At 45.8% G+C, this 283,008-nt stretch overlaps 10 protein-coding genes and 1 non-coding gene across 21 annotated transcripts in view; 7 read left to right on the top strand and 4 right to left on the bottom strand.

The window, feature by feature from the left end:
• The first annotated feature begins 538 nt into the window (after positions 1–538).
• On the top strand, positions 539–64,375 carry LLGL1 (LLGL scribble cell polarity complex component 1). Of its 2 annotated transcripts, none has more exons than XM_054993419.1 (23): positions 539–744; positions 14,634–14,731; positions 34,260–34,341; positions 34,731–34,861; positions 36,537–36,695; positions 39,935–40,097; positions 41,313–41,448; positions 43,346–43,400; positions 43,945–44,099; positions 44,273–44,490; positions 45,557–45,624; positions 47,456–47,609; positions 48,722–48,826; positions 50,708–51,000; positions 51,835–51,988; positions 52,549–52,702; positions 55,435–55,718; positions 55,942–56,206; positions 58,001–58,115; positions 58,861–58,955; positions 59,140–59,263; positions 61,017–61,096; positions 61,371–64,375. In XM_054993419.1, the coding sequence occupies exons 1-22, from the start codon at positions 553–555 to the stop codon at positions 61,093–61,095; spliced, it is 3,279 nt and encodes a 1,092-aa protein (XP_054849394.1). In that variant the 5' UTR covers positions 539–552; the 3' UTR covers position 61,096; positions 61,371–64,375. The 2 variants fall into 2 exon arrangements, with proteins under 2 accessions (XP_054849394.1, XP_054849395.1); XM_054993420.1 differs by having other exon boundaries at positions 34,731–34,846.
• A 2,002-nt stretch (positions 64,376–66,377) lies between these two features.
• Positions 66,378–100,586, bottom strand: FLII (FLII actin remodeling protein). Its single transcript, XM_054993317.1, has 30 exons — positions 100,462–100,586; positions 96,490–96,600; positions 94,819–94,890; positions 93,860–93,940; positions 93,566–93,651; positions 92,330–92,491; positions 91,282–91,385; positions 90,954–91,129; positions 90,452–90,609; positions 89,606–89,690; positions 87,927–88,074; positions 86,649–86,782; positions 86,087–86,299; positions 85,152–85,331; positions 84,316–84,398; positions 83,337–83,411; positions 82,299–82,382; positions 81,608–81,779; positions 80,626–80,730; positions 79,417–79,608; positions 78,278–78,466; positions 77,268–77,407; positions 76,219–76,465; positions 73,910–74,064; positions 72,752–72,812; positions 70,877–71,005; positions 70,593–70,699; positions 69,568–69,673; positions 69,351–69,416; positions 66,378–68,328 (listed from the first exon to the last, which is right to left on the bottom strand). Exons 1-30 carry the CDS (start codon positions 100,522–100,524, stop codon positions 68,194–68,196), a joined length of 3,819 nt encoding a protein of 1,272 aa, XP_054849292.1. The 5' UTR covers positions 100,525–100,586; the 3' UTR covers positions 66,378–68,193.
• A 115-nt stretch (positions 100,587–100,701) lies between these two features.
• Positions 100,702–107,277, top strand: MIEF2 (mitochondrial elongation factor 2). Of its 2 annotated transcripts, none has more exons than XM_054992314.1 (4): positions 100,702–100,889; positions 103,875–104,028; positions 104,588–104,771; positions 105,419–107,277. In XM_054992314.1, the coding sequence occupies exons 2-4, from the start codon at positions 103,882–103,884 to the stop codon at positions 106,474–106,476; spliced, it is 1,389 nt and encodes a 462-aa protein (XP_054848289.1). In that variant the 5' UTR covers positions 100,702–100,889; positions 103,875–103,881; the 3' UTR covers positions 106,477–107,277. The 2 variants fall into 2 exon arrangements, with proteins under 2 accessions (XP_054848289.1, XP_054848290.1); XM_054992315.1 differs by lacking the exon at positions 100,702–100,889 and adding an exon at positions 101,448–101,520.
• Positions 107,278–108,242: 965 nt separating this feature from the next.
• TOP3A (DNA topoisomerase III alpha) lies at positions 108,243–128,127 on the bottom strand. 3 transcript variants are annotated; one of them, XM_054994879.1, is made up of 19 exons: positions 127,202–128,127; positions 125,542–125,601; positions 124,288–124,361; positions 124,020–124,095; positions 123,152–123,260; positions 121,503–121,646; positions 120,744–120,914; positions 120,278–120,378; positions 120,107–120,181; positions 119,166–119,248; positions 118,717–118,924; positions 116,809–116,994; positions 116,206–116,335; positions 115,467–115,580; positions 114,192–114,357; positions 113,703–113,846; positions 112,004–112,126; positions 110,883–111,583; positions 108,243–109,845 (listed from the first exon to the last, which is right to left on the bottom strand). In XM_054994879.1, the coding sequence occupies exons 1-19, from the start codon at positions 127,388–127,390 to the stop codon at positions 109,682–109,684; spliced, it is 3,018 nt and encodes a 1,005-aa protein (XP_054850854.1). In that variant the 5' UTR covers positions 127,391–128,127; the 3' UTR covers positions 108,243–109,681. The 3 variants fall into 3 exon arrangements, with proteins under 3 accessions (XP_054850854.1, XP_054850853.1, XP_054850855.1); XM_054994878.1 differs by having other exon boundaries at positions 108,243–109,848; XM_054994880.1 differs by lacking the exon at positions 127,202–128,127 and adding an exon at positions 126,785–126,866 and having other exon boundaries at positions 108,244–109,848.
• Positions 128,128–129,478: 1,351 nt separating this feature from the next.
• On the top strand, positions 129,479–139,178 carry SMCR8 (SMCR8-C9orf72 complex subunit). The gene is made up of 2 exons (XM_054995573.1): positions 129,479–132,108; positions 133,948–139,178. The coding sequence occupies exons 1-2, from the start codon at positions 129,743–129,745 to the stop codon at positions 134,399–134,401; spliced, it is 2,820 nt and encodes a 939-aa protein (XP_054851548.1). The 5' UTR covers positions 129,479–129,742; the 3' UTR covers positions 134,402–139,178.
• Positions 139,179–139,911: 733 nt separating this feature from the next.
• SHMT1 (serine hydroxymethyltransferase 1) lies at positions 139,912–157,408 on the bottom strand. Its single transcript, XM_054995574.1, has 12 exons — positions 157,324–157,408; positions 152,544–152,664; positions 151,309–151,454; positions 150,080–150,195; positions 149,361–149,521; positions 146,473–146,554; positions 146,004–146,216; positions 145,578–145,694; positions 145,176–145,298; positions 143,607–143,723; positions 142,002–142,112; positions 139,912–140,319 (listed from the first exon to the last, which is right to left on the bottom strand). The coding sequence occupies exons 2-12, from the start codon at positions 152,643–152,645 to the stop codon at positions 140,147–140,149; spliced, it is 1,461 nt and encodes a 486-aa protein (XP_054851549.1). The 5' UTR covers positions 152,646–152,664; positions 157,324–157,408; the 3' UTR covers positions 139,912–140,146.
• A 3,640-nt stretch (positions 157,409–161,048) lies between these two features.
• On the top strand, positions 161,049–162,077 carry LOC129339075 (chemerin-like receptor 1). Its single transcript, XM_054993681.1, has one exon. The coding sequence runs from the start codon at positions 161,067–161,069 to the stop codon at positions 162,075–162,077; it is 1,011 nt and encodes a 336-aa protein (XP_054849656.1). The 5' UTR covers positions 161,049–161,066.
• A 7,592-nt stretch (positions 162,078–169,669) lies between these two features.
• On the top strand, positions 169,670–189,273 carry PRPSAP2 (phosphoribosyl pyrophosphate synthetase associated protein 2). Of its 5 annotated transcripts, XM_054995237.1 has the most exons (14): positions 169,674–169,757; positions 170,684–170,799; positions 171,917–172,107; positions 172,648–172,770; positions 174,723–174,875; positions 176,011–176,063; positions 177,992–178,058; positions 179,757–179,929; positions 180,283–180,398; positions 182,037–182,092; positions 183,147–183,295; positions 185,576–185,646; positions 187,448–187,594; positions 188,184–189,273. In XM_054995237.1, the coding sequence occupies exons 5-14, from the start codon at positions 174,757–174,759 to the stop codon at positions 188,340–188,342; spliced, it is 1,110 nt and encodes a 369-aa protein (XP_054851212.1). In that variant the 5' UTR covers positions 169,674–169,757; positions 170,684–170,799; positions 171,917–172,107; positions 172,648–172,770; positions 174,723–174,756; the 3' UTR covers positions 188,343–189,273. The 5 variants fall into 5 exon arrangements, with proteins under 5 accessions (XP_054851210.1, XP_054851214.1, XP_054851212.1 ...); XM_054995236.1 differs by lacking the exon at positions 171,917–172,107; XM_054995238.1 differs by lacking the exon at positions 170,684–170,799 and having other exon boundaries at positions 169,711–169,757.
• A 2,147-nt stretch (positions 189,274–191,420) lies between these two features.
• SLC5A10 (solute carrier family 5 member 10) overlaps positions 191,421–283,008 on the top strand; it is a 111,865-nt gene continuing 20,277 nt past the window's right edge. Inside the window, exons 1-11 of one of the 2 annotated variants that reach the window (XM_054992654.1) lie at positions 191,421–191,557; positions 194,742–194,813; positions 194,942–195,046; positions 196,357–196,416; positions 204,881–204,985; positions 219,299–219,404; positions 221,843–221,923; positions 228,903–229,108; positions 235,478–235,613; positions 279,188–279,295; positions 282,179–282,329. In XM_054992654.1, coding sequence (XP_054848629.1) covers positions 191,447–191,557; positions 194,742–194,813; positions 194,942–195,046; positions 196,357–196,416; positions 204,881–204,985; positions 219,299–219,404; positions 221,843–221,923; positions 228,903–229,108; positions 235,478–235,613; positions 279,188–279,295; positions 282,179–282,329 — 1,241 coding nt within the window. In that variant the 5' untranslated portion in view covers positions 191,421–191,446. Of the gene's footprint in view, positions 191,558–191,767; positions 191,830–194,741; positions 194,814–194,941; positions 195,047–196,356; positions 196,417–204,880; positions 204,986–219,298; positions 219,405–221,842; positions 221,924–228,902; positions 229,109–235,477; positions 235,614–279,187; positions 279,296–282,178; positions 282,330–283,008 lie in introns of those variants that run through there. The other variant, XM_054992655.1, reaches the window with a different exon arrangement.
• TRNAA-UGC (transfer RNA alanine (anticodon UGC)) lies at positions 222,857–222,928 on the top strand. Its single transcript has one exon. It is a non-coding gene; the product is annotated as a tRNA-Ala (tRNA).
• Positions 228,952–274,907, bottom strand: FAM83G (family with sequence similarity 83 member G). Of its 2 annotated transcripts, none has more exons than XM_054992653.1 (5): positions 273,726–274,907; positions 254,123–254,290; positions 246,912–247,036; positions 243,505–244,960; positions 228,952–229,658 (listed from the first exon to the last, which is right to left on the bottom strand). In XM_054992653.1, exons 1-5 carry the CDS (start codon positions 274,203–274,205, stop codon positions 229,236–229,238), a joined length of 2,652 nt encoding a protein of 883 aa, XP_054848628.1. In that variant the 5' UTR covers positions 274,206–274,907; the 3' UTR covers positions 228,952–229,235. The 2 variants fall into 2 exon arrangements, with proteins under 2 accessions (XP_054848628.1, XP_054848627.1); XM_054992652.1 differs by having other exon boundaries at positions 243,202–244,960.

The raw sequence follows: 283,008 nt of genomic DNA on the forward strand, positions 1-283,008 counted from the left end.
CCCTAGCTAAGGTTGCCAACTCTGGCTTGGGAAATTCCTGGAGATTTGGGGGATGGCCTCAGTTTCTCCTACTCTACCACAGAGTCCTCCGAAGCTGCCGTTTCCTCCAGGGAGGACCTGGAGTCTGGAGATTAGTAGCAATCTTGGGAGATCTCTGGAAGTTGGCTTCCCCCACGTCTCTCCAGCACCTCCAAAACTACACTTCCCAGCAACCATTTGGGCCCGAAGGGGGGGGGAGAAGTTGGCAACCACCCCGGAGTTTCCCAATTGCAGAAAAAGCGAACAATCCCAAATAATTTTTAAAAACTACATTTCCCAGGAGGGGTTTTGTGCGCCTAGGCGCAGGCGCAGAGGCGGCCTCGGCAGCGGGCTTGCTGGCTGGCCTTCCCGGCCCATTGTCTGGCTGGCTCCTTCTCTCCCCCCCTCCGTCCCACCGGGCTCCCTGATTGGCTGGACCGGCCGTCGCTCCCCCGCGGCGCCCTGCCCGGCTCCCCCCACCCCGCCCCAGTCGGGCGCTTGCAAACCCGGGCGCTTCTCCTGCAGCCGCGCTGGATGCACGAGCCCGGCCGGGCGCTGTTCGGGTACTTGCATGGGGGAAGCGCCCGCGCACCATTGTCGCCAGCCGCCAGCCGCCGCCCTCCTCCTCCTCCTCTGCCCGGCAAGATGATGAAGTTTCGGTTCCGCCGGCAGGGCCACGACCCCCAGCGGGAAAAGATCAAGCAGGAGCTTTTCGCCTTCAACAAGGTGGGTGGGGGAGCTGCGCCTTGGTCTGCGGAGAGGAGGAGCAACGGGAGTGGGCATTGCAGGGGGGGGCTCAGTTGCAAGAGTGGGGAGCGGGATCTGCTAGCCCGGGGCGGGGGGTCGAGAGAGAAAAGGGCCCCTCTGCAAAGAGTGGGTGGGGAGCGGGGTTAGATGCGCTGTGTTGGAAAACGAAGGGGAAGGGTCTGATGTGCACCCCCTCCAGTTTGGGCACAGCGTCTTGGGCTGAAGCTGCTTTCTCGCTCCCCCCCCCCCCCCCATGCTGCTGGTTCTCCATCCGCAGAGGGAGACCGATGCGGCTTCCTTTTCGGTGGCAGGAGCTCGGAGGCTCTCGAAGCTCCAGGATTTTGGGGTGGGGATGGAAGAGGTCCCTTGTTGGAGAGTGTGGGGAGGGGCGGAGGGCAAAGCTCTCTCCCATGGCAATTGTGTCTCTGCCGTCTTCCTTCTACGGCTGTTTCTTTCCCCCACCCTGCGAGAGAGAGAGTGTGTGTGTGTGTGTGTGTGGGGGGTCCTCTTCCTTTCTTTTCTTCTACCTTGCAAAATACCATACTTTGGGGAGGCAAATACTACCCTTGTTGTCTTCAGCTGAAATGGGGCTTTCTCTTGAGTGTGTGTATATGTAGAGGGGGTGGGATCCAGACAGAAGTTTCTGCTCTGTAGGCTTGTTTTAGGGATGCATGAATGACGCGCCCCCCCCCTTCACATCTAAAAGCTGATCTAATTCTGGGTCGAGTGGATTTTTAAAAAGAGAAAAAAACCCCACCCTTTTCTGGATTCTTTGAGAGATTATTACTTTCTGTGTGGACTGCCTCTCCCCCTCTCCAGTCTCTGCTCCTTCCTGTCTCCAGTTTGGTCCAGGGAGAAATCGCAATGGGAGCTGAGAATGCAATCTGTTGCTCCATTGTGATGCTGTGGGCTTCTCCCCTCCCTTCTCGTTTTGGCCATCTGCAGTAATTCTCCCCCCCCCTCACCCCACTTGCTCTCTTGGGTGAATAGAAGCAAATGGACTCGATGCTTATTTTCTTTTTTCAGCCCCCTGAAAGCCCAAATGGTAAAGAACCTCCAAAATTTTCTGTCTGAAGTCTGTTAGCCCCTGTCTGAAGTCTGTTAGCCCCCTTTTCAAGTTGCCCACTCCCCTCCAAGATGGACTTGGTGTCTTGGAAGATTTGGGCTGAATTCAGATGAGGGATAGCCCTGGAATTTTAGTTCCAGGTGGGTATCTGTCTTGGTCTGCAGTAGAACAGCAGGATGTGAATCCAGTAGCAACTTAAAAACCAACAAGTTTTTCAGGGTATGAGCTTTCAGGAGATAAAGCTCCCTTCATCAAATACCTGGAATTTTGTGTCCAGTGCAGTCCCTGGAAACCATATGCAGCTCGACTGCAGTTTCCCCAACCAGCCCCCTCCGCTGGTTTAGGGTTAGAAAGGCTCCTCACAGTTTTGAGCCCCGGCACCTCTTTGGAGGGCCACAGCTACTCCCATGATGGAAGATGGCTCGTAAAAATGCTTTGGAGATGCAGGACTGCCCAGTGGGGTGCTGAGAGTCTCGGAGCGGCTAAGCTTTTGTGTTGTCAGCCCGTTGTGGCTTTGGTGTTTGCTTTCTCTCTCTCTCTCCTACTGTCAGAAATGTCAGGTTGGTTTCCTGGCTATTTGGAGAAGCTGAAAATTTAGGCCAGGGCTGCTGCTTGGGATGGGGGCTTTGCACAAGACTGCTCCAGCTCTGGATTCTAACTTAGCATCAAAGAATCTCCTCTGGAGCAGCCTTTCTGGGGGGAGGGTTTCCTCCCCCCCCTCTTGATTTACAGCCTTCTTTCATTCTTGATTTCATTGTGTAGGCTTCAAGCCTGCTGGTCCCCTTAAATTAACTGTTTCAGTGCCGTGCTGGCCGAGGCACACCATCTCTGTAGGTGTCCTAGGTACCTCCTGCAGTTTGTTCTACTTTTTGTCCCCTCTGTGTGCCGGCTCTGGAGCAGGCAAAGGCAGCTGGTATTTCACCTTCCCACGTTAATATTGACTGGATTTGGATTGGAATCTTCAGCTGACTTCCTCCTCCTGCCCACAACCATTGAATTTCAGGAAGGGATGATACGATTTTCTTTTGGCAAGAATACTGAGTTTGGTATGGGCTGGGTCAGCCCCAGATTGATTTAGTTATTCACTTCATTGATATCTCCCCATTCTCCCCAGCGGGGACCCAGACTGAATTATGTCATTCTTCTCTCTTCCTTTTATCCTCGCAACAATCCTGTGGGGTAGGTTAAGCTGAGAGTGTGTGATTGGCCCAGGGCCCCCTGGTGAGCTGCCCAAGTGGAGTGGGCATTCGAACTGGGGTCTCATGGATTGTAGCCTGACTACTACATGCTGGCTTTTGGTGCCCTGAGTGGGAAGGCCAAAACAACTGCCTGCTAGCTAATCCACATGGGGCACGATTCGTCAGTCAAAGGTTATGCAGGAGAACTTCCTCGTGAATGGTGAGTCGTGGGTTAGAATGGTCTTTTCTTAATGCTGTCCCAAATCTCCCAATCTGCCCTGGTTGGAAGATATCCCTTCTGTAAGATAAGTGTGAGGGTTAGAACATGAAGACTGACTTGGTTTGCACCCTAAATGTGTCCTGTTGCCACTTCTTTTCCCTTGACCATCCTGCCTCTGCCTTTTCTAGTTTTGATAAGTATTCAGCCCTAAGGATGCAAAAAACCTGGCTGGTTTTCCCGTCCCAATTATCATCATGCTAGGAAAAAGGGCTTTGTTGGTGAGGCTTCTGCCAGCTGGTATGCTGCTAAAGGCTCAGTGGGACCCGGGGAGAAGTGGCAGTCCTGCACACCAGACGCTGATGGGTATTTTCTTTCCCTCCTTCTTGAACTTTGGCAAATGAGGCAGTGGAACTTGTTTAATTTGGAAAGGGATGCTAGATGATCAACCAGGGGCGCACGCTTCTCTGGCATAAACATGCATGTCGCTCAGAGTGTGAGGGCAAATGGCCCAGCAATGAACTGTCGTAAGTTCTTTTGACTTTGGTCTCTCCTCCCAGGCAAAACATCCCTTGAGTGTGCACCTGAAAAAGTGTAGCAGAGTGAGTGTTTCGTATCAGTGTCAGCAAACACACAGGCACTGTGGCACTCTCATAGAGACAGGATTGGCTGCAGGGTCTAGGAGACCTGTGTTCGAAACCCCACTCTGCCATGGAAGCTTTCCAGATGACCTTGGGCCAATCACACACACTCAGCCTGGTCTCCCTCACAGGGTTGTTGTGAGGATGAACTGGAGTAAAAGAGCTGAAAACGCAGGTTCAAATGCCCCACTCTGCAATGGAAGCTTGAGCAGGTGTCACTCTCAGCTGAACCTGCCTCACAGGGTTGTTGTGAGGATAAACTGGAGAAGGGAAGAAAGTCATAAGCTACTTTGAGTCCCCATTGTGTATAAGTGGAGCGAATGAAGTATCCTTTTGAGCATACATGCAATGGCAAACTCAGATTTGCCCTGCATCACGTGTGAACCGGTCCTCAGAATTGCTTGTCTTGTGTTCAGTCTCTGTTACATTGATGCATTCAGTTTGCTGGTACTAATAATTTTATGCTGTTGGTACAGAGAGCTCAAGGCCCTCTAGAGATAATCTTACTGGAGCATTAGCAGCCCTGTAAGGTAGGCCTCAATGATTTCCATTTGGTGGGTGAGAAAGATTTGTTTGAAGCCTACGGGCGATTTGAACTGGAGGTGTCCAGAATCGCAGCCTGCTCTTTTAGCAGCACTAGAGCTGCTCCTGTATATTGGTGTTGCTACTATGTAAATGTGAAGCTTTACAGTCCTGGGGGGCAGAGAAGAGCTCAATCGACTGTCTTAAAGTAGGGTATAGACAGCAGGGTGGGCGGGGCAAGGAATGCATGTGAACTGTTGTCCTCCTGTATGGGGGGAAGGCGTTGTGGGTGCAGATTTGAAGGCAGGTGGCATGTTCTGGCAAGGGAGTTGGGCAGCTGGTATGCCAGCACGTGGCTAGGAACATATTTAGCAACAAAGGGGTGTTGTGAACACCAAATGCATATCTAGAGAGGAGGCTGCCTGTTGCATCTCTGTGCACTTTGGCCATGTCCTCTTATGTTGGCCTCTCTTCTTAGGGTGGCAAATTCTGCTGTATTTCTGCACGGGGGTGTGACTGGGTCATTCATTCACTTCTGTAGAGGGGTTGTAGGAGAATGACATGCCCTCAAAGGAGGGTGTTCTTGATGTGTGTGGCTGTTAAGCTTTTGTCCTCCACTTGTGAAATGGGGAGGGGGTTATGGTCCATTTTTGCTGAGCTGGACTAAGGAGGTAGGTGACCGGCTGCATCTTAGCAGCAGCAGCAATTACTAATCGGTCCAAATTAATTGAGACTAGATGATGTGTTGTGCCCAAACACAGTGCTTCTCTTGCTAATCCTTGCTAAGCCAGTGGTAATTACCTGGAAACAACCATATAATAGGATTTTAACTTACTCGATCAGTGACACCTGGGAGAAGCCGCCCATCCAAAAGGCTCAAGATTGCCCCCCCCCAGATTCCTGTTGGGCCAGTGTAGGCCTACACTGCAGGGAGGGGAAGTGGCCAGGTGGGCTTGGCCGTCTGGTTTCAGATTCCATCTTGGGTGCAGGCTTAGGTGTGCAAGGTTTTGTTTTTTCCTCTCGCCTGTGATTCACCTCTGTAAAATGAGACGCTCACTCACCTGGCAAGCTGCTTAAATCACTCTGTGAAATGTTGTCGACTCCCCTAGGCAAAGCATGCAGGAGGCTTTCTCTCTTCCTCCACCCGCCCTTCCAGCAGGAACTCCATCTGAATTCAAATTTCCATTGTGCCCTTTTCAGGTTCCTAGATCTCATGGTTGTATGTCAATTGGAAGATGTGGGAGCCAGCCTGTATAATAAGTTTAATGCAGCCTTAAATACTCATGACCCATCCTGAATCTGAACAAGAGCTGAGCTATATGAGACCCTCTCTTGGATGCTGTAGCTCTTTGCAGGAACATACCATTTCAGAATTCAAGTGTGTATTTGGGGAGGGTGGTGGTGGATGTTTTGTGCATCCAACAGGCATTCAAAAACTAGCATGGCTTGATGGACACTGACCATTTTCCCCGTTACACTAGATTTACTCACTTTTAATTTCTTTTTCTCCCTTCCCACACCAATTCTGACGTGGAGCAGTCTTCCGATCTCTGTTTCATTGAGAGGGGGTGGAAATTTAGTCATCTGTATTAACTTAAAAGTATTTTTTGGAACACTGTGTCTGTGTTATGTATGGTCAAGTCGCTTCTGATATATAGCGACCCTCTGAATTAGAGACCACCAACATGTTCTGTCATTAACAGCCTGGCTCAGGTCTTGCAAACTGAAGGCCATGGCTTCCTTTATTGAACATTTGGGGGCTAACCATTCTAAGATGTATTGACTGAGACGTATCTCATCACTTGCATGCTTTGTTATCCCACCAAACACATTGAAATCTACATCTCATGTCAAACTCATGGAGTAGCTCCCATTTGGCCTCTGATGCCTTCCTCACTGTAGCTTAAGATATTTAATTTTATTTACTTCATATATACCTCACTTTTCTCCCCACTGGGGACTCAAAGAGGCTTCTAGCAATGTCCTCTTTTCTGTTTTATCCTCACAACAGCCCTGTGAAGTAGGTTAAGCTAAGAGTGTGCAGCTAGCCTAAGGTTGTCAAGCGAGTTTCCATGGCAGAACAGGAATTCAAACCTAGGTCTCCCAAATCATTGCCCAAGCCTCTAATTGGGGAGTATAGAAACGGCTTGGGGACAGCCTTGCATGCCATTGTCACAGCTGAGGTGGTTTGAAGAAATCTTGTTGGGTCTAGAATTTAAAAATCTTATTTTTGAGCCCTGAGTTAGGCACCTTTTTTTGTTTGTGTGTTAAGTCCAAGCCTGGGTTGAGCACTTGATCTATTTGGTTGGGGTGGAGGAGGAAGTGTGGGTAATATGTCCTGAGTGAGTTCTAGGTGAGTTTATGGTATGTTAACTTATTGGAGGGGGCAAAGGATATTTGCTTGGCACCAGGCAGCCTGCCGTCCTTATCTTGGCCTTTGTTGTACATGCACTTTTGTGTGGCTTTCTGCCCCTGCTGGTTCTCCTGGTGTTTATTGCTGCCCTTTAAATTGTGGTTTTTATGCTGTGTGTCTGTTTTAACTTTCAAAAGCCACATTGGAGCAGAAAGTTAGAAAAAGCTGAGTAGAAGTTCTGCAATCAGATTTGAGAATACCACATGATATGAGTAGCTACTCTAATGTGGTGAGTAAATTTACTCCAGGCGAGTAAACAAAGTTATAGATTCTCTTAATTAAGGTTTCCGCGTTCTTAGATTTGTTGACTCCTTCGTTAAAAATTGCATGTAGGATCCTTTATGAACGGAGTACAGGTTTGAAAATACTGAAAACAAGAATAAAATAAATGGGTGGGTTTTAGTTGGCTGGAGACCCAACTCATCCTGTTCTTTGGGAAGCTTTCTAATGGGTCAGAGGTCTGTCCAGCACCATCTTTGGTGGTGTTCTGCTAGAGCAGCACTGTGCATATCTCTTGCACATTTTGTGTTGGGTAGGGAATGGTGCAGAACGGGCCTGGGCCTCTGAGAGCCCTTGCCTGGTGTCCTTAGAGAGCTATCCATACAGTCCTAGAATACCCATTAGCAAGGTCTGAGGATTAGCTGGAGCTTGTTCAGTGCAACTGGAGTTGCATCTAAAAGCCCTGCTGAATGTTCACTCTGTACATGCCCCACTTCCTTCATCTTTCCTCTTCCTGGAAGCGGCCAGTTTTCTCTCCAGTGGGGACCCTAAGACGCTAATCTCATCCTCTCCTCTGTTTAATCCTCATAACCACCCTGTGAAGTAGGCCAAGCTCAGTATTGGTGACTGGCCCAAGGTAGCTCAGCAAGCCTCAGTGGCAGATTCCAAACTGGCTCTCGCACATCCTAACCATTCTGCCACACTGGCTTGTCACTTAAAGGAACAAGATACCGGCTCATTCCTGTAGATGGCTTTTTCTTCTCTTTTCTTCCACTTTTACCCTTGCAGCGATGTTATATTTAGCTTGTCACAAAAGTGAGGAGGGAAATGCTTCAGCTACCTGCTGTTTCCACGGAAAACTTGTGACTCGAACTCAGGTCAGCCCAGGTGAAATGCCCAACTTACCGTCTCTTGCACCACAAGCAGAGGCATATGGTTGCCGTACTCTTCGGCGCACCTGTGGATTGCTACAACCTGTACACTTTCCCCTTCTCCTCTTCCTCAATGTGGCCCCAATTTCTGCAACTGAAAACAGGGTTCTTTAAAGGCTTAGCAAGGATCGGCTTACCTTGGGTTAGCTTGCCTCCTTGCACAGGGAATGATGTTGCAGTGGGTAAATAAATTGGCATAAGATGTGCCACTGGGGTTGGGAGATGTGCCCCTGCCGTGCATTGCTTTCTTAATTGGCTTGTCAAAGAGCATCAAATACAGAGAGACGTCAGAGCAGTAGCTGCGGGGATGATTAAAAACGCAGTGCATCTTGTCTCGGATGTCTTCTAACAAGTGAGAATTATGAGGAATTTTCTTTTGGTGGGGGGGACACAAGGCTTACTGGCATGAATGTCAGCCAGAGTATACTTGTGTAGGTGATAAATTGTCCTAAGGTGGAGGGGGCTTGGGTTTTTTTTTAAACAGCAGGGAGATTATTAATGCGAAGCAGCTCTGAACTACAGGCCCATCCTATATAATAGGGTAGCCCAGCCTTTTGTAGGTCTGTCTTGGGCCTGGATGGGTTTTCTTAGGAGGGAAGGAAGGGGAGCACTAGAAAATTCCATTACCTGCTCGCTCAGAGGCTTAGTAAGGTCAGCAGGCCAGGCAGAGCAGAACCCTTGCAACTAGTCATTGCCTCATTGCCTGCAGCTTTGTGTAGTGTTTAGACAAAGAGAATGAGGGGCATATGAAACTGCCTTGTGCCGAACCAGACTGTTAACCTATTAGAGTCTACCCTGACTGGCTCTTTCATAGAGATCTTTTGCATCTCCTAGCAGCTGTTCCATGTAATGTGGGACCTTCCTTATGCAAAGCAGGTGCTCAGCTACTAGGCCACTGTCCCTCCCTAAAAAATTGTCAAGTATAAATAACTGGGTATAGAATTAACTAGTTGCCCCAATTGCATTTCCCTACAATCTAAATTGTGGCATGTCACTAAGCTTGGGGGGGGGGAGAACCATTGACAGCCACCTCTTTCCCCAAGCTCACCTGGAGTCACTTCTTATGTGCTGCAGGTGAATAAGGAAGCAACTGTTTGCCATCATATTGGAAGACAGCCTCCTTCTTCATCCATAGCCTCTTTTGGGAGGAGGATGAACCTGTGCTTTTTGTGGGTTCAGATTCTCTCCTAGTTGAGCCTGGAAGTTTGAGACTCAGAGATCGCTTTTGAATTATTATTTTTTAGCGCTACAAAAAGCTGTTAAGCTGTATGCAGATTTTGCTGTAAATAAACCAGCCTGCTCTCTGGGTAGATCCTGGTGAGTTGTTTTTTCTTTTCTTTTTTTACCTTCTGGGCCTTCTCCCTTGTTTGTTAGGTGTTCCCAAGGTGGTCTGGCAAGAGGATGCCTGCATCCGAAGCCCTGCCTCTTTCACTCCATGCAGTAAGGCAGGATGTCTCTTGGACTGTCCTGCTGGCTGCAGCCCTGATGGGATCCTGAGATATGGCCATGACTCGTTCAAGTGGCAACTCTTCAGAACAGCATTTTTTAAAAAAAAGGTGAATCCTGCATGCAAAGCTCAGTAAATTGCTGAAACAAGCATGACTTGGGGCAGATGCTGTCTCTGTGCCATGAGTAATCCAGAGACCGCAACTGTCCTGCCAAAACTGCCTCCCTTTTTAGATTTTTTTGGGGGGTAGGTTCTGCACTTAGTACTTCACTTTGTCTTTGTGTTTGGGAATGTTCTGTTTTCTGTCTCTGTAGGGCAATTGTCAAATGAAGAAGTGAAGGCTTCCAGAGTAATCTGGTTTGGGGAGAGTCTGCATTGATTTTGAAAAGCAAGCTTGTAGGCCTCATGGCCGCTTGGAGAGGGTGGTGTTTTCATGCCTCTGGATTAGCTATACCATGTGCACTCAGTTGAAACCCACACTTGGTTCCAACTCTGAGCATAGAGGCATACTATCTGATTCCCAGCAGTGTTTTCCAAACACGCGAGCGGCATTCAGGCATCCCGATAAATCGTGGTTTTCTTTGTGGCATTTGAATGGAATTAAACAAACTGGGGTTTAAAACTAGACTTTGTAGCTGATCTTGTTCTCCACAGTTCTTGTGAACTGAGGCTTGTTGTGATGTGTTTTGTGTTCTTGACACAGCATCAGCAGTGTGGGGAAGATCCCCATTATTCTGGGAGGGTAGAAAAGGTACCTGGGAAGCAGATGGGGTTTACTCAAGCCCTGGTTTGTTCCTTAAGTCTGGAAGATGATGTGATTTGTGACATCTGTAGTTGGCTTGTGTCAGCTGTAAATTGCTCTTTTTTTCTTGAAGTGGTTTTAGATGGGGAGGAACGCTGATCTCTGCTTCTGGCAGTATGTAGACAGAATGGGGGCAGGATGGACTTGCGCCTGAGTCTCTAACTATCAAGTTCTTTGTCTGTTTTGAGGAGACATGAGAGTGAGGTATTCTGCTGTGGTAGGCCTGTGATTTCTTGGTATTTCTTGCATGCCATATTGAGAGCTGTACTGTGGAACTGGTGGTGGTGCTGTAGCCGCACAGATCTATGCACACCTAGGGCTGCTGCTATGGAACCTCAAAGCACTGATGTGTGACACGGAAAGGAGACAGTCCTTGTGATGTATTGTACATCAGATTGTCCTATGCACTGTAGCATAGGGGTGAAGTTCTGCTTCCTGAGAGCCTATCTTTGTTTTATAAAACCAATCTTCTAGTCCTTATGAGTCTAAAGAGGTGCTTGAAAGTGTGCCAGAGATGTTCGTGGATTATCTCATGCAGTTGCTCCCTTGGAGGAAGGGCTTCAGTGCCCTGCAGGAATGTCTTCTCCTTTCCCTGGGCTATCAAAAGCAAATTACGTTATACAGACTTGCCCAGTTGGCTTCGACTCACATTGAATGCAAAACTCCAGTTTTCCTTCGTGTCTGGGCAATGGGATACCAAGTGGAGAATTTAGAATATTGGCCCTGCTGGACCTTTTTGCTCTGCTTCTTTTCTGGGTATTATTGGCGAGGGGAGCGGGGAGTGGAACAGAGTGTCATTCTGTTGCAAATTGGTGGAACCAGAAGGAATGATGATTGTTTATTTATAGTCCGCCTTTCTCACTGAGATCCAAGGTGAGTTACATACTGCAAATGGATACAAATTAATCAGCTACGCAATTCACAGAGCAAAAATACGATATGATCAGCAATGAGGACATTTAATGAAAACAGATACGATGGGGTATGGTATATTGATTTTAGTTTTTGTTTTTATCGATTTTAACTGTTCACCGCCCAGAGCCCCTGGGGATGGGCGGTATATAAATTGAATAAATAAACAAATAAATAAAATAGCTCTGCAGATTTGAAAACTAGCATAAGGCTGAACACATAGATGAAACCTTTCTGAATTAAAGCATAAGTAATTAACGTGACATTGAACGACCCAGTAGGAGCGTATCTACATCAGCAGATAGTACCTAATAGCCTAGTCTACAGTTTCTAGGTTGGATCCAGACTATAGATGTTTGCATGGGCACAAGGATTTCTGCCTATGGAGCATGATTTTTTCCCCTTCTCCTTCTGCCCAAAATGTTCCTGAAATCCTATTCTTGTGAGAGAGGATATCTCCAGGGATGGGATTTTGGTGGGAATTTTAGGCTGCCTTGGAAGGAGGGGAGCGGGGAAATCATGCTAAGTTAAGTGAAAATCCTTGCACCTATGGAAATGTCTAACCTGGATCCAAATGTCTGTTTGGGATAATCCCTGTTTGCCTCCTTATGCTAGACTACAACATGATTCTCTTTTCCTAGCTGATTATGGCTGATTCCATGTGAAAGATCTCATCTGGTTTCATGTTGAAACAGGAGTGGGTATTTGGAGCATCCATGCAACATCAGCCCATACACTTTCTGTAGGTCTCCCTCTTCCCCCACTTTGCTTCAATCTTTCCCAGACCCAGTTTGGTTTGATCTTTTAGGACAATCGTGGTCAAAACCGGTCCATGTACTGTGCGGTCAGGAAGATGTGCATTTTTGCAAATCCAGCCAATTTTCCTTTCCTTTGCTTTCTCATAGTAATGGAAGGAACTTGGGGAAAGTGCATGGAAACTGCTTGCGCTTCTTTATTCTGGCTCTGCTTGGATATGAGGGGGCTCCCCCCCACCACTCAAGCATGTTGGGGTGCTTGTTTTTCTGTGTAGTCCTTAGTGACTGCTGGCGAAGGGGGTGAGAACTCGCTGCTTGCACCAATTGCAGTTTATAGATCCATTCTGCATTCCTTTTCTTTTTGTGCCGAATGTTCACTTGCGTTAACCCCTGATGCCCGAAAATGAGGGGAAGCTGGAATTGGCTGAAAGGATTCATTTGTCCATAGGGCCAAGAACAAAAAAATGTAGCTCTTGGCTGAGAGGATGCTCGCCTGAGGTGGGTGGGGGGACCGCTTTTGGCGAGCAGCACTCAGCCAAGTCTTTATTCTGTTCCAGCTGCCTGAAAACATGCACTCCCATGAGCCTTGCTGGATTGGAGCTCAGCAGAGCTCACACCTGCATTGTGTGGGTTGACTTGGCTCTCCCTTTCCCCTCCTGTAAAGCTCTTGGCCAATGGTGGAAGACCACCAAGTGGTCCCGAGATGGCTTTCCGAGGAGTGTCTTTTCAACGGCCAGGGTCGAGCATAAGGTTAACGGACTTTTGCCTTGCTTATGTGCACAGTGCTGCACGTAGAAAACATTGCTGGGAGGGGGGAGAGCTGGTGTTGGGGTTGTGATTGGGGGGAGGGGGAAAGAACATTAGCTTCTTAATTTCTACAGGTTAGGCCAGATGCATCAGCAAAATGTGGCAAACCTGGGCAGGAATAAATACTGTGTTGGTTTTAGGCCACATAGAGAAATCCTCTTTGCTTGTGTGTGTTTGCCCTTGGCTGCAGCGTGTGTGCAATTTTGTACTTCAGGCAGAGTTCAGTATCATGAGAATCAACATTTTTTTGGAGTTCTAGTCCTTATAGCCATAACAGTTTATCTTGCAAGTGGTGAGCCTGTAGATGCCCGGGGTGTTGGTTGCATGTTCTGCAGAACTCTTGGATCATCCCCCATGACCAGCACTCAAATAAATGATTCAAATTGCCTTCATTTGACAACATGGTGCCCTGTCTGTCTTTCCCTGATGTAAGCAAATCTTTGGTTGTTCTTCACTGAGAAGCTAGGTGGGCAAAATGGGAGGGAGGTGATTGCAGAATTCGGCTTGGTGTGGATCTCTGCTGTCACTTTTTAAACAGTGCTGCCTTTATGGTTGCAAAGATGTACTTGATAGCGTGAAGGCTTGGGTCTGGTGAAATCTTGGAAGCCAGAGTGGGTTGTGGAATAGGGTTTCCAGGACCACTAAAACACTCCAAAGAAAGGGGGCAGGGATTAATGAAGGGGTCCTTTGCATACTCTAGGCTGAATCTCCAGAATTTCAAGTAGGAGGGTGGTAATAACTGTTCGATAATCTGATTCCTAAGACATATAACCAGACCCCAAAGTGTATCTTCTGGGCGGAGGGGAAAAAAATCAGTGAATGATGCCTGGACTACTGATAAAACACTTTTCTGGAAATCTGTAAAACTGGTGGAAATAAGCTTATAATACAAGTAGTTGAACATTGTTTTTTAGATATTTACACCCTACTTTTTTTCTCCAGTTGTGCCTCCAGCATTTTAAAATGCTCTTCCCTCCTTCATTTTATTCTCACAACAACCTCCTGTGAGGTGAGGTAGGCTGAGGGGGGTGGAAGTCAGCCCAAGGTCACTTACTGAGTTTCCATGGCAGAGGTGGGATTTGAACCTGGGTCTCCTACATCCTTGTCCAAAACTCTAATCACTACACCGCGCTGACTCACCACAATCCCAGATTCTTGGATCTCGGCTTCCCTTTGAGCCTGCTCATGTAAAGAGTAAGTTCTGTTTGATAAAAGACACACAATTTTTAGTGTAAAAGTGCTGGTACTCTTGAGCTTAAACTGTCCCCAAGTCCTAGGTTTGAAGGCTGGGACAGAGTTGGGATTCCTTAGTACTGAGACAATGCACTGTGTACATGTTTAGAGGCACTCATCGCTTGGGGTGTGTGAGCTTGTCTTGGGGGAGGGAGTTTCCCGTCTGCCTTCTGAAGATTCCTGGGGTTCTGAGGACTATGGAGAGCGGTTGGAGGTTCTCCAATTAAAACATTTGTAGATACTTGTAAATGTCCCCAGAAAACCACCTTCTCCACCGTGGGCAGCCATGGAGGGTGTGAATATTTTAACCATGATGGCTTGATGGAGCCTCCATGTTCTGAGGCAGTTTTCTTGAAATTCTGGTTGGGGGCGGGCTGTGGCCGTCACATTGTTCTCGTGGACTTTTTAGGGGCATACACTGTTGGGAAAAGGATACTTCTGCTCTGATCTAGCAGGGCTTTTCTGAAGATGTTCTCCTTGCTTTACTGGGTTAAATTCCTGACTTCCATTCAGACCTGGCCTGAAACTTTGTTGTATTTGAGAACATTTTGCATTGTGCAGGATCTCTGCAGCCCCAGGAAACTGATGCTGGACAAATTAACCCAAGGTTAAAAAGTTTGTAAATTGACTTAAATCTGCCTCTGTAGATAGTTGTGTGTCCTTCTTGAACAATCAGCACTGTTTGCCTTGACACAACTGAGATGTGACTTTGCTTCTCTTCCAGACGGTCGAGCATGGCTTTCCGAATCAGCCAAGTTCCCTGGCCTTCGACCCCAAGCTTCGAATTATGGCCATTGGCACCAAATCTGGAGCGGTAAAAATGTATCCTTTTTCCTCCCTTTGGCTTGGTGGCTGCTGCTCTTCTCACAAGAGGGTCTCCAGCAAAAAGAGAAGGTAAGATTAACCTGATGAGTCGATGTCTGTGATCCCACCAGTTGGTAATTTGGGGGAATCACACATGGATGGTTCTCCTGTAGTCGTGTGAATGATAGCAGTTGATTGGCTGTTGAATGCTGTGATAGCAGTTGCTTGGTCATTGCAGTTGGAAGTGGTCTAATGTAAATTGCAGAGAAATCTTAACAGTTTGGAAGCTTAAGTATTGCTTGTCCTGAGAGGGACTCAAACTAAAGCTTTGGAATGCGGTAATCAGGTGTAGCATTTCTACAAAGTTGACAGGCAGTAGATTCAGGACTGAGGAAAGGAAGTACTACTTTTACTCAACAAGTAATGAAATTATGGAATGCACTGCCAGGGGATGTAGTGTAGATGCCTTTGGAAGGGGATGTGGACAGATTCATGGAAGTATCGATATGTTAGTGGTTCCTAGTTATGATGATGAAAGAGAACCTCCATATCCAGGGGCAGTCAGCTACGAGGCGACCTCTGCATCTCTGGCCTGTTTGTCGGCCCCCTTGTCCGCTGTGGGAAACAGGATGCCAGATTAGAGGGATCCCTGGTCCAATCCAGCAGGGCTCTTGTGTTCCTATGAATGTGCGTATCTGTGGAAATGGAATTTTACATGGCCGTTGTTGTTCTCGCCACCTCTCCTTGCAATCATTCTGAACTACAGGAGTAAAGATAAATTAGTGTGGGGAGTCACCCCAAGACATGCTGCAGTTCAGGGAGGAGAAATCCATTAGACGTGGTAGAACTGTCTTTGCTGTGAGCTGGAGCAGTTGGCTCTCTTCCCCCAGCTCCCCATCAAATATTTGAGGCTGAAAAGTATTGTCATTGCGGGGGTGGGGGGGAGATTGCTGTTGGGGCACCCCACCCCATTTCCAGCTGTCCGGCCAGAAGAGCTGGAAAGTGCCAAAGCTCTAAAAATGGTTTGGTCTCCTACGGCATTTGTGCAGTTAGTTTTCCAAAGCTTGTGTTTGCAATGGCAAGGATGGGGTTGAGAGAGGTTTAATTTTTTTTTCCGTTCCTTGTTTTGGCATGCTGCCACATAATCTCCCCTCCTTTGAAAAAAGAGGGTCTTCTCTTGGAAGGAAGCTGAATAGATGCCTTTGGGGGCCTGCAGGAATCTTGGCTGCAGACCCGGGATCTTTTAAAGTCTCTGCCCGGCAACAGAGCTAAGATGTGCAGTCTCCATGGTGTTGATGACCTCCTGAACACAATGCAGGGAACACTCTCTGTCCTCCGCTTCCAGCGTCTGTTTTTGTCTGATCTTGCGTCCCACACTGTCATTAGGGGGTGGAGGTGCGATCAGGATGAACAACGTTACAAATAAAATAGCTGTTCAGTGGATTTTGTTACTAAAATGCATAACCGATTTCTGGCGAAATGTTAAAATCAAATGCTAGCTGTAACAGTGCAGTCAAAACCAAGCTGAGCTTTTCACAGGCAAGCTTAACAAAAAGCGATGTTGTCAGGCAGGTGTTCCTGGGCAGAAAATTGGAAAGGTTTGGTACAGCTACTGAGAAGCTCCCGCTCTGATTGCTAAAGTGCAAAATCTAGAGATTTGTAAGTGAGATTTTTGGAGAGCTGCTGCCAGTTGGAAAAGGCATTGTTGAACAAGGCAGGCCGCTGGTTAGCACAAGGAAGTTGACCTTCAGCCAATCACCCTTCAGCCTAGCCTACCTCCCAGGGTTGTTGTGAGGGTATAATGAAGGAGAGAAGCCCACCCCAAGCTCCTTGAAGAAAGACCAGGATAAAAATGTATTTAATAAATATTTAGAACGTAAGATTTTAGGGGCTGGGGGACTGTCTGTCTTTCCAAAGTCGATCCCTCAAATACCTGGATGCATTGAATCTCACAGCTGAGATGTTTTCTGTGTGCCCTTCACAGTTTTATTTACCTTCAATCACACCTTACTTTTCTCCCCACCAGGGACCCCAAGTGGCTTACAACATTCTCTCGTTCTTGGTTTTATCCTCATAACTACCACCCTGTGAGGCAGTTTAGGCTAAGAATATGTGACTGGCCTGAGTCCCTCATGCCAGTGCGGAGATTTGAACCTGGGTCTCCCAGATCCTGGTCCAACTCTAACCACTGCACCACCCTGGCTCCTTGTTCCTCCTTTGGAGGAAAGAAATAGGAAAAACTAAGGTAGGTTGGACCTGGGTTGGTCAGTTTTTTAAAAAAAGAATCACCCGTAGTTTTGGAAAGCAATAGAAAACTTCCCAATTTGTCCTTACTGTGGAATAATTATGTAGACCTCTTTTTAAAAATCCGTCATTGGTATGTGGAGTACTTCAGTGTAATGTAAGCAAAAAGGCTTGGGGCCTAGCCAGGGCGGGGCCGAGGAAGGGAGACTTCCAGGGAAAGAGGAGTGGATGGAGAAGCATGCGTCTTTCGGACTTAAAATATTCTCCTCTTTCTTTTTAAAGAGAAAACAGGCCCAACAGGTAACCTCCTCTTTTGGCTGGTCTATATTGTTAGAGCTGAAGTTTGGGGAGGTGAGGTATTTGGCGATCCTTCTGTAGCGTGCCTGCCTGCCTCTCTTTTCCTCAGCATCTGTAACTGCTCTGGAAGCCCCGCTTGGCTTCCGTTCAGGACATGTGTGCGAGTTGGAAGAACAATGGGGGAAATGGCTTAAGAACAGAGGATAAAGTTCTTAAGGGGGGAAGAGAGAAAGAGGGAGGGAGTTCCCAGCAGGGGAAGGGAAGGAAACAGCTGAAGCAGCTAAAAATATAGGCCCCTGATGCATGAATGGAGTAATCCTCAATTCGGAAGGGGCTCTGTTGAAAGCCCTGGTGGAAATCCACCAAGGGGGAATGGCTGGAAGCTGTACTAAGTGTCTAAAAAACCCTCTGAAACGGGATTGTTGGTTCCCAACATCGGTGTGCTGCATTGACAGGATTCGGTTCATTTATTTAACATTTAATTCTCATTTTGCTTGGTTTTCAGCTAAAGGGCTCCAAATCAGTTGCTGGGATGAACTAAAGGTTCAGGCTGGATCAAAATCTACCTGTTTTATTGCATCAATCCTGCACTGCCCTTCTGGTTTAAGATTGTAAGCTGGGAGTGGAGGGGCTCTGGCTGCCGAACTTCAGCACTGCGGGGAATTCAGCATCTTGTCTTTTCCCATGCAGTCTTAATGTGCAGGCAGAAGTAAAAGGAGAGTTTCTTTCTACATTTGCACACTTGCTTTGCAAATACCACCCCCAGCAGCTAAATAAATCTTCCATCTGGAAGGAGAACTGTTTTGGAAAGAATTGGCTTGCCATCCCTCCCCTGACTTGGGCCTTGCTGAGAGAAGTTGTGGTGGTGGGGGAGGTGGGGGACTTGTGCCACTTATAGAAAGCAAACCCTGGCATGTCCATAGGCAAGTTAGACGTTTTGACATCTCTCCCCTCCCAGGATACAGAAAAATCTGACTTTGCAAATTAACAGAGAAGGAAGGGGGGAGAAATCACACAATATACTTGATACGGGCTGAGCAAGCTTCAAGAAGCATGGAATGCTGAGAGCTGTCAGAACTGAAAAGGGGAAAGAAGGTGAGGGGAAATTATTTAGCACTGAGACACATCCAGGAAAAAAAGAATTTGTATTTATGGAGAGGAAATTTCTGAAACATTTTTCCCCGTGGTTCTTCATGGGCTCCAGTTTGTTCCCCCGAACAGTAGAGGTGAGGATCCAGTTTCTGTCAGGAGAATGGGACCACCCACAGACAAAATGGGGATTGCTCCAGGTTTTTAATAACCAGACTGAACTTGTACATTGCTTTCTATTAGGTTTAGAGTGTTGAGGGTGAGTTAAAGGGAAGGTTGAGCTGGTGTGGGATATGATTAGCGTCGCACTGGGAGATGGAAGACCCAGGTTCAAATTCCCACTCTGTCTCTTGCTAGGTGACTGTGGGCCATCACTCCCTTTCAGTCTAGCCTACCTCACAGGGGGGTTGTGACAATAAAATGGAACACAGGAAACGAAGCCACGTTATGTCCCCCATTGAGCAGAAAGGTATGGTAAACTTGGAATATGTAAATTAAAGAAAAGAAGATAGAGTGGCTTGGTCCACAGCTCAGTAAATTTTAATCCCCTGTTAAAATATTTTTAAAGAATATTTTCATTGGAGGTGCTTTTAGAATTTTTCGTTTTTATGACAGCTTGCTAACAGATTGTTCCCTGTGAATCGATGGCTTGTCCTCATCCATTACTGGGGTAGGGGGGAGGACGGGCTTGGCTGTCAAGGTTGCTGTCCTCCCTCCCTCCCTCTGCATATAGCCAAAGGTCTCTGGAGCAGGGAGGAAGCTGCAAAGAGTTCTCCCCTTCTTTTCACTGGTTGGCCACTGGCCAGGCCTTGCGTAGCCCCTGTTGCTTGGGAAGGACTTCCCACGCAAGAATGCACCTGTCTGAAATCCCTCTGATGTGTGATGATGTGGAAGGGTATGGGAGAATCCTGGTGCAGCAAACAACATTAACAAAAATGGAGCATCCTCCAGTGCCTTTGTGTCTCTTTTCATTCTCAGTAGAGATGCAAGATTCTAACTAAGAAAGAGGGGGGGAGGGGGGAGAACATAAGTGTTCTTTCCATTACCTTTAACTGGTATAAACATCCCCATTCCCTTGTGGCTGAAATGTTGCCCAATTTGAACATGCATCCCAGTGGTCAAGCCAACCATGCTGCATTTGCACATCTTTCCTCAAAGTGCAGAACCAAGTATTTGTAGCAGAATTTAAATACTATATTTGAGTCCTGCTATTCAGCCTCAACAAGCCTTGGAGAGAGGGTCAAAGAATTCCCTGGCCCGAGTAGATCAGTTTTTATTCTAAGCATAAGCAAGATTCTAACCCTTAACGTAGGAACAGAGTGCTTGAATCACAGGAATTAGGGCAGGAATGATGCCTGGGGGGCTGGCTGGGGGCTGGGGGCATCAGCAGAACAAGCACGATTAATCGTGTAAGCCAAGCAAAGTTATGCAGCCTGCTGAATTTTGGTTTTCTAGGTAAAGAGGTCCAGCAACCTCTGCGTCTTGGCTGGTTTATAGAGGGCCATGGGTCTAGAAAAATATAGTTGCTTTAAGCATCTTGCCATTGCTGTTAAGTGGCTTGCAAGCCTGTCATCTTAGGTTGCTGTGAGCTACTGACTGGTTTATTGCTTCTGGCAGGGGTGGAGGTCTGGGGTTGCTGTAGGACGGCTTGAGTGGATTTGCACCCATAGGGGAAGCCTTAGGCTCTGGCAACCCACTTTCGGGCTATTCCCATCCACCCTGCCCCCTGTGCTTCTATATTTCCTAGCAAGTAGGTGCTATGGCAGTGCAGTGACTTTTAGATCATTGGTTTCCATAATTCAAGGTCAGAGCTAGGACTCTTCTGCGTACAGGCTGCCTGTTTTTGCAACACCTATGCATACACTGATGTCCTGAGAATCCTTTGTTTTTTAAGCTCCTTTTTTAAAAATAAAAAGCTATCAACTCTCATGATCCTGGAGGGAGGGACTCTCTGAATATCTCTACCTCCACCCAGCCACAGGTTGATTTCTTTATTTTACTTCATCATTTATATATACCTTGTTTTTGTCTCCAGTGGAGACCCACAGCTGCTTATATCATTCTCTTCCTCCTCAACAGCCCTGCGAGGTAGGCCAGGCTGAGGAGGAGTGTGACCGGCCCATGGTCACTCAGCACTCCTCCATGACAGCATGGGGATTCAAACCTGGGACTCCCAGGTCTTAGTCTGACACTTGAATTGGCTAAATCACACATAAGACTACAAGCCACCACCATGCCTTTCCCCTCCAGTGTGATTGCTAGGGACTTGGTAAAGGTCTCAGTCTCTTGCCTAAGGAGAACGTAAAAATAGTAATTTCTAAAACAGGCTGGTTAAAATCAGCGGAAACACAGATCGAGAGTGGAGCAGTTGTAGGTGAGATAGCAGCAAATTTAGTGAAGGTGGTTGGGGGCTGGTCCTTTCTCTGCCCCGTCTTAGAACCTAGGTTATCTAGAGAGAGATGAGCAGTTTGGAGCTAGAAATGTGAGATTCTGCATCACTTAAAATGAAGTGGTAGATACGTGCCTACAGCACTCGGGGCATATTTCACATGTGTGTGTCCAATGCATCATTTCTGATCTGTAATAAATGAAGTTTTGAAAGACCGTATTGGCCCTCTTGCGGCTAACAAAAGCAACATAAATTGGAAGGGGGGCAGGGCAGATGGGTTTGCTCTGGGTCTTTCTTCAGGCACGGGGCTCCTCTTCCTCACAACCTTCTCTTCTTATCACACTGTGCTAACAACATAACAGATCCGTGCGCAGACTGAAGTCATACACTTATGCCAGGAATCCTAGTATCTGATATGCAGTTCTCAAGGGACCAAGCTGGTATGAATTGATTTAGAATTTCAGTTTCTCTCCCTGTTGGTGGTCAAAGAGGTTGACATCTGCATCTGGGCTTTACCACTTCAGATTCCAAAATGGGAACTTGCATAACAATGTTCCTCCATGCATTAATTCTCCACCTTTAAAAACTCCAAATAGCAATTCTCTGCAAAAGTTGGGTGTTGTATTGTAAGATGGTTCCTCCCCTGTTCTCAGCTGTACTCCAGACTCTTCTGTCCCACTTTAGAATGTATCTTCTTCAAAAAACCATTGGTTTCAGTCAGGAAACTTTAGGTGCCTTGTCAGCCCTTAGCAAAGAAGTAATCAAAAAAAGGAATAGGTTGCTCCCACTGGCAGAATGTTAAAAAAACCCTGTGACAATTGTGACTTGTAGTAGTGGTTGTGTTCTTTTGACATTTTTGCTGAAGTGTAAACCTGTTGTCTAGGCCATATCAGACTCCAGGTAGGAGTTTGCATAGTGATGTTCTTCATGCAGTATTTTTTTAAACATAGAAATCTAGTATGTTTAAAAGATGGGTTCTAGCTGAGTTTGTTCCCTGATTTGCTAGGTTTCTACATGCAGGGTTTTTTGAAAGTGTGTGTGGGGGGGACATCCAGTTGTAGAAGCCTACCCCTTGCAGTCTGTAGTCCTGTGGATGCTGGCTTGCTACATCTATGGGAATGGAGGCAGATGCTGTTCCTGTTGCTTCTTGTGACTGCAGAGGATTTGCTTGATAGTGAGACAGTGAGATTTGTGGGAGGGGCTCTCTGTCGCTAGAAAGGACGTGTCGCTTGCAGAAAGCTGCTTGCAGTGATGTAGCAGCACAATTTATGCATAATACTGTTCGTCTCCTTGAACCTTCTGTAGAACTTCCTAATCTGAGGCATGATGTGTGCAGAGTAAATCCAGACAAGCTTTCTAGTCCTCACGAAGGCATATTGTCAGTGAGCTGTAGGCCTAGGCCATAGTCTCCTGCCGCACAGCTGTTTCTCTAGACCCGTGTGCCATAAGAGAAACTTCTTATTCCAAGGCATGAGGTTGTTCTCCTTTCATGTCGCGTGCCCTGTTGATGCAACTAGGCTGTCGTTTTTGGAACAAAGTCCTAAAAATAGCCAAAAACCTGAGCCGCATGTCTGCTCTTGAACGCTCTGCTTCTGCAGATGTTTCTTCAAAGCATCTTTCCACCCAAGCTGTGTGTGATGAGGCAATCTCCCCTCCTTTGCTCACTAAGGTGGAATTGCGCAAATCTTTCCACTTGAGGGCCATATCTGGATCTCCACCTTTATTTGAGGGTTCAGAGTTAGACAGATGCTGGCTCTTGTTGTTTCTAAAACCAGTGGTGGCGGCCCTTTTCTGCCCCCCTTAATGGCTGTGAAAGTTGGCAGTGATTGCCCCATTGATTAGTTTTTTGTGAGCATCATCTGGCTACCAGATAGGGTTGCCAGCTCCAAGTTGGGAAATTCCTGGAGAACTGGGGGGGTGAAACCTGGAGAAACCTGGAGAAAGTGGGGTTTGGGGAGAGAAAGGACCTGGGCACGGCATAATTCCATAGAGTCTACTCCCCAAAGTAGCCATTTTCTCCAGGTGAACTGATCTCTGTGGCCTGGAGACCAGTTGTAATCCCAGGAGATCTCCAGCCACTACCTGGAGGCTGGCAACCCTACTACCAGATGAAGTTTCCCACAGATTGCATGTAGCTCCCAGGCAGGGTCACCAACCTCCAGGTGGGGTCTGGAGAGCCCCCAGAATTATGACTAATCTTCAGACTGCAAATATCAGTGGAGAAAATAGCTGCTCCGGAAGGTGGCTGTATGGCTTTATACCCTGCTGAGGCTCCTCCTCTCACCAAACTCTGTCTTCCTCAGGCTCTGCCCCCAAATCTCCAGGAATTTCTCAAATCAGACTTGGCAATCCTACCCTAAACCAGATCTTGCTTGCCTCCAGGCTAAAAGTTGCATGTTGAGTGTAGTTCTCTGATCTCTTTGACAGCTATTGATGCATCTTTTAAAAATGCAGCCCCCTGGGGACTGCACTTGAAGAAAAATCACATGGGGATTGGGCGATTTGCCATTTCCCCACCTCAGCTGTTTAGTTCTCTCCCCCTCCCCCATTCCCTAAGTAGGAAAATATTTTCAGAAAAGTCTCAAGCAGGGAGAACGTTAAGTCCCTCACCCTACACACGCTGGTCTCTGCTCTCAGGCTGTTCTCTTAGCGGGTTTGTTGTGTTTTACAAAAACACACCTAAAATGGTCCCTGGAACTGCCTGGGCCTTGTAGTTAGTAGACAGAAGTGTGAGTCATAGTGATGTGAAATCTACCATGGGTTCTCTCAGTGACCAGACAAAAGGCCAAGGTGTTTAGGAAGAATCCTAAGAAACCAGGCAGTCAGGGTCCCCCCCACCCCTCTGTTTAAGCCTCTAGAAAGGGGGAGCTGTGAGTTCAAGCAGTAGTTGTGAAATTGTGGTGTCAGAATGCAGTAGTCTGCGATGATCAGCATTCCTGTGCCAGGAGAGAACACAGATTCTGGTGTGCCCACGTATCCCCTCACCCGTGAAGGAGGTTGCTTGCCACGTCTCTGTGTGATTCACTGCTTCTTGTCATGCGTCCTTCAAACTGACTTCTGCTGCATCCAATTGCAGTTTGGCTGTTTGGTGGCTGCTAATGTAGAGATGAGCCCAAACTACTCACCCTTGGAGAAAGTGCACCCTGCGTACGGACTCTGTTGAATAAGTACATCCTCACAGGGCTGTTGTGAAGATGCTGGGGGTGTATCTATGTCATCACCAGTTCAGGGTTTTTCTTTTTGGACCCAAATATGCATCACTTTCTGTATTTCAGGATTCTCTTCAGAATTTTCTTCAGTAGTGTTACCCCACAGTTAAATTACTTTTCAGATCTAATATTTCTATTCATGATGAATTGGCAAGGCGGGGGGAGGGAGGGCGAAGTCTCCACCTCTTTAAGTTTCTAATTTAATGCATTTGCCTGCTAGTTTAATGGACTCTGCCTTTTTTACTTGTTTGGGAGCTGAGAGACCCTCTCCAACCTCTGAGAAGTACCCCTTGAGCCGCCGCACCGTTGACTCAATCTTGAATGAGTTTTCTACAAGTCTGCATGGGAATGAACTCTCTTCTCTCCCACCCCCAATATTGCTTAAGAAACTTTTCAGAACTGATTTCAGGTTGGTACAGCTAGGATGAAAGTGAATCCTTTGGTTTGTTCACTGTTTGTTGGGCTTTCTCTTCATCACTGCAAACCTAGAGGATGTAGGGCCAGAGGCCTGTTGCTGGTTTGTAGCAATCCTCAAATGAATGAAAGGAGGAAAATAGCTGATCCTTGGTTATTGGGATGTGAGATGAAAGCAGAAGATGCATCTAAGGGCAAGGCTGTGACTTGTGGTGGGTTTGCTTGACATCAGTGTTTCTAACCCTGAATGTTGACCTAGAAAAAATCCACATAATAGGGCCATGTACAGATGTGGGGGGGGGTGTTTGCAAATCTAGAAGAGCCCCAAGGATGAGACATGAAAGCAGAAGATGCATCTAAGGGCAAGCCTGTGACTTGGGTGAGTTTGCTTGAGTGTGGATAGGTCGTACCCTAGCTCCCTCTAAAAACCCGTCCCCAAATCTTTGAATGTTTTTTCCCCCTTCTCAAAGTGTAGAAGCCTTGTGTAAGCCCCTGGGTTTCTTTTTCTCACTTGGCGCTGTGCTGCTTTTTCTGGTGGCTTCTGAGGTCTTGCCTCTCTGCTGAGCAGCTGTGACCTTGTTGTGAAATGTAGAATGCTTGCTGTGCTAGCTAACACAGTAGTGCTAGCTAACACATGCATTGTGTGTGTGTGCAGTATTGATTGTGGAGGAAGGGCAAAGCTGGACCAGTGCCTGGGTTGACTCGCCTGAAGTGGTAAAGCCGCCTTCTAGCTTTCCTCTCCTTTGTCCCCATCTAGTAATTTCTTTTAAATGTCTCAAACTTTCCGAAACATTCAACTGGGGCATCATTTTGACTAGGTTTTGTATGGAAGATGCTAGGCAGTTTTTACTGTGTGATAACCCACAACTATAAAAAAATAATTTTTTTTAGTGTAGATTTGATTTATGCAGGACATAGAATTCAGCATCTCACAACACAGAATCTTAATTCTGCAACATCATGCAAATCTGGTCAGAATCTCTGAAGACTTATTAATGCAGATTTGCTTTGCTTGATTTACGCAAGTTGTAGAATTAAGATTCTGTGTTGCAAGATGCTGAATTCTACTAACTTCATAAATCAAATCGGCATAAATTTTTAAAAAAATTCTAGCTCCCCTAATCGCAGGAGAGGGAGGGAAATTGAAGTCCCCTCCCACCCCACTGAAAAACTTTTTTAGCTTTGGAGACTTCAGCAAACCCTTTCAAGCATCTCTTAGCAGTTGTGCTACAGTCTTGCTCCGTTAATGAGAGCTGAGATTCTGTGCTGTGTGCCCTCTGTTCCTCTGTACTCCTGTGGATACTGAGTCTGCCAACCCCCATGTTATTTCCTTGGGCTGAGTCTGCCCTATGAAATTGCTGGAGATTTCTTGAGAGATTTATGGGCAGAGACCCAAAGCCAATGCATCTTCCCCCATCTTATCCTCACAATGACCCTGTGAGGTAGGCTGCGTGGAAAGCATGACTGGCCCAACGTCACCCGGCAGGCTTTTTTTACAGCAGAGTAGTGATTCAAAGTTGTTATAGGATCCCAGATCCTATAACAACTGCATCATGCTGGCTGTCTGGATTGAACCTCTGGGTCTTTGTGCATGTAAATATTTCCATGCTTTTAATACGCACGTTCACTTTTTCAGAGGGCTGCATGCAAACCAACCAACCAGCCTGGAATCTTGCAGTGCCAGATTTCTTGCATAGGACATCTGGCATAGAATAAGCACAGTGCTGTGAAACTCCTTGCATCTGGTCAATGAGAGAGGGGGGTGTTCAGCCCCATTTGTTTTGAGCTGGATGGGGTTCCCTTGTGCATGAATGAAGAGTGCCAAGGCACATGGTGGGGTGAATTCCACCCATTGTTCTTGCATTTTTCCATGACTCTCTAATGGAATAGGGACTTGATTCATGCTGCATGCTTAGATATCTTATTAAAATTTTATTCAACCTCTCTCCCTGCCCCCCCCGGTATGTGTCTCATGTGGAGTCATGCTCCATTACAGAATATTGGAAGTGTGGCTAGCACAGGCTTGTAAATGGCCATTTACCCATTTGTCTCAATATCTGGAGGAGATTCTTGCTTGCCACAAACTGGACAGCTTTAACAGAAGCTCGGCTTTGCTTCTGTTTGTTTTCTTTCTAGGCCACAAATGATTTAGTCGCTAGTTGGATCCTAATTTGGAGTGTTAGTAAGTCCGGCACAATGTCATTTGAGAGGAGTTACAAGAGGAAGTGTTGTGTAGTTGTTAAGTTGTCCAACTGGGAACTGGGGACCCAGGTTGGAATCCTCACTCTGTAATTGAACTTGGCTGGGTGACCTCAGGCCAGTGCACACACTTGGACTAATCTACTTTACAAGGTTGTTGTGAGGCTCAATGGAGGAGGGGAGAATGTTGTCAGCTACTTTGTGTCCCCATTGGAGAGAAAAGTGGGGTATAAAATATCTAAATATTTGCAAGACTGGGAGCATGCGAGAGGAAAGCAGAAGATGCATCTAAGGGCAAAGCTGTGACTTGTAGGTTTCCTTGACATCAGTGTAAATGTTGACCTAGGAAAAATCCACATAATGGGGCCATGTACAGATGGTGGGGATTTTTTTGCAAATCTAGAAGAGCCACAAGTTTTTCAGAAAAAACCCAAAGCTTAATAAAAACAGTTAGGGGAGTGGGGTTATAAAACTATCAAAAAACAGAGAAAGCCAACTGAGATCTTGTGTTCTTCCAAAACCTTGCTAGGATCCATTTAATCCAGGATTCAGTAGTGACCATCCAGTTCCTTCTGAAAACCTTGCAAGCAGAGGCTTTAAAGCTAAGGCCATCCCCTACCATCTTGGATTTGGTGGTAGACTGTCTCTGTACCTGGAGGCTCTATTTAGCCATCAGACATTTCCATCAAGCCAGCACAGTTGCTGGTTGGTGCATTCATCTGTTGGAGCTGGGCAAGGAATCGTGACTTTCTTGGCTGTTTTTCATTCTCTGGAAGCTCATTACTAAATATCAGTACCTTTCTGCCAAATAGCCCTCTATCATTTTTTTCCTAGCGGCTGCCAAGGCAATGGAAGCATCGATCTTGCGCTGCCTTCGAGGGCTTGTTTATGTCTTGCCAATAGTTTCTGAACTGGCTTGTTTTACCTAGAAGTGGGAGGGTATTTTGAGGGTGCAATCCTGATTCTCCCAAACTCTGCTATGATCACAGGCAAAAAAAGGGAGTTCTTTGTGGTCCTAGTGGGAACTCGCACCAGTTTGGAGGCTCTCCTCTTTCCCAAGTGAATTGGGACCCAAGTTATTCTTTCTTTCATGGCTGGGCGCTGTCTGCCTGGGATGTTAAATCCCTTTTAAGACATTTAAAAATCTGTACATTGGCAGAAACAACCAACTTAATGACCTCTTTAAAAAAAGGGGGGGTCCATGGCCAAAGGAAGTGTCTCTTGGATTCTTAATGTTTATGGTTCACTTAAACATTTATATCCTGCTTTCTCCCACGGACCTCCCCCTCCTATTTTAAGAAATCATGTTTTATTACCCTCTAGTTGCTGAGATTTCAGCTGACATTATCCACAACCTTCATAAGCACAACTTTGTAAGCATTTTAACATGAAAGGTAAACCTTGCATCCAAGTCAACATTCTGCGCATCATGCCTCTCCCCCCCGCCACAGAATCGCTGTCCATGTTCACCCTTTCCAGTTGTTGTCCACTGGGGAGAAAGGACACACTGCCGCCCTTATCATGCCTTTGAATCTCTTTGGAACATTCCTTTAGTCTCCCATCCGATAAAATGAAACTAATTCGCCTTGCAGAGTAAATAATTCTTGGGCGTTGGCTTGAAGATGCATCTTTCTTGGGCGAGAAAGGAACTGTGCATTTTGTGTCCGAGAGGGGGCCCTGAATGTCCCTAATAGCATCTGAGTGAGATCATGTTTTCTTCATAGACCAAGGATGACCCAGTAGTGACTCTGTGCAGCAACTCTGGTGCAATTCCCCAGCAAAGGTTTGGCTTATCTTCTGGTGACTCACTTGCACGCAGCCGTTCAGTGGCGCAATCCAGTGGGTGGTGAACATACGTGTATAAACTGGTTCAAAGAGTGCCAACGTAACCAAGGGATTAGGTCTCTGTGCCATGCTTGGAGTGCCACAGATCCGTACATGTGAAGGACTCACTCTTTTTGTAGATTGCTTGTTTTATGTAGTGTTGAAAGATCCTTGCTGGATCCGAGTAGAGCCCCAGTATTCTGCTTCTGACAGCAGCCAGCCCAGGTGCTTCTGGGTGATCACAAGTGTGGGGAAGAGGCCCCTCCTATTAAGAAAACTGAAGTGCCTCTTATGTAGGTGGTTGCATACCAGTATTTCTGTATGAAGAGGGTTTTATTAGCCACCATGGCTAAAAGCTATTGCAAGGCCTCCACGAACTAGCCCTGTCCCTCTTTAGGCCATCCAACCTGGTAGACAATGCCACATCTGGTGGTGAGGAGTTTCATAGTCAACTTTCCTCTTAGGGGGGTCTGAGTATTAAAAACTATAGATTTTTGACTTTACGTACAATCCCTTCACTGTCACTAATGGTACAAAGAATTGGATTTGGGGGGTGTATATCATTTATCATGCTGTATAGAAGCCTCGTAAGGTAACAAAGTCAATTTTAAAATTCAAAAAAGAAATGTGTAGAGCTCCCCACCACCACCAAAAACCCTTCCTATGGGCACTACCTTTAGGCTCTGTTTAATTCTGTGTGAAGCTGCTGAGTTTTTCTGTGTGAGGTCACTGGTCAATGTTCGATTGGCTGCAGCTCGGTAGTAGAGCATCTGTTTAGTGTGCTGAAAGTCCTGAGTTCAAGCCCCAACATGTCCAGCTAAAATGATACAAAAGACCTCCACCAGAGATTGGTAACATGATAGACCAGTGGGTTGGATTTGGTGGAAGTCAAATTCTTTGTTTGATAGGAAAAGAGTCCAGCCAGGTCAGGCCAAACGTCTGTCTAATGGAGCATCACATTCTCCACAGGGTGTGGAAATTAAAGCATCTCCTTGTTATCCTCCACAAGTAATATTCAGTGGTATGGGGGGGGGGGCGGTGGGGAGCCATGTCAGACATCTTGAGCTCCTTGGGGAAGATGTTGGATTAAAAGGTTTAAAGGTATACTGTCTCAGAACATGGAGGTTCCATTTATCAGTTATGGTTGATAACCATTGATGGATTTATCTTCCATCGGTCCGGCACATCTCCCTCTTGAAGGTTATCTGCTTTATATTTATTTATTTAGAGAACTGTTGTGCTGCCTTCTCAGACAACTTGCCTGAGGTGTCTTATGAAACAAAATATAATACGTGCATATGGCAATGTAAAGGTAATTAAAATCCTGGATTAAAAAAACAGCCAAAGGGTAAAAAATACAGACCGCTGAATAGCTTAAGGTAACGTTTTGGTCTAAAAGTGCATTATCAAATGGTGTAGAAAGAGCAATCTTTTGATTAAAAGCCTGGGTGAATAGAAACATTACATTAATGCAGGTGGGGGGGGGACGATCCTCATTTATAGCCTTTTCCCCAGGCCATGGGAACATGTTCAGGAGATTGCGGTCCTTAAAACTGCCTCAGGGTAGGTGGTGGAGAGAATGGGTATGAGTTTCAAGCCACCAGAGACATGGAGCCAGGGGGATGACCAGAGGAATGCTCAAACTGCCCCCCCCCCAGTAAACCATTGCCAGGGCCAGTATATAGGTTTTAACCTGTGGTGGCATCATCGCTGGAGTATGTGGTGTGGTGGTGGGGGGAGTGCCTATAAGCATGCACAGAGTGCCTTTCCCTTAACTGTTCTCAACCAGCTCTGTTTATAGTGGGAGGCCATGGTTTCTAGGTAGCCCCAAGCCCCTCTCAATATTCAGAAGCACAAGTAGTTGTGGGGCAGGCCTGGGAAATAAACCCATGGGAAAGTTCAGAGGTCTTAGCAGATTCCATTGTCTGTGTTTAGAGAAGCAATGTTTAATTACAGCTCTGGAGAATTTCTTGCTGGAGAAGTGGTGTGTGTGTTGAATGGACAAAGCCCTAACAGAAGTGTAGCCCAGTAATTATATCATCTAACTATCCCTCTTGATCAAAACTTCCATCCAACAGTTAGACAAACTTTGTAGTGTGCTAATGAAGATTTTTGCAGAAGTGTGGATGAAGTTGATGTTCTAGATTCTAGAGCTTGTGCTGTTTTCCCTTTTTGTAAGAGCCTAAGGAGATGATTTTTTATTAGACTAGCAATGTCTAAACTGGGTTTGCAAAGTCTCATGAGTTTGCTGTAATTGCTTTAATGACTGTAAGGCTTCTTGTGACCCCAGAACACTTCCTGTAAAGGAGGCTGTCTGCTGCATCTCTGTCGGAGTCAGAGCTTGCTTTAGCTTTTGATTCCTTCTGGTCACCTGCCTGTTGAATCTCAGTGCTGTGTCTCCGTATCAGGTTTAGCTTGGTGACTGGATTGCACCCGCTGCAAGGACTCAGCAGAATTATTGGCTCTCAGGAGGAGGAGATTGGTGACTCTAACAGAGGCATAACAGAGAGCTTCTCTGCTATTTAAGGGTAAAATATTACTCCACCCCCTTCCAATTTTAATTGAGAAGAAAAGCTTAGGCAAGGAAGAGGCTGTCCAAAATGTATCCATCCTTCAAGAGTTGAAGTGGGTGGAATTCTCCAGTCCCATCTTTCTCTGGCTGCAGGCCATGGCTGAAAACGCGCAGTTTCTTGGAACACCGACGGTTAGCCCCATTCTCAAACTAGGTCATCTTCTGTGTGGAAAACAAAAGCAATACTTTGCATTTGGAAATGAAAGCAACACTGTACTTGGAACTCTTTATACTCTCCACCCCACCCCCACCCCAATCTGTAGCCAGTTAATCAAAATTCTTGACTAAGAAAACTTGGATTCTGTAGAAAATAGGAATGTTCAATGGGGGTGTTCTGGTTTTGCTAACTGTGTAGAGGGGCTCTAAAGCCTGTCGCCCACCCCACCCTGCAAAAAAAAATATAATCTCCATTTGCTTTATTCTGTTCACCTGGTTTTTCAGTTTCAGGGCACTGCCTGTACACTTTCAAAAATATCCTTGAGAGCTAGAAACTTGCTTTAATGAAAGCCCTCAGTCTCGGGATGTTTTGTTCCTTCATACAGCCTCCAGGCGATTAAATGGCAAAGTGGTAAAATGAACATAATGCGGAGTACTTTTTGAAGGTTTTTTTTTCTTTTTTGCATTGCTAAAAAGAACAGCACCCGGGTACCTTTCAGGGTAAGCTCCCCCCCAAGTGATTTTGCCTGAATATTATTGGGGACTTCTTTGTTGTGTCCCCTGATGTTATTTATTTATTTTCTTAGTGTCCCAGTGGGGACCCGAAGCGGCTTATATTTTTCTCGTCCATTTTATGCTCACAACAATCCTGTGAGGTAGGCTAGGCTGAGACAACACACAGCAAGCTTTCACAGCAGAGCGGTGACTCAAACCTGGGTCTTCCAGATCTTAGTCCGACATTAACCATTATATCACACTGCCTTATTAGTTTTAGATGCCTGTCCCCTTTCTTGTTCAGTAAGTGGGCTTTTATTGACTCGTTTACCCATGTATGTGGCTTGACCTGTCCTGCTCTGTGGCTCTGATCTTGTTTGTCTATGCTATGCTATATTTTTTTTTCTCCCTGCCACCTTGAAGTTTCAAAATCTCTTCAAATGTTTTTGTTTTTATCATGGTCAGTGATGTTTGTAATTCCCTTTTGCTTCCACAGTTTGTGATTTGTTTATTTATTTAAGCATACTATGTCAAGAACTGTGAAGTGAGAGGCAATGCTAAAATGAAAGAGTGACGAAATACTGGACTGGGACTTGGGAACCTTAAGGCCTGCCTTCTTTGTAGGCACAGCTGTTGAGGTTCTTGATGGCAGCCACCTCTGGGTTTCCCACCTTTGGATGTGCAGCTGGTATCTGTTGGGCTTTCCTGGCAGCTTTGCCAAGTCTCTTGCTTTAAAAAAAATGAACAGGAGTCTTGAAGGTTAGTCAGACCTTATCACATGGACAGCTTCAACAAAGTGGATTCAAATCTGTGGAATAAAACCTTTGTTCAGAGTCTTGTGGTACCTTAAAGACGAACAAGCCGTTGTGGTTAGAGTGTCGGATGAGGATCTGCGGGGCTCCGTTTCAAAGTTCGGTTCTGCTGTGGAAGCTTGCTGGGTGATCTAGGGCCAGTTACACACTCGCAGCCTGGCCTACCTATGAGGGTGGTTGTGAGATAGACTTGCCAGGTCCCTAAGTGGGCGACCTGAGGTATGGGTGAGTATGGTGGGTGTGGGGAGTGCCCCTTGTCGCGCCAGAAATGACATCATTCTTGGTGCAACACTGAAGTAATGGATTGCTCTGGGGGACCCCAGCACGGTTTTTTCCCACCTTTCTTCCCCCTGCTGGCCATGTAAGAGATAGCTGGGAGCAGGGGATTGGAAAGCCTATTGTGAAGGTAAAATGGATGCGAAGAGAATGATATCGTAAGCCACTTTGGGGAGAAAAACAGGGTGTAAATATTTAAACAAGACATTAGTGTAACACCAGGTTTTGTGGACCTCTTCATGCATGCCTTTGACAAGGTGAACTCAAATCCACGGAAGCCCATGTTGGAATAAAATCTTGTTAGTCCTTAAGGTGCTCCAAGGCTCCCGTTTACCTTTTAAAATGTTTGGTTTTTCCTTATTCTCTAGGGGACTTTAATGTCTACTGCTGTTCTAATTAGTATTTTCATTGCCATAAATCTGCACGTCTCCTGCTTGTGAACTGCCTCCTCAGTCTCCCAAGGCAGCCTATGTGTTTTGAAAGAATAAAATGTTTGAAAAGCTCTCCCCCTGCCTGACCGGCAGGATAGATCCTTTGGCTGGCATTTTCCACCCTACCCCCACTGGGGCCTTCTCTGTTTGCACTCATGTTGCTTCTGAACCTCCTGGTATGGTTTATAGGACAGGCCGCTCAAGGAAGTTTTGCTGAATAAGCAACTCATGACCGACGAAGGGCTGGTTGCTGTGCGCAACCAGAAAGCGGGAGGCCTGTTGCTTGGTGACCCCTTTTTGGCGAGGGATTCTATCAAATATCACAGTGGTGGCTGGAGTGGGGGAGAACAGAAGACCCAAACAGGGCTGGAGTTTTGATGGTGTGATGATGGGAAGTGGTCCGTTTCCTGGAACATTGCTGTTCCTTTGGGTCATCCCTACACATTTTGTTATCTGGGGAGGGCTAAGGGAGGCACAACTGTGGTGAATTTTATCCTTTGTGGGGTTGCCAACAGACCTGGAGGGGGGCGGGGAACAGCCAGGATTGCTCCTCCCCTTTTAATGGTGGCGTTAGCTGCAGAAGTCTGCAGGGGAGCTTTTCATAGCTCAGCAGTATTGGCTGATATGGAAACTGTTAAAAGCATAGGAACCAGTAGAAACAGTTGCCCCCCCCCATACAAGAGTCTCTTTGCTACAAAACCCATGTTTAACATACCACAGAATTCTTCTTCTGATTATGATAGAATAATGTGCTCAAAAGATGGTAGATTCCAATAGAACTGTCCCCCTCCAAAATTTTTCGATAATCCTTAAACTCTCATATGCTACTTGGCTATCTTCTAAACCGATAAGAAAGGAAGAGCCAGCATGAGGTCGTGGGAGACTGTTTGCTAAGGATCTGGAAGAACTGCCACTGTGCCATGGAAACTCACTGAGTGATCTTGGGCCAGTCATATCCTCTCAGCCTACTTCCCCAGGGTTGTTGTCAAGATAAAATAGAGAAGGGGAAAACTATGTAAACCCCTTTGGGTCCCCATTGGGGCAAAACCAGGGTTATAAATGGAATAAATAGAAATTCTGGTTGCATGTTCTCCCTCCCTGTCACTTGAGTCTCTTCCTTGACTCCACACTTTTCTCAGATATGGCGCCCCCGGTGTTGAGTTTACAGGTTTGCACAGGGAGACAGCTACCGTCACTCAGATGCACTTCCTACCTGAGCAGGTAAGTTCCATTTGCCTTCCCTTTTGGCTTTTGGGATAACATTGAAGGTTCCTAGCCTGGGATGTGGTGCATCTATCCCTTACTAAAGGAGTGGGTGATACGTGTACCCCCGCGGTACTGGCATCAGCAGCAGATCTTACCTCCAAGACGGTGACACTCCTGCAGCGTTGGTGCCATCTTTTGCAAGGTTTTCCAGGCGCTTGGTACCTGTTTGGGGCAGAAACAGGGGTCCAGTTGTGTGATGTATAGCCAGCAAGCAATGATCTTTTCATCCCTGTGGAATGTCCTCACAACCTGTACTCTTCAGGGTCTTTTAGCATTGGAGAGGAAAGGGAGGAGTGTGGAGCATGAATCTTTTTCCTGGAGGTATGACTCATCTTCTCTTCCAGGGCCGGTTGCTCTCTCTTCTGGATGACAACACCCTTCACTTGTGGGAGATCTATCAAAGAGATGGCTACTCCCACTTGGAAGAGACCCGCAGCTTCATCCTCCCAGGACGTCCAGGGTTCGACAGCACTAAGTACTCATTGCTGCTTGCTTTCTTTCTTTCGCACTTGCCTGGGGAGTTTGGGCCCTTGGGGGAGGTCTTCTGAAAGCAGAGACCCCCTTGTCCACCTCAAAGAACTTGGTGTCTGGATGATAATCATCTTCCTTTCTAGGCTCCCTGTCTCCGCTGCCTGCCTTTCTGCTTCATGGTCTCCAGGTAGTGGAGGACACTGCTAAAATTTCTCAATCTTGCTTGCCCCTGCTTGGTGTGGTTTCTTCTGCCAGGGTGTGGAGTTGGTGCAGTGACTAGGCATGGACTGGAAAGACCTTGATATCCACTCAGTTGAGCAGGGTTCTCATCCATGCCCTCAGGTTTTAAACCATCTGCCAGTTGCTTGTGCGTGCAGACCTTTCTCACCCTCAGCAGTCTCACATCTGTATACGTGGTGATGGGGAAGAAACCACTGACTTAAATAGGCTGCATAGCTTCAATTGTCACCATAAGTTGGTCCTCGGGGTCCACAATTTGGACCCAACTGTGCCCCTTGAGTTGCTCCAACTTCCCACCACACAGGAATGTGAATGTATGGCATTTGTGTTATCTATAAGTCAGCTGCCAGCCATCTTGCTTGATGGGGCTCTCCTCCCACATTGTCTTCTCAAAGTGGTCATCTGGTAAAATTATCTTTAGCCCTGTCTTTTTAAAAAAAAAATATTAACATAACAAACCTCTTCACCGTGAAGATTTTTCTGTGATTCAGGTGCTAAACCATGGCAGTTTTTTCTGTAAGCTTCCTTGTGACATCCTTTTCCATTTGTTGTATTTCTGTCACTCTGTGATCTCTCAAATCAGATCTGAGGTAGGTCTTGAGAGAGCACAGAGGGACCACAAGGAAACCGTCAACAACAACGTTGTGAGTAAATTTGGAGGAAGAATGGCTGCAGTTTAGCACCTGAACTGCTGGAAAATCCTGTGAGAAGACTCAGTGAATGTATGAAAGAGTGCTAGCCACGTAGAGATGGGGGGAGTGTAACGTCACTCCAAGCTTCAGGGTATCCTGGATAATGAATTCCATCCCGGCTATGGCTTCCATTAAATACAACATGCCTGCCTCTCGTGAACTCTGGGAACACTCTTTTTTTGTTGAGGCCCAAGGCCGATGACACCACATAAAGCAATGCAGTCAAGTGAATGGAGACATCTCTTGAGCCGCTTTGCTGGGACAGGCTGTGAGCCTGTGGACCTTCCAAGAAGGTGGGAAAGCTGTTTCTATAGCCGCTCAGGCTTTCTTCTTTACACCTCAGCTTTGTGTGCACATAAAGGCTCCAGTTTGGCATGTGGTCTGGTACGGTGGTTTTCAAAATGCCTTCTGAGAAATGTGGGGGTTCCTTGGGAATTCAGCTTGGCGGTTCTTTGACCAAATAGTATTGGGGAAACTTCTCTGAAAAGATTGTGTTTGTTCCTCCTTCAGAACCCAACCTCAAGAGAGTGTTGGGGCCCTTCTCGGTATGACTTTGATCCCTGCGGGATGTCAGTGAAGTGCAGAGATCAGTGTCCTGCACAAACAGGGATCCTTTGCAATGCCTTGAGGCTTTGTTGGGAGGCAAATGGAAAGTGGTTCCCTTAGAGGAATTTTTGAAAACCACTGTCCTAAAGCGCAAGGCTGTGCATGCTCTTGACTTTCGGATTGTTCTTCTCATCCTGGTAGCTCCCCTCCCAGCATTACCCGTGTAACAGTGATCCTGCTGATGTCTACCTGTGATGTTGCGTGCCTTGGGACAGAAGGGGGTGGCATCTACTTCCTGGAGCTCCCTGGTTTGACCCTTCTGGAGGACAAATCTCTGTACCAAGATGAGATCATGCAGGGGTGAGTTTGGGAATCACTGAGGCAAGAGGAGTTTTGAAGTGGGACATAATGGAGGTGACCAGATAAAATGGCATTGGCGGGGGAAGGATGATTGCATGCTACCTTGAGCTCCTTAGTGGAAGGTTGGGATTAAAAAAACATTTTAAAAATATGTTGTTGTTGTTGTTATTGTTGTTGTTACAACATTTCTAACCTGCCCTTCCCGCAAGCGGGCTCAGGGCGAGGTACAGCAGTTATAAAAAAATAATACAAATATTAAAACAATTCATAAAACAACAGCTCATCATAAAATCAACAAACAGATAATAACTGTCCCAAGATGGGATCAATTCCAGATTCCTGCCCATCAACATGCAGGGGGAGGGAAGTAGACAGGTAATGTACTGCAGCCCATACGTGGGTCAGCAAACAAATGGGCACTACATAGCCTCGTGCTGTACCCATATGTTGGGCAACCGGCCGGTGGACACTGTATAACCCCACACTTAGTGGGATGCTGGTGGGAGGCTCAGTGAGGATGCCTGGTGGAACATCCCCACCTTACAGGCCCGCCAAAATAATAGAAGATCCTGACAGGCCCGGGTGTCCTCAGACAGAGTTCCACCAGGTTGGGGCCAGGACCAAAAAGGCCCTGGCCCTGGTTGAGGCCAACTGAGCCTCCCTGGGGCCAGGGACCACCAGCAGATGTTTTCCAGCTGATCGGAGCATTCTCTGGGGCACATACGGGGAGAGGTGGTCCCCTTGCATCCTGGGAGACTTACTTTGGCAGGGAGGGTTTTAGTGGCAACCACTCCTTGTGGAGGAAGAATCAGCTTCTGTCAGCAGGCATATCGACTTACGTGACCTGTTAAGAAAGGTTGTGGGCAGTTTCATGGGCTTTGTGAGTGGCTACTGAGACTTCCATGTTCATAGGTAATCTGCCTACAGCTTGTAGACTTATCAGAATGGGTGCAAGAGGAAGGAAATGGGACAACAGGAAGTAAAAATTTTAAAAAGTAATAAAACTTGTAGGCCTTTGGGGAGCAGCCAGTCGTGGTCTGGAGAGAGATCATGGGTGTTTTTGTGGCTATTGCAGTCTCAGCTTAAGTTTCTTTATGGAACATATTTGATGTCTAGAGGGTTGTGGTTGAGTTAATAGTTTCATTCATCCATGAAGTCCAGAGCTCATTTCGAGGGGGAACACATAGGAACGCAGTTCTGGCAGTTCCCCAAAGAGGTCACATGTGAGGTGGCCCCGCCCACCTGACTCTCGGCTATTTTGGGCCCGTTTCGTCCTGGATTGGGGCCGAAACGGCCCAGATCAGACCTCTGACAGGTGGTGGATCACTCTCCTGTTCAGCAGCGGCCCAGTACTGACCATTTTGGGCCCCTTTTCGGCCATTTTCAGCCCCTTTTTGCCATTTCAGGCCCAATTTCGGCCCTGAATGGCCAGGATTGGCTCCAAAGCAGCCAGGATAGGTGATGTCAGGGGGTGTGGCATATGCAAATCAGTTATGCCAATGACACATTTCCAGCGATGTCAAGGGGTGTGACATATGCTAATGAGTTATGCTAATGAGTTCCTCCAGCTCTTTTTCTACGAAATTACCCCTGATGAAGTCAATTTAATCAATAAATATTTAGCATACATCTTACCTATAATTGGTAAGAGACTTATCGGTCTATAATTTGCTGAATTACAACAGTCACCCTTCTTGAATATTGATAAAATAATGGAATCCTTCCAAGTATCGGGGACATATCCAGTCATATTGACCTGAATGAATATGATAATCCACCACTCTGGATTTAATTTAAACAAATCGATGGGAACATAGTCATTCCCTGGTGCCTCACTCTGAGGAAAGGGCTGCTGAATCAGTCCACATATTTCTTAGTTATGGGTGGCCAAGTTGCTAATCCTGCCTCATTAATCTCAGACCTTCTAAGCCTCTCTGAGGTGGCCTTATACAGATCCCTATAAAATTCTTCCCAAACTGTTGGAGATATATGTAAAACTAAGGGTTGAGATTTTTTACATTCATTAGATATCAAGGACCAAAAAGTTGTTTTATTATTTGTCTCTATCGAGTGGATTAAGTCATGCCAACTTTCAAATTGCACCCTTCTCTTGCACTCCCTAATGACATTTCGATACTCTTTCTTCAAAGTGAGGTAGCTGTCCAGATTTTCTGAGGTATTATGCTTCCTAAATTGCCGAAAAGCATATTGCATTGCACATCTCAATGTACGACAATCTCCATTAAACTTGTGGTGGGTCGTTTTTCTAGTGCCAAAAGACATAGTATAGCATGGACAAAATAACTTGAATAGATCAAATAGTTTCTCTATATTCTCTTGAACAGGGGATGAAAACTTAATTCCCTTTTTGAAATGGGCACAAGCTGGAGTGAGATATGTCTCAACTACATTATTTGTTATTTCATTTGTCCATCTGAGAGAGCGTAACCGAAAATCCCCAATAACAGTCTGTGGGTTGAATTTTATACCCATATTGTCGTCTTGATTTATTTGAAGGATTAAATTTAATGATAAATGATCCCTCACAACATAATCATCAACCAAAAATATCTTAATCAACAAAAACATATCAGGGAACAAGGTGAGCTAATACTTGAAGAAAAGTCACAAACCATTAGTGATAAGAGGAAAAATTCCTTGGGCACCCCTTTCTGGCAAATCTCCAGGGGACATGTGTGCAACAATGGCTGTGTACAGCCGTGGAGAGCGGCATTCTGTGTCTTCTCAAATAATAGATAGTGGTCAACACTCATGGGGGATTTTTTTCATGATCTTGCTTAGTATGAAACCTTCATGTTGAGCCACCCTAGGGCAAGTGTTCCGACCAGGCAAAGTTACCTCTCCATTTTTTCTGAACTCAGGGTTTAAAATACCTAATTCAAGAGTGGACGAATGCTTTTGGGGCTAAGGGTCATATCTAGATCTCCGCCCACTTCTAGAGGCTCTGTGATGGATCTGGGTCCCTGGCAAGGGACCAACCTGAGAAGTCCTTTAAAGGAGGGGAAGATCTAAAATCCCGCTTTCTTTCCTGTTGCTTTTAACGGCCCTCAAGTTGTATAACAATTTCTTTCTGGGAGCACCGTACTACTAACTTGGCTTGAGGGCCCAATTTGGCTCCAGGCTGAGATTTGCCCAACTCTTGATTGGGTCCCTTGTGTATCAGGGGTGATCACAGCCCGATGAAGAAGGCCACTGAACACCTTGCATCTTCATTCCAGTGTACCAGAAGACTATAGATGCGGGAAGGCTCTGGGCCCAGTGGAGTCGCTCCAGGAACACCCACAAAACCCATCCAAAATACTAATCGGCTTCAGCAGGGGCCTCATGGTTCTGTGGAATAAAAGCACCAGAGATGTAGAGCACCTCTTCCTCGGCAACCAGGTACCTTTATGGCTGGCCAGGGTGGCTTTCTAGTAATTCCTCACAAGCCGCTCCCTGGGCTTTATGGTGTTTCTGTTCTATGTGCCTGGCTTCTGTCTCCTACTGAGGTGTGGCTGATCTGTGCAGTCAAATTTCCCATTGCAGCACTTTGCTGTTGCATTATCTAGGTGGATACATGAATTGGCACACCCTGTAGGATGAGAGTCTCCGTAGGTACCTTGTGCCCCCCCTACAAGACCCCAGAAAAGACCCTGACAAGATCTGCTCTAGGCTTTTTATTTTTTTTTTAAAAAAAACAGTATTTATTTCGTTTACCTGAAAGGAGAAATAACCTTTCATATAAGAGGAGTCCCCCCTCCTCTCCAAAGTTATGCACACGAATAAATGATTATTGGATATAACTTTAACTTGTATTAGAATGTAAGACAACACCCAACAAAAAAGCTAGGCATGCATTTGGGTAAATAATATATTTCATAGCATTTTTCTCAATGCTGCTTAGCTTCTAACTTCATTTCTGGTGCCCTTCGTCGTCTGTGTTCTGCTTCTAGGACAGAACAAAACTGGGTAACTTGACAGGGGAAAGGGGGGAAGCAGTATGTGATTTTTTCATTACTCAGAAGTAGTTCTTGTACAAGGAAAGGTTGGTAACCCTGAATTAAGAATCCTGTCCTCCTCCATGCAGTCAAATAATGGGTTATTGCTTGTCCATAGTTTTGTAGTGAAAATACTGATCATGTTGCATCCCAGAATACAAGGTTCACACTTGAGTCGCCTTGGGGCTCCCTCATTGACAAGGATCAGACTGGAGATAGTATTTCTTTTTCAGAGTTCTGAAGGTGGCTTGAAAGGGGCATTACTGCTTCCCAGGTGAACCTCTCACCCCACCTTTGGAAAGCTGCTAGAGCGGTGGATTTTCATAGTGTTTCAAAAACTCATTTGGCCAGAGGTTATAGCGAGACACGTACTTTTTGGGAGCTTTGCCACGGACAATTGTGGGCTTCATTTCCCCCCAGTCTACCTTTGAGTACCACCTGTTTTAGATTCTAGCATTTGTTTTGTGCAAATTCTCGATTCCCCCCTGCCTCCCGCTGCCATAAATTGCATGCAGTGTTATTTATTCTGGGTTTGCTCTGCTTTGTGCAAGCCCATCTTCTCTCTTCTTCCCACCCTCATATGCTTTCGAGTTCACAGTTGGCCTTTTGTTTTTTCCAGCAACTGGAAAGCGTCAGCTGGGAGCGGAGTGGCCGGACCGTTGTGAGCTCTCACAGTGATGGTGGATATGCGGTCTGGTCGGTGACGGAGGACTCCCCTAAGTCCATCCAGCCGGTCACCTCTACTATCCCTTATGGTGAGTTCAGTGGCTGAAGCTGGAGCAACGTGCGGACTTGGCACCTGCTATATCTGTTTGCTCATTTTTGACTCTCTGTGATGATACCTGGAGAAGTGTCATAATTCTGTTTTGGGAGACTGATGGGGGTGGGCACACGGGGTATTCAAAGCTGAATTTCTTCCATGCCATCTGCTAGGCAGTAGGCGAAGATAATTTATTGGCTGGAAGTCATCTCTGGTAATTGCTTGGAAAACCCAATTTAAAGCTCTGTTTAAAAAAAATAATCTGGCCCCAGGCTGCATTTCTGAATGTTGTGTCCTATGGTTAAATGGATTTCTAGAGAAAGAGAGCAGTCCTGTTGGCTTGGAGACAACAGCCTTGTTCACATTACATGGAACACACGTACAATCCATGCGCAGCGTATGCTTGACTTTTCTTTAGGTTCAACACAAGTACAGCAGAACATGCGATTTAAATCTCACATTTATCTCAGTGCAGGTCTCCAGTTTCATTTGTAATGTGAATGCTTGTTGGCTTTTTCGTACAAACAGCACATGCAGGCTGTAGGTATGCTCACTGTAAGATGAGAACAGGGCTAAGGTTTCCCCTGTTCCAGAGGTAAGGAAGTTGGCTGTTGTCCTAATCTCAAAAATTGGGCTTTCTGGTTGCAGCCAGGGGTGTAATTATTTTAATCTGCGTTTTCTGGAAGGGAGTAAATATTTATTTACTGCTGGCAGTAGTTTTTAGTGCCAGTTGGCAGAATTGAACAGTAAAGCTCTTTCGTTGACACTTCAGGCTACAGTGTAGTGCATATGCTTGTATGCACATGCACTCTTTTCACAAAACCACATGCTTACAGAAAGCGAGTATGTTAGAGTATGGCTTAGTTTTTCTGGATGCGATCTTTCCATCTGCCAGGGGCTCACTTCTGTGGTGCTCAGGTGCTCCTGAGGCAATCTCACTTGCTACAGTCCAGGCTCTGCCACTGGATTATGTCCATCATATAGATAGGTTGCTGGTTGAAAATATTGCTCTCCCGAGTGTGAGAAACACATCTTCTGGGTCTGCTCTCAACTTGGAGTTGGGGTTAACATGCTGAATCCAACACATGGTGAGGTGGTCATGTGACTGGTTGACACACCTAGCTTGCAAGAACAACCTGTGCTTACACCCTGACTCACAGATCAAGATGGGTAGCCGTGTTAGTTTGTCTGTAGCTGTAGAAAAGAGCAAGAGTTCAACAGCAGCTATAAGACTTTGTGGTAGGGTATGAGCTTTTGTGAGTTACAGCTAATTTGTATCTGAAGAAGTGAGCTGTGACTCAAGAAAGCTCATACCTTGCCATAGATTCTGTTAGTCTTATAGGTGCTACTGAACTCTTGCTCTTTTCTACTGCTACAGACAAACATGGCTACCCATCTTGATCTATCTCTATGGAAGAGACCACATTTAGCTGTACAGAATGGAAATCTATCAACTTTGTGAAGACCCTAACTCACAAACAACCCAATCTAGTTTTCTTGGGTTTGGAGGGGGGGGGAGGCACTGCACCCCTGGCACTGCAGCCCCTTGGCAGTGGTTGCAGAGAATATGTGAAGGAGCTTGGCACATAAGGGACAGGTGGCTGGACCTTCAGAATCATTGTGTCAAATGCAAAGGGAAACACAGAATCTTCTCTGCTGCAATTCTGAACACCTCTGTACCCACGAGGACTTGTAATTTTAAAATGTTTTTTGAATGGTATTTGCCGCTGTTCTTGTTGGGGTAAAATACTACAGTCATAAGTTTCCCAGCTCTGATCTGAAGTAGTACTTAATGGCATTGGGGTGGGGGGAGAAATGAGTGTTTTGCTTACTCGGCTGCAAAGTGTTTGGCATTCAGGTGCCATCTCCAACCCCCTTCTCTTCTGTTTCAGGTCCCTTCCCATGCAAAGCTATCAACAAGATTGTGTGGCAGACGTGCGAGTCGGGGTATGTACCACCTTGCAACTAGATTGACTCACCCATGCCAGTGGTTGTGATGGCAGAGCCCTTGAGATGGTAGAACAGACCATGTGCTTGCTGCTAGTGACGGCGGGTGGGGATTTCTGCTTTGAATTTCCCTCTGCGTAATCAAACCCTTCTGCGCCAATAGAAAACTAGCTCCGCAAGAAGAGAGGTGCTACTCCTTATCTTTTTGCTCGCTGTGATATTCTTCATACTAAAGCATTCCCCCCCCCTTAAAGTGGTCCACCTGTGCTCCAGAGTGATGTGATCCGTTCTGCCTTCTTGTTCCCCTGAATGTCTGTGCAGGCTTTTATTCACAAACATAGCGGGTGGGTACAATAATACAGTGCAGAGATAATGCAACTCTTGCAACCTCGTGGATTAGTGTTGTGTTGCTACCACACTTACTCACAGAATGGGGGCAGTGAATCTGCCTTGCTCCCTGACAATTGGAATCCCTGCCACCCCTCCCAATTTTTGGCAGGCATCGGATCAGGGTCCTGAACGGCTGATCCTTCCCTCCCTGTAGGGGTCACTTCATCATTTTCAGTGGTGGGATGCCCCGGGCCAGCTACGGGGACCGGCACTGCATCACCATCCTGCACGGACAGACGCTGGTCACCTTGGACTTCACTTCACGTGTGATTGACTTCTTCACGGTGTACAACACAGAGGTAGAGGAGGGTATGCACTTTGCTACTTTCAAAAAAACCCAGCCGCCCCTTCAGTTGTTCGTCTCGGTTTTTCACAACTTCTCACTCTCTTCCTCAGTGGTACCCTGCTGCTCAGTATCAAATAAATGGCACACTCGGTGCAAGGGTCTTGTCTGTATCGTATCCTGTCCCTCTTTTTTTCAGAGTTTGACAACCCAACTGCTTTGGTGGCTCTTGTGGAGGAGGAGTTGGTTGTGGTTGACCTGCAGATGCCGGGCTGGCCCACGATCCCTGCCCCCTATCTGGCCCCCCTCCATTCTTCCGCCATCACCTGCTCTTACCACATCTCCAATGTCCCCCTCAAGCTGTGGGAAAGGATTATCAGCGCAGGAGAGCAGCAGAGCCCCCGGCTCTCCTCCGGGGTGAGTTGGTGCACAGGTGTGGCAGGGGAGCCATCTCGACCCTTAGAAGGTGGCTGGGTGGGGGCAACTCATCTGCCTGGGGATCCCCTTGGGTATTTTGCCCGGAGAAGGACATATCGGCTTAGCATCTCAGTCCTACTTTGCTCGGTGCCCTGCTTAACCGTCACAGAGGCAGTTCTCTGCTGTGCACCGCTCTCTTCTGAAGCTCATTAAAAAACCCGCTGATCTTGCGTGAATGGAAGCGTCTAGTGCCAGAGGAGCGCCCTGCGCAGTGGAGGACCATCTCCCCAACAGGAAAGGGTACAGTGCAAGTGGAAGCCTGACTTAGTTTTTGAATGAGTTGTAATCGGGTTCTTTGTAGAAGACCCAAAGAGAGGCAGATTTCCCACCAGGACTTTGGCTTAAGAAATTGGCATGGGAGTGGGAGGCAGGAGCAGCTCCTCCCCCCCATGCCACAGTCCTGAGCCAAATCGCACTTCTTCAGGCTTCTTAAGTGACGTCCCCCACAGCTGCGGTGTAGCAGCAAGGGAAGCAGGTGGAGGCACAGGAGGAGTATTTTATTTTTTGTGCCTAAGACAGTAACCCTGTCTTAATGTGTTGCTTTTCTCCGTTTAGGGAGCTTTATATGGGGCGAGGGGAGTGATATTAATAGAGCCTCAGAGGCCCACATTCAAGTCTCCATTGCGCCATGAAGCTGGCTGAGTAACCTGAGGGTTAGCCTCTCCCGTCTCAGTCTTATCTACCTCGCAAGACTGTTGTGAAGATACAGTGGGGGACGGGTACTCCACCGTGAACTCCTTGGAAGAAAGGTGGAATGAAAATGTGATAGATAGACCAAGTCTAAGAGGTTATCTTTTAAAGTGGAGGAAAATCAAAGCTGTATTTATGGGACAGTTGGGATTGAGGTGTACAGTTAGGATTGCCCCCGTTATGGGGCAGTTGGGATCGAGGCATTGAGAACACCAAAAAGGGCTTCCTTGATTTACCTGTGCTTCAGATAAGCTTTTCTTTTCTGCCTTGGCTATAAACTGGATTTCTCTGAGAGTTGTTTTTCTCCCCCTAACAGAACTGGCCCATCAGTGGAGGGAGAAATCTGGCACAAGAACCCACGCAGAGAGGGCTTCTCTTGACAGGGTGAGTTATGGGGCAGTTTCTTTCCTGTACTATTGGAATGGGGTGATGAGACAAGTTCAGATGTGTGTATGTGACGTGACTGTTCTTTATGTTTGGGCAGTGAAGTTTGTGTCAAAAAGAGATTTTGCAGGTGATGTTAAAGCTTTCACCAGCCTACTATAATAGAGTGTTAAAATAAGATTTTGGAGAGACAGGTTTGAATCCATGCTCTGTTGTGCGAGTTTGCTGGTGCCCTTGGGCCAGTCGCACACTCTCAGCCCAAGCTACCTTGCAGGGTTGTCATGAGGATAAAATGGATGTGAGGAGAACAATGTGAGCTGCTTTGGGGCCCCATTAGAGAGAACAGCAGAGTATAAATTTCTAAAATATTGCTGGGCTGGGAAGAGGCTGGAAAGCTGACCCCAAAATTGTTAAGGCTAGAGCCCCGTATATACCACAAAAGGGTGAAGCATTTGGAGCATTGCAGTTTAGAAATCAGTTTAAATTAACACATGAGAAAACAAATATTTTTTACATTTTTCAGTCATGTATCCATCCATCAGCTTGGAAGAGGGCTTTCTATTGTAGGAGAAATTGCCTCTGTGAAGCTGCCACTTTTTATTTATAAGCACTTGCTCTAAAAAAGTACTGTTTTGAAAAAAAAATCTGCCTCGTGAATTAGAAGAATATTTTTGGTCAGACTGTTCTTTTAATGGATTCATCTGATTTAAGTGACTAGACAATGCCAGCTATAATCCACCCCCAGCACCTTCCCCCCTTTTTATTGTTTTCACTCTTGGCAACGGCTGAGAGCCAAGCACTTTAATTCAGCTCTCGGCCCCCTTGGAGAGCACAGCCGGGGACAGCAGATGTTCAGGCCTGAGTGGGGGGCCAAGGGGGGCGGAGCCTGAAGTAGCCAGCCAAATCCTATTTGGAAAGATGCTTGTATGGATGCTGTCAGAAGTTCAATGAATGTCTTTCTGCAGGAAGTCTTTATTGCAGGCCTCTGGGATGAGCAATCCCCTGACCCCCAAAAACTCTGCATCTGTTTGGACAAGTTGAGACTTTTATTTCAAAATGGAGTGCCTTGGTAGACTGTTTCTTGAGGGAAACCATTTCTTTTTAAATGAGGCTGGCACCGTGACAGCTGCTAGAATTGCAATCTTAAGCATTTCTATGTGGGCAGCCTCAGATGTATCCTACCTCGCAAGTGTGTACAGGTTCCTATATGCTCATAGCTCTTGATACAGAGGCAGCGGAGTCCATTTGGTGACACCACTCACCTGCTGTCAATCTCTGGCAATGACAGGTGTTGAGAACTGAGTTTGCTCTAGGTCACATACCCCCTCCTCTTCATTTGCAGAGCCCTATCTTGAGTTCTGATTCTTGGTCACACTTCATAATGATGGAAAGGTGCCATCTGTATGGTGTGTGTGTGTGTGTGTAGTGTCCTTTGAGACCATTAGTTGATTTTTTAAATAAGTGACTTGCAAATTCCAAATTATTTATTAACTTTGTCTGTTCCCCACTTTTCTCCCCATAAAAAGGCCCCACTTTTCTCTCATAAAAAGGCTGTGCGTAGCAGTGAACATGTGTAAGTTCTGAGCATGCTGCGTTGAAGCCAAGCTTTCATTTCAAAGCGGCAATGGAGAGTTCATGAAATGTTGTTTTGAACAGTGCAGCATGCTAGTTTGGAGTAGAGTGCAAAGGTAACTGAAGCTGCTTCGCTGTGGACATGAAGGGATGTTGGGAAAGACTGTTTGACCAGCTGTCGCACGTACTCCATTGAGGGAAAAGTTATTATAGTGGTCTCTGTTTGTTGACTTAAAATGGCTTGTTCTTATTGTTACAGACATGAGGATGGGACAGTCCGCTTCTGGGATGCCTCAGGAGTGTCCCTCAAGCCCCTATACAAGCTGGGCACAGCCCACATTTTTCAGACCGACTGTGAGCACAATGACAGTTTGAACCAGTCTGGAGATGAAGAATGGCCTCCATTCCGGAAGGTACCGGACCTCGAAGCCTTTTACTCTGGGAAGGGGCAACTCTTGGAGTAGGGAAGGCAAGGGGTGGAGGTGGAGGGGAGCTTCTTTTGCTGCGTTTGCCTTTTGACATCACTATTTCACAGGTAAGGCTGTTCAGTTGCTGCCAACACCTTGATGAGGAAGAAGGTTCACCTCCTGACTTTTTTTGCCTCATGGGGGACACCTTGAATGAGGTGTAACCCCTCCACCTCTTTCGATTTTGTCAAGTGCCAAACCACTTCTTTTCACTTAGCATAATTAACATGTGGGACCCCTCTCCTTCACTTGACCATTTCGCAGCTAGATTCCCATCTTTGTTTAGAAGGACAAAGATCTGTATTGGCTTGGTGGCATAGAACTCTCTCTGTCTCTAGTTTAATCTTTGGTCATGTGTGTGTCTCAGGGGGCCACCATGTGGAGAAAGTGAGTCCATGCAGGCTTGGAACAGGAAACCCATTTTAGGAGCCTCTGTAGCTGAGTGGTATGATGCACAGTACCACGAGCATGAAATGTGTGTTCAGTTATTCATTCTTTCCTTTTATGGCTTTAAAAAATAAAAAACAGAGCTCAGAATTGCTCTAGAGATGAGGTTGTATGTATCTTGGTGGTGCCATGTGAGTAGGGTTGCCAGCCAAGTGCTGGAAACCAGTGGGGGGGGCGGGGTCAGGGAATGGTGGGGAAGTTCAACTTGCCATTGTTCTTACAGCATGTGGTCACTTCCAGCTTGACCCTGGAAGTGGCATCATCATATTGGGATAACACAATAGGATTAAATTCAGTTGAATCATGCTGTCACTTTTTTGGTCCCAACAGAAGTGACCTCTTGTCGTCTGAGTAATTACTATATTCCCAGCAATAGCATGGGGTCAAGGGCTGCCAGCAGGAGGCGATCCGCTATAGCGGGAGCACTAGCAGCCCTATGCAAGAGGGTTGGCCAACAGTATGGGCAGCTAGCTTTGGCTTGGAAATAACATTTTTTTCAGAGCATCTTTGAGTTAAATGCAAGAAGGGTGCTTCCTAATCAGCTCCACTGCTCTAAAATGTTCTATCTGACTCCAACTTACCCCCTCAAATAACACCTGTGCTCCATCCAGGTTGGTTGTTTTGACCCCTACAGCGATGACCCCCGACTGGGAATTCAGAAGATCGTTCTCTGCAAATACACAGCAAAGATGGTGGTGGCTGGCACGGCAGGGCAGGTACTGTCAGTGGGCATGGATCAGGATTAATTTACTTCCCACTTGCTGTTTATTGAAGCTTGTTTTCCACCCTGTCCTGAGGGCTTGGTACAGGTTATTTATTTAATGAGCCCTGTCAGTCGTTTGTGTTGCTTGCAAACCAGGGGGAGGAAAAGCAGGTCACTGCCCCAAGGAGATTGCAGTGTAAATTTCAGTGGGGTGGGGATGAAAAATCAAAGACAGGGTGGAAGAACAAGCCTAACAAGAGATGGATGCAAAACCAGATATAGTTGGACATAGGCCATTTCCACACACGTTGAATAATGCACTTTAGCAATCCTTTGGAAGTGGATTTTTTGTTCCACACATGGAAAAGCAGTTCCAAATGTTAACTAAAGAGTATTGAAAGTGGATTACCCAACGTGTGTGGAGGCAGCCATACTGTGACTGCAGAGAGCCCCATGGTGCAGAGTGGTAAGCTGCAGTACTGCAGCCCGAGCTCTGCTCACGACCTGAGTTTGATCCTGGCGGATGCCGGGTTCAGATAGCCGGCTCAAGGTTGACTCAGCCTTCCGAGGTCGGTAAAATGAGTACTCAGTTTCTTGGGGGTAAAGTGTAGATGATTGGGGAAGGCAATGGCAAACCACCTCATAAAAAGTCTGCAACGTCTCCCCATGGGTCAGTAATGACTTGGTGCTTGCACAGGGGACTACCTTTACCTTTACTATGACCGCATTGTAGTTGAGGATAAACTGATAAGCCAGTGGCTTTGTAGTCAAGGCGGGGGAGGCTTTTAGAAAAAGAGGATTGGCGTTCTGTGGATATTTGGGTGCCCAAATAGTGCCTGTTCCAGAGCCAGCTTAAAGCAAAAGAGGTGCATGGCTGTAACTTGTGGTATGCCAACTTGATGAGTTGTAGGAAAATTGGTATTTGATGATGACATCTTATGGTGCATGTTTTTGCTCCTGAGGAAGTCTCACGATGAAACCTGTGTTAAAATTGCTGGCCCCTGGTAGGGCTAGGGGGCGTTCATCATCCCTGTTGGTCATAACTCCACCTGGAAAAGAAGGAAAAGAAGAGAAATAATAGATACAGACTGTCTGTTTATACCACTCACCTCTATATATCTCCCTGGAGCTTTTTCTCCCAGCACGTCTGACAAAGAAATGAGAAGGACTTTTGCAGTTTATGATTTTGTATGACAAGTTCATGCTGGCTGTGTATTTAATCTATTGCAGCCGTTCATGATTTGGCATTTATTGTGTATAAATTGTATACTATTTATTGTTCACTATTTATTGACAGATGACATTTATTATTGTGAAATGGAAATGGTCTTTGAAAAATGTCCATAGAAACACTGAGCGCTTTATTGTAATTTTGTAAGCACTAGTCACTTTAATATACTGTACAGGTCATAAGCTGACTTCTAGAGCAGGGGTGGACAATTGTTTTGGCTCGGGGGCCACTTTGTGGGAGCGGAGGTTAGCGGAGGGCCGCACCTTTTAAAATGATTGCATTCATTAGTTAACTTTGCATTTCAGAAAACGTATAAATTGTATCATAAAAATCAATAAATATAAATTAAATAAAATAGTGGTAGTTTTATTCAATTTATTTATTGTGCTAATTTCATATCATCTATAGCTGCAAGCACATTTAATTTTAGAATCAGTTTAATGACTGTCTTGGCGGGCCACAAAAAACTCTGTAGCGGGCCGCATGTGGCCCGCGGGCCGCAATTTGCCCACCCCTGTTCTAGAGTAATTTAGTTGGTGTTAGTTTGTTCTCCTGGTTGTGGCTTGTCCACTTTGGCTCTTCCCCTTCCAGAGCCAAGCAGAGAAGGGACAGCTCGGTGATCCCGGTCCTGAGACATGCCTCTCCCCTCTCTCCTTGTGGCAGGTGCTGGTCATGGAACTGAATGACGAGAAGTCCGAGCATCTGATCAATGTTGCTGTGGTGGACCTCCTTCAGGACCGTGAGGGCTTCACCTGGAAGGGCCACGACCGGCTCACTCCCAAGAATGGCTCCCTCCCCTTCACCCAGGGCTTCCAGCCCACCACCCTTGTGCAGTGCATGCCCCCCGCAGCTGTCACCGCCATCACGCTGCACTCAGAGTGGAACCTGGTCGCTTTTGGGACCAGTCACGGCTTTGGACTGTACGATTACTATCGGCGGAACCCTGTGTTGGCCAGGTAGAGGGGACTGTGAAGCATAAGACTCCTAGCTTGGGTAGGGACTGCCAGGTGTAAGACGTGTGTGGACCAGGTAGGGGGCGGACTGTGTGGATGGGCTCAGTGCTAGAGCATCTGCTTGGTATGCAGAAGGTCCCAGGTTCTATCTCCAGTTAAAAGGACCAGATAGTAAGTGACGGGAAAGACCTCTTTCTGAGACCCTGGAAAGCTGCTGCCAGTTTGCATAGACAGCACTGACCTTGCTAGACTGAAAATGTGATCCAGTGCAAGGCAGTTTCATGTGCAAGGTGTAAGGCAAGTGCAGATCAGGTGTAGGGGGAACTGTGAGATGTAAGGTGAGCACAGGCCAGTCCTCTGAACCTGGGACTACAGATTTTGAGCTCAGATAGTCTTTTTTTGCGGGGTAGGGGGTGGAGTGGGGTGCACAGATCTTGTGAAGAGCAAATGGTAACGCTCAAATTGGATTTTAGTCCAGCTAGGACTAAATGTGAGAGGGGCTTATAGCCTGGTAGGCTCCCTGCCATAATCAGTGTCTTGCAAGCAGTGCTAGTATTACTCTGTCCCGCCTGTCTGGAGAAAAGGGGGCATAAGTCTTAGCAAACGGAGGAGTGCTGGGTTGATGCACTTGATGCAGAGGGGTTCTAAGTGAGTGGGTGCTGTGCAGGGATAGTTCCTGTTCCTCATGTAGAGGAAGGAGGCCACAGGATATATGTAGTACTGGGCACTTATCCATCGGGCTCTCAGTGGCTCACCGCCAAGGGCTGCAGTGCAGAGATCCCTGCTGGTTCTATCAGTGCGACTTCTGGACACAAAGCGTTTCGCTTCCTTTTTTAGATGCACGTTGCATCCCAATGACTCCCTGGCCATGGAAGGGCCCCTGTCCCGGGTGAAGTCGTTGAAGAAGTCTCTGCGCCAGTCCTTCCGCAGGATCCGCAAGAGCAGGGTCTCTGGCAAGAAGAGGGTTAATACCAGTAGTCCCTCCAGCAAGGTAGGCTGAATCGTATGACCTGGAGGTGGGATGGGAGGCTGAACAAAGTGGGAGGTTGGAGCATATTAACGCTTGTGGGAACACCTCGAAGGTTTTGCACAAAGCTTTTTTAAAAAGATGGATCCACTGGATTAAAAGCCTGGATGTGGAGAGTTTGGCCTGGTGTCTAAAAGAAGGCAATGCAGGCACCAGTCGAACCTCAAGGAGGAGAGTGATGCCACCCAACATGCCCTGTCTCTGGTTGCCCCCTGCTTCATCTCAGCAGACAGAGATACAAAGAGTTTGGGGAGAGGATCTTAACTGGCAGGTTGGGCAGTATGGGTAGAGGCAGTCCTTCAAGGAGGTGGACTCAAAGATCTTATTTGGTCTAAGACTTCATCTGCCGAAGTCATAATCTCAAAACCGCAGGTTTGGGGAATCATAGGAGAGATGAACAAAGCCCTGGTTATGTGAGTCCGGGAGCAGGCAGAGAAAATTCTCACTCCCGACAAGTTGTATCCAAGGTGGGTAACAGCAGCATCCAGATCCTTGAAACACTCCCCTCCTTCTGTCCCCACCAGGTTCAGGAAGCCAATGCTCAGCTAGCTGAACAGGCAGGCCCCCATGAGGTGGAGATGACTCCTGTGCAGCGGCGGATCGAGCCCCGGTCGCCTGATGACTCTCTTTCGGGCGTCGTCCGATGTCTCTGCTTTGCAGACACCTTCCTTCGAGACGGTAAAGATCGGGGCGGCTGTTGAAATTGGGGAGGGCACCATTTTATTGACTCTGTTTGTGGCCTGCCTTTTTCACTGAGACTCAAGGTGGATAAGGATCCACCAGTGTGGTTGAGGGCAGCTGAGGTGAAGTGGTGTTCGGCGTTGCATGTACAAAGACCCAGATTCAAATCGTGGCATATCTAGTTCCAAGGACTTTGAATAGCATCTTTCTGAGAAAAATCTGGGAGAGCTGTCAAGCTAGAAGAACCAGGGATCCTGACCCATACAGGGCAGCTTTCTGTTTCTATGGGGGCTACTTCTGTGGATGCTGGATCCAGGAACCTAATTTCTCCATCTCACATTTTGAGCCCACCTTTCCTTCAAGGAACAATATACATGGCTCTTCATCATTTTATCCCTGCAGTGGCCCTGTGAGTTACGCAAGGTTGAGAGGATGTGACTGGCTCAAAGACACGCAGTAATGGTGGGGGGTGGGGGGTGGAATTTGAACTCAGGGTTCTCCAGTCCAAGACTGAGCACTATATACTGTCTTGGCTTTTGATTTCTTCTTTAAAAAATTCCAAGGTGGCTGCTAGTTCGGGCGTAGAATCTGGTATCCCTTTGCAAATTCCCAGCAAGATGAAATTCTGATTGTGTCACAGACTGGATTGTGGAGCTGGGTAGTGGATGCACCCAGTTATGGGGAGTTAGGCGGGTCCATTTGAAGCTGGTGTCCCTGGGATTTGTTGTGTACAGAAGTCCTGCCTTGGTGGTCTTTGTGTTGTTTTCTCCCACGCTGCGGAGCTCTCTTCCGCAAACCTGACTGAGGCCACCTGCACTTTCTTTGTTGATGTGCTCAGTCACAGAAATGATGAATTCTGTGCCTGGCCAGTTTTTCAGGATATTTGTGTATTTACTTAACTTATACCCTTTGCCTTTCTTGCATGTGGGGGACCAAAGCAGCTTATATCACTTTCCTCTGCTCTTTTACCCTCCCAACAACCCTGTGAGGTAGGTGAGGCTGAAAGTTTGTAACTAGCCCAAGGTTACCCAGAAAGCATCCATGGCAGAGTGGGGATTTGAACCTGGGTCCTTTAGATCCTATGTGTGTGTGGCACACTTTTGTACATGGCAGAGGTGTGTGCTTTATAGCTGAATCTAGATTGGGATGATCCAGGCTGAAATCCACCCCCCCCCCCCTGACATGGAGAGTGTATGAGATGATCCCGGCCCCCTGGCTCATTTTCAGCCTATCCTCCTTTCCAGTGTGCTTGTGAAGATAAATGGGAGGGCCATGTAGTTCTAATGACTGTGAACAATATTAAGCAACTTAACTCCATTGCCTTGTTTGTATTACACTGTTTACTGCATTGTGTTCGAATCCTGCAATCCAGTTTTGTTGCACTGTTTGCATGCATTGCACTGTTGCAGGGGTTGCATTAGTTTTCTACTTTTTGAAATTCATCTCCAATCTCTAGAAGAAAGGTGGACTGTAACAGAAGTAAATAAATAAGTGTACTACCATGGAGGCAGGGTGTGTAAAAATGTGAAGGATGAGCAGGCATCCCCTGTAGCTCTTGAAATGCTCAGGCTGTTCCTGGCCAATTAATTGGTTCTCCCCCTCCCACCAATCTAATCCTTGTAGAGCAAACAAGCTCTACTGGTCTCAGTGGAGGGTTAGTAGTCTTGTCCCATTTTCCCCAACGAAAGCCTTTTCCAGAGGCTGGCTGGGGAAAACAAGCCCTTGACTTTAGTGGGCTTTACTTGAGAGTTAGCTTTGATGAATTTCCACAAAAAGCTTACCAAGGTAGCAGGGCCAAATCGGCCAGGCAGTGAAGCCAGGAACCAAAGAGACACCGCACCGATATGAAGAATATTTTTTATTAGAAATGTGCATACAAGATTGCATTTGGAAAGTGTGCAGAAAGAATAGATACAACAATAAATATCTAACCACTCCGTACTACATACCCTGGCAAAATCTTTACCAATCTAAGCCATGATCGTAACTTGCTGGTGTAACACAGCATCTTAGTTAGCAACAAGTCCAAGGCAGCAAAGCAAAGTTGTAATCCAAATGGGCTTCAAAGAGAACCCACAGAACAAGACTTGGCTAAAATGCTAAGAGCAAGAGCGAAGAGTTAACTTTTTCAATTTATGCCTGTGGTCTAGCACCCAAGGGAAATCTCAGTGACAGGGTCCTGCAGTAACACACAAGATTGGTAGAACTGAGCAAGAGTCCAGTAGCACCTATAAGACTAACAAAATTTGTGGTAGGGTATGAGCTTTCATGAGTCACAGCTCATCTGAAGAAATGAGCTGTGACTCACGGAAGCTCATATCCTTCTACAAATTTTGTTAGTCTTATAGGTGCTACTGGACTCTTGCTCTATTCTACTGCTACAAACAGACTAACACAGCTACCCATCTTAATCTATCTACACAAGATTGGTGCCTGCAGTGACATCAACCACGCATAGCACTGGGATGAGTGTGTACCAATCTGCTCCTGGGAAATGCAGCTGGATAGATAAGCGTAATTAGCTAGGTCGTTTTTGGCCTTGTCTTCTCAGCCTTGAAGAAGCTTTGTTGACAGCACCTGTACTGCAAATCAGGCTTTTAGGAAATGTTCTCAGCATGATATCATTTACCACATTCCATACAGACTTTGCTTAAGACGGGCCGACTCTTTTGTCCAAAACAAGCCAATTTATTTACAGTCCTCTTTGTTTTCCCTGTCTCTCCCCATAGCAGCGCACCATGGGCCCACCATGTGGGCCGGCACCAACTCTGGCTCGGTGTTCGCTTATGCCCTGGAAGTCCCATCGCAAGAGAAGTTTTCAGAGCGTTCTGTGGAGGCAGTCTTGGGCAAAGAGATCCAGCTGATGCACAGGGCGCCGGTGGTGTCAATCGCTGTCCTCGATGGGCGGGGGAACCCTTTGCCAGAGCCGTATGAGGTCTCTCGGGACTTGGCCAAAGCCCCTGACATGCAGGGTAGCCATTCAGTGCTCATTGCTTCTGAGGAGCAGTTCAAGGTATTAAATCTTGATATTTAGAACCTGTCTTTCTGCTCGGTGGGGAGACCCAAAGTGTCTTACGCTGTTTCCCCCTCCGTCATTTTATCCTAACCCTGTGAAGTAGGTTAGGATGAAAGAGGGTGATTGGCCCAAGTGATCTTCCCTGGCAGAGTGGGGATTTGAACCGGAATTTCCCATATCCTAGTCTAGCTCTCTAACCACTACATTCTCTGGCTCCCAGGTATTCACGCTCCCTAAAGTTAGTGCCAAAACTAAGTTCAAGCTCACAGCTCACGAAGGTTGCCGGGTGCGGAAGGTGGCACTGGTGAACTTTGCCAGCGTGGTATGCGAGGACTATGCAGAGAACTGCCTGGCGTGCCTCACCAACCTGGGGGACATCCACGTCTTCACGGTTCCTGGTCTGCGGCCACAGGTGCATTACGACTGCATCCGCAAGGAGGATATCAGTGGGATCGCCTCCTGTGTGTTCACCAAACACGGGCAAGGTGAGCTTGTGGAGGGAGAAAACTCTGAGGAGGGAAAAGTAGCCTAAATGACCCGGGTATTGGAAGCCCTCTGAGGAGTTTTGCATCTGTCTTAGGACGATGCTGGGGTGGTGATGGTCAGGGGAGACGGTGATGGTTCCATAAGATTACACTTGCTGTGGAGGAAACAGGCAAGAAAGTTTTCTCTCCTGATTCCTGACCACCCAAAAGAATCAGGCAGTAGATTCAGGGTGGGGTGGGGTGTCTCTTGTTGCAGCTAATTAGCCTACGGAATTCACTGCCACAAGATGTATGGGTGGTCATATGCTTAGGGGGCTTAAGAGGACAAACAGTGCAGTCCTAAGCAAAGTTATACCAGTCTAAGCGCATTGATTTCAATTGGCTTAGATTGGAGTAGCTCTGCTTAGGATTGCACTGAAAATGTGCTTATTGAGGTCTATTGGCAGCTGTTAGCTGTGATTGCTAGGGGCAGAACCTCCTGAGCCAGAGGCAGTCTACCTCTGAATGCCAGATGCTGGGGGAAGGCTGCTTCCTTCATGCCCTACTTGTGGGCTTCCTGGAAGGATTCAGGTGTAATTGTTGGACTAGACATTCTGGTCCAGCAGCACTCTTACCTTGTTATATCCTGAGTGTTCTACCAAGGAGCTCACCTAACAGTGCCCTCCTAAAACTCAAGAGTACATGGACTTGAGGCTTATTGCAGTGCCAGTCAAGTGGCACTGTGATGTTGGAGAGGCATCTGTCAGGCCCAGAAATAATAACAACATACATAACATGTACACATGCGTGAGTGAGTGAGTGAGAACATGCGTGTGTGTCCTGAGCAGGTGATCTTATAATAATAACATTCAATTTATATACCACCCATTGGGACAACTTAATACCACACTTAGAGCAGTTTACAAAATGTGGTGTTATTATCCTCACGACAATCTCCCTGTAAGGTGGGTGGGGCTGAGAGGGCTTCAGAGAGCTGTGACTGACCCAAGGTCACCTAACTGGCTTCAAGCAGAGGAGTGCAGAATAAAACCCAGTTTTACAGATTAGAATTCTGCCGCTCTTAACCACTACACCAAACTGCCTCTGTGAAGACTGCAAACCTGGAAGGAAAAAGGCTGAGATGCTCAGTACTGTTTTGTAGGCTGCTAAAATATTCAGTGGCCTGACCTGGGTAGCCCAAGCAAGCCCGATTTGGTCAGATCTCAGAAGCTAAGCGGGATTGGCCTTGATTAGCAATCAGATGAGAGACCTCCAACAGGGGTTGCAGAGGCAGGCAATAGCAAACCACCTCTGTTAGACTCTTACCATGAAAACTCCACCCAAGGGCTCACCCTAAGTCAGCTATGCCTTGATGGCACTCTCTACCACCAAAATATTCAGTAGCTTGGGTGAGTGAAGAGAGACAGTGTCTTTTGGTGCCCTGCAGCTTCCTCTCCTGTTTTGATAGCTGCGACCCCCACCCCATCATCTCCAGATGCTTTCTCTCTTTCAGATCTTTACAAAGATCTCAAGATCCTCCATGAAAACACACAGTTTCTAGGCTAGTTTTATCTCTTAAAGGCTAGATGTCCTGTTTGCAGAGAGATTGCTGATGGAGGGGGGGATGCAAGCATTTGAGAGAGACAGCCTGTGGTAGCGAGTGGTATGATTCAGTAGAGGCCTTTGGGCAGTGTGTGAGGAAGGAGGCATGTTTGGTTAGTCGTGGTGATGTAAATTTATCTGGGAATGGTTTGGGAGATGCGTTTTGGAAGCAATTCTCACTGGCTTTTTAAAAAAAGTTCTTTTTCCTTCCAGGCTTCTATCTGATCTCTCCATCCGAGTTTGAGCGCTTCTCCATGAGCACCAGGAATATCACAGAACCGCTGTGTTTGCTGGATTTGAGCAATGCCCACGACATTACCTGCCTTGGGTGAGAGGTGCCCCCTTATCTATTGCATACTAATCCTTTTGTGAGGGTGACGCTGTCTTGTAAGAACAGGGTTGTGTCAAACAGAGAGCTAGTGCAGCGTAGCTGTCAGCTCTACTCCTACTTGATCCTGGGTTCAGATCCCTGCTGTGACCTCTCTATCTGGCCTTAGGCAAGTTCCAAACATGGGATATGCAATATGGGGATCATGATACTGGTCTACCTAGCAGAGCTGATGTAATCCTTACGTGCTTTGGACCATAAAAATGGTGTACAGCTTGCTAATTATTGATATGCAATAATCAGGCTGTTTGTGTACTAGAACTGGTCATGGGCTCAGAGGCCAGAAAAATCTGTTTCTCTCCCTTTAAAGAAAGAAGGGCAATATTCTAGTCCTTACAGTTGTCAAGAGACTTATTTCCCCTTGTTGTAAATATGAAAATCAAAACCAAGAAGTTACTTGTTTGAATACATGCGGGCAGTGCCCAATGCAACTTTGGAAGCCAGTGGGGTTGCCAAATCAGATTTTCAGGGCTTTGGGGGCGGGGCTGTGCTCACACGCCTCCCAGGACTAGAAAGACCAGAACAGATGAAATCATGCATCTGTGTGAACGTGTGCTATTTGCATAATATGTGCAGACTATCATGGACAGAGATATATTTTTAGTTGCCTTAAACTAAAAAAAAAAAAATCCATTTGTGTCTGAGGTGGGAAGTAAAGACTATCTTCCCCTGCCCCCATTTTCAGGAGTAATTTCACTGCAACGCCAAAATTGAACCAGGCCAATGGGACCCATGCCCTGCAAGGATCGGAAGCGAACCATTCTCCAGCAAGCAATGATCGTAAGCTAATTACCTTTTTGGAGCGACATCTCCTGTCCGAGAGAGTCCCACTTGTTCCTTCTCCCCCCTCCCATGATCTTACAATATTCAGAATAATTGCACAGTTGATGTTCCTTTTTTTAAAAAAACTTCTGGGTTGTGTGATATTCCACCGGATCGTGTCTATTGTTTCCTTTATCTCCAGGGACCCCCGATGAGCAAGAAGCATCCTTCTCCCCAACACCAGTTGACTCTCCGAATAACAGCATAGACACCCCCTTGGATACTACTGGGGAAATCACAGCAGAGGAAGTGAAGGACTACTTGGTGTGAGTCTCTCTGCGTGTCTTGATCTTGGCTCTAGACCTCTAAAGATGGATATTCATAAAGATGGGTGTTACCTGCCTCAAATCTCAGAAAATCTAAACTAACAGTTCCAAAGAGAGCTACTGACAGAGGGGAGCAACTTTGTGCATGGTGGCTTGTGAACTGGCAGTGAACAGTAATAGCGAAATGGAGCATCCATGTTTAGCAGCAGTATGCCTCTGGCTTTTTCCACATGTGAGGGGGAAACCGTCCAGTTTGCAAGGATGTTTTGCTGAAAACAAACAGCACAAGGGCTCCTCTGGAGCTGTAACCTCTATAAATGCAAAGAAAACCCCTATCCGGAGGAAACACAAGTATAGATTCTCTAATAGTATTATAATTTTTCTTTGTATTTTTCTTTTTCTTAAAAGTGCACAGCACTATAGTGATATATAAATATTACAATAAATATTTATACAATATATGAACCCTTCCTGTCATAGCAATAAATACAATACATAATTTAATACTTCGAAGTATGCTATTCCTATTTGGCACAAAGTCCAATGATCCAGTTGGTGAAAAATGTCCTTAAAGATAATCACGGAGGTAAGTGATATTCATTCTGTTCTTCATTATTGTGATAGTAGTTCCTTCTTACAAACAATCATGATCCATCTGAAGTTTTGCCTATTTGGTGACTTGAGACTGTATGCTTGAAGTCCTTTTACATAAGGAATGACGAGCCCTTGGGGAGATATCATAGAACATATAACCTCATATAAAATTCCAATAGATCCACAATTGATATTCCTTGATCTTTGGCAAGAAGTTCAGATTCCAAACATATATCGACAACTCATAACAAGTCTTTTGAAAGCAGCAAAGTCACTGATAGCTCTTAACTGGAAAAATCATCTCCCTCCATCAGTGTCAGAGTGGTACTCTCGAGTTTGGGACCAATTTATAGTAGAAAAAATTACTGACAGGATCCAAAGTTCCAATTCACCTAATAAAAAAACAAATTTCTATGAGAAATGGATGCCCTTTTTTTAGTTCATTGAAAAAAACGATATGCAGCCTTCAAGTTCTTTATAACGCACCACCTTGGAACAATGATGGTCAATATTTAAGATTACTACTCACTGTTATGAGAATTTACTCAAAGTAAAATTTACTTTCATATTGCGATACATCTATATGAAATCTGTTTTCAATAATATATACAAGTTAACCTCATAATAATATTGTAATTCACCCTTATATGTACCAAGTTGTTATATGTATCAAGTTGTTTTTATTAGTTAATAAAGTGGGGGGGGGAAGGAATGATGAGCCTTTGAAAAAGTTTGGATTACGAAACAGGATAGTGGGTATGTTGGCAATGAGGCTCCACCCTACAGCAGGAGGACAGTAGTCTGCAATAGGATGATCATTCCTCTTGAAGAATTCACTCTTAACTGTTGAACTATTACCTGGAATAAGAAGGGACTACTATCACAATAATGAAGAACAGAATGAATATCACTTACCTCTTTGATTATCTTTAAGGACATTTTTCACCAACTGGATCTTTGGACTTTGTGCCAAATAGGAATAGCATACTCTGAAGTATTAAATTATGTATTGTATTTATTGTTATGACAGGAAGGGTTCGTATATTATATAAATATTTATTGTAAGGACGTCTTGCTGGCTGCTGTTTGCAGACTTGGCTGGAGGGCCTTCCCAGTCTGTGATCAGCAGAGCAGCCCTTTTCATTTTAATCCTCTGCAGACCCTCAGAAGAAGCTGAGAGAAATATGAGGAACATGACTGAAGATGAGGCCCGATCCCCGGGGATTCTGATAAAATGAGGTACAATCTTGAGAATCTTCATACTGCTTAAAAAATAATCAAGTTTCTAGGCCTTAAGGAAACTCCTAGAGAAATACCCCATGTATAGGTAGACATCAGAGCGGGATTTCCAGGGGGTTGGAGAGTGGTGGAGCTTCCATTCCTGGAACAACTCTTGTTCCCCTCTTCAGGGTCAACAGAGTACGCAAAACTGCAGATGTTGCAGAATGCAGCTTTGTTATGGAATTGCCAGAATTTGTAGCGCTCTTGTTCATGGTTGTGTGTTCCTCGGCAGGGACTGCAGGCAGTGCTTGGACCCCCCCCCCCCCCATCATGGACATAAGACTGGACTTGTTCGGATCTGGGCTGTTGGCCAAACCTCTCCCCCCACCTTCTGATCACCATCCTCTGCAACCTTTTTTTCCCATCAAGAGTTGTTATGGTTTTTCTAACACCTGGACTGAAAACAAGACACCTGAATCTTCCTTGTTACTTCTCATCTTTAAAGAAAAAAGTGTGCCATTGTCTACAGGACCAAGTTTTTCTCTTCTCTTCCATTACAGAAACACTAAAATTCTTAATTTTTAACAAATGCAAAAAACTGACGCATGGGGAGAGGGAGCGTATGGTGTGTTGAGAGGGGGAATTGTGGGTAGTATCTAAATCCCATGGAGATGGCATCAGCTTCTCAGCAAAGCATCAGCATCAAACTTTGGGGGGGAGGGGCTTTTTAAAAAATAGTCCCTTGATGGTTTTCTTTTCGCTGCCTGATACACCGGACAACTCCCTGACGCCACCTCAATCCGGCTGGTGGACGTTAATTTTGCTGGCTGATCCATTGCTCGTGAAAATGTTTACATACTTGCAGATTCTCCTGCCTGTTTTCTAACTGCTTAACCCCTCCTTTACCCTTCCCTCTGAGATCGATCTCCCTTTCTAACTTGGCTGCCTGAGAAAATCAACAGAAGTGACCCAGGCCTTCTGCTCACCTGTGACTAGTGGAAACTCCTTGGTCAGGACCTGACTTGAAGAGAAATGCTTTTCTAACCTTTCCTTTCCCCCCACCCCTTAATACTAGTTTGGAGAGACTGCTTGTTGATTGGTTGTGTGTGTGTGTGTGTGTGTGTGTGTGTGTGAGCATGTTGGAAGTGGTACAACTGGGTGGTAGGTTTTGAGCAAGATGTGACTGATTTGCACAATACCCATCAATCGCACTGGATAAGATCTCCCTCGGTTGTGGCGGGCGTTCAGACCAGCCTTCCAGGTAGCAGCTAAGACTTCCATGTCCCTGAGAGCGTCATGCCGAGGAACGTTCTCCCTCTGCTCAACTGCCTTTGGTCTTCTGCATCCATGAATTTTTAAGGGGAGTTTGAAGGAGGTGTGTGAGAATGCGGAAGCGTGCACCTTCTGAAACCTGGTACAGGGTAGCGGACATTCTCAAGTCCTCTTCACCATTTTAGTGGCTTCTGAGTAAAACTCAAAACAATTCTTGGGTGGTTTGGTTAACTTATTAAGGGTGACAGGGTGGCCTCCTTCCAAAAATCACCAGGCTGTTTTGGAGAAGAGGTTTCTGTCTTCACTAGTATCCTTCACAGTGCAGAACCCTGCAGAAGGTCCAGAATTTTTCTGTCTACAAGAGTAGTAGTTTCTGCATAGCTTTCTGTGGTTGATTTTCTTGTCCGGGGGCGGGGGGGGGATTCATCTGGAATTAGGAACCCATGTCCAGCTTCCCTCCAGCACTGACACTCTTATACTCTTTTCCTGCACTAGGGTTTGGAGGTTAAAGTGGGGCAGGCACCTTATTTGAGGACCACCTCTTGGATCTCCACCTTCTGTGGAGGGCTCTCTGTTGGATAGCCACTATTCTGTCTAGTGGAAAAAGCTGGCATCTCACTTGAAAAAGGTGGGGTGGAGCCCTGCTGTGGGCTCTCCCTCCCACTTCATTGGGGCTCAGATCTTGAGCTGTCTTCACAGTTCTTTGGGAACATTACCTTGCTAGCCAGTGTCATAATCTGGCAAGCCAAAAAGTTTCCACCCAATGGCTGCGTAGCTTGTGGGTCAGGTGGAAAGATTCCACTGGCCAAGCGTTTGGTCCTTAAGGCTGTCATTTGCCTACTTCCAGATTTAAGGACTTGAATGGAAGCTGTGGGGTTTGTTCAGGATAGTTTGAAGGCCTTCCATGGCTGCTTTGCACAATACAATGCTTTCTCTTTAAATTTCCCCACCCTAACATCTCAGTGCACTAGTCTGCCACAGCCTGTCCTTTCTCTGTCAGCTCCCTTGCCTTGTCCTGAATCTAGACATTCTGTAGCAACTTCTCAAGGATGTTTTGGAGGGCTTGATCAAGATACTTAATCAGAACCTCTAAACTGCTCCTCAGATAAGCTAGGATTTGTTCTCTAAGTTGGCTCGAGTCCCAGTTAATACGAATACCACAGCAGCAGAAGATGGGAGGGGGTGTCTTAAAAACAGACCTTTTCTTCCATTGGAAGTTGATTTCCTTTGTAACTCACTTGGCTGCTTATGCATTTCCCACCAAGTGGAGATCCATTCTGTTGTGGGTTTTTCCACCAGTGATTTTGCCTCTGCTTAGTGCAAGAAGGGAGTTGACTGTGCCACAACTTGGCCTTTCCCCCCATTGCTTCTCCCTCCCCCTTTATTTTCTGCCCTTCTTCTAAACCTTCAATTGCCACTTTCTCATGGCACTTCTTGCACCAAAAAATAAAGCCAGATATTAAATGGTGTAACATTTTGGCACTGGTACAGCTTCTGGAGTCATTGTTGTCATTTGGGGCAGGTTTTGTTCCCCCTTGCCAAGACTTCTTGTGCCAAGACAAGTTTGGGATGCCCCTGGACAGTATATTTAGGGAGAGAACAGTAGGAAGGGTGGCAATACCTTTTCAGGTGTTGAGCAGTTACTGAGGCTTCAATAGAAATTCCTTGCAAGGATACTTTGGTACGACTTGATTCCTTGTGTGTTTGTGTGTGTGGATGGTTCGTGTGTGAATGAATGATGGGAGAATTCCATAGCTGAAATGTGCCATTGTGTGTCTTGAGTTTTTTCCCCCTTTTCGGCCAGACTTAATTGTGGATAGGAGGGAGGGAAGGGTTAGTTTCCCGGGTAGAATGCACCCTCTGGGATTTTTTTTGTCCAGATCATGACAGATTTAGCATTGTTTAGTTATTAATACTGGTTTTTAATAATGGAAAAATAAAGCATTTAATATCTAAAGTCCATCTTGATGGCTTTCTGGGATGTGGGATTTTGCATGGTGTTTGCGTCTCCTTTTAAAACTTTCTCAATGTAAAGCAAACCTTTTTGTTCCCACCCATAAGTGGTGTGGCTGCATAGTTTGGTTCTTTTTTGATAAAAGCAGGGCTTTTTTTTCAGCAGGAACGCGGTGGAACGGAGTTTTATTTATTTATTTTATTTATTTATTCAATTTATATACCGCCCATCCCAGGGGCTCTGGGCGGTGAACAGTTAAAATTGATAAAAACAAAACTAAAATCAATATACAAATAATAAAACAAATTAACAAGGTGCAGTGGTGGGGAGAACCTTCCCCACCCCAAAGGTGGGAGGCCGACATGGCACCGCCCCCTTCAATCACCAAACGCCTGGCGGAACAGCTCTGTCTTACAGGCCCGGCGGAACGATAATATGTCCCGCTGGGCCCGGGTTTCCATTGACAGAGCGTTCCACCAGGCTGGGGCCAGGACTGAAAAAGACCTGGCCCTGGTTGAAGCGAGGCGGGCTTCCTTAGGGCCGGGGACCACAAGTAAATATTTATTCGCTGATCGGAGCGATCTCCGGGGAACGTACAGGGAGAGGCGGTCCCGAAGATATGCCGGTCCCAACCCACTCAGGGCTTTAAAGGTAAGAACCAACACTTTGAACCTGATTCGGAATTCAACTGGAAGCCAGTGCAGCTGGCGCAGGACAGGTGTGATGTGTGACTGGTAAGGTATACCAGTCAGGACCCGTGCCGCCGCATTCTGGACCAGTTGTAGTTTCCGGATCAGGCCCAGGGGTAGCCCAGCGTAGAGTGAGTTACAGTAATCTAGCCTGGAGGTGACCGTTGCATGGATCACTGTAGCCAGGTCCTGGGGCGTCAGGTAGGGGGCAAGTTGCCTGATCTGACGAAGATGGAAAAATGCAGACTTGGCAACCGCCGTGACCTGGGCCTCCATCGATAGGGAGGCATCCAGGAGCACACCCAGACTCTTTACCACTGGCAAAGTTGCCAGTGGTGTCCCATCCAGGGCAGGGAGCTGGATCCCAACATCTGGCAGCCCCCGTCCCAGCTGCAGGACCTCCGTCTTCACTGGGTTCAATTTCAGCCTGCTCTGTTTCAACCATGCCGTCACAGCCTCCAAAGCTCTGGCCAGATTGTCTGGGGCCGTGTCTGGCCGGCCGTCCATCAACAGAAAAAGTTGGGTGTCATCCGCGTATTGATGACAACCCAGCCCAAACCTCCGCACCAACTGGGCGAGGGGGCGCATATAGATGTTAAATAACATTGGGGAGAGTATCGCCCCTTGGGGAACCCCGCACACCAAAGGGTGACGGGCCGATAGATCTCCCCCGAGCGCCACCCTCTGTCCCCGACCCTGGAGAAAGGAGACCAGCCACTGTAAGACTGTCCCCCTAATCCCCACGTCGGCAAGGCGGCTGGCCAACAAATCATAGTCAACCGTGTCAAACGCTGCTGTGAGATCAAGTAACACAAGCAGCGCTGACCCGCCTCGATCCAGATGCCTGCGAAGGTCGTCTGTGAGGGCAACCAAGGCTGTCTCCGTCCCATGGCCAGGACGGAAGCCAGACTGGAATGGGTCCAGGAACCTCTTGAAGATGGTCACATGGCTGGTGGCCCCGCCCCCTGATCTCTAGACAGAGGGGAGTTGAGATTGCCTTCCGAGCCGCTGAAGCGGCGCAGAGGGCAATCTAATCTCCCCTCTGTCTGGAGATCAGGGGGCGGGGCCACCAGCCATGTGACCATTTTCACCGAGGGCAACGCACCGAGTTCCACCACCTCTTTTCCCAGGAAAAAAAAAGCCCTGGATAAAAGAGAGTAAAAAATGTACAGTAGGGTGGCTCAACATAGCTTCCATGTACAGCTGCAATCTACCTCAGTTTATAGTCACACCTGCTGCTGGCTCTCCCCCTCCCCGTAGGACCTTCCGCTACCAGAGGCCTACTGTTTGCCTCCAGAAGGTTAAGCTTGCTCTAATCCAACAAGGTGTAACCAGTGGAAACAAGAATCCTTATACTAGAAACGGTATGCTCTGGAGGATGGTATTCAATGAAGATTGCACTTTATTTTTGTGATACAAAAGCTTGCAGTCCCAGTGGCTGAACAGGTTGCCCACAGGGTTGCTTTGATAGCAAAAACGTGGCAAGAGACAGGCCCTGCAACGCAGTGAGGTAAAGTTCTTGCAATTAACACCTTTTGCTGGAAGAGCGGGTCAGCGCCATGTTGCCTTCCTAAAGGGGAAGCTTTTTGCCTCTCCAAAAAGCCAAAAAGGAGCTTCGCCGTAGAAGGCCTTGCATGCTATTTTTTCTATCGCCAAATCAGTTAAGTAGGTTCCAGGGAGGCTTCTGTGCTCCATCAGGGAGTTAACCACACCAGCCGATGGCTATGGCGCACTTAGAAGCTGCCTGAAAATGTCTAAATTTCACTCCCTCTGCATGCTGGAATTACAGCACTATTTTGAAGGGCAGCTGTTCTGTGCCTCTGAGAGAGAGCGTGCAAGATATTCATCATGCAGTGGGGGGAGATCTGACCACCCTCACCAGGTGGCAGGGGGGGGGCATTTGAAAACGGCTAGTGGCAGCTTTAACTTCCCTCTCTGAAGCTTAGCGGCATCCCCACCCCAGCAAGAAAAGTCCAGGGCTATGAATAGGCTGTTGCCCCTTTGACACAGCATAGACCTCAACTGTCCCCCCCACAAAGGCTATGCCTCCAGCCTCTGATTCAAAAGGAATTATTCACAGAGCAGGCTACAAGCTGGAAACTTGCAGGCGACAGGTACCTGCCTCCAATGCCCCATGGCAGCAGGAAGGGACCCCGCCCCCAAGCAACCAGTGCTGCAGATGCTTGTATAGTAACAGATTGCATGCACCACAGGGTTTCTGTTTCCAGCAGGCTGAGGCTAAGCCCATTTGAGGACCTACCATTTAAGAAGCCTTGTGCCTAACAGAAGCATCCTCATCCCTTTACAGGTGCCCCTGGTATGGTGTGTTTCATGGAGGGATATTTTTTGGTAATATAGGAAGACTCAACCCTGCCTTCCTTCTCTAGCTCAACACTAGTAGGTATCCAGACTCTCTTTTCTGTTTCTCCGACGGTAAAGCCATACATGATACAACCATAACTCCACTTCCCCCTGACCCTTGTTCATTTCTGTCAGGCCAACGTTCGCGTGTCAGAAGGCAGTTTATACAGCCATTTAAAAACTGTACCTTTTCCCCCCGTTATCCCTTCCCTGAGGACTAGCAACTTCAAAAAACTTTAAAAGCAGACAATAACTTCCACTCCCCCCCCACACACACTTTTGCACCTCTATAGAAACATGACCATTGTATCAAAGGGCATATAGTGAGTTTCACACAACAAAAGAGGACCATTTCTCTGGGGATGTCTGCTAGGCTCTCTCCAGAACCAAACCCAAAATCAATAGTGTTCACTCCCCAAAAAAGTAAGGGTCTTGTGTGTCGACTAAAAGCCAAACTCTTGTGTTCTGTGCAGCATAAAAGCCAAACTTAAAAATATATAGAGAGAGAAGTTGTGGCGCCAGTCAGGGTTTTAAAAGCCCCCTCCCCTTTCAAATTACTTTGCAATACAAAAGAGTCCTAGGTAACATCTACCTCCTTTTACCAAGCAAAGTGGGAGGAGGAAAAGGGGGGATATTTGGCTTTTATAGAGAGAAAAGAAACAGCAGCATTAACAAAGAGGATTTCCCTTTAAACGGGAGGGGCTAGTACTAGCTCCACTTCCTAACGGTGTCCAATTTGTGTTTTAAATATACTGGCTTCCCCATGCTGCACCCCCCTCTAAGTCCACCACCCCATTGGAAGTTCCCTTCAGCTTGGCGGCAGCACCTGCCCAACCCATTTAGGCTGGGGGTTTGCGGAAGATGCTCCAGGCATGGAAGCAGCGGGTGAAGGCAGGCGGCTCGTTCCCTTTCCGGACCAGGCGGAGCTTTCGGGGGTGGGCTGTCTCTTTGGAGCGCATGTGCTGGATGTAGACCTACAACAGGAATCCACGCCAATGGTAAGTAAGGATGTATTGCTCTCCCTCCAGAGGGAGCAGACACAATCCCAGCAAGTACCTAAACATCTATCCCTCTTCCATCTTTATGGTAAGGAGATCAGAGATCCCCACTGCAATTTTATACCCACAGCCTAGTTTAGAAATGGGGTAAATGCATGAATCATTAGTCCCACAGGCATTTGCAAGCTTTGTGGCTGAGGGAGAATTTGAACCCAGGCCTTAGATCTCAACTGCCAAGGCAGAGCTGTGTGAATCTATTGTAGCAAAGTAAAACAAATCAAGTGCTGCCTGATGAGTCACAACACCTCTCCCCCCCCCCTGCTCTTTGGTTTTTCTCCCTGTGATTTTTAATCACAAATGCTCATGTTAAAATTGCATTTTCATATGCATCTGAAGAAGCGAGGTCTAATTTCCAAAGGTGTATGCTGGAATAAAATGGTTTAATCTTAAAAGATGCCACTCCAATTCTGGCCTAAATGGTTAAATCTGATGTGCCCAGTAAACCATCCCACTTTGCCTAAAAACTAGGCTGACTCATGCCTGGTTGAAACAGGTAGCAGGCTGCTATTTTCAGGGTGGGGTAGCATTTTTGAGTACCACTGCATGCTAGTTTTCCAGTAGCAGGGAATTTAAACATAGAATCATACTGAGAGCCAGTTGGGTGTAGTGGTTAAGAGCGGCAGGAATCTAATCTGGAGAACCGGGTTTGATTCTGCACTCCTCTGATTGAAGTCAGCTGGCTGACGTTGGGTCAGTCACAGCTCTCTCAGAGCTCTCTCAGCCCCATCCACCTCAAAGGACGATTGTCGTGAGGATAATAGCTCACTTTGTAAACTGCTCTGATGGGCGTTAACTTGTCCTGAAGGGGTGGTATATAAATTGGAATATTATTATTATACTGAAAAGCGATTCTCGCTTTCTGTCCTGCAAGGGGTACCACCTATGCTGCTTAAGTTCCCAGGAGAATTCATAGAAACGGCTCCGGGCCACATCCTTACCTGGCAAGCTTTAAGGCTAAGTTTGATCTCCACTTGGCTAGTTTGTGTTCCTACCCACATGTACACCTGCAAGGCAGAATTGAGAAACACAAAATATAAATAGGTTTGAGAGGGGGAAAGGTTCCATTTTATAAATAACTTTTTCCACCTCTTCTATCCCACCAGCACGGTTTCTTTCCTCCCCCCCCCCCATTTTCTCCACCTGACTCAAACTTACTTCCCGTCCATTGTCCAGTAACATGATGTCATCATCGGCAAGGTCGTCTTGGCAGAAGTCAGAGCATTTTTCAGACACAGCGAAATAACCCTTTTCATTGGAACACCTGGAGAGCGGAAGCCAAAAGAACTTGTGTTGGGGCCAAGGGGGGATTACTAATGCCCCCAGCTGGGGAGGAAGAAAGATCACCTTAGAGTATCAGAGACGGCTTTAGGAAACCCAAGGCCAAATCCCCACTTTGCCGTTGGAACTTGCCAGGCGACCAGTCACACTTTCTCAGCCTAGCCACCCCTCACCAGGTTGTAGTGAGGATAAGACATAAGCCGCTTTGGGCCTCATCCGTGAGAAAAGCAGGCTATAAATGAAGCAAGTAAATAATGTGTGCTAGAAAATACAAACTTTTGAACTGAGTTCTAAACTAAAGTTACTCGGGGATTGGTATGTTTTGGCATTTCAAAAATGTACCAGAAATCCGTAAGGTGTTACGGATCAGAAAGACAGCACAGTACAGTGGTTAGAGCTTTAGACGAGGATCTAGGATGCTCAAGTGCGAATCCTTGTTCTGCCACAGAAGCTCAGTAGCTGACCTTGGGCCAGTTGCACGCTTTAAGCCTAATCTATCTCACATGGCTTGTGAGCATAAAATGCAGGAGAGGAAAACTATGTAAGCCGCTTGCAATACCCACTGAGAAGAAAAGCAGGGTATAAATGAAGTAAACAAATACGTCTTTTTGGTTTTTTAAAAGCAGGTTTGCCCTTCTAGAAAAAGCAAAACCTCGTAAGCCAGGAGCTGGTTGGCGGGGCTTCAGGGCCCTACAGCGCTCTGCCTTCCTCCAAGTTTTGCAAAATAAGAAAAATATCCTACAACTTCTCCAAATCAATCCTGTAAGTATGTTTCATTCCCATGCTAACCCTAACCCTGCCCCAGACTATGAAAAACAAAATATCTAAAGTGTTTTGTGGGCACAAAGGAGCCATAAAGAAAAGGACAGAGAAGAGCAACTGTGGAAGAACCAGCTCCCCACCTGAAGAGCCGGGAGTGTTTCATGTACTCTGCGTCTCCATCGTAGGGCTTCTGCGTTCCGATGCCGACCCAGAAGAAGTTTTCTGGCTCCTCCCCTTCATTGATCACCTGCAACCAAGCAAGAGGCACATAGTCCATTTGGAGCATATGGAGCCAGGGCAGGTGGAATGAATATGGATGTGTATCAGTTTGCCTCAGCCCCTCATAGCCTGCCTTGCACTTCAGGCCAGCTGGTAACTGAGGAGGTTGCAAGTCAGAAGGGAATTGTTTCCTCAGCCCCCGCACCTGTTTGCTGTAGGAATCGTCAAACATGTGGTTCATAATGTCTTCAGCCAGCTTTGCTTCGTCAGGGTCAGCAGCTCGTCCCACCCAAGTGTACACAATGCCCTGGTTATCGGTGCTCTCGAATGGAACCTGAGAAGCAAAACAATAAAAAGATTGGGTGGGGGTCTTTTTAAAAGTGTGGGAAAGGGCCGCTCCACAATGATTTTGGTAAAATAAATTAGATCCAGAGGAGTTAGACATGTTAGTCTGTAGCTGCAAAATAGTAAAGAGTCTACTAGCACCTTTAAGACTATTTTATTTTATTTTATTTATTTTTGATTTTTATTCCGCCCTCCCCACATTTCCAGCAGGCTCAGGGCGGACTAACCAACTTTATTGTAGCATAAGCTTTTGAGAGCCACAGCTCTCTTCATCAGATGCATGAAGTTGGTTAGTCTTAAAGGTGCTACTGGACTCTTTACTATTTTGAAAAAAAATTCTATCACACAGGCCCCAAACAATGACTATAAACTACATTGTGGCAGACTTCACATAGGACACAACCAACTTTGTCACATTTATTTAGCTGGTTCTACACCAGTGAAGGGATCCAAAGCAGAGTACTACGCTGTTTCCCACCTCTATTTTATCCTCACAACAACCCTGTGCGGTAGGTTAGGATTGAGAATGAGAGTGGCTGGCCCAAGATCCAGTCTCCCCAATGAGTTTCCATGGCAGACTGGGCATTTGAACCTGCGTCTCCCAGATCCCACCATGGTGGCAAGAAAAGGCCATAGAAATGTGATCCCGGCACAGTTTGGGTTCTTGAAAATCCCAGCTTTCCATTTTTCAAAGAGATCACGTTTTGAAACTAGAAACTGGAAATACGGGCTCAAATCTGCTCTCAATCTCGAAAGGTTGCTGGGTGATGTTAGGGTCAGTCACTCTTTCTCAGCCTAGCCTACCTCCTAGGGTGGTGGTTGTGTAAATAAAAAGGAGGGTGTGGGGAGAATCATGTAAGCTGCCTTGAGCTCCTTTGAGAAAGGGTAGAATATAAATGGTGGGGCTTATTTAGGTAGCGATACCCTGCTTTTATTTATATTTCAATATATGTGTGCGTATGTGTTCTCAAGTTGCAACTGACTTATGGTGACCCCAACAAGGAGCTGTCAAGGCAAGTGAGAAGTAGAGGCGGTTTGCCAGTGCTGTGTGCTGTCCCTGGCTAGAAACATGCTAGAGAGATGCTCATGGCACTGGGAGGTTGTTGCCTTCCTCTGCAGAATCCTTCTTTGGTAGTTGCCCATCCAAGTACTGACCCTGCTTAACTTCCAAGGTCTGATGAGATCGGGCTATACCATGCTGCCTTCCCATTTCACTATATATGCCTTGCTTTTCTCCCCAATTCAGAGTCACCAAGGCAGCAAGCATTAAAACATTTCAAATATTAAAAAAACATTTAAAATACAAATGCCTAGCAAATATATATTGCAATCTTGGAATCCAGAGCATCTGAGCAACATTCCCAGTGCTAAGTAAGGCTGTTTGCTCCACCTTGGCCTCAGCAGGGGTGGAGATAAGCAAAATGGGTCAGTGTTGCAAAATAAACTATGCACGAAGAAGCCATACAAATCTGCCCAAATCTACAGAGGTCAAAAAATTCTGTATTTGCCAAGTTTGGATTAGATTGGGGTAGAATATAGGATTTTTTTTTTGCCCCAGCTAAAGCTACACATTATTTGAAAGGTTTAATTAATGCTAATAACCCCCAGGAAAGTCTGTTGGTGGTGTCGGAGGGTTTACAGCAGGCACAACCAGTTGCTATGGCCTAAACTGCCTTAATTTGTTTCAAGGGAAGACTTCCCATTTTCCAATGGCTGCACAGACAAATTTAGTTACCTTCAAGATGAAGCAGAACTCTGAGTTCAGAAGACTGGAGTCCGTATTGATCTGGATACACCTGCAACAAAGACAGATGGACCCTCCAGCACAACTGCAAATACCAAGCTGAAGCTGAAAACCAAATCTGACATGTGGGAGATCGGAAGAAGGTATCCCAGCAGAAGGAAGGAAGAAAAAGACCCTCAGCCCCCTAAAGGGCAAGACTTGAATCCACTAGCACCTTAAAGATGAACATGATTTCCAGGGTATAAGCTTTCGAGAGTCAAAGCTCCCTTGCCAGACACAAGTGGTGAAGGGATCTTTGACCCACGATAGCTTGTACACTGGAAAACCTGGTTGGTCTTTAAGGGGCAACTGGATTCAAATCTTGCCCCCCTACTGCGGACCAACACAGCTACCGCTCTGAAACCTCTAAAGAATCTCTAGTAGACCCTTCCCAAAGACTCTGCATGGACCTTGGTCTGGCTAGGGCTTGTGACTGCTGAAAGAAACTGCAGAAGAGGGAGCCATCAGCCCTCAGCAGTGCCCTAACTGACTTTGAAAAGCCCTTTTCAAAAAAGAAAAACACTATCAAACCTTCAACCAGACGTAGACCTGCTTGGATAGCTTGAGACCTTGGAAGGGGAGTTGACAAGGGCAGGGATACAGGGAGCCTCCAAGAGTCCCCAGACCAAGATTCCCCACCCCCTAGGCCACCCAGAACCAATCCCCTCAATCCCATGACTTCCTATTAATAAAAAGTTTAAAAGATGATCATTGGTTACATTTCTTTTCCATTCCATGATTCACATTGGTTTGGTTATCCTAACAACAACCCTGTGAGGTAGGACAGACTGAGAGGTCTCTGGCCTAGCTTCCTGGGGGCCTGGAATGTTGTCCCTCTAACCTGTCCCCCAACTCTTAGTAGCCCTGGCCAGGGATTGAATTTGGGAGCATTTTCTGTGCAAAAGAAGTGCTGCGGCCTTTCACCAGTCTCATATTGCGGGTAATGCAACAGGAAATGCACTCTGCACATGCACAGAGGCACTGTAATGATTCCTGAAGTTTGAAGTCTGGGACCAGATTTCAAGCTCTAAAAAAGCCAGGCTAGAAATTAAAACCCTGCTGGGTAAAAGTCCAAAAGGCCTCCCAAGCGCTGGGGAGAGAACATCTCACCGGGAGCAGAGGGCACTTCCATTGGTCCGGATGTGGTAGAGACTGGGCTGAAGATTGGCATCCCGGGCTTTCCTTTTCCCTTTGTGGATGATGAATTTCCGCTTGAAGTGGGAGAGGAATTTGGGATTCTCCTGCTGCTGCGTCATGCGCACAACCTGAGGATTGCAAAGAGAGCAGCAGAACATTAGGAACCTGCTTGCTAAGAGCATGGTGTGCTGTGCGCTGTCCCTGGCCAGAAACATGCTAGAGAGATGCTCACGGTACTGGGAGGTTGTTAAACAAGAAGAGAAAGAGAGAGGTTTTCTGCTATAGGATTATTCTAATTCTGCACAACAGAAATTTAAAAGCTGTGTAAAAATTCTCAGGATTTGCAGATGGGTGCAGATTCACTGATTCTGCCCAACCCCCCATAATTCTGCTACTACTAGCTATGGAGCGAGGTACTGAATCTCCCTCCCCAACCACCGAAAGGCTGGCTTATCCTCTTGCCTACCCCAGCGATTTCACCAGAAGCCATCCGCAACCACCACCTGTCTGGGCAACTGCACCTCTATCTAATTCATAATCCACACTCCCCACTTGCAGATCTGGCTTTTGCAAACACAACACGTATGTGCAAGAACAGCTCTGCAGGATCTGACCCAGGTGGACTATCTTGTCCAGTGTCTCATTTCTCACTATGGCCAACCAGATGCTTCAGGGAAGCCCCCAACCAAGGGGTATCCTCCTGTGATTCTTGCCCTGTCCCCCCTGCCCCAGCAATTAGCATGCTAAGGTATACTGCCTCTGAACTGGACAGCCAGTCTGGTATAGTGATTAAGAGTGCTGGGACTCTAATCTGGAGAACCGGGTTTGATTCCCCACTCCTCTGCTTGAAGCCAGCTGGGTGACCTTGGGTGAGTCACAGCTTCTAGGAGCTCTCTCAGCCCCACCCACCTCACAAGGTGATTATTGTGGGGATAATAATTACATACTTTGTAAACTGCTCTGAGTGGGTGTTAAATTGTCCTGAAGAGCGGTATATAAATCAAAGTATGTAATTATTATCCCCACAATAATCACCTTGTGATTATTCCCCATGCAAGAACACAGTTCCGGCAGTTCCCCAAAGAGGTCACGTCAGGCCCCGCCCACCTGACTCTTGGCTATTTTGGGCCCGTTTTGTCCTGGATTGGGGCCAAAACGGCCCGGATTGGGCCTCTGATGGGTGATGGATCACTCTCCTGTTCAGCAGTGGCCCAATCTTGACCATCTTGGGCCCCTTTTCGTCTATTTTCAGCCCCTTTTTGCCATTTTGGGCCCAATTTCGGTCCTGAATGGCCAGGATTGGGTCCAAAACAGCCAGGATAGGTGATGACAGAAGGTGTGGCATATGCAAATCAGTTATGCTAATGACACATTTCCAGCGATGTCAAGGGGTGTGACATATGCTAATGAGTTATGCTAATGAGTTCCTCCAGCTCTTTTTCTACGAAATGACCCATGGTTATTATTATATTATATTATTATGAATGTGGAGGTTCCATTTCACTACAATGACACGCCTGCATCTCATCTCCTTTTAAAGTAATTAATTCCAGAGGGGCTCGCTTTTAAAACCATCTAGGCCACATCTTTTAACAGTAAATTCTGTGTTAGCGAAATTTCATAAAAGAAAGTTCCTGAATCTACGTGTCATCAGTTTAAAAGGAAACCTGATTTTTTAAAATGTCATTAAATGTCATAAGGAAGAACGATTACTTGTGATGCACACCATTCATAATTTTGTAACAATTCATCGCATTCCCTGACCCCACCATCCTCTTCTGTCTAAATTAGAAAGTCCCAAACTCTTCAACCTTTTTTTGGAGGGATGCTGCAACATCCTCTAGGTTGCCTTTTCTGTAACCAGGGCACATAAAAGCAGGGCAGGAGTGCAGATTAGGTTGCTTTTGAAGGACTGATGACCACAATCCTACTGACCAGAGGATTTGGAAGGGTGGGACTGTATAACTTCATGTCCCCCCCCCCCCAATTCAAGAGCAGTGAAATTACATTATGCAAAAACAGTAAGCGGCTGTCAAAAGCATCTCTTCTCTACAGGTCAGAGAATCCCACCTTTCTGCAAAACTGGTACCCATTGAGGACAGAATCCAGACTTGGCAACCGAAAAGCAAAAAATCTTCCAAGTACTGGAGCATTCCAGGGTGCCAACTGCTGAGCATGCCCAGCGGCCCAGTGGGCCCGTTGCCAAGAGGCCCTGTTAGAAGCTGCTTCTTTGGAGCACATGTACGCACACAAATACACACAAACCTCTTTCTGTCACCCACCTCCAGCTTGCCGGGAAAGAGATTCTCAAATTTCTTCTGGAGGCTGAAGGTGAAGGTCAGCCAGCCCATGTTGGAGGCCTCCCGCCCCTGCCAGAAATACACCACACACTGGAAATCCTCCTCCGGCTGCTTCTCCTCTTCCTCCTCCTCTTCCTCCTCGGCGGCCTCCTCCCCCTCAGCTGTCTCTTTGGCCCCAGTCCCCTTCTTCTTCTCCTCATCATCTTCAGTCTCCACAGGGACCCAGTACCTTAAAGCCAAGCACAAGCAGCCTCAACCATTTGCCCGCTCCTGCTTCCTAAGGCGGCATCGGCAGAGAAAAATGCCAACTTCGTTGTATCAGAAATTGCCCCGGGGGAAGAGGGGAAATGCCAAGGCTTGCTTAGAAAAACTATTCCCCAGAGTCCTCCCTTGGCGGATTAGGTTGGGAAGGTGCTATCTTTTAGCTCAACCACCAGATCGAGCATCTCTGTGATTGTGGCGGTCCATAGCTCAATATGCAGGTGGCGGCTTATCGAAATTGTCACCTGCTCATGTTTACTGTTTAACACACCAGAGCCAGTTCCAGGCAGCCTCAACAAGAGGCTGTCTGGGGGGCTTTCTCCCAAGCAAGGCTGAGATGCAGGTGGCCAAACAGTGGCTGCCATGGCACCATGCTCACCCTCCCAGACAGCTGTCGCACATTCCTCTGCCCTCTCCTCCTTTGGGGTGGTGGTGGGTGGTAGCAGCAACTACTGTTCACTTGGGCAAGCTCATGAACCATAGTCAAGTGGCAGCCATGGAGGAAAAGGATGAGCCAACCCTCTTTTCTGAAAGAGAAGCTTCACAGCGAATGGTTCCTCTAAGAACCCTGGTGATGTCCGCCTTCAACAACAGCTTTGGTAAAATGAAAAGGACCACCCTTAAAAAGAGGTGTCTGGGTCCTAGCAGCAACTTACAGCAGCACAGTCCTGGTCCCTCCCCCTTCCACACACACACCATGATGGCTGAGGTCACAAAAAACCTCTGTTATTTTCCTGGGCAAGTGCAGGAGGAAAAACGGAGAAGTTTACCGGCACAAGAAGACATAGCAATCCTGAGTGTGAAAGTGCCCAAACTCCTCCTCTGGCAGGCGGGCAAACTTCTTGCCTTCCAAGACAAAGCCCTCCATGCCATCCAAGTCTTCGTTCCATTCCTCCATGAGCTGCTCCGCCTGTCGCCGAGAGAGAAATGGGTGGTAACGTCATAGTAGGAATCAGCCAGTGATACCTGGGGCAGAGTGGGATTTGAACCCTCCCTGGTTCTAGCCTGACATTCACATTGTTTTTAAACTTTTGAAAATCTAGTCCTATTGCCATCGTCTCACACTACTGGATATCTCACACTATTTGCATTTTTTTTACCCTGCGTAATTCACCTTGAGTCTCGGCGAGAAAGGCGGACTATGAATCAAGTAAATAAAATAAGAGAATCTACTTCCACTGGCTCGCCAAATATTACAGCTGAAGAATCGTCTTCTTATAGAAGTGGAATCCTCCTCATTGCATGAGACTATTTCAGCCTTATAAAACAACCGAGTCTTAGGGATACTTGTCGCTTATGTGTGTGTTTGTTTTCAAAGGGTGAATAGGGAAATGTGACATTGAAGAGAGTCCCTGGAAATCAAGAGATTCCAAAGCACAAGCTAGGATTCCATGCCACCACTGCACAGAAATAAAAGCATGCACATTTTGGAACTGTGAGAAATCCAACTTCCTGTTTAAAAGAGCAAGTTTCTAGCTTTCACAGCACAAAGATGGGCATGAAAGACAGGCAGGCATAGGTAAACGCCTGTTGAGAATACAGGAGGTACTAAGAAGGTTTTCCAGCATTAGAGGTGGGGGCTGGACTTCAGTGACCTGCGTGGTTGGTTCCCTACAACTGGCAAATGTAGAAACATTTGCATAATTTTGCATAGATCATTACACAAGGAATTTGGGAGGGGGGCGGCAAGTTTGCTAGGTGGGGTGGCAGCAGTTGGTTCTCCTCTGATAACTTTTGTTTTCTCATTCTCGCCCCATATCCCCACAGTACCAAGGCATACCTCATTGAGGGGCATAGGCGGCTGCCGGGGTAGGAAAAGAGCTGTGAGGTCTGCCTTCATTTGGTCCTTTTTCTCCGCATCTTTCTGCACTTTGCCTGAGATACCACCGACCTGTTGAACTGCCTCGGCATTGCGAGTGTAATCAACCTTCAACACGTCATCCCAGTTCTTGAACTTGGACTTGAAGACCTATTGGGGAATGAAGATCAGCAGTGCCATGGGTGGAGCGGTCTGCATCCAACTCTGGCTGTTTGCAGATCCTTGGACTCTCTCTGGGAGAAGCGTTTGACCTCCAGGTGTCAACAGAACCCACCCGAAACAGACTGGATGCACCTGACTGTATTCATTAACTTGTAGGAAAATACAACGTGCCAGTTCTGCACTCGTCCTCAATCATACAAATTAGGAATCACCCTATGCCCCTTTTGGGAAAGAGTGCTCAAGGGGAACAGTCCTCTCCTTTTATAACTGTTCACCACCTTCACTTAGAAGTGCAAAGGGATTGGAAGGACCATCTTTGAACATATGAGGCTGCCTGATACTGAATCAGACCTTTGGTCCATCAAGGTCAGGACTGTCAACTCAGACGGAGGTCTTTCACATCACCTACTACTTGGTCCTCCTAGGACCTTCTGCATGCCAAGCAGAGGCTCTTCCACTGAGCCACAGCCCCTCCCACAGAACCTGTACACCAGTTGAGGTTGTCTCCAGAGGGTCTTCTCCAAGTGCTCCTGCCTTCGGAAATGAGTGTGTACTGGAGAAGGGGGTGCAACCACAAAAAAGGCCCTGTCTACAGACCTGCATCTGGAAGGATGCTTGCCTGGGCCCCATCTGGTCTTTGAACCCCTGCACAAAGTCTCTTGCTAACCTGGCATTACATGGCCTGGACTCTGGGATTCCTTAAACCTTTACTATTTTGCCTTGAGCTTCATGGAGAACATGGGAACGCAGTGTATAATCTCAGCTCGCATGCCTGAAAAATTCCCCAACTGAACCCAGGTTCCCATCCTCCTTTTGGTTCTGTAGATCCAATTCTCCTCTTCTGGGTCTACCTTGGCCAGCTAATCCTAACCATCCCCTCAGCCCAAGTTGATGTCTTGCTTAGATCTCTCTACACTCATCCCACATGGATCCCCCACCTGGCATTCGGTGCCCTCCAGGTTGCGGATGACCAAGGCATGTTTGGGCCGGTGGAGCATGCTGCAGAGCTCTTGACCCAGCTTGAGGGCAGCTGCCCGCACCAGGCGAGGAGACTTCCGGCCAATCCAGATGAAAACATCCGACCAGCAGTCCAGGATGTAGACAGACTTGGTGTCCAGCAAGCTCTGAAGCTACAGAAAAGAGAAGGCAGATAGGGGGATGGAAATAACAACAACAACATTCAATTTATATAATGCCCTTCAGGACACGCAGAGCGGTTTACAAAGTATGTTATTATCCCCAAAACAATCACCCTGTGAGGTGGATGGGGCTGAGAGAGCTCTGGAGAGCTGTGACTGACCCAAGGTCACCCACCTGTCTTCAAGCAGAGGAGTGGGGAATCAAACTCGGTTCTCCAGATTAGAGTCCCGCTGCTCTTAACCACTACCTCACACTGGCTCTCACCAAATCCCAAACTGACAACCAACATCCATTGCAGTTACCCAGAGGCGTAAGAACAGAGTTCTCAAAAAGGTCAAGTGTCAAAAGGCTTGCTGGAAATCTTGATTTCAAGAACAGGCCACAATGATTGATGTATCAGACCAAAGGTCCTTCCGGCCCAATGTCCCATTTCAAACAAAAAGAAGCCAGTCAGATGGCTTGGAAAAGCCCTTGCCTATTTGGCATTTAGAGGTACATGATCTCTGGAGGTTCGGTTTAGCTCTCATGGCCCCCTTATCAATGACAGATTGCTCCTCCTGTCTGCATCTGTCTAACAATCAGTGGTGCTTGTGGGTGCCTGCTGCTGTGTTCCCTGGTGAAAGCATCTCTTCTGTAAAGCTAAGGGCCAATCTTGCCTTTCCTCCACCTCTTTGGAGCAAGAAGTACTTCAGAAGATCCCAAGAGGGCCGCTTTGGGTCTGCAGAGAGCATTCCTTTCAAAACAGCTGCCTCAGATGTGGAACTGGCCCCAGCCCCCATGGCTGCCATTTTGTTGTCCTCGGAATCCCAAACTTGTCTACTGGTTCAAGTAGGTTGAGGACCCTTTTTAAAACCTTTGGAGGTCACTGACTATTCCCACATCTTGTCACAGCTTCAAGCGTGCTTAGCATTACAGCCCTAGGGGGATGTCCCTAAGGCATTTCAGGGAATTGCTAGGAGAGAGAAAACCTTCTTTTTGACACCCCACAACCTCCTTGTTGTTTTTACCAATCTCATCTCTGGGAGCAGATCCACGCTGGGCCTCTTCTTGTGTTCTACAGACAGCTTGTAGTTGATCTGGGGCAGCTCCAGGTATCCCAACCCTAAGCCAACCTGTGAGGGAAGTGAAGAAGTTGGTGGGGGGAGTGGATAGGGGGCAAAGACAATAAAAAGCCCACCCATTTGGGTCCTGACCATTCTGGGCACATTCTATTCAAAAGCTTCCCAAGTGTTATTACTATTTTCCCCCCATCCCAAACTCTTAAGGTCAGTCCAGCCCATTGATTTTAAAATAAAAATCTAAGGTCAGCCTCGAAGGATAGAGTAAAAATGGGCGCCCACAGTAGATTAATTAATTAATTTGGTGTTGGATAATGAAAGAAGCCAGAAAAGTTCCTGTTCCCCAAAAAGGTGGTTTGAGTAACACCTGCACGGATCTTCAAACCAGAACACCATGATTTACAGATTCTACCAGATTTTGGTACCCAAAAATGTTATTGCTTGAAATGCCCCAAGCCAGACTTAAGAGTACTTCTTGGATGAAAAAAAAAATTAATCCTAGGCTTTATCCCAATGGTGGTCAAAGGGTCAAGAAAGAAGGAATGCAAAAAGATCCAACCACTGACCACAAGAAAAGGAAGATATGGGTATTTGAATACATAAAAATTAATCAATCAATTTAAAGTAAGGCCCTCCAAGCATTTTCAAAATGGTAATAGAAACCAAGTGTAAACAGGATTCAGACTGAGGCTAACACCAGGATAACACTATGCCTTGAGTCTCAGTAAGAAAGGTGGGCTACAAAAGAAGTAAACAAAGAAAAGGATCGGTGTCTGGTTGTTTCCCCCGTCGAATAGCAGCAAGCAGGAGAACAATTTCAATCAGGCAAAGTTGGACAAGGGTGGAAGTGCTCCTGAAATTTATATTCAAAGGATGCTGGAAGACTTGGGATCTCTGGCTCATGGGGCAGATCTAGAATCATTCTTCCCACCTTATAGAGCTTGGGCTTAGGGGCCCTGAAGTCATCGGGGACATTCGCCTTGATCTCTTCTGGCTGCCCCCCAAGGACGTCCCAGAACTCAGGTGTCTCCTGGGTTTGGCTCAACAGGATGATTTCCGCCTTCCCCTTCCGCTCATTTTTGTTGATCTTCTCTGCAAAGAGCCTGGAGTGGGGAGGGAATGGAGGAATTGGGAAGGAGATTGATTCCCAGAAAGGTTTAGCAAGGAAAAGAGCCAACTGCTTGGTGGCAGGACACCCACTATGTATTCAGAAGTTATTATGTGGCCTGAGTGGTTAAACTCTCTCAGGGACTGGGTGTTGGGGAAGGTTTGTCTCTGCTTGAGTCCCTAGTCTGTCCCTGCCAGACAGGAGGCAATATTAGCATTGCAAGACAGCAAGCTAATGACATACAAAGCCACATTCTTTCCTTAAGCTTCCTAAGAAATGCAACCAGGGACATGATGCAAGGGTTCATCATACATTTTTAGAACTGCATCATCCCTTCTATTTTTAAATATTTTTATTCCTTCCCCAAGGAGCTCCAGGTGGTATATGCGACCCCACACACACACACGCTACAACCACCCTGTGAAAAAAATTAGGACCCACAGAGTCTGTGAGGGTTACCTCATGGGGAAAGGGGAAGCTGGAGGGAAAGGGGCAAAGCTTGTTTGGGGCTTACCTGGCTTTGGTGGTCCAACTCAAGGTGGCCTGGCTCCCCCTCCAGATGTAGATCTCCAGGCCATGGTCCAATAGGAAAACGAACCTGAGAAGTTCCAGGAAAAGAGGTGGGAGGGAAAAGCAAGAGATTCACGCACTGCCCTTTCTGTAACCAGGAGATACCACAAGCTTAACTGTCAACCTACAGGGGTCTGCCCTAAACAAAACCTCTCTCAATTGTATCTGGGAAATACAGACTCCCGTTTTGACTTCAGGTATAAGATTCTCCTCAGGAACACCCAGCCTGGATTGTGCACTCCACCTCTTTCATGACTTTTGCAACTGATTTGCATCTACATGGTCCTCACTCCCTGCACCCTCTCCCCCCTCCCCTCACCACCTGTATATCTCTGACACGTTTCTTCATACCCTCCATGCATCTGATGAAGAGAGCTGTGGTTCTCGAAAGCTTATGCTACAATAAAGTTGGTTAGTCTTAAAGGTGCTACTGGACTCTTTACTATTTTGCAACTACAGACTAACACGGCTAACTGCTCTGGATCCTCTGGAACTGAATAACAAAACTCTTTCCAAAGAGGCCTTCCCTTGCCGCTGTGCACAATCCAACCTCAGGTATATTTGACTCACAAGGATTCCTGGAGGTCTCCCTTCATTTCATTTGGGACTGGGATGGGTGAGAAAGAATCACCACCAGCAGCACCCAAGGCTACTAGGCCTTGGCAAGAGGCAACGTTGCCATCTGCATGTATTGGGGCTTGATCCACCAGCCAGTTATGCCTATTTTGTCAAATTACCCTGCCAACTCTAGATTCTTCTTTCCAGAAAAGAACTAGCCTCTGCTTCTAGGTCTTGGAAGCACAGTTCATGTCTGTTCAAACGTGGTATCAGCAGAACTAGTAGCCTCTGCATGGGGGTGTTTGGATGGGGCCAGTCGTGCGTAAACTTCCACCTACAGAGGCCCAGCAGGCTTTGTTTGGAAAGCACGCCGTCCACCGCCTTTGAGATCATCTTGGACTCTCATGTCCCCCAGCATATTTACCGAGGATCCAGGGAGACAGCCTTCAGGGGCACCGGTTCCAGTTTGATGTTCTTCTGACCATACACTCGATAAAGCCTGAATTGGAAAACAAAATCATTCTCATGACCAGAAGCCACAATTCAAACTGGAAGCTGCAGGAAAAGGGGGCATTGCCCGATTTAAAAAAAAAAAGAAAGAAAAACTTCTCTAGACTGCAAAAATGAAGCTGCTCTCAAACTGCTAGCACTGATTCCTCAGGAGAGAAAAGGCAGGGTTGGCAGAAAGACAGAGGCCCTGCCATTAAGAAAGGGAAAGAGAGAAACTGAGAGCTACAAGGGCAAAAGAAAAGGAAAGCCAGGGTGAAGCAGTGGTTACTGTTAGACAAGGATCTGGGAAACCTGTATTAAAATTCTAATTCTGCCATAGAAGATCGCCAAGTGACCTTGAGCCGGTCACATGCTCTCAGCCTCACCTACCTCACAGGGTTGTTGTGGGGATACAATGGGGATACAATGGAAGAGGAGAGAATGATAGTGTATGTTGCTTTGGGTCCTCATAAAGGAAAATTAATATAAAACAATATAATAAATGAAAGTAAAACAAACATAATTTCATTTGATTTAACATCTGATATATATACCGCCCTTCAGGACAACTGAACGCCCACTCAAAGCGGTTTACAAAGTGTGTTGTTATTATCCTCATGACAATCATTCTGTGAGGTTAGTGAGGCTGAGAGAGCTCCGAGAAACTGTGACTGACCCCAGGTCACCCAGCTGGTTTCAAGAGTTAAGCGACCTCCAAATTTGGGCTCCCAAACTCACCTGGGAGGATCAGGAAGGGGCCAGCAACACCCAGGAGGTGACGTTATCTCAATGTTAGGGAAGGCCAGTGAAAGAAAGGAACTCTGACAATGTTCAGAGGTATTATCCAAGGCTGAGCTTCATCTCTGGAAAAACGTGTTTGTGTGGTCAGGCCAAGGGGGCTGAGATGTCCTTACCTGGTGATATACTGAGCGTCCTCCACAGTGAAGAAGCCACTGGGTGTGCCACCTTCGATGTATGAGATCTCATGATCAAATACCTGCCAAGCCAAGCCATAACAAAAGAAGTTCAAATGGTTTTTAAAAAGCAAAAAACAATCAGTGCTACTCGTTTCCCCTTGCAAAACCCTCTGCTCAAAACAAAACAGGTTTCCTGATGCAGGAGCCCTGCAATTGCATTCATATCCTTTTCTCTCTTCCCTGCTGTTCTCTGCTTCCTACCAGACTTTAGCCTGTAACTTCCATGGAGCTCTGGTGCTTCAGCCCCAAAGGGCTACTTGGCAAAAGGCCACTGTCTTCAGCCCTGCATTTTAACACACCTATCAATTAAAGTTTATACAGCTTGTGCTACAAGCACATACTGGCTTTAATGGTAAGAATCTGAACTCAGGGCCCTTATGGATATATTGAAGGAATGCAAAAGTGAACCTGGCAATTAAATTACACATGACCACTTTGTGTAAGGAGGGAAATGCCGTTTTCCGTACTTGCTTTTTATTCTGTGCTGATTAAAATGTATCCCCCACTGAGGAATCAAGTAAAGCTTTGAGTTGAAAGGGCTGCAAACGTACATAGATCAAGCAACTAAAAACTCAGTTGGTTAATCTATTTAAGTATGCAGCCCTAACAAATATTATATGCAAAATGCTTTTGTTTTCATTCCGCCCTCTCTCCTCTTCTTTTCTAAATCTATGAGTCTTATTCTTTAAATTTGCATGATTAATGCCGCATCCTCAGAGCCAGCTTCTTCCCCATGCAAAGAATCCTCCACAAGGCAGAAAGACGTCCCTCACCTGGCTGAATTCGTCGCTTTCATCCCCCATCTCCTCCCGGATAGTGCGGCACTCGGCCCCCAGGTAATTGCGCAAGTTGACAGCGTGTATGGCCGCACAGGCTTTTTTATCAAGCGAGGCCTCCTGACCGATCCAGTAGTAGATCTCCCAGTTCAAGGATCCGCTGTCATCTAGCAACGTCTGGGAAGGAACAATAATCCCCGTTGGACCAAGAGTCAGGACCTGTCCAGGTGTGGCTGGCTAGTAACCACAGAATCACAGACTTGGAAATGCTGCAACAATGTCTCCCGGTCCCAAATGACAGCATGGAGCAACTAATGGGAAGTCAACAAGTCAGGGCAACACAGAGGTGACGGGTGGAAAGGCTCCCTAACTGTGCTTGCATATGGCAGCAAACCACAAATTAAGGCCATGTTTAATTCCTATATTTTCTCTCTCTCTGTGATGTGGTGGACAGAGGCTTGGGAGACTCAGATTCAAACCTGGATCCAGGCCTGAAATTTATTTATTTATTTATATACTTCTATCTCACTTTTCTCTGCATTGGGAACCCAAAGAGGCTTACATCAACGTTTTCCATTTTAACCTCATGACAAACTTTGAGATAAGTTAAGCTGAGAGAGAGCAAAGGACCCAAGATCACCCAGCGAACTTCCATGGCAGAGTGAGGACTTGAGCCAGGATTTCCCAGATCCTTGTCCAACACTGTAATCACTCTGCCAAATCTCTCTCTTTGAGCCTAGGCTGGGTTATAAGCCTAAAACAGGTCAGCTGTGTGGTGACAAAAGTGAAAAAAGAGACTAAAGAAAGTCCCCAGTTCAGAGCTACCTCTGTTCAGAACTCACAAGAGTGTCGTTTTGCTGTGAAAAAAAAATCATTCCCTGCTGGCTCGTCTAGGCCAACAGCTTCAGCCATCATCAAAATCTTCCTCTCACCTTCAACACGATGTAGCAATCAGCCTCGTAGAACTTCCCATGGAAGGTCTCGTCCACCATGACAGGCACAAAGTTCTCAATATGCCAGATGGAGACACCTGGAAGCTGCCCTACATCCTCTGTGAAGAACTCCGAGTAATTGAGCTGTGGCTTCTCCAAGCTCTGGTCCCACCGGCGGGTCTTTGGATCGGTGTATTTCAAATCCCCGTTTTCCTAGTTGGCCAGAGGAGGAGAGTGAAGGAGTGGGGTCAACACCATAGAAAAAACACTTGTGGGGGGGCCCCCGCACAAGGAAAAAGTCTTAATAGTTCTGTCCTTTTCCCTTGGCACAGATCTTGTACAGAGGCCAGAAGCTGCACAAGGATTCTCAGTTCACAGACTCCACCTGTCCCCAGCTGAGCACATCTTCGTGAGGACCCATTTCCCCAAAGGTCACCAAAATTCTGCACCCACCATTAAGGCCTTCTACATGCTGTGCAGCCTTCCTGTTTCCTACACCACCGCTGAACCACTCCAGGCCACCCCTATGCGCAGACACACCACCTTGCACACGGATTCCTACCTCCATCTTCTTGTTTTTCTCCTGGGCCACGTCCGACATGCCCTTCAGCACTTGCTTGGCCTGGTCGTCCTGTGTGGAGTCCTTGCGCCTCCGCAAGCGCATCTTCCGGGCCAGGGGGTCCTTTGGGCTGCTTCCTGAGAACAGGGAGTGTGTGGGGGGGGGGGAGATACTGATTCTTGACACTGAAAAGTTTTTGGAGGGGGGAAGGACCCCAACCTTCCCTTTAACCCGCCCCCCCCCCCCGCCCCAGGGCTAGTATCCCAAGAGTTTTTCTCAGTACTGTGCAATGGAACTGCAGTGTTCATGGTCCTCCAGTGGGAAAAGACATAATGCAGGAGAGAAGTAAAAGTCCTTTCTCATCTGGTTTGGGTTGCTGGTGTGTTTAAGAATGAGCAAGCAAGGCCTATTGCTCATGTATGTAAAATTAAAATTCAGGCATAGGATATGTGTAAGAAAGGTAAGAAATATCTAAGATGCCAGCCGGTGGGACCTTGGGCCAGTTGCTCTGTCTCAGCCTAGCATATCTCACAAGGTTGTAGTGAGGATGAAATGGAGGAGAGAGAAAAAGATGCCAGCCACTTTGGGGCCCCATCAGCTAGGAAAGAAGGGTATAAATGAATGAAATAAATAAGGCATACTAGGAACCACAAACATTTGAACTGAGTTTTAATCAAAACCTTGTTCAGGAATGGTTATATTTTAGCATTCTATGAGTATACAGGAAAGCCACAGAATGTTTGTTAATGGTGTGTTTTAAGAACATCTGGCAACTAGCATATGTAACAGTTCGAACATCAGACTAGGGTCTGGGAGACCCGGGTTCCAAAATCTACTCTGCCACGGAAGTTTGCTGGGTGACTTTCGTCCAGTCAAACACTCTCAGCCTAACCTACTTCACAGGGTTGTCATTGTGAGAATATAATGGAGGAAATAAGAATGACGTTGTAAGTCATTTTGTGATCTCACTCGAAGAATAGCAGATTATAAATATCGAACCAAATAAATATCCTTCCTGATCCACGGACTCTTAAGAATTGGCTGCTTTGTATTGCACCTCTGCATGAGTTACAACTCTGGGCCGGACCCTTTCCACTTGGAGGTAACGCAGGGTCGAGGTGTGTGAGGAGTTCTTTTGGAGATTTAAGGGGGAAATGGATTTCCAATTTTAACTCAGAAGAGCACCTTGGCCCATCAAATTTGGGGAAAACTGCTGTAAACCAAAATCTACCCAAAAGGGAAACCCCACGTAAATTAAGGATGAGACCCTTCCAAGCTCACCTGCTCCGGCAGCCGCCACAGTAGCCGGAGAGGCACCAGCCAGCCGGAGCTGGTTCTGCAGAGAGAAGTCGATGTTATACCACTCGGAGGTTCTGTCCACCGGCTTGGGGGGCATCACCAGGCTGGGATTCTCGCGGACATCTAGGATCTATGGAAGGGAAGAGCAGGGGGAGATGGCAAAAATTCAATTCCAGAAACGAGAAGGCAACAGGTTAAAAGCTAAGGGAACAAGGATCAAGCAGCCTTCATCTTTTACTGTCCCTTGGGCCTAGAACTCTCTTTGGCTGATTCTGCACATGTTGGATAATGCACATCCAATCCTCTTTACAGATCATATGGAACGAATTTTTTGTGTGCGGAACAAAAAATCCACCTCAAACGTTGATAAAGTGCATTGAAAGTGCATTATCCAAAGTGTGCGGAATACTGCTCTGGCATGGTGCCACCTCTCCCTTCCTTCCAACCCACTCCCCAAAACTCATCATAATCTTTTAGTCCCTGTAAGGTCAGGCCACTGTATCGGTTCACAGGTATGCTTTTTTTCTGCTCCCTGCCTCTACCTACATCACTGCCTCCATTGTCAGAATTTAGACTCAGAGGAGTTAGCCATGTTAGTCTGCAGGAGCAAAATAGCAAAGAGTCCACTAGCACCTTTAAGACTAGCCAACTTTTTATTGTAGCATAAGCTTTCAAGAGCCACTGCTCTCTTCGTCAGAAGCATGCATCTGAAGAGAGCTGTGGCTCTCGAAAGCTTATGCTACAATAAAGTCGGTTAGTCTTAAAAGAATTTAGACTGGAACTCCTCGGGCTTGGGACCCATTTTGTGAGCTTGCTCACAATACTCTGTAATTTTAGTGCCACATACTAAGATATCACTCGGGTAGGAAATTCAAACATGTTACACAAGTTTTTAAAAACTTGGTAAAGCACCACAGAAGAAGTGGAGGAACTCTTGTCACAGAGATCTGCCACTTTTTACAATTAAAGAGTCATACTATCTTAGAATTCAGAGCAAGCGACTGACAAAGAGCCAGAATAAGGACTGTCAGTGCAACTGAATATATACAACAACTACTGATCATTTCATATTATTAATCAACACGTTTGAGTGTCCACAGCCTGAACTCTGCTTATTGTGAGGCCTTTATTAGGAAGTGGAACACACAAAGTCTCACATTAAGTCATAAAGGAGCACCCTGCGCAATTGTTGGCATCAATCTGTACACAGTTCACACTCGGGATTCCTGGCAACTGCTTACTTCTGTCGTTATCCTTCCTGTAAAGCATCTCTAAGAAGCCCTTTTGCCCCACAAAAAAATCTGTGCTTGCTGTTCCTTTCCCAGATGGGCTGTTCTAGAATCCGACCTGCCCCTCCAATATACCTCAGCTTAAAGATTTCCTTTTATCTTTTAAGTAGCCCTATTAGGTTCCCTACTGAGCTATATCTGGATTGTGAGCCATAGACTGCAGACCTTAACCTCACTGGGTTCAAGAAACATTACATTTATCTTCTAGGCTTATTTTACTATTTTCTTCAAGCGGCCTTAAGTAAAGCTCACCAGGGTCTGGAATGGTGCCCCCCATGCAAATGATCTTGCCCTCCCCAACCCTGAGCCAATCCGAGGAACAACAAATAAGGTTTTCTGTTCCTGTAACTGGTTCCATTCCAAAAACCTCACCTCAATCTCCGTCAGGAAGTGCACCGCCTCAGGCAGGGTGACTAGCCGGTTCTTGTTCAAAACCAACTTCCTTAGCTTGGAGCACCTGTGGGAAAAGAAACTCCAGTAAACACACACACAAAGGTCAGAAGCTGCCTCAGCCCAAGGCAGTCTACCTCTCCCTCTAGCTCGGGATTGTTTGTTCTGTCTGGCAGCAAGGTTTCAGGCAGAGGAAAGTCTATTTTAACACCTGTTTTGCAAGATTCTTTCACAGCAAGCAAAACGGACTTGAAAACCAAGTCCCAGACGCTCAAAACATCAGTCCTGAAATTGGCCACAAAGGAGAAGGTGTGCATGATGGACATATGGCCATGCAGCAGTCAAAGGGTGGCATCACTCTAGCCACAGAACAAGGCCGACTGAGTGGAACTGGCTTGACGCAGATGGTGCAACACCACCTTCTCTCTCAGCTTCACATGTGAGGGTTTGTGGAAGGTATTCATCAGTTATAAAATTTGGGTGCTTTTAGGATTAGTTGCTACCTCTGTGAGGAAAAAGTCCTGGGTGTCTTTTCCTTCAGATATAGGAGAATGAGACACTGCACAGAAGCCATTTTTTTTTAATTTAAGCCCCTGCTTTTCCTCAGAAGAGCTAGACACAATTTCTAGTCAGCGTGCCATCTGGGGCACCTTACAGGGCCACAAGGGCTTGGTTCAGCACTTGAAGAGCGTCCTGCACCCTCAGACTTTCCATTAAGCAAAAGGCAGAACGCGTAATCCTGCCCCCGAGTCTGTCAGGAGAGATTTCCGCTCCAGCTGCTCTGGACTAGGGTGTTTGAGAAAGGGGGTGGGTTGGCTTGCAGCATACCGACAGAGGCTTTCTGGGATGAGCTCGAGGTTGTTGTTGGCAGCCATAAATTCCTCCAGGTTGACCAGCTTCCCGATGCCTGAGGGAATACCATCAAAATCCAGCTTGTTGGAATTCAAGTAAAGCTTCTTCAGCTTGGTCAGCTTGCAAACAGCAGACTAGAAAGGAAAGGGACAAAAATAAGCAGGAGGACAAAGAAAGGCCTATACATGCTAACCTGGACTACTCACAGCAGGAGGTACCGAGAGGAGGGCCTCAGACCTTAACGAACAGGCAAACCTAGGCTCAGTAAAAGTCACAGCCACCCACAGCCTCTGGCCAGCCTCAGTACGGACTCTGGGCACCTCTCCTTGCTGCCACCTAAAGCCATGTCCTTGCCCTTTGAAGCTCCACCCCAGGGGCAAAAGTCTCCCCCCTCGCTTCCAGAACTCTGCACCCCCTTCCATCACCAAATGCACAGAATAAACCCATACGTCAATAAGCCCCAAGGACTGCTACCTACAGGCAGAGAGGTGAGTTGATTTCTTGACAAGTTGAGGGTCTCTAGCTGAGTCCACTGGTCAATGCAGAGGGATAGCTCGCTAATCTGGTTGCTGCACAGGTTGAGACGCCGCAGGTTGGCCAAGGTGTAGAGACACTCGGGGATCCGACTCAAGTCGTTACAGGAGAGGTCCACATCTGGGTGCAGAAAATGAAGACGGTCACGCAGGCGGACTCTGGCTGAGCTACCCGTGGACAGCAGGGTCCCACAAGATTCCAAGATGCGGGAAAGAAAAGCCCTTGCTCAGGACCCCAGCCAAAATCCCAATTGCATCCTACAGAGCTCGTACCAGCTAGATTGGTTAAGCCTTCCAGGCTGGTGGGTAGGTTGCTCTGAGTCCGTTGTGTGTTCCGGAGGTGGAGAGTCTGCAAGGCGGTCATTGCCGGAAGTTGCCTTGGATTCAAAAGAGGGGGGGAAACAGTGCCAAAGAGAGAGAGAGAATCCTTTTGAGAACAGTTAAGTCCATCAATGATCTGGCAATGAGCAAACAGTTTTAAAGATACAGGAAAGACCACTCGGTCTAGCACTGCAGTTTGCTTTGGTGGACCCTGATACTCCGGGTGAGCGGGGACAGCAGGGCTGTTTGCTGACCCCTCCCCCTTGCTGACATCACCACCAGAAAACTGTGTGTAGATTTTGCATATATTTGCATAATTTATTGAGTTCTAATCAATCACGGGTTGGGCATTTGTATCTTGTTGGTTGCAATTCTGGCTCCCATTCAAAGTCTGTATTGACTTGTGCTCAGTTTCTTAAAATTGTGCTTCTTGTCTAGCTTTTTAACTTTAATGTTTAGGATTTTTATCAGTTTTGGGGGGGAAATTGTTCTGATCTCTGGAGGCGGGGTAGTAAGCTGCAGTACTGCAGCCCAAGCTCTGCTCGCAACCTGAGTTCGATCCTGGCGCAAGCTGGGTTCAGGTAGCCAGCTCAAGGTTGACTCAGCCTTCCATCCTTTCAAAGTCGGTAAAATGAGTACCGTTTCCTGGGGGTAGATGACTGGGGAAGGCAATGGCAAACCACCCCGTAACAAAAAGTCTGCCAAGAAAACATCGTAATGCGACGTCCCCCCATGAGTCAGTAATGACTCGGTGCTTGCACAGGGGACTGCCTTTACCTTTTATAGGGGGAAATTGTTCTGATCTCTGGGGGCAGGGTTTGCAAGTGTTTAGAGAATGTTGCTGAAATGTATTCTGAATCAATAAATTAAAAATGTTCAACAGCAGAACAGAGAACCTCAGGACTGTTGATGTTTGCACGTCTTGCGAATGGGTTTGCTTGAATATGCACACCAGGCAAGCCTGCCTACCTTATCAGCAGAATGCCTGCCCTCCCTTTACCTGAGCTGGGCATGCATCAGTGGATTGTTATTCAGAATCAAGGTCTGCAAGTGTACAAGGCGCCGCATCTGGGGGGGAAGGCTCTCGAGATGGTTGTCGCTCAAGTCGAGGTACAGCAAGTCCGTCAGGTTGATAAAGAGCTGGTTGGGAATGTTGTCGATGCTGCAGGGGTGGAGAAGACAAGGCAGACAGGCACACCCTCTTTAACAGCCAGGCAGGTTCTGGCTCCTGGGAGTTATGCGCTAGCTCAAGGGTGGGACAGGGAAGGAGCAAGAGACGCCATGCACAATCACACCTCGGTTTTTTTACTGCACCGGGGAGCTGCAATTCACAGCCATTTCTCAGAACACATACATGTGGGAAAATGGACACAGGACTGCTTTCTCCCCTACAAAACGTACTTTAAGATCTTCCCCAGAGGCTCTGTTGTGTGCACTTAAGGTGTGTCAGGTGAGGACAGTCCACAGGGCCTTTTCAGCATTGGCCCCAAAACTTTGGAACTCCATCTGCTGGGCAGTCCACTTCGGGCCTTTAACTGGCAGCGTGATGGGCAGCATCACCTTTGCTCTGCCTCTTGTGCTCCCAGCCCTGGCCCTTGCCACTCCTCAGGGCCTCAGCTCATGAGGGAAGTGAGAAGTGAGCGCTGTGATCTTCCTCTTCCTCCCCTCGCAGCCTGGAGACAGCAGCCAAGTGCATGCTTGTCGGCTGCCCTTCAAGCCCTTTTAAGGACAGTAAAAGGTAGGGACGGATAAGTCAATCTACAGATGAACCCCAGTTCAGATCTGCTATGATCTTGTGAGGTGGGAGGGTCACCATTTCCGAGCTGGGAAATTCCTGCAGATAGGGGGGCGGAGCCTGGGGAATGCAGAGTTTGGGGAAGGGAGGGAGCTCAGCATGGACATGATGCCACAGAGACCACCCTCTGAAGCTGCCATTTTCTCCAGGGGAACTGATCTCTGTAGTCTGAAGATCAGTTTGTATTTCCAAGGGAGCTCCAAGCCCCACCTGGAGTTCAGCAACCCATTTGGCTCCAGTCCCTCCCTGCCCACTTCAATACTGGCCTACTTTACAAGACTGTTGTAAGGAGTGCACTGAACATGTAAAGTAGAACCAACCTCGTTTGTTAATATGCCCATTTCACAGACCAGAAGAGACCACACTTGTCCTCCTGAGACCCCCCAGATTTTTCTTTTTTTGCATTCTGCTTTACAGAAAATCCAGATCTTGCATATTCACCTGTTACGTTTTAAGTTGAGCACTAGCATATTCTTGGCATTCTCCAGCTCCCGGGGACACTCGGTCAACTGGTTGTAGCTCAGATCCTAGGATAAAATGGGGGGAGGGTATGGAGGAAGAAACAAAGGCGGTTGGGTGAACTCTTGCTTGGGAACATCAGAGCTGCCTGGCTGGGCCCCCTCACCTCTCCAACTTGCCAAGAAATACAGCAGGTCCTTCCAGACCTACCAGAAAAATTGGTAAAATCATTTGCCGCCTGCCCAACTCCTTCCGTGGAGCAAACCAAAAACATACCAACACAGACAGATCATCCAGCTGGAAGATGTCATCGGGAACACCGGAGTTCTTCAAGCAATTGGCTCGGGCAACGATGGTCTGGAAGGGTGGTAGAAAGGGGGGGGGCGGTGGATAGAGACATTATGTAAAGCGGAGCCATGGCCCAGTGGAAGAGCACCTGCTTTGCATGCAGGAGGAGCCAGGTTCAATTCCTGGCATCTCCAGAATCAGGTAAGAGGTAATTTGAAAGTCTTCCATCTCAGACCCTGGAGAGCTGCTGCCAGTCAGAGAATACCAGCCTGGCACTATGGAAGGCAGCCACATTAAGGGTGGGCTGTGGCTTAATGGCAGAGCCTCTGCTTTGCATGCAGAAGGCTCCAGGTTCAATCTCCAGCATCTTTGGTTTAAAGGGTCCAGCAGCACCTTTAAGACTAACCAACTTTATTGTAGCATAAGCTTTCGAGAACTACAGCTCTCTTCATCAGTTGCTAGTCTCTAGGTGAGGCCTGGAGAACTGCTACCAGTCAGAGCAGGCAATGCTGAACTACATGAACCAATGGCCTGCCTCCTTATAAGGCAAAAATCACTTGTTCATTAACAGCACTTAAATCAGGCTAAGCAACAATTGTTAGAGGAGAGATTAGCACTATTTATTTGCTTCGTTTATACCCCACTCTTTTCTCTCCAATGGGGACCCCAATGTAGCTTACAATGTTCTCCCCTTTTCCATTTGATCCTCACAACAACCCTGTGAGGTAGGTCAAGCTGAGCATGTGCGATTGTCTCAAGGTCATCCAAAAAAGCTTCCATGTCAGAGTGGGGATTTGAATCTCCCAGATACTAGCCAAACACTCTCTAAACCACTACATCACGCTAGTAGGAATAGAGAATTTACTGGGGAGCTGTTGAATGGGGAGATGGACTTATAAGCAGTTTGTGGAGTTCTGAGCTGCAGGGATGAGGCTGCAAACTCTTACCCGGAGGCACGGGAGGCCCGAGAGCTCTCCATGGAGGGTGGTTATGCTGTTGTGGCTCACAGAGAGATGCTCCTGTTTGGAAACAAGAAAGGAACAGACATTATCAACGCAACAGGCAAGCATCTGTTTGGCATGCAGAACGTCCCTGGTTCAATTCCCGGAATCACCAGTTAAAAGGATCTGGTAGTAGGTGATGTGAAAGTCCTCTGCCTGAGACACTGGAGAGCGGCTGCCAGTCAGGGCAGAAAGGACTGAAGGGGACAGACTCAGCATAACGCAGTTTCAAGTGTTTCAGAGCAAATTCTAGAAACTGGATAAAAACTGTGGCCCCAGCCTACCACACACAACGTCCTCCTTGGAAGTTCCAGGGAGGGGCATCATGCTGCTGAAGTAACATTTGCCTTGTGACCAAAACGGTGCATCTAGTTCAGGGTTCCCCAGCAAGGCACCTGTGGGCATGTCCCTTGGCGCCCGTTGAGCTTTTCAGGAAGTGGGCAGGGCCACAGAAAGGCAGGGATTTGGCTGTCCTTATTCATATGAAAGAGTTTTCTATGGCTGACAAAGCCACTGGAGGACCAGGAGGACTGGGAAGCAACCTGGTTTGTGATTTCATAGAATCATAGAGTTGGAAGGGGACATACAGACCATCTAGTTCAACCCCCTGCCCAGTGCAGGATCAGCCTAAAGCATCTCTGACAAATATTCATCCAGCCTCTTCTTGAAAACTGCCAGTGAGGGTGATTCCCCTTCATTCCCCTTCAGTTTTTCCTTCCTTTTCTTTATTTTCAAATCTCCCCCCTTTCTTTCATTTCTTTTTATTCTCTTTCTGTGATTCTTTTGCAAAGCAAAAAGGGGATATTGGCTCTGTCTCCTACGGAAAACTTGTTTGGGTTTGGCCCTACCTTCTGAGGCAGCCATTTTGGGGTGGCACTCTTTACCCCCTCTCAAAAAAGTTGTGGACCCTGGTCTAATCTGTGTCTGGCAGGACATTTATGCAATGAAACAAGAAAAGAGACTGTTTCCTGAGTGTTCAAAAAAAGTGCATTTGCTTAGCAATCCAATAGTCTGCTAGAGCAGGCCGATATTTTTAGCCCGTACCACAGATCAGTTGGCAGAGACTGTGCTTGCCTGAGACCACCTTGCAAGTTCTTCTGGGAGACTAAAAATGCTCGCCCATTCAGCTACTGCACTATCATATTATTACCCCTCCCTTCTTCCAAGGAGCCCAATGTGACATCCTCCTCCCTATTTATCACAACAACCCTGCAAGATAGTTTAAAAAATAGCAACTGGCTCCAAGTCAGTGAACGCGATACTCTGTGGTCCTTGCCAGACACTTTAACTGCAGCACTCCTGGAGCTGAACCAGTTTTCATATCTGACATGGAATGCGGCAACATGAGTAGCCAAACTTTCCTTACACATAAGTAGACACCCACACATCCGAGCTACAAAAGACAAAAAATATCTTGAAAATATATGAACGAAGCCTTGAGAAATCTCATTACAGAAAACAGATCTGCCAGGTCATGCTATCACTTCCTAAAAATGACAAGCCAGTTAAGAAATCCTGCTGGTTTGGATTCTCTGGGCCTAATCCCCAAGGAGGTCTGTTCCTAAAGTCAGCAGCCCAATGATCCCAAAGCATCAGCAAGCAAGACCAGCTCCTTACCAGTTTCTGGAGGGCAGAAAGTTCCTCAGGCAAATAGCAGAGACCAGTCCGGTTCAGTTTCAGCCATCGCAAGCTGGTCATCGACTTGACATGTTCTGGAAAATAGCCACCCTGAGTGTAGAGGGGCGGAAAGGAAGTCAGAGTTGGTGCCATCCAAGATTTTTCATTTAGCCACAAAGGAAAACACAAACCTGGCCAGTAAGACACAGGATGCTACATAACCTGCAATTTTCACAGCAGCCCATAAAAAATGAGAAAGGTGCATTGGGTGACTGCTGCTTCATTGCTGGATCTTTTCCACTGTGCATGGCCAGGCTACCCCAAGCACAAATGTCTCGGGCAGCATGCTGCCCCTTCAACAAGTCATCCTTGAGGACCCCAGTATGCCTTCAGTCCAATGGCAAATGGTCCAGATCTGACTATCATGAGGATTTCTCCATAGGTTTGAACAGACCAAGGGTCAGCAACCTTTGATAATTAAAATTATAATTAAAGAGAGAATGTCGAAATTCAAAGCAAGAGATGGGCAAAGAACCAGTATAAAAGAGAGCCAATTTGCGTAACTGAAAATATACATCTTTACACTACCAATAATCAATATGTGATTTGATAATCAGTAAAATGTACACAGCCCAAACACTGTCCTTCATTAGGAAGTGGGCCTATGTGCGGTCCCACAATAATTCATAAACATACATAGGAGCACCCTCCACAACTGTTTTAGCACACTGCCATAAATCAGTGCTTGGTGTGCACTTGGATTAGGGGCAATTGTCCACTGGGTCATTCCCCCCCCCGCTTTTTTGCATAGCTATAATTGGTATAGCCAATTATATTTGTATTTTATTTAACCTGTAAAATACAGATATTTGGATAAACAGGCATAACACAGTCATTAATCCATATGATTAATACAGCTAAAATCACCTATCAGATCATAAATATCTAAAACATCAATTAAACTATTATGAACTACCGACCAATGAAGATAATGTATAATACAATCATTTAACACAAATATAACAATCCATTAGACAAATTCAAAACAATAACCATTTTTGGTAAAAGGGATTGCTTGGCAAAACTTCATATTCCATCAAATATTTATATATACAATACCATGTCTGCATGAACTTTTCTACTGAGTTATTATTAGTTGGCATATCTAAATTGACCACAATTTTGTGCATAATTAAATAATCCCAAAGATATGTCACTTTCCTTTCTGCAAAGCTTCTTTGCAAGGTCCTTAAATGAGATGTAAGCTGCTTTGGATCCCCATTGGGGAGAAAAGCAGGGAACAAAATGTAAATAAACCTGTCCCATAAAAATCTTTCTTTCCCCTTCCCCATACAGACTAGTTACTCTGCTATCCCATCCACCCTTCCAACAGACTTAACATGTTTCTTTTTAAAGAGCCACAGTTAGTTCTGTACGGAGCTGCATCTGGCTCTAGAACTATAAGTGACAGACCACTGAAATCCACTCTCTTGGGCACACAACTAGGGACTGTCAACATACACAGCACTTTATGGAGTTAAGCAAAAGCCTCTGCCCCTAGGATCTGGCAATCTGCATTTTAACAGTTGGAAAGGTGGCACAAAACCCTTTACTGCACCCAGTCATGCCAACCACAGGATTGGCTCAGATGTTCCAGGTGAAACCACTGAGAAGAGAGATTCAACTTTCTCTCCAAGTAGAGATCATTTGTACAATCACAACCCACAAGTCCAAGTCACACAGACACGCCCTCCCCCACTTTAAATCCACCTCATTAGTAAATATAGCTTCACAATCACCATCCTAAGGCTGCTCTGGTAGGGTGAAAAAAATAATCAGAAATATGAAAGAAATTAGGCATGCTGAAAGGCAATAAATGGAGAGAGAAAGGTAACCCAACAGGTGACAGTCTGTTCAACACTAAGAAATGTAACCTATGTCTGTGAAAATGTCCAGAAATTTTATTTTACTTCTAAATTTTATCATGATGGACATTTAATATTCGCATGTATTTTTGCGATGGGTTTTTGCGAACACAATAAAGATGATGATAAACGTATGAACAGAAAGAATTAAAATACAGAACGATCGTTTAAATTTCTGAGAATAAAACCCCCGTATGTTCAAAGTGTGTCTCAATGAGGCACTGGAGATCAAGCGCAGACTTGCTATCTTAGCAGATCAACTCAAGCCCAATATTTTTGGAGGGAGTCACGCCATGTATTCCGCACTGGGCTACTGAGTAACTTCATGTTGACAAAGATACATGTGCAACTGCATTCGAAATAGACTGGAACTCATTACTTACGACATTCACTTATGAAGTGGCTTACATCATTACCCATTCATCCGTTTTATCCTCACAGCTGACCTGCGAGGTAGGTGAGGTTGAAAGTGCGTGACTGATCCAAGGTGACCCATCCAGCTTCCATGGCAGACTGGGGCTTTGAACCTGGGCCTCTCAGATCCCAATCCAACACCCTAACCTCTATACTATGCTGGCTCTCCATACCCACACACAATCCAAAAATGCCAGGAGGCATACAAGAATTACTAGCCAGTAAGTGTCCAGGCCTATCATTTGAAGAGACAGGCCAAGCTAGGTTTGGGTTTTTTTTTTAATGCTCAAACCATTGATGAATTTCAATGGCACAGCCAAAACTGGAATTGAAGGATGAGGCATTAGGCTTAGGCTACGATCCTTAAATGCACTCTTAAAACAGTGAGTCCAGTCTCCAATTGAGATGAAATGGGAGTGTTTCTTACATGTAATTGTAGGAACAAGGTATAAATGTCATCTCCAATTTTAACATCTAACAATAGAATCCTAAGCTGGGCAACACCCTTCTAAAATCAGTAACTTCTATATGCAATGTCACTCTGCTTAGGAATGCAGTGTGAATGCATTTGTGCATGCTCTCTCCCTCCATTCCCGTTTCCTCTCTTCTGCTTTCCCATCACCATCTAAACTGGGACTGTAAGCTGCTCTGGGCAGAGACCTGTCCTTTCCCCCCTCTACCAATCCAAACATTTTAGAGAAATAAGTTACTCTGTTAACAATACCACGTAACAAGTTTCTGTTGAACAACGTATTAAAACAGAGAGGCAAGTTTTTTGAGCAGCCTTCCACCTTGGGAGACTGTCACCAAGTTTGTTGAGAAAAGATATTTGCCCCACGTACATGCCACAGCAAATGCGTGTGTGTCATGTGTGGACACCAGTATGTGAGAAAGGACCAACACACATTCACCTTAAAGATAAAAAATACACGTGGGGTTTGAACTGTGCTGTCAGTTGTACACACGACGAATGTAAAATATGAATTACTCAGCATGCTAAAAATAATAATAATGTGCATGCCATACATGTACAAAGCTTGTATACATTCAGTGCTTAAGAGTTCATATGGTTGCCAGGTCCACGTTCAGAGATTCCTGGAGATTTTAGTGGTGGAGCCTGGAGAGGGCAGGGTTTGGGAAGGAGAGGGATCTCCGCAGGGTACAATGCTGCACAGTCCAAAGCAACCATTTTCTCCAGGGGAACTGATCTTTGTAGCTCGGAGATCAGTTGTAATTCCGGGAGATCTCCAACCACTACGTAGAGGTTGGCAACCCTACGTGAGTCTCTTCTGTAGCAAAACCAGACAGAAGCCCGGTGGCCCCATTTGTTAGCCTTCAAGTTGCCACCGGATTCCCATTTTTGTTCTGTAGAAGAGTTCTGCCTGACTCTCAAACTTGCCCATTTCTGCTTCTGCAAGCTGGGACTCCCTCTCCCTCAACCCACCGTTCCAAAGCAGCCCCGATTCAAACACAAAGACACACAGGCTGCTTCGGGGGACCCCTCCCCGGCCAGAGGCACAAAGAATGCATGAGCCAGCGTCTAAAATTAGCCAGGGAGGCTCCAAGAGGGCAGGCCCTGCTCCAGTTCGGGAGGCGCCCCTTCTTCTCCTCTCCCCCACCCCAGAAAACTTACTTTGAAGTCATTTCCACTGAGATCCACACCCCTGATGAAGGGAAGGACCCCCGTGGCAGCCATGCCTCCTCCTCCTCAGACCGGCCACTGAGCCTACTCGCTGAGACTTCCCTTCGCTTGTGCCAAAAATTTCTTTTTGCACATTGACACAGCCCGGAAAAAAAAACCGGGTGGGGCTTTTTTGCTGCAAGCAAGCTTGCTCTCCGCGGAGAGCCTGCCTCCTTTTAACCCTTTCGCGGACTCCCGCAGCAGCGTATGCTCTGTGCATGGCATCCACGGGGGCTGGCGTCGCTTCGGCTCCAGAACAATTGGCCACGGCCCCCTTCCCACCGACCCCGGATCGGGGCTCACAGCTAGGCATTGCTCGGGAAGGATTGCTTCACGCAACCAGGGGCATATGACTTGGGAACTCGCGGCCGCGAGATAGGGTAAGTGACCTTGCGGAACTCGCGACCACAAGAGAAGAGTGGGTGACCTTGTGGAACTTGGGGCCACAAGATACAGTGAGCCCCTCGTTTAGAGAGAGGCGGCGGTGGTGGCCAGGCTTATGGAGGTCTATTGTTGGCTATTAGTCGAGATGGCCAAAGGGGGCCTCTGATTGTCAGATACCCGGGAGAAGACGGGCACCTGCTTTCATTCAGCGCTCATATAGAATGCCAAGTCCCCCCCCCCCCGCGCTAGTCCTCTTCAGCCCTGCCTCTATCATCAGACTGCGCGCTCCGCGGGGCAGAGACCACTTTCGGGAGCCGCGGCGCAAAAAACTCTCTCTGAGAGACCGACAGGGCGCTGCCTCTTTAAGGCGGCGCAGCTAGGGCGCCCGGCGCGCAGACTCAAAGGGCGCTTCCGGAAGCTCCAGGCTATACTCAACGTTCGGGTTTGGAACGTTGAGAGGCCGGCAGCTCGTTCTGATTGGTCGCTCGGCGAGGCTCTGCGTTCTGTGCTGTTAATGCTGCGCGCGGTTCACTCCGCCCTCTTGACAGTGTTCGGGCGAGGGAGGGGGAGTCGCGAGGCCGTCCTGTGACCTGTCCGGGCCGGGGCTGTTTCCAGGCTTTGGGAGCGGTAAGTGCGAAACGAGTGGCTTCCGCGGACAAGCAGCCTTCAGTGGGTCAGGGGAAGGGAAGGGAGACACAAAAATGGTCGACTTTAAAGGTCAGGACAGGGGCCAAAGGCGAATCGTGTCGGTGAAGAATCGGGTGGTGACCCCTTACAGGCTAACACAGTTGTTCTAAGTTCGAGGAGGGAAGGGAGAGACATGCCCTCCCCCCAGTAACAAAAAGGGAGAAATTAATCGACAAGTCCTCGTGTTCATTAAAAACGGTGGAGCCTTAAAGCATCTTACAGCGCGCTGAGAAGGAAACCGTGCTACGCTCTAGGGGACTTCATATGTGTGCGTAGCCGTGCAGTTTTATTCGTTTAGCTTCTTATCCTGCCTTTGTTTTCAGTGGGGGCTCAAAGCAGCTTTCCACATCATTCTCTCTTCCTTCATGTCATCCTCACAACCACCCTGTGAGGTAGGCTGAGTTGAGAGGATGTGACTGGCCCAAGGTCACCCAGAGAGCTTCCATCGTAGAACGGGGATTCAAACCCGGGTCTCCCAGATCCTTGTACCTCAACCCTCTAAAATGCCTACACCCCATTGGTTCTTTGGCTGTTCTATTAATACTCCTGCCCCTTCAGGAATTTTGCCCCTTAAGATCTCCTGGTCTCAGTGGAAATCTTTGCTGTGTGGCCTTTGGCAGCTTACTGGTTCTAGCCAGTCATTTCTAAGTAGAAAGGTGCTGGAGCTCAAGCCTGTTTATACCAAGCCCTCCAAATGTACTGTGCCCCCATTAAAGAGTTGTGCGGGCTTATAGATGATTTATTTCATTACTTCATTTATACCCTGACTTCCTCCCCAACTGGGAGGGGAGAGCAGCTTACAACATTCTCCTCTGCTCCGTTATCTTTACAACCATCCTGAGAGGTAGGCTAGGCTGAGTGTGTGTGACTGGCCCAAGGTCATCCAGTGAACTGCCATGGCAGAGGTGGATTCACACTGGGGTTTTCCCAGATCCCAGCCCAGTGTTCTAATCATTATACCACCCTGGTTGTGAAGAGTGTGTGTGTGTGGAGGGGGAGCTTGTAAATGCGCCATGTGCACCACATTATTTTAGTGGTTTGTATGCACTATTGTGAGTTTGCAAACAGCTACAGTGTAACAAAAATGTTCTCAATCCTGTGTGTGTGCAGGCACATGCACTGGACTGAAGTTCTTTGAAGGAAATGTTCTTTGTTTGCTCAGAGAGGCTCCTGTTTTGAGGCCAAAAGCCAGCCATGAAAATGGATTCTGGGATCGAGTTCTGGAGATCTAGGTTGCCCTACCTCAAATGCAGCCCCAAGGGATCTTGTAAATGTATCCTGAGCAGTTTTCTTTTGAAGCATGTTCCCTGGAATAGAGAAGATAGCCTGGGGAAGAACAGACTGGCTCACAGATATTGTTACCAGGTTTCAAAATAGCAACCAGAAAACCGACTCTTCCTCTGCAGTTCTGTTTGTGTCTGGCCAGGATGGATTTAGGGCGTGTCACAGTGTGACTTCTGGAGGCCACAGTCTTGGAGTATGCTTAACCTGCTGAACAGTATGTGAACTGCTTCTGGGCAAACATACTGAAGGTTACACTGTGGAAATGCTTGGGGGAGCATTTAAAGACCTCTGCTATCCTCCTGTCAGGCTGGATTTGTGCTTCTCTGTTCCTATAATGATGCCAGTGCCAAGATGCATTGGGAGTTGTGAGTCATGAATGCCAACTGTGGTGGGCGAGGAGCAGAGAAAGGAGGAAGACACATTTTCTCTTATGGAACTGCCTTCAAAAGGGCTTTGTTCTGTAGGAGCAGCTCTGGAAACTTGCATGTGAGATTAGCAGACTGCCTTTGACTCTTCTAATACGAGTAAAATGGCCCAAATGCAGCCCCTTGGACTACCTTACATGAAACCCTCTTGTAGAGCTAGTTGTTGAACAAGGATGTATGAGCGCAGTAGTTTTGGGGAAATGATCCTGGAATCATAGCTACACTGTTAATGTTCCTTTCCCGTGTGTACATGTGAAATGGTAAACTTGTGGCACATTCAAAGCAAATGTGATCTACTGTGGCATAAAAAGCACAATGTCTGGTCTGTGATACCAGTGACCATGCTGTAACTTCTGTCTGCAGCATCTTGTATCCTTATTGGGTAGAAAGTTGGGATGTAAATTTAGTAAATAATCAAATAAAAGCTACAGTCCATTCCGGACTTGCGTATGACATGTGCTGTTTGCCACAACTTCTTGGCATTTCTGCTTGCCATCTTCTCCTTTGGATCTCCTTCCTGAATTGATTCCCTAACTATTTCCTTTTGACACTGGCTGATTCTTGCTTTATTTTTTTTTTTGGAAGGGTAACGATGGCAGGCTATGCCCAGAAGCAGGGGAAGAGAAGCGATGGAACCGGTCTGGCTGGTGTGGTGGACTTCCTTCTGGCCAACGCAAGGGTGGTCCTAGGAGTCAGCGGAGCAGCTGTGTTGGCAATCGCAACACTTGCTGTGAAGCGGGTGAGACTTCTTGGTTCTCTCTTGAGCAGGGGGGGACCACAGCTAATGATCTGCTTGAACACTTGCCAGTTACGTTTTAAAGAGGATTTTCACTGTTGGTAGCCCTCCTTTTACTAAGTTAGAAACTTTCATTGCAAATCATAGGCTGTGCAGTTTGTAGCCCTATGGATTGGTTTGTTGCAATCCAGGACTGGAGAAATTGGGCAGGGGTGGTGATGGTTCCTCTGGCATGTAACAGGTCACTATGCCTGGCCAGTGTGCCATCTTTGGTTTGGAAGATCACCAGTTGTGTAGTCCTGCAATACAGAATAATGATCTGCCATAGGAAGTAATCTTTCCAGTCTACTTCTGCAAACTTTCTTGAGGAATCTAGAAGAGGGATGACTACTCAGTGGTAGAATACTCTCAGGCTTGGGGAAAGATCTCTTTCTGCCCTGGAGAGCCACTGCTGGTCAGAGTAGACAAGACCGACCTTGACAGGCCAATGCCCTGCCTGAATTGGTAAAGGATAAAGACTATTGCTAACTTGTGTGTGTGGGGGGGGGTCTTCTTCCAACAGCTCATAGACCGAGCCACCAGCCCACCTGACGATGACAGTGACATGAAGGCCAAGCAGAAATCACTTGAGGAGAGCTGGCAGGAACTAAGTTTGATCCAGACAATGCCGAAATCGCAGCTTCCATTGAGACGGGAAAAGCTTGAGGAGCCGCTGCTGTCACCAGTTGTGGATGGGACTACTGAAGGTTAGACTGGTCCAGACTGTTCCTTCTGCATAGTGTGCAGTTAGTGTCAGACTAAGATCTAGGAGATCCGGATTCGAATCCCTATTTTGCTGTGGAAGCTTGCTGGGTGACCTTGGGTCAATCATTCTTTCCCTCTCAGCCTAATCTACCTCCCAGGGTTGTGGTGAGGCCAAAATGGAGGGGGATGGGTGGGGAGAATGATGTGAGCAGGGTGGGGAAAAGTGCGATATAATAGCAATTTTTTTTTTGCTGTGACGCTGGTTCTGAGCGTGACCTGTATATGTTAGGAATGCCAGTCTGTCTTTTAATTGCCTCCATGTTTAGAGGCAGTATACCTTTGAAAACCAGATAGTGAGGACAAATGGGCAGGCTCTTCATTTTGTCTTCTTTGTGGGGCATTTGGCTGCTTGGTATAGAGCCACGGCTCGATGGTGGCGTTTCCTACCTTGTCTGTCCCTGGCATCTCCTCTGAGAGTTTAGAAAGCCGGTGCGTTAGTTAGAGCTGACAGACCAACGCTCTGACTTGGTGTAAGGAAACTTCACATGTCTAGGTAGACTTTTGTTCTGATACAGCACAGCATGTCCTCCTCACATTCTTATGCCGGAACAGATTAAGAATTTCTTTTGTTTTGTTTTCTCGTTCACAGACCCTGAGGATGTTGTTCCATCCTCAGAGATGCTTCCAGCGAAATCGAAAACCCAGTTATGCCTCACACTTCAGGAAAAGCTCCTTTCTCGCTACCAAGATCACATCTCTGTTTCTGAGGCCAAGAAGATTCTGGGGAAGCAGCTGTCGAAGGACATATGTGCCGAGCTGCAGGACTTCCTGAAAAACAAGTGTTCGGAACTGCCTTTTGGCAATGCGTTCCTTAGCGGTTACCTCTGTGATGGTCTCATTGGTGGTGGAACTCTCGAGGTTGCCTTTATGCTTCCCCTTGTCCTTGAATCCAGCCTTTGGACCCTAATCCCAGGGGAGCAGACAGTGGTGAACAACCCCTGCTTCTGGATGATCAAGCGGACCAGTCTGGAATATTTCCCGCGAGGAAACAGCCCCTGGGATAGGTTCATGGTGGGTGGGTATCTCTCCTCCAATGCCATCAGCAGTGCTCTCCGTAAGGTATTGGTGGCTTCTATCAATTGGCCAGCCATCAGCAGCATGTTGGGTTGTGTTGTCAGGCCTGTCATGGCTCCTGAGGAGCTCAAACTTGAAGTTAGACATGAACAAATTCACCTGGACATAACTCTCTGCCCAATGATGGAATCTGGGGACAAAACTCTTCTTGCTGCATCCCTCAAAGAACCGGTTGAGAACCTCTGGCAGCAAAGCTTCTACGCTACAGAGGTTTCCAAACTTAAAGATCTGGATGCCAGAGATTCTGGCATCCGGCAGTGCTGTCTTCACCTCCTAAAGGATGTCTTTGAAATCCACCCTTTCTGGTGCAAACTGACCAGCAGCCATTTGATTCATGTGCTTCTACATTTGAGTGAAACTGAATCTGATTGGTCGGAGGCAGCTCTGGCCATCAGGTTTCGGCAGGTGCTGGAAGAACTGCTCCAATTCCTGGAGGAAGGTTCCCTTCCTTGCTATTTTGACAGCCGGATAAACCTTCTGGGGCATCTGCGCTTAGAAGAAATCGACGATATTGGTTATACGTTATACGAGGCTTTGGCGGAACCCGATCTTTGGTCTGGACTTGGTTTATAAACACCTTGATGGAGACTCTACATTTGTGTGCACTTTGAGGTTAAATGGCTTGGAAAGATCCTCTTCCACTGGGATTCTTTGCATCTAATGAAGAAATAAAGGTATGGACTCTTGAAATAAAAATGGCCTGTGGCATAAGACAGTCGTCTTCTCTGCCTGCTAAACTGTTTCTTGCAGCTGTTGGTTGATCCCATCTGGTCCCACTTTTATTGGTACCTGCATTCTTCTGCAACTGGGACAGCAGGAGAGTTATAATGGAGAATCTCCATTACTGTACAAACCAGAATTCTTATCTAGAGTGGGAAGATGCTTACAGTTGTACTGAATATGTGTGGCTTCAGCCATTCCTTCTGATCTAGGAAGTCGGCGCAAAGTCACCATGCCTTGGGTTGCCCCGAAGACTGAGAATGAGTCTCTGCAGTTAAAACCCTGAAACTATCCTGTGCCATTGTAGTTAGCAACATATTTTAGTTGTATGTGGGAAGAAATCAGGAGCTTTGAGGAACATTGCAAACTGGCCTTGCTTTTGTGGCCTGCTGATGAGAGCAGGCTCCATTTTGTAGGAATGAAATTGGGACTTTGTGTTTGTTAATCATACTCTCCTAGCAATCGAGATCAGTGCCAAGGGTGGTGTGTGGGGGGGGAGGGGGCAGAGAGGAGTCTAATTCTTGACTGATCTGGAAGAAGTGAATGGGAAGGGGCCTGGTGGTCTCAGCTGTGATTGTTTATGAAGGCCTGAATTGCTGTTGTAAAGTTCTTGTTAACTACAGATATCGTTTATAAAATTAAGTATCTGCCGTATATGATTTTTTTTAACCTTTTCATTAGAGCCACTGGCACCTAAACAGGCTTTTTGTCACACCCACTCCCCATAAAACTATTTTGTATTAATGCAATCTAACATGGTACAAGAGTGGAGAGCTAACATGCTTCTCGGCTCCCCCTTCTTTGGATATAATGGAAGGGTCTTGAGTCCCTTTCTCTTGATATGTAAACTTATGGATTCCTTTTTTTCAGCCAGAGATCCTGTCTGTGCTGTACCCACTTTGCACTGCCATAAAAAGAGCCACAACAAAGGAAACAGATGTAGAATCTAATTGTATCTATCCACCTGCCTTCGGAACTCTTGCTTAAGCATAAAATGCACAGGCAGTTCAGAGGAAGTCTCATAGCCAGCTCATGCTCTTCTTTTTAGTGAACATGACTCATTTTGTGGTATTTTTCTCTACTGTAATTTTCCTGTGAAATTCTGGCTAGAGTTATCGTTACCACTATATGTAAAAAACTTTACATAGTTTAAAAATTATGTCTAGCCATTATGGAGCTGGTTATAGGAAGAAATAATTAAGCCATGATGGGGCAAATTTACCCTGTTGTGAATTTTTTGGCAATACACAGGAACTTGTTGATAAAGCACTGCCCAAAAAAAAGAAGGGGGGGGGTAATATGCGTTGCTTTCATGGGGTAATAGAATGTTCCCTAGCCCGAGTTGGTTCTAAATGCTGCCATCCAATTCTCAGAAAAGTGTTTATCATTTTGGAGGAGAAAAAAAAACATGAAGAACCTTCCAGCAGTTATGGGGTATGCTTTCCCCCCCTGATTTTTGTAGGAGTGTTTGGGGTGAAGTATTAGGGAAGAGATGCCTGCAGTTTTTTGTCTTACAGGCTAGTGTAAGAAGAAATTGTTACCAGCTAGTAGGCAAAAGGTAAAATACCTATTTCCATGTGCTGGAGCTTTACTGAGAGTAGGGGCAGGTAACATTTTATTAACAAGAGCCTACCTGTGGGAAAAGTGAAGGCTCTATAATGGAGTGTAAATCTCTAGTCTACTAGAAATGAATAATATCTTAATACAATCCTCAAGTAGTGGAGGTATGCAGAAAAATATGACTGCGTGTTCTTCACAAACGAAAAACCTCCTTCCTGAAACTGTGATATTATGAGCTGGCTTCAGCTATTACTACACACCTACAGTTCTACCAGTGGAAAATAGCACAGGAGGAGGGGGCAGGGAGCTCTGTTAATGAGTAGAAAGAGGACTGGGAAAGGAATGCTTCATAGCTCAGAAAAAGGAGCAGGAATGGTACAGGCCTCAAAGTTGCAAAGAAGAACTTTTAAAACAAGCAGGCAAGATTATGCTAAAAGCTCAGAAACCATTAAAGCAGGGCTGCACGAGGTAGCAAGTGATATACACATGGTTCAACTGCTTCCATCCCTAAAACAAACTGAATTCTACAAAGGTACAAGCTAAGCTTCAGCGTAGAATGTGCAGAGTTCCAATTACTGTTGCCCCAACAAAGGTTACACTCAAATATCACACAAGCACAAAGCTTCCGGTAAAAGTTAGTTTAATAAAAAAGTCAAACCAGTTCTTACCAGGCAGCGGTGAGCAGAAGTACTTTTTTGCTAAAGAGCAGCATGGTTTGGGGGAAATGATAGTCAAACTGCATGTATTGCAAAACAATGTATACACTTCTTGCATAAACCAGCTGAGGCCATCTGGTCTCACTTGGGGAAAGGAAGGTGTCTTTATCCAGCAAGATGATCACCTACCTGTGCTCAATAAAGGATACTGCTGAATTCTATACAAGTAAGGATTTACAGATCACGTTCATACATCTCCCCCACCAAAGAACTGTAAACTGTGGAGCTTCCTTCTGCAGTTTCATCATCTCCTCTTTCTTTGCTTGGAGGCATACATGCAGTAGAAAACAGGTCTCCTCCCAATATACTTTCAAATTTGCAAAGCAAGTGCTTCATGTTATATGACTTTGCTGATTTTGCCTTGATGACCTTTGGCATAATTCGTGGGAGGGGGGGGAGAATGTACACAGCTTCATAATGAATCACGTTCGCACCTCTCTGTACAAAGCTGTTAGGAAAAGAAGCTGCCTTGCCCTTTCTGCATGCAGTTGAAATGGAAAACGAGACAGCTGCAAGCCTTGCCCAGGGGAAAAGTGCGACTGGAAGGACTCCCAAAATCTAGTCCAGCTTTTTCCACGAGGAAGAAACGAACAGTGGTTTAATGTTGCCTCTGGCTTAAGAGGCATATCTGATCTTTTGTCAATATTCTCAAGGACTTCAAATAACTGCAAACGGACTCACGATATCCCAGCCGCACACCAACTATTTGTGCCACACGGGATCCTCTTCCTCGCAGCTTTCCCCAGATGTTCTTGAATCAAGTTCCAGGGAGCTGGCAAAGTTCAGTGATTCTGAGGACAGGTCTTCCTTGTGTGGCCAGGTTGGTGGCAGATCCCACAGGTCCTCGACCGCTTGGCCGTGGGTGCCCTTATGGAAGAGTCGCTGCTTGGCCTTTTGGGATTGCTCCCTGTCTCTCTTCCCTGGAAATGGCTTGAAGGAAAGCCTGCTGCTGTGAAGTGGGAAGAGAGAGAAAACAGGTCAATGTGTTTGGTCATGTCCAAGTAAATGTTCTGTCACCTTTTCTACTGTAGGGTGAAATTCAAGTCATCACATAAAATTCAAGAAAAATCACATAAATCCTCGTGTGCCCAGACAAGTGTGGGTTTCGTTGCTATCTCAATGCAGTGAGGAAGCTGTGGCTCAGTGGCAGAGCATCTGCTTGGCATGCCTACTGTCCAGGTTCAGTCCCTAGAATTTCCAGTTAAAAGGGAACAGGTAGCAAGTGATGGGACTTAAATATTTACAAGCACATGATGATAAAAACCAAACAGTGGGGCAACTTGAGGTAACAGAAACAGAAAATAATGAACAAATGTTTCCGTTGTGGTTTAAGCATTCAAGCAACGTTTTAAAAAATCAACCCCCACCCCCCAATCCTTTGGGATCAAAAAATGTTTTTAAAATGCTGGCACTTTAGAATCTTTTTGAACTCCATACTGGCTGCAGATTTTGGTAACAGAATTTTCCAGCGCTGTCTCCAGTAAGTACAGGCAGCTTTTTTGCCATCCCTTCTACTTTAGGAGACAAGAACCTTAGCGTGGTACCCTTTACAGAAAGGGTCTTTGTCTACCACTTCACTATCCCTCCCCCACCCCCATGTCTGGTCAGTCAAAGGTTCTGTTACAGAGTGTCTAAAGCTTAAAAATGGCATAGAGTCCAAAGACAGAAAGTAGTGCCTTAAAGGAGGGGGGGGGGAAGAGTATATCAAGCTTAGCAAGCACTTGACTATGAGGAACGTAGAGGCAGAATATTTGAGACTTGGTTATTTGAAGCCCCTCCCATGGCCCTCCTAAGTTGCTTTCAACTTTCAATATTGTTCCACTACTATAGACTAGACATGTGTGGGTTTTTTAATTAAAAAGGGGGAACCTGACAGAAATACTGGATTTTGCTATGCTGGTCGAATGGACAACTGCAGCCTTGCACAAAGCTGGACTTCCCCTACCATTTCAGTCCAAATTCATTCCTTTCCTTCCCCCTTACCTGGTGCTACATTTTCATCAGTCCACTGGAAAAAACCACACTGTTGCTCTCTGGGCTTGGAGCAGGTATGGAACTGGCGCCCTTTGTTGGGACCTTCTTTCTGAACCGTCCTGGTGACGGCTGGTTGGTCACACCTGCAGGTAGCTCCTCTTCCCTCATCTCTGCCATTGTCACCTCCTCTTGGGTAAGAGCCGTCACTCCACGAGCGTCCCCAGTCCCTCTCCCCTCTGCCCCCAAGTGCTCGATTGCTCCTGTCATCTGCTTCTTGGTCAGCCCACAGAAAGAAGTTGCAGCTGCCCGCACTGCATTTGTAGAAGCGCCTGCCTTGGTTGGGTCCTTCTTTGCGGACTGTCAACAGTACAGCCTCTTCCCTGCAGTTGCACACCACAGCATTCTCATCAGTATCAACAACGGCGGGGGCTGGATTTCGTGCCACCTTTGTGTGGGAAGCTGGTGGGCCCGATGGTATGTTTGTTGGTAGTCGAGCAAAGCTGTTTTGATTGTTGGACACACAGTTAAGGGAGCGATTGGCTTGCAAAGGGTTAGCTGGTTGGTTGTTTGGCTGCAAAGGTCTGGGCGGGCCGTGCAGATATTTCAGATCCAGGATTTCCCTCAGAGTTTCATCACAGCCTCCAATACAGCCGACAAACTCCAGGGGCATGATAGCAGGGAGGCTGCCCCTCTTGAACTTCAGTTTCAACCTAAGAAGAAAAGGTGTATGTGTAAAGAGCTGTCAAGTTGCAGCCGACTTATGGAGATACCAGAGGGTTATCAATGCAAGAGATGAACAGAGGTGGTTTGCCATTGTCTATCTCTGCACAGTGACCCTGGACTTCCTTGGTGGTCTCCCATCTAAGTACTAACCAGGGCCGACTCTGTTTAGCTTCTGATATCTGACGAGATCAGGCCACCAGGTCAATGTAGAAGAGATGTTACAAGTTATTTCAGGGCTTGTTCTTGCTCATGTGATGAGGAAGATCCATTCCTTAGCTGAAGTGTAAATGCACTCACACTCAGGAATGAATTACTCTGTAATCTTTCACCACCGCAAGAGGCCACCACTGGAGAACTGGTTATGATGCACATGGAACTCTCTATTTACCCTCTATTCAAATGCTTACCTGTGAACGGGATGTGGTCTGCACACATCGCAGACAGAATCATCCTTGCTCACTGCCAGCACAGAGTCAGGAAACCACACTGCAGATTTACAGGTAGGATAGCCCATGCAGCTAAGGTAAAATCTGGAAGAGGAGATTAACTATTAGAAAGAAACTTCAGAATGGGCAGACCCTGCAAATGAGGAAGACTGGCAGCTGACTGTTCATGTGCGTTTTCTGTAGTGGCATTCACCTTGTGGAATAGCCTGCCTGCAGGGGCCAGAAAGGCTCTCGCACTTCGGAAGCCCACCTGCATGTTAAAGATTAACAATGTTTATTCCAGTATGAGCTTTTGTGAGAGCTCACTTCCTCAGATACAATAGGAGAAATAAGCCCATTAACTTGTTTTGCAGAAAGGGAGGGGGAAAGGGAAGAGTTGAGCATAGAGAGACCTGGTGTAACAAATCAGATGAGTAGAAAAGAGCAAGAGTCCCTGTATGCCATTAAAGGTACTTGAACTGAATTGAAGCAAGAGTCCAGTAGCACTTAGAGGTAGACTAACAGGCGCTACTGGAGTCTTGCTCTTTTCTACTGCAACAGACAAACTAACACAGCTACCCAATCCTGATCTAAATCAGGTGAGATTCTCTATGTGGGGGCTTGAACCAGTTGGGTGGTTTAATGGATGATGGAAGAGGTCAGAGCTTTCATGTGAGGTGACTATAAACAAAAGTGCAATAAAATTTGTGTGGATAAACTAATTTAAAAAGAGGCACTTTTAAGCATGACAAGACTGATCAACATTAATAAATAGTTATGGTATGATACAACACATTAAGAATGGTCTGTTGAAGTTATTAAAAGGACAGTCCTCTTAGGTTATTGGAAATTATGAATGAGTAATTCCAAGTCTTGGTTTAAACCAGGATGACAGAAGGTGCTTAGCTTCTTGATGAGTTCCAATTCAGCACTTTCATGCTGCACTTTCCTTTGGAACTCATCAAAAACTAAACACATTCTTCACCTACTGGAACAAATGTTAGTCTTTAAGGTGCCACTGGATTTTTGTTATGCTTCAAAAGAGTAACATGGCTAACCTCACTGGAATCCCTCATTTGTCATTTCACATGTGGAAAATAGAAGTGTTGAGGAGGACATTTTTAAACTGTAAGAGAATGGAATAGACCAGGAGGGCACCTTTATAATGGAACAGAATTGTAGTCTATTGCAATGATTATTGTAGGCATCACCTGCTTTTACTGCATTATAGCTGTAATCAACTGTTTGTATTGTTCATGGTACACCGTTGCCTTAGTTTGCTGTTTGCATTGTTCTCCAATTCTGTATTCCTAATCTTATTGCACTGTTCATTAGTTGTCTTATGCTGTCTGACAGCACTGCTTTATATCCTGTATTCTACCTTGAGTCTCAGCAAAAAAGAGGCAGACTAAAAATAAGATTGTAAATTGACACACATGCCTGGGGTGAGCAAAGTCCACTTCCAAGTGACGCAACAGGGAAGTTTTAGTAAGTAAGACCACAAGCGATTCTCCCCACTTTGTTTTCAGTCCATAACTAACAGGTACAGGTTAACAACCTGCCTAGTAAAATAGTTTTGTGGACTAGTAAGAGGGAGATCCATTAGCAAGACTGCTCCAAAGCTGGCTTCTACCATGTCAGGTTGTATTTCTTAAAAAGCGACACACACAAACTCACTGACCCGCCGTTCTTCTTGGTCTTCAAGACCATGTCACTGTGGCACTGAGGACATTTTCTGACAGGATCTGGCATTGCTGGATAGATTTCTTCTTCTTGGGCAACACGGGTCACTTCCCCAAAATACTGAGAAAGAGCCTCGTCCAGCCTGTAAATGGAAAAGTTGTGGATCATCACACTCTAGAGGCAGAATTCCTTGACATACAAGACAGGTTCCTTGGGAGTCGAAACTAAGGGAGTCACTCTTGCCATGGTGGGTTAACCAAAGGCAGAAATGACCGGGACCCACTTGGTCAGATGCAGGTGACATGCCCAAGATTATAGAGCGGAGAAGGGAAAACTTTTACAAAAGGCCAAACCATGCAAAGCATCATGTCACCGTGCAGAACAGAAATCATCAAGAATCTATTTAGAGCAGTGTAGAAAGCTTCTCTTTGGGGAGAGAAACGGGCAAATGTCAAAAAATAAATATAAGTGAGGCTTCAGTACGCACTTGTTTGCCTTTTCCACGGCTTCGACAAAGATTTGCTTGTATTTCTGGATCTGCTCCCTCAGCACAACTGATTTGTCCTTCTTTCCCTCGCAAATTAGCTTCAAGTCTGCTTCTAGCTCGGCTCGGAGGTCAGGCTTGGACATTTCATAACCCATGGAATCGTAGCCTGAGGAACATATGAATCTGACTTATGTTGAGAGCCCAACCACTGACCCAACTTTTGCTGAGAATTGCCCACTCTAGCTGGGAAAAGACCATGTCTCGGAGGTAAAGCGTCCACTTGGCATGCAAAAGTCCCAAGTTCAGTCCTCAGCATCTCTGGTTAAAATCAATCAGGTAGCAAGTGATGTGAAAAGACCTGCACTTGGGACCCTAGAAAGCCTTTGCCAGTCACAGGAGACAAGGCTGACCTTGACAGACTGGGGGTCTGAGTCAAGTTGCTAGGTCTCTTGCTATATAAGGAGAAAATGCCATCAGAGCAACAGCATGGTATTATTTCTAGGGTGAACCTGGAAGTGACATCATGTCATTCTAGGAGTTAGAGAAAGCTCTATGGTAAAACCCCAGAAATGACATTATGTTGTTGATGCGACAGCATCTCCTCCATGTCCCTGACCCCCTTCCAGTGTCTTGGCAGATGCCAGCCAATGGCTTGCAACCCTATGTCTGACTCAGTAGAGAGTAGGTTATTTTGTTTAGGATATGAACAGTATAAGTGTATCACTTATAATAGAGCACATAATATAGCACCAACGGTGTATTAATGGAATAAGCATAAGTGCTGTAGCTTTCTATGAGAAAACTGCAAATATACCCAGCTCCCCAATATGCTTGAGAGACCTGCAAATTTCCATCCATACTATGTTAGCACACAGTTTTAGTAGGAAGCTTTGTTCATCTGCAGTAGAACAGTATGATTTGAGTCCAGTGGCACCTAAGAGACCAACAAGATTTTCAGGTAAGCTTTCGAAAGTCAACATATCTGAAGAAGGGAGCTTTGATGCTTAAAAGCTTATGATCTGAAATTTTGTTGGTTTCTATGGTATCACTGGACTCAAATCCTGCTATCTTAGGCTATATATATTAATTTTTGCCATTTGAAAGGTATTCAATAATAGTTTGAAATTGGAAAACAAGTTTTGTAAAAAGAAACATACATTCTGAGTGTGTATAACTTAGTAAAATTTCACTCATTCCAAAAGGGGGGAAAAAATCATAGGACAGTTTTCCTCTTAAATTTTTCTAGGCCTTCACACCTCTGCATGCCATCCTTACCTTCTACCAGCCCCATCCCCAGGTGCCCTGGAAGAAACCTCTGCTCTGGAGTAAGACCCACATACATGCGGGATTTGATGGTCTCAATGTGCTCGGCGTGGGTAGCGTCAGTTCCTGGAAAAGCATATTTTGTTAAGTGCTCTGAACAAGGAGGGGGACTTCCAAACTTCCCATCTTACTCCTCTACTTATTCAATATTTTTATTGCATACATCACTTTGAGCTGGGTTTTGAAAAACCAGCTGTAAATATTTCAAATAAAATAGACAATGTTTCATGCAGCCCTGCTATCTGAGAACCGTATTTCACGGGCATGGATTCGTGTATTTGCTTTAAAAGGCAGACAATTAAGCACACCACAAACTGGGCAATAAGCAGGGACACAAGTTTGTATCTGGCTAGTTGTGCCCACAATGTGTCCCCAGCTTGGTGACTGGCACATGACCCCTTGTGGGCACCACCCACTCCACCTGTAAATACTTTTGGTGAACAGCTGCACAATCCTTGGCTCCTTCCCCCTTGTATTCTTCTACTGCCCTTTAAAAAAAAAAAAGAACCACCACCACTCCACAAAATGTTTACTGTTATGTTCTCCACATTGAGACACAGAAAAAAAGATAAACTGCCATAAACTTAGATACTTTTCAGATCACTTGAACAGAGCTGGAGTGTGAGGAAACAAGCATCTTTCAGAACAAGCGGTTACATGCTTCCCTTATGCTGCCGAGCGCAGTACTGACCGATGCCGTGTTTCTCCATGAGGGAAATAAGATCCGCTTCTGTGAGCAGCTGGGGCGGGCTGGTCTCCCCGTCAACCATCTCCACAGTGCTGGGCTGAAAGCGAGACCCCTTCTCATACACAGGGATAACCTGTGGGGGTTTTTTGGAAGGGGGAAGAAGGAGAGAGAAAAACAGAGCTGAAGTGAAACCAGCTTCCTGAGGGGTACATGAAACTTGGACTCTCTCTGATGTGCGGCATGGAGGTGTAACGGTTTCAAGTCTTTCTAATCCAATAGGGAAGACAGGGAAACCTTCCAGGATCTACTTCAGTAGCACTTTTGAAGCTAGAAAGACCCTTCGCCTGATCCAACGGGGCAGGGTTTTTTTGTCATGTTCTAATGGGAAGTAGATGGCCAACACATCAACTTCCACTTCCAAAAGAACTTTCATTTCCAAGCAAGGTTTGATGTTATTTTGCACACTTTTGCATCTAAGATGATAACCAAGGTGGAGTGGGGAAAGTCAGTATCCTTTGTGGGCCAAATCTGGCCAAGTCCAACATTAAATCCAAACCAGCCCCATATACTTGCTTTCCTGCATGAAGATCAGGCATTTGCCATCACCTTGTCACTCCACTTCTCATACGGATAGACTTCCAGGTAGTTTCTGGCCAAGATCATGAGTCCATGAGCTATGAAACGCTCACTGGCAATGTCAATCTCCACTGTCGTTTCCTGCCCTTTAGCGTCCTGGGAACAGCAAGCCAGGAAGTGACGCACGATGAACTCATACAGTCGCTGCTCGTTCCCCTGATAGCAGGCATGCAAAACAAAGACAGACACGAAATGAACTGCTGCCAAGGAGAACAGCAAACACCCCATCCTGCCTTGCTTCCATTCTGAGACACAAGTGGACATGATGTAACAGGGTTGTTGTGAGAATAAAACAGAGAAGGGGAAAATGCTGCAAGCCACATTGGGGTCCCACTAGGGAGAAAAATGGGATACAAATGAAGTAAAATCAATACAAAATAAATATAATAGCTAAGACACTCCCCTTCACCTTACATTCTAAAATCAATGAGTTTCCCAAAGGTCTAATAGCCAAGGTAGATTTTTGTTTTGAATTAGAACTGCTTACAGAGTACTTCATTTATACTCCGTGTTTCTCCCCAAAAGGGATCCAAAGTAGCTAACAACATTCTCCCCTCCTCCATTTTATCCTCACAACAACCCTGCAAGATAGGATAGGCTGAAGTGTGTGACTGGTCCAAGGTCACTCAGTGAGAGCAGGAAAGGGACAAAATTAGCTTCCTTCTCCTGGTAGATCTCACCTCCTATCTTTTGTTGTGGAGTGAAGGTGCATCTTAACTAGAAAGAAACAAGCCCAGAGTAGTGAAATGCAGATATATAAAGGAACAGCCTCCTTAGAATCTCAACACTGTGATCAGATCACATCTTATTTAAAGATATGACACAATTATTACCACTGACAGGAGATCTGGGGTATTTTGTCACCCCAAACAAGGTACGACTATCACCCTCCTGGGCTTATGCCAAAACCAGCGGAGTCCAAGCTTTCCCCAGGCCAGCAGTAGCACAGGCCCAGAAGGGGATGCCAGTCCTCTTCTGCGCTGCTGATGGCATGGAGTAAGCCGAACTCTTGCAGCAGTCCTTGTAGGCGGAGAACCAGCCCCTGTCACACTACCAAAGCACAGGCATTTTCAAAGGATGTTAGGAGAACTCGGGCAGCAGCTCACTAACGAGTTTGCAGGAGGCTGCTTGCAGTGCCACTGTTAAGATTTAAAAGCTACGGACAAGAGCTCCATTGGCAAATTCCTCTAGATTTCAAGGCAAACTGTGACACTTGCATGTCTGGAAGCCGTGCTCAACACATTTTGCACTGGAATTCCTTAATGTGAGACACCCAACATAGGACTGAAATATTCAGGACAGACACCAAGGTGGTTCATTTTTTTCAGTTCTGGGACTGGGACCCTGAGTGGACTAGTCCTATTTCCACATTTCACACAAGTTTGTTGGCCATCTTTGAGCCCTCTTAGCTGACCCACTCCACGCTTCGGTTTTCAAGCCCATTCTGGGTACATGGTCGGGAACCCTCTTCCTTGCCATTGTAAAGACTTCTTGGTATTTTAAAAGACACATTAAACTGATTCTAAATAAGGATAATGTGTCCCATGCTTTCTGGCAGCAGCAGGTGAACACACAAAGCTGCCTTATACTGAATCGGACCTTTGGTCTATCAAGATCAGTATTGTCTACTCAGACTGGCAGCATCTCTTCAGAGTCTCGCAGAGGTCTTTCACGTCACCTACAGTCCGGTCCTTTGTAACTGGAGATTCCAGGGACTGAACCTGAGAGCATCTGCATACCAAGCTGATGCTCCATCACTGAGCCCATCCTTCTACACCCGCATCCACACACACTCCAATTATTAAATGCCACTTTAACAAGCAACTAAGCAGTGCTAATGCAAACGACACGAAAGTGTACCCAGCCATATAGCCTCACCTGCAAATTACCAGCATATTTTGTGGGATGAATAGGGGGATGGGCCTGATCCGATTTAGTTCCATTCCGGGGAGTAGGCCCACCCTGGTCTAGAACCCTTTGTGCAAAAGCTCCCCAGTGGGGGTCTTGAGTCTGAAGCTGCACCAAGTTGGGGAGGTTGATGTCTTTGGGGAAAATATTGGTCTCTGTTCGAGGATAGCTTATGTACCTTTTAAAAAAGAGAGGAGACAAAAGGTTTTTCATTGGATTTCTAGTTTGCCCTGCTTGGGGTATGGGAGAGGACATCAAGCTCAACAAAGCCTATAAACAATGTCATCATTTGAATGAGCTCAAAATAACTTGAATGCAGCCTTGATCACTCTGTCTCCCACTGCACCTGCTCCAGATTAGAAGCCTCCTCCAAAAATTGCTTGTTTTGTACCCACAGTGCAAAAAGGGGGGATTTTTACCCCTGAGTGTAGAGCTTCTCAGCAATCTTCATGGTTTCCTTGGCATTTATTTTCAACTTACGAGAAGCCAGCTTCTCAAGTTCCTGTGTTAGAAAGGGATGAAGAAATAGTCACACCATCACTGCAAGATAATAGCTCACAACACTTGCATCTAAAATAAGCAGAGATACTAGCGGAGATACTAGCTTCAACACTTCAATTACAGTGCGTTGTCAGGCACTTGAAACATTTAGCATTAGTAGGCGTTTTCTTCCCCAGCCCTTCTCATATACAGCCTGAAACTCAATGCCCAGTTCCCACTCAATTTGATTTTTAAAAAGAGAATGCAGTGCCTTCTAACGATTTCACAGTTGGAGGGTGGAAATAAGAGATCTGGGTAAGACTCCCAGAAGGCAGGTTACAAAGAAGCCTCTGTGCACAAGGGGGTCTGCCACATTTCAGAAACAGGAAAACACATATCAAGTGCTGAAAGTTAGTGGGATCCTGAGCAGAGCTACATTCGTCAAAACCTGTCAAAAGACTAAGAAGAGTGTAACACTGCTTAGGATTGCACTGTGAGTCTCATAAGAGAAAATGTATTTACATAGTTTATACTGTCTTCCTTCCCAATGGGGACCCAAAGTAGCTTACACAATTTCCTCTCTTCCATTTTATCCTCATAACAATCTTGTGAGGTAGGTTAGGCTGAGTGTGTGACTGGCCTATGACACAGTAGGAAATCAAACCTGGGCCTCCTAGATCTTAATCCGACCCTCTAACCATGGCCCCATACTGGCTCTTAAAACTGGCTAACTTGAAGAGCAGATGGTCCACAAAACATATTTGTAGATCCTTTTTCTCAGAGGCTTTCAAAGAGAATATCAGCTATGGTCTGCACTGCAGGGACTTTGATTACAGGCTTATTGTAATAACATATCAAAATTGCTTTTTCCTGAGCATACCACAGTGTCCAGTGGCAAGGGTCTCCATTTACTTTTGGGCCTGCTCCCAACCTCCACAACCGTGGCCAGTGGATCCTAAGAACACAAAACAAACAAAAAGCCTGAGAGGGAAGCTCTGAACGATGCTTTTGAATACCAAGAGGGTACCAACTGGACAATGTGGTTTCCTACCTCCATGCATATCTGATAGAGAATAAGGCATGCCGTATGGTTGAAGAGACGATTCCTCTTCCAGTTGAAGTCCACAGTGCCGTCTTCATGATCGTGAGTCACTGCAGAGAAAAGATGCCTAATCTCACAGAGTTGTTGCTAGAAAAAAGAGGGGGGCAATCTATGCCAATCTGAGCTCCTTGGAGGAAGGATGGGGTAAAAATATGACAGATCCAGCAACATAATACTCAAAGCTATAAAGACACATGTGGCAACACGATACTTAAAGCTATAAAGGGGCCCATGCATAAATCCATTCTGGCACAGATTGCAAAATTAGGAGATAGATATTCAAGTTTCATTTGCAGGGAAAGCAAGATACTAGTCCCCGTGGACACTAGACAACTGCTGGACAATTCTTACCAAGGTAAACGTACAGATCATGATCACACTTCTGAGTTCCCACATGCAATATTCTCTGACATACCTTTAATTTTATAAAAGGTCTCAGGCACAAATGCTTGAATGGCTTTAAACCTTTCCACCACAAATCCCAGTGTGGGGAACTGGCAGCTCCCATAGCTGATTAGCTGTTCTGCCAAAACATCAGGGAAGATTTTCTGGAGCCTCAGTGTCTGAAATCGGGTGAAGGAAGCCCCTGGATGAAGAAAGGGAGAAAAGATTACAAAAAAAGTAAAGAAAAAACATCCATCTGCACTTGGAGTGGGGGCAGGCGGCACAGGGGGGCACCGTATAAGCCTGCAAACTTAGTGTTGGACCCAACTATGGTTCCCCTTAGTGAAAAAAAGGGAAAGGGGTTCCCTCTGTCCTCCCAAAAGGTTATGCTGGGAATCACTGGATCGGCATGGACAAAAAACATGTGAGATGAAGATAAGAACTGGACAATACTTTAGACCCCATTTTTCTCCCCAATGGAAACCCAAAGTGGCTTACAACATTTGATACATTAGGCTGAAAGAGTGTGGGACTGGCTGGATCCAACCTTCATACTGGATGCAGTCAGATTTCAAGACCAAAGCACAAAAAAAACTGAGAAATAAACCATTAGTGCACTGACTCAGATGCCTGAAAGCAAATAAAAGCCAAAAATCTACTGTGTGGGAAAGCTCAACACATACAAACCAAGCACCTGCTTTTTGGGAGACCCTTTACCCAGCATCCTAAGTATTTATGCTACATATAGGATGTTGTCCATAAACTGCACCATCACCCTTTGCTCCCATACCTATCCTGAGGTCCAACTCTTGCCTAACGTCCACGGCATTGCTGATATTCTGATTGGGCTGGACAAGGTTCTCACAGGCACTTCTGATGGCACGAGGTGTGATCTCAGAGAAACGAGCTCGGAACACCTGGAGACTCGGCTTCACTGTCAACCAGAGAGACCAACTTAACATGCTTGCCGAAAAGCCAGGAGAAAAACAGCCTGCCCCTTGAACAGAGGCTTAATATATAAAAGCAGCTGAAGCTTTCCAGTGCATAGAGCTTAAAAGGTCAGGGCATTTTTTCCTCCAGTCAGGTGGCAACGTAATGGATTAAAGAGGTGCTGTAAATGCTCCTGGCTTTCTGCAAACAATACAAAACCTAATTATTCAAAAAGGCTTTTTTACTCAGATAGGAGGGCGGTATTGTAGGCAGGGGGTTTCAGATGCTTTGCTAATGAGTTAGGAACTTCACCACTATGTTGTCTTACATATTATCTGTTGCTTTCAATTATGTACTCCTATATACTACCTGTGCTTTATGTTGTCTAATGTCAGTCCTAGAATTATGTTCTGTTTCAGCAGTTCTTCAACTCCGTATTGGATCCTTGCTAATGCTATGTCTTTGTAAACTTGTATTTATTTACCCTATGACGTTGTTTATGGAAATGTCCTTGACACTGTATGGAAATGCCTGCCCTTGTCCTTGCTACTGATTGTACTAATCTCAAACTATGTAATCCGCCTTGAGTCTCAGTTAGAAAGGCGGACTATAAATAAAATTAATAAATAAAGCAAGCTTCAGATGTCACAATGGAAGCTACTTCCAGTTTTAAACTCATTTTATGATGTGTTTTTAAAATTGCTCTGTTTTTCATTCTTGGTGGCCCTGATAAGACATAGCCCTTGAAAAAATTAAAATTAGAATGCAGAAGGAACTGATTCAGGGCCTGTATTGGTCTGTGGCAAGAAAAACAAACACACAAAAAGCTTTCTGGTATTCTAAAGACTAACAATTGTTGCTTCTGGGATTCAGGGCTCAATTTGTTAGATGCTGAAGGGAGACCATTTGTAGATATAAGAAGAGGAAAATGTGATAACTTGCAAAAGACAAACAAAGCAGAGAAGTGGCCCATTGTTTGCAAATCACTTTCACTGGCTACACTGCAACCAACAAAGTATCGCTCATACATATTTACAGTGTCGTCTGTACCAGAATGACTCCCGCGGGTCAACACTGGGACAAATTAGTAGAAGGCTTTGAGGTCTAGAGATTATTAGACATCCCATTCTTTTTCAGATGCCTAGAATCATGATCATCAGATGCCTGATCCGAACTGGTCAAATACAGAAGAGGAGGGGAGGGGAAAGATATATGTCCTGTTCTTTCCCCTCCCCTCCTCTTCTGTATTTGACCAGTTCGGATCAGGCATCTGATGAAGAGAACTTGATTCTCGAAAGCTTATGCTACAATAAAATAAAATTGGTTAGTCTTAAAGGTGCTACTGGACTCTTTTTGATTTTGCTAGAATCATGAGGCAGAAAAGGGTTTTTGAGAGCAGCAGACTGGAAATTCCTGTTCTATGTGGTTTGGGACTCATGTTTCCCATTTTCCTATAATCTGGAGCATTACTTTTAAAACTACTCCCACCCCACCCCACCTGCAAGGCACCTGCTTTGCAGACGTGAATGACCTCAAAGCCGATGTTCTCTCCTTCGCGGTCGCAGTCTGTCCAGATCACCAGAGCTTGGCAGTGCTGAACTTCTCTTTCCAGGGTTCGCTGGAAATCAGTAACAGGACGAGATAAGGGGACAGAAAACCCAACTGCAACAGTGGCAGACCAAGTCACTGCCTGTCACATAAGCAGCAGGTGGCGAGAACATAAATGCCCCCTGACAGTATTGGGCAGGCAGAGTCCTGTCAAACATGCTTCAAGAACAAAGGAACTCCAGAAGAGTCCAAGTACGTCTAAAACTTTACTCCTCATACACAGCAGAGGTTCTGCAAATACACCCACAGACCAGATACTGATGGGCACTTCCCACTAAGATTATTCTCTTTTCTGTCCTCTTCAAACTAGAATTTCCTCACAGGATAGTCACCAGGAATATGTGCACTCAGACAAGAGGGCTGGTGTCAGCTATGAGAGGTCTCCAGTCTGCAAAGACTCTGATTGACCCCTACCTGCATCTGCCTTTGTTCAACTTAATACTGAGAAACAGTTCTCTCCTTGTAAAGCGCATTGTTTTGCTTGATGCTCCCAACACTGCTTCCTAGGTGTTGTTTTAAAAGGAGGAGCTTTCTCTCTATGCACCTGGCTGCTGGTTGGAAAGGAAGCTCAACCATGATTAAAATAGTACCACCCCTGCCCCCGTTCACACCAGCTTTCAACGAAGCAGTCCACCATCACCCCCAACCCCAAGACAACCGAGGAATGCAACCGACAGATGTCATGCTGGACAAAGTTCTGACGAGGAAGATGATAGAAAATTGATGAAAAGTAACCTGCAGATAACCTTAACTGTGCGGCAATACAAACCTTGATGTCTATGTAGTTTTCAGGGCAGTATTTCTCAATTTCTGCATCAAAGAGGAGAAGTGGGTTGCAGCTATGCCTGATGGAAAGCGTATCAAAATGAGGTTAAAACACAGAAACCTGAAGCAAGCAATAAAAAGGATGTTCTGAACACATCTCCAAGAATACCAGCAACCCATTCCCCTGACAGGTTTTGCTCCTTAGGTCTGAGCATACGCTTGCAAACATGCAAACATTTATAACTCCCCTCAGAGATCTTGGTGATACAAACCATTTTTTAAATGGCATCTTGAAATCATGAGCCAGGAGATGTCCTGAAACGGAAGTCATTACCACAGAGACGTTCTGTAGAAGGAAAAGGTACAAAGGTTAGCTCCAGTCAAAGTTAAATTAAGGCACAAAGCCCCACTACCCAGAGCTGAATCAGAAGGAGTGAGAAATCTGTAAAGCCGTAGCCACAAACTAAGGAATTTGACTTCCCCCAAAGCCACATTTTCTGAACACAGAGATTTCTCATCCACAAACAGTAAGCTAGTTCTAGCCTTCATGATTCTACAGAAAAATGCAAAAGCATACAGCCAGTTTAGATGTAGAAGCTAGAGAATGTTTCTAAAGTCAGTTTCACAGTAAAACATGAAATGTCTTGATCAATCTGGCCAAGGGTCCATTTCATTTAGCACTACCGTTACAAGCACTGACCCTACTCAGTTTCTCTGGGAAGCTCACAAGCAGGGCACGAGGACAACAGAAAAAGCTGTCGAGAAATATTGGTCCATACAAAATCCAAAAACAAAATCTGTGTACCTTTTATTGCATCAACCAAATCAGCACAAAACTCTGTGCAAGCTTTTGAGCTCAGCAGAGCTCTTCATCAGGCTTATGTGACAAAATTGAAAAAGATCTTTCCTGAAGATTCTACCTGTTACCTTTCTGTCTTTTAAAATTTTGTAATGTCAAGCCTGAGAGAGCCCCACTAAAAGCTTGCACAGAATTTTTTGCTACTTTGGTTGGTCCAATGAAAGGTATTACATGGATTTGGTTCTTGTTTTGGGGTGAGGGCAAGAGCCCTCCCATGTTTCTTGTCCTCAGCATGCAGTAAACTGAGTACACTGCCTATGGCCATGGAGGCTCCACTTAGTCCTCAACGCTAGCAGCCCTTGCAATGAGGGAATTCAGTTTCGACATCAGCACACTATCCAGCTCCTTATCCTTATCTGCTCTTTCTGCTTTAACAAAGTGTTAAACGTTTTCTTTCTTCCATTCGCTGACTTCAATTTGTTCTTCTGTGCTACCTTTGGAAATTAATGTTTTCTTGTACTCTTTTGCCACCAACACCTACAACTGATAACAAAACATCCATGCATGCTTACTTTTTAGACTTGTTATAAGTGGGTATTGTAGCAACATGATCCCTGGGAAATCACTGTTGTGCTTGCAATCTTGAAGAGGTGTGTATGTATATTTTATAGCTATACTTATATTTAAAGAACGAGAAAGCAATTGCTAATGATAATTTGACACATACCTGACCAAACATGTGATATTGATATTCATAGATCTTGTTGAATTTGGAAATCCCTTCTCTCTAGACAGAAGCAAAACAATCCTGATATAAAAAGCTGCTAGTTCTCACTCAATCAAATCAATACATAAGCTGAATTTTGATATAACAAAAATGGTTTGGATGTTTGGTATTACCTGAAAACAACCCAGGGTGAATTTTTTAGGCTTCCTCCCTCCCCACTGCAGGCCCCACTTAATAACTGGAACCATCACATTAATAGCAAACCAGTTCCTCCATTTCCCAACTGATAAACTGTGGTTTGTCCTCTACCTTCCAAACCAGAATCTAATCCTTGCCAGGACAACTGAAAACAAACCAGTTTGGGATCCCCGCGCAATCACAAAAAATGATTTGCTGTGAAAGTGGAAGAGTTTAATTATTGAGCTTCATGCAAGCAGGGGAAGTGAGCACACAAGACCACGGGTCCTCCACTCAACAACAAACTGCATCTAAATCATGCTACAGCTAAAACAATTCTAGCCCTGTGACAGAGGGTTCAAAGTTTCTGCACTTATAGTGGAACAATCCCTAACTTTGTATAAACTTTGTATAAATTTACTTATGCCCATGTCATTTTAAGTACCTGTGATAAGCACAGATTTTGCTGTGCAGACATATGTGGAGAAGACAGACAGCTTTCCAGTGTGTGTGCATCCCTGCAGTTTCATAGATGAGCATCTACACAGAATGCATCCAAATGCTTTCTGTGTGGGAACACTGACTAGGGTTAATTCCAAGATTTAGGGAGGTCTTGGTAAAACTACAATTTTCCTTCAGTGCATGTGCACTTTCTCCTCCTGCAGCAAGACACAACTCTTTTGTGCCCTTTTAAAATCTGTCCCTCAGAGTTGGTGGCACACCCTCCCTGGGGCCTTGGAAGCTGTCTGAACAAGCCAGCCCGTGACACTAGCTCTGATGCTATCACATCTGAAGTGACCCTCAGTGCTGGCTATACAAGAGTGGAACTCCCTGAAAACATGCCAATTTCTAAACACATGACATCTTCTAGTAGCATTCTTTTAATTTGTGATGGCTTCAGGAACAGAAGATAAACTTGTTGGGACTTTTAGATGCATTCAATCACATTCCCACTGGATATTTGATATTTCATTTTCAACCTCTTGTTACCCACCTCAAACCTTCAGGACAAGGTAGCTCAGTGGTACTTATTCTAATACTTACCAAGAGCCACATCCACAATTACCTTCAACCAAAACAGCCACCCTCCATCTCTGGCAAGAGTCCTGCCATTCAGTGAAGCTCTCAGCTTACTTGTTCCTCCAGCAGTGGCTGTTTCACAAGTCCCACTGGGTGAGGGTCATACCTATTTTCCTGAAATGTGGACAAAGTGCCACATTGGAAAACAGGTAACACTTAGTGAGGTGAACTGCTGTAGCACAGTGATTGGGATGTGAATCAGTATTCTGCTAGTTTGAATCCCACTACTCAGTAGGTGATTTTGGGTAAGCCACTCCTCTCAGCTCCAACTCCCTAGCTGTGGTGTGGGAATAGTAACACTGACTTTGTTCACTGCTCTGAGTTGGGCACTAATCTGTCTAGGAACAGTATATATGAGCATTATCATCATCATTATATTCGAAGAATTATGAAATTGTCCTACCCGCCTCATCCTGCCATTGGAAAGGATATCTGCAATCCCTCGAGCAGCATCATTCTTCTCTGCCACGCAGAGCACCTTATGGACGTTCCGGAACATCATGCCTTCAGCAGCCTGAGAGAAACAGAGACTCCGAGAACGGAAGAACCATCTGACCCCACAGTGGGCAAATTGTCTGGTCCAGAGGATCATCCTATAAGCTGGGCATAGCTCCCAGCCCACAAAGCCATGGTAAAGTTCATTACACAGCTTTTTTTAAAGTCCTTCCCCCATGCATGCAGCTTTCATGAAACAATTTAAACCGCAGCAAAGGAGTAAATACAGCTCAGTTCTGAAAGCCGAGAAAAGCCATTCGCACTTTACAGAAGATGCGTTTGAAGGTTGTGAAACTCCAGGAATACCCAATTTCCACTCATTTCCATTTGACAGGAAAAAAATCACACAACTCTCTCGATAACCAAAGGTTGTTAGGACTACCTCCCTTGTTTCCCTTTGGCAGTCAATGGGCTTTGCCTAATCATGACAGGAATCCACTTCAGCTGGACAACAGCTTTTACACAGAACCCCTGGAAGCTCCAAATGCATCTAAAAGGCTCTGCAGGGAGACTCTCCCTTTCAGCTGCCAAAGATTCTGAGAGGGTGCAACTCTCTTCACAGCATTCCTTGCTTAGTGTTTGTGGTCACCACACTACCTCTCCAGTCAAAACTAACACTGCCACAGACAATGATCAAAGTGATCTGAATTGCACCACATCATCGATTCCCCCTCCCTCCACCTATCTAAGCCCCACGCTGGGATCCAAACGGAGATTTCAGCCACACCAAATCCACCAGTCCAGCTATGGCCTGGCACTCCCAAAGCCAGTGTCCTCTCCCACCCAAGCCAGGAAGCCTCTCTCCGAGACAACTTTTCCACCCATGTACCCCACCTCTTACACACACATTCAACCCCCCCCCCCCACACTCTTTATTCCCTACCACCTTTCCCTCTCTTCCCCCTACACTTGTACATTCAAACTTTTAAAAAATCTATTTCAATTTCTAATATGGGGAAGGAGCTCCTAGCCCCCCTTTGTGCGCCCTTCCAAGACCCCCCCCCCCCACACACACAAATTAAGTGTCTTCCCCCATCCTTTTCTTTTCTTTTCCTTCCCCTGTCTTTCCCTCTCCCTCTGCTCAGGAGCTCTCTTCTCTCCACAGCCAAGGGATTCCTGCCTTCGGGTCGCCCCCTTTCCCTGTCTTCATTCCTTGCTTGGTTTCTTCAGCGCCTTTCCTTTCCTCCCCACCCTACCGCCCTCTTCTCTATTTCTTTCCCTTCTAAGTGAAAAAGGCGCCTTCCCGCCCGTCAGCCGTATTCCGTGTCAGGCAGCGTCGTAAAACGAGAGCGGCAAAGGGACTGGCGGGCGATAGATTGTTTACCTTGTTTTCCTTTGCCTCTTTGCCGTAAAAAAAAACAGGCGCCGCCAAAATAAAGTGGAGTAGGAACTACAACTCCCAGAATACAACGCGGCCAGTTGAGACTTTGCGGGTTATTATTTTAAACCGATTTCTTTAATTCTTATTTTTCTTGTATAGTAGAACCAAGTTTGTACAGCCATCGCTCCCTCTCCCCGTTAAATAAATTAAATAAGATGTGAGACGAAGAAGATTGAAAACTACAATCCCCAGAATGCCCTGTGCTGAGTCGGGCACCTATTGGCCGCTTTTATTTTAATCTTATCCTCATGTACTGTGAGATAAGGACTGTATAGCGCTTCTTGCGATAATAAAATCAAGAAAGAAAATAAAAGTGTGAGGCTCATAGAAAGAACAGGTTAAAAACTTTGACCCCACCCACAACTTCTCGCAACTACTGTCCGTTGGTTCAACTTATATTTATTATAGTGTTTCAAGCCTGACACGAAACAAATCTTCCCACTTATTTATTTTTTAACGGAGAAGGGTTTTGTTTTACTTCCGAGGTCAGGCGCGGCCGAGCACTGGAAGGTCACGTGATCCCAAGATGGCTGCCCCGCGGCGGCTGTGAGGGGGAAGGGATGGTTCCTGGCGGAGGCGCGGGACGAAAGGAAGGGCAGAGACCGGCGAGGGGCAGCGGCGGGGGATCGGGCTGGTCCTAGCGCCCGGGCTTGTCGGGTTTTGAGGTGGGGGGTAAAATGGATGGAGAGAGCAGGAAGAGGCGGTGAAAGTCCCGTTTCCTAGTCAGGGAGGAGGAGGGAGGCTAGCAGTTGGTGGGGGGCGAGGGGGCGCGAGCTAAATCCCTAGAGGGTGGGGGAGGAGAATGACCCTCAAATGAAGCGGCTGGCCCCACACCCAGACTCATTTGGGGCAGAGGGCTGACCCCTTTCTCTCTTAGCTGTAAGACAAGTGCCTCCCCCCTAATAGGGAGGTCAAGGCGGGAGTACAGGGGGCAAGGGGCTCCCTAGATTGGTGGGCGGCGGCGGGGGGACAGTTCCTCCATTAATAGCTTCTCGATTAATGTGAGGGGAGAGGAAGGAGAGAAGTGCCCCTTCAGCTCATGCCCTGCCATTGCCTCCACCCGGAAATATGATTAGTGCCCCGGACGTGGTGGCATTTACCAAAGAGGATGAGGACGAGGAGGAGGCCTACAACGATCCCCCCTTGCCCGAGGAGTACTCTGTGCCACTCTTCCCTTTCCCCAGCCATGGGGCCAACCCTTGGTCCAAGCTCTCTGGTGCCAAGTTCAGCCGGGACTTCATTCTCATCTCAGAGTTCTCAGAGCAGGTTGGGCCTCAGCCGTTGCTCACCATCCCAGATGACGCCAAAGTCTCCGGCACCTTCGATCTCAACTATTTTTCCCTTCGCATCATGTCTGTGGATTATCAGGCTTCCTTTGTGGGGCATCCACCTGGATGTCCATACCCAAAGCTGAACTTTGTGGAAGATTCAAAAGTCGTGCTGGGGGATTCCAAGGAAGGAGCTTTTGCTTACGTGCACCACCTGACTCTTTATGACCTTGAAGCTAGAGGGTTCGTCCGCCCTTTCTGCATGGCCTATATTTCTGCCGATGAGCACAAAATCATGCTGATGTTTCAAGAGCTGTCGGTGGAGTTCTCTAAAGCTTCAGAATGCTTAAAGACTGGCAACCGGAAAGCCTTTGCAAACGAACTGGAAAAGAAGCTGAAAGACCTAGATTACACTCGAACTGTTTTGCACAACGAAACAGAGATCCAGAAGAAAAACAATGAGAAAGGGTACTACACCACACAAGCCATTGAGAAGGCCAACGAACTTGCCAGTGTCGAGAAATCCATCATAGAGCATCAAGATCTTTTAAAACAAATCAGATCCTATCCTTACAGTAAGCTGAAAGATTCTGATTTCCATCCCTACAAGCCAGAGTGTTCACTGGAACAAGAAGACAACTTGGAACATGGATTTACTACCTCAAAGCCTGATGAACCTGGTGAAATGAACCTGCATCCTCGGCGGGCCTCTTACACCCCAAAGCTTATCAAGGCAAAATCCACCAAATGTTTTGACAAGAAACTCAAAACCCTTCAAGAACTGTGTGACTTGTATTTTTTCACCCAAACACTAGATCAGTTGCATCAAATTGAGAAAATGTTCAGAGGTGACATTTGCTATCTCCTAACCAATCAGATCAGCCGAGCGCTTTTGAAACAGCAAACAATTACCAACTTCCTTTTTGAAGATATATTCCTTGTTGATGAAAGGCCACCTGAGAAGCAGTCAAATGCCTTTCAGGGATCTCCTCTGGACTCCTCAGATGCCAAATATTTGGAAGTCTGTCCTGCTCCTAAAACCTTAACTAGCTCAATTGCTTATAAATCCAGTGTTGAGTCTGTCCCCATTAAGATGGATCAAGAAATCGAAGATACCCGATGCACAGAAGGCAGCGAACCGATCCCATATGACCATCAGGATAATCTTGGATACCTTGATGCCGACCTTAAAGGAAGTGTCAGTAGCGGCGAAAGCATTGAAGTTTTAGGAACAGAGAAGTCTGTGGCTGCCCTCATTCAGTCATCTGGCCAAGATGGCCAGGCCATCTTGCCGCAGCCCCTCCCAAGTCCGCAGGTAGTGAGGAGCAAAGCTGTCAGTAAGAGGACCATAAGTGAGGACAGCATCGAAGTCCTTAGTACATGTCCCTCAGAAGCTCTGATTCCCGATGACTTTAAAGCAAGCTACCCAAGTGCCATTAATGAAGAGCCTTATGCAGACGAAGAAGATGAAAGTCTTCGCTTCAGCCCTGGTTTAAATCTAGACCATGCTGGAGAGGTGGAAGGCAATGCAGAACCTGAAAACCTACTTCCTGCAGACTCTGCCTGTTGCATTGGAAAAGAGAGCCCAAGTTTTAGTCATCCTTTGCCTAACTTGACCCCCAAACTTTGTGACGACGATGGGGTGGTCAGCATCCCACCCCGACCATACCGGCAGGCAGATCAGGAATTCCGTGTGAACTTTACAGACTATTCTTCCCATGATGGTGTCTTGGGAGGCCTCCTGACATACGAGCTGGATCCACATTATCTCACAAGCAGCCCAGAGACGAGTAAAATGAGCTTGGATAAATGTTCAGACTCGACCACCAGCTATATGAGCAGTGCAGCATCCACAAGCTCAGACAGGACCCCTTCTCCTGCTCCCCTTGTTGGCCAGCCAGGAGAAAGGCATAAGAAGAAAGCTGGGCAGAACGCCTTGCGGTTCATCCGGCAGTATCCCTTTGCTCACCCAGCGATATATTCTCTGTTGAGTGGCAGGACGCTGATCGTGCTGGCGGAAGACAAAGGGGCCGTGGAGAAACTCGTCACGGCGCTCTCCATTTTTGTCCCCAGTTGTGGAGCGTATTCTAAACCTGTGAAGCACTGGACCACTACGCCTTTACACATTGCGGATTTTCAGAAGTGGAAGCTGATTGGATTGCAAAGGTAAAAAATACTCATATTTTATCTAGATCTTCTCTTTCTAGAAAAGGCCTAATTGCATATTTGAAGAATCCAGCACAAAATTGTAGTTAGGTACTCTTAAGGGCAGGCCTGCATGAGTTGAACACCCCCTCCAAACCTGATGACAGCTTACTAACCATCTATGGCAGCCCACCAAGAACTCATCCCCCCTCCCAATTTTGTTGCATTCTTGGAAGTGCAAAAACAGGGCATTCATCATGCACTTGCCGATTTTCAAATGTGGCTAGTAGGATGGAGTCCCAAGGTGCATCAGCCTATTTTATCCCATCATATTTGGGGGATGGGGGCCACATTTGAGAAATGCTGTGGGCCAGCTGTCCAAAACTAGCTTTCACTTTGTTTATTTTTAAATTTTTTGTTCATTTATGCCCCACTTTTCTCCCTTCTCCCAAAGAGGCTTACAAAATTCTCCTTTCCTCCATTTTATCCTCACAACAACCTGTGAGGTAGGTGAGGCTGAGAGCATGTGACTGGCCAAAAGTCATCTACAAAGCATCCATGGCAGAATATGGATTCAAACCCAGCTCTCCTGAATCCTAGTCCAATGTAGTAACTGCTACATGTGTTGCATTCTTTGTCCTCACTGTCACATAGGACTATGTTGCATAATATGTTTTGCTCTACAGGCAAGTCTCCCTAACAGTTCCCAAACAAGTGGATACATGTGACATAGGAACTGGGCCATTGCAGATTTTTTACCAGCTGTTGCAGACTCATAACTTTCCAGACCCACCGCTACTTGATTTTTTTGTATATATGCAGACCTATGGTTGGTGGGGACTTTTCACCTGTATGCCAAAACACCTTATGAGAACAAGCATGTCCTCCCATTTAATTCATTCTGACAGTTGTCTCAGGGCACAGTAGGACCATGCTGTGCTGCCAACGCAGTGTATACTCAGCAGCTTAGAGCAATGACAGTTGTCAGCAGGCTCTTCCTAATGCTGAGGTATCCTTTGGTCCCCCAGTCCTCAGGCCAGCCTCTGCCATTGAGCAAATGATAGGCAGCTTTGTGTTAACAACACCCTTGGATGCTCTTGTACTTAATCAGAAGCCCTCAGACATTCCCCCACCCCATACAAAAGTTTAAATATAAAAACTTCAGCCCACCGAGGTGACTGTCATTAGGCACTGTGGTTGATTCCTCCCTGTAAACACAGTTGGGGTCGGGGCATTAGTACAGCCATGTTATTTCCTGGTTCCAGATGCCAAGAAGAGAGATGGTGGAAGTGAGATTTAAAGTGTTCTTTGCCCCTACATCATACCAGGTCTTTCAGGCATGTTCTCCATGGCTATCCTTTTCAGAACCCTACCCTTCCATGTTTATGCATTTCTTCATTTATACCTTGTCTTTGTCCCCCAATGGGGGCCCAAAGTGACTTCCATTGTTCTCATTCCCTCAGTTTTTATCCTTTCAACAACCCTGTGAGGCAGGTTAAGCTGAGTGTATGACTGGCCCAAGGCCACCCAGCAAGCTTCCATGGTAGAATGGGGATTTAAATCTGGGTCTCCCAGATCACAGTTTGACACTAACGGCCACACCATGCTGTCTGTCAGTCCTTTTGAACTAGTGTCCATAGAGTAAACCATAAACATCAAATTGGAATGGTCAAAGGACACCCAGTGAGCTCCCATGACAGAATAGGGATTCACACCTGGATCTCCCACCCCATAGTCCAATCCTCTAACCACTACCCATATCCTTTTTTATTTTATTGCCTATATTGATATATCACCTTTCTACCTATGCATTCCAGTTTGCAGTTTACAATAATAACAGCTTTTGCTCTTTCCTTCCAGGGCATCTTCTCCAGCTGGCCTGAATATGCTGCACTCTCTCAGCCGGTACAACCGGTATGTCAGCATCCTAGATGCTGACAGTAAGACCCTCCGGTGCCCCCCCTACAGAGGGACTTTGGTCCCCCGGCTTGCTGACCACCGCACGCAGATCAAGCGGGGAAGCACTTACTTCATGCACGTCCAGACTGTCTTGACCCAGCTGTGCTCCAAGGCCTTCCTGTATGCTTTCTGCCACCATTTGCACCTCCCTATCAAAGAGGGCGAAACAGAGGAGTCCGTGGTGTCCCGGCGGCTGAACTTTCTGAAAACCCACCTGGGGCTCGCCAGTGAGGACGGCAAAGTGGTGCAGTATCTGGCCGAGCTTCTCAAATTGCAGTACATTCAGGATCCCATCTGGGGGGTCAGCCCCGTGCTCAGGTTTGATTATGTGCCCAGTGCTTTGTATAAAATTTAGCCGTGTCCAGCCTGCCGTGCCACCTCGTCTCGCTCAGCAGTCATCTCTGCTCATCTATGGTTGTTGGCTGTTCATCCTCTTCCGTGGTCAGCATAGTCTTTATGGTGGTATAGAAGCACCCACTTGGGGCTCCTGAGAATTTGCAAAGCCCTTCTCATTCATCGAGACTTTGAAAATATCTCTACACATCTTTTTTTTTTGTTTTTTAAAAAAAAGAGGATGCTGTTAGCTTCTAAATCATTGTTTAATGGAACCATTGTGTCTTGTGTGACAGAGCAGGGAATTGTTTCTTTACAGGGCGGGAGCTCTTTAGCATTAAGGTGTCTACTTGGGATGAGGCTGACACTGTGCTGGGGGGAGTGATCAGCCAGAGCCCATGTGCGCATTTTGCAAACTAAAAGTGAGCTGCAAAAATCTCTGATTTTGGAAGCATAGCAAACCTGATTTTTTTTTTTAGAAGGGGATAAGAGTGGGCGGAAATGGCATTTTACATTCTTTTAAAAAAATCTAAACAGATAAGAATTTGGCTGCCCAGATATCACAACAGAAACCCCATTTCCATTCACAGAGTCTCTTTGCAAAGTGGTTGTTGAGTTAACAGCAGCTCCTGGCAGAGATGGAAGGGAATGGGGAGGAAATGATGGAATTGTATCTGATTCTGTTCCCAAATGGTTGAAAGCACAAAGGGGGTCTCTTTTTAGGATTTGAATGTCGAGCTCCATGCCTTGATAGTCTGCTTTTCCCAGAGGGAAAGAGGAACCCTACAGATTTTTGCCACTTACTGTGCTTTGCAGCATGGGAAATACAGAAAGAAAAAGAAAATGCCAATGAAAAGGGCACCCTTGGGTTCTCTCCGACAATGTACAAAATAGCTTGTGCAGCTGCCCCAAATAATGCACTGTGTGAGGTAGAGGTAAGCTCTCAAGGGGTTCAGAATTGCCCAATTTCTCTAAATCCTTATTGCACTCAGGTGGCATTGAGAGTGAATGTACTGGAGCAGGACTATATTTTATTTTTGTGTGTCTTTGCATGCTGCTTTTCAGAGGTTGGGCTCGGTTTGCCCTCCCCGGTGTAGCCAGCCCCAGGTTCTGCATTGCCATGTGCTGTTCCCCAACTCTCGTCTCATTGCTCACATTTGTTGCGTTCAAAAGCCAAGCCTTTCAACGGTTTTACTACCTCTACCGTAGCGTCACGTTATGGTTGTTTCTGGAACCGCAGCTCACCGCTGAGCGGATGTAGCAGACCTCCCCGTGTTGCAGACTCTGCCGGAAGCTACCAATTTAACATTGATGAATCCGTGAGATCCTATGGAGACTTTGCTTTCCTTTTTCTTTCTGTTTGCCTGAGGAAAACGAGATTACCAAGGAAGCTGCATCTCATCCACTCCTGCTCCCTTGGCTACATTCAGCAGCACGTGACATGGGCTGGCTGGTCATCACTTTTCAGGAATGCCATATGAGGGGACCAAAAATTCCCTTTATTTCCTGCCTTTCAACATCCTTGTCCTGTTTTCTGTGTTGGAAGGCTGTTGGCACGGCTGGAAAGGTGACAGTTTGACAAGAGTTACCAAATGACCTGTGTATATATTTAAAAACCTCTGTTTAATGTGATTATGTGAGGCAGAGTTCTGGAATTTGAATGTAAAGTTTCTTGACCTTCCAGAGAATGCTTCAAGGCTGGGCGTTAGGTTTAGTGTTTTCAGAATTCTTGGAAATTTGATGCAAAAGCTGCACTATTATTTAGAAGGGGAAGAAAAGGAGTCCCATTCAAAAAGGGAGATTTCTTATCACATGCTGCACTTTTTGAACTCCTTAAGTAAAAGTGAGGCAACATTTGCATAGACACTTTGCTGCTTGATTTTAGCAAGACAAAGGCAGGGTTTCTAAAAGGTAGTGTAGAGAAACGCTGTTTGTGCTCTGCCCTGATCCTAAATAAATGAAGGAACCACAAGGCCCTCTCACATTTTTGGACACCATGGTGTGGGCAAGGCTTTGGGGAAAGTAGGTGGGATTAACTTTTTGGACTCAGCACCACAGCAGCATGCTGAGCAACCATCCATCACTTGGCTGCATCTTGCAGTTTGTCAAGGATGGATTGGCTTTCCTTTGTTTATTTCCTGCCTTTTTCACTGCAGTCTCCCTCCACAATTGGATAACTGCCCCAAGTCTTAACCAAGGAAAAAGCCAGTACCGATAACTCTCATACTGCTTGTTGACTGGAGCTACCAGGTAGCACAGTATGAAAGGCAATGCTCAGGGGCAGAACTTGGTGCTGCAGTAGGCAAGCCCAAAACAGGATCCTGGTAGCCAGCCCCCCTCCCCTCCCTTCCTGGTAATGTCTGGGAATACTCACGCTGCGACATCCTCACATCGTGAGTTCCCCTTGGTCCAGTTCCATCTCATGGCCTGTTGCTAGCTGGGCTGGGGAAAGTCACAGTGCAGTGACTTCATGTCATGAGACGAAACTCACTGGGCATGGCTGATGACTAATGGAGGCGGCTTTGGGGGACAGTTTATGTCATGGGAGCCCCATATTGCCTGTCACGTCTGGTCCTGGCACCTGTGTCCAGGTGTCTGCTCTGTCTGGTTTGCTTCCACTTTCTTTTTTAACCATCCTACATTTCAAACACATACCTTTTGCGGGGCGGGGGGGGGGGAAAGAAGAGGGGAGGCGCTTGTTCTCCTGTGCTTGTGAAAGGGGAGAGGATTACCAAACAGGGGCAGCTTTCCCCCTTGCTTTTCTGACGTATGATTGCTCTTGTACACTAGCCTTCCACATAGATACTCTCCCAAAGCCAGGAGTATTTGGGCACTGTAGATGGTATGGCAGAGAGAATCTGGTACGACCATGTGGGCATTCAGTCTGGGATTTGAACTTCTGTTCCCAGAGTTGGTTATGCCTTAGCTGAACAAAATCCATCTTTTGTATTTGCAGCTAGATCATTGGCTCTAGATACCTGCTCAAAGCACTATTGTTAGGTGTGAGGAACCCCCGCCAGGGTCACCTCTGCGTCAGTTGTGTTTTCAATTGGTACTTCGTTTGCGAACACAAGCAGTGTCATCCAAAGCAGAGTTGCACTCTTCTCAGTCCGTTGATGCTGGTGGGCTTAGAAAGGTGTAACTCTGCTTTAGGATGGCACTGAGAGTGGCTTGTGCTTGAATATATACATGAGCAACTTGTGTGAACAGGACAAAATCCTTGACAGACCCACAAACTTTAGAACCAATCTTGATAGTTCAGGGGGCTGTCAAGGAACCAGTAGCATGCCCCCATTGATTCCCCCCCCTCCAAGAATTCATGGGGTTGTAGAAGCAAGAAAAGCCTAAAAAACAACAGCAGCAATCCTTCACCCAATATGCTGTAGAGCCGAGAAAGTTTAGTTGATCCCTACATTGTATGGAAACCATTCTGTGTGTGGTCCTTTCCTGCATCTGTGTGGCTATCTCCGATTGTGTTTGCAACTTTGTGCCTGACTTCCTGTCTTTGTGCTACTGTCTGTTCTAGTGAGGTGGTGCTTGTTTCCCCCCTTCCCCCCAATCTGAGAACTTTTCTAACCAGGCTTTTGCAAGGCACCTGTGAGTAGGGTCTTTTTGTGCCTTCCTTTTTTAAAGATGTGGCATAGAACAAGTGGGCCCCATGAATTCAGCTGACAACCATCTATAAGCAACTGCTGTTGTTCTATTAAATATAGTTAACAGCACAGGAGCTGTTTGCCAGCTTGCACAGCGTTTTGCTTCCCCGCTCAGTGTTAAATGTGGAATTACTTCTGCACTGAGGAGTATGCTAAGCCAGGTTTCTTGTAATCGAAGCGTGTGAGCCAGTTTTGAACCCTGATTAAAAGCTGACCAATCAGCTTTTAGATTAGTGCACACTACAATTTAATGATGAAAAAGTAGAGGAAAGGTGGCCAGCAGAGCATGCTGTCTCTTAACCAGGTTGAAAAACATTGCATCCGCACCAGGCAAAAGAGGTATGCAGAATTCCCCCCAAAAAAGTCGCTTTCAGAATTGAACTTTGTATTGGCATGCAGTTATCAAGAGGTTTCTGAGATTTAAAACCCCCCTGAAACTTTAAGGGACGTTTAGAGGGCCTGAACCCGTTTCATGTAGGAGTGTAGCAACCCTGAACTAACCAGCTGCTTAAAACCACATAAATTGGGATTTGCTTTGCCCAGCAGTAAGGACTGGATTGGGGGTGGGGGTCTGGATGCCAATGTGCTTTGTGATCAGAGTGCTGATTCCTCCTGGGCATTGGCGAATCGGTCAGCTATTCACCCCTTAAGACTGCCTCTTGCTGTCCTGGCTCACCAGCTCTTCGCTTTCTCCTGCTTCCAGCTGGGTTAGCAGCAACCCAAAACTCTGCCCCCGCGCTGCCTTCTCACCTTTCCAACCTACTTCTCCCCATGACTGCATGTTAAGGTTCTCATCTCTACCTGTGTGTACACAACACCTTCATGTAGGCAGTAGTTAGGAAAATAAGACAAAAATGGAGCATCTCCACAGAAGAAACCGGAGCAGCATGCCTTCCGTACATTAGTGCTGTTAAGGTGTTTATTGCACAAGAGCTTAATGAAAAAAAATGTTTAAACATCTAGTGACCAGAATGAAAAAAAAGTGTACATTTAAAACAAAACAGGAAAAAATATTTATTTGGGCTGATATTTTTGAAATACATTAAAAATTGGTTGTATTTTTTAAAGCTTATATAATAATCTTCAGCATATATTGTGGTTAAATTCTTAATTTTATTGTGCTTAGTAAAAATTGTCCTGACTATACAAATGGGGTCATGTGTTCTGATACAATAGGGGCAGGGGAAATCATTGGAGAATTCACAATTTGCAGTTCAGCTGTGCGAGATCTGGGTCCTGCTCTATTTTTAAGATAGAATTTTGCCTTCCTGTAGTACAGCCCATTTTCTAAATAGTGTTTCTGAGAGTTTACCAAAACTCAGTTGCCTGTTGGCAGGACTGCAAGGAAAATGAGCCTCAATTGCTTTTCTACAGAGGGCAGTTGTTGTGAACAGCAATCGGTAGTTACCAAAGGAAGGAAAAGGCATGATTTACGCATGATTGAAATCTCTGCTATACTGAAAAGGCAGCCTGGGAGTTGCATTGATATGCAAGATCCAGGTTCAAAGCTAGCAAGGGTGCTCTTGAGGGACTGCCCCAAGGATACAACCTTTTTGAGAGCAACTTTTCAGACGGCCTGCTGACTTCCCCAAGGTGCAAGTTTCAGTATGAAAAAAAATCAAAATTTAGCTCTGCATACAACTTGAATTGGCATTTATTTTGTGAGCGAAAGCTGGTCGCCCACCCCTCAGCACAGGATTCTTTCCCTTTTACTGTTCCTTGGACTCCATTTTGCATGTCAAGTCCAACAGTACTTTTAGCGAAGGCTGCTGCTTTGCCTCTTTATTGGCCTGAAATTTTCACCTGTCGGGATCTTCATATAACACTGCAAATTTCGAAATGTCCGCTAATACTTTAAAAAACCACAAACAACAGAGGGTTTACCGCTGTTTCCTTCTGGTTATCTGTAATTTTAACAGTATGTTGACAATGGGACAGAAGTTCATAAAAAGTAAATTTTAAAAACTGCTCCAGCTTTTAGGAATAACAAACATTGGAGGCAGGTGGGGCGGAGGGGGATGACAACTGTAAGCTGACTCCAGAATGCCCGGTGGCAGCTTGACAGGGCCCTGGTTGAAAGGAAACGTGGCCATTCCAGTTGCTGCAGTGTTGCTTTACAGAACGGGCAACCCAGGGATGGGGAAAGACTCAGCAAAGGCTTCCACCTCCTCTCTGATGGTCTTCAGGGCCGCCTGGTATTTCTCGTCAGACACCAGCTTTTCCTTAAACTCCCTCAACGTCGCTCTGGCATTCATGTCGTTCTGGACTCGCAAGGTGAGTTCTATACCTGCAGGGGAGACAAGCACCCAGGATTGCATGCCAGGAAAACGGTTTGATGAACTGGGTAAAAGAAGCTTAGCGAATCAGTTAAGAAGCAGGCTGCTTGAGCATACCCCTGCTAGCAGAGAGAGCCTGGCCGAGCATGGAAGCAGCCCAGCATGGTCAGAGGAGGCAGAAAGTGCACAGGGTAACATTTTCCCCCAAGGAGGGACAAGGCTATGCTTGAATGCTACCAATCCAGACTCTATCTGGCGGCCTTTGTACTGAAGTGACGTAAACACCATGAAGAATTGAAAACACACACCCTGGAGGTGCTTCTCTCTGCCCAAGGAAAAGTGCTGAGTGATCCCCCCAGCAGCACTGAGGCTGCCAGGTGAAGGTGCAGGGTTCCCCCCTCCCTGGTCCATCTCTCTGCAAGTCCCCCCCCCACCAGTGAAAATGCTATGGAAGAACTGCCCCTAACCAAGCATAAGCATAACCAAGCCCTTGTCCCAAGATTTCAAAGGCTTTGTGCTGATTTCCCCCACAGCACTGTTGGTGAGTGGGGCGATGAGCAAGCTGTTTCTCCCCCCCATGCAACTAGAGCGCTCAGCTGTCCGCCTGCAAGCAAGTGCCTTTCGATTCTGTGGGGTTTTGTGAAAGCAGCTGCCAGGTCCCCTGATTTTACAGTGCTTAGGGAATCATCCCTTTCAGAAAACAGATTCATGCTGCCCTCTAAACCACAACTGCAAACTACAGTTATTTATTTAGTCATTTATAGTCCACCTTTCTCGCCACTGGGGGCCCAAAGCGGCTTAGATGGTTCTCCTCCATTTTATGCTCACAGTAACTCTGGGAGGTAGGTGAGGTTGAGCGTATGTGACTGGCTCAAGGTCGTCCAACAAGCTCCATGGCAGAGGGCCAAGCTACAAGTGATGAATGACACTTGAACGGCAAGTGAACAGACTCGCGTGTATTCCTCCCTGTTCACTTGTGCTCCACTTGATCACTACGTAGCTTGGCTCAGAGTGAGGATTCAAACCTGGGTCTTCCAGTTCCTAATCTGACGCTCTAACCACTATACAACATTAGATTTCCAGTCCTGGGATTGGCAGGCAAGTATAAACCATTGTTTACTGATTGGGATGCAATGGGCAACTGTTTTGCCTGTACCAGGAAGTGAAGGGGGGACTCGGGGCTGTGAGTCAAGGGGGAGCACCTGACATGATCCCAATCCTGCAAATGACAGGTTACATCTGAGTAGCCAAGCCACTGAACAAAAAGCACCGCTCCTTGGGGCAAGGAAAGACCACCTTTAAGGATGGGCTGCGCGGCTCTTGTGTTGGAGCACCTGTTTTGAATGTAGAAGGTCACAGGTTCAATCCCCAGCACCTCCAGTTAAAAGGATCAGGTCAGAGGGGATTGGAAAGAACTCCACCAGAGACCCTGGAGAGCCACTGCCAGTCTAAGAAGACAGAAATCTCAAGTCCTCGTTCTAGAAGAATATCTGGCTCAGGCTCTCACTACTGTTTTTCAAACATACAGCTAAGAATGAGAGGGGAACCAGGAAGCAGAACTTGCCCTAATACTGAACTTCTCCCACTCCTGGCAAGATCACATATTTTAGCAAAGCAGAAGTTGCTAAAGGTAAAGCTTACCAGAAAACTACTCCCCAATCCTAATGATACCTTTCAGAATATGCATACCCACCTTTATGAATGAATTGAGCTACTTTTTGGAAGTCTTCTTCCAAGAAGCCCCTGGAGGTAAGAGCTGGGGTCCCCAACCTCAGCCCGCTGGGTCGTAAAGCACTCTTGTCCCCTGGGCAAGAAGAAATATTTATTTGCTTCATTAATACCTTTTTTTCCAAGGGAGACCGAGTAGCTTACAACATTCTGCCCTTTTTCATTTGTATGCAGACTAAGTGCAGAGTTAGTCCCATGAAAGCTGATGGTCTACAACAGTGTTGTACTTTTCTAGCCCGGTACCAATTGCCCATCTTGAAGTTCTAGCAACAGGGAACACCACCAAGCTAAGTGACAGTGAGCTTTCTTTCCATGCAAAAGGTCCCAGCATCAACCCTTGGCAATCTCCCATTCAGTCAGAGGTCCCAAACTTTGTTGAGCCTGCAAGCCCACTGGGGATTTTGAGAAAGCAGAGTGGGTGCCAACACTAAATGGCTGTTGCGGAGCAGGGCCAAGAACAAAACATTGGGAGGTTTCCAGCCAAGGGTGGCAAGGAACATGTCAGGCACCACACTCAAGATTGCTGAGTTAATGGATCTCAGTTGGCACATGCTCAGAAAGATTTCTTCCTGCCAAAGATTGTAGAGCCCCTGCCAGTCTGAGGGCCAAGCTACAAGTGATGAATGACACTTGAACGGCAAGTGAACAGACTCACATGTATTCCTCCCTGTTCACTTGCGCTCCACTTGATCAAGTGGAGCGCAAGTGAACAGGGAGGAATACATGTGAGTCTGTTCACTTGCCGTTCAAGTGTCATTTGTCACTTGTAGCTTGGCCCTCTGAGATCACTCCTGGGATTGAAAGACCAATGATTTGACCCTATGTAAAGAACTGCCTGCATTCTACCTCTTCTTGCTAGCCAAAAGAGAACAGAATGGGGGGAAACCCTAACTGGCATTTGGTCTCCTGAAAGTCAAGGACTTCCAGTCTCGTCAAAGGAGGTGGGATGGGCTGGGATCTGTTTTGCAGCTTTGTTAAATGCTAGTAACAGCCATGGGAAGGGGAGAAATCTGATGGGAGGTTGTGTTAGTGTGTTGGAGGGTGGTAGTAATCCTCCCCCATACAGTTTTTCTAATACGAAGCCCCACCCAAGCTGCTATTTGCTCTATAAGAAGATCTATATGCCTCCCCCCCCCCACTGAAGCAAATAGCTGGGGAGGGGGCGAGGCTGGAATTTAAATTGGGAAAATGGTACGAGAGGAAAAGGTTTTCTCCCCCACCATGTCCAGCAGTGTAGCCCTGATCAGATTCTTCCCCTACATATACACATGGTATTAGAACATTTGAAAAGACGTGCTGGATCAGACCAATGGTCCATCTGTTCCAGTATCTCAAGTTCTTTAGAGAGCAAATTTATTTTTGATTCATGCCGTCCTCTGGGCCCCATTAATTAAACTAGCGCATAACACAGAAAACAGGGGCAGGCAAGCATCATCATTCCCAGGGTGAAGGGAAACAGGGAGCAAATGGAGCCGAATCAGCACTGTGGCTCACTGGGCCAAGAATGCCTGAAAGAGGGGCCGATGCTATGGTCTTGCAAGGAAAACTCCCCAGCCGCAACCCTCCTCACCCGGGCAGGTGTTCTTGTTGCATGCAATCGAGCACAGCTCGAGAACTCGTTCTGCTCGCCCGCCGTCTGTGCCTTTGCTGCGCAGGTCAACCAGGATCAAATGGTTGTCGGAGCCCCCTGGAAGACAACCCAAGAGAACAGTGAGAAAGCTTTCTAAAATCCACAGTAACATGGGAAACAAGGGGGATGAATGCTAAAAGCAGCTAGAGAAGAACTAGAATCATAAACTCATTAGGTGTCAATAGGCAAGCAACTATGGCTTTCTCTCTCCCCTATCTAAGAATAGTAAAGTGTCCAGTAGCACCTTTCAGACCAACCCACTTTATGTAACATAAGCTTTCGAGAACCACAGCTCTCTTCGTCAGTTGCACTCTTCACAGAGAGCTGTGGTTCTTGAGAGCTTATGCTACATAAAATTGGTTAGTTGTAAAGATGCTGCCGGACTCTTTACTATTTTGCAACTACAGACTAACACGGCTAACTCCTCTGGACCTATCTTAAGAATGACAACATCGGTCTACCTTATAAGACTGTTGAAATAAATAAGGACAAAGAGCACAGAGCGCTCGGGAGACATCATGCCCCTGCCCCCCTGCAATGGTATTTTCAGGTAACTCAAGTATGTGATTCTAAAGCAGGGGTGATTCACTGGGCAGGTTGTGAACTAAATCCCACTCCAGAAGCATCTTCACCTGGGACCCCAAGGATCACAGCGTTATTAACTGAGATGTTTGTAAATGTATATGGTTAGTTTCACAGGAAACTAAACAAGCAATGAATGTGCATATAGTTTTATTCCTGAAAATGGAAAGATGAGTGAACCAATCAGCCTGTTGAAAGGTGACTTTCAGGAAGTGCAGTCTGCATCCAGCAGGATCACAGGAACCAAAATGGCAAAGAAATTAAGACATCTTAAAAACACAAATTTATCATGGCAGATGTGTATTGTACCACACATGCTTCAGCTCAGGTATGTTTAGAGTTTCGGACTAGAATTTGGGCAACCCACGTTCATATCTGTGCTCTGCAATGGAAGCTCACCTTGGGCTGGTCACTCTGCCTTTCTCAGCCTGAGCCACCTCACAGGGCTGTTGCTGGGAGGAGGCAAAGAGTGACATTGTAAGCCACTTCTGTTCCTCACAGGGGAGAGAAGTGGGGTATAAATATTGAAGTAAATAAATAAAGCTTCTGCCCAATAAACTTGTATTAAATGCCACAAGACTCTTGTCATTTCAGACTGTAGTGCCGTAACACCCCTCAGGTATCATGTTCCTCTGCTCAGGAGCTGATGGATCACAGCATCAAAGAGAACAAGCTGCGATCTGGGAGACAGGTAACTCAAATCTCACCTCTTCTACAAAGGGGGGCTCTGGTAAGCCTCCTAATTTCAGTCCCCTTCTTTACAGTTTGGGGATAATACCACTTACCTGTTCTATCTCTACTAATATATATGAAGCTCTGTGAACACTGGAAGTAGCCTGAAGTGCTAACCATGATTACTTATTGGCATCTTCCTCCCTCCTGCCCCCAGCAAACAAGATTCAAAGAGGCGCATCAACTGCTTCTTACCGGTAACTATGTGGTACCCCAAGCCAATGAGTGCCTTTGCCAGCGCTTTGCAATTGGCGACCACCTGCCTCTGATAAGCTTTGAATTCCGGAGTCATGGCTTGCTTCAGAGCAACAGCAATTCCTGGCCAGAGAAAGAGGAAGATTGGGAGGGTGGGGGAATGGCACATCAAGGGGATACATGGTACACTCAAATGGGAGAGTGTTCAAAGATTTTTGGCAGGGCCAATAAACGTGGGGGGGGGCGGGGGAGCCAGAAATGTGAAAGGATAGTGGGGAGCGGAGCGGGAACCCTCATGTACAGAAATCACAGGTGTATGGGCTGCTTTTGACTTTGCTGGAGGATCCCTTGAACCTTTTCTCCATGAAGTTTTCACACTCCAAATTTTGAAGACCCTCTCACCTGCAATGGCGTGGTTGTGAGGCCCTCCCTGGAGCCCTGGAAAAACAGCTTGATTGATGAGGCTTTCAAGGTTGTATAGGACTTCCTTCCCAGTTTTGGGGTCCACACTACGAGCACCTGAAGAGAACAGGAGAATGGTAGCAGTCACTAGGATAATCTTGTAGGCAGAGCACATGGTTTGCAGAAGGGTTCAAGCCTCAGCACCCCAAGGCCCAAGACACTGGAGATCTACTACCAGGAAGAGAACATAGTACTGGGTTAGGTGCAACAGCAATCCGACTAAGGATAAGCCCGAATCCTACATTCTTAATTAAAACAGAGATCATGATCAACATCCAATCAGATAACTACTCTGGTAATCCCAGTAGGTCTAGCAACATTCCCATTCCCACGGTAACCGGCATTCAGTCATACCACTACCCTCACCTTTCCTGTAGAAGATCATGCCAGCACGGCACCCTCGCAATGTTTTGTGGGTGGTGGTTGAGACTACATCGCAGTGTTCGAAGGGTGATGGCACCACTCCAGCAGCCACTAAGCCACTGATGTGGGCCATGTCGGCCATCAGGTAGGCACTGTTCTCATCCGCAATCTTCCTCATGCGGGCATAGTCCAGATTACGTGAGTAGCAGCTGACACCTACAGTAAAACAAGACGGCCTACCAGTTTCCAAAGGATTGAGGGCAGCCAATTCGTACAGTGAGTATCTTTAGCTTAACTGAAACAGATTGTTTTCTCCCATGGAAAGAAGAAAAGATAATCAGGAGAGAAGCAATCATATTTTGAAATGCTAGATTATGTGACAGTTCCCCTGATGTGGGACACACTTTAGAATCTCCAGGGTGTTAGAACAGCTCTTCCAAATTCAGAAGTTCACCTTTCCCCATATTGTTACCTGCAATTATCAGTTTTGGATGGAACAGGCGAGCGTTTTCCTGTAACCGGTCATAGTCAATGTAGCCTGTTTCAGGGTTGACCTGGAGACAAGGACAAAAGGGGCCTGAATGAGGGCTGCACTTCCAGCTTCCGACATTCATAGGACAGTGGCCAGAGGAGATGGGTCCAGGCACCAGCAATCTAATCCCGCAGGTCAAAATTGCTCAAAGAGCCAGCAATGCAAGACAGTTTTTTTATTCTCACATGCTGGCTTTAGAAGGTTTTTTTCCCATTCCACAGTGCCACTGTCAATGATAGTGGGCTGCGCACAAGGATTATTCTCACACAAAACTAAGTTGGCCAACATGGGGAAGTGATCAGAGTGTCAGATTAAGATCTGGGAGTCCCAAGTTGAAATCCACATTCTGCCATGTAACATAAGCTCCTTTGAGGAGAAAGGTGGGGGTATAAATGCAGCAAATGAATAATAAAATAAAAACATTGTTAACTAACACCTAAAAGAAAACAGAGTGAGTGCCTGGCAAACGTATCGGGGGAGGGGGGGCACCTTGGAAAATGACCTGCTTCTAATTGCCACCTGTCCACTTTCTGAAGATAGAGGGCCCAGACAAGACCACAGTCAAAGACCGTAAGGCATGGTCACCCAGCAACAGAACCCAGCGTGGGCATGTCCAGCCATGCTATGGCCATGCATGGTCTGTAATTTGACCGGGCGGAAGCAGAGCCTTTTCCAAGCACTGGATTTTCCAGAAGATATGGATAGATTTTTACCTCCACCTCAAGAGCATCCACAAACACAATCCATATTTTAGTTTCCTTGTCATGTTTGTCATTCACTATGTAGAGGTGGAAAGTAGAAAGATAAAACACCACACTGGGGATCATGACTGCTATGGGATCAAATCCCCAGTCATCATGTGGTCTAGCCTCTAACATCCAGGATCCCACAGCAGCGATGCCCTGCACCTTTCCCCGCAATATACTGGCCTTCTCTCCTACCCTATCCGCCGCAACCATTGCTGCTCTTCGGGTCAGAACACACACGTTGTATGTGGCAAGAAAATACATCTGTTGTTTGGACTTCTGGACCTCCTTCACAGATTCCTGTGTGGTCGTGTGTGTGTGAATATAATCTGCTCCCATGGAGAACACTTGTGAGCTCCAGATCACCAAAACGCTTCTGTCACAATAAATGTGTCAGTCTTTAAAGGCACACATGATTTCTCGTTTCAGGTGCGTAGCCATGTTGGTCTGCAGCAAGATTCAAGTCCACTAGAACCTTAAAGAGCAACAATATTTCAAGGGTATAAGCTTTTGATGGTCAAAGCTCCTTTGGTTAGATTTTTTGTGGTTGTTGTGTCACCAGAGAGGTGAGTTTGTGCCTGCTAGGCAGGTCTGAAGTACTCGGCACTTAAAATGAATCAAAATTCCGCACTAGGAAAAATTGAATTCTGAAATTTTATCTACAAGATGGCTTCCCAACTTGGCCTGCAGATTGCCAGCTTTTCATTCCACCTGCAGAGCTGTGCCCTCCCCCCTCCTCCCCACCTAGAGATGCCATAAAGACCTTGAACTTGAAAGGGAGGGGCTGCTTACCACCTTTTCTATGGCCCACCTTTTCTATGTTTCCCCCCCCTATTTTTAATTTTTGGGTTTCATAGCTCTTTTTTTTGTCTCTGTGGATTTCCTACGTCTTTGATGTTTGTAAGCCACTTTGAGCCCTGCATTCCAGGAGAAAAGCAGTATATAAATGGATTCAATGAAATTGCATTCGACCATCATCATGCGGCAGATTGTCATGAAGCTTTGCAGGTTGACACGTTGGCACCACAGAAAAAAACATTCTCTACCACAGCAAGGACTTCCTCAAAATTAATTTACAAAAGGCCGTGAAGGTCCCATGCCCTCTGCTAGCATTTCCCATCAGAGAACTATGTGCAGAATCAGCTGGCAGGAAATCATACTAAGAAGGGCTTTGAGGAACCCAGGCCAGATCCAACATGGCCTCTGACAGAATTGCTTCAAATTAGCAGGGAAAAGTTTCGGCCCCGAGATGTTCAACAGAAAGGGTCGCTTATTGGTGCACCAAAACTGGCCTTTGCAAAGTTTTCCTTTGCTTGAAGAATAACTGCTAGCTCAAAGCCTTCCGTGACTATAATTCCAGAAGGGTGGCCATGCTGATGTGTCGCAGCAAAATAAAACTAGAGCCCAGTAGCATCTTGAAGACTAACAAAATTTATTCTGGCATGAGCTTTTACAGATCAGAATTTACTTCATCAGATGCATAAAGTGTTGGTCCGTTAGGCAGATATGTGTATATTAAAAGCGGCAAGCAAACAATGTATGGTATACACGTAAATGCCTAATGGATGGACACTCCATGCACCATGCAGGAAGTGAGCTCTAGCTCACAAAAGTTTCTGTTGGAATAAATTCTGTCCAGACTTTACGGTGCCACCAGGAATTTTGATTTGTTGGTGGAAATATGTCCATCTATCTCTTACCCATAAACAGTTCCCAGCACCAGCTGGTCTGAGAATCAGTGTGGTCTAGAGGTTGCTGTTGGACTTTTTATTTTGATGTATTATTGTTGTTATGTTCTGCCTTTCTTCCACTGTGGAATTCACCATGGAGTAGGCAGAGGCTTCACAGAAGGTCCTCTAACTAGTCAGTGGCCAAATCATGCACCCTCAATCCATATCCCAAGATTACCAAAATTTGGGTTTGAATTTCTCCTGATCTTTGTGACAGACTCAGCATGTGAGAAGCCAGTTCAGTGTTCACCGGCAGCCTTGTTTTACTGAGATGGAACCTGATGCCTTGTGCAAGATAATTTCTGACAGGTCAGAAACTGAACTTGGCTCTCAGGCACAAAATACCATTTACCTTGTATGGCATGGATTCAAAGAAGATCGAGGTGGCCGAGATCTTCTTCTTTTCTGTCATGAAGCCATGCGTCAGGTGACCTCCGTCAGGCAAATCCAACCCCATGATTCTGCCATGGGGTTCCACTAGAGCTGTGTAGACGGCAAAGTTTGCCGGAGATCCTAAGGCAGAAAGGAAACACTGAGCACAGGGGGCTGAAGGACAGAATTATTACAGTTCTGTCCTAAGCAGAGTCACAACCTTCTAAGCCCAATAGATTCTGAGGACATTCTCCCTCTCGCCCTCTCCCTCTCTCCCTCACACACACACACACACACACACACACGAGAGTCCCCTTCTATCAGTCGGTTTGCAGGCCCACAGCATTTGAGATATCCACTGAGAACAGAGCACTTTTTGTTTCCTTTATTCGTTTCTCTGAACAACCATGCCTGAAAAAGAATGTGTTTTCACTACTCCATTCCAATCTTTAAAGAACGGTTCAGCTAGCAAAATCTCCAGTCTCCTTGACTCTACATTTCTCTCCTGCACCAAGCTATGAAATTTTCCACTCACTTTTAGAGCTATGGGGAACAGGTTCTTTTTGACACTTGAAATACGGATTATAGGCACCCTCCCATTCTACCATCATCTTCTGTTATGTCCTCTGGTTACCTTAAACAAACCAAAACTTATCTCTAACCTGCTATGCCCAATAGATGGACAGGACTTGGGAGTACCTGAGTAGGGCTGCACATTGACACCCCACTTCTGGGGGTCGAGATCATAAGCCTCCAAAGCCCTCTTCTGACACAGCCTCTCCAGTTCATCCACAAACTCTGTCCCACCATAGTATCTAAAGAGAAGGACATTGGACAAAAAGGCTATTTTATTAAACACAGAAGTGACTTCAGGTCTCTGCATTTGAGTGGAGCAGGGATTCGAACCCAAGTCTCCCAGATTCAGCCTCGCATAGCGCTTACAGTATCAGACTAGCATCTGGGAGACCACACCATGCTGCCACATACATTTGCTGGGTGACCTTGGGCCAGTTGCTCTCACTCAACCCGACCTACCTCACAGGGTTGGTGCAAGGATAAAAATGGGTCCCTACTGGGGAGAAAAGTGGGATATAGATACTGAAATGAAATATCTAAATAAAGCTTGTTATGAAATTGCTTCATTTACTCCCCCTCTGTCACAGCCCTCCATGTATGAAAAGGTTTAACACTTCCTACCAACTGAGGTTGGCCAACAGAGTGTTTGTCATGCCCTTTTTTGTCTGGGGTGATGAAGTAATGATGTATGGCAAGTACTTGTGTCTTTGTTTGTTTGTTTGCTTCATTTATACCCCACTTTTTTCCCCAATGGGGACCCACCCATCAATTCTGCCCTCTTCCAATCTTTCCAGGGTCTCAGGTAAAGGTCTTTCATCTGACCGTTTCAGCTAGAGCTATCTGGGAACTGAACCTAGGACCTTCTGCACACCAACCAGATGTGCACTCTCAGACATTCTCTCGTGCTCTCTCTCTCTCTGAACTACAGTTCTTCCTTTAAAGATGGTTTATACCCAGGCTCAAATCCTGATTCTGCCTCAGGCCAATCACACTCTCTCAGCCTAATCTACCTCACAGGACTGTTGAGAAGATAAATCAGAGGAGAGGAGAATGATGCAAGTTGCTTTGGGTCCCCATGGGGGAGAAAGGTGGGGCATGAATTAAGTAAAAAACAAACATACGGTGAAAATTAAATGTATGCAAATCATTCTGTCATTGAGCAAAGATGCACTTTCCTCCTGGATAGGGACAATTAAAAAGTGAACTGAGAACATTTTGATATGCTTGAACAGCAGAGTGGAGGGGACACACACAGTAAGATCCCCACCCCTGCTAGCATCCTTCAAGGGAAGATGAATAACTTTTCTTCATCCGGGCAAAGGAGCACAGCCTTGGCTGGAACCTAAACCCACCTTTGCCCCGGGTAGCCTTCCGAATACTTGTTGTTCATACAGGAGCCCAAAGCCTCCAGGACCGCTCGGCTCGCAAAGTTCTCAGATGCAATCAGCTCCAAGCCAAGCCGCTGCCGCTGCTTCTCCTTCCGGATGATGTCGTACACCTTTGCAAGAGGAGAAGAGACTCTTTTTATTTATTTTATCATATTTGTATTCTGCCCTCCTCGCATGCAGACTCAGGGCGGATAACAGCAATTAAAACATTTAAAACATTCCACATAAAACATTTAAAAGCATTGTACAAAACTATAAACAAATAGCAGCACTCTTTTTCTTGATGGCGGCAATACAGTTAATTACAAATAGTGCAACAATACAGTTGAACATAGATCTTCTCACATCTGGGCCCAGCTTGGCTAAACCGACAGCACATTTCAGTCAACTACATCCTCCCACATGAAGTTTGCCCAAGCCACAATGAGCCAGGAGGGATAGATGGTTTCATTGTTGCCTCCAAACTGTGAAGGCCCAAGCTGCAAGGCAATCACGAGAACATTCACCAGCAAACTTGCAATAAAGCTGCACCATATTTGTCTTTAATTTCATGGAATAATGTGTGTGTTCCAATGTGTAGGAGCTACTGGTGTGCATGGCACAGTGGTTAGAGTGTGGGATCTGGGGGACCCAGGTTTGAATGCCAGCTCAGCCATGGTAGACCAGTCACCCAACCTCAGCTGAACCTACCTCACAGGGTTGTTGTTGTGAGGTTAAAATGGAGAAAGGGAGAATGCAGTAAGCCACTTTGGGGCCTCATCTGGGAGCAAAGCAGGGTATAAATGAAGTAAATCTATCATTTACTTCATTTAGGAGATTTTTAAAAGGTTTATTTATTTAGGAGATTCTAAAAAGATCGCACTGCTATTGCATTTTTTTTTAGGACTACACTGCTATTATACCTGAGATGAGATTTGAAGGGGGGGGGGTCCACCTCAACCTCTTAACTACTTGTTGCACCACCTCTGGAAAAAGTAAACCAAATCACGTTGGAGTCCCTGTGGAAAGAGCTGAAATCCAGGAAGGGTTGGAGCCAAGCCAGCTGCAAATTTCTCAATGAATGGCGTCACTGGACCTACGTCAACAATCTCTCCCTGGCCTCCCCTTTCCAGCCTCCCCCACAGCGCCCTTGGCTTCCAAGAGCTCTTGATGGTGATGTACTTTAAACTGTTCTGCCAGAATCAATACAGTCGTCTAACCTCTGGGTCATTGGTGTCCAAGGGTTCCATCACCATAGCATTATGAGAGGCCCAGATGCCTGGACTGCTGTGTTTGCCATCAGCATTGGTGAAGTCAGCCATGGCAGTCTGATATTCAGGTCTGTGACAGCACAAAAAAAAGGTACGAGGATTTACAGACTGAGTGGGAAGAAAAATGTGTATTGCTAAACACATCTTCAGGTTTTAACAATTCTCATCGTTATAAGTACATATATCAACCATGAGAAAATATGTACAGATATCACTTACCATTCTTATTACAAAACATAGCAATTAATTACAAAGCACAGCATTCCTGATGAAGTGAGCTTTGATTCTCAAAAGCTTAAACCCTCGAAAACTTTGGTCTTTAAAGTGCTACTGGAGTCTGATCTTGTTCTCATTGCAATTAATCATATTCAATTCAAGATTTTACGTCTGTTGCCAATAATTCAAAAAAGGTTACCACAATATTAAAAAGTGAGGTTTCTGTTGTTTACCATCTTTCCGTCATACAATCTTGCTTGATTTCAATAATGCAGCAATATGCCAAAGTTTATTAACCCAGTTCTTTATATTCAAATCTCTTTCCAATTTCTTTTCGCAACATTTTGGCTGCTAAAATAAGATGTAAAATCATATTCATGTTTCATTTTTATGCTATTCAGATACAAGACTACAAAGGATAACCTTTGGATTTTCAGGAATGCAACATTTTATTACTTATTTCTACAATAATTTCCCCCACCCAAATCCTTAATTATTGAACATTCCCACCACATATGTAAATAATCTGTAGATGTTCAACTATACTTCCTGCATTTATGACAATTTGTTCAAAAGCACTTATTCAGCCTTTGAGGAATATGGTACTCAAAATAAAGCAACTTTTTTTTCCCTTTCTTTCATACTGATATAAATTGGTTTTCAGACATTCAAGGGTCTGGTTGACTTCGGTTCTCAAATTGCTCTTTAAACGACTTCTCCCAAACCATTTTGCAATGGAGAATGACTTTGGTGTTGAATCCTAGCCCTCAATAAAAGGAGTCCCTTCATACACCCATTCCTTCTCAAGATCTTTTATCGCCAGGCAAATTTCATCTATACATTCACAGTGTAGGATATCTTAAGTGGTAGCGCCCCACAACAGAACAGGAAATCTTTCAGGCCTCTCTTCTAAAGAATTCCATAGAGATACATTAAGATGGGTAGCCCTGGCTGTTAGTCTGTCTGTAGCAGTAGAAAAGAGCAAGAGTTCAGTAGCACCTATAAGACTAACTACCACAAATGTTGTTAGTCTTACAGGTGCTACTGGACTCTTGCAGAATTCCATAAAACAGTGCAAATCTTCAGGGTGTTAAAAGCTTTTCCATTTGGATTTGTGTTACCAATCCCTCAGTCGGAATGAGGGATTCCCCGCTCCCAGCCTCCACTTTCCTACCACCACTCATCTGCCCAGTGGGGGAGCACAGGGAATGGGTCCAGGAGCTTCAGAGCACGCTCATTCCTGGCATGATAAGGAAGAGCTCTGGAGTAAGCCCCCCCCCATGCGACCCCCTCCATCCCCTAGGTTGGGTTCCAGGAGACCTGGCAACCCTAAATTGGATGCAGCCACTTTTAATATGTTTCATGGATCCTGAATTTTAAACCAATTGTTATTTTTGCTGCTTATAAAAACTGCAGGCTGGGTTTATTTTTGTCATTTGATAAAACCATTCTTTTTTCATTGTTGGATGGGATAATCTTGTAAGTTGCCCTGGGTATTTTACAAAGGAATATTAGAAAAAAACAACATAAAACAAACTAAGTTATAATGGTGGAATTTGGGCAGGGAGGAGGGGACACAGTTTCATTCTAAATCCAGGTGAATCTTAGGCACCTGGACAAACTGATGTCTAGAATTCTGGCCCTTTGCCACATTCTCCAAACAACCACAACCTGCCCTAACATTGAAGAACAGAGTGGTGTAGTGGTTAAAGCATCATATTAAAAATGGAGAGGCCCAGGTTCAAATCTCTACCGTGCCACTCACTGGGAAACCTTGGGCAAATCACTGTCTCTTAGCCTAACCTACCTCACAGGATTGTTGAAGATATTGCAAATAATATATGCCAGCTGGAACTCCTCGAAAGAAGACAGGATAAAAATATGGCTTCTGGAGTCAATGTCTTCAGAGTAAATATGTTCCAGCCTTGGGGTGCATCTCTTTTAAAATACACCTCTGGGGCAGGAAGTTTTCAACATTCAGTTGTCTGCAAGCACCAACCTGTAGCCCTTCATCTGCAGCCAATTGCTGCAAATAAGATCTATTTTAATTAGCAAAAGCCCTCTGAAGTCACGACAACATTCTCCATTTCAACAATCATAAATCTTGGGGGAAATCTGAAATATAGGCACTACATTCCTTATTTTGCTATCAAACCTACTTAAAGCTTTAATGACAAAAGGCACAGTTTTTAACTTTGTTTACATCTACAGTTTCCACTATTTGGCATATTTATGGACCTTCAAAATGTGAGTGCCATCCTAAGAACAATTTCCTGAGAGTAAGCCCCACTGAACTCAGTTAGATTCCGAGCAGGCCTTAATATTCTGCAAATTTTCAAACAGAATACCCAAGATAGCAATAAACTGCTGCACCCTATACTACACATGTCTCTGAATCTGAGGGACAGGAAAAAATAAAAGGGGAAAACCATTTTTGTAGTAAAAAAAAGAAAAGGGTACTATTTGAACAGAAAGTTTCAGACAGCCACAGTAGAACTGGCTGCATATCTGGAGATCCAGTTAAACTTTACAACAGTGAAAACACCAAACTATATCAATTGTTGCCCGAACTATTCACATTTCTACAATATACGCATTCTTGAAAATATATTGTACATATGTGTCTGTGATATACATAGGAATTATCCTTCTCTAATGCTGTAGAATTTCTTATACTTAAAACATTTCACACTACGTGTTTTCAGTAAGTAAAACTTTGTTTTAAAATGCATTTCACTCATTCCAGCAAAGAAATATTTCATCCGTTTCTTTTTTTTCCAATGCTCTCCTAAGTTTTGAAAAATTGAGGGGGGCAAAGACCTGGGGGGGGGAATTATTTTCTGGATTTCTTCCTCCAGCCTTCACATCTCTAAGCGGGACCTTTCTAAAAGATCTTAATGGATAAACGGATGGGCTTTTAGAAAGAATGCATTCAACAGTGTCTGTGCCTGTATGTCAAATGTCAGTCTGAGAAAGGCAACTCCAGACAGCTCACATCTGCTGACTGCCATTAGCCAGCATGACCCTTGCAGGAATTATGAGTCTAACAAAGTGAAGGCTGTCTTAGTGGAAACAACCACCACCCCTTTTTAATCATTGACTCTTCAAGGATAGCAAAGGGAGCGCAGAGTTAATTGGGTAACTGCACTTGGGTTTGCAATCCTCAAACAGCTAAAGTCCATTTTGAAACCATGGCTTCATATTAGCACAGTGCAGGTGTCATAGGTGTGGAAGCAAAGACTGGGGAGAGCCAGGGCTCTTCCTCCAAGGAAATGCTCGCCCCAGTTGTACCCTGAAACATCCCCACTCATCAGCTATTATGAGCTGTCAAATCGAAAGGTTTCTACAGAATCCTCGCTCTGCCATGGAAATTTACTAGGTGGCCTTACCCACTCTCCGCCTCACCTATCTCGCAGGGTCATTGTGAGGATAAAATGCCGAAGGAGAAAATGCTGAAAGCAACATTGAGTCAGTGAGGGAGAAAAGCAGGGTATACAAAATCTACAAACTTAAACAAATAGACCCTCAGCGGTGTAGGGATTAGTGCGTCCGACTAGGATCTGAGAGACCCAGGTCTGAATCCTCTACTCTGCCATGGAACCTTGCTGGTGACCTTGGGCCAGTCACACACTCCTAGACTTACCAACCTGACAGGGTTGTTGTGAGAATAAATGGAGGAAGGAGAATGAATGGAAGACACTTTCCTTCCCCATTGGGGAGAAAAGAGCAGCATAAGTGAAGTAAATAAATAAATAGAAATCACAGGAAAAGCTGGAGATGCAAACACCATTCTGGGGCTGCTCCTTATACACTCCCTACACTGGAAGTATTTCTCTATCTGAAAGGCATGCAACATTCCTCGGTGGTTCTATGAAAGAGTTATACGTACAAACGCGCATCTTTCAAAAATCAGCCCATTTGAAAGTTGCACACTCTGCCCTCTCTTGGGCAGGGGCGCATCAGCCAGCAAGATTTGTTGAGGGGTGAGGGGGCAGCGCTTGGCATCATTTATTAACAGTTGAAACAGGAGTTAGACAAACTCATGGAGCGTAGCTCCTATAAGCCATGACAACTAAATAGAACCTCCACGTTCAGAGGCAGTATATCTCTGAATCTCAAGAGCAAAGAAGCAACAATAGGAAGAAACGATGGCTTCCGTGGGAAACAAGGTGCGGGACAAAGTGGCACTCGGATCTGATCCAGCAGGCCTCTTCTGATGCGCTGAAAAAGGGCTTTGGACACCCTTTGACAGTTTGCGTTTAAAGGCCCTAAGAGAAAGACCGGCTCCTTTAGAGACATGCTAGGAGCGCCAGGGATACCAGCCCTGTTGCTTTTCCTAGCAGGGCTACTTTAACAGCTGTGAGGCAGGCAGATGTTCCACAGGGGAAGCTTTCCCTAGTAAACTCCCTGCTGAGTTTCTGCCTGTCATGTCTGTCATTGCCGGGCTGCAACAGACTAAAGAGAGGGGAAACCCATGATCTTGCAAAAGAAGCAAAAGATAGAAATCACTTGCCTGGATCCCCAAACGCTCCACGCGCCGAAGAGCCCCGAGAAAGAGAGGGCTCCTCCCCCGGCCGCCTAACTTAAAACGCTCAGGGCCTCGCGGCTCTGGAATGGAACGCTCAGCGCGCTCTCCTGCGCGTCGTAGCCAATCAGCACGCTTCATTTCTAACCCACTGGCGCCAATCTCGGCACATTGGGCCAATCAGAAGAAAGAGGCTTGAGGGTGCCTCACGCGCGATTGGTTTACGCGGTTCGGAGCATGAGTCCCAGCAGCGCGCGACCTTGGCAAGGAGCTGAGATTGCGAAGGAGTCAGTGCGCTTTGTGCTGTGCATGAGCTTGGGAGAAGCTGAAATCGCGTCCCTCCGAGCGCTTTCCGAGAGTCTTCTTCCCCCCCCCCCGAGCATAACTGCTTTAAAGGACCTAAGGGGGGAGTTTTTGAGCATGTACAGAGTGCCTTGAACACTTAAAAATATCAACGGGGCCCTAGAAAGCATATAAAGTCCTGTTCTCTCGCTGTTTCCTCCCCGCTTTATTTCTGTTCTTCTTTTCTTAGGGCTTGCAAGGAAATTTTCCGTGGTCTTTATTCATGTTTCAGCATGACCATGTTAGCTTATGTTAATGCTATTACTAACTTGTCTACCGTGTTTTTCACTACTATGTTTAAAAAAATTAAGAACTCGGTTTAAATACCATTCTAATTTAATTTCTTAACATAATAATATATGGTTAACACTGAATCATTCACCTCAGAGGAGCAGCCGTGTTTCGTCAGTAGCCGCAAAAGAAATCAAGTGCCCAGTGCCACTTGAAAGACTGACATTTATTCTTGCCGGAACTTTAGTAAATTCGGGCTCATGAAAGTTTCTGCTGGAATAAACTTTGTTAGTCTTTAAGATGCCAATGGACTCTCATTTTATAGATTGCATGTATTTTCTCATTATCTGCCTTCTTTCCTCTTGCAGCTTTGATGAATTTCTAACGGACAAGTACTAAGGACTAAAAAAAATTAAATGAACACGTGAACATGTGCAGTGATTCTGTGCGCTCCAACAGTCCCTTTTTACAGTCATGATTTTTGTTACTTGTTCCTGGTAAACCACTACCTCTGTTTCATCCTTAAATCTGCCTTTTAGGGTGCCTTATTAAAATGTCAGCATGATAGGACTTTATTCCTTTGGGGGGGGATCTCTTGAAATTAAATATGGGGGTGGAGTTGAATGCATTATGCTAAGGAGAGTTGTACCCTTCATTGAAGTCATCTAACTGCTTTTAATAGCACTAGTAGTCTCATATATATGCATATGCATGAATGCTACAATGCTGTGAGTAACCTGCTGTTTTTACATACTGCAACTGTATTTTGAATTCTTAACAACTTGTAGGACAGTTGTAAAAGGGCATCAATCAGTATTTTGGACAGCAGCATTCTATTTTCTATTGAAACACAATGGGATTTACTCCCAAGTAATCATGCAAAGTCTAGAGAGCCTATGGCTGCACTTGGTTGCCAACTCTGGCTGGGGAAATTCCTGGAGATTTGGAGGTGGTGTCTGAGAAGATTCTTCCATTTCTTGTAGACTCTATGGTATACCACAGAGTCTACCCCCCAAAGCTGCCGTTTTCTGCAAGGGAACTGGTCTCTGTAGCCTGGAGGTCAGTTGTAATTCTAGGAAAACTCCAGGCCCCACCTAGAGGCTGGTGACCCTATTTCCATGTTACAGGCACATAATAGGGACAACAAAGACAAGGCAAGAGGCCTCAGTAGGGCAACCTGAGGCCTCAGCCAGTCCCTGCCATATTCTAATGGAATGATATCTTAAATATTTGGCCACCATGATTATGTGGCTAAGTGCTTGAGCTATGAATCAGAACCTCACCGGTTCCATTCTCCTCTCTGCCATGAACTCCAGGCATAAGTGAGTCTTGTTCAGTTTCTAGCCATCCTGTTGCTGTGCCAAAAGGGGTTAATAATACGGGGCACTTGTCACGTAAGGAAAGTAGTGTGCAGTGGGGGGGAGTGGCTCTGTGGCAGAGCATCTGCTTGGCATGCAGAAGGCCCCAGGTTCAATCCACAGCATTGCCAGTTAACTGAGAGCCAAGCTACAAGTGACGCCTGACACAGGTTGGACACTTGCCAGCTTCCCTCAAGTTTTGATGGGAAATGTAGGCATCCTGGTTTTACAGCTTCGCTCTCCATTACAGTTGCAAGACCAGGATGCCTACATTTCCCATCAAAACTTGAGGGAAGCTGACAAGTGTCCAACCTGTGTCAGGCGTCACTTGTAGCTTGGCTCTGAGTCAGCTATGAAATACCTCTGCTGGAGACTCTGGAGAGCCAATCAGTCCACGAGTCAGGCCTTGATAGACCAAGGGTCTGACTCAGTAGAACGGAGCTTCATTTGGGGCTCAGTGATGGTGTGTCTGCATTGCAGGCAGAAAGTGCCAGGTTTAGTCCCTGACATCTCCGGTGAAGACGATCAGCAGGTGACATGAAAGACCTCCACCCAGAGAGATCCCAGAGAGCCATTGCCAATCATAGAGGACAATGTTGACAGGCCAAGGGTCTGACTCCGTATGAGACAGCTTTGTGTGTTCAAGTGCTTTACATAAGGGCTACACCAGTGCTTAATATTTGAGCATTTTGTATCCCACTTTCCCAGCTTTATTGTCCAAAGCACCATACACCAAAACAGAGCATTAAACAGAATTTAAAGAAATAGCCCCCAAAGTTCAAAACACCTGCAAACCAAGAACAGAACTTCCAAGTGGATCAACGTTGTGATTGAGAAACAGAAACAAATGAATCAAAACGGGCAGGAACTTAACCCAAAGCAAGTAAGAAAAGAAATAGGGTTTCACCAGATGCCAGCAAACCAGCTGGAAAGGAGCTAGATGGATTTGTTGGGAAAAGGTGTTCCAGAGACAGGCCACTGCAAGAATGGCCTTGCCTCTGTTGGAAGAAGAACTCAGAACCTCCAAAGGGTCAACATATTGAGGAACAAGAGGCTGGAAGAAATTAGATTCTCTGAATTCCCCCTCAAGTCAGACCTATGGAAAGAAGGAAAAAGATAGGCCAGTGTGAATCATCCTTGGGGAAGCTCTCTCTGTTGTCCTAGCGGTCTGTGTTAAACTATTGCAACGAGAATCAGAATATCAAGGGCATCTCTCAAAAAGGCCAAAAGAATCGGTGAGTCCTTCTACCTTTGTCTTATCCACTGACATTTTTGTCCAAGAATAAAAATGCAGACATATAAGAGCATCTGAGGTTATTTTTGTGAAGAACTGAAAGGGACAAAGAGGAAAGATATGGGGGATTTTTTCCCCTTTTCTGTAACAGTAGTTATAAATGGATGATATTTGTTTCAGCTGTTAGCTGAAGTATCAGCCCAGAATAACAATTTAAGGGCTAAACCCATCCAAAAGCAACATGAAAAGGAAACATGAGAGGCCTCTAGAAAAGATGTAGATTATTCATTGATACATTTTAACGGCAAATGTCCACCTTGCAATCGCATTCTAAAAGAGTAATTTTCTCAAAATAATTATCTAAAAGAGAACACTGTTCACAGTATTTCAATAACAGGCACAGGGTTAATTTCTTCTTCTTTCCTCAGAAGTTTCATTTATTGATGGAGCTGAACACTTTGGTGGGGATGGAGAACACCTCTTCTTTGCCCTCCAAGTCCAATTCCACCTCATTTCCTGAAGACACCACTTTGCACACCCACGATTACCAGGGTCTTCAAAGAACCATGCACCTCCTATCTATGGTGATCTACTGCATCGCATGTCTCTTGGGGGTGACTGGAAACGGCCTCGTTATCTGGATTGCGAGCTTCAAGATGCGGAAGACGGTGAACGCCGTGTGGTTTCTCAACTTGGCAGTGGCTGATTTCATTTTCACGTTCTTCCTGCCCTTGAGCGTTGCCTACACAGCTCTGGGCTTCCACTGGCCCTTTGGAAAGGTTCTGTGCAAACTGAACAGCACCATTGCCTTCCTGAACATGTTTGCCAGCGTCTTCTTGCTGATGGTCATCAGCATGGATCGGTGCGCTTCTGTGGTCTGCCCGGTGTGGTCCAGAAACTACCGGACCACCAAGCTGGCTTGCGGCATTGCAGTGATTGTATGGATTGCCGCCTTAGTCCTGAGCGCTCCGTATCTCATTTTCCGAGACACGGCAACCAATTCCAGGAACGTCATCAGCTGCTACAACAACTTTGCTCTGTCCACTGACTATAATGCTGCGGAGACACGAAAGATCTGGAGGATAAGACACAGAGCCATGATCATCACCAGATTCCTGTTTGGCTTCCTCATTCCCTTCTCTGTGATCCTGGTCTGCTACACCCTTGTTGTGTTCAGGATGAAGAGGAGGCGCCTAACGAAGTCCTCCAGGCCCTTCAAGATCATCTTTGCAGTAACGGGGTCATTTTTCCTGTGCTATTTTCCGTACCATGCCTTCTCCTTGCTGGAAATGTCCAAAATGTCTTCCAGTCATGAGTTCAAAATGGCTTTGCACATAGGGATCCCTTTGGCTTCCAGTTTAGCCTTCTTCAACAGCTGCATTAACCCCATACTCTACGTGTTTGTAGGGCAGAAGACATTCCGGCAGTCTATCCTCTCGGCTTTCGAAGGGGCTTTTGGGGAGGACTCTCTTCTGTCCACCTTATCCAGCAAGAGAAAATCAAGATCCGTTTCCCAGGCAGATATTCAAATGCCAAATGGGTTACATCTTGTGCCAAATCACCCTTCAGAACCCTAGTTGAGGTACTGTTGACTTTCCGCATTAACCAACCAACTTCTTCCACTAATCTTGGCTTCAGTTAGGCTGCAACAGCATTTGACCTTCACAGTTTGCACATTTCAGACACATTGGTGAAATGTACCTAAGCACCATCAGGCGGGGTCTTTTTCGGGCGTGTATGAATTCTAAATTTTTTTTTCTAAGGCTCACCTGAGCTGTCGCAGCCAGTGAATGTGTGTCACAACCACTTTGCACGGGTAGATTTTATGAATCTTTGTAAGTTGCCCCTAGAGATCAAGTTTAATGAAAAGATATAGTTGAAATATTTTAAATAAAAACTAATGAATAAGTTGATCCAAAGGTCTGATTTAAAGACAGAAGCAAGATAGTTAGATGTATGCTGTAATGGCAGAGAGTGGAAGTCAGTTTTTAGTCTGTCTATCATTTGTTGATTGGGGGAGAGTGTACATTCATTGCATATCCAAGAAGCTTTCAGGTGAGATTCTCACAAGTGGACCTGACTCCAATCAACCAATAATGTTAATAATATTAAATAATAATAACTGTGCTTATATACCGCTCTTCTAGTCAGATTAGTGCCCCACCCAGAGTGGTGAACAAGTTAGTGTTATTATTATCCCCACAATACAGCTGGGGAGCTGGAGCAGAGAGGAGGGGCTGACCCAAGACCACTGACTGAGCTCATGGCAGTAGTGGGATTCGAACCAGCAGAGTGCTACTTGTTAGGAGATTTAGAAAGAGGAGAACAAAGGGAATGGAGATGAATAAAGATATCCTGTAAACCAGGAATCCTCATTTTTGGTTAACCTGCGAGGACCTTTTGGAATTTTGAAAACAGGTTTTGGCACCATCACAAAATGGCAGCTGTGGGGGCTGGTGCCAATCACAAAATGTTGGAAAGTTCTAATCTTTTTTATGATGAAGGCTGCTATTTTCCAAATGGCTGCTCTCTGCCCCCTACAACCACATTGGGGGTGCCTCTTGGACTCTTCTAAAGCATCTCCTCCTCTAATGAGATGGAAGGAAAACCAGGATTGGCTGTTTGCTTTGGGGAAGAAGGATAGGGGCACCAGAAAATGCATCATTGGGCACCCAACAAGCACCACATTGGGGATTGCTGTTGTAAACAATTACAGGGTAAGAGCCATCTGGTTCCATCTGTTTTGGGTTGGTTTTTAGCTCAACTTTTCTGCAATTGGTCTGAATGCAGATGTCTCGCTCAAAGCAATTTTTGACCCTTCTCCCACTGTTCCAATGCAGATGTTTCTAGCACAGTTGGTTTCTAGCACAAATGGTTTTAATCAGACACTTCTACACTGTATTAGCCATTGCTGTCATGTTTGGTTGCATTCATAAAGAAAGCAACAAAGTTGTTTAATAAATAAAATGTCTTATTAGTTGGGGTTAAAGATAGTTCTGAGTCTGGGAGCAGGGTGACTGAGTCATAACTCTCTGTTTAGGTGAAAGAACTCCCAAGGACTTTTAAATTTTAATACGCATGGCTTTGGGTGTGCGTGTGGAATGGGTGGGAGGTGTTTTCAAGAAGATAGGAGATCTGTTTGGCCGTTTGCCCTCGTTAAGAAATGTGATAAATCTGCTGACTGGAAAAGCTGGCAGGTTTCTGATGACCGAGGAATCGTGGCAGGAGGCAGTGCCCTCTGACTGGCCTATGAAAGAGCAGCTTAATAGTATGCAATAAGGAAGGAAAGGGGGGTGGAGGTTAAAGCCACTCAGAGCTTGGGGAAAGCAAGAAGGATGAATGGGCACCGGAGCCTGAATGAGTCATACCAGGATGGCATTCATTTTGTTTCCCAAAGGATGTGCAGTTGCATCACACCAGCTATCTTTGCCTGAGCTGGTGCTACATTTGTGCAAGTGTGAGAGAGAAGCAGGGAGGAGTTGGGGAAATCCACTTTCATGGCATTCAAGCAATATTTCATCATTTGGGGAAAAAAGTGGTACCCCGTCCCCCCCCCCCTCCAGTCACTACAGCTAGGGTAACTGGGACATAAGGTGGTTTGCAGGAGTATTAAAGGCAACCGGATTGACACTGGTCAGTAGCCACTGAGAAGGTAGTATTGTTATCTTTGTATTTCTCCTTCAAGTTTAGCTCTGGATTCTCTTTTTTTAAGGCTGGGATCATTATAGAGAAGATACATGAACCGCTGTCTACCTCCCCCCTACACATGTGCTCCTACTGGGCGGCTCATGAGTTGACAGACAGCTGTGTAAGAAGATTGATTTATACTCACCTTTTGATCACTCTGTGCTTTAAAGAGACGTGATTAAACCCTCAGAAGACTGGCCAGAGGGGTAGGAATTCCAGAAACTGGACTAGCACAACAGGCAGAAATCCCACAGGAAAGGTTCCCGGAAATCTGGTTGGATCTGTTGGGTTGCTAATTCAGAACTACAACCAGGGTCCATAGATGGAGCAAAAAGGGTCAAAATCTGAAGAGGCGATATGGTAATGGGATTTAAGAAAAGGGCAGAGGCTTGACAGATGGCAATAAAAAATAAATCCCTCAGTCACTGGCCACACCAGTGCCCCAGAAGAGGGTATAATATTGCCCTGGACCTAAATATTTTTCCATATTCAGGCTTATTTCATGTCAGAGCCCACCCAGATTCAGCCTCAGCATCTATTTCAGCCTAGCCAAAATGACCTCCAGACTTTGGTGACAATGCCCCTCAACTTCATTCACCTTTTGAGGGTAGTCCATGATAGGTATCCCCTTGAACTTGTGCCCCCATTAAGACTCCTGTTTTGGATAGGGTCCCTCTCTGCCTCTAAATCCAGCTCTGTGTGATTTCTATATCAAGACTCCACCCTGGAAGAAAAAAGGGTTCCTGAGCAGGTGCAGAGTGCAGTTCCTTCGTCATAGGATGACTACAGGCAGTCCACCCCTGAAGGATTAGTGGGGAAAGGCATATATTCCCCCAGCCATCCCAAAACGAAACATCCAAATTCCAAAATAATATTTTCATATATTCCAGTGTTTCACAAATGAGACCAGGGATGTTTGAGGACTGTAACATTTATTGGCTGGGATAGGGTCATCAAGGGTGCATGGAAGGGATGCAGTTCTCCAGCATTCATGTGACCTTCACTACAAATTGTATCTTACTGGTCCCATGTCCAGGCATTTAGGAGAAGGTATGAAATACAGATTGAGTGTTTCTAAAAAGAACGACGATACTTGTGACTGGACTCTTTTTGATTTTGCTACTACAGACTAACACGGCTAACTCCTCTGGACTTGTGATGTAGTAAATGTTAGTTTTTAGTAAAGACTAACATATTTTGCAACAGAATAATATTTATTGTGGCAGAAGTGTTTGCAGTCAGAGCCCACTTTGTGAGATGTGTAGATTACTTTGTGCATCACATGGAAGTGTGCTTTAGCTCACCAAAGCTCACATGGCTTTGAATTTGTCTCTAATGCATGTACATGTGTGCGTGCACACACATGCACACTAATAACTTGTTATGGCAACACAAACATATTCCATCAAGGCAAGTCTGGGACAAATAAAGGAAATGGTGATTGTCCCTGGTATATGGAGTCAGCATAATGAAGTGGTCAGAGTGTCACAAGTACAGGCTAAAGGAAACCTGGGTTCAAATCCACATTTAGCCATGGTTCTCACTAGGTGATTTTAGGTACAATCTGAGAGCCATTGTGGTGTAGTGGTTAGAGTTACAGGTTGGGACCTGGGAGATCCAGGTTCAAATCCCCCACTCTGCCACAGAAATTTGCTGGGTGACTTTGGGTCAGTCACACTCTGTTGTGTTTAGGGAAGGTATGGTACTATGACTTCTAGTTAGGTAGTGGTCAGAAAAGACCCTCTTCATCTCACAGAATAATTTCCTTAAATGTGCCTCTTCATATTTGAGAGATAGATAGAGGCAGATGAATTGTGATTCATCCGCCTCTATGGGAGAGCGGCCTGTGATGGCACATCGTCCATTTTGCACGAGATGCCAAGTTGTTTTAAACTGAAGCCAGCTAAAATGGTGCCATAGGGAAGCTGATGCCCTGGGGAAAGCCCTGTCCATAAAGCAGTCAGCAGGGTGAAGGGAGATAGGATATGCACAGTATCATCCGAACCCAGTGGCTTGCACTTTTTGGGTCAGAGGTCCCCCCCAATGGACCCTTACCCTCCAAGTACGAGGAGGGACCTGGCACTCACCCTTCTTGTCTGGGGCCCAAATCGGCCTGATGCAAAGTGTGGGAGTGCTCCTGGGGCCTGCATAATGATGTCATAACTGGAGTGACGTTGTTGCGCAGCCTCCCTGGGAATGCACCCGAGAGGCCTGTTCCCCTGCATTTTCTGCCACTGGCCAGGGGAGTGATGGCAGGGGGTGGAGGGTGGGAGCGGGGACCTAGCAATCCTAACCCATAGCATCCATGAAGGAATTCAGAGCTCTGGAGGTTTCCACCATCACCCCACTTATGCAGAAGGAAAAAGGCTTCCAGGCTTGTGGACAAAAGGCACAGTCATTCACTCCCTCCTCTTCTCTCCTCCCTCATCTCCACCCTTCCTTTTTGCTTCTGGGTACAAACTTTAATTGAATTTTTATACCGCCCATCTCCCGAAGGACTCAGGGCGGTGTACAGCCAAAATAAAACATACAAATATAAAACAGTAAGAATATAAAATATAAACATGTTGGATAATTTAACTAAAAACAGGACAATTCACTTAAAACACATTTAGGCCAGCCCCGCTTGTTGGAACAATAACGTCTTAAGGGCATGGCGAAAGGTGTGTAGGTCAGGGACCGTACGTACATCCGGGGCAATTCATTCCAGAGGGCAGGTGCCCCTGGGGGTCACCAGCTGACATTGTTTGACTGACGGCACCCTGAGGAGGCCCTCTCTGTGGGAGCGTACCGGCCTGTGGAAGGCTATCGGTAGCAGCGAGCGGTCTCGCAAATACCTAGGCCCTAAGCCATGGAACGCTCTAAAGATGGTAACCAGCACCTTGAAGCGCACCCGGAAGACCACCAGAAGCCAGTGTAGCTCGTGCAGGAGAGGTGTTACATGGGCGCGCCGTGTCACTCCCATAATCGCCTGCGCGGCCGCATTCTGAACTAATTGTAGCCTCCGGGTGGTCCTCAAGGGGAGCCCCATGTAAAGAGCGTTACAGTAGTCCAGACAGGAGGAAACGAGGGCATGGGTGACTGTGCACAAGGCGTCCCGATCCAGAAAGGGACGCAACTGGCGAACCAGGCGAACCTGATAAAAAGCCCCTCTGGCCACGGCCGACACATGATCTTCTAACGACAGCCGCGCATCCAGGAGGACACCCAAGTTGCGAGCCCTCTCTGTGGGGGCCAAAATCTCGCCCCCAATAGTCAGCGATGGAACCAGCTGGCTATAACGGGGCACTGGAAACCACAGCCACTCGGTCTTGGAAGGGTTGAGTCTGAGCCTGCTTCTCCCCTCCAGATCCGTACGGCCTCCAGGCACCAGGACATCACGTTAAGGTTAAGGGCATCATTGGGGTGATCCAGGGTAGAGATGTACAAAGATTAGTCATTTGGAGATAGTTAACTTAATCATTTTTATAAGACATAATGGTTTCTGTGCCAAATCCTGAATAAACCATTGGTTTGGCCACCATTTAAGGAGATCATGGTTCTTTATGTCTTGCTAGTACATTGGTAAGATGAGAAACATTGGAAGGAAGAAGCTGGACAAGTAGTTCCCATCAGTGTCAGAAGAGTGGTGGGCTTCAGTATGGGCCTGGGCAGGGGTCATTTCATAGAAAAAGAGCTGCAGGAACTCATTAGCATAACTCAGCAGCATAACTTATTAGCATATGCCACACCCCCTGACATCACCTATCCTGCCTGTTTTGGACCCAATCCTGGCCATTCAGGGCCGAACTTGGGACCAAAATGGCAAAAAGGGGCTGAAAATGGCCGAAAAGGGGCCCAAATGGCTGACCTGATATGTTCATTTTCTTGTGTTCATTTTTGCAGTCCCTTTTGACCCTAGAAAAGTCATTCCTGGGGTTGCTGGACCTGAGCAAAGGAATAGCCATGAGAGTCAGGGGGCTGCAGTAAGGAGGCCAAAATGGGGCTGAAACAGCCGGGACCAGGTTGGTGCAGGGCAGGGGAGGGTTCCCCCAACCAGCACCAACCCAGCTCTGGTGCCCTGAAAAAAGCCCTGGCAGCATACAAGCCAAGGGGGGGGGGGAGCCAGACGCTTGAGTTACCAAGTATTGAACACACCACAACATATAAAGGTAGTTGCTTGATTTGCAGCTGAAGAACTAATCCCTGTGCCAGCCACATGCATGAATAATTGATGCAGAGGAGTTAGCCGTGTTAGTCTGTAGTAGCAAAATCAAAAAGAGTCCAGTAGCACCTTTAAGACTAACCAACTTTATTGTAGCAGAAGCTTTCGAGAATCACAGTTCTCTTCGTCAGATGCATCTGACGAAGAGAACTGTGATTCTCGAAAGCTTATGCTACAATAAAGTTGATTAGTCTTAAAGGTGCTACTGGACTCTTTATGAATAATTGAAGTTGCCTTACACTGAATCAAACCATTGGTCAAACAAGGTCATTAAACCTTGATGGGTTCACCTTTACATCTTAATTCCCCACACCTAACTGCCCCAAGCAAGTTAAGATTTAAAAGTATGCTTGTGTAGTAATTTGCAAGCAAGACACTTTATTCCTGTCTATGAGGAGGGTGTTTTTAAAATTAAGAATCACTCTTCTGGACAGTTTAGTGCCCCACTCAGAGCAGTGAACGAAGTCAGTGGTCCAATCTGTGGCTATAGACATGATGGTCTATGATAATTTGATGGTGATTTTGGGGGGACCCCATGTAAAAATCCTGATTATCCACAAGGAGTCATGCCTTGGATCCACATTTTTGCAGCGTAGCCATGAAGCAGTGGATGCATGATTTTTGTGAGCTACACTATCACAGCTGTTTGGTTTCAGCAAAAAAAAAAATCACGATTCATGTTTTTGCATCATTGCGGTGCCATGAAATGCCTGATCCGTGTTTTTTATGGTTCATTCTGTGCCATCTTGCTATGGTATCTCATTTGATACTGAATTTTGGGGTGTTCTATGAAAAACAAACAAACTAAAGGATCCCTGAGGAACCCTGTAGATGCGTCTTTTATTTTTTCCCAGCCTTACGAAGGTGGCTGTACAGCTTTTTGTTATTGAATCACAAACAAACAAACAAACAAACAAACAAACAAACAAACAAACAAACAAACAAACAAACAAACAAACAAACAAACAAACAAACAAACAAACAAACAAACAAACAAACAATAAAGGACATCCCACATTAAGTCTCTGTTTACGGGGCATTTTCTCTCCACTTCGCTCCCCCATCCCTCTCCTTCCAGGCAACACGCGTGTTCGGCGACCGTGAGGAAGAGCAGTGCGCGCATGAAGAGGAGGGCGGCAATAGGGCCGCGTCGCTCTTCGTCCCCAGCCGAGAAGAGAAAGAGAACGAGAGAGGCGAGTCTCTCCTGACTGAGGGCCGCCCCGCCTCTCCGTCCGCGCTCAGAGTCCGCCGCCGCCGCCGCCATTTTGCCGAGGAGGAGGAGGCCGGGCCTAGTCGAGCCGGGCCGAGCCGGCAGCCTCGCGTCGGTCCTATCCCCACCTTGCGGCTGAGGCCAGTGGGGAGGCAGGTAATGGGGAGGAGGAAAGGAGAAGAAGGCTCCTTCGCGAGGGTGTCTGCTTGGGAACGTGGGTAGTTGGAAGGGAGTTGTGGGGAGAGGGCCGGTGGTCTCTCCCTCCTTTTTCTGGGGGTAGGAGGGCTTTTTCGGTTTGCTTCCCTCATATTTATTTAAGGAGCCTCGCCCATCTAAGCGGGGCCGGGTTTGCCACTCCAATGTGTGGTGGGAATAAGGTTAAGTGTAGTTTTTTGGGGGGGTCCATGCCCCACATAAGTTGTGGAATGGGTGTGACTGCTTTTCCGTTTGCACAGATGGATGAGAATGCTGAATATGTAGCTATGATTTTTAATTAAAGTTTATTGTTGTTTCCTTAATATACACATGCGCATACACACAATATATATGCATCACTTATCTATCTTTTATTTACGTTTATTTTCTTAACGTATGATAATAAAACACCTCTTTTTACTATATAATATTTACAAAACTTATCTTTTAATTGAATGCTTATTGTTATTTTTAAACTGTGGTTTTCTTTGAATTTATAGAATATTTATTCTTAATTTAAAATTTACTGTTGTCTTTCTAACACAAAATTTACAACCGTTAACCACCAGTAGATGCTTAACTACACAAAGATATTTCAGTAACACATTGGTGTGTGCGTTTGTGCTCCTGTTCTTCCTATGAATCACAGGAGTTAGGGGGGCTGAATTCTGCCCCCCCCTTTTTGTTATTGTTGCTGCTGCAGACTTGCTTTGTAATTGTGTTGGGGGGAACAGGGCTTCAGATAACAAAGGCATTGTAGGAAGGTATTCTGTGTTTTTTTAAATACTGTTTAAGTATTATACAGCCAGGGTGAAACTCAGTGGACTGAACTGAATTGGTGATGATGTCTTTATCTCTTCCTCCTCCTTCCCTCTTTTAATACAAAGAGGCATATAAAAACAGCAAGCATTCCGAGCCAATATACTGGGGGATTTAAGCCTGATTTGGGTTTTTTAAGGCATATTACCCTTCTTAGGCTTCTGTGCCACCCCAAAAGCTTATGGTAGGTAACTTTTAATCCACATTCTCTATTTGTAAATAAAGTATTTGTATTTTTATTGTACTATTTTAAGACCTCCCCTCCCTTTCAGCAAAACAAAAAGGGCTTTCTATTCACTGGGAAGGTTTGGTGACATTAGAACTTTTCTTTTTTTCCCTCATTAAAAAAGAACTGGGGTGGGAAATTTTTCCTTGTTGCTTCTAATGGCGACTACCCTTTCCCCAACAAAAAGCATAAGAGTAAGGGTGGGGAAGATGCTCTAGTTTTGCATTCTTGTCTGCCACATTTTTTCCTTTAGGGGAGGCAGGAGAGAAGTTCTTGTTTGTTGTTGAATGGTGCCAGAGGTAAGGTCTACTGTTGGCTGCTTGTGTTGATGTCGTTAGATTCCTGTTATCCTCCTGCACAGTGGTATTGCGGGCAGTGAAAGGTTTTGCAGGGAGAACCATCCTTTGGGAGCCACTGTTTATTGGAAGCTTCGAAGTGCTAGTTCTTGCTTGTTTTTTCCCCCCAGCCTCCGAAAGCCTTTGTGGTCCAGAACCTATTGGAAATGCCCTGAGCTTTTAAATGTCTGGGATTCAGTCTGACAAAGACATTTGCTATATTTGGTTGGGGTGTGGCATGTGTGACTTCATTTTCAAAGCCATGCATAGGGTTTGGGATCATTGCTTTCCATGGTGCTAAAATGGAAAAGCAGGTTTATGCCTATAGGTTTCAGATGGTGATCAGATGATTCCTACTGGCCCTTAACAGCATGAATAGTTGGAAGCCAAATTTGGGCAAAGCCAAGTTATAATGAGGTTACTCCTAACCTTTAGTAACAGAAAGAAGAGTAAAAAGCAAAGTATATGTACAGCTAATTGACACTGGGGACCTTGCAGTTCATTCATTTATTCAAGAACTGAATACATGTTATAAACACAAGCCATTTGGGAGTTCAGAAGATGAGCAACAGAGCTTTTTGTCCATGACTTATTTTGAGAGAAACAGCGTCCGTTTTGTAATAATTTTGAGGAACACTGGACAACACAAATTTGAGAAATGTGGATATAAAATTTTCTGAATTATGGCCTTGTGGTGCTGTCTCCATGTCAGAATCTCTGTTTTTTTTTCATGTGGCTAGACAGTCTTGTGGCCGTGAACAAGAGTTTGAATTTCTTCACTCAAAATGAATTCTCGATAATGGGAAAAGTCTCAATCTATTAACGGAGAACTTGGCCCTGTGTGTTGCACTTCCCTCTGAATGAGATTCTCCATCCTGAGTGTGAAATTCTACTGAGTCTGGGCAAACTGAATGTGACTTGTTTGCAGAGGGTAGGGGAAGAGCTGTTACAAATTAATGCTGTTGCTGGGGTTTATCTCTAGATGCAAGTATCTTCAGCTACTAGAGGGTGGTGGTTGGGTAGGGAGACTGGGTGCTGCTGTAGTGTAAACAGATTTGGTGGTTTTGGCCAGGTTGTCATACTCCATCCCTGATTGTGACACCTTTGCAATAAGGTTATCTGATGCTGATAGCAAGTAGAATGATCTCTGTGACAAGAGTAATGCTCTTTCATTAGAATGTGGCTGGTACTGATGCAGTAAAAGAGGCTGGAGGATTTGGGGAAGGATATTGATTGGATTTGATGTGCTTTTTAACTCTCTGACACCTTGTTATCTGAAGCTGCTTGATGTCCTGTTGTTTGGCTTCGTAGTTCTACCTAGGTGTTTGAAAACACACACACATAAAGGCTGCTAACCATAGGTGATTATAATTGGGGGAGCGGTAGAACACTGAACTCCAATAGGCTGACATAGCTTTGTGCATATTTACATGTCTGTTAATGGTTATATTACTTTCTGCTTTTTTCATAGGTGAAGGTTTAGTGTCAAAGAATGTTAGCAACAGCTTCGCTACTACGTGAGAACAAAAAGCAAGAGGCTTTTAGTGCTCCATGCCAAATTTGCTGAGCAGTTTCATCTGCTGTATCGTTATTTGTAAGTTTTTTTTGGAGATGGTAGTTCTATTGCAAAAAGGAAGTTAACTGCATACATCGGTGGAGATCTGAGAGACAGGAACACTTAAATCTTTTGTGGTGTGGGTCATGCAAACAGGAATAACATAAGTGGTTATTCGTTATTCTGAACCATGGTGTTCATGTGGGCAAGGAATTCCAGACACACACCATTCTCCATATCATGATTCACAGAAATCTTTATGGGTGGGTGGTAGTATTGCCCTGAAGTGATTTCTCATCTTGACACAGTGAGAGGTAATCAGCTTGATTGCTCATATCAGATTGAAGCAAAAATTAATTTGCAACTCAGATTGAAGCAACTATTTGAGTATTGCACTAGTTTGTACAATCTATATGTGATAGGGCTAAATCATGCACTCTGTCCCGTTTCTCAGTATGGAATGTCAGTTTTCAAGCTGTGCTCTGAAGAGAACTGACATTCATTCAGAAGGTTCCTGAAACCTTTCTGGGAGGAGATCAGTAAATTGTTGAGCAGCTTCCCCAAAAGAGAGCTATCCCACTGCTGCTGAACTTTCTCTGTATTGTACAGCTCACAGGAGAATGCTTGGTATTGTCTATAGGCATGTTAGATGGTTATGAGGGAAACCTGGGTTAGTCTTGCAGGGCCACACAATTCCTTTTTGTGACTGCTGCAGTACACTCTTATTAATGTGTGAACTTCCATGGGCCTGGGATAGACAGAGCCAGCCAGTATTTGACATAAGCTGAATACTCTCCAGAACACTTGATGCCTCTGCAGTTACCTGGGGTTCTGTGATGGCTTATTTGATGTAAAACAGTTGCCTGAAGTGAAAGCATGTAAAACTCTGCCAAGCTAAGTCATCCTGTGCAATACACTGCAAGCACATTATATTCTCACAGTCCTTCTTGTGGCTGACAGATCAAATGCATTTTATTGTGTGCTTATCTCGCCTTAAAAAAACCCTCAAGGCAGCACAAATGCAAAGATAAAAGGTCAAAGCAGAGGGGCTTGCCGAAAATGGCCACCCACCTTCTGTCTCTTGCAGAATGGCTGGCTGGCTGGTGAGGTCTCTAAGTTTAGGTGGCCAGAAGCCAGGCCTTGTTTTTCCATTCTCTTGAGGATGGTCTGTGCAGTGGTTCTAAGAGTCTCTCTATATGAGACATCTTATGTGAGGATGCTCAAGTGTAGGGAGATGCAATGTTAGCTGGGAAGCGAAGTTTCACCTCTTTACACAGCATCAGAGATGGCTCCTCAGAGGGTTTGTTAATTTCATCGTTGCCTCCCCAAAGGGGAGGTGAAATTGACAGAGGCTTTGGGGAGGTGAAGATGAAATTAACAAACCTTCTGAGGCAGGATCTCTTGTCAGCTCTGTGTAGGGAAGTGAAATTGACAGAGCCTTCAGCTCTCTTTTAAAACTATGCTTCCCAGCTAACATTGTGTCTCCCTACAGTTGAGTGTCCTTGTGTAAGATGTCTTGTGTAGAGAGACTCTAAGTGGTATATACTGACCATCACATGGTGGAGCTGTATGTCAGTTTGCTTTCCCTGTGAGCATGCACTGGGGCAAAGCATGAGCCAGCTCTCTAGTTCCTAGTTAGTAGTCGCCAGCAGTCAGAAGAAACTATGGCTTGGCTTGGTTCTGTACCTCAAACAATGGCCCAATCTGCAGACATTGTCAGAAGTTTTTCAGAGTGCAGCGTCGTTTCCTGCTGTTGGCACATTGAGTGGGTATCCATAGGTGCAGTTTCAGCTGATGGTTAGAAAAGTTGGCAACTTTCATCCGTGCACGTTGGAGGAGGTGAAACCTTTACATTACTTCAGGACATAATCCTTTTGTCAGAAATATCGAAATGTACTCTCTCTTTGTGTGCGTCTCTCTCTGTCTGCCTTTTCCCTCTTAAGCTGTTAATTGTTGCTTCCGAGGTTAATATGCTTCTGCTGCTCTTGCAGTGTTGTAAAAGTGGGAAGACAAAAGCAGGATTTGATGTTTTGTGTGGCACCCAGTGGAATAGGATCCATCATGAATGTGACCAAGGGCGGGCTGGTGCTGTTCTCGGCCAATTCTAATCCATCATGCATGGAGCTATCAAGAAGAATTGCTGAGTAAGTGAAAGCTGTGTGTGTGTGTGTGTGTGTGTGTGTGAGAGAGAGAGAGAGAGATCTTTGCTGGCTCTTCACAAGACCCCTGGTACGGGTGGGCTTGGGAACAGAACACGACCTTTGACAAGATGAGTTATTTAGTTAACTCTCAGCTGTTGTTTGCAAAGATAAATGGTCTTTATTGTACAGGATCACCATAATGTCAGCTTTCCCTGTTAGAACTTTTCATCCTGAGAGCATCAACTGAGGAAGGAGATGCGTAAGAAATCTGACACGTGCATTGGGCAACTGGAACTAGGAAATGAAACTTGCACACGTTGGAGGTTGATGCCACCTTCCCCCAAGGAACCTTCTTCCAACTTCAGTGACTCTTCCTCTATTGGAAGAGCCACCTAAGTTGGAGGAAGACTTAGGCTGGAGGAAGGCAATTTTGCTCAACGAGGACAGGATAGGATCTGCCCACTTTCATATTAAGCAGCCAATCCAAGAACCAACTGATAAATTCCATGATGAAGAGCAGAGTGTCCGCCTCCATTTATTGAATACACTTTTATCTGTCTGTTCCTTCAAGGAGCTTCTGGTGGCATTCCTCATTTTATGGCACTGTCCTATTTTATCCTCACAACAAACCTGTGAGGTAGGTTAGGCTGAGGGAGTATGGCTGGGCCAAGGCCATCCAGTGAGCTTCATGAGCAGAGGTGTGTATTTCAAATTTAGGCCTCCCAGATCCTAGTTCAATGCTCTAACCACTGCAACCACACTGACTCTCAATAGCAGCATAGTCTTGAATCCTGATTCTGTTGAATTCAAGATACAAAAACTTAGGGAAGAGTGGAAGAGTTTTATCAACAAACGTTCTCCAGGAAGGAGAAAACTCTGGGGGGGGGAGAGAGAGAGAGAGAGAGAGAGAGAGAGAGAGAGAGAGAGAGAGAGAGGTGTGTGCGTGTGTGCATGCATGTTTGAATTTTCCTTACCAGTGTAGTAGCAGCCAAAATGCATTGTAGAATTTTACTCCATTTCTCTTGGACTTTCCCCCCGCTTCTCTGTGGCTCAAGAACAAGTAGCCTTGTATGTTCTCGAGAGTTTTTCTAGTTTGTTTCTTCCAATGATGTTGCCTCTTCTTTCCCTTCCTCTTCAGGCGCCTTGGAGTTGAGATGGGTAAAGTTCAGGTGTACCAGGAGCCTAACAGAGGTGAGTGTGAAGAGGAGCCATTTCCTTATAATGTCTCCCACTGCAACGCCTCCCTCAGCTGTGAACACTGCTCCTTGAACATGTTCCTTACTATGCAGGTCAGGGAGGGGTGGGGGGAGACTGCTCCCTGGCTGCTTCTGCTCCACCCCAGTTTATCCTAAGCAGAGACTGCCATTGGTCATTCCATGTTACGCTCCCTTGATACTGCATTGCCATATAGCATAGTCAGGCAGAAGAGCACCAGTCCTGGCCCAAGTCCTGTCTACTCTGAGCAGTGCTATGGAGGGTAAAATGTCAGATGCAGGGCTTTTTTTCAGCTGGAACGTGGTGGAATGGAGTTCCGGAACCTCTTGAAAATGTTCATGTGGTTGGTGGCCCCACCCCCTGATCTCCAGACAGAGGGGAGTTTAGATTGCCCTCTGTCTGGAGATCAAGGGGTGGGGCCACCAGCCATGTGACCATTTTTGCCGAGGGTGATTTAAACTTTTAAAAACTCCCCCCCTGTTCCAGCTGTCCCAGAATGATGTCATTGGCCCTGGGAGCATGCGTGCACTTTGTGTGCGCACATGTGGTACCAGGGGCACCACCTCCCGCCAAGTGTTGCCTCCTATGCTGGCAACCCACTGAGTTCCACCACCTCTTTTCCCAGAAAAAAGCCCTGGTCAGATGAATTTAATTTAATTTAATTTAATTTAATTTATTGTATTTATATTCCGCCCTCCCCGCTTCGCAGGCTCAGGGCGGATCACAGAATACAAATATACACATCATTAAAAACACCTTAAAAAACACAATCATCTCATCTACATCTATTACATATAAATATATATATATATATATATATATATTTTTAAAGCAGCACATAGCAAAAGTTTAGTGTATCACACAGCGGTGTTACCAGAGCAAATCCATACCGTAATAAGTGTGGCAGCAGCATCTGCGTTCACATGGGGGAATAGTTTAACCCCCCCCCCTCTTCTTTGCTCTTCTTTCCTAATGGGATCCCAGCCTGCATGCAAAACACGGAAAAGTGCTTCCGAATCAAGCCAGAGGGTCATTTAGTCTAATGTTCTCCTCCTACCAATGGCTGGCTGGTTGCTTTAGAACCATTTCCCTCCTGGAGTTGTATCGTGTATCAGTACACCCCATTTCCATTGCTTTCCCCTGGTAAGGGGGGAATGGCTCCTTTTCTTAGACCAACAATTAGCACATCACCACTAGAGGAACTCTGGGAATGCTAGGAGCCGGTTAAAGAGCCAGTTAGCCCAAGCACCCAAACACTATGCTAGTTACTTTGTTTCAGAGGAGTGGCAAGAGGCACAGGAGAGAGTGTGTGTGTGTGTGTCTGTCTGTGGGTGGGTGGGTGAGAGAGAGAGAAAGAGAGCGTGCAAAGAATGCTACAGCTGCCAAATCCTTGAAGGTCCAAGTGTTAGTCTAAGCATACAGATAGCAGATAATCAAAAAGGGGAACAGAAATGGGGTGGAGGGGGAATGGGACATATTATCCTGCAAAGCAAGAGTTCTATGGCTCTGCAAGATAAGGGTATCTTTGCCTATGAGAGTGCCTGCACAGCGGGGACTCAACTTCAGGGAAGGGGTACGTGCCTGGTTATAGGGCAGGAGGCAGAGCCCCCTCCCCTAGAAACAAAAGATTTTTTTCCAGGTTGGGAAAGAGAGGAGGGGACTAGATGGGGCTTGGGTAGTGTCCTGACTGTTCAAAGGGGAAGAAAGGATCTTGTTCATGGTCTTGAAAGGTGAGGGAGAGAAAGTTTCATGGCAAGCTTGGGCTTAAGAAGCAGGTGGAGTTTGGTTGGAGAGTCTAATGGGACCAAATTGGGATGATTTTCCAACCTATGGCATCAGATCCACTGTGGCATCAGCATGTGCAGGTGTGTGCACATGTGCAGGCATGTTGTCTCTTTTGGCAGAAACAAGGGTGCAGATTCAAGAATCAGTGAGAGGGAAAGATGTCTTCATCATCCAGACGGTTTCAAAGTAAGTAAATGCAAAGCTCTGTTCAGAAAGAGAACCTTTCTTGTGATGCAGTCCAGTGCAAGATGTTATAAAATGGGTAGTGGGGGAGAACTGTGCTCTAAATGTAGTAATTTTATTTGTGCTTCAATTTAATCCTTTCCCTGTTTGTTGGGCATGTCACCTTTTGTCACACACCGACCCTTGACCAACTGCTTTAGATACTGCATTGGCTTTTAACTACTGGGTTGTGTGTACTTTAAATGCCTCCTTTGCCTTCAAATGACTGTGCAGAGTTACCCTCTTGAGTCTAGCCTGTATAGATACAGGTGTTGTACTTTTTTTAAAAAAATCACAGCATGGAGAGAATTTCCATTTGTTTTAAAAACGTTCCTTCCTGGTTGCACCATTTTTGACAGAACACATAGAGATGATGCTTCTAACCTATTGTCCTCTAACGACATTGTCACCTGCTTATTAGAACTGTCCCCAAAGTAGGGCCACTTAGTTTTCTTTCTGAACATGAAAAGCTGCCCAGAACAAAGAACAACCCCTTAAAAATAAACTCATTTTTGCCACTGAGGTACTAGCACATTCCAGCCAGTATAACTTTCTGGGATAAAACGTGTTCCCTAAATTTTCACAAAGACTGGTCTAGGTAGATGCTGAACCAAAACACTGTAGTCTTCTGCTGGTAGAAACTGCGGACTTCAATGGGGAACGTATCTCTCATTGCAGAAAGATACATGCTATGGGTAGAAAAATGTCCTCCTCCCTAATGACATAGGTGATTTAATAATAATGTTTTCCCGCACACTTGCTGTAGGTTTTCTAACATCTGGGGTTCAAAACTCGGATATTTATGAAGTGCTCATTTCTGTTGCCACAAATACGGATTTACTTACTGACAGGTGGAATTTGGAATTGAGCTTGGGGTAACGAATAACCTCAAATACTATTTTGTGGTTGTTGATTTTTTTCATACATTGTTTGACCACTTAATCTTTTCCCATCGTTTTTCATATTCCAGAGCATAGAGTGATGTTCTGGAATATGAAAAAAATCAATGCTGGGCGGACAGCATTTATTTCAAGCATCTGTAACTAGGTTATAAGAAGTCATTCAGAAGCTATTTTTAAAAAAAATCTGTTCTCTTAATATTTTTGATGTCAACCAGATTTTGAAAGCTATATTTTTTATTTCTTTTCCCCTCAACCCATGTCTGCTTTGGGAGGAGAATGGGGAAGGCTTTTCCCCCAGGTCACCACATTGCCTCATAGACACTCTCATTATCTTCCGTGGCAATGCTTTGCTCATAGTAGTACCAGCCCTCCTCCAGATGTAGGTGAGGAAGTGAGGAAGGGCGTCATATTGCTGTATGCTTTTGCAAGGGAGAGCCTTTCTTTCCTTTCCAGAAGTCCAGTGCAGCTGAGGGGTGTCTTCTGTGCCCCCTCATATATAAAATACGGAGTATATTCTGCACTTAGAGCACTGGGTCCTGTAAGCAAATAAATTGCAAGCTTTTAAAATTACAAATAAATTGCAGCTTTTAACAATCCTGCATTCAGTGCAGTATCATACCTGAAAATTTCTTGCTGTTAAAAGTTTGCAACTCCCACTTCCTTCTCCAGTGAATGGAGGGGCCTTCTTGCTGTAAATCCCATCAGAAGGAGGAGGACTTTTAAAAAATCTTGGCAAAGAACCAGAGCCTTCTTGTTGCAGGGATGTGAATACGACCATCATGGAACTGTTGATCATGGTCTACGCCTGCAAAACATCCTGTGCCAAAAGCATCATTGGCGTGGTTCCCTACTTCCCATACAGCAAGCAGTGCAAGATGAGGAAAAGGGGCTCCATTGTCTCAAAGCTGCTGGCTTCGATGATGTGCAAAGCTGGTAAGATAGCTGGGCAGTGGGAAGAGGCCGGGCGAGGCAGGCATCTCTGTACGGGCAGAGAGGCTTCTGTTTTATCTATTTCTTTACAGAATTTCTCCCCCTACCATTCTGCCCTAATCAGGCCGCTAACAGATTAAAAACATCATAAAACACTTTAAAAAAAACATTAAAACCAAACAAAAACAGATCATCAAAACAATTATTACCAAGCTTAAATAACCTTCAAAAACATAACAGCAATTAAAACGTAGGGCAGAGGACAACAAAAAAATTAACACCTGCCAGATACTCATTGTAGCCTTGTTTCTCATGGGTCAAGTGGTATTGAAATACTTCCCTCTGCTTTCCCAAAGGTCTCACTCACTTGATCACCATGGATCTGCATCAAAAAGAAATCCAAGGCTTCTTCAATGTTCCAGTTGACAACTTGAGGGCTTCGCCATTTTTACTGCAGTACATCCAAGAGGAGGTGAGCCGTACCCTGTCTCCACTTTCCAGCCTCCAGGTCAGGGAGGTTTGGGTCCTTCAGAGAGGATTGGTCCCTCTGGACATTCAGTGCAAGAGCTGGGAAAGTGCGCTACTTGCTTTGAGTTTCCAACCATTCCTATCTGTGATCAGAATGCCACACTCAAAAATGTATGGTGTGTATAGGGGTAGAGTGTTGAACTAGGATCCAGGAGGCTCAGGTTTGAATCCCTACTCTGTTGTGGAAACTCACTGGGTGACTTGGGCTAGTTGCACTCAAGCTAACTTACCTCACAGGGTTGTTGTAAGGATAAAGTGGAGAAAGGGAGAATGTTGCAAGCCATGTTGGGTCCCCAGTGGAGCATAAGTGAAGGAAATATATTGTCACATGTTCATTTAGAATTGGAGTTTCCTACTGGTTAAGCCACTGCTGTTAGAATCGCCCAAGTTGCAAGTCTAGGAGGAATCAGATATGTGGATAAATGATGAATGAAACGTCCCCTCCATAAGAATGACTTGAACAGACCAATTTCTCCTTCTTTCTCTAGTTTTTCTTTTCTCTCCTCCATCCCATCTCTCCATGCACACACTCAGTTGCTGTCCAAATTCCAAAGGCGATGAGCATGCTAAGTCATTATTAGTCTGTCAGGAATGTGTTTCTTTTTCAAAGAAAAAATTACAGATATTTTAGTGTCCCCCAAACTATGCAGAAAAATATGTCAGGACCCTAGTGTTCCCTGGGAACAGCCTGGCTTTGCCTCTTTTGTGACTTTCAGGAGCCACACGCTTTACTGCTGAATATAATAATGAGGACAGAGGCCTGATGCTGTGCCATGCAAATGCAATAGAGCTTGTGCTATATTTTATTAACTTGCCCCTTGCAGATGTCAGTAAAATCTTGCCCATCATCCATACGGTCCTGAAGTCCTTATAATGAGAGGTGGCAGAGCTTGCACTTGTTTATTTATTTTATTATTATTTTATTTTATTAAATTTATGACTTGCTCTCCCCGCAAGTGGGCTCCGAGCAGGTAACAACAATCAATAAAATCACATTAAAATACATTAAATACATCAGTTACATTGAAATACATTAAAACATTAAAAAAATCAGTGCAAGAACCAGCAGCTTTTAACAGCGACCCATATGCTAAACCTGATCTAATACATCCTTTGGGATGGGTGATGGCAAGGTGAGTGAAGAGGAGGGGGCTGCATTCTCCACTCAGTAGGAGACCGGCTGAAAAGGAGCCCACCGAGCCCCATCCTCAACCATGTGCCTGGTGCAACATCTCTGTTGTGCAGGCAAAAGTGGTGGCTCTAGTGCCAGTTTGCCAAATTGGGCATACTCTTCCATTGATCTAATGGGGAAATATGAAGCATGGATGCACTGTATGGTCATGAACATCTTTCACTGTGTCATATTATTGTTTCGGAGTGTGCATGTTGATTTGAGGCTCCTTCTGAAGTCCATAAATCTCCATAATGGAAAGGCAGCTGAGTGTGTGTAGGGGAAGGAGGGATTCATCTTTGCACTAGGTGTTTGTTTGGTTTCCAGGCGGTGTGGTAAAACTTAAAATGACCATAAAAGATGTGAAATGTAAAAATGGCAGTTTCTCCCCCCCCCCCCGCCCCCTTACAGATTCCAGACTACAGGAATGCTGTGATCGTGGCCAAATCTCCTGCCTCTGCAAAGAGGTAGGTAATGTTTGTTTCTAAACTCCTGCAATTGTAGAACACAGGCTTATTTTTTTCAACTCAAGAACTGGTGTAGCATAGCGGCTGGGAGACATACAAATTGGGGCATCCCTGGGTTGGATCACACCTGCACTATGAACTTTCTAAGTAGCTTTAGGCAAGACAGTCTCTCTGCTTTAGCTCCCCCCCAACCCATCTGCAATATGGGAATGATACAGATTTGTTCTAAGCATTTCAAGAAGTTAATTTATTTTGGGGACCATATCCTTTGGCCCATCTACACAGTTTCTGGGCACAATTCAAGGTGCTGGTGTTGACTTTTAAAACCTTTTATATCTTGGAACCAGCATACTTGAAGGACTGTGTACTTCCTTACAAACTTAGCCAACTGCTACAGTCATCTTCAGGTGCCCTCAACTCCTGAGATTAGGGTCTTCTCAACCACTAGTATCAAAACTGTGGAACTTTCTGCCCAGAGAAACTGTATCTTCTTCTGTTGCCATCTTCTTGTCAGCTGATGAAGACTTTTTGTTTCCTCTGGCATTCCCTCGCTGATCTGCCCTTCCTGTCTTGTTTTAATTGTTGTTTTTATGTTTGTGTATTTTAGTTTTTTTTAAAGTTGTTTTGATTATTTGTTTCTGTTTGGTTTTAATGATTTTAAAGGTTTTTAAATGTATGTTTTAATTTGGTCTTTGATGAAAATCTGAATTCAAGTACCCTTTTAATGATACAAACCAATGGCATCCTCTCTAGCAATATATGTTAGGCCACTTGAGGAAGGGGGGGGAGGAAGCCTGCATGATAGCACTGTGAAAACCGTAGGCTTGGATTGTTGTGTGCAGTTTTGGAGTACTGAGAACTGGCAGATCTGAGACTTGTTGGTAATAAGTTAAAATATTTGTGTGGTTGTTTATTAAAACCCCACCTGATAACGATGAACACAGCAGCTGAGAACCAAAGCGGAGAATACTATGCAGTAGTAAAAACAAAGGAGTCAGAGAAGAAAGCAGGCATGTTCTGTTTTTCTTTTGAAATGGTTTTTTTTTGCCTATAGGGCACAGTCATTTGCAGAACGCTTGCGCTTGGGAATAGCTGTAATACATGGGGAGGCCCAAGATGCAGAGTCAGACTTGGTGGATGGCCGTCATTCACCCCCAACAGCCAAAAGTGCTGCTGCCATTCACCCCAGCTTAGAGATACCGAGTAAGTGACCTTGTATTAAGGATGTGTGTATATCTGCCTGTGTGGACACCTTAAAAGGAGACTGCTGTGCACAGCAATTGGCTTTGGTAAATGTACATGGTTCAGGCATGTGGGTTTCCCTTCAGGTAGCTTCCACTTGCTTCTGACCTTACTATACTTGGGAATATGACTTGAAGCATATCGGGTGGGGTAGCCATGTTGGTCTGCAGGAGAAGAGCAAGCTTCAAATCCAGTAGCAATTTAATGATCAACAAGATTTCCAGGGTATAAGCTTTCAAGAGTCAAGCTTCCTTCATCAGATACAAGTGGGAATGGAGATCCCTGCACCTTTATATCCCAGTCAGAAGGTGGGAAGGGTATTGCAAAGGTACAGTGCAAAATGTAATCAGTTTGATTAGAGCAGAGGAAGAAATGTAGAAACTTAGCATCTATAGTGGGATACGAATCATGTGTCCTTATTCAGCCCTGGATAGGGGTGTCTATTGTTCAGGATCTGTGAATGAACTGAAGTTCATTCTTGAAGAGAGTTGCCAATAAGTAAATGAGTATTTTTAAAAAGTGTTTTCTGGATCCAACTATGCAGGTATTCTTTCAATAAGTCCTTTTTGTATTTGGGAAACATGTATGGCTTCAGACTGTACAGAGGGCTCAGTTTCTGACCCTTTTGAGCAGTAGTATTCAAGTCCAGTAGCACCTTAAAGACCAAGAAGATTTCCAAGGTATAAGCATTTGAGAGCCAAAGCTTCCTTTGTCAGATACTACAGGTGCTAGAGGACTTGAATCTTGCTCTTCTGTTGCAGACCAACATAGCTACCCAACTGAAATGGACCCTTTTCTGTTTGCTAAATTAGAATAAAGCAGTGCTTCAAAAAGCCCAGCTACTTTAAATGCTCTCAAAGCAGTTTGAAAGAAATGTCACATTCAGCTTGCATTTTCCATTTGATCATGAAAAGTCTGTTGAAAGTATATGTATAAAAGCTTGTTCCCAGGGGACTGTTGGGTCAATGAGTTCAGGGAATGGAACCTGAGATGGAGCTCTGTGGTATACAGAGGAATGATCGTTCTCTAAAGTTACAGATTGTCCATACTGCATACTGAGCATGTAATACTGAGCACATCTTATAAATGGTTTCAGTTGTTACCAAAAGGGAATATTCCATAGGAGTGTTTATGTTCAGAATTTCCAGCTGTTCCTTTAGGGGGAATAAAATACTCAGGCAGGGGGAGAGAATGGAAGAACTTCTTTCCTGATTTTTTCCAAGTTTTCCCCCCTGGGCCTTCACATCTCCACCCACTTGAAACAAGGGAAGAGTCCGGTTCTTAATGAGGTGCCCAGTAAGGGACATGTGGCATATCTCCTGAGCATGTACAGATGTACAGCACCATCCAGGGGTCGTTTCATTATACAGATCCTGCCTGTCTTACTGTCCTGAATCACTAACAACAATTAAGATTTTAGCTCTAGATTCATCTCATTTGAGGAATCTTAATTCTGAAGTTTGGGCTGTAGTTCTTTGCCACTTGCTGATCATTTGTAGGAGTTTTAATTTCTACAAGGACAGTTTTTTGAGCAGGCAGTATTGATGTTGAAATACATTCCATTATATTTTGTGTACTTTCAAGCTAGTGGATGAATAAGGAGAAATTATTTGGCATCCCAGGTACTCTTAACTGAGGTGTGTAGAATTAGAATGAAAGAAAAATGTAACTGTTTTTTTTTAAAAACACCTCTTGTATTGGAAAGATGAACTTCACCAAGAGCTCTTAAGGGGCTTGGTAGCTCTAGAGATGCTGATAATGGAGGCTTTGTCAATAACCTCAAATGACCAGCTGCTGTCCAAAAATTAAAGAGAGGTTCTGATCGCAAGCTTACAGTTCAAAGGGAAAGAAAAGAAAAATTAGGGGTGGAGGGTTTCAAAACACCGTAGGCAATTATGAAGAATTAGTTCATGTCTTGCAGGTCATGGGATAACTTGATGGAAGGCAAAGTTTCCCTCCCACAAACTAAATATGTACAAATTTAGTTTCAGCCCTCTCTAGCAAAGGGCTACCAGTTGCCCCAGGATGCCATGTTTTTGTGCTTGCAGAGCCTTGGCCTTTGGGTGTTCTTTCTTGTGCAGATTTAATTAATTTTTTTAAAAATACCTTGCTTCTCCCTGGACAGAATGATGATGGGGTGGGGGTTGGGGAGCTAACATCCTGTAAATGAACAAAGCATCTCAAGTGGAATGAAGGATCTGTGATATATTCTTCTCCCTCCCCCTTCGTTGCCTCTGTCAGTGCTGATTCCAAAAGAGAAACCACCTATCACAGTTGTTGGAGACGTAGGAGGAAGAATTGCCATCATTGTGGTACGTAGCAGATTTTGTTTATTTACTTCATTTATGCCCTACCAATGGGTAGCCAAAGAAGTTTCCATCATTCTGTTCTCCTCCATGGTATCCTCACAACCATTCTGTGAGGAAGGTTAGACTGACAGTGCACGACTGGCCCGAGGTCACCCAGCAAGCCTCCTTGCCAGAGTGGGGATTTGAATCCGGATTTCCCAGATCTTAGTTGAGCACTCTAACCACTACACACACAGTTAATTTACTTCATTCATAGTCCGCCTTTTTCACTAAGGCTCAAGGCGGATTACACAATTACAAATGCTCTAGAAAAAAGTAAAAAATGCCATTGAAATTTCCTCTCTGAGTTCTGTATAGTACAAGATAAAGTTGAAAAGACTTCCATTAATGGGTTGATTCAACATTGCCTATTTTTCTTTCTTTTCCTTTTCCTTTTTTAAAATTCTTACCTTTTATCACATATGTTTTTCTTTCTCTATTCTCTTTATGTAACTTTGAATGTTATGTCTGTGGCCTAGATGGTGTTTTTTATGTTGTGTTGAAAATCAGTAAAACTAATAAACAAACAAGCAATGCAGATAAGGTCAAAATTAGTGCTGTAATCCTTTGGATTTTAGATTGCCTCTAGTGTTTGCAGAGTGGTGCTGCATGCATTCCTGAGGATTCAGTTTTGGGTCTTACTGTTTTTAAAAAAACATTCAGGGGGCAGAAATTCAGTTAGAGGTCTTCTTGCTCGTGTGAAATACGTCTAGTTTATTAAAGGAAGCAGGAATTTTCTGGGGACCCTTCTGGTCACGTCTTTCCAGGAAACTGCAGTGCCTCAAGAGCAGATTATTTTACTGTTTGTACTTAGAGATTTGAATGGCCAAATGTGTATGTGTGCTGTCAAACTGTGTTTGAACCCAAAGACATTAATGGGGGAACAGTTCCGGTTCCTAGCCAGGGGCAATCCAGCTATTCAGATGTGTACAAGGGCGACCCAGATTTGTCAGTGCGGCATTTAAATTCCGTAGGTGTGTGAAGGGGTTCTTCTGCCCCGAGATTCTTGGAAATAACTGGGTTGGCGCTTCCATTGATCAAGGAGGAACGCAAATTACATTTTGTCTCGTATAAGACACCCCCCCAGACCCTTTGCAAATGTTTTGCTGTGTAATCCTGAGATGAGGCTGGTGGCAACACAGACAGGCCTTTTCCAGTAATGCCACCTTGCTTACAGCATACCCTTTCCCTTGAGGCTTGCCTGCTGCCATCATTGCTCTCTTTTAGGCACCAGAACAAAATTTTCTGCTCACCCAGGCTTTTTGGTAAGGGATTGATTTTTTTTAAACACTATTGTAGTCTAGAAATTGCTATTTTAAATTGTCAGCGGTCTGTTTTCATAATCTGTGGTTTTTATGCTGGGCTGTTTTTTAAAAAAAGTTAGATTTTAATTAATACTTTAAACAGTTGGCTTGCTTCACCTTGTTCCGGTAAAAGTAATTGTCAGACCGGCCCTAGGAGCAGCTGGGACTCTTTCCATTCACTTCTCAGATAATTCCCACCCACCCCCAGTTTGTGAGTTGCAACATTTGACGAAAAAGCATGACTGGAGTTGAGTGAAGTGTAGCACTTGACCACCTCCAAATCTTCCCTTCCGTACTACTGCTCAGTCCTGCAGTACTTGGTGTTGTATCAGTGTCTCTGACCATGTGCCAAGAGTAATTTACTCACCATTTCATAACCTCCACTAGCCCACTCACCACTGGGATTCATAGTCATTGCTCAGGATAATTTGATCTTCCTTTTTCTGTTTCCTTTGGACTAGGATGACATCATCGATGATGTTGACAGTTTCCTGGCTGCTGCTGAGACGCTCAAAGAACGAGGCGCCTACAAGATTTTTGTCATGGCCACCCACGGCCTCCTTTCCTCAGACGCCCCCCGGTTGATAGAGGAGTCTGCCATTGATGAGGTAAGCAGATTGACTGGCTTTGTTGCAGAATCATGGAGAAAGGTGGGGTAAAATAAATTTCCTTTCAAGCCTGTGAGACAAGGGTGCAAGCTGGTAGAAGGATGTTGTGTTGGGAAGCAAGCTGCATTGAAGTTGAGAGAATTTGCTTCTGAGTAAGTGTGCTATGAAAGTGAGGTAGAGTGTACAGCCAGTCCAAAGCCACCTGGTAACAATGAGCATTGAAAGTTTCTTTGGGTTTGATTGGGCGTTTTGCCCGCTATTTCATGCAGGTGTCTGGGTCATCTTCCCTGTGGTTGTTTCTTCCACTTCTCAGGTGGCTCCCAACACACAGTAAAACTATGATAGTTATAAAGCACTATTTCCCATTTCAAAGGTGTTGGTCCCATGGCATGATGCTAGAATGAAGAAATTACAGCAGCTTGCAGTGAAGAAGTTTGTGGTGTTGTGTATATTTTTTGAAGGGCCTAGCTTCCTTCAAATATGTTGTATGGGCCCCTAAAAGTAGCCAGACTGGGAAACCATAACTTCTTCTGAGTTTTCTGATCTTTCCTTTCTCTTTGTCTCCTGCTCTTCCCCGCTCTCTTTCCAGGTTGTGGTCACCAACACAATTCCACACGAGATACAAAAACTCCAGTGCCCCAAAATTAAGACTGTGGATATTAGCATGATCCTTTCGGAGGCCATCCGCAGAATTCACAATGGAGAGTCCATGTCGTACCTTTTCAGAAATATAGGACTGGATGACTGACTGTGCCTTGGAGGCTTTGGAAGAGAAAAATCAGGGGCCAAACTGGACATGTACAGAAATTTTGAGTAGTGAATCTTTGTGGCTTAATATTTGTATTTCAATGGAACCCCACTCTGTTGAGTTGCTCCCCTCCTGTTGTTTAAATTTAGTAATGAGATTTCAAAAGCTATTTTTTTTTGCAATTTTAAATAAAAAGAGACTTTACCAAAAAAAAAAAATCCCACCTTGAGGGAAAAATAGTTGCTGTTAGGTTAGCTGCACTCTTTAAGGGTACAATCCTGCAATTCCCGTGCTGTTGAAAAGAAAATTGTTTATGCAAATGCTCTTTTTAAGAGCGTTTGTGGTGCTTCTGTTCTGTAGGAGAATGATCCCAGGGTCAGAAAAGCAGGCTGATTGCTCATTGTGGGATCCTTTTCCTTGTCAGGCATCTAGAGATCCCTCTTCTTGGTTTTTTCCTGATCCCTGTATCCCTGTTCTTGGCTTTTTCTTACTCAGAAGCCAAAACTTTACCTTGCAGAGTTAAGACTGTGAGTGCAAGCCAAAGGGTCATTTGCAAAGGACCTGCTGCCAGCTGGCTCTTGAGCAGTTCCCATTTACTCCTCAGAGGCTTGTGTTGAAGAACTTCGTGGATTGGGTCAGAAGAATACAACATACACACACACACACACTCTCTGAAGGGGCTTGGGTCCTTGATGTGGTGTTCCTTGTTTCCGAAACACCTTGCTTACAAGTGCTTTCAAAGGGTTGGTCAAAAAACAAACACAAGTAGCTATGGCATAAAACTCTCGCATCTGTCAAGCCAAAATAAGTTGCGCCGTTGTCTGCAGATCAGTGACATTTTTTGTAGAAGTGTTTTTATAGGGAAAGTGTATGAAATATGCACTGTATTTATTTTCTGCAACAAAATAAAATCTTGGGGTTTCTGTGTGAGAGCTTTCAAGGAAACGTGTGTGTTAGCATTTGTTGTCTGACGAGTATTCCAGGCGGAAGGGACTGGGGCTGTTTGAAGGCCTTCGAATGAGCCCAGCATAGAACTCCTAGGCAGAGTGTTGCCTGGAAAGGCCCAGCTACCCACACCTGTCCTTCTGTGAGTAAAAACCCTGGCCACCCTTAGAAGCTGGAGGCAGCGAAACTGACAAATTATCTGTGCATCCCCAACATGACTTGGGTCACTTTGTTCCAATCTCTGCTATGAGATACATTTCATGTCTCAAATTATTGTTAGCTGTAAAAACATCCTACTTTTGAGGATATTTTTCTAGTCATCATGGGGTATAAACCTACCGCACTTTTGCTTTCTGGTTGTCCGTAACAGAGGTGCCCTAGCCTTTCTAACCAGCGAACTCCTTTGTAATTCTGGCGCAGGGTGGTGGGTGCAGCCTCAAAATGGCTGCCGCAAGAGGTGGAGCTAGCCACAAAACGTCAGGGAGTTAAGTGATGTGTAACTCTTAATAGTTACTCTTCAACATTTCAGGTGGAAGCTGTAGTGTAACAGGGTGCCTTTTTAAAATGACATGGTTTTCTTGCATGCACATAGCTTACCTTTTGTCATGTAGTGAAGATCCTTGTGCTGTGGTGGCAGCTGCCGGCCAAAGCAACATTTTAAAAGATCTGAATAGCCAAACAGATCTTAAATGGCCAATCAGAAGCCCTGCTGGACAAAAGCCCCATCTGGCCTGACCCACTTTCTAAAAACATTTGGGGGGAACCAGGAAAGGTGTCAGCGGACTCTATGGCACCCACAGGCACCACAATGGGGACTCTGATCTAGAAGTATTGCCCAGGAAACCAGTTCTTGTGGGTACATTTTGAGACCTCAATCTTCATGGTTAGCTGCTGTAGTTTGGGTTGTCTTGCACACTATTACAGTTCTCTGGTTCACTAGGAAATGGTCTATATTTCTGTAAATCAGTAAGGCGTAATAGATTTGTATACATTTAAACAGTTGTAATGCGTAACCATCTGCCTTTCAGAAAATGCACACAAGCCATTTTTATGGAACAGGAACATTTCGGTAGCTTCAAACAGAGGCTAGAATTTGAGGATTTTTTCTCTTCAGAAATATAGGTGTCTAAAATGTCATGGGTTTCAAAAACACCTTCCTATAATTACTCTTTAACTAAAGCCGCTAACTAGCTAACCAAAGGACCGACACATTAACAGTGTGTGTAAATGTTTATTAGGGAAGGGAGGATGCAGAGGTGGCCAGCTCGAGAAAGGCTGTTCGATTTGAAAGTAGGCAGAGAGACCTAAACGCACCTTGTGAGTTTTGTAAAAAGTGGGTTCCATGTTGCAGGTGTGTTTTGGCATGGCTGAAGAGTGCCCGTGCAGCTGAATAACTGTTATGTCCTGCAGTTGATTTGTGGGCAATGTGGGATGAACATCTGTGGAAATGAGACGCTGCAGGAGAGAATGAAATTTTCCCCACACACATGCATGTGCTTAAGCACACTTTACACACAGAAGGTTTTCTGTAGGAGCAATGGGTCTCTGGGATGACCCCCTCCACAGAGGTGGGGAGTCGCAGGCACAATCCAGACTCTGGTGGAGACTCTCACTATGACATGGGTGGGTAAAATGACATCTAGAAGAGACTTGCATAGGGTATAAGGGTGTTGCTGCTATCATTGGTTTTTATAATCCCAATCTTGTTGGAATTATTGTCCTAGTCTTTTCCAGGGTGTGGGTCTAGAAGAGGGCTGAGAGGTTTTTGTATTTTTCTTTCATCAGATAAGTGCTATTGGTCTATGGGTCTTTGTGCATGACTGTATGCAAAGATCACAGCTTGCTCTGTTGTTTGGGGCTACATTTGAGACCAGGGTGTGTGTGATCAAAACTCTGTTCCTACACAGGTGCTGCTGTAAGGCTTATAAATCATATCTTAGCTGTTACCTTTTAGCTGAAGAGGAGCGGGATGCACAGGGCTGTATGCACGTGTAATCTCACACATAGCTTGCTCAGTAAAAAGTATGCACTCCGCCCCTAGACTGTTTAATGATCAATTCTTTGATTCTTGCAAACAGCTAGACTTCCCCAAGAAAGCCATTGTTCTTCCTTTGTTTGTGGGCCTTTCTCAGAGTTACACTGTGCTGCAGGACCTGGCTATGGAAGGCAATTCCAGTGCTGCACCATTCTCTCCTTCACCTCATTTTACTGTTGCTGACCTGACCGTTGTTGTGGTGTATTTCGTTTTAAACTTGGCAGTGGGCATATGGGTAAGACAATGACCTTTTTTCCATCAAGGCTGCAACTTTTCATTGGTAGGCATATCAATTAAAGCTTTTGATTGATCAGCTGGAGCTAGTTAGTGGCAGAATTGTGGCACAGTTTTCCAAAGTGTGTGCGTTCTGAGGTATTGGCTGTAACAGGAAAACTAAACTTTATTTATTTACTTTATTTACACCCCACCTTTCTCTGCAGTGGGAACTCAAAGCTGGCTTACTTCGTTCTCCTGTCCTCCATTTTATCCCCACAACAATCCTGTGAGGTAGGTGAGACCAAGAGAGTGTGAGTGGCCCAAAGTAACCAGCAAGCTTCCATGGGAGAGCAGGTATTTGAGCCTGGGTTTCCCAGATCCTAGTCCAACACTTTAAACATTACACCATGCTGGTTTCTGTTTTTCTGCCCAATCAGGGCCACCAAGGCAGCTTTTCTTTTCAAAAGTAATGGCAGCTGTTGATGAACATTTTGGGATGATCTGAAAATGTGTTTAAGCAGCTAGACTTCAATCATCTGCCTGTATGCTCTCAAAAGCTCTTCTAAGTGCCTGAATAGCCCTCCTTTAAATTGTCCCATTGTCTTCTTTTAAGGTGACATTATGCCAGAGGCATCTTCTTGAGAAGCTCCAGTGTATTATCTTCAGAAATAAATGTTGTGGGTTAACTGTGCTCTGGAATTTTCTCAACTCAGTTTAGAAAGGTGCAACACAGTTGAGAATTGCAGTTAGTCACTCCTGTCCAGAAAGGAAAATTAGATCTACGTGCAATACAAATGCATTATGTCTGGCCAAGTGTGTCCCCGTTTCTCCTGCTTCCCACAGTTTATTTCCAGCATACCATCATCTTCACAAATAGACAGTAGATTCCCTTTGCCAAAGGGTTGTCTATGGCTGGTTTGAAGAACTGGGCCATTCAATTTTGGGTAGAGCAACGTGAAAGCACCCTCAGAAGGTGGGGCTGCCCTGGTGAGATCATGACAAAGGAATGCACTCTGAAGTCACCCACTCAGCTAAGACACTTTGTGCCCTTGAGCTCATAACAGCAAAGAGATGCAATTGGTGTCCCCCTACAGACAAATAGTAGGATGAATTATCTGGGGAAGACATTGCTGAGTTCCTGAACTGCCTTTCGCTGAAGCTCCTTTGTGCTGTGACTTGTCCAGCCTTTGCCTTCAAGTAGTGCAGCCAGGAGAGGTACAGCCCGGTTCTGTTTAGGGAACTGGCTTTCCAAAGCCCGGGGGGGGGGGAGACAAAGACAATGGCAGCAAAGTCTGGCTGGCCTTCCTCTCTGAAGCTTAAAAAAATAAAAATGTACAAGTTTGTGGCAGTCCAGAGGTCCTCTTATGTTTGGCCCTGAGTGCCCAAACCGTAAAAGAAACCAGCGGTTAAAGAGAGAGTATCTCGTGCGACTGACGAGCCTAGTCTCAGTTATCTCTGTTTTGTGTAAGGAGCCGTAACATGGAGTCTGATTCAGATTTGGGGCTGCAGGGCGTGTGGAGGTGGAGGCTCAGCTTCTCTTTCCCGGTGCCATTTTTCAACCTGAAATGGTCCCATTGGGAGCTGATTGACCCATTGGGGAAAGCCACATATTTCCTGGGATATGTATGGGCTAAGTAGCATCTTCCCAGACTGCAGGAGGTTGGGGAAACAGTGAAGCCTCCCCTTGGGGACTGTGGTCCTGAGCCAAACCAGGCTCCTGCACATCTTGGAATTAGGTCCTAAGCAGCTCCCAGAGCACGTCTGAACAACGGAATTTAGAGTGGGCAGTCAACGACAACACATTGCTAAAGCGGGGAGGCTGTAGCTCAGTGGTAAAGTACCTGCTTTGCATGCAGAAGGTCTCAGGTTCAATCCCTGGCATCTCTACTTCAAGTAATTGTTGCTGGGAAAGGTTTTCAGAGAGCTAGTGTGGTGTAGTGGTTAGAGTACCCATGCTGCCAAGGAAGCTCGCTGGGTAAACTTGGACGAGTCACACACTCTCAGCCTAACCTACCTCACAGGATGGTTGGTATGAGGATAAAATGGAGGAGTGGAGAATCATGTAAGCCACACTGTGTCCCCATTGGGAATATAAATGCAGTAAGTAAATAAAAAATTGGCCCTGATTAGGGCCGAAAGAAAGTTCCATTTGTTATGGAGTGGTGGGTGAAAAGTTATGCTTTTCTCCCTAACAGGGACCCAAAGCAGCTAATCATATTCTCCCCTCCTCTACCGTCGCCTCACGACAACCTTGTGAGGTAGGTTAGGCTGAGAGATTGTGACAGGCACAAAGGCACCTGGTGAGCTTCCATGGCAGAGTTGGGGTTCAAGCCTGGTTCTCCCAGGGTTCAGTCCAATACTCTTAACTTCTACATCATGCAATCTCTGTGAAGTGTTTTGCAGACCTGCAAAAGAACTGACAGATTCAACTCCACCTGCTCAAGTGGTTTGTTTTAATTCCCCTCCCTTCTGAAATGCACCCTTTATTTATTTTGGCAATCCTACATTTCTTTTCTCCCCAAAGAGACTCAAAATGGCTGGCAGAAATGTCTAAAACAACCAACTTCAAACAGTATAATTTGAAAGGAGAAAACAATGGAAACAAACTTGTCCGGGCTGGCTATTGTAGTCTGTAGGCTGCAGGCTGCAATCCATGAGCTTAAGAACCCGGGGCCAAAAGCCCTTCTACTTGTGTCCAAAGTATTGTTCCTCTAGCCATGCTCACATTGGTTGTTGTGGATTTTCCGGGCTGTATAGCTGTGGTCTTGGCATTGTAGTTCCTGACGTTTCGCCAGCAGCTGTGGCTGGCATCTTCAGAGGTGTAGCACCAAAAGACAGAGATCTCTCAGGTGCTACACCTCTGAAGATGCCAGCCACAGCTGCTGGCGAAACGTCAGGAACTACAATGCCAAGACCACGGCTATACAGCCCGGAAAATCCACAACAACCATCGTTCTCCGGCTGTGAAAGCCTTCGACAATATATCATGCTCACATTGCCCTTTCTGTTGGGTAGCCAACCTCCAGGTGGGGCCTAGAGATCTCCCAGAATTACAACTGATCTCCACTCTATGGAGATCAGTTCCCCTGAAAGAAATGGTTGCTTTGGAGGATGGGTGGGTGCTTTGGAGGGGGGACTCTACACCATGCTGGGGTCCCTCCCCATAAATGAATTTCTGTCATCCCTGTATTTCTGTTCTTTAGTCTTCCTGCAAGGTCAATAGGAACACACTGAGCGGTTACTTCCTGGCAGGGCGAGATGTCGCTTGGTGGCCGGTAAGTAGATGCCTTTTGGTGCCAAATTAGGGTTTGGACAGGTGTGGCACTTGAATAGAAAGCCTGTCCAAAATAAACCAAAAATGCACAAAGATTTTGAATGCTAATCTGTTGTGCTTGGCTTGCAGATCGGAGCGTCTCTCTTTGCCAGCAGTGAAGGATCTGGCCTTTTCATTGGGCTGGCTGGCTCTGGGGCTGCAGGGGGGATAGCTGTGGCTGGCTTCGAGTGGAACGTAAGGGCTGCTTTTTGCTTTAAGGTGTAAATCAACCCATTGACTTTTAAAAAATTCTCTGTGAATTAAAAAAAGTCTCTTGATAATTATCTTTCCTAAAAGTAGCTACTGTGTTGTTAATTTAAACCTTCACCGCATTGGAGTCATATAAATCCTCATCAATTTGTTTCTCCCCCTCCCCATTTATTTGGGATCTGATTCAGTGTCCTTCAAGTGAAGTTGGTTAAAAATAGCCTCTCCTCCAAAGATATGAACAAGTGATCACTTTGCTATGAAATGGCATAAAACTTCCTGAATTGCATTGAGAAAAAACCTTTTCTACCCAAGATCAGGATGGAACAGCCACTGCCAGTCAGAGAAAGGGAAACTTATCAGGTTAATAAATCACTAGGTGTCCTTGGGCCAGTTGGCATGTCTCAGCTGAACCCACTTGGCTGCGTTGTTGCGAGCATAAGTTGGAGGCAGGTGGAACCACATCTGGAGTTGTTTTGGAGAAAAGTTTGGATAAAAATCCAATGAATATTTGCCTGAGCTACTGGTCATCTGCGTTGATGGCAGGCATTTCTCAGCATCTCCTTCTGAACATACATTTTCTGCCCCCAGAAACAGACAAAGAAAAAAACTTTTTAGCTTAAGTATGTATTTAGCAAGATTAGAGTCCAGCAGTATCTTTAAAGACCCACAAGATTTACAGGGTGTAAGCTTTTCAGAGTCAAGGCTCCCTTCGTCAAATACGGGAGCTTTGATTCTCAAAAGCTTACACCCTGAAAATCTTGTGCGTCTTTAAGATGCTATTGGACTCTAATCTTGCTGTTCTACTCCAGACCAACACTGTTAAGCACCTCAGACTTTCTTCATGGAAGGGTATGTATTTAGGGTTCCCTATGGAAATTCCTAGATTTGGTGGCAGTGCCCAGGAGTGGGTGGGAGTTACAGCAAGGATGTGATGTCATAAAATCTACCCTCTGGAGCTGCCATTCCGTCCTGGTGAATTGATCTCTGTAAACTGGACATCAGTTGTAATTCCGGAAGAAATTCCAGGCCATACCTGTAGGTTGGCAAGCTGTGTGTGTGTGTGTGCTTTTTTTTTAGCAGAGAAAGGGCAGGCAGGGGAGCAACGCGCCCCCCCCCCCCAAGTTAAGAGCATTTCTATTTCTGGCTAGTGAACTTACTAGATACATGGGGAGAGTCATTATGTAGAACACTGAATAGTTTATAGATTCATGTGTCCTCCTGCAGTCTTTCAAAAACATGGTCTGGCTGCTGTTCAAAGGCTGGCTGTGCTTAGTTTTCTCTCTGGGTTTTTTCAGGCCACCTACGTGCTTCTGGCGTTGGCTTGGGTGTTTGTTCCTGTCTACATCTCTTCTGGGGTAAGCAGAAATGGGCACTGTAGCTGTTGCACGACAGCCCATTAATAACGTTCTGTGTTTTGTTTGTATAACGTTCTGTGTTTTGTTTGTGGCGTCATCGGTGTTTTGGCTGTCCTTTTCCTTGTAAGATACTGTTGAGGAATGTGATCCACTGGGACATCTCTGAATGGCCAAGGATCCTCTGGGGAACCACTGCCAGAGGCTAAACAAAGACTTCCAAATGATCCCACAAAATTTACTCGCCAATCTTCTCCCATTTACCCATGTTAATTGTTAACATCAAAAGCTAGGAAAGCTTTAAAAACATTAAAAGGAATTGAATGGATTAATTTAACTTATATTACGCCCTCCTCATGAAGGGGCTCGGGGTGGATAACAACCATATTTAAAACCAACAATAAAACTATAAATAACAGACAGTTCAGTTCAATAAAACATCACCCTAAATGAAAATAGAACCATATTTTTTCCAGTGTACAAATGCCCCTTGTCTGAAGATTGATTGGTCTGATTCCCACTTCCCCCCACAGAATCGGGATTCAAATCTGGGTTTCCCAGATCATGTTCTTCACCTTTCTCCCCCAGCAGTTATAATGTTCTCTCCTCTATTTTATCCTCACAACAACTCTGTGAGGTAGATTAGGCTGAGAGTATGTGACTGGCCCAAGCTCACCCAGCAAGCTTCCATAGCAGAGTGCAGGATTCAAACCTGGGTCTCCCAGTGTCAGGTCCAGTGTATACCTAAACTGTACTGACTCCATTTTCTAATGCTTCTAGTGTTTGAGTGTTTTCTTCCTAGGTGCACCAGTTCCCAGGCACCATTCCCACCGGAGGAGACTGTTTTGTCTAACGCCGTTCCACCAAGCATTGGCCTTGAGGGAGAGCAGCTTCCCAGGACTGAGAGATATTGTTTTGAGAACTGTGGGGGGAGGCTGATCCAGATGGGTATTGTTACTCTGTACCTTATGCTTACCCTTCATTGGTAACAATGATCATGTACCATCCTGAGTCTCCTATTCAGGACAGTGGACTATAATGGACCTTTTCTGCAATAAAGTTTCCTTTTCCAGACACTGGACTTGTGTTTGCCTCTAAAGGGAACCCGGTAGAGAGTGCCTTATTTAGCCACAGTCTGACATTTTGTTACCAATCATGTCTGAGTCGGGCCCAGCGGAATCCAAGGTTGTCCCGGACAGGGATCCTTTGTTTGAGCCGTATGTGTCTCCCGACAATCAACCTGTGCAACCCGTGCAAGCCCAAGACTCCCAGGAGCTGGAAGCAGCCGGGAATGGAACCGGAGTCTCCACTTCCACCCCGCCTCTCATCGACCTCAGTACTCGGGACGAGACCGAAGCCGACCTCGGGGCAAGGCCGAAAGCGACCGCTCTCCCCTTGATTTCGGTACCTACCCCGTCGGAGTGGGGTGCCCGACCCCGAGAAACCAGAGAGCGTCGGGTAGGTGGGCTCCATCCTCGAGTTTCTATGGAAAGGCGCCGAAGCCTAGGAACCGTCCTGGAGCTAGATAGCAGCCAATCATGGAGCTATTGGAACAGGACGTTCGAGCAGACGGAGGGGGACACGTCTCGCCGCGGCGCCCTGAGTTGGGATTACTCCGAACTTGCTCCGTGGAAAGAGCCAACGGAGGTCCCTGAACAAAGTTGGGAGCAGATACAAGGTCGTACCTATGCGGTGGATACCAGCATCTCGGCCGTGACGGGTATGGCCAAGGGAATTCTAGCCGCGAGATCGAGAGTCGTCCAAGGGGACCCTCCGCCTTGGGGCCCCTTGTCCCCGGTGAGTGCAACGAATGAAGCTTCCCTAAGCGAACAACCGGGGGCGAGTCGAATGCAACAGTTAGAAGCTAAACTGATGGATATGGAAGAAAGTTTGGCTCATGCCATCCATTTAATTTCGGCAATGGGAGCAGGGGAAAGATTATCCCCTGAAGAGATGGCGATACAGATAGCTACCCTTCAAAGTGTCATCTCCTATCCGGTGGAGGATGCCCAGCAGCGGCCGTCATCTACCGGCGAAGGGGGCACCTATCCGGGCGAATCGGGAGAGCAACCCGAGGAACTTCCCGCGCAGCAGGAAATTCCACCGAGAAGGGATGACCCGGTTGAGCCACCCGGAGAAACCCCCACCGAACAACCTAACCAGGAAGGGGATGCGCCGCCAGATGAGACTCCCGTTGAGAAGCCTACGGAAGGCGAAGAAAGGCCAAGTGATGCACCGGTGATACCCCCTCTTACTTCTCCTATAGAGGTTCGGCCGGACCAAGAGGGAGCCCCTCGTCAACCGCCAGACACTGTCCCCGTCGGGCAACCTACGGGAGAAGGTCCAATAGCGCCCAGAGGACAGCCGCTGCTTCCCAGATTAACAACGCCCGGAGGGGCAAGCCCGCGCGGCCTTCCACCTGTTCAACCCTCGCCGCTGCGGCCCCTCTTACCTCGACCGCAGCTCATACCGGTGCAGCAGCCCCAGGACCAGCCCGTCTTACCACCTCCGAACCAACCGGGACGGCCAGCGCCACTACGACCCCTCCGACCACCTCCGCAGCGGCCGATCCCCAATCAACCACACCAACCTCCTCCACCTCGACAGCCACCGCCAACGCCTCCCGTGTTACCCGCCAGACCGAGAATACCGCCGCCTGCTCGCCCGCCATTGCAGCCGCCGGCCCAACCAAGACCAACCCCGACAGCGCAACCACGGCAACCTCCGCCCGCACCACCAGCTCAACCCCAGCCGGCACCGCCGGCTCAACCGCCGCCAGTACAGCCGGCACCGTTGCCCCGTCCGAGAACCCAGTTACCTCCTCCTGTGCCTCAGGGGCAACTAGAAATGCCGATGGACTTTTACCCAGCGCCTGCTCCGAGACAAGAACTCCCGATGGGCTGGGTAAAGCTGGAAGCCACCTTCGATGGGGATCCCTCCAAACTGGGATTTTTCTTAGTACAGGTGGTACAGTTTTTCAACCGTTGGGGACACCTGTTCGGCAGTGAGGCCAGTCAAATCGAACATCTTGGATCTCGTCTACAGGGCAAGGCAGCAGACTGGTATGTAGGACTATACAATGTCGGGGCCCCAGAACTCGATACTCTTCAGGGGTTAGTGGATGCTATCCGTGCCCAATATGAAGACCCCTTAGAGGAAACCAGGGCCCGAACAGAATTGCAAGCCCTCAAACAAGGCAGCATGTCAGCAAGAGACTATGTTACAAAATTCCGACAATTAGCCGCCAAGTGTCCTAGGTGTGAGGAGTCCACCAAAATTATTCTGTTCAAACAAGGCCTTAACCCGAGACTTTTGGACAGAGCCCTCATGCAAGACAATCCCCCCACGCTGTTAGGGTGGATCCAACTTGTTTGCAAAGTGGAGAACGCATTTTGGAAGTCCGTTTGGTTGAACAACAACAACAAACGGGACAAAGAAGACCGTTGACCTTACAGAGGGCAACACGGGGAGCTAGCTACGCCACCCGTGGAGCGAGAGATGCTAGATGGCAACAAGGGCTGTGCTTGCATTGCGGACAGGCAGGTCACTTTGCAGCACAATGCCCTTACCGGCCTGTGCAAAGACCTCCGCTCCAACTACGGCGTCCAACCCCGGCTTCGTTCCCTACGCTCCAACGCCCGACTCCAGCACCCCGGACGAATAGAGGCCGCGGCACTTCCCAAAGGCCAGCCTCAGAGAGAGGGCTGGAAGCGGAAGAAGTCATGGAATACGATCCCGCTTCCCCAACCGCAGAAGTCAATCCAGAAAGTCCCCAGTCGGGAAACGAAATGGATCTGTCGTAAGAGGACCCAAACGACAGATCCCCACTAAGCCCGTCCCTGCACGGAACCGGCCGCCTGGGTCCATCTTATTCATGCCAGTGACTCTAATCAACCCAGAGAGAAAGATGCACATTCGGGTACAAGCTCTTATTGACTCGGGCTGCTCAAGAGACATTATTGCCCCTGCGTTAGTCAATGGACTAGTCCTACCAACTCGGGATTTACAAAATCCAGTGATCTTTGAACAAATGGATGGTACCAACATGAATCCTGTAACAACGGAAACCATCCCAGTGATTACAGGCATGGGGCAACATTGGGAGAAGAGGTCCTTTGTCATCAGCTCTACTGCCAAGTACCCGTTAATTCTAGGCAGTAAATGGCTATGTGATCACAATCCCTATATAGACTGGGCACAAGGATGTATTACCTTCAGTCATACCAACTGTAAAAATCACCGTTGGAATCAGAACTGGGGCGAAGATCCAACTCATAAAGAAAAGGCCCTTCTCACCCAAGAAGAAGTCAGCCAAATACCCGAACCGTACTGGCCTTTTCTAAATGCTTTCTCTGAGGAGGAAGCGGATACTCTACCCCCGCACCGACGAACGGACTGTGCGGTAGAAATTCTACCCGGAGCCTCACTGCCCAAAGGACAGCTCTATCCCATGAGTCTCCATGAACGTGAAGAGCTTCGGAAATTCATTGACACCAACCTCCGACGAGGGTTCATACGCCCAGCCACTAGCCCCCACGCCGCTCCGGTCCTCTTCGTGAAAAAGAAGGATGGGGGACTCCGACTGTGCACGGATTTCCGAGGATTGAATGCAGTGTCCACAAACAACGCCTATCCTATCCCGCTCATCCGAGACCTTCTCAACGTCGTGGGCCAAGGTAAGATCTTTACGAAATTAGATCTAAAAGATGCTTACTTTCACGTTCGTATCAAGGCAGGGGATGAGTGGAAAACCGCTTTTAATACGCCCCTTGGACAATATGAATACTTGGTTATGCCTTTTGGTTTGACGGGAGCCCCCTCTGTATTCATGTCCATGATAAACGAAGTTCTACACGAATTTCTGTACAAAGGGGTGGTGGTGTACCTTGATGATGTGTTAATTTATTCGGACAACGAGGAGGAACATATTCAAACAGTACAAAAAGTCTTAGCCACCCTGATGAAGAATAATCTGCCCATCAAGTTGTCCAAATGTGAATTCCATAAAACCGAACTCACTTACCTCGGGTATTGCATCTCCCAAGAAGGTCTGAAAATGGATCCAGCCAAAATACAGGCGATCCAAGACTGGCAGACACCCACCACCCGTAAAGAACTACAATCCTTCCTGGGTTTTGCCAACTTCTATAGAGACTTCATAGCAAATTTCGCCCAAATCATGCTCCCCTTAACAGACTTGCTCAAAACCAAAGATAAAGGGGACCAAGCTAAAAAACCTTCTTCCAAACTGCTATGGACCCCCGATTGCCAAACGGCCTTCGAATGTCTAAAAAAGCAATTTGTAACGGAACCCGTCCTCTCCCACCCCAACGACCAAGCCCCTTTCATAGTACAGGTTGACGCCAGCGATACAGCGATAGGGGGAGTTCTGCTACAGAAGGGGGAGGATGGGAGACTGCGGCCTTGTGCTTTCTTGTCTAGAAAATTTTCGGAGGCGGAAAGGAATTGGAATGTGTGGGAGAAGGAGGCCTTTGCAGTAAAAGCAGCCCTCACTAACTGGAGACATTGGCTGGAGGGGGCGCGATACCCTTTCGAGGTCTGGACGGACCATAAAAATCTGGAGGCCCTCCGAAGCCTGCGCAGACTGAATGCTAAGCAATTGCGATGGGCGGAATTCTTTTCCAAATTCAACTTCACTCTAAATTATCTCCCGGGCAAAACTAACTTTTTAGCGGACGCCCTATCGCGCATGCCCCAACACAAGAGCAAAAGGGAGGAGACTGTCGACACTGTCTTCTCGCCTACGCAACTTGGGGGCGTGGTGACCACTCGCAGTCGGGCCAAGCAGCCCCTCCCGGCCAACCAAGGGTGGAAATCGAAACTCAAAACTGAAGTGGAAAAGGAGGGGGATACAGCTCCACGAAACAAACTGACCCAATCCCCACATGGGGATTGGCTAGCTGGGAGCAAATTTTATGTCCCAAACAGCCTCAGGCTGGAGGTCTTGCAGCGCTGTCATGATGCTCCCACTGCTGGACATTATGGGTATTTAAAAACTTTGCACCTGATCCAAAGACAATTCTGGTGGCCGGGCATGCGCAAAGACATTTCCCAATACGTTAGTTCCTGCCCTATTTGCCTCAGCGCCAAAACCAGGAAAGGGAAGTCTCCGGGTCTCCTGCAACCATTGGAAACACCAAACAGACCCTGGGAAATAATATCCATGGACTTTATCACTGATCTACCTATCTCTAAAGGACATAATTGTATTTTAGTTGTGGTAGATCTGTTCTCCAAGCAAGCTCATTTTGTCCCCTGTACTGCTATACCCTCTGCTCGAAAACTAGCGGATTTGTTTCTGAAACACATCGTAAAATTACATTCTTTTCCGTCCAAGGTGATTTCGGATCGCGGCGGACAGTTCGTTGCCAACTTCTGGCGGGAGCTTTTGAAAATGTTGAATATTGAGCAAGGCATCAGTTCAAGCCACCACCCACAAACCGACGGGCAATCCGAAAAAACAAACCAAATATTAGAACAATTCCTTCGTTGCTACATCAATTTTCAACAAGATAATTGGGTGGACCTCCTCCCCTTGGCCGAGTTCTCATATAACAACAGTGTACACGCTTCTACGGGGGAGGCCCCCTTCAAAATTGTCTACGGAGCCCACTTCAATCCCTTCCCGTTGGACGCGCCCCCTCTCCATTCCTCCAAATTGCCAGATGTATCTTCATGGTGGGGGGAGGCGACACAGCAATGGACTCTTATTAAGAAGCACCTCGAAAAAGCCAAACTGGATTACAAAAAATACGCAGACCGCCATCGTGTGGCCGAGTGGGAATTACAACCCGGAGATCATGTGTATATTTCCACAAAGAATCTGAAACTAGCTCAGACAAGCCGCAAACTCGCTCTGAAATTCCTAGGACCTTTTCCTGTGCGCAAGATAATAAATAAAGTGACTGTTGCTGTAACTTTACCCAAGAACCTGCGCCATGTGCATGATACGTTCCATGTCAGTCTTCTAAAGAGAGCTCCAACCGACAACAAATGGCACGTCAAAGCTCCACCCATTCCAACTTTGATTGACGACCAAATACACTATGAGGTACAACAGATCTTGGACTCTAAACTCAAACGAAATCAGCTTTTTTACCTCATTAGATGGAAAGACTTTGATTCTGGTTACGATGAATGGGTGAACTCTGCACATGTTCATGCTCCTAGATTAACCAAAGCTTTTCATGCTCGCTACCCATATAAACCAGGGGGGGATTTGTTTTAAGGGGGGCAGAATGTCAGGTCCAGTGTATACCTAAACTGTACTGACTCCATTTTCTAATGCTTCTAGTGTTTGAGTGTTTTCTTCCTAGGTGCACCAGTTCCCAGGCACCATTCCCACCGGAGGAGACTGTTTTGTCTAACGCCGTTCCACCAAGCATTGGCCTTGAGGGAGAGCAGCTTCCCAGGACTGAGAGATATTGTTTTGAGAACTGTGGGGGGAGGCTGATCCAGATGGGTATTGTTACTCTGTACCTTATGCTTACCCTTCATTGGTAACAATGATCATGTACCATCCTGAGTCTCCTATTCAGGACAGTGGACTATAATGGACCTTTTCTGCAATAAAGTTTCCTTTTCCAGACACTGGACTTGTGTTTGCCTCTAAAGGGAACCCGGTAGAGAGTGCCTTATTTAGCCACAGTCTGACACCCAGATGGTGATCCCTGTACCACACTCATTAATCATGTCTCTGTGTAGTGGATGTTGCTGGACCCTACCTCCATTTTCTGGCCCGGCTTTCCTGTTCCTCCCATGGTCTGACCAGAAGGAGAGGGGCTTAGCTCACCCATGTCCTTTTTGTGCCCACTGCCTATGCTCTGCTGCTGGGAGCAGGTGGATAGTTGCTGCATCCTTGGCTGCCCACCCAGCTCTTTTCTGCACATCCCCAGAGGCTTACAAACCTGGCTCAAAATATTATTTATTTATTTATTATTCATTTTATTCATTCATTCATTCATTCAATTTATAGCTCACCCTCCCCACGAGCAGGCTCAGGACAGGTTACAACAGTAAATAAAATTACAGTAAATAGACAATAAAATCACAAACTCATTTTTCACAGTGTAATTACCAGTAACCTAAATAGTTTCTGTAGGTAATGTGATACTGCCTCCCTCTCACTGTTCTTGGGGGAGAGGGTCACTGTAGTTCATTGGTGCCTGTGTTGCTCTTTATCTCTTGTGGAGAGACAGTGTGGCGTAGTAGTTAATGTCAGAATATGATCTGGGAAACCCAGATTTGACTCCTGGTTCTGCGGGGGAAGTGGGCCAGGCGACCTAGGGCCTGTCACGTACTCTCAGCCTCATTTACCTCACGGGGTTGTTAGGAGGATAAGGTGGAGGAGGGGGGCATGCTGTAAGCCACTTCTGGTCCCCTTTGAGAAGAAAAGTAATAACGAGGTAATAATACGAATGTTTTTTCCTCTTTTTGCCTCGACCAGATTGTCACCATGCCAGAGTATCTCCAGAGGCGATTTGGTGGAGAGAGAATCCGAGTGTATCTTTCAGTCCTGTCGCTCTTGCTGTCTGTTTTCACTAAGATATCTGTGAGTGAGTCATGGTGAGCTACAATGATGCCTTACTGCTATGCTGTGCCAATATAACATTTAGTAACCTTCAACTCCTTGCTTCTCCTACTCATTGTGTGTATGCTACAATAAAATAATTGCTGGAAATACTTGGCCCCACAATGATATTACTAGGCACTATGGTGACCTGATGTCTGGGTTTGGATGAGCCCTGGTGTAATGGATGTGAGAAGATAAAAGGAAAGTATTCATTCAAGAAGCAGTCCTGTTTTTGCGCTCAGCCCCAAGTTGTTTTCTTTTGCGAATGGGGTGTGTGTGTGGTGTGTGTGTGTGTAGAGAGGGGGGTTTACCCCTTCTGCCATTTTGTTTCTGAGAAAAAGCCGCTGAGGGGCTGTTACTCCTGCTGGAGACAACTTACAGGTACCTGGAGTTTTCTACATTTGGGAAGTGGAGAGGGGGCATAAAAGCAACTCAGGGGTGGCTCTTTCTAGTGGGAAATTGGCTAGGAGGAAAATGTTAATGTTTCCTTCTCTCCTCACACCATTCTCTTCCTTGATAAATCAATCCTGGTCACTAAGTTAGCAAAAGAAACACCATCAAATTGTAACGTGTAGTGTGAACTGCTCTGTTTGCAAAGGACGGTTCTGGTTGTAATGCAGCTATTTTCTCAGCAGGGGGAGCTCTTGGTTAAGCTACCCTCCCAATCAGCACCTTTCTAACATCCCTTGCAAATTCTTTCTGACATTTCACCTGTCCATAAGGCACCCCCTCTGTACCATCACTTGTATATCAGAGAAAATTTAAAAGTTAAGTCTACAATTTGTTTCTACCAAGCCAGGGTTTAACTCTTTGGAGTGTGATCCAGCCAGAATTCAAAACTTGTACATTAATTGATTTAAATGAGAGATTTAAGCATTGTTCAATTTTCCCAGTTGAACTGTTGCTGGTAGCTTGAGCATACTTACCTTTGCCTGGGTTGTGCCTGTTATTGTACCTTTTATTTTTCTGAGTCCTATAAACCATTTTGAGGATCATTAATGGATCAGAAATTAAGTAGATTATATATATATATTTTTTAAGTGTGATGTAGTGTTTAGAGTGTCAAACTGCCTAAATTAGACCCAGCTTTGAATTCCACACTCTGCTGTAAAGCCAGTCATACCCTCTCAGCCTAACTTGCCTCACAGGGTTGTTGTGAGGATAAAATGGAGGAGAATGGTATAAGCCACCTTAGGTCTCTACTGGGGAGGAGGGTGGGTTAGAAATGAAGTAAGTAAATTCTGTTCTGCTCAGGAGTGGAGCTGGTGGGCCAAACTTTGTGGCCGGTGAGTCCATCCACTCTTGAATGTTTTTCTGTTGCATCAGGCCATCAATCCCCGTAGAGCAGTTTTGTTTGATCTATCTGATTTTCCCAGCCAACTGGTGGTGCTGAGTTGTTGAACTTGGGGCCTTCTGCATATGAATTTTGAGCTCAGTGGGCTTGATTCTTTGATTTTATAGAAGTGACAATGAGATGGCAGCTTCAGGCTAATTTCTGGTGTGTGTTTAGGCAATGAATGGAGATGTGGAAAGTGAGACGAGGTGAGGAAGCCGGGTCAGGCATACCTAGGTGATGGAATCCTGTCTTGTTATCAGTAGGATATGAATTTGAGCTTCTAGTTGATTGGGGTGGAGAAGCTAGAGGGAGGCGGCGTGATTCAGGCAGTCTCTGTTAATTGCTGGCCTCTGTCCTGCGTAGAACTTAGATGTCTTATAAGAGTTAATACAGTGTGCTAATAGAGTGAGCAGTGACCCACTGTGGTGTAGTGGTTAGAGTGTTGGGATAGGGAGACCCAGGTTCAAATCCCCTCTCGGTCATGGAAATTTGCTCAGTGACCTGGAACCAGTCATAGACAGCATAATTTACCTCATAGGGTTGTGTGAATAAAACAGAGGAGAACGATGTAAACCACTTTAGAGTCCCCATTAGGGAGAAAAGTGTAGTATAAATGAAGGAAATAAATAATTTTAAATCCATGAATTTATGAGATGATCTTACAATTTTGTCAGCCTCAGCCCATTATCTACAACATGGGATAATAATACCTTTTGGGGTGGTCGTAAGGCATGCTCATGTAACTGCAAGCTATATGAATGTTAAATGCTGTCATTAATGTTAGGATATCCAAACTTACAAGCGTCTTTTGTGGGGTTTCCCCAGACAAGTCCATTCCCTTGTGGAAAGATTAGTGTTCAGTTTTTAAAAAACTGATTCCCAGCCAGTTCTAGACACGCTGAGTGGCCGCTCTTAGCTCTCAAATCTTTTGGCCTCAGTTTTTCATCTATGAAATGGGAAGAACTACTGGCCTGCTGCTCAGGTTTGTTGTGAAGATGGGTGAGATTTTGTGATCCAGTTGGGTGCTGATAAAGCATGTGAAGCATGGGTTGACTGCTGTGGTTTGGGAAATTTAGAGAGGACACAGAAATGGAGAAACCGGAGATCGGTGTAGCAAACTGCTTGAAGGGATGCAATAAGGTTAATTGACAGAGGGCAAGATAGGAAAGTGGCTTGATTGTGCAGTGCAATAGTAGACTTTTTGCCATCTTTAACCAAAGAGGAAGAACTAAGTGCCAAGCTACAAGTGACGAATGACACTTGAACAGCAAGTGAACAGACTGACATGTATTCCTCCCTGTTCACTTGCCCACCACTCAATCACGTAGTCTGTTCACTTGCCGTTCAAGTGTCATGATTTGTCACTAGGGTTGCCAGGCCCCCTCAACCGCCAGGCAGGGGGATAGGGGCCTGGCATTTACCTTGAGGGACAGGGAAGTGATGTCATCACGCAGCTCCTGGGAGCATGCCCAGGCTCCGCAGGGGCTCAAATCGGGCCCGATCCGCACTAAAACGGGCCCATTTTTGAGGCGCTGCGGAGCGCAGGAGTGTTCCTACGCTCTGTAGCACCTCAAAACGGGCCCGATCCGTGGCAGAACGGACCTGTTTGGGGGCTCTGCGGAGCGCAGGAGCTCTCCTTGAGGAAATGTTAGGCAGGTTGTTGCTGATGGAACATGAGGTGCCCCTCATGTGGTGGTCCATCAAGTCCAGCATCCCGACTTACACAGTAGCCAACAAGTTGTCTTGAAGAGCCAACGAACAGGGCATAGAGTCTGAGGCCTTCTCCTGATGGTATCCAGAGGCTGGCTGCCTCCTTAGATGGAGGTTCCTATTCGTCACCATGACTAGTGGCCATTGATAGACCTCTCTTCCATAAATCTGTCTAACCCCCTTTGAAGCCATTGAACCTCCTAGCCATCGCTACCTCCACTCCGAGTGAATTCCATCGTTTAATTATTATCGAGTAAAGAAGTATTCCCTTTTGTCTGTCCTGATCATGTTTTCCAACAATTTCATTTGATGCTCTTGAGTTCTAGTATTATGGGAGAAAGAGAAAAGGCAGCCATTGTCCACTTTTTCCACCCCATGCATAATTTTATTTTATTTTTTAAACTTTTTATTTTGCATTTTTATATAACTTTTTCCAAAACTACAAATAACCAAATTAAACAACAGCATAATGGGCAATACGTGGAAGAGATGAAAACCTTGATGTTTTAACAAACAGCCAATACTCATGCATAATTTTAGAAACCTTTATCTTGTCTCTTCTTAGCCATCTTTTTTTCTAGGCTGAAAAGTCTGAGTTTTTAACCGTTCTACATAGAAAAGGTGCTCCAGTCCCTCTGTCATCTTCGTTGCCCTCCTTTGCCAGTTCTGCAATATCCTTTTTGAGAGACACTGACCAGAACTGTACACAGTACTCCAAATGAGGGCATTGCCATAGATCTAGATGGGCCCAATATTTACTTTATTTTTCTCTCTTCCTCCAGTGAACTCAGGGCAGCATGCCATGACCCTCTCATTTTATCTTTACAACAACCCTATTAAGTAGGTAATGCCTCCTATGAAAATAATAAAATGTGGACACTGAGATGGAAGAATCAGCGGTTTCTCCTCATTTTAGGTTGCATCCATTTTCGCAGATTGGAGGCTTTTTTGCACACAGGACAGTGCCTCCAGGGTAAAAGGGTCTTAGGTAGCCAGCACTGGGAGAGATCTTTCTCTTTTGGAGACCCTGGATAGTCTGCCAGTCAGAGGAGTGGTAACATTATAAGCAGTGCAAGATGTGCTGAACTTTTCACCAGCATCAAATTCCTGGCATAAGGTTCTGCCAAGTATATTCAGACTTTTCTGTGCTGTTGTCTTTGGGGTTTCTTGTCACACCTAGGTGTGACTTCGGAATTTCGGTCCATTGTTATCCCAGCTTTTCTTGCTGGCCCTGCCTTGGGTCTTTTCTTTGGTCAAATGGTAGCTTCTTTTAGTTTCCAAAGGACATATTTTCTCCTGCCCTCCCCAGAGGCTGGGCCTTTTATTAATGGCATTGCATCTTCTCTTAGTCATTTGCTTATTCAGCCATGGAGTGACTGGTTCGGTCCAGGAGATTAAATGAGCTTCTACCCCATTCATGGGGGATTTGGATAATCATGTTGACGGCAAATGTTTGAGACGAAAATCTGAAAACTCCGGGGCTGTATGACAGTTCAGAGACAGAGAGACAGTTCAGGTCTGAGATTCTGATTTGGGTTCCCTCTTTCTTCCTAGGGCATGCAGACTGCCTTGTGACAGGTCTGTTCACGTCAACCAGGAGCATGGGCCCCTGCGATGCACCTGTTATGTGCCGTCACCAATCACCATCTCATGTGAATGAGGTAGTGTGTGGTTTTTCCATGTGGGTACATCTTGCGTGAATGGAAACTGTACCTGTATGGAAAATCCACGCTTTGCCAAGTTCATTTGAGGTAGTGACTATACATATTGTGTGTATTGTGGGGAACTCACATGCTCCCAGTATGTTTGGGAGTGGGCTCCTGGTTCACATGAACTGAATATAAAGTCTGCACCGCCCTAAGATGTTTGGGGTTTGTGACCTGGCCATCAGCAGGTGTATGGCATGGGTAGACCATGAAGCGGTTCCTTCTGTGCTCCAGGGACAAAGTGCTCAAACTTAGGAGGCAGATCAGAATCAGGTGGCTTATAAGGCCAGATTGGACTCTGGCGGTCTCTAGATTCTTGCTCGAATGGGAAGTGGAAAGGTGGGAACCAGCTGCCTTGGGAAGTGGTGAGCTCCCCTTCACTGGCAGTTTTCAAGAAGAGGCTGGATGAATATTTGTCAGGGATACTTTAGGCTCATCCTGCATTGGGCAGGGGGTTGGACTAGAAGGTCTGTATGGCCCCTCCCAACTCTGTGAGTCTGTGAACTGCAATACAGTTGGTGTGAGAGTGCAGTGGAAAGATGGCCAGCAACTCCCTTCCTGAGCCAGGCACATAGAACCTCCATATTCAGAGATAGTATACCTCTGAATGTCAGTGATTCAGGACCAGCAGCCAGGGGGTCTTTGGCATCTGTACGGGGACCTGTTGTGGTACCTGGTTGTTGGAGTTGAGAAACAGGATGCCAGACTAAACAGACCATGGTACTGATCCAGCAGGGCTTTTCTTTTGGTCTTGCTGGTAGAATCTCCAGTCTGAGACACCTGATGTCTTACATTCCACTGGAATGAAAACCAATAAAGAGCAGGACATGTTTTGATTTAAGATCTCCCCATGGGTAATTCAAGGATAACTTTCTTGGAAAGGAACGGGGGGCAGGGGGGGGGCTTAAAATATCTTTGCACCTTATTAGAGGTTTTTCTTTTACTGCCTGTCTCAGATCTTAGTAAAAGATTCCATGAGCTCATATGTGGAGCTCTGATTCTTCCCCCCGCCCCTTTGCCGGGAGCCGTTGGGTCTGACTTCAAAGGTCTTTACTGCAGTTCTTGTTTTATGAATGGCTAATACCTGATTTTTTTTAATGAGACTGCTGTTGCATTTATAAGTCATCTTAATGAACCCATGTCATGTTCTTTCCCCGCTCATCCAATCTAAATTATACAGGGAGAAAGTGCTGGGGTCATGTTTTGCTATTCCAGAAAGCTGGAATTATTATTTTTAAAATAAGGCCCAGGCAGCTGCTAACAGCTTATAGAATCCCTTCTACTCCCTACCCAAATAATTATGATTTTTTTTCTGGGGGCTCTCTTTTGCCCATGGAGCCTGCCAAACCTAGGTGGCAAGGCAAGGGGGAATTAGAAACATTTATGGAACAGGAATAGGCATATGAAAAGCTGTTAGCCCTGTTAGGTTACTGGAACCTCCATGTGTACAGACAGTCTATCTCTGACAATAAATTGCTGAGTTGGGTGGGATGAACAACAGAGGATGCTGGATTTTAAAAAAAGATTCCTATAAATGTTGGACTACATGAATCCAGCAAGGCTATAAGATGAAGGAAAGGCCAAGATTTATTTTAGTTTTTGAAAACATTTCTATCCAACCTTATCTCCTAGGGAGTCAGTATAGTGTAGTGGTTAGGATTTCAGACTAGGATCTAGAGGAAGGCCTAGGTCTGAATCTTTGCCATGGAAGCTTGCTGACTGACCTTGGGTCAGCCACACCCTCTCTGGCTAGCCTACTTCATAGGGCAGTTGTAAGGATAAAATAGAGGAGGGAAGGAAGAAGAGGATGTAACTCTGTTTAGCTTCTCTCTGGGGGAAAGTGAGGTTCAGATATCTAGATAAACAGTTTGAAGACCTTGGTTTCCTCTTCACCTTGGCCTTGCCTTCCTGTGCCCACCTTGCCTTACACTTGACAACATCTTTCTCCGTCCTCAGCAGAAGGCAACTAGTTTTGGAAAGCACACATGTGAGTCCTGTCTGATGTTCAGGGCTTATGAGGTCAGGACTCTGGCTCCCACAAACAGTGAAAGGAATGTGGCATTGGAAACCGCCTTTGTGGCGTCACCATGTCTCTCTGTCACCCTAAGTGGCTGGATCAAGGATTGCTGCACCATTCCGGCCTAGTTGGAAGACACGAGGCCTGTGAGGAAGTGGATACATGTCTTTGTCTGGCTTTGGAGGCATGTCCTGATGCCTCAGAGCCCTGAGGCAAGATGCGCTCAACTAGGTCACCCCAGTTTTTACAGTCTTTGTTGGCTCTCAGAGAATCCTCACACCTCGAGCATGGATGAGCAGTGTGCGTCACACTCGCTTACACTGGAGCAGCCCATAATCTTGTGAAGAATGTTAATGCTCAACTGCCTGTGATGTGGTAGAGGTGTGAACTGAGAACAGAAGCTGTGCCTCATAAAAACAAGGCCACTGGCCCACATGTGCTTGGAAGGGTGCAAAGTCATAGCTGTCCCTTTCTGAAGGCTCGAGGGGGAGTTTTAAAACAAATACTGCATGAAATACCTCCATAAAAGTATATTCAAGTTCAGCTGAACAGCCAAAAGCCTCCTATTAATACAAATACACCCGATACTCTCTCCCCTGCTTTATGCCATACATTAAATCCTTACTAAAGGTTGTTTCAAATTACAACCATTGTGGTATAGTGGTTAGAGTGTTAGGGAGATCTGGGTTCAGATTCTGGCTAGCTCTAACCTACGTCTCAAGTTTGTTGTGAAGATAAATGGAGTTAGAAGAGAAGAACATGTACCATACTGTGCCCTTTGGACAGAAGGATGTGCTAAAAAAATAATATATTAATGTGTGTGGCCATTGGTTTGATGTCTAGAGGCTGTGGCAAGTATATGTGAATGAGCCATTCACTAATCCAGCAATACACAAAAGTTGCAAACCACCCTGGGAACAGTGCAGAGGTTCTTAGGCACCTATTGAGAGCTAAACTTCAGTGAAAGACTATCTCGTTGCAAGGTAGGACGCACATGGACAAATGAAGCTACTTTATACTGAGTCAGACGATTGGTCTATCAAGATTAGTCTTGTCTACTCAGTCTGGCAGTGGCTCTCTAGGTCTCAGGTGAAGGTCTTTCACATCACCTCCTACCTGATCCTTTCCCCGGGAGATGTTAGGGATTGTACTTGGGACCTTCTGCATGCCAAGTAGATGCTCTGCCACTGAGCCACAGCACCTCCTGTTTAGTTGCTAGGAAGAACATAAATTGGCTGAATCCACACGTCCCAGTGTTGTGCTAAACTTCTGGAAGTTTGCGCTAAACTTCCAGAAGTATAGCATCCTTCTAGCGCGATTTCTGACTCATCACGCCACAAGTCAGCAATTGCACTAGAAAGACGCTATACTTCTGGAAGTTTAGCGAAAGTTTAGTGCAAAACTAGGACGTGTGGATTCAGCCACTGTCTTCATTTCAGGCAGTTAAACCTTGACAGAGTGTTTCTCAAATGTATTGAACCCAAGTCCCCTTTTAAAACATACTCTGCTCTCCAAGGTCCCCTCATCATTTTTCTGCTCCCCTTGCATGTGGACATGTGCATGTAGCTTGCATGGATATGTGGTTTGAGGTCCTGGTTCCGATCCTGATCCCAGCATGGGCACATGAAGAGGTACAGAACAGGATTTTGCCCTGTGAGTTTCAGCTGATCTGACCAATAGTATGGGGGTGAAAGTTTCGGAGAGATTTCATGGTGGTGATGAGCCGACATGGAAAGGCCTTCTCCTTGTGAGGGTGAAGTCTCGTGAGGAGGGAGAAGGGCAGGTCTAGTCGGCTTGTTTGAAATTTCAGGTTGCTGCAGGAGAGGGTGTGTTGGGCATGCTTCAGCTGGCACCAAGTTCTGGTTTACTTATGTTGATTCCTTGACCTGATTTAAATTAGATCTGATGGTGTGAGAACGGTGGTAGTTGAGAGCCCTGTTTTCAAACAGTTCTAGAAGAACCTCCATGGTTCTCCAGAACTGTATCAGAGTTTCTTTAGTGTGAAGATCAGTAGTTGTGAAAAATATATGATCCAGCTACCCTTAATGACCTGGGGCAGTTCCGATTTTCTGGGCCCTGTTTGGGGTAAATAACTGTTCCTATTTTTGCCTTTGGGGAATATCTTGTTAAAATTGTCAGTATGGGATGCCGGGATGGTCATTCTTCTGCCTTCCCTAGAGTTGCCACATATTAAATCAGGGGACCTGATGCATCACCTCTAGTGTCAATGCAAACTTATGACCATAAAGGCACCCTGCTGAGCCCGCCTGCTGGCAATTTATGCTGTGGCTGTTGAGGTCTATTTTGAGCGGTTGTTTTATTTGGAAAATACAGGCCACCTCTCCAGAGACCTGCTTGACATGGCTCACAATGAACACACTAACAGAAACCATTAAAGTGTGTCCGTTATAAACAAACCAAAGCATTAAAAACTGAGTGAGGGCATAAAACAGTATGGACAATCCTGGAAGAGGTGGTCTTTCATGTACCCTGGTCCCACTTCGGATCTTAATTGTAAGAACAAGCACTTTGAATTGTTCCTGGAAACAGGCAGGCAGCCCTGTAGATCTTTCAGCACAGATTATCACCTCTTTGAGGATAATGTTGCTCTTTTGTTATACCTTTTCCTAAGACAACCCTCATGGCTTTTAAGTGAGCGGGAGGCAGGCCATGGCAAAGTAAATTAATACAGCACATAAAAGATAGGGAGTGAGCCTTCAGCGGTTTTTCATAAGGGAAGTGGTCCTTTTGTTAGTGATCCATGGCAGGAGAATTGGAGGGTCTTAGAAATGTGTCCCTGGTTTTTCTCCTGAAACGTTGGACAGTATAGAACAAGATTCTTTCACAGACAATTTGGTGGCTTAAGACTGCTCTAGCCCCTGTGCCCCATGATAAGGGGGGGGGGCACACGCTCGGGTCTGGCTAGTGGCTGGGCGTGTTCTAAAACATGACCTGGTTTTCTCTGTAGCATACAGAGTGTTCCTTGGCAGATATATCAACCTGGAAAGGATTCAGGTTTAGCAAGTATAATACCAAAATACATAAAGTCACCATCAAAATAATATGGAGTTCAACGCCACAACACTTGACTACCATAATATTTAAAATAACTGAACAGACTTGCCAAATGCAGGATGGAAAACCTCTTCAGAGAAAAGATTCCATACAACAGGGGCAACCACAGGAGGAAAAAAAGCCCAACTGCTGTATTTCACATTTATTTATTATTTAAGCATTTATATCCTGCCTTTCCACATAGTCCAAGGTGGCTTATACCACACGGGGGCCGTTTCCACACAGTTTACCTTGTTGTGGAAAATAGCGAAATCTCACGCGAAATCTCGCGAGAAGACACTGTTATCACACAAGAAGATGTGATAACAGCGTCTTCTCGCGTGATTTTGCGTGAGATTTCGCTATTTTCCACAACAAGGTAAGCTGTGTGGAAACAGCCTCTCTCTCTCTCTCTCTCTCTCATATATTGGGGATGCCCCCAGCAGTTCCTGCTGTTCTGACCTGAATGGGTATGAAGAAAGAAGGCCTTTTGGGTACATGGGCCTCAGGAAGAGGTTTTTAAAAGTTGCAAACTAGCCCCTTGAATTTGAACCTGGACGCAAACAGGTAGACACTGAGGCTGGTATAAAATAGATTATTATCAGGAGCTAAGCAGAGCATGCTGCCTAGTTTCCTGTTCAATTCAAGATTATTGATTATTACCTATATAATCATTCATGGCCTAAGGTCCACATACCTGCAAGACTGCCTCTTCCAGTATATGCCATGCTGTGACAGCTGTGCTTATCTGAGCAAGGCCTTTTGGAGGTGCCACCCTGCAACTGGGGAAGATCAGGAGATATGGAGTTCAACGCCACAACACTTAACTACCATAATATTTAAAATAAATAGGGGAAGATCAGGCCTTCCCCTACCCAAGCATTCTCTATCATGGCTCCCACCTGGTGGAAAGGCTTGCCTGAGGAGGTCGGAAAGAATCTCTCACTCCCATCTTTCCATCAAAGGTGCAACATGGAATTTTTCAGGAGGAATGTATGTGTACTATTTTTAACTTCTATTTTTTTAATAGGTCCACTGTGAGGAGTTTGGCTCACTCAAACTCCAGGCAACATTTGGGCCTGGTAGGGGTGACAACAACTCCAAGCCGGGAAACTCCTGGAGATTTAGGGGGTGGAGCCTGAGGAAGACGGTTTGGGAAGGGGAAGGAGCTCAGCAGGGTAAAATGCCATACAGTCCAGACTTGGATGCTGCCATTTTCTCCAGAGGAACTGATATCTGTTCAGAGGCAGGTGGTGGGTGGGATTTCTTTTTCTCAGTTGCTTTTTTAGTTATTGCAGTTGGTTCCTCTTATTCTCTTTTCCTCTTCCAAAAGAAGAATTCTCTTTGATTGCTCAGTTTATCTCCGAGGGTATTTTTTAAATTTTATTTTATTTATTTCGATTTATAAACCACCCATCCTCAGGGACTCTGGGCTGTACTATCTGATAACATAGTTTCTGTCTCCACAACACAATGGTGTTCTGTGCACCCTTTTGTAACTTCACCTATTTCAGTCTTACCTTCCTCCCAAGGTAGGAGATTAGTTGTAATTCCAGGAGAACTCTAGACCCCACCTGGAGGTTGGCAACCCTAAGTTGGGCAGCTCCTTTCTGAATGAGTTGCAGCATCCAAGTAGCCTCTGAAGGCTGCATCTAAGGCCCCTTCCTGAGTTTATAGCTGTGTGAGGCCAATGGTAAGTGTACATTTTGATTGACGCTTCCCTAGGAAGGTAAGTGGAATTTGGATGCTAGTCCTCATGAACATCCGTGTTTTCTGGCAAACTGTACAGGGGTGAAACAAAGCACAAGACCACATATGATCCGATACTGGATACCATGCTGTCCCCACTGCTTTGGCTATGAGGTCCCTTCTAACATTGGCATTGGCGTGGCTCGCCACTCAACTTGAAGACAGTTGTACAACAAATTGGAACAGCTTGCTTTGGAGCCAAGCATGCCAAAATAACTTGGCAATGTTTTCAAAGGCAGGGCAGGTGCCAGAGGAACAAATCCATTCAAGTCAGAGAGTGAAAACATTAGCTTCGCCCCACCTGCCGCCTTCCGTGTTGCTGTCTTTGTCATCTTGCCTGGAGGGAGCTGGAGGCCAGTTAAACTGCTTGCTGAGCCTGCAGAAAATGGCAGTAGGGGAAGCGGGGAGGAGACCAGCCTCCCTAGGAGGAGGCAATCTTGAAGTGTCTCATGTCATGGAGTTCCAAAGGCGAAACTCTAAGAATGACCTGAAGAACCATCCTTAACTTTTCTTGGCGAAGAGAGGATTAAGTTAGGGTGAGGGCTTAGATTCTGACAGACATGAAACCCTCTGAATATCTTTAAGAAAGGCACCGTAGTCGTTCACTTTAACCAACCTCACAGGCCTGGTATGAAGTTAAAAATAGGATAGTCGCTATGCACACAAAACCCTGATTTTGTTGGGGAAAAGTTGAGACAGAATCATTTGTACAGCGCTTGGTCAACGTATCTGGTGTTTTAGAGTACCAAAAAACAAGTTTCTGTCTTAGAGGATTTATTGTCTTAAAACTAGACTAAGGGAGAAAACACAAGGGTGGGGTGGGCCTAAACAGGGAACGAATCCATGTTCATTCCTGTTATACTTTTGTAGGCTTAGTACTTGACTACAAAATAGTATTTCTGAGTGTTTCCTCTGATCTGCAGGTTTTGCCAGAGCTACATGCTCAGGGAGATCCCAGATAAAGCTTAGGTTCTTAGGCACATGATGGCTTATTTGGGTCAGAACTGTGGTGTGCAGGGAGGGTGCGCTTAAGACCTTGCACTGTTTTCCTGACCTGAAACTGCCCCAGGGACCCACTAATTGCTATTTGTTGGGGGAAATTATGTGTACTGATGAGTGATGAGCTCTGTGTAAACTTCCCCAGAAAGGCAAATATTGGATCCTTGAGGCAGTTTCAGATTGGAGAAAAGGTACGGGGACAACGTTGAAATTTACTTTTCCTGTGAATTATGGTATTGATTCCAGACAGTCCCCGTGCAGTTGACAATCTAAGATATTTTTGGGACTCCTGGGTCCTGTCAACCAAACACATATGATAGGACCAGTATGTGTTTGGTTGACAGGATCCCAGGAGGCCCAAAAATGGAAAAAGAGGATGCTTAGAAGTTGCAGTGTACTAGCCTTAAAACCTTTTACTTCACAGAGTGGCTTGGTCTGCTTTCTTTTGTCCTTCACCTCAGTGAAGAAGAGAACGCTCTTGAGCATGTGGAGAGTGCCGCTCCTGCCCGCTGAAAAAGCCCCATAGTGATAGTGCTCTTCAATAGTTCCGGTTCATTTCAGAGAGGTTTATGTCGTCTTGGTGGTTTCTGTACTGTAGGCCTTACTTTTTTGTGTTTGGTCAAAATATTTCTCTGTATCCGGGTTTCTTTCTTTTTTTAGTTGTTTTACAGCCTGCTCTTAGCCTGAGACCTGTTTCATTAACATTATTTCAGACTACTCTTTTTGTTTTGTGTGTCCTGGCTTGGCTTGTTTTTATGGATCTGTTCCACTGGTTTGGCTGATTTATTGACTTGTTTTTATTATGTGATTTGTTGTCCAGAACTTGTTTAATTTTTTTAGACATGAGCTGCCTTGAGCAGGTCTTAGAGTGGCAGGGTATAATTTTTGGCTGTTCAAGGCACAGGAACCCATAGAAAGGCAGGAGGGTAACTTAGTTCATGCGCTGTAAGTGCAAGCAAAAATCAATTCCAGTGCTAATCTGACAGGTAGAAATTCAACCGGAAAAGCTATTTCCTAGCACTGGAATAGCTTCACACCACACAGTGTAAAGAGTTTACAATTTAAAGTACAATATAACTCTGAAGCACTTTTTGGAGTGGAATTGAAACTGGAGTAGAGTGTTTCAATAGAGGGACTGGAACTGCAGACTATACTGCTAAAATGTGTTATCTGTTACTATATGTTTTCATCTTGCTCTTGTTGCATATTTCTACTTCTTTAATACCATTTCTTATTGTTTAGCATGTCATGTTTAATACTTATGCCTTATTTCAGTTTTCTGCAATCCTCGCCCTGTTACATTATTTATGAGAGCAAGATTTGAGTCCAGTGGCACCTTAAAGACCAATGAGATTTCCAGGGTTCCAGGACCAACCAATATTTCCAGTAGTGCTTTAAAGACCAACAAGGTTTCCAGGCTTGGAGCTTCGACTCTTGAAAGTTTATACTCTAGAAATCTTGATGGTCTTTAAGGCGCCACTGAACTCAAATCTTGCTGTTCTATTGCATACCAACACAGCTGCCCACCTGAAATTATTTATTTGGTGTCTCCTCACCCTGTTGACTGTACTGACCGATTTTACATAATCCTCAAAAGTCTCGGCGAGGAAGGCAAACTATAAATAACAGAAGTATAACAACTTTAAAAATAAAAATCAGATGGATGTCCTTGGTCTTTGTCCAATACCTGATCAGGATCCTGGCTCTGCTCTATCTTGCAGACAGATCTGTATTCAGGAGCCCTTTTTGTTCAAGTCTGCCTGGGATGGAACCTCTATCTCTCTACTGTCTTGATGCTGGCCATCACTGCGGTTTACACAATTGCAGGTAAGGTGCCTGAAGTTGTCCCAAATGTGACTTAAAAGTTGGCCTTGGATCAAACCTCAAACACACACAGCCTCTAGAAGTTTTCCCTCTTTGAAACCTCCTGCCTCTTTCCCTTTGAATTCTGTGCCCGGTGCTTAATCTCTCTGCATGGTTCAGAGGGTCTCTGGATCCTGTACATGTTTGTGGATGAGTCTTTGTGTTTAAAAGATTTCTATTTGGGAAAGACAAGCCAAGCAGGCTAGATAATCAGGTTTGGTATAACTGAGCTCCTGGGATCCTTGCTAAATAAAAACTCACATACGTTGAAACTTAGACAAGTTTCACACATTCAAAAGACACGTTTCACACATTCAAAAGACACAAATTCATATCTGAAATATATACTAGCAGCAGCCTCGAGGCCAGAGTTGTCGGCATTGTGCCTGCACGAAGATTAAAAGTGTGTCGTAGCCAATACAGCTTGCCTCTTATATAGTAGGATTGGTTTCATTTATCCCCTGCCTTTCTCCTCAATGGGGACCCAAAGTCCTTACATCATTCTGCTTTCCTCTTTTTCATACTTACAACAACCCTGTGAGGTAGTTGAGGATGAGAGTGTGAGGAACTGTTCTCTGTAGATGAGATCAGTTGTGATTCTGAGAGAACACCAGGCTCCATCCTGGACAAATCTACCTGAGTCCATCATGCCCTGTACTTGGACTTAGAGCAGGGCACACACTAACTGAAGAGGGAGCTGCCTAGGGCAGGGGAGGGTGTTCTTAACTCTCCCCAGTCAAGCCTTAGAACCTGAGTTGTGGCAGCCATCCAAGGCCCTTGTCTGCTCCAGTGCTGAATGGTGTGGAAGAGAAGGTGGGGTGATATGGGGCTAGAGGGCTCCTTAGAAGGGACGTGCCATCCACAACAAAACCCTGCACGCCATCACCTAGGGTTCCCAGGTCCCTATACCCTCCCAGCGGAAGGGGGGGGGATACAATACTTACCAGGAGTACGCAGATGCTCCTGGCAGATGTGATAACATCACTTCCAGAAGTGACATTGTCATGCTGACCGTGGGAGCGCTCCCACATTCCCAAAATGAGCCCCTCCCAAAAGCATTGTCAGCAAGATCTGAGCAAGGCTGTTAATAATAGGAAGTTTTGGTGGCCATTAATTCATAGGGTTGCCATAAGTCAGAAGAGATTTGATGTTATATAATACACACACAGATAGAGCAGGGTCTCTGGTAGTAGGTTTAGGGGGCAGATTTTCAGTCTGTTTCCACAACTTCTTCAGCCATATACATAAAAAAACCTGCCCTGGAAGGAATTTGTCTGCATTTAGTGGGATGATAGGAAGATGGAGGAGCTGTGGGTCAGTGGCAAAGCATCCGCTTTGCACCCAAAACATCCCAGGTTCATTCATTCCCCAGCACCTCCAGTTCAAAGGATCTCAGTAGCTGTTGAGAAGAGCCTATCTGTGCATGGTCAAGTACATAGTTCTGAGTCTGTATTTAAAAAGTGCACATTTGTTCTCCTAGAAGGAGTTTGTCCTCCCAACAGGCAATTATGCTGTTCACAACTCTATGTTATTCACTGCAGCTAGGAGAACATTTCCCTGAAATAAGGATTCACATCTTAAGTTACTGATCTGGTTTTTATTGCCGAGTTGGATGTATGGGTTATTCCCTTGTTTGCTGATTTTGTAATCTCCCTTGAGTCTCATTAAGAAATTGTGGAATTCACAGTCAATGGATTTAGTGGTGGCCATGAGCGTGGATGGCTTTAATAATGGAGACAGATTCATTGAGCAGGTGTCTATCAGAGGCTTCTAGGCATGGTGACTAAAGGGAACTTCCACATTCAGAAGCAGTCAACCTCTGGATATCAGTGATAGGAGCAACCTCAGGTGAAGGCCTTTGCCTCAGTGCCCTGTTTGTTGGCCCTCCGGGGTAGCTGGTTGGCCACTATATGAAACAGGATGCTGGATTAGATGGACCACTGGTCTGATCCAGCATGGCTTTTCTTATGTTCTTAAGCAAGATGCACTATAAATTAAGTAAATAAAACAATTAAAGAAAATAAATCTAGTTCATTTTTCACTTTTTGAGATAGAAACAATAACTTCTGCTCTAGTGTCATCCAAAGTCTTTTTTCACACTTATGATTGAATAATTAACTGATAGTGTTAACTATTAGCCTAGTTGATTTCTTAAAAGGAGGAAGGGGTAAAAGGGGAAAGAGCCAAAATAATTGAGGATAAATCTCTTGAAAGTTGTGGCAGCTAAATGGAACATCTGTTTACAGAAACTCCTGGTTGGGGAATCCCCCTGCTTGGGTACCACCACTGAGAAGGCCCTGGGTCTTGTATCTACATGCCCATACCCCAGAAGGGGATGCTTCCAGACGGTGGTAACAATACATCCATCCTGATTGGGCATCCCTATTTTTTTCTTTTTACAGGTGGTTTGGCTGCTGTCATCTATACCGATACTCTACAAACCTTCATCATGATAGTTGGAGCCATCATTTTAGCAGTGATAGGTAAGGACCAGGACAGCTTTTTCCAACTTTCCTAATCCCCCAAGAGGAGAAGCAAAAGCACTCTCCCTTCTTTGGGCTTGTATGCAATTTTCCATGGAGGGGATTATCTAGTCCCTGCAATTGTGAGGCACAGGCTGGCCTTAAATAACAACAATAACAATAAAAATAATAACAACATTCGATTGATATACCGCCCTTCAGGACAACTTAATGCGCACTCAGAGCGGTTTACAAAGTATGTTATTATAATCCCCACAACAATCACCCTGTGAGGTGGGTGGGGCTGAGAAAGCTCCAGAGAGCTATGACTAGCCCAAGGTCACCCAGCTGGCTTCAAGTGGAGGAGTGGGGAATCAAACCCAGCTCTCCAGATTAGAGTCCTGCACTCTTAACCACTACACCAAACTGGGACTGGGGCCCCGATAACAGGAGGTGGATAGGGCAAGAGCTGGCCTCAAGGATGCTGCACCAGAAAAAGCCAAAAGCTTCAGCAGAGGAGTCTTCTTGGGAATCTGATTGCCTCCCACCCAGTCTGCAGTTTGAAGTGAGGCCCCAATTCTGGCAAAATTTAGAAATTTGTTCCTTGAGTAGGGATTTATGATGAGAAGCCAGAGCACATACTCATCATCCCTCAGCCGGACCATGTATCTAACATGGACTTGCAAAACTCTTGGGGTCTCAGTGGGGAGATTGGGTGTTTCCCTAGGAGGAGAAGTCCAATGCGGGGGGCGGCGTTCCCAATTCTCCATATTTCTTCATTGGAGTTTCCTCTTGGCTGATGGGCTTGGGGCTTTCTTTGAGGATCCTGTCTTGCCCTGGGTTTGGGGTATGGTGGGTCTGCTGGGGGATTCTTCTCTTCTGAGGAGATCTTGTCCTTGTTTAGGGCTGGCCTGGGTAGCTCTTAACAGGAAGTGGAAGTTGCGATTTTGGAAAGGGGATGTGGCTCAGTGGCAGAGCATCTGCTTTGCATGCAGAAGGTCCCAGATTCAATCTCTGGTATCTCCAGCTAAAAGGATCAGGCAGTAGGTCATGTTAAAGATCTCAGCCTGAAACCCTGAAAGACTACTTTATGTGTGATGTGTGTGGATGTCTCAGAAAAACAAGACAAACAGGAAGGACCCGGTGCTATTGTTTCTGTTCCATCTGCCCGCAACATCTGATACCATTCTGAGTAATGTGTGTGTGAGACATTCTGCAGATTTGTATCTGAAGGTTGGATTGTCCAGACACTTAACCTACTTTCACATCATAAATCCATGTTGTGTTTTTCATATGCTCATAGAATGTTCAAGGTTGTTCTTCCCTTGCGGGGGTTGTGAGCAGTAATGCACAATTTAATGTGTCTAGAGAAACAGGATGTTTCCTCCAAATAGCATCTTCAGTGCTGCCATATTTCAATATATATATATATAAAGAAACAGGATTCTTGCAGTACTTTTAAAGACTAACAGTCTAGCACAAGGTTCCATCTAACAGAGCCCCAATTCATCAAATGTATCTGAGGAAGTGGGCCCTAATCTAGTCCGCAAATGTTGATGCAAGGGAAAAAAAGACTTGAATGCAGCTACCCCCTTGAATTAATGCTGTTATAGATCTCTATGGTGCTGCTGTGATTGGGATGTTGTATATATTTGCAGTTGCCCCATCTTGAAAAAGTATATTGTTGAGATTGGAAAGGTACAGAAAAAGTTAAGAGCGGTGGGTTCGGTTCTAGGAGACCCAAGTTGGAATCTACAGTTCCATGGAGGCTAGTTTGGTCATCTTGGGCCAGTAAATAAATAAATACACTGAATGGTTAAGGCATCGGAGGACTGGTACTTTGAAAATAGAAGAGCCTTGCTGGATTTAATTCAAGACTCTGATGGAAATAGAATTCTGGACCTTTTGGTATGATCCAAACAAGCGGCTCTAAATGTCCATTTGCCATCTTTGAGAGCCATGTGTAGTGGTTAGAGTGCAGGACTAGGATCTGGGACCACCCAAGTTCAAAACCCTTGCCCTGCCATGGAAATTAGTTGGGTGACCTTGGGGCTGTCACTCTCAGCTTCACCTACCTCACAAGGTCGTCATGAGGATTAAATGGAGGGAGGGGAGAATGACATTGTAAGCTTCTTTGGGTCCTCACTGGAGTGAAAAATGGGGTAGATATCTAAGCATATGTATTAAACTGTTTCCAAAGGGAGTTTCCTACGTTCTAAATATTGTAGTGGTGACTTTGTGTGTGTTCCTTGTGTGAAGATCACAGGCCCTTTTATTGGGTACATGTTTTGTGACAGAACAAAAGATGGGCAACACAGCTTTTTCAGCTTTTAATTTTAAAAACTGTAAACCATTTCTTGGGAGGCTGTACAATCAGACAACCCTCCCCGCTCCCTGCCCCCAGCAATACAGATTCTGCCCTGGAAGGACACATCTAGCCAAGGTTTCAAAGAAGAACGTTGAGAACAGCAGCACAGCTTAAAACCTTTGTAACAAGGCAAAATCTTTTCTCTCCTTTACTGGTGTTGGATTAGGGTATTGCATTATTGTCCTGTGCAATTGCCCTCATTAGTGGGAGCAGTTCCTAGTTTCTGATGCCCATTCCCAGTCTTCCAGAAAGATCTGGAGGATTTTTTTTTAAAAACATGGCTAATGCAAGCTTCAAAAACTGTCCTTCCACACTCAGCTCTCTTCTCTGAATCCTGGCATAGGTGTAGTGTCTCAAGTGCATGAGAGCATTCTGCGCTATCAGGTTCACAGTTTGTGTCATGGATTGGGACCGGCCCCACTTAACCATATCATGTTTTTATTTTTTTAAATGCCAGCAGCATGGCTGGCTACACCCAACAGGCAGACCAGTGGTGGTTTTCCCAGATCAGGCTGGAAATCTAGGGTGTTAACCATAGTATTTATGTTCATTCCCACAGTCTACAGTTCAAACCTCGAAGCTCTCTCTCTTCATTGGTAGCCAGGTTGGGAGGTGTGCACTCCGAGCCATCTCTTAAGAAACTATGCTTCCTAATTTTTTTGTTTTGTTTTTGAGCCACAGGTTCTGGTACCTCACCAACTTAGGCTGTCCCCCTATGCCTAAGTGACTGTCACAGGTGCCTTTTAAGGGGCATGTGACCCACAGAGCCCAAATTTCTGGAAAGGTCTTGTGCACACAACTCCTGTTTGTTTCGATGGGACCTGTGCAGAAGAAGCTTAAGCCATGTGTTAATTACTGTATGAGTGCGGTCACTGGGATTTTCTGACTTAGTCACTACAATGTCTTGGGCTGGTCCCAGTCCTTGAAAAACCTAATTCTTCTGAGCATTTAAAAAAAAAAACCCAACAATGACAGGGCATGGCTGGTGCAGAGACAGTGCCTACACCCTGCTTGGGTGGCTCACCACTCAGTTGCTATGACGAGGCTTCAAAAAGACCTTAAATCATTAATTCCAGTTGGCGCCTGCCACAAAAGGCTATACATCCCTCCTGCAATCTCCTTGACATAATTCACTTTCTCCAAATGGTGGCCTTTTCTGTGGCATTTGTGGGGTGCTTCTAGCTCAGGGTTTGCCCATTTGGCAAAGGTGGACATTTTGTGTAGGGAAGCAGATAGTTTGCCCTGGAAGTACTGGCATGCCCGTGTGTGACTTCACGTGATTAGGTTCCTCGTATCCTCTGTTTCTGTCAGAAACTGGATACTTATTGAACATCTGAAGGCCTGGTCTGTGCCTGGAGGAGAAGGAGGTGGGAATTAGGTGGTAGATCGGACTGAACCGCTTCAGGATGCAGGAGAAGGATTGTGCAGGATCACACTTTGGAACGGTCTTCTATGTTAAAAACAGGTGTGTGCTAGTTTTCTGCTTGTAGGGACTTCTAATGGCTTCCCACAGCCAGAATCCCCCACCTGCAATCTGAAACAAAGAAGTCAATTCCTCCGCTTCTGGACTTTCCTACCTCCTTCTCCTGGTCGTGTGAGCCACACATCACAAGCCACTGGTCTGTCATGCTCTGTATTGAGTGGGCGTTAAGTCGTCCTGAAAGGCGGTGTATAAATCGAATGTTATTATTATTATATGCTCTATATTGTGTGTTCGCCAGCCTCCAGGTTGGGATTGGCGTTCTCCCACTATTACAACTGATCTCCAGACTACAAAAATCAGTTTCCATTGAGGAAATCACAGCTTCAGGGAGTGAACTCTATGGCATTACATTGCTGTTGAACTGCCTCCCTAGGTACAACCCCCAAATCTTCAGGAATTTCTCAAGCTTGTTTTTGGCAACCTTACCATATCATCCTCTTTGACCAGAAGCCGCTGTCTTAGATCTCAGGCTGGGAAAGATCTTTCCAACACCTGCTACATTTAACTGAAGAGGCCAGGGACTGAGCTTGGTGTATTCTGCGCTCAAGGTATACCATGGCCTCAAAATGTCTGCAGTTTGTTGATCCAGATTCTGGGTTTATTGTGAAATGGACTAGCCCACATTGGCAAACTTGAGAATGTTTCCCTTTCACAAGAGTAGTGTGAGCCGCAGTTGAGTCAGGAGCTGATCTTTTTCCAGGGAAGGAAGCATTGTGGTTGGAAGTGGATGAACCAAGTTCCCAGAGCATGTGTGTGTGTGTGTGTGTGTGTGTGTGTTTGTTTGTTTTCCTCTAAAAAAAAACCTAGGCATGTAGAAAACTGTTTCATCTTTGGGGTAATGTGATAGGAGGAGGAAAGAAGAGCGAGAAAAGTTTAAACTCCCTTCCCCTTGAGCTGCAGTCCCAACTTCCATTGGGTCCCCACATGCCTGGTGTTTGGAGAGGAAAAGAAACACTGTCCACAGCACCCCTTGTATCTTGCCAGGACGAACTGAGGGTATTCAAGGCTTGAAGGAAATTTACCTTGTACATCTTTGGAGATACTTTTCTTTATGGTGACACTTGATACGTGTTCCTCTAAAAAGAAAGGGTACAAATGCGTATGGAGCAGGGTGGTACAAGCTCCTAATCGAAGAGAAGTGCCGTAAAAATTAAATAAATAAAAGCAGATGTGGCCTACAGCAGTTTTAGCAATTCTAGGGCCCTGGGCAGAAATCAAGCATGGGCCCAAGAATCACTTCCACCTCCTGCCAAAAGTACCTCTCGCCACTGGGATCCACGAAAGGGGTGGCCCTTGCCCTGTGTGAGGAAGGTGGAAACCGCTGTTGCCTCTGGAAGCCAGCTGCCCAAGCCTTAGATGGGGCACGTGCAAGAGGCTGCCACCCTCTACTGGGCAGGGAGTTCAGATGGATAGAGACCCCCCCCACACACACACCCAGTGTGGGGCCTGGGACAGTTTCCCCTGTTGCCCCTTGGTCAAGACCAGCCCTGGATATTGCTAAAGATGAAAGTCTGGCCCCAATAGACCAGTGCTAGCCTCAAGATTTTTAAATTTTCTTTTATACTTATACCATTGTGCAACGAATGCATATAATTTTTTATTAATGGACCACCAACACACAAAATATTGAGCACTTGCTATTTTGTGGTGTTTTGGTGGGTCATAATAAGTATTGGGTTTAATATTATTGGGCACAGTTTCTCACACTGTCAGACATGAAAGACCTCCAGATTATGGCTCTTTTCATGCGAGATCAGGCATTAAAAACATTTTTTTTAAAATGTTCTCTGTCCTGGAATATGTTTGAACTGTAGTGCTGTTCAGTGAATTAGACTATGGACTTAATGGTCCCCTCTTTTAGATGGTAATATATGAAGTTACAGCCTTTTTGGGCTCCTCTGTTGAACTTCTGAGCTGGGAGCCCTGGAGTTCTGCTCCAAAGACCAGCTCTGGCAGCACCACTGATGAGAAATGTCTCTGATCATGTAAAGAATGCCTTCCCCCCCAAGTCAATGAATACTTGTTGAAAGCCCGCTGCAGTGCATTACTACTAAAGCAGAGCAGCGTCAAGAAAACAGATCCCCAACTAAGGGTCCCCAGCCTGATTGTGACAAACACATCATGTTGGCACTGCATGCAGGGTGTGCAGCTGCCATCAAAAACAGCAGCCCTGCCTCCCTTCCCAGTTCCTCTCTTGTGCAGCCAAATGTGTCGAAATGTGTTAAAGGTAAGCAGCAGCATCTTGATTTGGATGTGGAAACTAATCACCCACCAGTGAAATTCCCAGATCTCCTGTCCACGGGAGCCAGCCCAGTGTAGTGGTTAGGGTGTCAGACTGGGTTCTGGGAGACAAACTCTAAACTCAGTGACACTCACAGTGTACATTTGGCAAGACTCTTCAGGGGGCGGAAAGCCTGGCATCGGTAACCTTGCGCTCTGACTTTCTTGGCTCTCCTTGCTCTCCTTGATTGTAAACTTTAGCCTAATGGTATCTTGTCATGCATTTTGTTGTGCTGACGAGGGGAAAGCACAAGCTACTGTTCTGGCAACAGCGGCACATCTTTTTTAAAAGCGTAAGTTGCTGCTTAGGAACTTTTGTTCCCTTCAATACTAGCCATGCTGGGTCACCACAAAATGGTTTGAGAAACGCTTTTCTCATAGGAGGCAGAACTGTGCAAAATGTCTGCATAGAAGAGATTCTTTAATAAATAAGAATGCATCATTCTATGGAGTAGACTTTCCAATTTCCCTTTCTTGTTCCCACTCCTGCTTTCCTCTTTGCCCCAAATCCTTTGTAGATAGGGTTGCCAATTCTGGGTTGGGAAATTCCTGAAGATTTGGAGGGTAGAGCCTGGGGAGGGCAGGGGTTGGGAAGGGGAGGATGTCAGCAGGTTATAATACAATCGAATCCACCCTCTGGAGCAGTCATTTTCTGCAGACAAGTTGATCTCTATAGTCTGGCAATCAGTAGTAATTCCAGGAGATTTCCAGGCCCCGCCTGGGCATTGGCAACCCTACATGTAGAGACAGGTCTGATAAGAAACCAGTAAGGGGAATGCTCAAATATTAGCCTTTTCACCATCTGGCCATCTTGACATACCTGTTTGATTTTAATTGCACCTCCCCCTCCCTCCCCTTCTGCCTTTCAGCTTTTAACAAAATCGGTGGCTACCACAACCTGGAAGAGGCCTACTTAAATGCCATTCCATCCATGATTATCCCCAACACCACTTGCCACCTGCCCAGGTCTGATGCCATGCACCTTTTCCAGGATGCTCACTCTGAAGACTTGCCCTGGACCGGAATGACGTTTGGCCTCTCAGTTCTAGCCATGTGGTATTGGTGCACAGACCAGGTAAACAACATCACAGCTCCCCATCTCTCCACCAGCTTAACACACAATGGCAGGAGTTCTTTCCACAGGCTCCTGAACAATGGTGCTCAGTTTAGAAGACCCAGAGGGGACCTCTCTTCTCCAGGTTTTACTGGTCCTTGCGGCTGGTGGTTCCATGGGGTTTCCTCTTAGGATCAGACAGCTGGCATGCCCTGTTCTTCAGATGTTTGGATTGTGACAGTTTAGACAAGGGAATGCCCAGAGGTGTCCTTATTTCCTCCGATATCCTCTGGCTTTCTTGGAATGGGGACAGTGTGCTCCTGGTTGTTTTCGGGAAGCTACCTGTCCCTTGGAGGAGACGGCTGGGTTGGGTGTTTTTGCCAAGACCAAAGCCTTTGTTCGGCCAGTGCTGTTGACTGCCTGGGCCTGAGGGGTCCTTTTTAACTCTTGCTCCATCCCGTTGGTATTTTCTTTCTCCTGGGATTTTCCCCTGCTGTGCTGGTGGAATGCTGCTTTGCCCCCTTCCTGCGGACACTTGTACCCGGGATCCATAGCAGAAAAATTGTGGTCCCTGTTTACAGAGTAGAAAACAAACGATTTAGGATATTAAACTGTAGAGGTCTCCCACTTCATTTAGCATCTCCAAAAGGCATAGTCAAGATTGTTGGTCTCATACAGATACACAAGTGCACACAAGCACACACACACACACACAATTAAAATATATAATTGGGATCCAATATTGTTTATTGGTCACTATATGTATCCACAATCGCATACAAACAAATAATCTATATTTTTATTTTCTTTTTTCCATCAAGTTGCAGCTGACTTAGGATACCCCCTCTAGAGTTTTCAAGGCAAGAGACAGAGGTCATTTGCCATTTCTTGCTGGACTTTTTCAATGGTTCCCCCATCCAAATACTAACCAGAGCCAACCCTGTTTAGCTTCCATAATATAACAAGATCAGGCTAGCCTGGGCTGTCCTGGTCAGGGCACAGATGATCTTATGTGTATGCTGACAGAGAGGAACTCTTCTAGAGTTGAATCCATATGTAAGAGTCAGTAGGAATCTAAGATTCCATTCTTGGGCCTTTATAAGAATGATCCTTTCTGGTCAGCTCAACCTATCCATGTGATATAAGGTCATTTAGGTTGAGGGGGCAAAACATTTGAACGACAAGCACCTGGTTCAGTTCTCCAAGCCATGAACTTGCTAGACAGCCTTAGTCACGCAGCTGACATCCTAGCCTCAGCCACATATGTGGCAATGAATAACACAAGCCTATGTAACAAAGATGGAAGATTATCTCTGGAGTACTAGTTTGCTTGTGTCAGCAGCAGAGGAAGTCTTACTTTCCTGTCGGGTTGTGAACCTTTTTGAACCATCTGATGCACCTTTGGTCAACAGAATTACTTGAATATCATGTGTGGAAGGCCTTAAATCCACCATGGTACTGTATAAATGTTAAGCAGTTTTATAATAATAATAATTTATATAAACGTTAGTTACTTTAACACTGGCCAGGCCCAATAGGCCTTGTCATCTGTAATGCAAGAATCTTTGAGCTGGAGAGACTTTCTGCATGTTGAAACAGCCAAGCACAATATCAAATATTTAGACAGTAATGCAGAACTATTAGGGTGCCACACCTGATCAGCAAACAGGATCCAAAACAGAAGCCCGGGAGAGGTTTGGATGTCACTAGAAAGCAAGCTTTATCTTTTCCTTCTTGGTACAACAGTTCTGTTGTTTTTACTATGCGAGCCAGTGTGGTGTAGTGAGTGATTAGAGTATCAGGCTAAGATCTGGGAGACCCACGTTCGAATCTCCACTCTGACAGGGAAGCTTTCTGGGTGATCTTGAGCCAGTTATACTGTCTCAGCCTAACCTACTTCACAGGGTTGTGAGGATAAAATGAAAGAGAGGATGATGATATAAGCCGTGTTGGATCTCCATTGGGCATAACGGCAAGATGTGCACAGTGGGCATGGCTTCCTCAGCCTTTCTGGAATTGTATATTTCTCATGTCTCTGTGTATGTCAGTGTAGCATGTCATGAATCACCTGGGCTTAGCTACTCTGCCATGGAAAGGCCTGACAAAGATGGCATTGTCTGTTCATGCCCCCAAATGGAGTGAATCACACACTTCCTTTGAGTCACAGGTTGACAGGAACGTCATTAAGCATTCATGCTCGGCATCTCCTGAACTCGCTGGGTGGGAGGAAGGGGACATCAGAAGGCCCGGTGAATGTTGCACTGTTTTCCTTCTGTGGAATGGGGACAAGAGCACAACAGCCTTGTGAGTAAGGCATGGGATGGGTTGCTTTAATGATGCCTTGGTGCGGCTTTGAAGATGGTGATGGCATCTGAGCATTCTTTGTTTACAAGGCTTGCAAACAGCTTAAGCTGGGCAGTACTGAGAGCTAGTGTGGTGTAGTGCTAACAGGGTCAGTCTAGGATCTGGAAGACCTAGGTTTGAATCCCTGCTCTGCTATAGAAGCTCATTGAGTGTCCCCAGGCCAGTTGTACACTCTTGTTCTAACCACAAGGCTGTTGTCAGAATAAAATGGAGGAGAGGAGAATGTTGGCAATTGCTTTGGTTCCCCTTTGGGGAGAAAAGTGGAATGTAAATGACATCAATTCCTTTTCACGGCCAGCTATAAGCTTGATTACACTTTCCTGCTATGCACATTGGAGATCTTATAACTGTTGAGATCAGGCAAGGAATATAGCCCTAATATGCTTTGCTGCGCTATCTTGTCCATAATCTCCTGTCCTCAAAACAAAAATGATCTGGAATGTAAAATGTTTGTGACATTTCAAAACCGCCTGGTAGGTGGAGCTTGAGAGATGAAGGCTTGGGGAGCACCTCCACTCTCTTTGCTCTTTCCACCAGGCCCTCCAAACAGAAGCACTCATAGGAAGATGGGAAGCCTGCTTTCTATCACTTTCTGCAGCTAAAAATCTAGGCCCATTTTGAAACTCCATTGGGGGTGGGGGGTGACTTTGCACCTCTGCTGGTGATAGCTTTGCATTGACATACTGCTTCCCATTCATGATCTTAGCTAACAGTCTCTAAGGTAGGCAGCTTATTCTGCAGATGATTATGGGGGGGTGCAGTATGGGTGGAGGCTGGGAGAAACACAGGCTTGCCTAAGGCCACCTAAGATGCAAAGAGAGACACACCCTCCGTGGTTTCACAGATGAAAAGAGAACATGCCAAGGATCATTTGCAAGCCCCACACCCTCTGCAAGTAGATATTGCTGACGGGTGACTTTCTCCCTGTTGTGTATTATGCTGTAGGTTGCCATAGCTTGACTAAAAGATATATGTCTTATATATACATCTATATATTATTATATCTATATCTATTACAAATAACCTTTCTTCAGTATGTTCTTATGCCACAATGACTAAAAAGAACCTCCACATCTGGAGGCATTCAACCTCTGAATCCAAGTGCTAGATGGAAACATGGCTTACCTTCTGCCGCTCCATGCCGCAATGTCGTGGCTCGTCCTGGGGCAAATGCAAAATATCACACGAGTTTTGTGCGACGTTGCGCAAAACTCGTGCGAGAAAACGCGATATTTCGTGTTTTCCCCGGCACGAGCCGCGACGTTGCGGCATGGAGCGGCAGAAGGTAAGCCATCTGGAAATGGCCCTGGGGAGGGCCTCAATCTCTATGCCCAGTTTTGTGGTCCCTCCAGGGCAACTGGTTGGCCTCTGTATGAAATAGCACCCTGAACCAGGTGGACCACTGAGCTGATGTTCTTTTGATGATCTTAGGTTATTTAAAATATACCTCTGCAGTTGCAGTATGTCAAATGGCAGGCTGTATGCTGCAGGTCAATTTTTATTGTTCATGAGCATACATTTACAGACACGTGCACTTAGACACAACATGCATCTATTCCCGACTCAGAGACTAAACTTCTAGACACTGGGAAGGGGGGGATAGACCCTCAAGAAGGACAGCTCTGGCAATGCTAATAAAAATTTTTGCATTCCTAAAAGGTATTTTTGGCATCCCTAAATGGGACACAATAGGGATCGGAAAAACAGGGACTGTTACTGGTAAACCGGGAGATTAAATTATATGTAAAGCTAATGGATGCAAGGTCCAGTTCTGGACTTTTTAACATAATGAGGGAGATGATTTAAAGCATCCAGAGTATGTGGGAGGAAGGGGAGCTCCCCATTCTTGCCCACAGTTTCCCCTAGAAGTGCTTTTCTCCAGCTGTTACTCTTGCAACAGGGCTTACTTACAGCCTCAGAGATTCTGTTGGTGCTGTTTTTGTATTCTTTTCACTCTACCTGTTTCCCTGGCTTTTGCTCACAGCTCTGCCACTGTCCCATGCAGTCTGGCGCTGCGTGGATTTGAACATAAAGACTTCCTCATTTGCAGCACATAGACACACTGCAGAATAGCTTTTGATGATGATCAGTGTAGGTGAAGCACTTCTAAATATTTTTCTCCCCCTACTCCTCATATTGCCTGCCATATTTTTAAATCTTAAAATCCCAGCTGCTGGTGATGTCTTGCGGCATTTTTGGTTTGTCTTGATAATCATTTTGATCACTTGATTTTATTCTGTTTATATCCAGTGGGACGCCTTGCAGACTAAGCTGAGAGGTGGCACAAAAATGCTTTGAATGAATGAATAAGTAAATCAGAGGAGCACTGCTGGATCAGACCAAATGTCTTTTGGGTCTAGTACCCTGTTCCCCCACCATGGACAACCAGACCCCCTAGAATGACCTGAAGTAGGGGTTCTGAGGGGGTCAAAGGGCCACCCAGTTGTTAACTCCCCACAATTGTTTTCTGAACATGGAGGGTCCCATTCAGCTATTATGGCTAACTGCTATTGATGGACATATCTGATCCCTCTTTAATGTCATTGAAGTTAGTGACTGTCATTAAATCCTGTGGCAGTGAGTTCCACAGGTTAATTATGATGCCATGGACAGTTTTCTTTCTGATGTATTTCTGTTTTTTTGACATCGTCTTTACTGGAAGCCCCTGAGTCGCTTGCGTTACGGAAGACAGAGAAAATCTTTGCACACATTTTGTAATTTGATCACTTCTTATTTCCCATTAGGTCATTTTCCTAAGCCCCATACTCTTGAACCAAAGGTGTTCCAACCCCTTGGTCTGTTTGGATTCCCTTTTCTATACCCTTTTCCAGTTCTACAATAAATACTTGAGTATACATATATACATAAATAAATACTAATTGGTAACATCATGATTCAAACAACTGGGTAATTCTGAATTTTTTTATGAAGCATCCCATCCCACCTCTTTTGAAAATAAGCAGTTCTTGAAAGCCGGTTTAGATGAAGCCTTTGCATAGGAAAGGATGCTGTTCAAGGTTGGAAGGAGATAAAGACCCTATTCCGAAGTCCTTGGATATAGCGCTTTGAATCCTAGTCCATATTCCAGGGTGTTTGTAAGCTGTCTTTTCCAAGAAGCACAAACCTAACCTACCTTTCAGGGTTGTTGTGAGAATTAAATAAAAAGGAGAATGATGTAAACAGCTTTGGATCTCCATTGGGGAGAAAGGTGGGGTATAAATGAAGTAAATAAATAAATACAAATAACATCATTGGGTACTGAGTTCTGTTTCCTTTAAAAATGAAGATTCAAGTTTCTAGCCCCTTTGAGTGTCTTAGCTCAGATGTCACTTTTTTTTTAGCACAGAGCAGGCAGAAACCTTGCTGGAACCAGTTCACATCAGTTTTGCAATTGGTCCTATTCATTATATAGTGGGGACATAACTGCTGGGAGAGGAGAAAGCCTTGTTTAAAGTGGCAGAGCATATGATGGGTATGTGTGGGGTTGATAGGCATCAATCTTGAGCCCGTGACAGTTCCTCAGTCTTGTTTGGCCTCCTGTTTCCTCTCCAGCTCTGTTAAAGCAAAACTGAAATCTGGTTTGCTATAGCAGGTGGGAAGGTTTGAAAAAGAGTTGTGGAAGGAGGAAGCACGGAGCTCACTTGCTATATTTTGCTGTTGCGTTGTAGATTTTCAAGGGACAGGCATGATCCAGGAGCCCAGGGACCCCACTCTGCCATGGAAGCTTTCTGGGTGATCTTGGGTTAGTTACACTCTCTCCGCCTTACCTATTTTACAAGGTGATTGTTGTAAAGATAAAATGGCAAAGAGAAAAGTATTGTAAGCCATTTTGAGCTCCCCTTTGGGGAAAAAAGTAGGGTGTAAATGAAAACAAGCAAATAAAAAAAATTACTGATTTTTGCTTGTCACTTTTGAGTGTACAAACGAAAAAGCAGCTAGCATCTATACAATAATATCAAGGCCACGTGTGAACTTTGGGACAAAGTAACCACAACCTTCATTTCAATGAATCTCTTTTTCTGGTAGGTCATTGTCCAAAGATCTCTGTCTGCAAAAGATCTGAACCACGCCAAGGCTGGATCTATTCTCGCCAGCTATTTAAAAATGCTGCCAATGATTGTCATCATCATTCCCGGAATGATTAGCCGGATCCTATATCCAGGTAACTCAAGGAGAAGATAACAGAAATTCCTTTTTTAAAAAATGGTATGGTCTATCCACTCTTTTAAAAAAAAAAAAAAGAAGAAGATGATGCATTGTAAGTTCAGTAGGAATGTTAGGCTGTTTTTAATCAGCTGGAATTCACAAATTGTCCCATTGCAATGTGGCTTTTAACCGCCGCCCCGCCAATAACTTCGAAGTCTTCCCTACAATATCATGCCATTGTTAGTGGTTTAACCTCTGTCAAATCACTAGATTAGCTTCTCTTTTGCCTGTGACTTGTCAAAGACAAGAACTTCTTTATCTAATGCTCATGGGGAATGTGAGTTGCTGGTTAATCAGAAGTATCGGAAACTCAACCTCAGGGCTTTTTTTCTGGGAAAAGAGGTGGTGGAACTCAGTGGGTTGCCCTTGGAGAAAATGGTCACATGGCTGGTGGCCCCGCCCCCAGTTCTCCAGACAGAAGGGAGTTTAGATTGCCCTCTGCACCACTTCAGCATGGAGTGCAATCTAAACTCTCCTCTGTCTGGAGACCAGGGGGCGGGGCCACCAGCCATGTGACCATTTTCAAGAGGTTCCGGAACTCCATTCCACCGCGTTCCAGCTGAAAAAAAGCCCTGCTCAAGCTACTTGCTCTGTTTTCCTACCCAGAGAAAAGCTCAGTGACCAAAACCCAACCACTTTTGGAACACCACGGAGACAGCCCCCATGCCTGGTGGGATTTCCTCCCATCCATGGCAGTATCCTATACAGCAGGCAGACAAATGGATCAGCTTCCAGGGACCCTCACTGGTAGAACTGATTCCCAACAGCTTGAGGCTGGCTGAGGGAGGAATAAGGCACCTAAAAATGACATCAGCTGGCAGTGCTGGCTGTCAGAAGCCCAGCAATGGCCAGAGCCATCAAACACGTTGACTGGAAAAGTGGAAGTATGAGCTCCCAAAGATAACATGGACTTGGTAGCTGAAGGAATGGACTTGCCCTCTGGGCAGTGCTGGTTAATTGAGAGTTTTGGGTAATCAAATGATGGATAACCAAGCCTTTTGCCATAATTCTCCCCTGCTCCATCTCGATTGTCCTTGACCTTTCCTATCGTATCTGCTTGGCAGTCTCAGTTTTGGTGTGCTTCACAGTGCCGGTTGTGTTGCTTGACGTATCTTAAAGCAGGTGGATTTAAGTTGCGGCCCGGATGGCGCTAGGGAAAATGCTTTTAAAAACCAAGGCTTCCGAATGTGGTTTTAGACTGCAACCTGAACAAATGCTGAGTTACTCAGAAGTAAATCCTTGTTGATTCATTATGTGGGTTTTACTGACTGATGAGTGAAACAATAATCATGCAGAAGCTAGCCGCATTTTCTTGCGTTTACATGGAAGGTACCATACCCGTCTTATAAGGGAAGAATGTAAGAAGGGAGGAATACCATTTCAGAGAGAGTCATGGCTTCCCACAACGTATGGAAAAATAATAATTTTGTTAAAAGGTTCTTAATTAACTGACTAATCCCATTAATTGCCCATGAATTAACTGACTAATCATTTACAGTCCTGTTCATAAGATCAGGATATGTGTGGGCCGTTAACTACAGTGCATATTGCCTGGTTAAGGAACGAAAATTCTGCTGCTGAGGAAAAGTGATACGATGTGAAAAGCTTGTTTATCAGTTATTTAGTTATCTGTTTCAGGTAGTCATTCCAGGGGAGTAGGGAGAGCAAACAAGTACACCTGATACTTCACCCTTAAGAGTTGTGCCTGAGTGTGTCCTCTTTCTCCAATTTAATTACATATTTCTCTTGCATTTCAAGCCTAGCTTTATAGTCATAAGGGCTAGAAACTTTTTTTTACTTGCACAAGAAAAGCATCTAGTACAAATTTCTTCACTTGTGTAGCATGATGGTGGAATGCACACAGCTCTCAGGTAGGATAATTTTTTCTTAACAGTGCTGGAGGCAGTTTGAGAATTGTATGATTTATTTATTGAAAATGTTTGTACTCCACACTCTCAATAAAAAAAAATATATTTCTAAGGTGACTTGCAACATCTATCCAAACAATAAAACAAACTGCTAAAACAATTGAATAACATCAGCAGTGGCACAAAAAAAAAACAGCAGTAAAATCACTAATACAACAGTAACTTGAAGAGACAATCTCGAATAAAATAGCACTGTCCCAACTGTCAATAAATAGCAGAAAAGTAAACAGCGGTAAAACCAGACGATAGTGCTGGTTAAAAGGCAGAAATGGCAGTGTGGAAATAGAAAAACAATACCATAAAAGACCTGGGATGATTAAAAAAAAATAAAGAGAGCAATGGCAGCTGGATTTCTGTGGGCAAGGAATTACAGTCTTTGATGCCACAACAGAAAAATCCCTGTCTGGTGCTCTCCCACCTCCTGAAAATGGAGGACTTGGGTGCTGGGCCTCCAAAGCAGATCTGAGGAATCGGGCAGGTGAATGTGGCAGAAGTCAGTGCCCATAAAACACCCTTCATTCAGACCCTTTAGGGTTTTCCCTAGAAAGCCGCCACTGTTTTTGCCTTTAGTGACTGTATTCCAGAGATCCACACAGGGTAGGGTAGCCTAATTTGGTGCCCCTAAAAATATCTTGCTGCTTCCCAAAGCAGCTTGTCCAACAGATACACATCGAACCATTCATAAGAGGAATGCCATGTGTAACAAATTAGATTTATTGAAGTGGATTTATTGGAGGAGTCCATATTTACCGGGGTGGTGAGGGGAGTGGAAGAAATATCCTGTGAAACTGCAATTTATTGTAGGGCCACAGAATTGCTCTTCAGACATGCTTCTTATTTAACATTAACTCCATGGTTGTTTTTAAAGGGCTTCTGTTCCCCATGATGACGGGCATCTTGTGCGAGCACTAATAAGCTCCTTGAAAGATTGCCAGCAATCACCTGACCCAGTAAAGGAAGACGCGCTGGCTCTGCGGACACGGCATCAGAACTTCAAAGCATTTGGCACACCCAGCCTTGCAAAATTTTACCATACCAAGGCAAATTTGAAATACCATTAACTTCTTAGGTGGTAAAAAGCAAGCAGACAGTGTTTATAGCTTGGACTCATTTCTTTTCATCTACAATGCCACGCTGTAACATAATCTACAGCCTATGGCCCTAAGCATGCTTGCTGGCAGTAAGGCTGCGATAGGTTGTACAAGCAATCTTTCTGTGAAAATCAGCATGGCGTGCACAATGGTTAAGGGTTTTGGACTAGGATATGGGAAACCCGGGTTTGAATCTCCACTCTGTCATGGATGCTTACTGGTAATCTTGGGCCAGTCACACTGTCTCATCTTAACCTACCTCACAGGGTAGTTGTTATAAAAATGGAAAGTGGGAGAATGGTGTCTGTCACTTTGGGTCTCCATTGTGGGGGAAAGCAGGCTATTAATATAAATAAATGTTGCCTTGAAATCCTGAGGACAGTGCCAAGAGGCTGGTGAGACATCTGAGAACAGAAATTATATGTTCTAAATCTTTTTTTTTCAATTAAAAAAATTCCTTAGCAGTCAAAGCATGTAAGCATTTTGTTGTGAAGGCATTTGGCCACGAGGAGAAGTTCAGAAGGTCACTAAAGAGGTAAAGGTAAAGGTAGTCCCCTGTGCAAGCACCAAGTCATTACTGACCCATGGGGGGACGTCGCACCATGACGTTTTCTTGGCAGATTTTTTACGGGGTGGTTTGCCATTGCCTTCCCCAGTCATCTACACTTTACCCCCAGGAAACTGGGTTCTCATTTTACCGACCTCGGAAGGATGGAAGGCTGAGTCAACCTTGAGCCAGCTACCTGAACCCAGCTTCCGCCGGGATCAAGGAGAGAAATGGTGGAAGTTTATAAAATAATTCACAGTTTGGAAAAAGTATATCGTGTGTGTTTTTTCTGCCCCTTTCAAACACTAAAATTCAGGTGGTTGTTGTAGATTTTCTGGGCTGTATAGCCGTGGTCTTGGCATTGTAGTTCCTGACGTTTCGCCAGCAGCTGTGGCTGGCATCTTCAGAGGTGTAGCACCAAAAGACAGAGATCTCTCAGTGTCACAGTCTCTGAGAGAGATCTCTGTCTTTTGGTGCTACACCTCTGAAGATGCCAGCCACAGCTGCTGGCGAAACGACAGGAACTACAATGCCAAGATCACGGCTATACAGCCCGGAAAATCCACAACAACTATCGTTCTCCGGCTGTGAAAGCCTTCGACAATATACTAAAATTCAGCATCACCCAATGAGGTCGATCCGAATTCAATTCAATTCAGACAAAGGGATGCTGTTTTCCCACCATGCATCAAGTTTTCAAATTCGGCACATCAGGATGTTGTGAGCGCCACTTAGACAGCTTTGAAGGGGGATTAGATCTATCTGTTGAAGATGAGAGAAAGGTCTTTCAACTGCTATTAGTCAGGAGGAGCGCTAAATCAAACCTCCCTCTTCAATCCACACCTGAACATCAGGTGCTTGGGGCTGAACTAAACAGGCCATTGCCTTCATGCAATGCTGAGGGGCTCTCCAAACACATCCAGCTGGCTACATTGGGAAAAGGATACTAGACTATATGGGCCTTGGGGCCTTAGAATCCTTCGGGCTTCCTCTTATGCCTTTAATCAGCAGTAGTTCAGCAAGCACAACCCACCTCTGCCCACTGCCTGCTCCACTGGCCTCGAATAGCTAATGGGCCTTCCTTCCTCACTCCCAACAGGTATCTTTAAACACTGTGTAACAAGCTGTGCATGCCCAGTAGGGTCTCCTGAATTCTCACAAGAGGTGTTTGGGATGCTCTATTGTGCATGCGTGGGTTTATAGAAACCTTGGGGCGAATGAGGAAGGGGTGGGGGATTAGCTATTCTAGCTGTGGCATTGGGGTGAAGCAGGGGTGGCATAGGGCTTCCAACTTCCAGCTGGGGCTTGGAGTTCTCCCAGAATTTCCACTGAGATCCAGACTACGGAGATCGCTTCCCCTGGAGAAAATGGCAGCTTTGAAAGGCAGACTATATCATAGATTTAAAACCCTCCTCAAGCTCCCTCCTTTACAGGCACCATCCCCAACTCTTCAGGAAGTTCCCAGACTGGATTTGGTAACCCACAGGGGGTGTATCCTGCCTTCAAATCTACATCTCCCCGGACCACTGGCTCACTACGCATTATTATACTGCTGGTCTGGTCTTATTAGCATTTATAGTTGTTTTTTTGGTTGTTTTTTTGCTGTTTGCTGCTCTTAGGATGTTTTTATTTCTTGCTGAATTGGGACAGGCCTTGGGGACATGGTTTTGACACTGACACTTGCAATAGTTGCAGAATGCAGACTTATGGGGCCCCTCTTGGGCTGGGCTAGAAACGTACAACTAGACAAACGGGCTGCTGCAGTGTTGACAAACAGATGCTGTTCTTCCTGTTTTACGGAATGGTCACCGGCCTGCTCTTGAGTAATGATGCACACACTTGAAAAGGAATCCAACAGTCACCGCCGAGAAGGGCATGTTTCTGTTTGTAGGCTGTGCTATGCCTCAGCTTTGTGATGATGCTAATTCCACGTTGTTGAACAGGCTCAGGACCAAGCTTGCCTGAGGTTCCTCCCTGGATCTCTGAACCCTGATCAGTTTCCCCTTGAACCTAACTGTCTCTTCTCATTTGGGGTGGTGGGTGGAATAAATCTAGAGACAGTGCTGGGGCTACAGACACTGTGGGGTGGGGGCATTTTGCAATATTTGGGCAACAAAACATGATGAGTGTTTTGAAGGAAAGATGAGGCCTAATGGGTGTTGGCTCGCAAGAGGTGTGAAGTGAATTTGGGGACTGGCAGACATATTGCCTCTGGTCTTTTGACTGAGCAATTACATTGTAATCTTCCCTGTGAGAGAACCGGGGAATTCAACAAGGGAAGGGCTAGAAGAAAATCTCAGAACTTCTTCCGGGTGATTCACCAACAAGTCTTCTACCCTTCCAGCATCCAGACCCACCATCATCCTTCTGGCTAATTGAACTTCTCATTCAGAGCTCATTTACTTTATGCTGAGATGATCCTTCAAGTCGGTTGAATCACTGCGTCGCTTATATCATTACAGTTTTTTGCCTGATTTAATCTGATGTGGCTTTGGACCATCCGGGATTCCTCTTACAATTCCCCCTCCCTCATCAGAGCATATTCGATAGCATAAAACTATGATTGTGAGTCGCCTCAAGCAGGTCTGGAAAAGCGGCCATACCCATTTTCTGAACAAATTTGTGGGAGGCAGGGGTGTGTGCATGTGTGTGAATTTTGCAATCCTTTGCGAGCACACAGCAATCCAGGTAACCCAGATACTGTGAGCAAGTCTGATAAACATACCCTGGAATCAATGATAGTCGATTCAGGAGGATCAATATTGCAAGAGCGGCAAGATAGATCTTGCAAAGGGGTGCTGCTTTCCTTATGACAATGCAAGCACAGGCGCTTTGCCAGAAAAAAAGGTGGTAGCTCACAATGCATACTGATTGTGTGTGACTCAGTCCAAGAATTCTTACAAAGCAGGTGCCTGAAATCTACCTTTAGGATGAGTTCACACAGTCACAACTTCTAGAGTCTGAAGCCTGCTGTTGAGTCCTCAGCTGGGTTTATGGTGTGTGTGTGGGGGGATTATTAGCCTCAGATGATTGGAGTCATTCTGGACTCCCTGCATCAAGGATTGAGGCCCGAGTTGTAAACAGCCACTCGCTTGGTCACCCAGGTGGCTAGATAAGATACTTCTATAACTTCCCAAAAGTATGCTACTTTCTTCCTTAGGTTATCAGAGCACTGCATAAATAACTAGGTCAGATCCACATATTACAAAGCCCTTGTGGCTACAGGAGATCTTTTGATCAGATGCATTTTGGGAGTTCTGAGCTTTCCAGGATTACATGGGCCCAATTCAGATTGGGACCTTGGTATGCAGGGAGAAGTTGCTTGAAGCCTTTGCCCCATGCCATTTGCCTGACTGGAAACGGCTCTTTGTCCCATTGAAGAAACAACCAGGTACTAATGACTACAGGTACATTTCCTTGACAGGACAAATAGTAACTCCTTGGGGGTCCCTTTGGGGTGGGGAAAAGTGCTTAAGCCCCTTCTCCCTGCATGCCTTGGTCCTCACCTGAATCCGGCCCTGCCACACCTTGGAATTAAATTCGGCGGATGGAAATCCCATTGCATGGCTGATCCAGATGTTCTCATGGGGAACATGACGGCTTTGTAACATGTGAATCAGCCTTCAGTGTAAACACATGTGGACAGCCAAGCTGAGGTACTTATTAGCATCAAGTGATAATTGCCTGTTTCCCACTATGTGAAACCACACAGTGTTGTCTTTGCAGTTATTCAGGGTATGTGCAAGTACAGGTTTCCTGTTTACCAATACATTGATGGAGATAATATTCCCATGCCATCCAGTGATAACTGCCTTTGTGACATGAATCACTTCTGGATCCACGTTATGCCTTATACATCTCATATCCTAACTGCAGAAATCTAATATTACAATCATAGTTGGTGTCATTGAACTATATCAGTATTTTACAGGTATGTACAAAAAACTATGCATAGAAGGGTACAACAGATAATCCTACCTGTGGAGCATTGCTCGGACAGGTAATGTAGCCGTCAGGTAAAGCATGTGGGTTACGGCCCTTTCCCAAAACACACCTAATCTCTTCTACGCTGTCGCTTCTCCTCCGCCTCCTGCTGGCCTCTTCCAAACCCACACTTAACATTGGCTGGGGGCTGCCCAAAGGACTCACGAAGGTGCCCCGGCTCACGTGTGGCTCGCTCAGCTTCCTTTGCAAGCCGGGGTGGTGGTGAGGGCTGTGCCTTCCTCCGTTCGGGAGGAAATCAGAATTGGTCCGGCGCCGGGGTCCAAAGTGGTCTCTCACCTCAAAGCACTCGTCTGAGATGGAGGATGTGCTGGAATGCTGGTGGCTGTGGGTGGTGGAACTGCCAGACAAACTTCCCTGGTCACTGACGGTTAGGTAGACATCTTCCTCGTCCTCTTCTGCTTCACCTCCTTGCACTCCATTCGTGGGGCAGACGGCTGCTTTTTGCGACACAGCCTCCTGCCTAGTCAGCTTGCAGTGGCTCCCTGTGGCTTCAGCCTTTGCGGGGCTTTCGTTGCGTTTTGTGGTGGCGCTGTCTGTTTCTGGCTGCTGTGTTTGGGTGTCATCTGCTTTGGCAGCTCCACCCTCAGCAGGTACACTTTTCATGGAGATAAAGTCTGTCACGTGGACAGTCCTCGGTTTGGGGACTGGGGTAGTGATGCCATTGTCCTGTATTTGGTCATGAACTTTTGTATGTGGGGGTTGCTTCAAGTGCGCACTAATGGCCAAAGTGGCAAAGGCGTCTCCGTTTTTGGGTTTCCTTTGAGTCTTTCCTGTCGGGCTAGGTTCAGGGGCCTCCTGGATTTGTCCCACTGGATCAGGGGCCTTCTGGATTTGTTCCGTAGAGTCAGGGCCCTGCTGAATTTGTTCCATAGGGTCAGGGGCCTGTTGAATTTCTCCCGTAGGGTCAGGGGCCTTCTGGATTTGTTTTGTAGAGTCAGGGGCCTTCTGGATTTGTTCCGTAGGGTCGGGGGCCTGCTGAATTTGTCCTGTAGGGTCAGGGGCCTGCTGAATTTGTCCCGTAGGGTCAGGAGCCTGCTGGATTTGGACAGAGGAAGAAAAGGTATTGAGATGACAAGGAGAGACTGGGGTAGGCTGGTTGCTCTGATTTTTTTTAACGCTTTCCATTTTCTGTTTGAGCATCTGCCTATGCTGTGCATTGGCTTGGGAGATGTCGCACACTTTGATGCGGTTCATTTGGGAGAGCTGAATGTTTTTGATCTTGGGGTCAATAATGTTGATGTAACCTAACACCTCGCTCGGTTCTGGGTCCGGCTCAACCCAAGTGGGCAGGTAATCAAACATATTGGCTTTCTCCAGGTTCAGGAGCCCTGGATGGATAGGTGGTGCTATCTCCATGAGGTCATTCGGCCTCTCAGACACTCGCCCTTCTGGAATGGCCTTGCCCTTGGTTTCCGCCCTTTGTTTTTCGGTGAGATTCCGGTCGCTGCTTGCATGATTGCTGTTGGTGATCTGTTCGGCGCTTTTCGCTTTCACCAGGGCATACTTGGGGTTGACCAATTTCTTCACTACAGCATTGGCTGGGGTCACGGGAATAACAGAAGGCAGGATCACAGGCTCAGGTTCTGGCTCCTCATCCATGGGAATAGACTTCAGGCTGACACCCCGAGATAGAAGATACAGTTCCTGGAATTGCTTGTCAAAGGCCTCCACCACCTGACCAGAGAGGACTGAAATGACATTCCTGTCAGTTCTTGCAGCAGACCAGGTGAAGCTGGGTGGGAGCAAACAGAGAGTTATTTTTGTAGTTTTCCCCTTCCTTTAAGGTTAACCTAATATAAAGGACCTAACATGGAGGAGAGGAGAATGTAAGCCATTTTGAGTCCCCATTGGGGAGAAACGGCAGAGTATGAAGTAAATATCTAAACATAAAAATGGGCAACATGAAAAATAAATAATATATTAAAAATATATTAAGAACCACATCCCATGGCAGATTTTGATTCTTTCTTTTTTTAATATGAGACATGTTGGTTGCCAAGCATGCAGATAGGTCTGAGAGGAGCACAGGAATTGGTATAATAGTCACAGAACCACTGATGGTTCTCTAATGCTGGTTAAAGCTGTGGTATTTCCCTTATGCTGTTCCAAGGAAGAAGGGCCACATGCACAGGATCTCTACCAACTGAAAGGTTGCATGCTCCTCCAGAAATGATCAGCTAAACACAATTGCCAGCATGGTATAGTGGTTAGAATGTTGGAATATGATCTGGGAGACCCAGATTTGAGTGACCCATCTGTCATGGAAATTTGCTGGATGACCTTAGACCTGTCTCACTCCTATCTCACAGGGTTCTTGTGAGGATATAATGGAGAATTATTTTACTTTACCCTGTCTTTCCCCCTGTTGGGTACCCAAAATGGCTTCTCATCTCCTCCATGTTGCCTCACAACCACCCTGTGAGGTAAGCTAGGCAGAGAGGATGTAACTGGCCCAAAGACCTTTCCATGGCAGAGTGGGGATTTGAACCTGGGCGTCCCACCTCCTAGTCCAACAGTCTCACCACTGCACCATACGGACTCTCCTATCTTACAAAGTCTTGCAAAATTTTCATATAATCTATAGATCTAATATAAACCAATTATTGCGGAAGAAGGCAGAAACTAAGAGTCTTTCTACATGAGACATCTGACACGCGAAGAACACACGTTGGGAGATGCAATGTTAACCGGGAAGGGTAGTTTAAACAGACAGAGCCAGTGGCAGCGCAAAAGCTTTGCTATACACTGAAGCTGTGTGAAGGGGCTGTGAAATGCCAGTAAAGAAACTTCAGCCCATTGTAACCTCTCCAGGTCCAAGCCTGGCTCTGGAAGGCACGCTCCAGCCCATTTCCATTCCTCACTGTCCTCTGGTTGCAATCCCATACATTTTTAGATTGGAGAAGTGAAATTGACAGAGCCTTCAGGAGGCGAAGATGAAATTAACAAACCCTCTGAGGAAGGATCTCTGCTGGCCCTGTCTTTTAAAACTACGCTTCCTGGCTAACATTAAAGTCTCCCTACACTTGACAAACATGTGCCAAGGAACCTTGTGTAGACAGACTCTGAGATATATTATAACTCAGTGTATGGGTTACATTCTTCCATGATCCTGATATAGAAACAGACGTTTTATTGTGACAGAAACTGTTACATTGCTTTGTCTCCCCTCCCCCTCCAATCAGCTGTGTTCAGCTCCCCTCCTCCCCCAGCCATGTACTTTCTTAGCTCCACATGCAAAATATCCCTGTACAGCAAGAAATCCCACAGGTGCTGCCGTGATGATAGCTGTGGAGGGCAGCACCATAATGGAGAAGGGGAGAATGTTGTAAGCCACTCTGGGTCCCCTTTAAGAAGAAAACTAAAATATAAATGAAATAAAATAAATTTTCCTTTCCTTCTCAGCTTTTCTGAGAGCATCTTTCCCATTGATGCTCACAAAGTGATTTAGAAGAATGCAGACAGACAGCCTTGAAGATGTGAAAAATTATTATAGAAGATAAAACTCATAAATTGCCTCCCAAATTTATAGTCTACACCCTGAACTTTTCAGAACAAAACAAGAGTTCTTGTGGTCACTGGATCAGTATCTGTTGTGGAATTTCTCAAGCTTTTGATGGAGCTCTTTATCAAATATTCTGGAGGAAACAGGAAATTCTCAGCTGTTTCTAAATGAAAGTACATACCTATAAGATCCATTCATGGCTTTGTCACCATCCACAAACATGAATTTCTGAGCTAAGGCACCTTTGAACCTTGTAGCTGAGCGGGTGAAAAACTCAGTCCCCCCTGTTGTGCGGACTCTAAGATTCTGCAAAAACAGAAGCAATAAACAAATAAATAAATAGGTTTCTGCAGGGATCAATAATCAAACAGGAAACACCTTAAAAATGAGGGTTCTTAGTCTATATTTCATGGAATATTTTATTTTACAACCCCCTGCCTAGCATTACCACCTTCGGTTTTTATTTAAATATAGTAAAAAAAAAAAGGTACAAATGCAAAAGGTACAAAATGCAATAAAACCTTGAAAGAAAATATAATTTAAAACTTTAACATAGTTAAAAATATAATTGTCAATACTACACGCATACCCTTAGGAGGCCAAAGAGCAATCCTAAGGAAATCTAATCAGAAGTAAATCTTATTTTATTTAGTAGTTCCAAGGATTGCCCAGGCTACCCTGATCTCATCAGTTCTGGGAAGCTAAACAGGGTCAGCCTTGGTTAGTAATTGGATGGGAGCAGAGCTTTTTTTCTGGGAAAAGAGGTGGTGGAACTCAGTGGGTTGCCCTCTGAGAAAATGGTCACACGGCTGGTGGCCCCGCCCCCTGATCTCCAGACAGAGGGGAGTTTAGATTGCCCTCCACGCCGCTGGATCTCTGTCTGGAGATCAGGGGGCGGGGCCACCAGCCATGTGACCATTTTCAAGAGGTTCCGGAACTCTGTTCCTGCTGAAAAAAAGCCCTGGATGGGAGACCCCCAAAGAAGACCAGGGTTGCAGTGCAGAGGCAGGCAATGGCAAACCACCTCTGTTTGCCTTGAAAACCCCAGCAGGGTTTGTCATAAGTCAGCTATCACTTGACAGCCCTAAAATACCAGAGCTTGGTTTAATCGCTAAGCCCTCATTTGCTTTGGCTTCAACTACATTAATTGCTGACTAATTAGCTGAGTTTCTTCAACTGAGTACCTGATACCAAATTGAATATTGACTGCTGAATGGGCATATCACATACTGGATGGTTGGCAGTCCCTCAGCATATCTTGTAGCAATGAGTTCTGTGTACTGATTCCCCATTTAATGAAGGATGATTGCCTTTTGTATGTCCTCAGCATACTGCCATTGAACTTGATTGGATGATCTGGAGGATTTGTCCAGGGTATCCATGCCATTCATGGTTTTAGAAATCTGGGCTGTTTTCAGATGGCTTACCTGAAGCTGCTCCATGCCGCAATGTTGTGGATCATGAGAAAACACGATATTTTGTGTTTTCCCCGGCACGATCCACAACATTGCGGCATGGAGCGGCTTCAGGTAAGCCATCTGGAAATGGCCCTGTTTTCGCATCTAATGTTTCTCATTTCTTTTATACGCTGAAAAGCCCCAAGCTCTGAGGTATGTCCTCAGATGTGCATGGAACAAATAAGTAAATAAATTAAAAAGGCTGGCCATTCAACAGGCTGTACAGAATAAAGGGAACAGAATTCTGGGCTTTGCCTACTTCAAGCTATAGGTAACTCAAAATTCCCTGCATGTAGTAAAATAGCATGCCAGGTCCATTTTTATGTGGACAGCACTCAAAAAATAAATCCCCTTTTAGTCTGATCCGTACAATCCAGTGTATGACGATCATGGAATTGCAGCACAGGCCTTCAAATGTGAAAACAAAAGGAAAGTTGAGGAACGAGGCCACCGCAGTAATTGTTAGAACAGGCTTTAAGTGACTTGCTAAGGGCTATAAGATAAAATCATTGGCAGAGTTGACAAAAAGGTAGGTCAGGATTTTCCTGCTTCTTCTGACTTAAATGACGGCTGACGTGTGCTTCTCAGACACATTTCTGAACAGCTGCTTCAGTTCTCCCCGTCTTCTATTGAATGAATTTGATAGATTTATGAACTGTAAATATTCCAGTGCGCCAATCACGTACATGACACTTAACAGGTCTCCAGAGCTTTGTAAACACTGGTTTGAGAGGGAGGTTCAAAGTCTGGAATTGAAAGTCTCAGAGAGGGACGATATGAATGTTTCAGTCATTCCTTCTTGTCCCAAAAGCATTTTTTCCCTGCTCCTCAGACAATCTTCCTGAAGTTGAGTGAAAGAAACAAAAGATGCCCCAAATAGAGCGGAGCTTCTCCTTCAGATGTGAAAACTGCACATTTGCTGTTGCTTAGACATGTCTAGAGCCAGCATCAGGTGTGTAAATATTATTGTTGGATCCGCCAAAATTAAAAGCACAAATGGATGTGCAGACAAGCCAATTATGGATGATAACGTTGAGCCAATGTGCGTCAAATGTTTCAGGAATGCATTATACAGCTCAGAGCAGGGATGGGTGGATTTTTCAGCCTTGGAGCCACAGCTAGGTCTCTGCCTGCTTTTGAGGGCTCTGAGCTAGATGCCGCCTCTTCCTGGTTTTAGCTCTGGCAGAACTGGCATCCACCTTGGAGCCCCCAGAAGCACATGATTCTTCTAGATGGTTCTTTTAATATCACTTGACCTAACAATTTTTGGAGAGTATTTGCCCACTGCCTGATACTGTGGCCTCCGATAAATTGATAAGCAATTGAAGGGCTGGATGAACACATCCTGCAGGCTGGATGTGGCCTAGAGAGTCTGTTCTTTTGAATTGGGTACATGATGCTCTTTAAGCACATAGTAGTATGTTGATGTGCAACCGGGATTTGGGTCTGCATGTCTGCTTTTGTGGGTAAACATCTTCCGTGTGTGACTCGAGCATGTGGGAACATGGAAGTGGCTGCGGAAACAGAAGCAGGGAGGCACATCTGCCAGCAAGCTGTCTTTCTTCATGGGTGTATTGTCGAAGGCTTTCACGGCCGGAGAACGATGGTTGTTGGGGGTTTTCCGGGCTGTATTGCCGTGGTCTTGGCATTGTAGTTCCTGACGTTTCGCCAGCAGCTGTGGCTGGCATCTTCAGAGGTGTAGCACCAAAAGACAGAGATCTCTCAGTGACACAGAGGTGCTACACCTCTGAAGATGCCAGCCACAGCTTCTGGCGAAACGTCAGGAACTACAATGCCAAGACCACGGCAATACAGCCCGGAAAACCCCCAACAACCATCTTTCTTCATGGGCCTTGCAACTTCTGCAGTTCAAGGAGGACAGGCTGTTGGGCTGGTGTGGTTTGTTTCTGTCTGGTGTTTTCCTACTGCATGATGCAAAGTTTAGGATGGTACTTTTTGTTAAAAGATTTAGGACATCCCCCTATGTGGGTGGATGGCTCGGTTTGTTTTGTTGCTAAATACCATTCACAACGCGTCCACACTTGACAGTCTGAGCTCTTCTGATCTCATAATAGCAATTCTGTGGGGTCACTGAAAGAGCCCCGTTAATCCTGGCTTCTGTGTCTGGTCATGCCCTTTCAAAAACACACAAAAGGGTCAAAGGCATGGTTTGGGCAACACCCAGCTGAGCCAAAAAAAAAGAAAAAATCCCCCACAACAGCCCAAACGTTCTGCTTCCTCCTCCCAGCTTCATTAAGCCAGATCTGTTTGTTCAATCTCCCAATAGGAAGAAAAAAAGCAGAAGCAAACACCCAAAGGCGGATGGAGTGACTGGGGAAAGTGCAGCCTCCACTTTGGCCAAGGTTTGAATCATTCGGCAAACACTCCAGTTGTTGAGCAAATTGTGACACGATTTCCCAAGCCGGCATGTTGACCCGTTCCACCTGCTTGTTTCAGCTTGCTAAGGAGGGCCAGTGACTCGTTCGCTAGAGGTTGGGATAGCCTCGCCACCACTTTTTTCTTTTAACCAACAAAGGCTCGCAATTTTTTCCCCCCAACTCGGAGACTGTAGCGATGGGGGAAAACTCGGCTGGTTGATTTTTCTGCCTACAAATGCACTTTTTAAAGGGTCTCTTCTGCCCACAAAATAAGCAGGTGTCCTGTTCATGTTAGAATCAGGCCAGACTTTTGAGGTCTAAGCAGCAGCAGTGGTGTAGGACTGCAGGAATGTAGGTGTGGCTCTTGGTGGTTAAAAAGACTTCCCTACATGACAGTAGGCCTTTGTGGGATCCCCTCCTCAATCATGCATGATGTTAGGTACAAGAAAGGGGTGAAAGCATCATGTGTTTACATTGAACTTTTGTGGAAACATGGCCTAGGTTTGCCAATTAAGCAGCTACCTGCCCATGGTGAGGAATTACCTGCCCCAGCCCCAATGTCCATCCCTGATGAACTGAGCACAGGTGGAAATTAACCTCCACATAGTGATGCTCTAGAAATTTCCCCAATCTCTATGGTAAAGACCACAGAGACTATGGGAGGCAGCCTAGAGCATCAAACAATGGTGACATCACATTCTCCCCAAACTCTGTCCTCCCCAGGCACATGCTCCAAATCTCCTGGGTTTTGCTGAGGCAGTGCTGGAAAACCCTATTCCTAACCTCCAGGCAGGACTTGGAGTTCTCCTAGAATCCCAACTGATCTCCAGACAGCAGGAATCTGTTTTCCTGGAGGAAATAACACGTTCAGAGGGTGAACTTTATGGCACCAAATTCCCACTGAGCTCCCTCCCTAGACACTTCCTCTAGACCTCCAGGGATTTCCCAACTTGGAGTTGGCAACCTTATGTGGGACATATTTCCCTCCCCAATTTGTATCCCATTTCAAAGTGCTATTTATATTTTGCACTTGGCTCTTCCCTCAACAGTAACTGCATTACTGCCCACATGTCTACCATTGCTCCATATATTTTCTGGAGTACCTCTCTGATGCTCTGGGTGAAAGTGGGTGGGAGGGTAGCCCATTTGCCAACAGAAGGGAGGCAGACCTCCTCACCCATTTGATCATGGCTGAGGCATGAGAATGGAGAGCTGTCTTTATAAAGAGATGGTGTTGCCGCCGGAGTTCTGTTCTCAAAGCAAGTTGTGTTGGAATATTCCCCTGGCAAACGTATAGTGTTTGCTTTTCCCTGAAAGGCTTGGCTTTATCATATAAGCATCTGGTCTGGGGTTACCGTAAGAATGGCTCTGTCATTTTTGCTGAGGCTGGGCCAGAAGTAGTGCAGTTTATGACCCAGACTGCAAAATGAAACCAGGAGCTATAACCTCTGACACAGTTGAAATGGCAAGAGGCAAACATATAAGGCTTTATCATTCTGTCACATTACGTTGCCCAGCAATCAATATGCCTACGCTGGGTAATGGAGAAGATCATACATTACGTTGCCCAGCAATCAACAATCGTTCCCCCGTGTATATACTTGTAAATGGCTTGGATCTTTCATTAGAACTGTCAGCATTTGGTTGAGAAATTCCAGGAGATTTGGGGACTGGAGGATGAAGTTCAGGAAGGAGAGGGACCTAAGCAGGTTATAATGCCATACAGCCCACCCTCATTTTCTCCTGTGGAACTGATCTCTGTAGCCTAGAAATTGGTTGTAATGCCCATATATCTCCAGGCCCCACCTGGAGGTTGGCAACCGTACACCGATTGCAGGATGGGGCTTGGCAATGCAGCTGTCCAAGTACCACTGGCAAGAACTGGCCACAAGAATGTTGCACAAGCAAAAGCCAAGCTTTGGCTGAGGAGTCTTCTTGTGAATCCGATTGCTCCCCACTCATCCTGTAGTCTGAAGTGAGGCCACAGTTCTGGCAAGATACAGAACTTTGTTCCTTGAGTAATGATTTATGATGAGAAGCCAGAGCACATATTCATCATCCATCATCTGCACCATGCATCTGGCACGGAGTTGCATAATTCTTTGGGGTCTCAGTGGGGAGACTGGGTTTTTCCCTAGTTGGAGAGGTCCGGTCTTGAGGAGGGGAGGTGTTCTCTGAGGAACCGATCTCTGTGGTCTGGAGATCAGCTGTAATCCTGTAAAATCTTCAAGCCCTACTTGGAGGTTGGTAACTCTACCTTCCATTGCCCTGGATTCCCTCATGTCCCCAAGGGGAATGGTCACACCAGTATAAACCTTTATGTGCATCTGGAAGATCCAGCCAGCTGGGCACAATGGTGTGAGTTTGGAGCCTGGAAGTCCCCTGCTCAGGTCTTGCCACAATTTGGGAAGCAGGATTTGAGTCCAGTGCTACCTTAGAGACTCTTCTTGTATCTGAACAAGGGAGCTTTGATTTTTGAAAGCTCATACCCTGAAAATCTTGTTGGTCTCTAAGATGCCCCGGACTCAAATCCTGCTGTCCTAGTACATACCAACACCTGAAACTCTACCTACCTGAAATTCTAAGTTTGAGCACTACTTCTGCCAACAGGGATAATATATCTCCAGAATGTATGTATTCTTCAGTAAGAAAAAGAATTAAATGCTGCTCTAAGCAACGCTTAAATTCCATCCCAAAACAAATTGCATTTTGCAGATTTTCAAAAATGCTATTTTTGCATAATTTTGTTGCTTTGCTTTATTTATTTTGGCATGGATAATTATGGGGGATGGATATAAGCAATTTTGCGACCTTCTTACTGACAAGACTAACTGTAATTTTCACCCATTTCTGTGGTTTCTGAGATTTCAGGAGGTGTCAATCACATACTTTTTGTTCAAAACTTTTCAACCATAGAGGCCAGAAACTTGCCTTTTTGATGAAAACTGATCTTCTAAGGAGGTTGCCTAATATGATGTGCCTAACATCATGTTCTGTGATGTTTCTATGCTCCCATGGAACTCTAGTATAGCCCAAACCCTCAAGACCATTGCAAAATTTACTGAGAGTAGTGTATTTGGAACACTTAAAATGTGCTGTATAATACTACATAACATTTCATTATTGCATGTGTGCTAATGGAACAGATGCAGGAACAATCCTGCCCACTTATCCAGGACTCTCCCTGATGGAGTTTAATTTGATAGTCTTTCCTGCTCCTCTAAATTATTTAGCTGGAGATATTGTTGACTGAATCTGGGATTTTTTACATGCAAAACATGTAGGGGCCTTACCAAATCCCACTGGGAATTCCGTGTTTTTCACATTTTTTTTAAAACTCCATTTTGAGCTCCCAGCATGTCTCGCCAGACCCTGAGTCATAGCACCTGAGAAAGCTGCTGGTTGCATGCAGTGAGGCACTGCCTAGTATATGTTTGCCAATGAAAAGCTCACACTGTAAGCATGCTGTTTTTACAGTGCTTCAAGACTTTTGTGCTTCAATGGCTGCAAAGGTGTAGCATGGCTGACTTGCCCAGATCAGTGCTAACTAACATTACCTTCAGGTGGCCAGTGTGCATTTGGGCTCGCTCACACATCTGGAGGAAATACTTCAGGTTGGTCTCATCTAGGATGATGTAAATGGCTACTTTCCTTTTGAAGCTTGCCTCAAGGAGGTCCTTGAAGATGTCTACGTCAGTGAACATGTCCATCACCACAGCGACAACCTATGGAGAGGAAGAACAGAGATGGGAATTGAGCATCTGAGGGAGAATCTTCAGTAAAGTAATATTGGTTTCTGTGGCACCCAGAGATCCCATTATGGAAGCCTCTGGGGAACAGTAGGGTTTGAGTCCATTGGCACCTTAGAGAACAACAAGATTTTAGGGTGTAAGCTTTTGAGAGTCATAGCTCCCTTCTTCAGACGCCTAATGTACAAGTTTCTTCATGAGGTTGATAGATGTTCACTCCATGCTGTTGAATGTGCTGCCTTCCCTAAAGAGAGGTTAGGTGGGTAGCTGTGTTGGTCTGCAGTAGAACAGCAGGATTTGAACCCAGTGGTACGTTAGAGACCAACAAGATTTTCAGGGTGTAAGCTTTCAAGAGCCAGAGCTTCCTTCTTCGGACAGATAGACAGAAGAGAGCTCTGACTCTCGACAGCTTACACCCTGAAAATCTTGTTGGTCTCTAAGGTGCCCTTGGACTCGAATCCCGCTGTTCTACTGCAGATCAACATGGCTACCCACCTAAACGAGCCTCTGGGGTGCAGAAGCAGTCATCAGAACACATTTTCCCACCTGAAAAATCTGTCTTCAGAATTCTTCCATTCCTACCCATTTGTTCGGGTACTAAAGCAAGGTCAATGTACTTCAAGCACACAATTTACCACTTCAGACAATAAATCTCTTGTTTTGTCAAGCTACAAGTGCTGGGATGTCAAAAGCCAGTCTTAGGTTGTACCAGGTTCTGGGCTGCTCATAATAACCTATTGGCTCTGGCCAATCCACACCTAAAGGTCAAGCCCTGCCTAGGAGGCCAAGTATCTTTGAAAACACAAATTGGCAACCCTACCCATAATGCAGTGGGGAATGTGCTGGGTTGCCGAGTCTGGGTTGTGAAATTCCTGGAGATTTTGGGAGGGGAGAGAACTTAGCAGTAATAGGATGCCATAGAATATATGGCATTGAGCCCTCTCTCCAAAGCAACTATTTCCTCCGAGAGAACTGATTTATGTTGTCTGGAGATCAGTTGTAGTTCCAAGAGATCTCCAGGTCACACCTGGAGGTTGGCAACCCAAAGAATGGGACACTTGAGAAGATGTCTAGAATGAACATATATTTCCCTGTCTTTTGTGAGTGTGTCCAAAATATCTATCGCATTACTGTTGGCTTCATTCTACATAAAATAGTGCCAAGGGGTGCCAAGCTATCCTCCTCCTCCTAGCAACTAATACATGCTCAAGGGCACATCTCTATCCTGCTTAGTAATTTAAAGCACTTTCTAATTGTGGGGCCTGGGGTTCTCACAGAATTACAACTGATCTCCAAACTACAGAGATCCATTGCCCTGGAGGAAATACTAGATTTGGAAGGTGGACTCTGTGGCATATTGAGTCTCAGAGTCTCTCTACACAAGACGCCTCGGCGCATGTTCGTCAAGTGTAGGGAGACGCAATGTTAGCTGGGAAGCATAGTTTAAAAAGACAGAGCTAGCGGAGATCACTCCTCAGCAAGTTTGTTAATTTCATCTTCGCCTCCCTGAAGGTTCTGTCAATTTCACCTCTCCAGTCTAAAACTGTGTAGGATTGCAACCAGAGGGCAGTGAGGAATGGAAATGGGCTGGAGCTGCCTTCCAGAGCTGGGCTTGGACCTGGTGAGGTTATAATGGGCTGAAGTTTTCCTTCTGGCATTTTACAGCCCCTTCACACAGCTCCAGTGTATGTCAAAGCCTTTGCCCTGCCCCCAGCTCTGTCTTTTTAAACTACCCTTCCCAGCTAACATTGCATCTACTGATACATTTTCTTCATGTCAGATAACAACAACAATAACATTCAATTTAGATGTCTCGTGTAGAGGGACTCTAAGAGAACCTGAAGTCCTAGAGTGACATCACTTCCCTACTGAACTACCTCCACTTTCCAAACTCCGCTGCCCGCATATTTCAAGGAGTTTCCCAAACCAGGATTGACAACCTTATAAGTCAAAGAAAGGATTTATTTATTTAAAATATTTATTAGCCATCTTTCTTCCATGGTGCTTAAGGCAGCTTAGTATGTTAAATATCAAAAAAGCAGTTGGGTTAAAACACAGTTCAAATACAATTTAAAAGCTGTCCTAAATTTTAAAAAAAGTCTTCAGGTATCTTCTGAAGCTAGGTAAAAATAGTTGATAAAAAAGAAAATAGTAAAAAACAATATATAACCAACAACTATAGAGCAGAGGAGAAAACTCTGTCTCTGCCTGTATCCCGGCTGTTCCCGTCTCAACCAAGTCAATTAGTCAGTGTCTTATCAAAATAGACGTTAAAAAAAGCTAGGAAAAAAATCTTCACAAAAAGAAACTCGAGCCTGCTGAGGCAGTTCTCTTGAGGCAAAGCAAAACAGCCAAGGGGAGCTGGTCCAAAAAAACAAATAAAAAGAAAATAATAAAAAAGACAGAGTTCTACAAAAACACTCCTAACCTGGTAGCCAGAAACTGGAAACTCCATACTCCTGAAGCTAGAAAGTGAGGGGGCCAGGCGCCCTTCCCTGGGGAGATTCTTCCACAGTCATGGGACTGCCCCCCAAAAGGCCCTCTCCAAGCTTCTTTGGTTAATGGGACAGTCAGGGGGGCCTCTCCCTATGATCTCAACTCCCAGGCAGGAACTTGTGGGAAAAGATGATCCTTCAGACACCCTGGTCACAAGCCACGTAGGGCTTTAAAGGATAGAAGCAGCACTTTGAATTGGGCTCAGGAGTGAATTGGTACCCAGTGCACTTGCTGTTATATCAGGTGACATGTTCCTGATAGCTGGTCCTAACCAGTCTAGCCGCAGCATTCTGTACTAGCTGCATCTTCCAAACCGTCTTCAAGGGTAGCTCCAAGTAGATTGCATTGCAACAGTCCAGTCAAAACGTAGCTAAGGCATGGATCACTGTGGCTAGATCAGACTGAACCAGGAATAGCTGCAGCTGACGCACCAGCTGAAGCTGGCCAAATGCACTCAGAACCACTGCAGTCCCCTGGCTTTCTAAGATGATTGCTGTATCATGTAGTATTCCTAAGCTGTGAACCTGATTTTTTAGGGGAAGGGTGTCCCTATCCAAGATAGGGAGTTCTCACATCACTGGTCAGCCTTTCTACTAACCCAGAGAATGTCCATCTTGTCAGGATTAAGTTTCAGCTTATTTTATTTATTTATTTATTTATTTTTTCAATTTATATACCGCCCATCCCCACGGGCTCTGGGCGGTGAACAGTTCAAATCGATAAAAACAAGAACTAAAATCAATATACAAATAATAAAACAAATTAACAAAGTGCAGTGGTGGGGAGAACCCTCCCCCACCCCAAAGGTGGGAGGCCGACATGGCACCGCCCCCTTCAATCACCGAATGCCTGGCGGAACAGCTCTGTCTTACAGGCCCGGCGGAACGATAATATGTCCCGCTGGACCCGGGTTTCCATTGACAGAGCGTTCCACCAGGCTGGGGCCAGGACTGAAAAGGCCCTGGCCCTGGTTGAAGCGAGGCGGGCTTCCTTAGGGCCGGGGACCACAAGTAAATATTTATTCGCTGATCGAAGCGATCTCCAGGGAACGTACAGGGAGAGGCGGTCCCAAAGATATGCCGGTCCCAACCCACTCAGGGCTTTAAAGGTAAGAACCAACACTTTGAACCTGATTCGGAATTCAACCGGAAGCCAGTGCAGCTGGCGCAGGACAGGTGTGATGTGTGACTGGTAAGGTATACCAGTCAGGACCCGTGCCGCCGCATTCTGGACCAGTTGTAGTTTCCGGATCAGGCCCAGGGGTAGCCCAGCGTAGAGTGAGTTACAGTAATCTAGCCTGGAGGTGACCGTTGCATGGATCACTGTAGCCAGGTCCTGGGGCGTCAGGTAGGGGGCAAGTTGCCTGATCTGACGAAGATGGAAAAATGCAGACTTGGCAACCGCCGTTGAAACAGCTCATTACCGACTCCAAGCACTGGTTCAATCAGAACATCCATAGCAACCTTGGAATTAGATGGAAAAGAAAGGTAGAGCTGGGTGTCAACTGCATCTTGGTGACACCTCAGCCCAAACCTTCTGGTAAGCGTCTCTTTAAGTATTTTCCAGGAGAAAATGGGGATACTTGGGAAGAAATGTGAAGATGTTTAGAAGATTCTTGTAAGGAAGCAATTTAGAGGTGCACAAGAAGGCAGATGTGTGCATAGACTGAATTGGGCTTTCCCTCCTTAGAACAGCAAACCCTTCCCAAGTTTCAAAAAACATTTTACCCTCCAGTGATGAGTGTGTGCCCTCCCATTCAGGAAACTCAAGTCTAAATGGGCCTCGCCTCTGCCCTGTGCTATTTGCCTGACTGGAAACAGCTCCGGGGAGCCACTTTCTAGCCCATTAAGAAAACTCTACTGTAGCCTGCTCATTCAGTTAAGGTTCCCAAATAGGGTAAGTGGCAGCTCCCTGGAGCTGTTTCAAGGGATGAAAACAGCATTGGGGGGGGGGGGGTGGAGGTTTCAGCACCCCACCCAATGTGTCTGGATCCAAGTCATGACCCCTCTATGCTCCTGTGAACAGGGAACTTCCAGTATACTAAGAATGGCTCGGGAGGATTTGTGGGACAGATTCTGGCGGGAAGCTTTCCGGTGTGAGACTTTGGAAGAGCATGGTGGTATGTGCAGTGATGTGTGGCCTGGTCTTAGTCTCAATTAGTTCTGTGGGTCTTTCTCTTCCCTCTTGTGAAGGCAATGTTCTGTGCCTCTGGTGTGTATTTTTAGTACACACTCTTGTTTAAGTGGTGATTACAGTTGTCACTTGTACAGAATCACTAAGCTGGCCAGAGGTATCTGTGCTCTTGAGGACAATCAGTTATACCAGGTACACAGGCCTCCTGCTGCTTCTCCTCATAACAACCCTGTAAGGTTTGTTAGGCTGAGAGTAACAGGTCTAAAATCACGCAGTGAAATCCCAGGTCTCTCAGGCCCACACTGTAATCACTGCACCACGCTGGTTGTCTGCACTGTTTGGCTTATACATCTGTTTTCTGTGAAACATAGGGTTGTCAAACTCCAGATAGGGACAGGGATCAGTTCCCCTGGAGAAAATGGCTGCTTTGGATTGGGGGGGGGAGGCAGTATGGCATTATACCCTACTGAGGTCCCTTTCCAAGTTCTGCTCCCAAATGCAATTTCTTAAGGGAGAGTTGACAACTGTACTGTGATGCTTCCTTCCTTCCTTTTGCAAACACAGACCCCCTTGCATAGGCGTAAGCCTCATCAAAATCAACAGAACATAAAAGTGCTTCACTTCAGATGGATCACGTCCCAAGTGTTTGCACCTGCTCATGTCTTCCTCTTATCTGGCTTTTAAGCCTCCTGATTATGTTTTTGAAGCATCTCCTTTTATCTAAGTATATCAAAGGCACTCTGTATGAAACCCATTCATTAAGTTAGCCCGGCTTGCTCTTTATGCGAGGCAGGGATGCTGCTGTGTGACCTATATGGAACCAATTGGGAAACTCAGGTGCCTGAAGTGGCAGCTAAGCGGCTGGCCGAAGCTCCCACAAAGCCAAGCAGCTTGGTGATTACTTCTGCACTTTGTCACGTCATGCAGATGGACTTGCAAAGTCTCTTGCTTCGTAGCCCTTTAATTACACCTGTTAGCGTAAATAATAAAAACTCTTTGAGTTTTTATAGCACATTACAAGTGTATGTGTAACATTACCTGTTTTGCAGTGATCTTCTAAGGGTGCATGGCATTATATGTGGATTGCTGACGCGGAGCAAAGAGGCTTTTTAAATAGCCGACATGGCTGAGGATAGGTTTGAAGCAGGGCCCCTTTGCTTGCTGCACTAGTTCGAGTGACACTGAAATGGGAGCCAGCGTGGTGTAGTGGTTAGAGTATCTGACTAGGATCTGGGTTCGAATCTCCACTCTGTCATGGAATTTCTCTGGGTGACCTTGGGCCAATCACTCTCTCAGCCTCACCTGTCTCACAGAGCTGTTGTGAAGAGATATAAATATCTAATTAAATAAGACATCACTTTGCTGGAATGTCTGAAGTTGGGCTTGGCAACCAGTGGCATCACTCCTGTAGAAGCCAATTTTATATCCCAACCCAGCCTGGTTATCAGGAGACAAACAATAGGTTTTGAGAGGGTGTGAAACTGGAACGGTAGAGGGATAATTTCCTGTGTCTGGGTGGGGGCGGTGCATGTGAGTTTCTTTTAGCCCCTTCCTTTCTCTGGCCAAAAAGATCGCATAGGTTTTTGAATCAGAGAGTGTTATTTATTTAGATTATTACCTGCCTATCTCCAAACCTGGACTCAAGGTGGGTTACAAGGATTTTTTTCTTTTGAGCGAGAACACACCATTATTTTCAGCAAGCGTTTTCTTCGTCTGTCTAGAGATTATTTTTAATCCTGTGCAGTGTCAACTGAAAGGTTCTTAAGGTGGCTTACAAATTTTCAAATAATTGAAAACAGTAACCAGTCAGAAAAAAACAGAGAAAGCAGAACAGCCGGAGCAAAAGGTGGACTGACCATTTGACTGACAGGGAAACTTTCCATGGGGCTGCTTGCTAGGGTTACCAGCCTCCAGGTAGGGCCTGGAGACCCCCCAGAATTACAACTGATTTCCAGACTGCAGAGATCAGATCCACTGGAGAAAATGGCTGCTTTGGATGGTGCATTCTGTGGCACTATACTCTTCTGAGCTCCCACCCCCCAAATCCCTAGAAATTTCCCAACCCAGGGCTGACACTTCTAGTCACTGCCCTAACTAATTAATTTGTTGGGGCTGGGGGGTAGAAAATTCGTTACCATGCCAACGTCGTGTGCACTTGCAACGTCACTTCTGAGGTTTGTCTGGAAGTGGTGTCACAGTGCATACAACTCTCCAGCCCCAGAAGCTCCTGCTGGTTGCCAGGCACAATCTGGCAACCCTAAACGTATGCCTTGGGCATGGTGGAAAGGTGAAATATAAATATTTCGAATAAACAAAAGAGAAGGGCGCTGGCAGCAAGGAGCAAGCAGAGCCCTCTGCTAGTGTCTCAGGGCCCTTGGCTCAGATTGCCTACTGGCAATTGTGTTTGCTGTTAGGTCCCTGAGTTCCTCCTACCCTTGTGCCAGTTTGCTAGAGGAAGCAACGGCTGAGCCTGTGCCTGCTGTTGGTGCGATTTACCGTGAGTGATAGTTTGTTGCACACCAAAGGTCCTTCTGTTTGGTTTCTTCCTAGGCTATTTTCAGTTCCCAGTTCACCCCTGCCTATGGCATGAGAATTCTCTTTCACGTGGCAGTTAAGAAGCAGTTAAAAACCTCTCTCATTCATATAACCCTTAATGAATGGTTTGGGGGAGATATCCATTTCCTAGCTAGCCAGGACAGAAAAAACAATTTTGCTGGATTGCACAATCCAGCATTTGTGTTCCAACACTGGCTGTGCTGATGCCCCCAGAAAGCCTAAAGGGTGGGCAGGATGCCCATCCCGTGCTGCTTGTCCCCTGGCATCTAGTGTTCAGAGGTAGACTGCCTCTGAACTGAGTGCTCCCATGGTACATAAGGAGGCTGAAAGGAAATGCTGGAGGTCATGGGGTGGTTTGGTGGGATTTGCAACAGCAGCTCATGAAATGTCAGCAGATGGATGTCCCTGTAGACATTGGGATTAATGTGGAGGCTCAGCTGAACAAACCCAGCTAGATAAATAGCTTCTCTAAGTCGCTTGCTTGAGCAGGCTCTGTTTGCTTGCCTGTTGTTTGCTCGGAGGCACCAGTTATCAACGGCCAACAGGCAGCTTTACCTTTATGGGGGCACCAGGGTAATCTTTCAAGATCTCCCTTCAAAGCAGTCCTGTTGACCTTCTCAGTTTTTCAGTGGCTAATGTGGAAAATATGCTAAGTTCTTTTACACACTACCTGTAAGGGGACAGCTGTAGGAGCAGGTCTGTCTGAAGTAGAGAAGTGTGGCTTCTTCCTGCAGGGCAGCAAAGACCCCTGGGCAGCAGCTTTGGGCTCATTTTTGAATGGCAGTTCTCTTGTTTTAAACTTTGTATCCCCTGGGATGTTGCCTTAGGGCCCAGCCGCATGGCTTGCATCTGGAAGTATTCCCTACTCTGACTTTCAGCCATGGGTTCCCTTTCCTGTTGGGATATCATTTCCCAAGTGCACAGGGGACCAGTTTGATTCAGGCCTCGGTAGGGTATAATGCCATAGGGATCACCCTCCAAAGCCCATTTTTTTCTGAGGGAACAGATCTCTGTGATCTGGAGATCAGTTGTAATTCCAGGAGATCTCCAGCCACCACCTGGAGGTTGGCAGCCCTAGATGGGTAATTCCCTACCCCAGGCAGATAAATGGGAGGCTTAGCAAAACAAATTCTCCCAGGTCTATTTCCAGTCAGGAAAATTGTGTGAAAGTGGGTGGGAAGACTTAAGCCCTTTCTCCTGATCCAAGTAGGATCCCCTGTACACTTGGGAACTGCGGGCCAAACGACAAGTGACAAATGACACAGGTTGGACACTTGTCAGCTTCCCTCAAGTTTTGATGGGAAATGTAGGCAGCTTGGAAGAATGTTGGACAAGTGACAGTTGAAAAGTCCATTGGACAGCAGTTGGAGAGCTAAGCCGCAAGACCAGGATGCCTACATTTCCCATCAAAACTTGAGGGAAGCTGACAAGTGTCCAACCTGTGTCATTTGTCACTTGTAACTTGGCCCTGAGTTCCCAGTGGTGGGAAATCACTGCTGATGTATGACTGAAAGACCTTTGGAAGGGCACGTTGAAAAAGTGATATATTGTCATTAGCTCATTAAGTGCCAGATCCACATTGGGAAAATCACAACATGATATGTCATTAGCCCATTAGTGTTGCCAGATCCACAATGGGGAATTCCCAGAGATGTTGAGGGTGGAGCCTTGGGATAGTTGGTTTGTGGTGGGGAGGGACCTCAGCAGGGTATAATGTCATACAGTCCACTTTCCAACAAGGCAGCCATTTTCCCAGAGGAACTGATCTTTGTTGCTTGGAGATCAGTTGTAATTCTAGATCTCCAGCCTCCACCTGGAGGCTGGTAACCCTAGTGCTAATATTGGCAGAAAGGTGGAGTAGTGAATGCTTTAACTAAATAAATAAGATTATGCTTGTCACATAAGTTGCGCTGATGTAACTGGAATGATTAGACTGCTAAAGGCCGATCATGTATAAACAATGCATTGATACTTATAATGCATGGGTAATGTAAATGAAACCAATTTGCACGCGGTCACTGATGTTGCATAACATTTTCTGTTTCAGCCAGTCAGGGAAGGAGCAAAGGGCTATGTAGGTCGCTGAAGCCCCAAGCCCTGAATTCTGGAAATTCTGCTAAAAGTTGTATTAATGTACATGCCCAGATTCTCAGCTGCTTGAATTTTATGCCTGCTGCCCATTCTTTTGGGGAGGTATCCTGTTGTCTTCTGTCATTTTTTGGACAGATTTGTCTGTCAGGATGTCACCCCTGGCCACACTTCCCTGCCTGATGTACTGAAATTGAGGAAGTGAATTCTTTTTCTAACAGGGAAATTATAGTTTGGGTGGGCAACTTGCAAAATATCTCCAGTTTGCAATTGTTAAGAAAATATTATGCGTGTATACATAATATTGCAGTTAATTCGTGTCCGTGAAATTAGACCTCCAACTTCTGAAAAGCAACTTGCTACTCTTGCTCACATTTGCCATGCCTCGAATCCCTTTGTTTTTCTTTAAAGTAAAAAGAAGCCTACTAAAATTCCACCCCCACCCCCCCAATTCAAACAAGGTAGCTGGGTATTCAGAATATGCTGTTGGTCTACATTTTTGGAAGGATTAGGTCCTTACAAACAGGGATGCCTTAATACGTCAAAGACTATAGGCATTTTTGTGGAACAACTGCTTAGAACAAGGAAGAACAGGCAATGAGATTCTCAATCCTCTCTTTTAACTTGTGGGTATAAAATGTTGAATTGGTTTTGTTACTGGGGGAAAAAACAGGATGGTAAACAGGTCATTTCCCGGCTTCTCAGGAGAGAACATTGATCTCTGACTTGTGTATTTGTTTCCTTGTTCTACACCCACAGCCACAGAAACAGAGTGGGCTACCTGTTGTGGAAGTCACAGGTAGGAACAAAGTCATGTTTGCTAAGCACACCTGTTCCTTCTCCCTGTACTTTCATCTCTGGGCTGTCAAATGCTTTGCATCCTGTAATTACTAACTGAGATTTGCAGGGGAAATCCATGCAGGAAAACCATGCCGTGGAGGTCAGATTTCAAAACATCTTCTAGGATCTCAGCTGAAGAAGAAATGGATGACACCAGCAAGTGTCATGAGAATTCTTCCATAAAGATTTCAGGCTTTTAAAAAATTTACCTGCCCATCTGCTGCATTGGGGAGTGGATGACCAAACAGGGCCACATAGACCATGGTGGGATTTGCTTGTTGGAAGGCAGACACGTACCTATGCCGTTTGCTATTTTTGATTTGATTGGTGAAGGGCTATAGCTCTGCTCCAAGTTCATTCCCTCTTATCTCCGAGCAAAAAAGCATTTCTGGAAGCTAGGCTGGGGAAAGTCCCCTTCCCAGACCAGAAGAGAGTTGCTGCTACTATTCCCGGAATGGAGGGGTCAGGCAGGTATCCCATCTTGTTGAGACACTTCTGGGATTTTGAGAAAGGGTAGCGGGCACCAGTGCAAAATGGCTGCTGGGGGAGGGGGTTCCCTTAACCCTCCCCATACCCATTTCTCAAAGTTTTGATCTAAGGGAACATTCAGGGACAAAAATAGAAGATTTGAGTTTTTTGGTGGGGACTGTGAAAACTTTCAGGTAACAACACAATTAGTTTAATTCACATTAATTTAATTTAATTTAATTGATTTTTACCTGCCCTCCCCACAAGCGAGCTCAGGGCTGATTACTACAATATAATAATAATAAAACAATTTAAAATACAATACATAGAAGGAAAAACAGTCACATTATCAAGTTAAAACCAGATTTCCCCAGATGGCTATCGATGTTCACAATACACCCCATCACTCAAGATGGTATGGGGTACGGCAGGCAGATGAAATATGATGTTAATAACAGGTGTACCACAGACCACAGTGAGAGGGAATCAGACAGTTCATCTGTGCCTCAGTCACAACCATAGGCCTCCATTGCTCCAATCCTACCAGTATTTATCCCAATGAAATAAATTGTGGCTTTAGTTACTAGGAGGGATCGGGGATTCTGAAGCAAGAATCCAGTTGAAGCCGGTATAGGGAGTTCAGAGGCCTGTGTACATGGATTTGTGTGTGTAAGTAAAAGTCTTCTGGATGTGGCAGATGCTAGAGGGTGTGTGGGTAGGCAACTGGGCAACTGTTGTAGTTTCCAGAGTTCGTGCATGTGACTGGAAACCCAAGACTGGCAAATGCAACACCCCTGTTCACACCAAATGGCAACTGCGTGTATTGGCAAGATCAGGAGTTGCACACCTTCCTGTGACATGAGGTTGGAGTGCAGCAACAGAGCAGACCTCTTGATCCATAAGAAGTATCAGAGGATTGCGATGAAGGACAGAGACTTGAGAGGGACCCGGGTGAGGAAGAAAGAAATGTGGAAGAAGGGAAGTAATGTGGACAAGGGGACACAAGGGAAAGAGAAGCAGGTAAACGGGTAAGAAAGGAGTGAAGAAAGGGTCAGTAAGACGCTGGTGGGTGAATGTTGCAGATTGTTGATCCACAGTGTATCTCTGCAAGCTGTAATTTAATCTTCGCCTTCCTCCTGAGGAGCGCACATTCTCCCCTCTCTCATTTTCTCTCTACAGAAACCCTGGTGGAGTTAGGAGTGAGAGGGGGAATGCCTGACACAAAATCATCTAGAGATGGTTGAGAGGGAATTTGAACCTGGGTCTGCCTGCTCCAAGCCCAGTGCTCTAACCACCACACCACACTGATTTGACTGGTATAAGGCACCGCATTTGTACCATATGCTCAAAGGAAGATGTGTCTATGTTATGATGTGGTGGACAAGTTAGGAGGGGATGGCCAGAATTTACTCTGAGACACTCCCTTCTTTTTAGCATTACTAACCTCCAGGTGGGGCCTAGAGATCTCCCAGAATTACAGCGGATCTCCCGATGACAGAGATCGACTCCCCTAGAGAAAATGGCTGCTTTGGAGGGTACACTATATGGCATTAGGGCCTACTGAGGTCCCTCCCAAAACTCCACTATCTTCAAGCTCCAATCCCAAATCTCCAGGAATTTCCCAACCTGGAGTTGGCAACCCTATTTCTTTCACCAAACACCATGTTGCTTTTAACTCCACCACGACAGTCTGTGCCACTCAGCCCTCTTGTTATGCAGGTGGGCCTAGTAGGTACAGAGTTTCTCACCAAGGGAACTTTGCCCTTAAATATATGCCATGGTTTAGGTTTATTGGTCTTCTAAATAGCACAGGTTGCCAAACACAATGCTTTTCTGAGGGCAACTTTGATCAAGGTTCATTCCATCGCAGGTCATGCTAAATGAGTATGAGAGAGCTTGCTGTTTTCGTTGCAAAACTCTCTCTTTTTGATCTCCCACACACCAGGCAAAGCTCCTTCAGAATATGATGCAAGAGTCTTAAGCGTGCCAGACTGGGTACCATCAGAAATGATAGATGTCTTTATTGACTCTTCCACTGCTACCATTTCTAAATAATACTCAGCCTGGGATTGAAGCAAAGCTAGGAATGGATAGATAGTTGCCCCTCTGCACTCAAAAAGCCTAAAATGTGCGGGCGTGTGCAAAATGGGAGAAAATATTTTCTTTACAAAATAAATCGCAAAAAGAGGCTAAGGTGATTTATGGCAGGCAAAGGACTGGGGTTCAGGATGCAGACGGGGCAAGATCTGGATAATTAAAACCATCCTTCTAACAAAGTGGCCTGGCTGAAGCAAATTCTACTCTGACATTGTTGTGGTCAGGCATGTGCTGAACAGCTTATGGCCAAGCAGAACTGGGTATGTGAGGTGTCTCCCATTTCCCAAAACAGAAATGGCTGGAGGTAGTCAGGGGAAGCAGGGGTGGTGTGGGATCATGTGCTCCAATGCCCCTTCCTCCTTGAAAACAGGTGATTGGCTCTGGGACAATCCTCCAACTTTGCACTGGGATGGAGAAAGGCACTTTTTGTCCTCTTTTTGGAGCCACTAGTGTAAGTGGTGCCAGGCTCCATATGTTCTAGCACAGCCTCAGTTAGGGGAAGGAGGGAAGAGAGCTGTGATGGGGGGAAGGAAGCTGCATAAGAGAGGTCCATGTACACCTGCAAACACCTGCAGCCTGCCATCCCTGCCTCTGGTATTCTTAAGAGGTGTACCAATAAATTTGGTGCATGCATGCAGAGAGTGGTATCTGATGAAAGGAGCTTTGACTCTCGAAAGCGTATACCTTTGAAATCGAATTGGTCTTTAAGGTGCTATTGGATCTTGCTCTTTGACTGCAGATTAACATGTCTACTCTCCCGAAATTGTCAGAGTGGTCACATGGGATCTCCCAGGTATTAGGTGCGCACTGTTACGAGCAGTATACTGAAGCAAAAGAGAGTGGTGGGTGTGGGGAGAATCTCACACACAAACAAGGGCTAGGACCAGTCTTCCCCAAAGGCCTTTGGAATTGGGTTTGGCTGTGAGAAAGAGACGCTTGGCATGCATCCAAGACATTTGTGGTTTAAATTTCCCAAGCACATTTCCGTGGAACGCTCTCAGTTGCCATGCATTCCACCTCTGAGAACAGGGCAGTTGAAAAGGCCTGGAACACAGCTAATAATTGGATCGTGTTTGTGGATTAGCTATTGAGGAAGTGTCTGTCTCAAGGGGACAGCAGAAGGAACGAAATAGGGAGACGGCAAGGCAGAGAGAGGAAAGTATCGGCTAGCAGCTAGCAAGTTGGACTTGGAACTGGGGAGCCGGAGTTCAGGTTATCTGCATGAAGTATCGAACCCTGTAATTTAGTATGCAAACTAGGCAAGGACCCCTGATGGCTAGAAACAGCTGATGACTTTTCCCTGTGGAAAGGTCACCTCTCTGGATACAAACTTTATCTGATAATAGCTACCTGAAAACCAAGCAATTCTGGGTAGACAGAATACTTCCTGACCATAGCAGCCAGAACTATGGATCTCCATTTACAGTCATACTGATGCTTGCAAATGTGAATGATATTTTTTTCAGGGGGGAGTGTTGCGGTGAGTGGTCTGGTACATGCAGGCTTTCAGAGATACGATCCATCTGTCTATTCACCTGGCTGCCTGTTCAGAGTTCTTTTTTTAAAACAGGAGTGAGTAGAGTAAAACTTAGCCCCTCGTGCTTATTTATAAAATTTATATTTTGCTTTTTTTCCCTCCTGGGGACTCAAAGCAGCTTACAATGCTGTTCGCCCACTTTATGCTCAATGTTGTTCCACTTTATGCTCATAACCACCACCTTGTAAGGTAGGATAGACTGAGAGTGTTTGAGGTCCCCCAGTGAGCTTCCCTGGCAGAAGGGGGATAGAAATTCGGCGGTCCTAGGTTCTAGTCCGACACTCTGGCCATTATACTACGTTGGCTGTTACCTTGCTCCACTCTACTGTTTAAACCTTTTTCTCCCAGTGTTGCTCCGATACCGCATGTGAGCTGGGTTTCAAAGAAGAACTGCTGTAAGAAACAGAGCGCAGCAAAGTGAGGCGAGGGATCAGACGGGATTTCACTGCCCTCGCCGGTGTGCTTCATTTAAAAAAAAATAATACTCGGCCTGTGTTTATTGAATAGATTTGTTTTTATTCACTCTCTTGTTTGTGAGCTGCCTCGAGCAGCTTCTGGAGAAGTTGCTACCCTCACTTTAGACGTGAACTGGTGGGTGCATGCACGTGGAACTGCCCCCCCCCCCCCCGGTCATATTTGGTGCTTTGAACAGTTGCAGGGGAACAGTGATGACTTGCACGCCAGATGAAAGCATAAATCCCTGCTGGCAAAGCAAGTGAACATGGACAAAATATCCGTATCCCTTTCTCAGGGTTTCCCATATTCTCTCCAGTGCTTTTAGAATTCTTCAGCCACTCGACAACGTAGACTGTTGTCTACCGAGTAGTGCATGTCATAAGAACCCAGGCCCTTTCCCAAGCTTGATTCAGGGGTGACCAACTTGTGCATGGAATGAGCACTACTGTCAGGCCTGGGAAGAGCTGGAGAGAGGGACTTGCTCATGGCAAGTGCCCTACAGAACTGGAACACCGTAGTTTCAAAAGAGGCAGACTCTCCTTTCTGGGGGATGTTCATTTAAAAGAAGGCTGGGTGGAGAGGCTTTTTAGTACAAGATGTCCTTCATGTTGAACCTGGAGATCCATCAACTCCCTTCCTACCCTGTCATTTTAGAGGACATCAGTGAAATTAATTCTATCCCTCTCATTTGTTCCTGCCTTCTGGCTCTTGTTTCTGTAGTAAAGCCACTTGGGGATTTCCTGCCAAGTCATACCATAGTTTAAGCAAATGGTTCTCTGCCCCCTGCAAGCAAAGGATCATCTCCGTTTTGCCGCATTGTCCTCTGTGAATTGACAGCAACCACAGATAGGAGCACAACCTAAAGAGGCTGGTTTGATAGCACCATTCCAAATGACTCCTAAGAGCAGGGGGAAAGTTTTACAGGATCAGGTCAGTGGTTCATCTAGTCCAGCATCCCATTTCCTACAGTGGCCAATGAAATGTCCTGGAAGAGGGGCCTCCAAAGTCCAGGCCTCCCTTTTCGTTACCCACTCAGCAACTGGTACCGAAGTTGCCTTCTACTGAGTCACACCGGTTGTCTGTCAAGGTTTGTATTGTCTGCTTTGACTGGCAACAGCTCTCTGGATTCAAGTGGAGATTTTTCACATCACCCAGTACTTGACCTTTTAGCTGGAGATGCTGGGAACTGAGCCTGGGAGCTTCTGCGTGCAGAGCACACCCTACTGCTGAGCCATGGTCCCACCATGTATTCAGAAGCATCAGAATATGGAGGTTCTCTGTGGTCCTCCCAGCTAGTAAACATTGGTGGATTATATTCCATGAATGTGTCTAATCTCCCTTTAAAGCCACCTATGCTAGTTCTCGTCGCATCATCCTGAGGGTGAGTTCCACATACAAGTTATGCGCTGTGCAAATTCGTCCTTTCTGTCTTTTGTCAGCAAGTTTTAGGCTGAGTTCCAATCAATAGTCTCATAGCAAGCCATTGGCCGGTACTAGGGTAGTCAGCTATTTGTCCTAATAAATTATGAACAGGGCAGTCATCTCTCATTCTGATGGGGCAAAATAAATATTATTGTGACCACAGATTGAATTCTGGCACTTGTATCCCATTGAAATCTAAAGGTCTTGATACCTCTTTTTTATCTGACACAGTCATTTTAGTGTTCTGAATGTTGTATGAGATCATAGTGAAATGCCTTGCTGGATCGGTCAAAGGTCCAAAGAGTTGAGTGTTTTGTTTCCAAAGCACCAGCCATAGATGTCTCTGTGAAGCAGGGTGTGAAAAACACAACCAAGCGTCTTGTGGCACCTCAAATTCTAGCTCTTTTTTTTTTTTTAATGCAAGCTTTTTGGATCCAAGACCATCAAAATAGGGCATGAAGGTGACTTCTGTCCCATGCTCTTTACCCCTTTCTAATGGTATTCAGGTACACTTCCTCTGAATATGGATGTTCCATAGTAAGTCCTGGCTTAAAAACTGCTTCATGGTTATGTTCTACTCTATAGCAAGAGAAAGTACTATGTGTTCTAGTTATTCAAAGTGAATTTAAACTACAAAGAAGGATATCCTTTGATTTCTCATTGGCTAACTCTGAAGACTGCAGAATGATTTTGATCACACATGCTAATTGTCACTTGATGGTGCAGTTGCATATGCAAACAAGAACTTCCACCCATTGCTTTGGTGGCTGAAACTGCAGATCAGCATTTAGCATCATACATGAAAAGCCTCCTGTTGACTATTTTTCATCCAATAAGCCTCTTGCTATCTACCTCCTTATGCTTAACACCATCTCTTTCTGGGACCGAACCATCTCACCAAAACACGTTTGATTCCAGCCAGCTATAGTTGGTTATCGAGTTCTACTCTCTGCCATAGACTATGTAGAGATATGGATTCACACACCTCTTTTAGTGCAGGGCAAAACTGATTGAAGAGAATGTGTGGCATCAGCACAAGGAAACAGTTTCTTATAGCTGCTCACCATGGCAGAAATCTATACTGAGATGACTTTTTCTTGATTTTTTTAATTTTGTAATTTCATTAACAGGGTGCCTGGCAGTTTTTTTTAGCTTGCTTTCTCTTACAACAGCATGTAAAGTACGTCAGTGTCACACCCATTTTACGGATGGCAAACTGAGATGGTGAACTCTGTTTGTTCTTCTGCTGCATGCCAACATAGTTAACCCCTGGCAATTAATGCTGCCCCTCCTCTGATGCGCATAGTACCCTGGCTTTTCTTATGTGAGAGACCGTGTGGTGTAGTGGTAGGAGTGTTGGATTAGGATACCTGGGATACCCAGGTTTGAATCCTCACTCTGCCATGGAGGTCTGCTGGGTGACCTGAGGCCAGTCACACTCTCAACCTCAGCTACCTCACAGGGTTGTTGTGAGGATAAAATGGAAGAATGATGCAAGACACTTTGGGGAGAAAGTAATAATGATAGTTACGTGCCATCAAGTCACAACACACTTAAGGCGACCCCTGAAGTTCCACCTCATGGCATTTTCAAGGCAAGAGGTGAGTAGAGGTAGTTGCCATTGCTTGGCTCTGCACAGCAACCTCAGATTTCCTTGATGGTCTGCTGTCCAAGTACTGACCACAGCTGCCCCTGCTAAGCTTTGGAGCTCTGACAAGCTCACGCAGGTCTGGGCTAGTTGGAGCGCTTCAAAGGCAGGGTTATAACTGAAGTAAGTAAATAACTATGTTTTGTCCAGATTGGTAGTGAAAGCAGTTTTGAGGTGTTGATTTTCAGTGTGTGTACTGGGGGGAAGAGTAAAAGAGCCCACCTTTCTCTGTGCCTCAAATCACAGCTTCAGTGGCTGTACTGAATAAAAGATATCTACTGGCATTTGGAATATCCAACTAGGGTTGTGTATGCCTGGGATCAAATCCTTACTCGGCCCCAAAACTCAGTTGGCAACCTTGAGCTAGTCTCTCTTGAGCTACCTCACAGGGTTGTTGTGGGGATAAAATAGAGGAAACTCTAGGTCTGAACTGTGGAGGAAAGGTAGGAATTAAATTGTATGAATATGTGTCAATGGCAAAATTAACTTCTTGTATACATAACAGACCAACTCAAGAATTCCAGAAAAAATGGAAACCTTTGTTTAAAATATGTAGCTGTAAACTAAGGAGAATTAAGTATAGATCAATTGTTAAGTTAAATAGTTAAATTAGTAAGCTAATAAGCTTGAATATAATGTTGAATATAAAATATAAATGTTGAATGTAAAGTATTTATGGGGATATGTAGTTCCTATTATGCAGTTCCATTACTCTGATTTATATTTTGTTTTTATCTCTTATGTGTTGTTCACTATGTGTGTGTGTGTGTGTGTGTGTGTGTGTGTGTGTGTAAAGAAAGGTAGGAATTAAAAACACAGAATAATTTAAAATGTTTGCTAATTGAATCTTTTAACAAAAAGTGATGAGTAATTCTGATCTAAATTAAGTACATCAGGAGGGGTTTTCTTGTTCTAGCTAAGTAGAACCTTCCACTAGGAATGGGGAAAGGTCTTAATTTAGCAGCTATTTAAGACACAACCCAATTTCCCATGCTTTAGCCAAGAAGAGCATCATTGGGTGTGCGAAGAGTGCCTTTGTAGCTGAGCAACCACTGATCGTCCCCACTCACCTAGAACACAGGAGTGGTGTTTCTAGGTTGAAAAGTGCCACTTTCCTGATGGACTCAAACCCCTGAGAGCCTTGCGCATTAAAAATTAAGGTACAAGCAGAGTAATGGTGGGGAAGAGGGAAAGATCTATGCAACAGGTTTTCTAGGGGCTTCCTTGTCTTGGTTTGTGTTGGATCCATGCTGATATGAAAACATCGAAGTACACTAAGCCCATGGCATTTACTGGAGTGAGACTTTTCTATCCATCCTTTCTCTGCTGCAAATACAAAAAAAGGAAGCTAAAATATTGGGCAAGAAACTTAAGTTTGGGGATGATTCACTTGTGTTCCTCCCTTGGTTTTAAATCAGTCATCATTCAAATCAATCCAACTTGCCCCCTATGACTCCTTTAGGAACTTGGATAGGTGCCTGAGCTCTTATCACCCAACAAGTGGGAAATCAGTGTTAACTACTGGTTTGATGACCTCATTCCAAAACAGACTAGACATGTCTATGGAACATCCTCTAGGCCAAACTCTGGAGAGGGCTCCGAAATCACCTAACCCTGGATTCCTGTTCCCCCTACAGAAGAAAAATCAACACACCAAGGGCTTGTCTCACCTTTTGTGCTTGGAATATCATCTTGCGGACGACCTCCTTGATGTGAGGTTGACAGTCAATTGGGGGCTGCATGTAGACAGTGGCCCGCGTCACACCACGGTAAGCGATAGTCTCTGGCCACCCGAGGTCCAGCTGTGGGATGGACCGGTCGGATCTCTGTGGCCAGTACTCCAGAGAGGGCAGCGGGCCTTGTTCACCATTTTGGCTGATGAAATCACTGTTCTCATCTCCACGGGGGATATATTCCGAACCGGGGTCGTAGGTCTCCAGCGTCTCCAAGATCTTTTTAAGCTCCAGTTCAGAAAGGAAGTCCCGGATATTCTCCTTCTTGAGGACCTCATAGAAGGCTTCAGGACCTTTGGAGACCAGGGCTTCCAAAGCCAACCGCTGTTCTTCACTGTAGAAGAATTCGGGCTTTGATTCACTGGATCGCCAGTTGACATGACTGTCATCCAAACACTGGACCTGTGAGAAAGCCATGGCTCCCAACCAGAGAGAGAAAAGGGTCCCACAATGCCAGTCTCAAAGCAATAAATAAAGCAAGGTGGCTATTTGCCTAGTCTTAAAAAGAAATAATTTAGTATTGCGTATCCCTGAGTGAAACAGCTAGCAGCGAATTCAGACCCTCCTTTTGTGCAAATCACACCAACGATCCCGGCTAATCCTTTTTCTTCTTTGATCCTTGGCTGGCTTTCGAAGTTGGGTTTGATTTGCTGGTTACCTCATCTCAGCGGAGGGAAAAGTGCAGATGGGGGTGGGTGGCGGGTAAGACTTGTTCAAATTTCTTCCTCTCTTAAAACACTTGAAAGTGGACGAAACGTGCCAGATGGTAGCATTCAAATCTGCCTTGTTCAAAAAGTTTCAGTTGTGTTCAAACCCTGTTTGGCTGTCTTCCTTTAGTCCTTGGAAAGTCTCCTTCACGTTTATTCCGTTTCAAATTCCCCACAGAATGCCATCAAATAACGTAAGTCTACCACACTCGCTTGAACAACAGAGTTAAATAGCAGCAATTTGGGATCAGATTTCCCCCCCTGAGCCCTCCTGTGCCGGTCTGCAGTTTCTTCAGACAGAGTGAAGCTGGCTAGTTGGTTTCCTGACAGCTTGCCCAATCCTGTCTGCTTTTAGCTCTGGATTCCCCTCGATTAGCCGGGTTTGCTGAAGGCTTCTGCCGGCTGGCAGCTTGCAGCTGGGCAGGTATCAGCCAGAAATGAAAATCCAAGAGAGTGCCGGGAGGGGGAAGGGAAAGAAAAAAGACACCCTGAGTAATTTGCCCCTCCTTGCCCCACCTGCAGTCACATGTTAACCCGCCTTTGGATCATCCCTGTTTCTGCCTCTCGTGCTGTTAACTCCTTCGGAATATGTCAAAACTGCACTCCTCTGTCTCTCTCTCTAGGTCTGGTGCAGGCAGGGAAGACAGGAAACTGACTCATCTCATCGGTGCTGGCTGGCTCTAGCAGACCTGGTGAAGGAGGGAGGGCCAGGGCCTGGTTTAGGCGTGCCAAGCTGAAGCTTTGCTTATTTATTTAAGGCATGAACCCGGGGACTCTCATACTATGCAAACCACATGTCTCATGTGGCAAGACCCCTAGAAGCCAGGATCTATCTGCTTTAGAACCAATTGGTGAAAGATTTAGTGCACAAGCTATTGGGAGAGGGAAGGCTGACCTCCTTTCCGTCGCCCCTGTTTGTTCCTGTTGGTTAGGTTACCAACTTCAAGTTGGGGCCTGGCGTTCTCCTGGAATTACACTTTATCTTCTGGCTACAGAAATCAATGGCTCTGGAGGAAATGGCAGCTTTGGAGGGTGTTTTATGGTATAAGTAGATTTTAGAAGAAACAGAAGTCCTAGAGTGACATCACAACCCCACTGAGCTTCTTCTCCTCCCCAAATGCTGCCCTTCAATCTCCATGAATTTCCCCAGCGAGCACTCTTTTCTGCTGGACCAAGTCTGCTTGTTCTAGACTTGTTCTAGACCTGTCTGCTTGTTCTAGTCCAGCACTCCGTTTCCTATAGCTGCCAGTTGCTTTGAGAAGCTGAACATAACCCTCTCTGATTGTTTTTGTCCTCGGCATCATGTGAGGTATACTGCTGCTGGCCGTGGAGGTTCCATTCAGGTATTATGGCTCATCTCTGTTAATGCGTTTGTTTGCAGCATTCCTGGCATTGAGCAGTCCCTGTTCAATGAGCACCAACAGCATCATTTGCTGCATCAGCATGTCTATAATTATTATGACGATTTATTAATAACATCAGTGTAATACCTTTGCAGCCTTTTTTGAGAATAATATAACAGAAACAAAAGCTTTTCTCCTATAACGCTAGAATTAGGGAGCGCGCCAAAATTAGTAGATTCTAAGTAGGAATCTAAAAGGAATTGCCTTAAGAATTTTTATTTGTTTGACACACTTTAATTCCACTCTTCTTCCAAGGAGCTTAAGGAAGCATCTGTGGGTTCCCTTCCTTCATTTTATCCTCACAACACCCCTGTGAGGTTGGTTGGGCAGAGAGAAAGTGATGCCCCAAGGTCTTCCCATAATTTTCACAGCAAATAGGGATTAGAACTTGAATTTCCCCTGTCCTAGTGCAACATACATGTGCCATGACAATCTTTTGTTGCCACACGAGCACGAGGTACAAATATTTTAAATAAATACTAACTCACAAAATGCTCAATTAGCTTATGGCTCTCCATGAACTTAATCGGGTCAGTGTGATGTAGGGGTTAGAATGTCAGACAACAATCTATTTATTTATTTAATGTTTGTTTGTTTATTGTCTTTCTCACTGAGACCCAAGGCGGATTACACAGTACAGGTGAAATACAATATAATCAATAGTCAGGACATTCACTGAGCAAAATACAATAATGAACAACTGTTAGGACGTTCAGTGAGCAGATACAATAGGGTAGAAGAAAAAATGGAAAACAAATATAAAGCTGAGCACAGAGATGAAATCTTTCTGAAACAAAGTGTAACTAACATGGCAAATGTCGCAACATGAAAACTCCCTAGCAGGAGCATACCTACATTAGCATATAGTACCCAGTAGCATAGTCTATAGTCCCTGTCCCTACCAAGGCAACTCTCTGAGCAGTTTGTTATGACACAGCAGTATAATCTTGATAGGCAGCCCTCCTGAATAATTCAGTTGTGCATAGTTTGCAGAAAGCCAGGAGTCTAGGAGCTTTCCTTACCTCCTCAGGCTGGCCATTCTGTAAGGTGGAGGCTATCACAGAGAAAGTGCGTATATGGGCAGCTGTTGATTTTGCCCAACTGCAGGGTGGTATCTGCAGAAGGCCCTGTTCAGATGAGTGAAGCTGCTGTGATGGAACATGGGGTGAGAGCGGTTGCACAGATACGAGGGGCCAAGACCATGAGGGGCTTTGAATGTGATCGTCATTATCTTGAATTGAGCTTGGTAACTGATGGCCAGCCAATGGAGTGATAGCAGAATGGGAGCAATATGCATGTTCCATCTAGCTCCTGAGAGTAAACGAGCTGCAGTATTCTGCACCAGCAAGAGTCTCCAAGTTGACTTTGAGGGGAGACTTATGCAATCTGCATTACAGTAGTCTAGTCTCAGTGTTACTGTGACATGAATCCAGGTGGCCAGAGTATATTTTTTTCTGTTCTTCTGCCAAAGTGCTTGGGACAGTATATATATTTCTCTCTCCTCCTCCATTTCAACTTCACAACAACCTTGTGAGGTAGATTCGGCTGAGAGAGTCAGTGACTGGTCAAAAGTCCCCCTTTCCTTTCCTTGGCTAGAGGGAACTTGAGTCTTCCAGGTTTTAAACCAACCCTTTAATCACTGGGAGGCCTGTGTTCAAATCTCCACTCTTACTGTGGAAGTGACCTTTGGACAATCACTCCCTAACTGGCCTCACAGCATTGTTGTGAGGATAAAACTGAGAAGGAGAGAAGCTGTTTTGGGTTCCCCTTTGGAAAGAAAATTGAGGAATGAATGAACGAATGAAAGCATAAATAAACAATGACTACCATGGACCTTTCATGGTCAGCGGCCACTGATGACTAGTTGCTAGGTGGCAACAACAGAGTCAGACTTGAAGCTCTGTGGCCTGATATCTTTCTGGTCTCTCAGAATCTCTCTACACAAGACATCTTACACGGGGACGCTCAAGTGAAAGCTCTTACACTTGTTCTCCCATTGTGGATACACATGCACTGCTAGGGAGACAGAGTACACTTGAATATAAGACCACACTGAAAGTAAGGGCCAACAGACCTTTGATCTGATCTGACAGGGCTGCTACCATGACCTCAGGGCAGAGGCCTCTCAAAAAGAGATTACAATCTAAATGTTGGCATTGGGAAGATAACGCTGGAAGGAGGAGAAAAAGCCAGGCAAAGTTGTGTGTCCTTCGGCTTAACTTCAGCTGAAGTCTGAAGCTGAAAACTGTGGAAAAGGTGGAGTGGGAGGAGAGATTGGAAGGAAAGGTGAGAGACAGCAAGATGGGTTTTATTTGGAATACTGGAACTGAGTGAAGAAGCAAGACAGGAAGGAAAAGCTGATGTTCATGCAAGACCAGACCTTAACATCCTGGTCTGAAAAATCAGTTTTCCACCCTTGTAACATCCAGCCTGATGAAGAATTCTGGTGAGCTTGAAAGCTTGCATGATGCTTTGAGTCAATTCGGTTGGTCCTAATAAAAGATACTACACAGATTTTTTTTTGTTGAATAAGGTAGTCAGAGGCTTTGGGGAGAGTGAGGATCAAAGGATTGGCAGAGCAAAGGCCAGAGGCCCAAGTTTTTGTTTTGTTTTTTAATGCAGGGAATTGGATCTCCATTCAGTTGTTACAATTTTGATGATGCAACCATATGAGTAAGGGGAACTAGCGCTATTTGCAATGTGCTGGGTTTGCATGGTTGCTGTTTTGTGTGAACAGGGCAACATATGCGTTTGCCACCTTTGGTATGTGCCATCATAAACCCACATTTTTTGCAGGGATACTTTTGCACATCAAAAAGCTGTAAAATATGTAGGTTGCCCTTTTCATGCAAAATGGTGGTTGCACATGTCAGAAGGATCACAGGCAGTGCGCTGTCCCATTAAGTGAAATTGTAGTTCTAAAACTGTAGTGATTGATCAGGGCTAAGGACAGTGAGAGAAGGGAATAAAAGGGACAAAGAGTTTGTGGCTGTGCTGGGTGCAGAAGGGGAACAGGTAGCCAGTGAGTAGCTAAATCTGGGCAATCTGATGAGGAGGGAGACCAGCAGTTTGCCTACAAATGAATTCTCAGTCTAGGGTTGCAGTAGTCTCCATTTACTCCCGCAGCTAAATCCATGGAAGAATTGACCGTACTATTTTAACTCAAAATCGCTGTCTTCATTGATTTCAGCCACAACAGCTCCTGTTTCTTTGGATGGGCTCCATGACCAGGTGTGCTATGTGGCCGGGAGCCCAGGAAGCTGGACCAGTTTTTCTTCTGTTGTTTCAGATGCTGTTGGCTGCGTGGACCCAGATGAATGTGCTCGAGTGTGCGGGGCCACGGTGGGCTGCTCCAACATCGCTTACCCGAAGCTGGTGATTGAACTGATGCCTAGTGGTAAGCGGAGCTTGGGGAGTGCTGATCTTGCTACTGTTTCATTGGGCTGGGCTGGGCTGCAGTTTCCTCCCCGTGTTTTCCTCTTTCTGGTCATATTTGTTTGGGTTGCCAAGAAAAATCAAGATTTTTATTGGGTTTCCAGGCTGAATGGGGCTTTTCTTCCAAATGAGGAACCACAAAGCATTACTAATGGGGAAATTAGTGTGGAATGTTTCTGGGTCCAAATGGGATTATAGCTGCCCTTGTATTCCTGAATCCTCCACTGTTAATTCTTAAAGGGGAATAACAGTACAATTTTTGGCTTGGCTTGACCATACCAGGAAACAAGAGCCTCCTGATTGTTGCAGCCCATGTGACCTCCCTGGCCTGTTCCTGCAGTTGTTCTCGGTCGCCACCCCATTGGGACAATTTCTGTGTCTCTATTGGCTATTAAGTCCTGCCTGTCTTTCCCAGGACCACTCTTGCTTTGAGTGCTGGAGAATTCCAGTGAAAGTGGTGAGGAAATGCTTGATGGACAAGCTGGCTAGCCTAGAACTATTAGTTATGGATTTTCTCTACTGTAGCCACATTTTATATTATTTTATGGGTGAATTTGCAGTTTCACATCCAGAGCATGGTTTTCAAACCTTCTGCCTTCAAGAAACCACGTTTGCTGAGAAACTCCTGAATGGTGGAAAAGATTTTGGGTGCACTCCACTAATGCCTTCTGAACTGAGGTCTGTCTGTCTGTCTGTCTGTGAGTTGCCAGGTCCCCCTAGCCTTCCAGCAAGGGGGGCGGGCTGGTACTCAACAGCAGGAGGCTCTTTATGTTCACTTTTGGTGGCAATGCAATGACATCAGTTCTGGGAGTCATTGCACCAGTTGTAGGTGTGCTCCCATGCATTCAGCATATTGGGGGCCAAAATCAGCCCCAAGCAAAGTGACGTCGTTGTGCCTGCTGGGAGCGTGTGAACCACACATGTGTCCGGAGTGCTCGCTGGTGGCAGGAAATCACTGAGTGGCCTGCAATCTCCCACCAGTCTCCAGCAACCAACAGGCAATCAGGCAAACATCCTGGAGGTTGCCTGCCACCAGTGGGCACCTGGGGTCCATCCAGGGCCGGCGCACCCATTGAGGCCAGGAAGGCTGCGGTCTCAGGGCGCGAGGGCACTGGAGAGGCGCCAGAGGGGGTGTCGGGGGCAGAGGTGCGCACCACGGAGCTGGTGTGGCTGGCCTGCAGCTGCTGCAGCCAGCCAACCAGCCCCGTTCTGCCACCACATGCCCCCAGCCGGGCACAGCAGCCACAAGCCACTGCCGGGGTGGCGTGCAGAGCGCGGAGCAGCCTCCGCCCACCACCCCAGCCATCCGCCGGTGAATGCCCCCAGCTTGCGCTGTGCAATGACGTCATCACACGATGATGTCATCTCGCAGTCTGTGGCGCATGCGCGCAGCGCGCATGCGCAGGAGGTTGCCGCAGGTGCCAGAAACCCTGGCACCGGCAGTGGATCCATCTGCCTGCCTGCCTGTTCTTTCACCAAGGGCTTCAGAACTGCCACATGCAGTGCCCATTTTTACCTCAAAACTACCATGTGAGGAAGATTAGGCCGAGAAAGTGAGAGCCAAGCTACAAGTGAGGCCTGACACAGGTTGGACACTTGTCAGCTTCTCTCAAGTTTTGATGGGAAATGTAGGCATCCTGGTTTTACAGCTTGGCTCTCCATTACAGCTGCAAGACCAGGATGCCTACATTTCCCATCAAAACTTGAGGGAAGCTGACAAGTGTCCAACCTGTGTCAGGCCTCACTTATAGCTTGGTTCTGAGTGGCTCAGCAGTCAGCATCTCCCCTTCAGTTTCATGTCCATGGAGGATATGAATACAGAGGTATGCCATCATACTGGCTTTTCCAGAATGGGTCCTAAATAAGGTTGCCAGTGTCCAGGGCCATTTCCACACAGCTTACCTTATTTGCAAAATAGCGAAATCTCGCCCGAAATTTCACAAGAAGACGCTGTTATCGCATCTTCTCGCGCGATAACAGCATCTTCTCACGTGATAACAGCGTCTTCTCGCGAGATTTCGCTATTTTGCAGAATAAGGTAAGCCGTGTGGAAATGGCCCAGGTAGGGCCCAGAGACCTCTCAGAATTAAAACTGAGCTTCTGACATGATTAGTTCCCCTGGAGAAAACGGCTGCTTTGGAGGTTCGCCTTTAGGCCGTTATACCTTACTGAGGTCCCTCACCAAACCCCACCCTCCCCAAGGCGCCACCTCAAATCTTCAGGAATTTCCCCACCCAGAGCTGGCAGCCTTAGTCCTAGAACAAGGACAACCAAGGGTGAAGGTACCTTTAATTTCTTATCTGTACACTCACAGGATTCTTGAAGGAGAAGATGAGGCAGTATCACTCCTGTCACTTTCTTACTGGTGCTCCCTACTAGCCTGTACTTGGATAACTTTCACCCCTACACACAGCACTTCCTTACAACATCAGATTGCGGGTTTGAGAGCAGCAGAGGTGGAGCAACTTTCTGGGAAGTTGTTACTGATCACTCCATTGAGGAAAGGCTGATAAGCCATCTAGCCCAGCATCCTGTTTCCAACAGGATCAACCAGTTTTCATCTCAATCCGCTTAGCAATGCTTGGAGCCTTCCTCCAGCCCTAAGGAGGCTTCCTCTGAGGGAAGTGGTCCAGCAGGGCCACTATCACCAGAGAGCATGCCTTGAACTGTGCTGAGCAGAACAGCAGGGAACAGGCCACAGTCTGGAAAGCGATTGACCTAAGGGGCAAGGCGAGTTAGAGATCTTTAATTCACTTTGAATGTTTGGCCCAGAAATTGCAGCATCCCTTAAAAAAAAAACAAAAACAAACCAAGGCAATGATTGCATTGTGGTTTTGCCCTCCAGGTCTGCGTGGGTTAATGGTCGCGGTTATGATGGCTGCTCTGATGTCATCGCTGACCTCAATTTTCAACAGCAGCAGCACCCTCTTCACCATGGATATCTGGAGGAGGATCCGGCGGGAGGCCAGTGAGAAGGAGCTGCTTCTGATTGGAAGGTCCCAACTGGGGTGGTGCCGCGGGGTGGGGAGGGGGGCGATGGAGCCATTGCTTCTGCTTCTTTTGTTTGCTGCTTGCCATTGGCCACCGTGGGCCCAAATAACGACACGCGGGATTGAGCAATGTGCGCGGCTGAGGGTGGGTTGTGAAACTGCAACTGCTCTTTTTATGCTACCAATTTTAATTGTTTATTTCTGTATTTTTAAATCCACTCTGAGCCTGCTTGCAGGGAGAATGGACTACAAATTGAATAAGTAATAGTAATAGTAATAGTAATAGTAATAGTAATAGTAATAGTAATAGTGAAATATCTTAAACTGCTACTTTTTTTTTTCCAAAGTTTGACTCCCAGTATAGCTTTATTAGCCACTTAGCATATAGCTATAAATATAATAAAAGATGCTCTAGGGAGGCAGTGAATTCGGGGTCCTTTCATGATGAGAAGGGTGCCTGGCCAATGACTCCCGTTCAGCTTCATGTCCAAATTTGATTATCCCGTCTTCTGTCTTCCTCAGGGCAGTGCTGTGCAGTGGTTAGATTGTCCAACTAGGATCTGGGAGACCCAGGTTCAAATCTCCACTCTGCTTGGGAAGCTTGCTGGGTGAAGTCATACACTCACAAGTCACAACCTAACCTATTTCACAGGTTTTTGTGAGGGTAAAATGGAGGAGAGGAGAA

The sequence above is a fragment of the Eublepharis macularius genome, chromosome 12 (genome assembly GCF_028583425.1).
Source record: "Eublepharis macularius isolate TG4126 chromosome 12, MPM_Emac_v1.0, whole genome shotgun sequence".
NCBI lineage: Eukaryota > Metazoa > Chordata > Lepidosauria > Squamata > Eublepharidae > Eublepharis > Eublepharis macularius.

What these genes read in the sequence shown, in the direction of transcription:
- LLGL1 (XM_054993419.1), top strand. Translation starts at nt 553, where the DNA reads ATGCACGAGCCCGGCCGGGCGCTGTTCGGGTACTTGCATGGGGGAAGC. An exon ending in TGGCAGACGTGCGAGTCGGG is followed by an intron (nt 43,401 to 43,944) that starts GTATGTACCACC and finishes CCCTCCCTGTAG; the next exon opens with GGGTCACTTCATCATTTTCA. An exon ending in CGGAACCCTGTGTTGGCCAG is followed by an intron (nt 51,001 to 51,834) that starts GTAGAGGGGACT and finishes TTCCTTTTTTAG; the next exon opens with ATGCACGTTGCATCCCAATG.
- FLII (XM_054993317.1), bottom strand. Translation starts at nt 100,524, where the DNA reads ATGGCTGCCACGGGGGTCCTTCCCTTCATCAGGGGTGTGGATCTCAGT. An exon ending in AAAGCGACGAATTCAGCCAG is followed by an intron (nt 84,399 to 85,151) that starts GTGAGGGACGTC and finishes TTGGCTTGGCAG; the next exon opens with GTATTTGATCATGAGATCTC. An exon ending in GACGCTCAGTATATCACCAG is followed by an intron (nt 83,412 to 84,315) that starts GTAAGGACATCT and finishes TTTCCAATTCAG; the next exon opens with GCTTTATCGAGTGTATGGTC.
- MIEF2 (XM_054992314.1), top strand. Translation starts at nt 103,882, where the DNA reads ATGGCAGGCTATGCCCAGAAGCAGGGGAAGAGAAGCGATGGAACCGGT. An exon ending in CAACACTTGCTGTGAAGCGG is followed by an intron (nt 104,029 to 104,587) that starts GTGAGACTTCTT and finishes TTCTTCCAACAG; the next exon opens with CTCATAGACCGAGCCACCAG. An exon ending in TGTGGATGGGACTACTGAAG is followed by an intron (nt 104,772 to 105,418) that starts GTTAGACTGGTC and finishes TCTCGTTCACAG; the next exon opens with ACCCTGAGGATGTTGTTCCA.
- TOP3A (XM_054994878.1), bottom strand. Translation starts at nt 127,390, where the DNA reads ATGATCCTCTGGACCAGACAATTTGCCCACTGTGGGGTCAGATGGTTC. An exon ending in CATTCACGTCTGCAAAGCAG is followed by an intron (nt 121,647 to 123,151) that starts GTGCCTTGCAGG and finishes TCTGGTTGACAG; the next exon opens with TGAAGCCGAGTCTCCAGGTG. An exon ending in TCTATCAGATATGCATGGAG is followed by an intron (nt 120,182 to 120,277) that starts GTAGGAAACCAC and finishes TTGTGTTCTTAG; the next exon opens with GATCCACTGGCCACGGTTGT.
- SMCR8 (XM_054995573.1), top strand. Translation starts at nt 129,743, where the DNA reads ATGATTAGTGCCCCGGACGTGGTGGCATTTACCAAAGAGGATGAGGAC. An exon ending in AAGCTGATTGGATTGCAAAG is followed by an intron (nt 132,109 to 133,947) that starts GTAAAAAATACT and finishes CTTTCCTTCCAG; the next exon opens with GGCATCTTCTCCAGCTGGCC.
- SHMT1 (XM_054995574.1), bottom strand. Translation starts at nt 152,645, where the DNA reads ATGGCTGACTTCACCAATGCTGATGGCAAACACAGCAGTCCAGGCATC. An exon ending in TCCAAAACTGATAATTGCAG is followed by an intron (nt 146,217 to 146,472) that starts GTAACAATATGG and finishes GTTTTACTGTAG; the next exon opens with GTGTCAGCTGCTACTCACGT. An exon ending in CATGATCTTCTACAGGAAAG is followed by an intron (nt 145,695 to 146,003) that starts GTGAGGGTAGTG and finishes TGTTCTCTTCAG; the next exon opens with GTGCTCGTAGTGTGGACCCC.
- LOC129339075 (XM_054993681.1), top strand. Translation starts at nt 161,067, where the DNA reads ATGCACCTCCTATCTATGGTGATCTACTGCATCGCATGTCTCTTGGGG.
- PRPSAP2 (XM_054995235.1), top strand. Translation starts at nt 174,757, where the DNA reads ATGTTTTGTGTGGCACCCAGTGGAATAGGATCCATCATGAATGTGACC. An exon ending in CTATCAAGAAGAATTGCTGA is followed by an intron (nt 174,876 to 176,010) that starts GTAAGTGAAAGC and finishes CTTCCTCTTCAG; the next exon opens with GCGCCTTGGAGTTGAGATGG. An exon ending in TGCAGTACATCCAAGAGGAG is followed by an intron (nt 180,399 to 182,036) that starts GTGAGCCGTACC and finishes GCCCCCTTACAG; the next exon opens with ATTCCAGACTACAGGAATGC.
- FAM83G (XM_054992652.1), bottom strand. Translation starts at nt 274,205, where the DNA reads ATGGCTTTCTCACAGGTCCAGTGTTTGGATGACAGTCATGTCAACTGG. An exon ending in TGCACACTGGCCACCTGAAG is followed by an intron (nt 247,037 to 254,122) that starts GTAATGTTAGTT and finishes CTGTTTTTGCAG; the next exon opens with AATCTTAGAGTCCGCACAAC. An exon ending in GCCATGAATGGATCTTATAG is followed by an intron (nt 244,961 to 246,911) that starts GTATGTACTTTC and finishes GCTCCCACCCAG; the next exon opens with CTTCACCTGGTCTGCTGCAA.